The sequence below is a fragment of the Galleria mellonella genome, unplaced genomic scaffold (assembly GCF_026898425.1).
Source record: "Galleria mellonella isolate WM207_F2 unplaced genomic scaffold, CSIRO_AGI_GalMel_v1 utg300, whole genome shotgun sequence".
Lineage (NCBI taxonomy): Eukaryota > Metazoa > Arthropoda > Insecta > Lepidoptera > Pyralidae > Galleria > Galleria mellonella.
Window position 1 is genome coordinate 3,744,623 of NW_026442068.1, and position 251,850 is coordinate 3,996,472.

The 251,850-nt window shown below is 31.4% G+C and overlaps 13 protein-coding genes across 21 annotated transcripts; 2 read left to right on the plus strand and 11 right to left on the minus strand.

Moving 5' to 3' along the window:
* Positions 1-10,450: 10,450 nt before the first annotated feature.
* LOC116413697 (proton channel OtopLc) lies at positions 10,451-97,588 on the minus strand. Of its 3 annotated transcripts, none has more exons than XM_052895687.1 (10): positions 97,508-97,588; positions 94,912-95,256; positions 52,488-52,742; positions 51,270-51,428; positions 36,383-36,500; positions 35,756-35,864; positions 32,727-32,903; positions 17,740-17,900; positions 16,923-17,085; positions 10,451-15,441 (listed from the first exon to the last, which is right to left on the minus strand). In XM_052895687.1, exons 2-10 carry the CDS (start codon positions 95,133-95,135, stop codon positions 14,435-14,437), a joined length of 2,373 nt encoding a protein of 790 aa, XP_052751647.1. In that variant the 5' UTR covers positions 95,136-95,256; positions 97,508-97,588; the 3' UTR covers positions 10,451-14,434. The 3 variants fall into 3 exon arrangements, with proteins under 3 accessions (XP_052751647.1, XP_052751646.1, XP_052751648.1); XM_052895686.1 differs by having other exon boundaries at positions 97,504-97,587; XM_052895688.1 differs by lacking the exons at positions 94,912-95,256; positions 97,508-97,588 and adding an exon at positions 76,345-76,617 and having other exon boundaries at positions 10,452-15,441.
* LOC128200875 (uncharacterized) lies at positions 22,878-26,903 on the minus strand. Its single transcript, XM_052895689.1, has one exon. The coding sequence runs from the start codon at positions 26,749-26,751 to the stop codon at positions 24,922-24,924; it is 1,830 nt and encodes a 609-aa protein (XP_052751649.1). The 5' UTR covers positions 26,752-26,903; the 3' UTR covers positions 22,878-24,921.
* Positions 27,870-31,945, minus strand: LOC128200876 (ionotropic receptor 21a-like). The gene has a single exon (XM_052895690.1). It carries the CDS (start codon positions 31,312-31,314, stop codon positions 29,491-29,493), a length of 1,824 nt encoding a protein of 607 aa, XP_052751650.1. The 5' UTR covers positions 31,315-31,945; the 3' UTR covers positions 27,870-29,490.
* On the minus strand, positions 39,332-41,112 carry LOC128200877 (uncharacterized). The gene has a single exon (XM_052895691.1). The coding sequence runs from the start codon at positions 40,630-40,632 to the stop codon at positions 39,457-39,459; it is 1,176 nt and encodes a 391-aa protein (XP_052751651.1). The 5' UTR covers positions 40,633-41,112; the 3' UTR covers positions 39,332-39,456.
* A 221-nt stretch (positions 97,589-97,809) lies between the features above and the next one.
* LOC113523600 (vesicle-associated membrane protein 7) lies at positions 97,810-105,067 on the minus strand. The gene is made up of 4 exons (XM_026909596.3): positions 104,611-105,067; positions 104,300-104,528; positions 102,402-102,469; positions 97,810-101,831 (listed from the first exon to the last, which is right to left on the minus strand). The coding sequence occupies exons 1-4, from the start codon at positions 104,812-104,814 to the stop codon at positions 101,673-101,675; spliced, it is 660 nt and encodes a 219-aa protein (XP_026765397.1). The 5' UTR covers positions 104,815-105,067; the 3' UTR covers positions 97,810-101,672.
* A 3,461-nt stretch (positions 105,068-108,528) lies between these two features.
* On the minus strand, positions 108,529-110,954 carry LOC113523437 (pyridine nucleotide-disulfide oxidoreductase domain-containing protein 1). The gene has a single exon (XM_026909415.3). The coding sequence runs from the start codon at positions 110,867-110,869 to the stop codon at positions 109,451-109,453; it is 1,419 nt and encodes a 472-aa protein (XP_026765216.2). The 5' UTR covers positions 110,870-110,954; the 3' UTR covers positions 108,529-109,450.
* A 125-nt stretch (positions 110,955-111,079) lies between these two features.
* LOC113523489 (sorting nexin-25) lies at positions 111,080-132,373 on the plus strand. Its single transcript, XM_052895685.1, has 17 exons — positions 111,080-111,544; positions 112,200-112,507; positions 112,989-113,161; positions 113,412-113,598; positions 114,338-114,587; positions 115,054-115,263; positions 115,912-116,086; positions 116,887-117,047; positions 117,586-117,759; positions 118,590-118,727; positions 118,928-119,068; positions 120,326-120,456; positions 120,678-120,799; positions 121,474-121,624; positions 122,433-122,566; positions 123,227-123,375; positions 129,782-132,373. The coding sequence occupies exons 1-17, from the start codon at positions 111,314-111,316 to the stop codon at positions 129,836-129,838; spliced, it is 2,892 nt and encodes a 963-aa protein (XP_052751645.1). The 5' UTR covers positions 111,080-111,313; the 3' UTR covers positions 129,839-132,373.
* Positions 124,751-128,289, minus strand: LOC113523311 (vesicle-associated membrane protein 7-like). The gene is made up of 4 exons (XM_026909228.3): positions 127,888-128,289; positions 126,953-127,142; positions 126,458-126,519; positions 124,751-125,953 (listed from the first exon to the last, which is right to left on the minus strand). Exons 1-4 carry the CDS (start codon positions 128,089-128,091, stop codon positions 125,762-125,764), a joined length of 648 nt encoding a protein of 215 aa, XP_026765029.2. The 5' UTR covers positions 128,092-128,289; the 3' UTR covers positions 124,751-125,761.
* A 702-nt stretch (positions 132,374-133,075) lies between the features above and the next one.
* Positions 133,076-168,762, minus strand: LOC113509130 (low-density lipoprotein receptor-related protein 4). Of its 4 annotated transcripts, none has more exons than XM_052895610.1 (35): positions 168,524-168,762; positions 162,272-162,458; positions 161,231-161,416; positions 160,625-160,734; positions 159,389-159,593; positions 158,613-158,739; positions 153,160-153,266; positions 152,835-152,994; positions 152,484-152,634; positions 151,961-152,280; positions 151,655-151,841; positions 151,338-151,491; positions 150,839-151,048; positions 150,564-150,745; positions 150,314-150,477; positions 149,801-149,938; positions 149,610-149,715; positions 149,349-149,499; positions 148,751-148,912; positions 144,995-145,210; positions 144,507-144,696; positions 144,330-144,420; positions 143,880-144,042; positions 143,028-143,161; positions 142,859-142,946; positions 142,555-142,660; positions 141,915-142,218; positions 141,070-141,398; positions 140,321-140,444; positions 140,080-140,174; positions 139,372-139,615; positions 138,694-138,952; positions 138,383-138,577; positions 137,375-137,544; positions 133,076-136,772 (listed from the first exon to the last, which is right to left on the minus strand). In XM_052895610.1, the coding sequence occupies exons 2-35, from the start codon at positions 162,324-162,326 to the stop codon at positions 136,635-136,637; spliced, it is 5,721 nt and encodes a 1,906-aa protein (XP_052751570.1). In that variant the 5' UTR covers positions 162,327-162,458; positions 168,524-168,762; the 3' UTR covers positions 133,076-136,634. The 4 variants fall into 4 exon arrangements, with proteins under 4 accessions (XP_052751570.1, XP_052751568.1, XP_052751572.1 ...); XM_052895608.1 differs by having other exon boundaries at positions 168,520-168,762; XM_052895612.1 differs by lacking the exon at positions 168,524-168,762 and adding an exon at positions 167,909-167,927.
* A 2,003-nt stretch (positions 168,763-170,765) lies between these two features.
* Positions 170,766-183,601, minus strand: LOC113523488 (gamma-aminobutyric acid receptor subunit beta-like). 2 transcript variants are annotated; one of them, XM_031907565.2, is made up of 10 exons: positions 183,160-183,601; positions 180,554-180,654; positions 179,679-179,746; positions 176,618-176,763; positions 175,874-176,031; positions 174,935-175,050; positions 174,396-174,564; positions 173,419-173,670; positions 172,782-172,970; positions 170,766-171,745 (listed from the first exon to the last, which is right to left on the minus strand). In XM_031907565.2, exons 1-10 carry the CDS (start codon positions 183,246-183,248, stop codon positions 171,567-171,569), a joined length of 1,467 nt encoding a protein of 488 aa, XP_031763425.2. In that variant the 5' UTR covers positions 183,249-183,601; the 3' UTR covers positions 170,766-171,566. The 2 variants fall into 2 exon arrangements, with proteins under 2 accessions (XP_031763425.2, XP_052751652.1); XM_052895692.1 differs by lacking the exons at positions 180,554-180,654; positions 183,160-183,601 and adding an exon at positions 178,005-178,228 and having other exon boundaries at positions 179,679-179,700.
* Positions 183,602-190,732: 7,131 nt separating this feature from the next.
* LOC113509082 (gamma-aminobutyric acid receptor alpha-like) lies at positions 190,733-222,526 on the plus strand. 3 transcript variants are annotated; one of them, XM_052895574.1, is made up of 11 exons: positions 190,733-190,932; positions 212,839-213,200; positions 213,787-213,854; positions 214,106-214,326; positions 216,549-216,631; positions 216,763-216,897; positions 219,576-219,703; positions 219,988-220,173; positions 220,527-220,658; positions 220,956-221,151; positions 222,018-222,526. In XM_052895574.1, exons 1-11 carry the CDS (start codon positions 190,868-190,870, stop codon positions 222,179-222,181), a joined length of 1,740 nt encoding a protein of 579 aa, XP_052751534.1. In that variant the 5' UTR covers positions 190,733-190,867; the 3' UTR covers positions 222,182-222,526. The 3 variants fall into 3 exon arrangements, with proteins under 3 accessions (XP_052751534.1, XP_052751536.1, XP_052751535.1); XM_052895575.1 differs by lacking the exon at positions 190,733-190,932 and adding an exon at positions 197,621-197,793; XM_052895576.1 differs by lacking the exon at positions 212,839-213,200.
* Positions 222,527-222,942: 416 nt separating this feature from the next.
* On the minus strand, positions 222,943-239,926 carry LOC113509148 (adenylate cyclase type 9). The gene is made up of 8 exons (XM_026892454.3): positions 239,699-239,926; positions 238,498-238,849; positions 237,370-238,376; positions 237,040-237,294; positions 236,595-236,960; positions 231,805-232,187; positions 231,151-231,351; positions 222,943-228,963 (listed from the first exon to the last, which is right to left on the minus strand). Exons 2-8 carry the CDS (start codon positions 238,782-238,784, stop codon positions 227,143-227,145), a joined length of 4,320 nt encoding a protein of 1,439 aa, XP_026748255.2. The 5' UTR covers positions 238,785-238,849; positions 239,699-239,926; the 3' UTR covers positions 222,943-227,142.
* Positions 239,927-243,451: 3,525 nt separating this feature from the next.
* On the minus strand, positions 243,452-246,310 carry LOC113509100 (uncharacterized). The gene has a single exon (XM_026892382.3). It carries the CDS (start codon positions 246,163-246,165, stop codon positions 245,395-245,397), a length of 771 nt encoding a protein of 256 aa, XP_026748183.2. The 5' UTR covers positions 246,166-246,310; the 3' UTR covers positions 243,452-245,394.
* Between the last annotated feature and the right edge of the window lie 5,540 nt (positions 246,311-251,850).

Below are 251,850 nucleotides of genomic sequence, written 5' to 3' on the forward strand. Positions count from 1 at the left end.
TGTATCGTGCGTAGTGTTTTTTCATTCAATAACCGTTTATAGAGTGACTTGCATTAATATCTTGCTGTTTATTTGCGTCGATCATTTTAAGTATACTTATTTTTATTATCGCTTTTTCTAATAACAAAACAGCTGAAACATACAAAACAGAATAAGATTATATTTGTGTGTACTAAGATATATCGAGAAATATCGTTTATTCCATGGTTTTTCTTTTTTTTTATACAACTTAGATTGGCAAACAAGCTGACGGTCCACCTGATGGAAAGTGGTAACCGGCGCCTGTTTTTTTTTTTTTTTTTTTTTTTTTCTCTGGCAACGCTGCCGATAACAGTCTTTGTCAGTTGGCTCTTATTTATTTATTGTTTTTAATTTATTACTTGTGAAATAACGATACTAGTGTATATAATCAGTGAGTTTTGGTCATAAGTAACGTCGATTGTTGTTGGTGTGTAAATCTGTGATTTCTTTGTGACAAAAATCTACGTTACAAAATTTGTGGGACCGCCAACTGTCAAAGTATTGGTAATTTACAATAGAAGTCTTGGATTTCTATTGACTCCTTTAATAATTAAATACAGTTATTACACTTCACTATTACTATATCCATTTACAAATAAACAATAATATTAAAGTCAAATATTCGATAGTGAAGATCGGTTGTTGTTGTTGAGAGGAAAAAAAAAAAAACTACCCACTAACATAAAATATTATTGCAATAATTACAGCTCATAAAATTTATTTATTATCATATTGATAATATATTCCAAATAGCTGTACGAAACTAAACTTATATATTTTATTAAATAACAATACAATATTAGTAATCCATAGCCATTGCTAGATATCATATGACAAATTAAGACATATTTACTGTAGTGGTAATATATAAGATTAATTATTTTTTTTTGTAACAGTATTGGTATTTAAAGTTTTTACTAACAATATTTATTTATTTGTTTATTATTAAATTATTTATTGTATTATTTTATTGAAGGGAAATAGCGCACTTTCAACACTGTATTTCTTCTATTGAATAATATTCATTGTTGTCTTGTTTCGTAGATATTTAACATAATAATTAAAAATGATGTCCCGCAGAGCATGTGATCTTGATGCTAAGCTCAAGGTGACACTCTTAGAGTTAAAAAAATCCAATGAATTAAATAAGGCCTTATTACAGGAACGAGATGAAAGTGAGATTGAAATTAAGTTGATGTCTGATAAATATGTGGCTCTGAAGAATGACCTAGTGAAGATCAGTACAGACTTTGAAGTTCTACATATCGAAAAAGAAAAACTTCAAGAAATTGTAAATAAATATGATCTGTGCAGAGACACATATGAGTCAGCATTGCAGAAAATCACTCATCTAGAGCGGCACCTTGAGGAAGTTCAATCACAAAATAAATCTTTGTTGGATCACAGGCGGTTGAGTAGTTATAACGAGACCATGGATCTGTATACAGAAATGTTAAATACTACTAGTGATCAAACATCTGCTCTGCCCCTTGTGACCATAGATTTGACAAATACACCAAGCTCCTATAGTCCTAATAAAGTACCTATTAATAGTAGTAAGAAGTTAAAAAAATATGTAAAATTAAATAAATTTATTCGAAAATCAGAAAATTTAGTGAAAAGTCATAAAAAGTGTTTAAAATCAATTATTACTAGGAAGCAAAAAATTGACTTATCAATAGAATTAAATAATTGTAAAGAAAAAATATATAACAAAGATTTAGAAATAGATGAATTATCACAAAAAATTAAACTATTAGAGAACTCGTTGTCCAATTTATCTTTGAAATACGAATCAGCTAAGAATGAAATACATGAATATTCTGATCAGTTGGATAATTTAATAAAATTAGGTAACTACAACATGGAGCGGTTTGTTTCTCTTACGGATAGATGTCACTGTAATTCACCAGAGTCTGATAACTATATCCAACCGTCCCACCATAATCAGTTGAACATTGATATCTCATCCGTCACGGAACCAGACGTTTCATGTTTACCCACACGAAACAGTACAAAAGTAAATAAATGCAGCACTGTACATGAAACCATCAGGAGAACAATTGTTTATTCAGATGAATTTGGCAAGGATTTAGGTAGTTTATTATCGAACTGCCTCTCGCAACAAGTAATAAATAATTGTTTTCCGGGATCAGGTATATATAAGATTATAAAAAATATAGTAAATGAAAAATATGATATTCACACGACCCTAGTAATAGCGTTAGGGAATTGTTTGCATATGCGTAAATCTGATATAGTTAATTTAATAAAATCATTATATAATATAGTGGAGCTTGGTATAGGTAAAATATTATTATGCGCATTTCCCTACTCTCAATCCCTGACTAATGAACAGAATAAGTTCATTTATAGTATAAATAATTTAATTTATTCGATGACATATCATTGTAATGATATATTTTATTTTGAAAGTAACAAATTTGTTACAAATTATTATATGACGGGAGGTAATTTTTATCTTCCTAAAAAACAAAAAAAGACTATTGCTAGTTTACTAGCGTATAACATTTATGATCCCATTATAAGTAGTATAACGGGTTTAATTAATAATATTAGTAATTATACTAATAATGTGACATGTGTTAATTTAAACTAACATCTACGACATTGGTTAAGCCACAGGATATGGTCATTATTCATCAAAATATTCGTGGCTTCTCCAGCAAAGAATTAGAATTAAGTCTTTTCTTAGAATCTAACAATGTACGGGTGTTATGTCTGACAGAACATTGGCTTAAACAATATGAAATAATTTGTCCTTTTGAACATTATAATATAGCTAGTTTTTTTGCTAGGAACAATGCCATTCATGGCGGGTCAATTATTATTTTAAAAAATGATGTAGAATATAAAAACCGTCAAGACATTGTAAATATTTCTATTGAGCAAACAATTGAACTATCTTGCGTAGAATTAGTTACTTGTATAATAATTTGCGTTTATCGTCCGCCATCGGCTTGTTTTGATTCTTTTGAACTGGTTATGGAGGAAGCATTGAGACGAGTCGCACGGAGGAATAAAACATTATTTGTATGTGGCGATTTTAATGTTGATTTATTATCGGAATGCTCAATAAGCTTAAGATTGATTAACTTATTTAAATCATTTAATTTGCACAATCTTTTTTTAGAACCCACTAGGGTCGCAGGAAATTCTGCCACTTGTATAGATAATGTTTTTTGTAATTGTGAAGTAAAGGTGAAAATGAATTTCGACTGTCTTGGATCTGATCATTACGGACAAAAAGTTATAATTGAAACTAAGGGATCCAAAGGGACTCAAACAATTACATGCAGACAAATAACACAAAAGAATTTGGCACGTTTTAAAAATAAAATTGAACATAAAATATCTAGTGTCATAGTACCTCAATATGACCCGGACATTGTATGTGAACATATTTTTAATTTAATTGAACATGAAGCTAGCAGTGAATTTAAAACAAAAACATTTTCAACTAGTGTAAAATCAAAGTTTTGTGACTGGGCCACGTTTGGTATTTATAAGTCTAGGGCTAATCTTTACGAACTTTACGAAAAACGAAGCTATATATCCGATCCCTTATTTCATGAACATGTAAAATCTTATTCGAAAATATTTAAAAAGGTTTGTCATACAGCTAAGTCTCTCTATTTAGGTAAAATAATAACTAAATCTAAAGATAAAATAAAAGCCACTTGGAAAGTAATAAATAGCGAAACTGGAAAAGTTAATTTTCAAAATAGCAAAATAGCTTTAAATATTAATAACAAATTGGTAAATTCCGACACAGAGGTCGCGCATACATTCGAATCTTATTTTACTAATATTCCATTAATTACGACACAGGCTCTAAAATCTTCCCCGTCTGCTGCTGAAACTTTACTAACAGACAATGTTAGCAAGTCATCAGCTGTATTTAACTTTAGACATACATCATCAGTAGAAATAATGAAAATATTCAAACAACTTAATAATAAAAAAACAGAGGATCTATGGGGTATATCTGTTAAAATACTGGATAGTATATTGGAAATTATTGCGCCCTCTCTTGCTTTTATTTTCAATAAATGTATAGATGAAGGTAAATTTCCTAACATAATGAAAATTAGTAAAATCATACCGCTTTTTAAATCTGGAGATAGGAGTGACCCAATAAATTATAGACCTATATCCATACTCCCAGCACTCAGTAAAATTTTTGAAAAAATAATCCTTATGCAACTTGTCAGTTATTTCAATTTAAATAATTTAATCCACAATAGTCAATTCGGTTTTTCCAAAGGTCGTTCAACTACAGACGCAGGTGCAGAATTGCTTAGACACGTATTTGCTGCATGGGAAACTAAAATGGATGTGATAGGTGTTTTTTGTGACCTTTCTAAGGCTTTTGATTGCGTTGATCATAATACATTGCTAAAAAAACTTGCTTTTTATGGCGTCAAAGATAATGCTTTAAATTTAATAAAATCTTATCTATCTGATAGAATACAGAAAGTGAAGATTAGCAACGCTACGTCTGACGGGTCACTTGTGCAAATGGGTGTACCTCAAGGATCTATTCTCGGTCCATTTTTATTCCTAGTTTACATTAATGATCTCCCATATGTCATGCAGGATAAATGCGGCATAGTATTGTTTGCAGACGATACTTCATTGATTTTTAAAGTTAATAGAATGACTAATAATTATGACGATGTAAATAGTGCTTTGCGGCGTCTCCTGCACTGGTTTACAACTAACAATCTTATGTTAAACGCTAAAAAAACAAAATGTGTTAATTTCTCTCTATCTAAAAGTTTTAATACTAATTGCAATATTAAATTAAATAACGAATCTCTCGAATTTATAGAATCTACTGTCTTTCTAGGAATCACACTAGATAATAAAACACAATGGGGTGCACAAATTCAAAGCCTTGCAGCGAAACTAAGTTCAGCAGCTTTTGCCGTGCGTAAAGTTAGACAGTACACTGATACTGATACTGCTAGATTAGTCTATTTTAGTTATTTTCATAGTTTACTCTCTTATGGAATATTACTATGGGGAAAAGCGGCAGATATTAAGAATATATTCATATTACAAAAACGTGCCGTTCGAGCGATCTACTGTATGAAGAGTCGTGACTCATTAAGAGAGAAATTCAAAGAGGCAAATATTCTCACCGTTGCTTCTCAATTTATATATTCAAATATTCTATATGTTCATAAAAATCTTGACTTATTTCCAAAAAACAGCAATATTCATAATATTAATACTAGATTTAAAGACAAACTTGCTGTCCCCAAGTATCGTTTAGAAAAAGTTAATAGGTCTTTTATGGGAATAGGTATAAAAATTTACAATAAGATACCAAAGGATATGTTGGAATTACCCTTAAATAAATTCAAAACATCTGTTAAATCATATTTACTGAGCAAAGCCTATTACTCACTAAACGATTACTTGAATGACGAGTGTGCATGGCAATAGTTGTTCATGCACTGAATTTTCATTTAATGTTAGACATAGACACCTATATAAATATACATTGTAAATAAACTGGCTTTAAAAAAAAAGTAATTCAATTGAGTTTCTTGCCAGTTCTTCTCAATTGGATCTATATACCGAACTGGACGGTAGGGTAAATATAAAATTATAATATAAAAATTTGACGTTCATAAGCGGCTAAAATGTCCTACATGAATAAATGATTTTTGAATTTGAATTTGAATTTGCCTATAGACATGAGCAGTATGCTCATGTCTATAGGCGAGGGTTACCACTTTACATCAGGTGGGCCGTCAGCTTATTTGCTGAAGTTGTATAAAAAAAAGACAGACAAATGAACAGACAGACAAATATTCTAAAAATTATTGTTATGATTTCTATTGCTCTTATAGACACTCATCGTATTAATTTTTCTTAAATATTTCTCATCTAAAGTCTACGTCTACTTACAACTTTATCATATTAGTAAGATAATATGATGTGTTAATTCCATAAAATTTATTTTTACTATGTAAGTATAGACAGGACTTCAACCGTTTAGACTGTATACAGACAAATTTATAATTCATACACACTCGTATCAAACCAGATGTTCAAAATGTATTCTATCAAGCAGGTTCCCAGACACAAACACATGACTTTCTATTTATCTGAATAAAATAAAACATTTGTGTCTATTTAATCACAGCATCTTTTTATTACTTTTATTGATAATTATAAAAAATATATGCGCATAAATTTATACGAGTAAAAAATGTACGTAATATTTGACAAATACATGAGAGACTACTCTCGAGTGGTGATACCTTATACATGTTAACCAACATAGTAATTTTTTACCTAGATTTCTATAACAGTCTATAGTAACCCAGTAAACTTCAACACAGATAAAAAACCCTAATATCAACTTATGGACGAAAAAGTGATTGTTAGTAATGAGGTCTAATAGCCCCATTGCTAGCAATATACCCTCTCAGGTCGATCTCCACGCGGTTCCCCCTGAAAATCATTATGGTTAATTCTTGTCGAATTAATGTCATGTGTGTCAATTAACCTGCATTCTTTCTCACCTATCATTCTTCCACCAGTGCCTCGTCGGTATATACGGATAGCGCGGACGGGATCACCATTCCATTTTCACCCATTAAAAAAAATTAAATTATGTATGTTGCTACAATCTTCTGTAAATTAAAAACTCGCTTATCACATGTCTCTAGCATTTGAACGAAGAAATGTCGCAATGTCTTATTTTTCTGTTTAAATTCAAACATAATAGGTATTTATAATATCAATAGCTATACTCGTATACTATAATATGAGTAGGTATCGCCTACTAAAAAAATATCTAATGACATTGCTCGCATGTGGAATGGTATCAGTCTGATCAAACGTAGGCGGGCTTTCATAAGACCACCTACGCACTCTGCTCTTGCATTCATACCCTACTAATAGAATTTGTTATGATTGTAAAAGTTTCCAAAAATTAACAAACATCTCGATGTGACAAATTGTAGCAAGAAAATTTTCATCCTCCTGTATATAGCGGTATAGTGAAGAGTAACTTTCCATCTGAACGCCAAGTTCCTAGCGGGGTAGACAGAATCGAGTGCCAAAGATTTCTATCCTGGTATTATACATTTCTTACTTCATGCACTTTTAAAATTCATCTTATTCGTGCACACTGATTCTGGAGACTTTTATGTTCTCTCTCACTCGGTTTAGTGTATAACGTAGCAGGCCTATTGTTATTTATATACCGACACCATAGAATACCGACATAGGTATCACCAGAAATATTGGAAATATTCAGGACATACCTTTGTCTTATTCATGTTTCAACCGTAAAGCAGTTGTGTTTGCATGGCTGTGTTTCGGTTTGAAGGGTGGGATATGGCGTGAATTTACTGGGTACAGAGGAATAACACCTAAGTCCTCAGGAATGGCAACGTATGGGGGGTATCATGGACGAATCAGTATACTCTGTTATGCCCATGGTACTGCTCATGTCTATAGGCGATGGTTACAACTTTCCATCAGGTGGGTCGTCAGCTTGTTTGCCATTCTAAGTTGTATAAAAAAAAGACATGCTAAATACGTTAGACTACTGGTCGTTCCCTACACTATAATATCATTATGTTTTTAAGTTTCATCTGCCTACTCACGTGTAATAGAATATTGTTTTCAATATATTTTTCAATATATATAACCTCTGTTAAATCCTACTACCTCTCCCTTTACTACTATTTTCCTGTGTTCTCTCTTCATTTTCCTCCGTTATTCTCTCCTGTTGTAAGAGTACTATTAAATATGTGTATGTTTATATATGTACGTTTTTTATAAATGTATGTTTGTATACATTAGTATCTATATAATAGTGCGCCACCTACCCTTTGTCTTTTTCTCAATACCCTCAATACCCTAAAAGACTGTCTGGAAGAGATTGCTTAGTGATAAGGCCGCCTTTTGTATCGTATCTCATTATTATTTACTGTAATTGTTATTTTTTTTTACTGGGTGAAATTAAGCATAAAATAAATAAATCAATGAATATTTACAAAAAGAAATAATATAGAAATAAATCTTTAGACATCAATTTACTACACTAAATCAAAAACTGGAATTACAAAACAACCTGTTATCGAACACAAAAACACCTACACAGCGGACAATGAACTTGGCCGGCAAGTCTGCCGTTGCATCGGCTAGGTAGGTATCCACCTAGATCAATTTCGGGCAATGTAAATATACAAGATACTATTTTAAACGCTTTAAAAATAACCTCTGCAGTCACGAACACAGTGACATGCATACTGTAATCAAATCAAATAGATGTAAGTAAAGCTCATGAAAAGAAATTAGAGATTATATCATGTTTTAATCAATACATTCTAATGTAACTTTATATCATAGAATTGTTTGAAAAAAAAAAACGAAACAAACAGGGTGTCTACCATGAAATGAAATTCCGAAGATTTGGACTCAATTTCGTGTTTTCGATCATACCTAAATCGGCCCAGAAAATGGGAGTTCAATATTTCGTTCGTCATAAATCCTACCATAAAAGTCCAAAGGAATAATATTTCGATATTTTTAATGTTTTTAAATGGTAAGTATTATGTAATTTTAACATCAAATTTGTGTTTTGTTCAGCTATGAAATTTCGGAAAACATTTCATGGTAGGCCTTCAGATATTTTAATTTAAAAAATAAAACAACGACTGCTATTACTTCTGAACAGATTTTGATAAAATTTCAATGGGTCCAATCTGTAAGTATATCCTTTCAAATAAAAGAATTTTACAAATCAGTTTAAAACTAACGGAGTTATGAAGTAACACACAATTAAAAAACAAACGATCAAATTGAGAACCTTCTTCTTTTTAAAGTTAGTTGAAAATGTTATAAATAGCAAGTCTAAAGTAAGTCTATAACATTTCCTACTTAGGTAGTTTTGTTAATTGTTTAATTAAATGCAGGTAAGTTATAATACTTACTTAATTTTAGATAACTAAAGAGTAAAAAGCATTTAACTCTTTTCATATCACAATCATGATAACACAATATTAATGTCCACTGTTGGGCAAAAGTATAAATAAAATATTAGCCTTAGCTGCTGTTAGCTAATAATAGAATGCTCACTACAAGCCTAGTGGCTTGGGCATTTTGAATTTCTTCTATATAGTCCATTTCAATACTACTCAAAATATAAACAAACGAATATTTTATACAACCATAAGACAGTTTGAGAATGTCCAGTAGTAGTACAAAATAAAAATTTATAATAGATTAAATATTTCGATTTGTTACTAATTTAATTTACAAAATATTTCTATAGATGTAAATGTAGATAATTTCAACAAAAATTGCAATCTTTTGTTTAAGTTCCATTGAAATATGTATATTATTATATCTCTTAGAACAGCCTACGAATGAAAAAGATTTGTGTTATAATTAACTTCTTTTTTACTTCAATCAATCAATTTTTTACATTAGTTTATTTTCTTCTTATTTATTACCTATTTATGAGAGATGTAGTTACATTTATTATTTGATCTTTTAGATTCAATTTGTGGGTCTTTTAATATCTTATTGATGTTATAAATTGATTAACCCATTTTAGCACGAATCCAATTATAATTGAATCTAAGGTAAGTATGTTAATTCGCGAAGACAGACAAATTTTGTGTTTGTTCATTTCACGATAAATAGGTATAATTACGTTTTGTATAAATACGTTTAGGTAACCACGACTTAAGGTAAGTACTTAGTTTTTATAAAAGGACTTATTAGAGGTATTTTGTAGCCATTACCGCCGCATTTAGATATATACCAGTACTCGTAAGTATGTCATTCTTAATTTTTTATTCAAATCCAATTTAATGATTAATTTCATTGATTTGTTTTATTTATATACTATACATTTTAAATTGTATAACCTGATACTGCTTGGTAGTTTATATTCACGCAAATTAATTATTTATATAAATAAACTTTTTGAAAAAAGCAACAGCTGAATTTCTTGCCTGAAATTGGGTTCCGAATGAAAAATAACTATTCAAAAATGCTTAAATCTAAGTTTACTTGAATAAAAATATTTCTTTCTTCTTCAAAGTAAGTAACATATGTTCTGCTATTTGTAAACGTATAAATTTGTGCGGATGTATAGATGTTTGTTACTCTTTCTCACAAAACACTTAAATGGATTTGAATAAAATTTGATACACAGATAGTTTAGAATATAAAATACTTTATACAGACACGCAGGCTAAGCCACGGAATACAGCTAGCTCTTAATTAACACCACAAATAACCTAAATTATATGTATCAGCTAGTATACAAAGTCAAACCGATATGAATTCAAATTTACGCTCTCCAGTCTTGCTAGACAAAATAATAAACTACAGGTACAATTTAATTATATAATTCAATATAATTGAAAATGAAAAATTATTTGTTACGATTTCAAGAAAGTTTATTTGCTCGTTAACTTTAAACATCCAAGAAGACGATCTTAGAACTATCCACAGTCTCACCCTAAACAAATAAATAGTTCACAAATATATATAGTTTAAAAAACGTTACTCTAATATCACTATTATTTTACAAAACTAAACCTTATTCGAATATTAAATTGTTATAAAGTAATTATTTAACAAATATTTGGTATTATCGGGTGTACAATAAATAGTAATTATTGTGTAGGAAAAATGATTTTTTTTTTACTATTCTATGTCTTACAACACATTCAACACTAGAGAGGTCACTCTTTGACTTAGAGTTCCGTAGACAATTCGATAAACAATTAATTTTTCATAATATCTTCTTATATCTGATTATCTGGCTAAAAATAACCATATCGTTACATTTTTAGCTATTCTATATATCAAAATTATAACTTACTTCAAATCTTTTATTGAAAAAAGGATACATCAAGGTTACATTCATTGTTATCAAATATCATTTTTTACACTTTTAATAAACATAAGCTACGGAACTCTATCAATACATATCCGTTTTACCATTTATCATACATATTACCGTATTTTCACAAAAAGCGGAGTTTTCTTAGATCAATAATATTAAATCGTTAATGTTGAACAAATCTGTACATGTTAATAATAGAAAATATGTATGTGTGTTATTACATACATAGTATGTATTTTATCTGTAGGTAAAATTTTTTGGCGAAAAAATATTATTCATATATCAATACAATTGATACTCGTACAGGTCAATATGAAAGCTTTAACTTCCTTTCTGGTGATACTCAACGCACCTTATTAATGTGGGATAGTCAGAAATTGCCATTTTACAACCAGTGCTTTTTTAAGAAAAATATTCATTTTCACTCGTAAAATACCTCATAGCTTTAGCTTGTAGCTATGTATCACACTTATCTATAAAACACTATAAAACGCAGTGTATAAAGTGTTTCAATATCAAAAGTGTTATCCATCTTATTATGAATAGTAAATATTTCATAAGTTTGGAAATATATGTAGTTAGTTATAATTATGATTAACAATCCCATATTGAATCACAATGTGAAGTTATTTTATTATATGTAAAAGACACTAGGTACGAGTACATTATTATATTCTTTGAACATCTATGAGAAGCACGAATATAAAGGAACAGTCGAAATTAAATCAGCTATGTGTCTGTTGAATCCTAGTAATATTATAAATGTGAAAGCTTATATGTTTGGATGTTTGTTGCTCAATCCCGCTTTAACAAAGCAACAACTGTGGAATAATGGATTTGAAGAAAATTTTATATAAAGACGAATCACATACTGGATTAACATATTAAACAGTCATTATCATTATTTTGCGCGGGTTAGCCCGGTAAACTGAAACTGGTGGCATTAATTAAAATCTAATCTTAAAAGTTGGCAACACTTTTTACATGGGTAGATATATAGAATAAATATGGCGGACACATGAACAACAATTAATACAAAGTTAACATTATTTTAGAAAAACAGAATCAATACAATGCGATGATTCGCATGTCGATAATGATTTATATTCGCAGGTATTTTGTGGTATTTATAAATATATCGTTATTATAGTCCAGAGAACATCTTCCACATTCCACATATTGCAATAGTATGGTGAAACCGGTCCGGTCATAAAATGTAATAAAAGCTGTGGAAGAATACAATCGAGAACGCCCATTAAAGAGTGTAGATAGGCATTTCAAAACTGTTTTCCTTAAAGTATTCACAAATCAATAATATGAAGTCAGCACATACCAAAGTTTACATTACGTACGTTTCGTTACTTAAAATTAGCACAAAGTCACTTTGTCAAAGTTACATTGTGTATGTCAATATGAGTATTTAATATCAACTTATACTTCGATAGGTATAGTATAATAAAATGTATATTTAGTAATGGGATTTTATAACTTTAATAAAAATGTATAAAGGACTATCACTAATTATATATATAACTTTATTTAATGAATAATTTAAAGCATACAAAAACATTTCGTTTTCTGAAACCTGATCCAGAAACTGAGGTATAAATAAGCAAAATAGGAATAATTATAGCACAATTCTATATCATCTTTTAACTATATCTAGAACTATATACAGAACAATGTAAACTGATACATATGTAGGAATGCTATGAAACTGTATGTTAAACAACGAACTATTGGAAAATTAGAATTTATCATTTAATAATTTTGATAGTGTGGAAAAATTACATATAGCCGTATTCTAAAAGAATTTAATTTGAGCAATAGTAGTATAAAAAAAAACAGTATGAAACTTGTTATATAATTATAATTTTATTTAATATACCATATTATAAAATGAAAAATGGTATTGAATACAGATAGTTCATTCTATGTGAAAATTGAATAAAATAAAGGTAATTAAAAATCTTATATGACTGAAAATAACAAACATACTGGCCACTGAAACGTGGTGGTTTCCATTAGTGCTATAGGCAATAGGTACAGATAATACTGAGATACCCATAGTACTGTATCTCTTGTTTCTAAATACTAAATAATTTTCATTATTGAAAAGCCAGTACACAATTTTAGTTTCATAAAAAAATTTGCAGAATGAATATACATAAATTTACGTAATATTTACTAATTGAATACCACAAATCTAAATGTAGGTTACATCTCGCAGTAGTCGACTTTCAAAATACATGCAATCAATAAAAACTATGTACTGGACGAAATAGCTAAGTCTATCAATTGTTGTTTCAAAATATGTAGATTTTGGTGTTTCAATCAAATAACTACCATTTTATAAAAGAATATTCATATTAATAGAAATCTATTCCATAATAAGCTCCAAAAATCTACTCGTATAAAACTTTGGTGTTATTTTTGTCTAACTACTGGGTCCTCGGCAAGTATTACTACAGTTTAAAAATTTTATCCAAAATACTGTAACGCTACATTTTTATCGTAAAAATATTGCTACAAAATCTCTAAACTCTGTTCAGACTATGTTTCATTTCATAGTAAAATTATTTTAATATTTTATTGTAGCCACTTTATCAAAGCTTGATGCTCAAAAACTCTTCAAAAACATATTATTAGGTCGATTATTGTTCCCGTTGTAAATATTAAAATAATGGCGTTATATCAAAAGTAATATGAAAGGTGACTGTTTATTCAATGTGATACAATTACTGTAACATAAATGTGTAACCTAATGGAAGACATTTATTTTCAATACGAGTGCGTGAATGTTTGATGTGGATTAACATAAATTGGAATGTTTTTGCCGATTTTGCTTCTATATATCTATTCTTAACTAAGTGTACTTAAATAGAATGATAATATGAACACAATAACTTCATTTACATGTATATTAACAATAACACTACAATTTAAGAAAAGTAACATGTAAATATTAAGCGCTAAAATCAATAAAATCCAACCCGTTCAATGAAGAAATACTGTGGTTTAAATAGCATTATAACATAACAGTAGTTACCATTATGATTGTTAAAGCATTCAATAAAGCTACAAATAAATAACACATTAAAATATTTTAATACAATAACTTAACATTAAAGCAGTCGACTTCAAAACTAATACAGGGTCATAACTATGTGAATGCCGATTAAAGGAATATGTGTAACAACCTAAGATCTCGAGTATAATGATTATAATGTAGACAAACTAGTTATCGATTTTACTCGGTCTACGTACATTCCTTACCGGCAAACAACGTCTAAACCGCTAAAATCAAATTTGACAACACTGAATGAAAATCTTTATTTTAACTTATTCAGCGTTCTCAAATTTAATATTAATGTTGCCCCCTTATTTGAATCTATGGCACTAACACGTAACTACGCCACTGTTCTACATTTTTATTACAAATGTACCATAGTTCGTGTTTTGTCGCATTGCACTCTAGTACCTTCGCGCCCATCGCTACATGTAAGCAGGCTTCATCTTGTAGGCCCGTTTCCAAATCTCGCACAAACACACCGTCGAATGGAATCTGTAGAAAATTGCTAAAGGCATTGAAACATGAGTAATAATAGTCCATGCCCACAAACCATAGAAATGTAGCTGAACCGGGTGAGATTCTGCTCGTGATTTTTCTAGAGTATTGATAGCCCACATCGCTAGATTAGTAACTAAAAGGAACGTCACTATTTCTCTTCCGGGTTTCTTTCGCAATTGTTCAGGAGTTTTTGCTGATCTTCGACTTGCATCCAATATAAACATCGTCTGGCATGTTGTTTGTATCAAAGACGACAGTGCAGTAATCAGAATAAGAATCGTATTCTTCTCTATAGTAAAATGTCCTCCGATAATAGTAAATGTACCATAAATAAACATGCCAGTTTGAGCGCCCACTAAAAGTATGTTATCTAATTCAAGATTACGATTACCATCATATTTAAGATTTCGGACACAAACCATCCCCGCGAGACTAGCAAATGTCGTCATCGCATATAACCCCAACTCGCACAAATTTACTTCAACAACCGCCAATGTTGCATATTCTTTTTTAGATACTAGAACGAAGAATAATATTAGCGATATTATAGTAAGAACTAAGACTAGAATACCAAAAAATAAACCTTTATGCGCACGGGCACAGTCAACGCTATATAAATGTGGTGACTTTTTATACGCAAGTCCTTCCAATATTCTCGCTTTGGCTATAGCAGCGGCGACATCCTTAGATGGATATTTAGATATATTCTTCCACATAACATATAATATGGCTGCGCATATTAGAGAGTACTCGATTGTGCATGGGAAAAGGAATGGCGATGCATCCTGTACCAGCGACCCCATGATATTGGTTCGACGACATTCGAAGATATGATGCGGGCCCTTCAGCCCCCTCGGCACTCGTAAATGAGCCGCAGCTGGATGCGACGGTGGAACTTCCGTTGCTAAAGATGCGAAGGCCTTTTGAAAAGCTGAAACGACAACAAATGCTAGTTAAAGTACTGAAACATATTTTTACGTTTATACACAAAAATGTTTTATACGTTACATTTTTCAATAGACTACTGCTATTTCTAATATTGAAAATTTGGATCAAAATACCGGAAGCAATTTTCGAAGTTATGTCGATTGGAATGCACTTGACATAACTTTATGGAATCTCCAATGAAGCTATGACAAGGGTAGCTTTAATTTAAGGAACGTTAATGTACTGTCGACCGCCAAATTAATGAGTTTACAATTTCCTCCAATAATAGTAAATACAAAAACCATTGTCACAGTAAATATTATATAATTTTTCTCTTTTAATTTAAAAAATAATTGTCAAAACTAATTTAGAATTGCCGTAATTATATCCCGTGACAATAAACAAAAAAAAGGCGAATTGAGAAGAAGATTGTAAAGAGATTAAATTCATATTCCGACTTTGGAAAAAATGGAGAGAGCACGGTCAGCGTGAAAAGTTAATTAATATCAACAGATTCCAGAACCGGTTCAGCGATAACGGTTGCGTACATTAGTACCCACAAAAAAGCCTTTTAAGTAACTTTTAATGCGGACCGTACCTACCTATATACATACACTAAGTCTCAAATCTCAATACATGAAGAATTCCCGCCTTATACCTTTTTTAATATCAATACCATTAAACCAACAAATTGTACGAACTAGGAACTTAAATCTTGCTTTTAATGTGTACAAAAGAGGGAAAGACTCCTTAAAGGTATAAATATAAAATAGTCCGACAAAATGGGAACGACCCTCGAAGGGATAATATAATTATTCTTCCTCATACAAGTTCACAAAATGCACATATAAATCTGTTAAACAATATATCCATCTATTATAATACCGAAGTACCAACCCATTACTGTTACTTAGAGCCCCTGTTTTATTTGTATATATAATAAATATTTAATTCCGCTACATGTGCGTAGAATGAATAATGGTTAGAGATTGGTGACTAATAGGGAAGATCGTAGAATTTTTATTAATAATTGTATTGTTTTTATTATTTCAGCCATTAACTGGCCACTATTAATGCCCGAGCCTTAAGGTTTAATTAATAAGCTTTATCCATAAACGGAGTTTTACCAATAGTTGCCATACTTGGCAGGCGGGTTAGCAACCGTAGTTAGGCTTGTAGAGATGTTTTAAGAGTGATACTACTGCGCATACTTCGCCCTCTGACTTTTACAACATCAATGGGAAAAGAAGGTGTGGCCTATTCTATTATTAGTAGATTATTATTATTAATAATAATAGTAATCAATACTTAAATGTTGGTAGTTGCACGCATGCATGCATAATAATAATGGTAACGTAATTAAACAAAATAACTCTAATCAACTTACTAGTGATATGGATTTCCGCAAAATAATAATAAAATATATAGGTATAGACGACGCAATAATAACAATTTATAAATGTGTGCAATTAAGTTTTCGCTTACCTAGTCTATGCGATAAGCCAATAGTTTTATTCTCCGGATTGTAGAATGTAAGAATCTCGTGCTTGGTCTCCTGAACCAGTACGTTCAGCCATACGCTTAAGTTAGTGCCCACCATATGCATCAGACCAAATCGAGCCACGATTTTGTGTTTGTATACTTTCATCTGGAACAATATGCCAAAAACACCATTTTAGTATTCAAATAAAAAATTACAATTGTCTCGTCTAATCACAACGAATTTTTCAAAGGATACACTATAATTCGAAATATATGATAAAATTGATATATTACACTGAGAGAAGTAAAAGAAGTATCACTTTAATAAACTAAATTCACGTCAATAATATACAAATAGTCATTATGTGGGACCTGGTACTTATGTTGTACCTATTTCAGATACAAAACAGCAATGCATGTATGAAATATGTATATAAAAGTTCAACTGGAATCACTGATATCTAGTCTTCGGTAATACGGTGTCATATAGAAAAAAATCCGATTAATGTCACAGAACAGACTCGACGATGTTATTAACACTTCACGGACACAAAACTAGCCTTAATACTCGTATTTTTAATTACAATAATGACTTTTTTTCGGTAATAATGATGATGACAAAATAAAACATAATAGAAGCTTATATATACTAATAGTAAAATAAAATTATATACATTTATAAGGAAATAAAAAAATAAACAATCTACGGAAGCATTAACTCACTGGCACAAGGTTAGAAGATTATGGCTTAATAACGAATTCAAATAAGAAAAAGAATTAAAGAATAAAATACTTTGTTTTACTAAAAATTAGTACTAACCTCATTATTAAGAAAGATGAAATACATCTGTATAAAGATGAAGGCCATTCTGGTTGCGGGTGTTAATGCAAGCAGCACGTTATGGCAGTTGGTGTCCCGCTCCAGTTCCCAATATTGACCAAATTCCAAACCGGAGTATATCATGGATCCGATGCCGAAGGCTGCAAAAAAAATAACTGAATAATTATCTAAATTTATAATTACCAAGTAAATTCGTATAATTAAATTACGATAATTCAAACTTTTTTCAATTGCAGATAAATCTAATTAATTAATCTGACAGAGAACTTATTTTTTTTTTATATTTAATCAGCGACTATATTAACACGCTAAGAAAATATTGTACTAAAATGTGTTCTATTAGCTAGAAATGTATACTATTAGCCGTCTGCCCCTGCTTCTCACGCGTATACCTACTAATGAAAAAATTTCACCAAATCTTCCCAACACTTCATATAGAAAACTTTTAACCCAAATTTTTAACTTTTCCGTACATTTTTTAAAACATTTTTTTCAAACTTGTCCTGATAATTTACAAACACAACGGAAAAGATGTAACTAAATAGGTAAATAGCCATACTGGCGTGATCTACTTCATGATACAATTGTCCGACAATTATTTTTATTTATATTGATAGATTTTATTTGTATTGAACAAAAGTTAGCAATATTTTAAAATTACCTACAGTCATAGTCAGAAATTTAAAAAAATACCGAGTACAATATAAAATTTGCGACTTAAATCAGGCGTTAGAGGCTCGACATCTGCTACAAATTTAAACAAATAAGAAGAGAAGATATTTTAATTATCACAAAATTTGGAGAGCAATATAAAAATGTATACCCTATGAATTATAAAATTAGTGCAAAATCGGTAAAAATATAGCATAACATATACAAAAAAAACATTGTAAAATTGATAACTTCTGTATCTTTTATCGTAACCTGTACACCTAACATAGTGATCTAGAAATTTTTATCTTCTTTTAAAAATGCCTATTATCCTAGGCCTATCCTTGATACCAGACTGTCCATCTTTGCTAAATTTTACCTACATTGCTTTAATAAATATCAATGTGTGATAACGTCACAAACTATAATTACATACTACATATTATTATATACTAGCATTTATTACAATATCTCTTACATTTCTTTCATAAAGTTTTATCCTAATAATATTTACCTATTTTAGATACGCTAGCTACCTTACAGAGTATGCAAAGATATACTTATTTACACATTACAGAGTATCTCTATTGGGTTAATCTATTTCTTCCTCAATGTATGTTTTCTTTCACTTTCCCATTGTTAAGTATTAAGTATACTTAACCTATATCCGATATCTCATTATTTTTTATTTGACATCCATAATTTCAGACCAACGTACTTTTAAACTGTATTCCTAACACAATCTGTTTGCCATACCCTTCAGATTACTTAGAATACATATAAAGCGTATTCTAATTATATACGCAACTATCGCTTCAATAGCTTCAATATTTTTTTTTAATGGGTGAAGATGCAATGGTAACCCCGCCAGCGTATGTCGGTATACGCTGGCTGGGTACCAGTGAAGGATGACAGGTGAGGATGTAGGCAAGTCAGTTGGTCCATAGTAATTAACTAAACAAGAATTAGCCACTATGATTTTCGGAAAGAACCGCGTGGAGGTCAACCTGAAAGGGCTAGCAATGGGGCTGTTAAATCTCATTACTAACAATCCCTTTTCCCCCAACAGTTCGCACATATTAGGGAATAACATATGATTAAATAAATAAATTGGAAAGATAACTATGGATATTTATATCGATAGATAAAAATGTAAAGAATGCAAATTAATAATAAAAGGTTGACAAAAACAATAATGTTTTTCACCGTTACCATGACTTAACATCTGAGTATATAAATAGTAAAATGCTTCAATTTAGATTTAAATATTATATTAGGTAAATAAAACAAGTTATATATATCGTAGAATATTTATTTAACTCGATAAAGCTAAATGTAACGGATTCCATCATTTTTAATTTAGTTTTTTATATAACTTTTACTTCATATCAATATATGAACTCTACCAAACATTGATCTACATAAATCTATATCAATATTTAAATAAATACACTTTTTTATGCAACTTAGACTGGCAAACAATCTGACGGCCCACCAGATGGAAAGTAGTAACCGTCGCCTATAGACATAAGCAGTACCATGGACGTAACAGAGTATACTGTTTCGCCCATGATAGCCCCCATGTGTAGCCATTCCTAAGGACTCAGGTGTCATTTCTTTATACCCTGTAAATATACTGCCATGTCCCACCCTTCGGTAAAAACACGAATGGTACAGAGATGCCCAAACAAACTTTTGTAGAAAGGCTCCCTCTGGTTACACTTACTTAAAATGATGTCTTCAAAAGCAATAACTGAGTCCTTTACTAAAAAAACTAGTAGGACTACTAAACTAACTCTAAACATTTTCTAACTATAGAAAGATATACTAGAATAACTACCTAATTGTAAAGTTACATTTCACAACAATTGTGAAATTATATTCGAAAAGTGGTATTGTAGAAATAAGTGCATATCTCTGCAATAAAAACAATTGAAGCCAAAATTATGCCTACTATAATTATTAGATGAGGAATAAAAAAATCTTCAATTTTTAAACTTAAAAAAGTGCGTGCATTATTTTTTTGTTTTAAGAAAAATGACTTTACTGGCTCAAGTCCTAGTTCTCGAAAAGCCGCGATAAATAAACCATTTTCACTCATTCTCAAAACCTTGTAATTCATACTGTCAATACAAGGAAAACCTCTTGTAAAATATATAACGTGACTTGCGCGTTGAAAATTTCCATTTGATTCATAAATAAGATGACGGTATTTATCTTGTACGAAATACAGATACTTTAAGTAAAAAGAAATACTATATAAATTTGGCTTTTCTGCTAATGCCAACATACTGCTTTCTAATTCCATACACTCCGGTAATGGTTGATATTCATCATTAATAAGAGGTAATTCAATATAATTTAACAATCGCCTTGAGGAATTGGACACACAAGGTCTATACCCCAACTCCAACAGTTCTTCGGCGTTATTAATTCCAGGACGTACCCTTGGCTTTGTTGCTAAACTTATTAATGATGTTTGATAGAAGTTACTTATTAAAAATATAAATACAATCCATAACAGTAAATATCGTTTCTTTAAAATAAGTTTTTGAAAATACGGTGATATAATTCCAAACATTGAGCCCCAAATATACAAAACAATTTTTCCACGATAATTTTTTTCACCTCCCATTGATGAAGTTAACGCTAAAGACAAAAAAATAAATAACAATAAAGCAACTAGTAATGAAATGAATGTTTTTATGTCAAAGCTGTCATAAATTATCCGCCATCTACCAATATAGTCTCTCTGGGATGATACAAATTTTAAATAATTATCACTAGATCCAAAATATGTCCAAATAAAATCACATAGATACATTGAATTTGTGATCAAAAGATAACCGCCCATCACTACATCTGCTTCTTTGTTTTGTATTACTTCTAACAGTTCTGTTGCTGAGAAGTTAGGAAGTTGTACATATCCAAACCTATCAGGTAAAATATCATAGGTGTATGATATATGAAATTTTTCACTTTCTGCTAATAAATTCATAACACGCTGCTCGAAGCCAATAATCTTTCTTTTTTTTATCATACGAGGAATCATTGTAAATGGAGGATTGTGGTGAGTGAAAACGCGCAATGTACAGTTTCTCAAAGTTCTTGTACTGTCATCAGGAAATATATTAAAATCGCTCCTGAGTTCATTACAATAACAACATTTTGTTATATTTTCATGATTACGTCCGCAGTTGCCTTCTCCATAAGGGAAATACGTATAAATTAAATTTTTACTCTCGGACTGAGTAACGAGCAAAATATTCAGAATATGAAAATTAAGTAATAATTTAAAAATAGCTCTCAATTGTTCATTATCCTCTTGACACCTCAGTATTATTATGAACTTAGCTTTAGGGTTCCAACTCCATTCTAATTTTAGTGTATTTATTATAATTTCCAAATCATTAATACTGTTCCCAGAAATCAAATATGCTTCTATGTTGGAATAATGTATTTCATGCATTTCTGGATAACGAAAATTTATCTGAACATGACCAGAGTGATGAATATCAGGCAATAAATCCTCGGCATTACGTATAACAGTTAGTTTCATACCTTTTCTTAATTGAGTTACAATTATCTTTATTATGCATGTTTTTAACTCTTTATCTTCGTTATTTTCTTGAATGTGCTCTAACGAAACAGAATCTATAATTGTCAAATACATTGTAAAAAGTACCATAAAGCAGATCATTGTAGTGTATTGTATTAGTTTTCACATTTCCTTAATACTGAGGCAACTTAAGGTTTTTATATAGAACGTAATTATTAGTAAACAAATCGCTGAGTGGTAAATAACGTCAAATAAATCAAAATAATGGGAAATAGATTACCTCGTTAGTAGGTTTCACTTTATATAACCAATGTACTACGATTTAATATATTATTGCATTTTTAATGTATTAAGTAATCCACCATCTATTTATTATCCAACTAGACCTACAGTTTTTGTAGTTTTTAATAAATGTGCTTATTGCCACTCACATTCATTATGTACACTTCCAATTTTTAACAGAAAACTTCTAAAAGAAGGAAATTATGTATGATTTTTTTCTTGGCATAACATTAATACTCAATAAAACTGCTACAAAATTTTATTTAATTCTGAAATTTTCTACGATATTTATCATCGTACATTAGGGTGCGTTTGTTTGCAGTCACTTTTTGTAGAATAAAATATAATCGCTAATTCAAAGACAAATCTGGAGTGAATATTTTAATAGACTTGAAACTTGATGCATATTCTAAATGACGCTGCAACCATCTTTCGATTATTTTTATTCACTTACTCGCTTTTACCACATTTACTGAAGATAGTTTATGTCTATGGCAGAATTTTGCAAGATCAATTGCTTGTATGTTTACAACAATATCCTCTCAATCTTCAGTAAAAAGTTTTATATTTCACATAATTTCAACTCGTATTAAATAAAACAAACAGTACTATCATATAAGTTATATTTCATTAGCTAGATATAACTAATATCTAATTCATATACAAAGCCAGTTAATTATTAGATAATCACAAAATCTCTAAAACCTAAAACGAAGAAATAGATTTATTTTTATACAGAGATTCCTCGTGCAATCTAGTTGGAAATAAATTATTATTAATTCAAATTATCTTTGATCAAATAGACTAGTGCTTGTAAACACAAACACTTGTATTTTTTTTTAATCTACTGCAGGGTTCGGAAGGTTTTATCTGTTGAGAAGAGCCTACAAGAAACTCAACAGTTACTCTTTTAAATCTCTGTTAAAATTATAAGTTCATATACATATATTTATTTAAACGCATTATGTCTAAAATTACATGGTCATTAAAAAGTCCATACATTATCGACTAACAAATACAATGCACGCTTGTTATTCAAGTAATCGTTTAGAGTGTAATAAGCTTTAAATTTATAAAAAGATAGATCCAAAATAGCTTAGAAAAAGTTTCATACGGTCTACAATATAAAAGACCATAAGAAACTTTTTCTAAGCGATACTCCGGAACAGCAAGTTTATATTTGTATCTAGTGTTCAGAATATTGAGATCGCTGTTTTTAAGAAACAGATGAAGATTCCTGTGTATATACAAAATAATTGCGTATATGTATTATCAAGTTACGGTAAGAATATTTGCTTCTTTAAATTTTTCTCTTAGGGCTCCACGACTTTCTATACAATAAATTGCGCGAATTGCACGTTTTTGTAATACAAATATGCTTTGGCTGTCGGCTGCTTTACCTCATTATAATATTCTAGTAGACAGTATACTATGAAAGTCACTAAAACAAACTAATCTAGCAGTCTCAATATTATTATACTGTTTAACCCTGCAGTACAGCATATGCCGCAGAGCTTAATTTAGTTGCAAAGTTTTGAATGTGAGGATCCCATTGAATTTTATTATCAAGAGTATTTTCCGGAAGATAGCAAATCTATAAAATTAAGAAGTTAACTATTTAATTTTACAATAGAATTCAAACCGTAATTTTTAGAAATGTGTTTTAGTAACTCCACATCTGTATCCGTAGTTAATCACCTTGTAGAAAATCCAAATTGACTACTGATTCCAAACTGATTCAACATATATTTATCAAAATTTTTACTCAGTGCAGGAAAAATCAAAATAGGCCCATAATTTACTAGATCACATTAATTCCATCTTTAAAAAGCGGCATAATTTTACTAAATTTCATTACAATAGGAAACTTACCGTCATCTATGCACTTATTAAAAATAAAAGCAAAAGACGGTGCAATAGTTTCAATTATACTACCAAGTTTGCAATATTTTATCAATACTCCATAGATTAAAACAAACATAGCTAATGGCTTATTAACATTTTGTATTAGTAAAGTTTCAGCACTTAAAAAAAAAGAAAAAACCCATATTTCAGGAAAGTTACGATCTATGAGACGGATAGAAGTAAATGCAAAGGGCATCATGTCTGGTGTATCCTAGAATCACAATATAAAGAACTCTACGTTTCACATCAACAAAAAAGTCCGCGATGGTATATGTCTATCTCTTAAGAATAACCCACAATAACCATTTTTTATCCTTTACATTTTACGGGAAAAAATTTACGAAGTGATTTTAAGCAATACAGAATTAATTTTTATCCAATTAAGCACCTAAAATATATTGTCCATTTAATATAGATCAATATGGCCCTTTACAGCATGTAATTTAAATGGATATTTCCGAAAATATTACAGATTTAAAATGCAGGGACATAGCGGTGCGGCGGTACTAGCCCGGCCGGCGGCGCGCGCCTATATAATTGCGCGTCGAAGGCCACACTTCATCCTATAGCACTTTATCGTGTTTGTATTGTTTAATGACGAAAAAGCTGTAAACGTTGTTTATAAGGACATTCTGTAGTAGGTAGCTATATTTAATAACAGTATTGCACCCGTACAAAGCCGGGGCGGGTCGCTAGGTGAATGATAAATAAGCAATGAGTACCTAATAAATTCTATATTTTACTTTAATATACTTATTTAAAAATTATCTTGTGTAAGTAGTATTAATAAAATAAATACCGTTCTCTGCAATAAATATAATAAAAGCTAATGCTGTACCCACCGCAATAATAAGATGCGGAATCAAGAAATCTTCCATTTTTAAACTTGAAAAAGTACGTTCATTTTCTTTCTGTTTCAAGAAAAAAGACTTTACCGGCTCAAGACCTAACTCACGAAATGCTGCAACAAATAAACCATTTTCACTCATTCTCAAAACTTTATACTTCATATTGTCAATACGGGGAAAACCTCGGGGGAAAAATATAGCGTGAATCGCACGATGAAAATTTTCTTTCGATTCATAAATAAGATAGCGATATTTGTCTTTTACCAAATACATATACTTTAAATAAAGACTAATAGTGTAAAGTTTCGGCATTTTTGCTAGTGACATCAAACTACTCTCTAAATCCATACATTCCGGTAACGATTGAGATACATTATTTATAACTGGGATTTCAAATTCATGAAATAACCACCGTGAAGCATTAGACAAGCAAGGTCGATACCCTAATTTCACTAATACTTTGCTATCCTCAATTCCAGGGCGTACACTGGGCTTTGTTGCCAAACTTATTAATGAAATCGGATAGAAATTTGTCATTAAAAATACAAATCCAATCCATAATAATAAATATTGTTTCTTTTTAATAAGTTTTCTAAAGTATGGTGATATGTTTCCAAACATTGAACCGACAATATAAAAAATAACTTTACTATCATAATTTACTACCACCTCACCTTGTATTATTGAGGTTATAGCTAAAGATAAAAAAATAAATAAAAATAAAGCAACTAATAATAAAATCAAGATATTTTTGTCAAAGCAATCACAAATTATGCGCCATCTGCCCATATAATCTCTCTGTGAAGAAAAAAATTTGAAATAATTATCACTCGAACCAAAATATGTCGAAATAAAATCACACAAATACAATGGATTTCTCATTAGAAGGAAACCACCTATAACTACATCCGCTTCATTATTCTGTATTGACTCCAAAAGCTCTGTCGCTGAAAAGTTAGGAAGTTGTATGTATCCAAATCTATCAGGTAGAAGATCAAAGAAATATGATATATGAAATTTCTCACTCTCTGCTAACAAATCCATGACTCTTTGTTCATAACCAGTAACCATTCTTCTATTTATCGTATGTGGAATAATTGAGAATGGAGGATTGTGGTGAGTAAGAACGCGCAATGTACAATTTATTAAAGTCCTTGATCTTTCATCAGGAAATAGATTAAAACCGTTTCTGAATTCATTACATTCACAACATTTCGTTATATTTTCGTGACTACGTCCACAATTACCTTCTCCATAAGGAAAATATGTATAAACTAAATATTTACTTTCTATTCTAGTAACAACCAAAATATTCAATATGTGAGAAATTAGCATCATTTTAAAAACAACCCTCAATTGTGTAATGTCTACTTGACACTTTAATATTATTATGAACTTAGCTTTAGGGTTCCAACTCCATTCTAGCTTTAGTGTATTTATTGTATCATCCAAATCATCGACATCGTCAACTAAAATTAAATATGCTTCTATATAAGAATAATTTTCACCGTGTATTTTCGAATGGCGAAATTTTAACTGAACGTGATTAGAATTATGAATATCAGGTAATAAATCTTCAGCGTTACTTATCACAGTTAATTCACTGCCTTTTTTCAATTGCGTTACAATAATGTTAACTATACATGTTTTAAATTGTTTATCATCCGAATGTTCTTGAAAATACATTATTGAAGTAGAATGTATATTTATAGTGTGCACAACAAGAAGAATTATAATCCAAATCATAATAGTGCTTTCTATCAAATAGTCTTCAATGTTTTTTGGTTGCTAGATACTTGGGGTTTTTATATGGTACCTAATTATGTATTGGTAAATCAGTAGACATTGAGTAAATATTATAAAATAAATAAAAAAAATGATAAATGATATTATGATTACTTCAATAATTCATTAGCCGATAAAGAAATGGCTCTGTTAATATATTTTTCATGTACGAGTATTATATATATATATATATATATATATATATATATATATATTATACTCGTATATGAAAAATTATAGATTTTGTGATCTATCTAAGGTCTTCGATTATGCAGATCATAGTACATTGTTGAAAAAATTGGCTTTTTACTGTGTCAAAGACAATGCTTTAAACTTAATCACGTCTTGTTTATCAAACAGAATTCAAGTTAAAGTACATAAATAGCGTTACACCTAACAGGTCACTTGTGCGAATAGATGTACCTCAAGAATCTATTCTTGGGCCATCACTATGTTTGATTTATATAAATGATCTCACTTTTGCCATGCAGGATAGATATGGCATAGTATTGTTTGCAGATAATACTTTTTTTAATTTATATGGTTGATAGATTGACCAAGTATTATGACGATATAAATAATGCTTTACTGCAAATAAATAATAATCTAATGTTGAATGCAAAAAAAAAACTAAATGCCTAAAATTTTTTCTTTCTAAAAATCACGACACGATTCCTATTTTTCTGTATTGAATTGAATTAAATAATGAACTTCTTAATTTTATAGATTCTATTGTGTTCTTTGGCATCAGTCTTGATAATAAAACTCAATAGGGTCCTCACATTTAAAACCTTGCAACTAAATTAAGTTTTGCGACATATGCTGTACGCAGGGTTAAACAATATAACAATATTGGGACTGCCAGATTATTTAAATTACTTTCATAGTATACTGTCCTACGGAATATTACTATAGGGTAAAGCAGCCGACATCTAAAGCATATTTGTATTACAAAAACGTGCTGTTCGCGCAATTTATTCTATGGGAAGTCGTGAACCATTAAGAGAAAAATTTAAAGAAGCAAATATTGTCATCGTAACTTCACAGTACATATACGCAAACATTTTGTATATACGCAGGAATCTTCAACTGTTTCATAAAAACAGATTCTGAATAATCTTAATGCTAGATACAAATATAAACTTGCTGTTCCCAAGTATCGTTTAGAAAGTTAATAGGTCTTTTATAGGAATGGACATTCCATGTTATAATAAGATACCGAGGAATATTTTAGATCTACCTTTTAATAAATTTAAAACTGTTATTAATAAACACTTATTGAACAAAGTCTATTACACTCTAAATGATTACTTAACTGACAAGCGTACATGGTGTTAGTCGATCATGCACGGACTTTTTAATGACCATGTAATTTCAGACATATTACATTAAAAAAAAATACACATAATGTTAACAGAGATTTAAAAGAATATCTGTTAAGTTTCTTGCAGGCTTTTCTCAACAAATAACAATCTTCCAAACCCTGCAGTATATTAAAAAAAAAAACATGACGATTTAAAAGTGCTTATAAACAAGTCTATTTGAATAAAGAATTTAAATTTCGAGCTTTCATCCGAATAACATTATGTAAAATAAACTATTAACAATAAGAAGGCTGTTGCATTAAATAAATATATTATAATGTACTAAATATAGCGACACACCAATAATATTTAATATTTGTATTAAATACAAAATGTTTTATTATATTGAAAATTAAAAATATTAATTTCAGTTTTAGAAGATACACATTCATATAATCAAATATATTTATGTTAGGACACTAGATATTATAAATGCGACTATTTCTTTTAACATCCCTTATTAGTACTTGATAACTCCGAATCTATGAAATAGGATTAAATAAAAGAAATACATACAAGCTTGTTGCTTCATCATTATTTTTTTATTAAATATAATATATAATACATATTTTGATAACCGTGATATGAGTAGTACTGTGGATAAACTACCTAACCTTTAAATAAATTTTACCTTAATTACCTTACTAATTTAATATTTATATTAATTTTAACCCTGCACAATACAATCTATTTTGTATTTTATGAGGTTGTACATATAATATCAAAATTCTAATAAAATATATTTGGACGCTTAAATCCAGATTTTTTTAATAAATATTCATATTCATTGTTAACGTTTAATATAATTGAAGAACTTTACAATATCACTAACAATAATTATATAACAAAATATATAATCATTGCTTTATAATTATACATTATCTAGCTGATCTGGTAAACATCTAATACTGCCTCCTACCAGGTCCATTTTTTCTTATCGAGATAAAACTATTCTATCTAAACTATTCTATATATATCTTTTCTTGCTTTATTATTTTTTAATTATTCATTATATATATATTTTTTTTTATTTTATTTGTAAACCAAATTAACCTTTCGAGTACTTAAATAATAAAATTGTACAAAACCGGACCATAAAGGGCTATAAATATGTACTAATTTAATTAACCACTCATACGAAACAGTCGCAGATCTATTTCGTGTGCCTAGTATAGTAATCACGGATAAATAAATTGTGTGTAAAATTATTATTTTTATATTTATCTCTTAAGTTGTATAAAAAACAAACCTTTACAAAATTTCATTAAAATCGGTTAATTTGTTTCGGAGATTAACGTTAAAGAATATCGTGTCACATGACATAAAATTATCTAATTTATGAACTTAGACTTGTATTATGAATTAAATAAACGCATTTCTCAGCAATAAAAACAATAAAGGCCAAAACTGTACCAATCACAAGTATAAGATGTGGAATCCAGAAGTCTTCAATTTTTAGACTCGAAAATGATCGCGCATTTGCTCTCTGTTTCATAAAAAAGGACTTCACTGGCTCAAGACCTAAATCACGAAATGCTGCGACAAATAGACCACTTTCACTCATTCTCAAAACTTTATAATTCATACTATCAATACGTGGAAAACCCCGGACAAAAAATATAGCGTGACTTGCACGTTGAAAATTATAATTTGATTCATAAATAAGATAGCGATATTTGCCCTGAACCAAATACATATACTTAAAGTAATGACTAATTGTATATAAATTTGGTATTGTTGCTAATGCTACTAAACTGCTCTCTAATTCCATACACTCCGGTTTTGGTTGAAAAACATCATTTAAAATAGAAAGTTCGAAGTGACGAAATAGCCACCTTGAGGAATTAGGTAAACAAGGTTGATATCCTAACTTCAGCAGTTCGTCACCACTTTCAATTCCAGGGCGTACACTGGGCTTTGTGGCCAAGCTTATTAATGATGTTTGATAGAAGTTACTTATTAAAAATACAAACCCAACCCATAATAATAAATATCGTCTCTTTTGAATAAGGATTTTAAAATACGGCGATATAATTCCAAATATTGAGCCCCAAACGTATAAAATAACTTTTGCAACATAATTTATCTCACCTTCTAATGTAACTATGCCTAAGCACAACAAAATAAATATAAATAAAGTAACCAATATTAATACGAAGATATGTTTGTCAAAGCTGTCATAAATTATTCTCCATCTGCCAATATACTCTGGATGCGATGAAAAAACTTTGAGATAATTTTCGTTAGATCCAAAATATGTCCAAATATAATCACATAAATACATGGTATTTGTGATTAAAAGAAAGCCTCCCATAACTACGTCTGCTTCTTTGTTCTGGATTCCTTCTAAAAGATCTGTCGCTGAAAAGTTAGGAGGTTGTACATATCCAAATCTATCAGGTATAAGATCATATGTGTACGATATACGGAATTTCTCACTCTTTGCTAAAAAATCCAAAACTCGCTGCTCATAACCAATAACTATTCTCTTTTCCATCATACGTGGAATCATTGAAAATGGAGGATTATGATGAGTTAAAACGCGCAATGTACAGTTACTCAAAGTTCTTGTACTGTCGTCAGGAAATATATTAATATCACTCCTGAGTTCGTTGCAGTCACAACATTTTGTTATATTTTCGTGATTACGACCGCAATTACCTTCTCCATAAGGAAAGTATGTATAAATTAAATATCTTTTTTCAATTCTAGTAACGAGTAAAATATTCAATATGTGAGAAATAAGCAATAATTTAAAAATAGCCTTCAGTTGTTCAATATCTGTTAGACATCTTATTGTTATTATGAACTTAGCTTTAGGGTTCCAGCTCCACTCTAACTTAAGTGTGTTTATTGTAATATCTAAATCATCAACATCATCAGCTGAAATTAAATAAGCTTCTATGTAAGAATAGTTTTCACTATGTATTTCATAGTGACGAAAATTTAACAGAACATGAAAAGAATCGTGTATTTCAGACAATAAATCTTCGGCGTTACTTATTACAGTTAATTCGGTGCCTTTTCTTAGTTGCGTTATAATTATTTTAACCACACATGTTTTTAGTTCTGTAACATTAGCACTTTCTTGAAAATACATTATTGATGTAGAATGTACATTTGTCACGTACATTGCAAAAAAAATTACGATGCTGATCATAGTAACGTTTTCTATCAATAGTTTTTTTAGTTTTCTTGTCTATTACGTAGCGTAACGTAGGGTTTTTATATTGAACTGAAGTATTAGTAAATATGTCTCTAAGCAAATATTATCAAATAAATCATAATATGATAAATGGGAAATAGATTACCTCATTAAAGTATTCTACTTAATTGTACTGATTTAATATTCACATTATGTATTAGCTTAATTATCCACTTATTTGTTTCTCATATTTTTGCAATATTTGTGTATATAAAATAAAGTTACATACTCCTATAATCACTTGAAATTAGAGTAGATACTCCTAATGAAATAAAGAAAAATAAAATAAAAAATAAGACCAAATTGAGCCGCACTGGAGACCTTCTCTTAACAGACGATATAAAAAGTGGCCAATCTGAGAGCCTACACTGACTAAAAATGTAGTATTAAAACTTTAATTGCATTCTATGCAATTGGCCTAACTAGCAGTGGAATATCTATCTACCAAGTAGCCTACCGCAACCATTACTGCAAGAAAGAGAAAGAATACGTATATTAAATTTTTATTAACCTAAGCAACAAGTAAGCTGCGATGCGATGTAATTATAGATAAGGTATGTACAGAAAGTAATAGTTCAAATTAATGGCTTCAAAACTAGTATATATCAAAAATGACAAATTATGCTTAAACACACTTCACTACAGCAATTTTTAGGTGATAAATGCTAGTATAAGAACAATATTGACAAAAAGCCCATTATGTCGTATTAAATTATACTTTATATCTCATTAGTTGTTCTCTCATAGTAACAGAATTATCATCAATATTAAGGTTAAAGGTTAATGACTTTTCAGTATTTGGATGTCACCTACCACACAATGTACCTACCATAATTTGACCATACCATAGTTTTGTTTTTTTTTTAACCATGTACTAATATCTAATGTTATTTATGTGCTGTAAATGATACAAATATTATATATCTATCTACAAATTAGAAATAGTACCGATTAGAAGCTAACATTCATTTTTGTTTCCATATCTGGCAATAAGTGCAAATATTGGCTCTTACCAATGTAATTTTGTATATGACAACACAATAACAACACTCTGCCTTATAATCCGTTGTAACAATACACGCTTGGAATAAAGTCTTCACTCCACACCACGGTCTTTTTAATATTGCAATAGTAACCAACAACTACAGTCCACTTGTCAACCATACAAAGCGTACATTCTTATATCATATAAATTCTTTCATTCATTCATTAAAATATAGAATCGGAATCCGAACAGCTTACACAATATTTTCAACAATTCTAATTTTGATAAATCTTTACAGAGGTATTGAGGATACACAACTTTTATCAATGGAACTTAAAGTAACGAAGTCTAAGTTACGAGCATGTTGTAAATAGAAACTCACCGACTGCCCCCATCCTAAGGTAGAAGCTTCCATAATGATGCGTTCGAGTAGCTAACGCGAACCCAAGCGAGAGCCGCTTGGCTGCGAGCTGCGGTGGTACATGCGGCGTAGCCGTACTCCTTTCGGTACGGGACGAACACGAATCTGACTCCGAGGGTGATGAACTTGAATCTGTTTCTGTGTAAATATAATTAAAAGAAATTATAATATAAAATGTAAAATCTAAAATACCTAAAAATATCTATATATATGTAATAGGAATTTTGTGAATTTACTATGTTTGTCAATTCTTTCAAACATATGTTATTATGTTATATGTAACTTACAAGTGCAATACAGAATATATATATATATATATATATATATATATATATATATATATATATATATATATATATATATATATATATATATATATATATATATATATAATTGAAAATGAACCTAAGTTTTAAAAATAATATACTAATAACTAAAAATAGTATAAACATTCGATTTACTTTTACAATAAGTATGACTCCACTAAAAGCATGTATTTTGTTATTTATAAATTTAAATTTGATTTTTTTATAGCAAACACACTTTCACATAGAAAGAAATACTTTTAACTTATTTTAAAATACGCTTTCACATAGACACTGTAAACTAAAAGTGAAATATTAAAAAATAACTAACACTGAAATAAACAAACACGTATACATTAAATATGTATATATTTTCAATAATGTGTATATTTTCAAGATATACGATTTAAATCTTACATAAATAAAAAAATATCTCCTTGTTAAATAAGAAAAGCACCCCAATACAAAAGATCAGTACTAAAACAAGGGCGAAGAAAGTGTTATACGATAAAAACAAAAGAAAGTAGATATTCTGTTACATGTCAAAGCTTTGCTTTGTTTCCGACTGCTTAGTACAAATCGGATTTTATGTTTTTTGTTTGTGTAAACATAGCAATAAAATGTGAGAGAATACATTATTATGTGTTACTACAATAAAACGAACCTTACTAAATCTTAACTAATATAAATAGATAGGATATTGCGCTTAATTAAAAAAATTCTTTCATAAAAACTTATACTTAGAATGGAAGTAAATCGACAATAATCGTTTCGAATATAAAAAAAAAAAATCAAAATCAAACCAAAATTGACGAATAAATCACATAGTTTATATTTAAATTAAATAAAAAGTGCAGTTACACTGTATTCTGCTAACAGTGTACCTTATCCTCACGCCAATACGCTTGCGCGATAGGTAAAGAGAAACAAGTACCAAAGATATTTTAAGATATGCAGAAAATGAAAAAGGGCTTATATGTTATATATGTACATAGTTATTCTGTCACCACTGTGACAATAGGTTCTAACAAACGAGGTAGAAATTTATTTACTTAAGTTCAATTAATTAAAATTAATCAAAGGCTAACACAGATAGTAAGAATTCCACTTCTTACATTAACGTGGATTAATTGTATATTTAAATTAATTGTGTATTTAAATTTAATGATCAAGAGATGGCCAACAGCATCCCTGTCAAAGCATTACCAAAATCTAACTGCGATTGCCAATCCACCTGTTGAGCGTGGCAACTGGCAAAACTCCCCAATAAGAGGAGGCCTATATTCGATAATGAACAGTTAACGGCTCATATGATGAATTGTCTATTGATAACAGGATACACAAAAACTTCTTCCTTTTGGGTCCATTAACTTAGTTTCTTTCGAAGTCAAAATGTAGGAAACTTTAAAAGGATGCTATGAACAAATTGCTCGCGGCGTTGGAAATTTGTTTTTACGAAAGCTTTGCGACCCTTCTCCCCGCATAATGATGCAATTTATTACCAGCTTTTCCATAAAAGTTTATGAGGATGATATTTCAGTTTGACCGCCTTCTTCATAACCAATTAATGGATATTTAGAGTAACAGCATTATATAATTGTCTTATGCTATTTTCAGAAATAATATATCCTGTTTTGTAAAGGTAATGGTAAAACTTTAATTGAGCTATATAATTAACAAAAACTATATACAACACAAACTAAATGAGTAAATTAGGTAAAAGTTTAAGCTGTTACATGAGTAAACTCAACGCTACGAACTAATAGTTGTGAAAGTTAATAAGTTAATGAGGAAAGTTAATACCTGTTAAGCGTAACAACTACTGGCAAAATAGGGGGAGGCCTATGTTTAGCAGTGGACGATTAACTACTGATAAGATGATAATGGTTAAATAAGCGAAGGTATATTATAAATCTTGCTGTATTCTACGTCTCAGGACATGTGAGGATAAACATAGGATCAACATATCGTCATAGTCGTAGAATACTGACGGATCTTTATATGTAATCTTTGTCAGATTTTGACAGAATCCAGAAAATGAAAATTTTCATGTTAATCTATTGAGCCATAAGCGAGATTGAGTAACAAATATTTTAATATCTTTTTGTACATTGTTTTTTCATTTCAGTAATATATCTCTATATTGTGCCAATATATATATATATATATATATATATATATATATATATATATGTTTGTAATGAATAAATACAAAAACTACTTTGCCGATTTCAAAAATTCTTTCACCAAAAGAAAGCTACATTCACCCTGATTAAGATTATTAGATCCTTACTAAAACTTTAGTAATGTAAAATGTGTAAAAAATTATATAAAATATCTTTCTTCGTGTGTGCTGCGGAAACTATTACTGATAGAACAAAAGTATGTTCTACAATATTGAAGAAAATATCAATAACTACAAAAAACTTTGCGATACTCTATGTCCAACTATTATCGTTATGTCACAATAACCACTTTTTAAAATGTTGTAAAAATGTCCATCCGTGCGAAGCCGGGACGGGCTGCATGTAGATTATATATATAAAAGAATCAGCACTATTCAATGATGAGAACTCGAATGCTTTAAATGATTCAATCACAACGATATCGTGGCAATTTACGTTGCGAGAATTGAGCAAGCGATTGTGTGGCACTTATTTCTATTTATGACAGGTAGGTACTAACTGGCTACAACAGCAGTGTCGGGAGCGGACCGAGACCGGTCCCTCACCAGCGCCGCGTACATGTATAACAAAAACACCATGCTGCCGATGTACAGATAAAGGTAGAAACCCTGTGGAAATATAAATTATTATATATTTATTTATTCGTTGTCAGTCTTCAATTGGCGAGTTCATGACATTTTCTACCAACTAACTCTTAAGTACAATCAGAGAGCTGTTATATGCCCTTTCATTCTTTTATTTTACTTTTGACAGTTTTATTTCTTCATTTGTTGTATAGATTATATAATGGAGAATAATGAAATAAAATTAGCATGTTGAATGTTTATTTTCTTATGCATATTAAATAACAATGTGCTTTTTTTTATATTAAAAATTTATACCTACTTATTAAGTATTTTTATTATCAAAACTTTGACGCTCAAAAGAAATACAAGTTACAAACGTGTCTCCAAAAAATATTGAAACTATTTTTGAGATTTTTTTATGGTATGGTATGGTATAGCTATCCATACCATAAAATTTACAAACAAATATAGATACCGGTTATTTTTGATATACAAATTAATAGCTACTATTGGACATAATAAAAATAAAAGATAGAAAAAAATGCATTACTCGTAGGTACCTCATAAAACGAAGGTGGAATATAAGTTGATATGACTTCGGCCATAGGGAAAGCGACACCCATCACAACCAACAGTTTTCCATATAAAGCTGATAACGTAGTCGCCAATGCGTCGCCACTGCCAACAAAAAAAGAAACAATACATCATTCAAATGTAATTAGTAGCATTTTTGTAGGATTTACCAAACCGTATTTTCATAGTTTAAAAAGTCTAAATACCGTTCATCCAAAGAATGCGAGATAAGCTAGTTAACTATATATATTTAGATGTAGGTATACATATACAGTTATGTATCATGCCATTTTATATAAAATTATACTCGTATATACATGCAATAAATGGTACTGCATTGTTACGTTTGTGTTCTTCCGAATATTAACTACCAGGGAATATGCTAGTCCGCTTCAGTAGTCCGCTATAAACCTTCGCGCGGTGACGTAGCTAATATACAACACGTCACCACTCCTGTTCATCCTCAGCACGTCCCTTGAAATAACTACAGCACTATACATAATACACCAGTGTCAGAAAAAGAAAATTCTAAGTAAAAATCTATACCAAGGCGCTTGGCCAGGTATAAATTCTTACTAGTATTATAAATGTAAAATTGTGTTTGTTTGTTACCCTTTGGCACCTTAACGGCTCAATTAATCAGTATATAATTTAGTACACAGGTATTCTGTATCTGGGATAGAGGACATAGGAAAACTTTTATCACTGTTAGTGCACCTATCCTGTCCACACGTACATAGTTGCAGGTAAAAATGAATAGTTGAATATATCTTTGTCTTGTATAAAAAGACTCGTACCCAGCATTGGGATGCTGATAGATTTACGATAATAATACTAGCAAAAACTAAAGGGAATTGAATAAAATTTGATACTGATTTACTTTAAATGCTAGCTCACGCTAGCGAAATACAGTTTTTATTATTATATCAGCCTAACTGTTCACTGCTGAACATAAGCCTTCCCCTTGGTGGGTTTTGCCAGTAGTTGCTACGCTTGGCAGGCGGATTTGCAGCCGCAGTCAGGACTTTAAAGATGTTTTATAAAGGACGCTGCTGCTCATCCCTCGCCCTCTCTTAGTCGCCTCTTACGACACCCACGGGAAAGGAAGAGCCTATTCTATGCCAGGACCACACGGTATACAGTATACACGGTATACGAAATACAGTATATATCCCATATATTAATTTAAGACAATCTATTTATGTATTGAATTTCATTTAAATCCATTCATCCGTGTGTGTGCCGATTTAGTAACAAACATCCAAACATGACATTTATAATATTAGTAGGATTCTATAGAATAGAGACAATTCTGAAGGTCAAATTTAGGAAAATTAGGAACTAATTTAGAGAAGCATTTTATAATTCCTTAAATTTAAATACGCCTCTCAAAAAAAATACAATTTACCAATCAAGAACTAATATTATAATAATTTTTAATCAAATTAATTACTTATATTGGCCCTAATCATCATCATCATCTCAAGCCATTTTCTGACCACTTTTGAACAAAGACCTCCCCATAGACTGCAATAAGGAACAGTCCTGAGCCAAGTGCATGCACTGACTCCCTGCAATGCATTTGAGGTCGTGGCTCCTTCTAGAATGAACCCCCCCCCCCCCACATCTTACACTGCGTTTTCCTGCACGAAGTAGCCACTCAAGAACCTTTCTTCATTGGTCTCAATAATTTCTAATAAATTTTATGAACAGATTTCTAAAAATAGAATTAAAGGATAAATAGCTTCAGAATCAACTCATTATCATGAATTGAAACTATCATAGTTACATTTAATCTAAGCATTTAATTTGATAAATAAAACAAACAATGTACACGTCGTAATACATTTATTTTGTAACATTATTTCATCACTCGCAAACAAAACACAAAATTTCGATAATTGCATAGTGCTCGTGCAACCTAAATAAAATGGTTTTTTGTTCCTTCTACTTCATTTTTATAGAAGTTTTATCCAAATTGTACAGACTAATATTATTGTCTTATCTATACTCCATATAACAACAAAAAATAGTGAAGAAAAATAACTAATTACTGAAAATATTTCAGTATTTTATCATTGGATTTTTCAGTATCAAATTGTACATTGTGTTTATAAAAAATAATTACGCTCATGATTTGAATTACCATCACCTCTTTTTTAATTACATTCTCCTTACACAAATGTATGTCAATTTAAAGGGTAAAATATGTCAGTTAAATTACAGGATTTTAAGGCCTCCAACTTTAGTTCTCAGCAATGACAACGCATGTGAGTAGTGTGATAGACGTCATAAAGTACTTATTCTGACATCTCATATCTATAAATAATGCTTACTAATTTCTATTAGGTGGACCACCAATTTTAAGCTTAATTTTCATTCAAAATTGCATAAAAATACATCATGTACTTATTTATCATACTACATTCTACAATAATTGTAAAGCTATCTTGTATACTTACGTAATATTAGAAAATATGTGCAGTTCTCTGCAATAAACATAATAAAAGCTAATACTGTACCCACCACAATAATAAAATACGGAATTATAAAATCTTCAATTTTTAGACTTGAAAAGGTACGTTCATTTTCTTTCTGTTTTAAGAAAAAAGACTTTACCGGCTCAAGACCTAACTCACGAAAGGCTGCGACAAATAAACCATGTTCACTCATTCTCAAAACTTTATAATTCATATTGTCAATACGGGGAAACCCCTTGGCAAAAAATATGGCATGACTCACACGTTGAAAGTTTGTATTTGATTCATAAATAAGATGGCGATACTTACCTTGTACAAAATACATGTATTTTAAGTAAAAATTAATACTGTACAAATTAGGTAGCTTTACTAATGCTTTGAAACTATTCTCTAATTCCATACACTCAGGTTGTGGTTGAAATACATCATTTAAAATGGGTATATTAATATGACGAAACAACAACCTTGAAGAATTGGACATACAAGGACGGTATCCTAACTTTAACAATATGTCAGCACTTTCAATTCCAGGACGTACACTGGGTTTTGTTGCTAGACTAATTAATGATGTTTGATAGAAATTATTGATCAAAAATACAAACCCAATCCACAATAACAAATATCGTTTCATTTGAATAAATTTTTGAAAATATGGCGATATATTTCCAAACATTGAACCCCAAACATATAATACAACTTTCGCACCATAATTTAGCTCTTCTCCTATTAGTAAATAGTACAACTAGCAATGATATGAAGGTATCTTCATCAAAGCTGTCATAAATTATTCTCCATCTGCCAATATATTCTCGCTGTGATGAAAAACCTTTTAAATAATTATCACTAGATCCAAAATATGTCCAAATAAAATCACACAAATATATTCGATTTCTAATTAAGACAAAACCACCCATAACTACGTCAACTTCTTTACTCTGTATTGATTCTAAAAGTTGGGTTGCTGAAAAATTATTCGGGAGTACGTATCCAAATCTATCAAGTCTATGATCATAGGTATACGATATGCGGAACTTCTCGCTTTCTGCTAATAAATCCATAACTCGTTGCTCATAACCAATAACTGTTCTTTTTTCCGTCTCTGAAATTATTGCAAATGGAGGATCATGATGTGTAAGTACGCGCAATGTACAATTCTTCAATGTTCTTGAGGTATCGTCAGGAAAAATATTAAAATCACTTCTGAGTTCATTACACTCACAACATTTTGTAATATTTTCATAATTACGTCCACAATTGCCTTCTCCATAAGGAAAGTATGTATAAACAAAATATTTACTTTCAACTCTAGTAACAAGCAAAATATTTAATATGTTAGAAATTAGCAACAATTTAAAAACAGCTCTCAATTCTTCCATATCTGCTTGGCACCTCAATGTTATTATGAACTTAGCTTTAGGGTTCCAACTCCATTCCAGCTTTAGTGTATTTATTGTATAATCCAAATCATTAGCATCGTTAGCTGAGATTAAATATACTTCTATGTAAGAATAGTTTTTACCATGAATATCTGGACTACGAAAACTTAACTTTACATGAGTGGAATTATGGATATCAGATAACAAATCTTCAGCATTACTTATCACAGTTAATTCAGTGCCTTTTTTTAGTTGTGTTACAATTATTTTTACTATACATGTTTTCAATTCTTCGTAATCTGTTTCTCCTTGAAAGTACATTATTGATGTAGAATGTATTATTGTTACATTAATTGTAAAAAGTAATATAATAAAAATCATAGCTCTATTTTCATTCTAAACTTTCGTTACAGTTGTCGCTTACTACACAGATTTGGGTATTTATATGTTAAAGGTATAATTGTTAGTAAATATGACAACATGTAATGTCCCTAAATAAATACCATTAAAATATGACAAATGAAAATTTGATTACCTCATTTCAATATCTTGTATCAGTATTATGTGACTTTAATATCCTTCTATTTTACCTTCCGTGACTACCAAAGAGAGAAATGTTTTAAGTATATGAATGTTATTATGTATATTCGGATCCTCCACAACGTCTATTTAATAAATAAGGATATTTTGAGATTTTTATACAATACATGTACAAATGGCAAACGAACACGCAACATCGAGGGTATTGCAGGTGTGTCTAGTGTAAAAAAAAATGAGATCAACGAAAGACGGCGGTTAGCAAAACAAGTATGTAAGTATTATACGTCAAAATTTGCTCAAAATGAAACAAAATTTTTGTACTAAATTGTATCTTAGATGTGTCTGACCAAACTTTATTCTTATTAAGTATAATTTATTTCATTGTAAAATTATAAGATAATATAAACATAACAGATTTCGTAAAACCAAAAGATCGAAAAGAAATATAAGTACATAACAAATATAACTGGAGACACAACCTATTTGTTACTGAACGAATGGTCAGAGTAAGCCTCTGGGAAATATCGGGATGTTATCACACCATTTTGTAGTCTTGTATACGTGTAATATGTTGTATAAATTCTGTTAATGTGAAATAAGCTTTGTCAATCAGTTATATACTAATAGGAAAATAAAGAGACGTTTTTAATGGTCATTGTAATTAAATGGGAAAGTAAACCCTGTCAATTATAAAGATAATTGTGCAGAATTATTGACTTAATTACATAACGATGTATTGCAAACTTTTCCCCTTCGAAATCACTTTGTACATACAGTATATTAATTAAAGAAAATCTATTACTTAAAACTAGTGTTACTATTTATTAACAGACAGAGTCAGAATTTTTTTTTAAATAAAGTTTAAATGAAATACTGGAAATAAAAACAGGAAGCCGCTTTTTATCAGGTGGGTAGTCTGCTTGTTTGCCTCTCTCTTTATTCCTAATAATAAAAATAAATAAATTTTGGAATCTTCGATGACTCCGTAGTTCAAAAATAATAACAATTAATGACTAAAGAATCGATTAATATTTTGTAAAGTATAAAAATTAAGATTGTAATCCACAAAGAAAGTCGACTTCAATTATGACAATACTTGAAGTCGGTTTTCTCTGTGTCTCTCTCAGTTAAGATAAAAAATCCAAATCGGTTTACGACTGGCGGAGTTATAAGGTAACAAATAAATAAATATAAAAAACTACCGAATCGAGAAATTCCTTCTTTTTCAAAACGGTTGAAAAATATCTTTACAGTGACCCGTATTCCAATTTCAGACAGGCAAAACAATATTATAAAAATATTAATTGATATAAATACAATTATGTATAAGCTTGTCTAGTTCTTTTGTTTGAAAATTAAAAAAAAATATTACAATATTTATACACTGCTCTACCCGCTGGCATTGACGCTCCTTTCCACTTTGGGTTTGCTGGAAGAGAACTTTTTTTAAAATAAAGCCTTAAACTTTGTACATTTAATTACCTCTGTCATATTTTTATGTATAATTAGTATGTATAATAAAGTATTAGATAAATAAAATAAAAATAAATAAAATAAAAATATTTACTGTTAAATATTTATTATTTTGGGTATAAATTACCATTATATTAATATATCTTCTTTAGAAAATATACTTTAATAGAACAAATTTAATAGAACAAAGAAGAAATAAAAAACCACCGCTACTACAAATAACTTAAATTCTTATCACTGATAAGAATTAACAGCAAACTTCATTCATAAAAAAGGCGAACACAAATAAATCACAGAAGTTGCAGTGTTACAGGTTCTTCTGCCTGACAAAGCTCATTACTCAATAAAAATAACAACATTATGTTAGTAGGTATAGAATTCCTTAAAGCAATATTATGTTAAAACAGTAGATATATCTACATTTATTATATCTGTTGTTATTAGACGTTGATTAACTTGGCAAAACTGACAAAAGCACAACCTGAACCGTCATCGCTACGTAATTAAAATGTTATCCATCTTGTTTAAACTTCGCTTTGTTGCAAATTTTGTTGTAAAAGTAATTCATAAAAATTACTTATTCGCCTTATAAAAAAAGGCACAATAAATGTTAATGTACAACCTAAATAAATTTAATTCACTAAGAGAACATGTCATTTTATGTTTATTTGTGCATTACAAATTATAATAATAATATTTTCTATTAAAATTTTGTAAATATTTTATTTTGATATAACTGATTGCGACCATATTTAGATAAATTTTAACATAATAGGTAACAAAAAAATCCTAAGATGTAACTTGTACTAGTTGTCACCAAGGAGCGCCAATATTAACTGTAGGTATCTACTTACGTCAAATAAAATAACAATGAATAAAATAACCTTTTACCAATCAATAGGGGAGTATTCCTCCCAAATTCATGGGTGAATGCGCTTATTGTGTAACACAATGTCCATTATTGATACTGATCAATAAGTCATAGCATTCAACACGAGAAGCGAGAATCAAAGGCTTTTCCCTCTGCTAAGGTAAAAAGGAAGATTACAATCAATTGATCGATCAATCATGCCTAATTTTTGTGGTTCAGTAATAAACAGTGAAATCAAATAAAAACAATATGCTAACTTCTATAATACATGATGAACCTGTAGAACCTGTTCAATTTCATCATGTATATTTCTCCGCGTATCCATATGTTATAGGATATTTAATGTTTTTTGGAGATTAAGTACCATCTTTATAAACTTTACAAAGTATATATATGTATATGAAAGGATAACAGATCCCCAATAATAACCTCAAGATGTAACAGATTGAAATTTAGTGATTCAATCTCCAACTTATTTGCCTAAGATCTACAAATCATGTCAATAGATATATACCTATTTATATATAGGCATATTTGTATAAAACGAGATCTTTTCATTATTTTTAATTAAAAATTAACACCCGTTTACCGGTTAATATTCTGTGCAAATAAGTAATTTATAACTACCTCTACATACATACTTTCCATCAGGTGGGCCGTCAGCTTGTTTGCCATTCTAAATTGCACAAAAAAAAACATACCTACTAATATTGTTACATACGAGTACAGTTATAATAAACGTCTTTTTCTTTATGAAGTGTCATATAGGCAATCATCTATCCATTTGATGATATGAAAGTATTACACGTTGACCCGAGATAGTAACTGTACTACGCAATATAAACAAAATTAGGCCAGCATATTACTTATTTAACATTATTGTAACAAACATACCCACAATCATATGAACTATAATACTGGCAAACAACTCCGGCTAGACTGATCACTATTTTCGTGAGATAGAAGATCACAAATTTATTGAAAATAAATTAAATATATCCCATTTTATTCGTTGACAATGTAGCTTTCAATAAATTAATAAAATTAAAATCAGTAAAATATTTTTTGAATTTAACCATTACAAATAAAAAATATTTCCTTTTTGTAAAATTACTTTTGATTTAGACTAGTTGCACCCGTCTCGTGACTGGGATATATCGATTAACTAAAATAAAAAGTAACGTATGTCCTTATCTATGCAAAATACAGGTAGTAGCTATGTCAAACAAATTTTCACGTTACTGATTTAATCGTTCAAACGTTAAAAGCTAATAAACAAAAAATTAATTAATAAATTGTAAATAAACAAACATGCAAAAAATAAACTCATTTTCACATTTATGACACGAATTAGATATATCCATTGATACTCGCCAATAAACATCAAAAAACAATGTCAGGATTAGTCAGACTCAAATGTAATCTACTGATGACATGTCGCGGTAGTGAATATCGAAGCTTTACAAGGGTATGTACCAAAAAGTACTAAATATATAAGACTATTCTTGTGAGACCCTCGAAAACCAAGTGGGTTGGTTGGACGAATAAGACGCTCATAAGGCTAAAGGTGTCTTATTAACTGGTTCCTGTAAGCCCTCAGTGCTGCCTCTGGGGGAAGTTACCCTCGGCGCACGCACCGTTGCCATGACAACCTCGTGTTATTGGCTCCCCACAGCGATCGTAACGGTGCCTACTTACAGTTACACAGGAACTGGTTCCCGGCAACGATATGCCTCCATCCTGTTGTACGGCGACTTTAAATTATGACGTCACTGAATGAATGGAGATCCTTGAACTTTGAGGGGATACTGCCATTCTAGCAACGAAGAATTTACAGTTAGTTTATAAAGGAATGTTGCATATCCACGTGCGTATTAATTTATTCAAATTAGATGTTTCAATAGACTTATGTAAACAATAATTTTCATAAAATTGTCATGATTGAATTACCAGATTGTCAACAAATTTATTGTTATAGTTAATTTTAAACTTTTGCATTGCTTACACATATTTAACACGTCGGCAATAATAAAGCAGGTATGTAGGTATTATTTACCTGCAATAATTTTTCATCGCGCTAAAAGTCCCGATAGTGTATTTAATTTGCTGTTTACCATATAAATGCTATCATAGAAATATGGGTTGTTAGAGACACCTAGATTCTATTCTTATAGTATTACACATTTTTTTTTCGCTTGCTATTAGATACCTAGTATGTTTTTGCTATTGAAATTTATGATCATAACAATTATTAACTCAATCAATTAGAATTACCTCATAATAGAAAGATACACTTATGGTATCGCATTATCAAAATGTGTAGTTTGTTTTCGAGTTGTTTTTTCATTACACTAGTGTACGAGTATTATACTTTATTTCCGTAGCCTAATCTGTTACAATATTCTGTATTATCTTACAACATAGTAGATATCTATGAAAAAGAACGGTTTTTCCTCATAATATTGGCCAAAGTTTTTATATGTTAATTATTGAAGTGACGTATTTAAATACTAACATATCTGAATATGCCAACCCTGTACAAAATAAGCATTTTAGCTAACTTTTGCTCAGTATGAATAATGCAACACAATAAACCAGAATTGTACGCGTAATATGCGATCTCTTATGTTGATGTCTATGAGATCGAGGGCATATTTGTATACCGATACTTCAAGATTGCTTTAATAAACAAAGATTAACTTATTCAGCTAGCTTTTCTCTAACATAACATAGAACACTTTAACTTCTATTGCCATGTAAATTTCAAGTAATTTGTTTTTTCGTTGAAGTTTTTAATCGTTTTAAGCTATTTGAATAGCAACTCTATGAGTCAGTCAGGACAAATCTTTATATAAATCAATTGTCCCTATTAACAAACTCAGTTGTGCAATGTAATTAAATTGAAGATATGACACACAAAATATATAGATTCAACTACAAATTTTATCTAAAAAAAGCAATGATACTCGTAGATATAAAAATACAATCTATATTAAAGTGTGCAAGTAAAATGTCTACATTTTTTTTTAATTTCTTACTATATTATGATGATAATTATAATACGAATAAAGATTATTATTTTTGGCGACACACCTCTTTTTACTTAGAGCAGTAAGGGTTTGCCTCACTTTTTTAACACATATACATATAACACTAATAAAACTGGCAAATCTCGCATTATATTTATTTACTGCTGTCCTTCTCATTTACCAGCGCACAATTAATAATTAAATAAAATTAAAAAAAAAAATCGGTTTTAAAGTTTCAGCCAGTTTGTCATATTTATCACATAAAACTAAATATCAGATTAGATTTAATGAATAATTACAGTAACTATAATTGTGCTTCAACTAATTTTATAAATGAAGAGATACTAACCATTATAAATCTTATATATAAAATTCTCGTGTCACAGTGTTTGTTACCAAACTCCTTCGAAACGGCTTTACCGATTTTTATGAAATTTTGTATGCATATTGGGTAGGTCTGAGAATCGGCCAACATCTATTTTTCATACCCCTCAATGATAAGGGTGACCCTCCACAATTTTTTTTTTTATTTTTTTGACGTTTTTTTCATTTTTATTTTATTGAGATTTAGCATTGAAAAATACATACAAATTAAAATTTTCACGCTTTTACGATAAATTTTCATGTATAATTCTCAAAATAACATATATGGTAAAACAACGTTTGCCGAGTCAGCTAGTTTTATATATAATTGTAAATACGAGTATGTGTAAAGAATATACTGTTGAGGCTGTATCTACCACTTAAGAGTAAAAATGAAAAACTTTCGTACTTGTACGTACAATTAGATTTCTAATCAAACATTACAATAATTATGAATAACACATTAGGCCCAACCACATCCAAGGATAAGTTCTGTGATTTCAGCTAACTTGTTTGCTAAAAGTCAAAACAGGGACCATAATTATCAAACTTCACCACCCACGCCCTCTGATGGCTTGCGGTTGAAACTTAGGGGTAAGGCGTCTTAACATCCATTGTCTTTGAAAGCTGCACTGATTCACTGGGGAACTCCGCTCCAGAACGTCACAAGTTTAGTAACTTATGGTCCGTGTATTAAGTAAATATAATGCGACATTGTTGATGCATTTTGTGATTTAAATATTATAAACTGTAATACTTTTCTACGCGATAAAAAGCCTCTATTCGTGTGCACTTCGTTTGGGCATTTGCAATCAAATCATCTTTATTCAAACAAACTTATTTACGAGCACTTTTAAATCGTCATTATTTCTTTTAAATCTACTGCAGAGTTCGGAAAGTTAAAACATTGTATATAACGAAGGTTTTTATACTAAACTTATAAATAATTAAGAAAAATATTCGATGCTCGCGTGTTTTGATAGAAGCAACAGATTCGAATAAAAATATATAATCAATCATCGTTACAACTCGATACGGAAAAACGTAACGAAAATTCAAACATCTTTACAAATATTCACATTTATAATATTTCGTCTTATTTATTTATTCAACAACTTATCTCTAACGGTAACTCGTAGCTTAATAGCAAATATTATCTATTAATAAACCAATTACTAAAGTCCGATAAATTATTATTAACACATACCTAAAATAAATGTGAAAATTATACTTTAAACTTTATATTTTTAAAAAAATAAATTTCTTTAAGTACATACACCAACGCCACTGTAACATGAAATGAAACTAGACAATATTGATTCTCTGGCGACGGTGGTACTTGTACATTTCTAGTAACAATGAGTTATTGAGGGACAAATGCAATTATCGCAATAAAATCAAGTCCTCTTGGAAGGCTACATTTACAAATGGAGGGATCCTATTTTCTCATCTACTGATTTTATTTATGTCGACGCCGGTGTCGTCTCTGCTCAATTAGATATTATTTACTTTCCAATTATTTGTATTTTATGGAACTATTTGTGTTGTGACTTCTTAATGTAATTGTATCAATTTGTATATGTGATATTATTTAAAATACTTAATGTAAATATGGTGTATATATATAATGGTTTATATATAAAAATATCTTAGCAAATATTAGAAATGTGAAAGTTTGTATGTTTTGTTGTTTCTTATTAAATCACGCTTAAATAGGTGAACGAATTGGAATATTTTTTGTATATAGACCTCCCTCTTGGGGGGTTTTGCCAGTGGTTGTCACGCTCGACAGGCGAATTGGCAACCGCAATCAGGCTTTAGAGATGTTTTAAGAAGGGCACTGTTGCCTATCCCTCGCCCATTTATACTTACCTAAAATAAAGTATGACCCTAACATTAGATGAACATTTAAACACAAACTTCTTTTTTTTTTTACTTTTTAGGCTTAGATTATAATTTCCATGTAATATGTAAATGCAACATTTAGATCCTACTCAGCATACTTGTTTCCTACATAAACAATATATATGTTTATTTCGAAACACAGCACAATTATTATTTCAAAAAATAAGAATAAGCTTTTAAGAAATTGAGACTATGCATGAACATAGCAACAATTCTGGCTGACAATTAAACCTCTAACTAGGAAAGTGTTCTTCTAGGTGAACTATATGGATACTCTTATTAGTTACACAGCACTAAAAACTATTATATCGCTGTAGAAAACCTTTTATTTAGAGTGCACAGTTAGGTAGAGAAAATGTAATTTTCGGTACAGGCGCGCATTCTTAATCGTCATTTATTTGTTTATTATTTTATATTATTATTTTATTTTATGTTATTATAATATCTATGTCTGTTTAAAATCCAAGTGATATTTTTTATATATTACAAGCTGTTCCCCGCAACATTGCTTACGTGAATCAATACATAAAGTGTACCTACTAGATGTAAAGCTAGAATCTTTACAAACTTTCATAATATTACTGGGATAAATTTTCTGATATACCATTATCGTACTTTAACGTATTATTTCTTGTATCACTTTAAATATTTTTCGATATTTGCAATAAATATTTTTTTATTTAATCTCAACTTTAATACTAAACAAATTGTTTCAGAACAATTGACAATCATATAATACATTATTTAAAAGTCGGCATTACCATTAAGGATATTGACGAAATTAGAAAATGAATATATGCAATCATCTAAAATACTAAAACACTATAAAATATATGAATACTCATAGTATTATGACTATTTATAACTTAACAAAATATCAATATCAATACATATTACAAAATATCTATCAACGTTATAATCTACAGTTTTCAAATCCAATAAACTGGGTGCATAGGTTTCATGCAAATGGTTTTTTGTTCAAAGTGACGCGGGCTTAATTAACAACAATATACGCGTAATTTTTTTAAATGAAAGAATTCACATTTGGAATCGAATCTTTTTTTATCTCTTAGTAGGTAAAAAAATTCGTTTTGGCGCGTAAATATGTGGGTATAGATGACAAAAGATAAACTAAAAATCTGCATTCAGATAAGAACAAGGATTCGTCGTAGTGAGGACATATTTTTTTATACTAAAAAATTAACAAACAAGCATATGGCCAGTATTATTATAAAATATAATGGTAGCCTATAGACACCTGTATTGCTTATTTACTTATTACCAGCTTTCTAATAACTCGTTCAATTAAAATATAAATTGCTGAATATAAGAATAGATTGCTAGTAGTAATAATTCGTTGTCGTATACCAAAATATATTATTCGATATCCTATTTTACCGGAAATACCTTTTTTAATATACTCAAATGGATTATTTAAACTCTTTGAACATACATACACGTGATAGGGAAAGATTGCCACCTCGATGATCTCATTACCAGAATTTTCTCTGCACTTATCTTCCAAAGAGGGGAGACTGTAAAACACTCAGCTATGGGAGCTTTTACGTATTCTTGTAATTTATTACGCAGTCGTGCTCAGAGCGGTTACATTTTTCACTCAAGCAATTTTACCATCTAACCAATGATTGGCTCGAGTGTATTTTTTATTCGGGTTCCCATTTCATTTGCGATTTATAACTGCAGCCAACCATATGTAACTTTATATAGAATAAATATAGAATCTACACCAAATGGTCCTACTCTATTTTATAGATCAATAAACTGCACGGTATCTACTATTTAATATAATATCATTATAAGTATGTACATAGATACTTAATAAGTTTTTTTTTTGATGGGTGAAAATGGAATGCTAGCCCCGCCTGCGCTAACGGGATACGCTGGCGGAACACCAGTGAAGGGTGATCGATGAGAATGAAAACAGGCCAGTTAGCCCATCATGATGAATTCACCAGGAATTAACCATGATAGTTTCCAGGTGGAACCGCGAAGAGGTTGACCTGGTTGGGTATATTGCTAGCAATGGGATTCTTAGTCTCTATTACTGACAATCCCTTTCCCCCCACTTAATAAGTATTAGCTGAAATTGGATTTATGGACATACTTTTAGCGTAGTGTTTTGTGCCATTGAATATAAAAATTATATTTTTTAAAGGGTCATAAAGCAACAATAAATTATGATTTCTCATACTAACTTGACAGTTCACCAGAGGGAGACTTTGTACAAAAGTCGATTGCCACACGAATGGGACAGAGGTACCCAACTCTGTCCCATTCGTGTTTCAACCGTGAAGCAGTTGTGTTTGCATGGCTGTGTTTCGGTTTGAAGGGTGGGATATGGCGTGAAATTACTGTGTACAGAGGAATAACACCTGAGTCCTCAGGAATGGCAACGCATGGGGGTATCATGGGCTAAACAGTATACTCTGTTATGTCCATGGTACTGCTCATGTTTATAGGCGACGGTTACCACTTTCCATCAGGTAGACCGTCAGCATGCTTGCCATTTTAAGTTGTATAAAAAAAAATAAAAAATAAAAAAAAAATTGTCATGTCGTGTTAGTATGCGAGTCATTTTCTTTTGGCTATTTCTCGACTTTTAAAAAAAAATATAGTCACTGGTAGAATACTTTTGTTAAAAGTTACCAATGATTTTAATTTTATCCTGTATTGATATCATCAGTTACTTTAGCTTTTCTTTTAATATTATACTAAAAATACACAATAAAATAGAAATAGGTAAATAAAATAAATTATGTCATACAAACTTTTACAAGAAATAAAGCGATAGAAAAAAATATTGTAATGACACTTACGCGCTTATAACATGCATGGGCTGTATAGAAGCTGAGGGCCGGGACGCCCGCCGAGCTGGTGGTAGTGGTGCGTGAACAGTTCCTCCGCCTGCTGGACCATACAACACTGGCTGAAGGGAGAGAGAACCTCCCAAGGACAGTGATGGTGGACTCGATAACCTGTTGAGTAGAAAATGTAATTGTTTTACAGTTACCGTTAAAACTATAAATTTTATTATCGTCACCAAAAAGTTGTTATACCTACGTCAAAATACTTATTTCATTTATTAATAAAAAAAAAAGTTGTAATTTAACTGTCATTTATAAATCGAATTAGATTTTGTTTATTAAATAAAATGTATTTTCAGATTGGTTCCATAGAAATGTTATCGAAATCGGTTCAGTAGTTTACTTTTTAAATCAAAATATTTATCAAAATGTACAACTAAAGTCGATACTTTTTTTTTTAAACAAAATCTCAATCAATAAATAATGTTCACGCAAGTTAACTTGCAGGCACAGATAGTTTATTTTATATTTACTTAATTATAAAATGTTATTTTGCATGAAATAAAGGCAAGTATTCATGTTTCATAAATATGTATAAACACGTAACATAATAACATTGTCTATCAGATCTGAGAGCTTCAGTGCTCACGCATGATTTCAATTTATTCATATTACGCTCCTTGTAAAATAATGTCGTCCTTTAATTTTTTTATGTATACTTGTATGTTCTCATATATTATACTTTTCGTGAATACTTGTACACTCGTATTTGATGTTTACATTTTTTTTCATAGGTATTACAATAAAATTATAAAGAGACCGCAATTATGTATATTCAATATCTTCCACAGATTTACAAGATTACCAAATTTTTTTTACCTTTTATCAGATTTATCTTATGTGTATACGAGTATATATATATATATATATATATATATATATATATATACCTACTGCTATTACCAGCAACGCGCTCCGACTTCACATAGATCAGTTAGATATTTCGGAACATCCAAATATACTAATAATTTTATAAAAATACATAATAATAAATATGTATTGTAGTTGTCTATGGATAAAATTTGTACCCTCCTTAAGTAATATAGAATATAATTTTATTTTTTCGTAACGCAAATAATACCCATTTCGCTTGGTGTAAACGAAAGCATAAAAATTAAGTACTATAAAATATACAACTATACAGAAGTTTATTGTAAGTTAAATAATAACCTCAATGGAGACTCCATATGGACCCTGTGCGAAGAACAGGACGGCGCTGGTTGTTGGTGTGAAGGGTGGGCCGGCAGCGGTGGGGGACTACTGTGTCGGCTTAATGTCTCAGGAGACACTAGCGCAGCCCCGGCCGAAGCAGGACTAGGCAGTGGGGGGGCACTACCGCCAGATATTTCGGACTCCGCCCCGCCAAATGTCGCTCGAGAGACATGCGACCCACCAGACATGTTGTTCGGTGGAATAGAGTAACAACTGCAACAAAGAAATTTGCAATCAGCATGCATAAAGAACATTAATGGATAATTTAGGCAAAGTTCGACCAGAAGAAGACTGTAGAAAAATTGTCTATAGTCTATGAGCCCCTCTTTTCCACTCGTAACTCTGTATTATTTTACTAAGCAGATGTGGCCGTTTTGCTGTTTGAAAAGCGAATTATGGCAGTAAAATTTCACATTTTTTTTAAGATACAACATCGTGGTCGTCAAAGTCGGCACTTGTGGGATATTATGACTATCACAATGTATTTTAATGCGTTCATAGTGCTGTTCGTGTCTTTAAACGATGGTTAGCATTTTTATAAAAAAAAAAAAAAAAAAAAAAAAAACAATAAATAAAAAATATTTTCAGTGTATTATTTATTTAACTATTTGTTGAGAAATAATGTCTGTATATTTTTACATTATATTTCTTATTACACGTCGCTTCATTAAATGTTTTTAATCGTCAAACTTACGAATTAAATACTGAATCTCAACTCAAATACTAAGGGTTCATTTATTCAGCCTTCGCTATCAAGATAAAAGTTCTAGATTGGATTTATAACCCGGTACGAACAAAAAAGTAATCACCCAGTTACCTACACAATTACAACTGACGACAGACGGCCATTTTGTGTTAGCTTCGGTTTTTTTAATTAAATTTCCTCTTTATTAAATAGAAACTTCAATAGAAACCTATGTTATGTATTTAAATTATTGCGAAAATTATATATACCTACTATGGATAGGTAAGATAGATTAGCTCGGATATAAACATATGTAGATAGTACACAGTATCTAAATTATGTTATAATATCACCAAAGATTCTAAGAATATCACACATACAGTAATACAGCCTAAATATATATTTACGTTACGTTACGCTTACGTTTAACTAAGAACAAAATAATTATCACTTATTTATAAATAATAGGAACTTACAGAATACTAGCGATCCGGCCCGGCTTCGTATGGATAGATAAAATTTTTAAAAATAGTATATAGCCTATATTACGCAAACTATTTATACAATTAAATATTTCCTCTTTATAACTTTAAGTACAGAAAAATAACAAATACCTACTATAATTTACATAATCTAAAAACCCAACTGATATTTTCAATTTTGAAAAATGTATTTATGACACCTAAAAATTAAACGTATATCAAAATCACGCTTCGATGCGTTTCAACAAATTCTTCAATATGAATAAGGAAAACTCACCAAAAATTAATGGCCAGCTGTCTCTAAAATTTGAGAAGATATTTTACTGACTACAAGATTTGAATAATTTTACAAGGGTCCGTCGGAGGTTCGAGATTTCTTGCTTGAGTTATCATGCTTATTTATAGAGACATCTACTCTGAAAATACGTCAAAAATATTCTGATGGACTTATACTGTGAGCAAAAGATTTATTTATTTATTCAAACAATTATAGTATCATAAAAACTAAATCGAATTAATGTTTTAACACTTATATACATACATAGGTATAATACGTAGTATATATTCCTAATATAAAATTATTATTGTTATTAGTATGGCGATTTACTACCAACAATATGTACATATTATTTACAAAAATAAGTATATATTCGCCTGAATAATTGAAGGCGTAATGAATTAAACAATTGGATATAAAAGATGCGTTTTAAATAGCTCTATTAATGTCAGTCATATCAAGAACAAATTTATCAAGAGAAAACAATAATAATAAATACTTAAATATATAGTAGGTACAATATTGCACACAATACAATTACCGAAATGAAGTAAAAAACGCAATTTCCGTAATTGTCGAAAATTGTAGCCGTTTCATGTAACAATCAATTGATAATGAATGAACTAGGTAATTGCACTGATGTATTAATTTCTGCTACTTAACAAATACTGAAAATTTTAATATTTGGACTAAAAATAATGAAGTTTTCTAAATCGATTCAGCTCGATAACTTTTGTAAACATATATGAAATATAGTGCTATAACAGACTAAACTTTAAGTTCCTAGTGTAATCTTGGTTCGGAACACAAACAGTGCCTAAGGTCATGAACATTTACAAGTATTATATTATAGTATAATTGGTTTTCACCTTCTCAACTTATGTCGGCTTAAAAACATACCCCGTCCTGTAACCCACAGGAAAAAAGGTACGTATGCCCCAGTTTTATTTTTTTATGTCCGTCTTCTACCTCGCCTTCTCTTTAGAGTGTATACTGAATTTGTGAGTGATTGTGTGTTTGGTGTATGAATTGTGTTGTATGAATCTGGTGTGTTTGTTGAGTGTTGTGTGTTAGTTGCCTGTTGGATGGTTGGTGACCGGTGTGTGTCTTGAGTGTGATGATTTTGTGTGTTTTGTACAAATACGGTATCTCCCAATACTTTGCTGAGTATGCTTGATGTGTGAATGGCTGCTTGTTTTTGTAAGATTGTGATGTCAATTTTGGCATTTAGCTTATTTATGTAGTTTATAATATTTTTAGCTACTATTCCTGTTGCGCCTATTACTATCGGGATGATAATCGTTTGTGTGTTCCACAAACGACTGACTTCAGTTTTGAGAAGGTGGTATTTACTTAGCTTTTCAATTTCCTTAGCTCCTATATTGTAATCAGATGGTACAGTTATATCTATTAAGTATGTTTTATTATTATTTTTATCTATATATATTAAATCTGGTCTATTGTGTGTAACGGTGACATCAGTTTGAACGGGCATTTCCCACAGGATCTTAACAGATTCGTTTTCTTTAACATGGGGTTGGGTGAGAGTTTCTTTCCACCAGAGATCAGAGACCTGTATATTGTGTTTTTTTGCCAGACACCAGTAGATATACTGAACAAGGTTATTGTGTCTTTTGACATAATAGGTCCCCGCCAATTTCTCGCACCCCGATATGATGTGTTGTGTTGTTTCATCTTTATGAACACATAAGCGACACTTTCCGTCTACTGGTTGTTTTAGTATGTCACGTTGATGTTGTCGTGTCATTACGACTTGGTCTTGTATGGCAAATATTGACGACTCTATACTTGGGCATATTTGCTGTTTTTTAATCCAGTTAAATGAAAGTTCACCGTCTACGTTGGCCCTATCTAGTACGTCTTTAGGGAACTGACCATGTAGTTGTTTATGTCTCCATGTTTTATTATATTTTTTTACTATTGCTTCTTTTATCTCTTTATCAGTATGTGTGTTTCCTTGTAGTAAATGCAGTTCTAGTTCTATCTCTTGTGCTTCCTTTATTATTGAATACTTGTCCTTGCATATGTCGTGTTGAACTATTGTTTTGATTAAATAATCACTTTCTGTTTTTAGATACTGTTTATATTTGACTATTTGGGTTTTGTATACATATTCTACATTTAACATACCTCTACCCCCCTTTGTCACTGGTAAGTATAATCGTTCTGTTGCTGCTTTCTGTTGATGTGCTTTTTTTATAGCTAACAGTTTTCTTGTTTTAACATCTATTTTCTTTAAATCATTATTTTTGTAGTTTATTACACCAAATGAGTAGAGTAAAACCGGTAAAGCATGTGTATTTATTCCCTTAATTAGATTACGCGAGTTGAGACTTGTATTCAGTAGTTTTTTTATTCTTTTAAAATACTCTTTAGTTATTTGATCTCTAATTATACTATGTTCAATTTTTCCTGACTCATGCACTCCCAAATATTTGTACCTATCTCCTATGGCTAGGTGCTTAAACATTTCTCCGCTTAATAGTATATGACCTTCTCCCATAGCGTTGCTTCTATATCCTGAACTAATATGTATTACATTGCATTTATCTAAACCAAATCTCATTCCTATGTCACTTGTAAATATTTCTACGCTATCTAATAACACCTTTAAATTAGTCCTATTGTTTGCATAAACTTTAAGGTCATCCATATATATCAAATGATTGATCCAATAACTGTCTTTAAGTTTATATCCTTTAATTTTATATTTGTTTAGTACGAATGAGAGGGGATTTATTGCTAGACAAAACAGAAGTGGTGAGAGAGAGTCACCCTGAAATATTCCGCGTCTTACATAGATCGGTTCGGTTGTTATTGAGTTTTGGGAGCCACGAGCTGTCATGATCACTCTCCAAGAAGGCATAGTCAACTGAAGGAATCTTTTGATGATAGGCGGGCATTTATAAATATCTAGTACTTTGAGAAGCCATTCATGTGATACACTATCAAAGGCTTTTTGATAATCTATCCATGCCATGCTCAAGTTCTTTTGAGATTGGTGTGCATCCTCTAATATTGCTTTATTGACCATGAGGTGGTCTTTACAGCCCCTGGCATACCTGCGACACCCCCGTTGCTCTAACGCCATTATGTTATTCTCGTGACAGTGATCATATAGTATATTGGCTAATACGCTCGTTAGTAATTTGTACATTGTTGTTAAACATGCTATGGGCCTCCAATTTTTTGGATCATCAGTATGCTCATTTTTGGGTATTAATATAACTTGACCTGTAGTGAACCAATCCTCTAACGCTTCTGTACCAGCTATTATTTTAGTGAATAATGTGGCTAAATAACTATGCACACTGGTAAGGTGTTTTAAATAATAATTTTGAATTTTATCTATACCTGGCGATTTCCAGTTCAGTAGTTTATTTATGCTAAATTTTACTTGATGTTCAGTAATTTCACCTGTATCTCTTGCTTCTAGATTTTTTGATGACTCTTCTAATTCCTTTATCCATTTAGCCTGATTATTGTAGGTTATAGGATTTGACAATATGCACGACCAAAATTCTTCTACTCTTTCTTTGTTAGGTACATTGACTTCTTTAGTATTATTGCTTCCTAAACTTGTATATAATCTGTGTTCATGCTCTTTAAATAATTTATTCTGTTCTTTTCTAGTATTCATGTCTTCATATCTCTTTATTCTGCCTGCTAAAGCTTTAATTTTTTGTTTAATTGTTTCTATCATATTATTATGATCGTTTTTATTATATATGTTGTATTTCCTGTATAACATGTCTTTAATTTTTATCATCCTACGCGTATTAATTCCTTTTTCTATTTCTATTAACTGCCCTAGTTCTTTTCTGAGTCTATCGATTTTTATTTGTATCCTTTTTTTCCACGGTGGTTCCGATTTCTTTTTTATAGTAATTTTTGATGTATATGGATTCTGGTTATTATTAATTATTAATGTTTTTGCAGTTGCATAAATAATGTCGTTTATTTCTTTTAAAGAGTTATTAGTCACTAATAGACTTGGCAAGTATTTATTCAGTGTATGCAGGTTTCCTAGGAATCTCTTATTTATTTTAGCTTTAGGCAGTAGTAAGCGTTCTTCAATCGGAGTTTCTCGCGTTTCAGCCAGTATTTGAAGAAAATTTAAAATTAGTGGATCCTGATCTTCATTTATATTTACATTTTGCGTCAATTGATCTATTGCATTTGCTTGTTGTACTGTGAGTTCAGTGTGTTGCATGTTTTGTATATTTTGTAATATTGTGTTTTGTATATTTGTGGTGTTTGCTATTGAGACTGTTATCGCATGTTGTTGTATGTTAGATTCTATTGGTTTTATGAAATCAGATCCTTGTACTGCTTGTTGTTCTATTCGATTCAGTACTTCTTGTGATATTACATTTTGTTTTATAATTCTACGTGCTTGATTCGATAGGGTATTACCATTAAACTTGTGTATTTTTGGGTTATTAGGATTTCTTTCCGTAAAAAGTTCGTATAGTCTGCTTATGTAGCCTGGTCCTCCTGATCTTGCTTTAAAGAAACAAAACATTAGTTCTTCTAATTCTTCTGTTGACCACTTTCTTCTTCTGTCATCATTTACTATATTATTCGTGGTCATAACAGATGAGCCGACAGAGTTTGTAGCCATAGACACACTCTGCAAAACATCATCTGCCCCCTCTCCGCCCCGTTGGTCGGCTGTAATATCTTCGGTACCCCCGACTCTCGCCCGCCTGCTCAGCAGAGAGCCACTGACGGTTCGCATGCTGTCACGTCCAGCGTCAGCTCCAGACGTGCCCCGACGATCACCCTCGGGAAGCGGCCCTATACGTGAATCACTGAATTGTCTCTCCATATTGAAGGTATTGCTAGTGCTCTGTTAGCCATCACTGTTTTCGCTTACAGCTGTGATGTTCCACCCCTCACGTGGCCAAGATGTGTAGCCGGACGTAGAGTTAGACTTATGAGGGGCAATTATATTATATTATATTATATTATATTATATTATATTATATTATATTATATTATATTATATTATATTATATTATATTATATTATATTATATTATACATTATAGTTTTATATATACTTAATTTCAATCAAACCTAGATATTACATGAATAGAGTTTACTCAGACTTAGCTCCTAAATTGATGTATTACAATTAAAGGTACTACTAAATGACAAATTTTTATTAGATACTAGATTTAGTTTTAAAAAAAACATACTTGGAAAACAATATTTTTTGTTCTTTATATCTTATAAAGTGACCAAATTAATTTTGCTTAGTAATTTTCATTAAAAGCTGAATCCTGGTTTAAATCGATTTTTTACACGCATACCAAAAAAAGTAAGGGGAATGACCAAACTTTTCCAATAATACGACATTTAGGAAGCTTGGTATTTAATGAAAGTGACACCCAATTAAAAAGTCGTAGAACATTTCTGATTGGATTTAAGATGTATCCATTCACTGACTTTTCATTTATTAGCATCCGATTAAAAATGTTTCAAATCTTGATTAATGTTTCCATTAACCATAGCTATTAACCATAGTTAGTATTTTTCAGCCATAGTTTCTATGGTATATAGGTAGCCATTTGAAAATCGATTTGGACTTAATTTGCGTAAGATACTAGATTTTAATATATTGATAGATGATAATTTGGCTACCGAACCTAAAAAAGGTACCAAATATACAAATACGAGTAGGTGAATTTTTGTTGTCTTAAGTTAGATTCCCCAGGCGCTGACTTAGTGCAAAATAATTAAGAATCTTCAGATATTGAAGAACTTATATCAATCAATATATCCTTCATGTACTAAAAAAATGTTTCATTAGATTTCATTAAATAAAAGTAATGTTCCGTATTTTAAATTTTATTTATTTATTTAACACTTTATTGCACCAACATAACATGATTTGTTAAAACAATTTTCAATACGTATAGTGTAGTACAAAAGGCGGTCTTATTGCTAAGCAATCTCTTCCAGACAACCTTTGGGTAGAAAGAATTAAAGCATAAGTATGTAGGTGGCGCGTTAAAAAAGATAGATTTGTAAAAAATAATATCTATATATAATAATTTTAAATTGCAGCTTCATTGTCTTGCCTTTAGTTTTTGTTCCATTTATCCAACGTAAGAATTCTTGTTTAGAGTAGACTAATATATAACCTATTATAAATCTAAAGAAACGTTTGTTTGGTCGGAACTTGAGCAAATCGAATAGACTGGGACGGGCGCCATTTGCTATTTCCGCTTCGAATACAGCATTTCTATCTCCGGCCTCGCTCGTACCTCTAAATCGTTTAGCTGAGTTACATGCAACGTTTGTTTTAATCACCCCGCAATGCGAATGTTCTAACATAAATCTGTCATGGAATAAAATAGTCGTCTGGTTTTGGAAATGTTTAGAAACTTTAGTATTTAATTATTTATTTTTTTTTTATTATAATCATTTAATTCTTCAATTATATGTTATCAGAAAATTTATGCACAAAGAACTACCTAACACACGGAATAAATATTTTCCATAATCATACCTACTTTAGCGTTTGATGTGACAGCTGCCACGCTAAAGTGCCTTGCCTAAACAATTCCCACAAGCCTGCCAGATCTCCTCTCACTCATCCTTTGATTTAATGAAAATGGATTTATATTTATGGTTTCACTTTATATTTTCTATATATTATATATATCTTCTTATATATTATTTTTTATAACGAGTAATGACAAGGTAGGTACCTATGTCCACTTTAGATAGCAATATTCCAAGTGCTTTATAACATAAGTTATTTTTATAATATTTTTTATTACTTATTATCAATTTAACTCATTTCATATTTTTCATTGACAATTTACATGCAAACTTTCATCCCTATATTAAATAAAAAGATGAATTACCCTCTTCTAACGCTTACTTAAGTTACATAGGAAACTATTATGTCAATTTTCATCTACAGATTAGTCAAAATCAATTGGTACTTAACCTCTGTTCCATTCCTCTTTCGCATGAAGGGCATCGTGGGCGACACAGTATACTCTGTTATGTTCATTGTACTGTTCATGTCTATAACCGACGGTTACCACTTTCCATCAAGCAGACCATCAGCTTACGTGCCATTTTAAGTTGCATAAAGAGAAAATAAAAGTCAATTCTATAAAATTTAAAATTATAAGACTAATTTATCTGAAACAATATCTACACAACAAATACATAAATCGTAATGTTATCTGTACTAATTAATGTTAATTACATTAGGTATTTAATTATTTATATTAAGTCATTTAGATACATGTCATGCTATTTTATGGAAATATTCAAAACAAATTTACAAATTAGAATAATGTATGCGCGTACTGCTGAAAATCAAACTTGGTCCTAACTCGAGTCTTCGACAACTGAATTAACATGTAAAAGGGTGCAGATATTGAGCCGGGAATTGAATATTCATAAAATTATATCGATAATAATATTTGGTATAAATGGCAGAGGGTGAGCCCCGTCGATTTCATTACAAATGAGTACGGTCGATACTAAAGAGTTGGAGCTCATTTTCTGTTTTATTCTATTTAAATATGTAAAAATAACTTGTATACAACGAATTAGTAGTAGACTATAATAATAATAATTAATTTCATGAACGATGTGAACATATTATATATTTTATTTCCTTCAACCAAGACAGCAAAATTTGGCAAACAAAAAAAAAATATAAAATTTTCATGTGGCCAGTATTTAAAAATATTATCTATAAGCCGTTAAGCACATCATTCTACATTAAATACTATAAAATAATATTCCTAATATGAGTTTGAAACTACACTGCCATACATTCCCATTATTGTATCTCCACTATAGCCAAAATCTTAAAAAAAATCTACTTGTGATACTTACATAAATAAAAAACATCAATCAAAATTAGTATGCGAATAAAACTGGGCGAATCATGAAAATCAATACAGAATTAAGTAAAATATCATGTCATATAAGAAAATACAGTAATATTGAAACTTTTTTTTATTATTATTTATGTAGGTTTAAAAAGGTAATAATGTCATTTATAATTTAACAGAAATATACTTTACATTCATGTTTTTTTGTATCACATTCCATTAACCTTAATGGAAATGGGATACGAAAATACACCGGTATAACTTTTTTATTAAAGATAATAATCGCTAAATACCAAAACAATTCTAACTACGAATAGTAAATACTAATGTATACAATCTAAATGCAAGTTACAGGTAACAAAGGCAGAGGTAATTTTGTGAGGTAGAAGCACGCGAACATAAATTAACATGGTAGTCCTCATGACGCGAGGCCGTCGCTAATGTTTACTAACGTTCTGTCCTCATTCTGGTCCCTGTTTATAACACGTATAGGGTGTTCTACAAGACATAATGTGTAAGTATATACCTGTATCTTAGGTGTGTTGATCTGCTGTAAAATCTAAATCTTCTTTACTAAAGTATAATATTATTAATTTTTATCTGTGACTTCGTTCGCTTAATCGTAATTGACTAAACAGTAGCCTAAATTCTTCTCCATTACAAATACTATGGTTAAGCCACAAAGAGGTAACAAATAAATAATTAAGCTTATTTTCATATATATAATATTATGATAGTAAGATTAAATTGCTATGATTTAAAAGCTATTTCGTAATAATTTATAATTTGTATGTTTATTTTCTTCGAATACCTACACTTATTATGTACCTGAGTTAATTAGATTATATTTTAAAATTCCATATTAAACTAAGTGTGTAATAAAAAATATGTTATTTAACATACCATCAGAGTCTTCACTGTCCATTATTTTTTAAACACGAACCAATTTTGCTTATTTTTTAATCGGAAGGGTACTCTTTACAATCTATATACTTACTAATATTGTCCAACTGAAGTACTTTTTAAGTATGACCTAAACTAACAATTAATACATTTAAAACCATACTAGAAGCCAATAATGTATTTATAGATAATTTCAGTAATTTTAGTATCCCTATCTATTTTTCCAAATAATGCTGACAGCATTAAATTATACGCAAACCACAAACTACACTGAAAAGAATAAAACAAAATAAAATTCAACTTGTGTGAAATAGGAAAATATATCGAGACGATTTGCTAATAAAAATAAAAACCAGATGTCAAGAAACGGCGCAGTGTTTGCCTCTCTCCTAATGATATGGGTCTCGCCAACGTTTTCATGCTAATAGAGTATGTGCTGACTCATATTATCTGCAAACGTTTATACCAAGCATGTTAGTGAGGAAATTTCACATGCAAAATTCTCTTCCACAATTCTATATTCAAATATATACAATTTAAATAAGTTATGATTTTAAATATGGTCAAAAGGGCCTATAGACGCTTGGCTCGAATTAAATTACGTATAATTAATATTCTTATATGAAAAATTTTATATTTTTTGAAAACTGAGAAAATAATAATAATATATTCCACACAAAAACAAATATACAATATTTTATTTCATTTTGTTTAAAAGGTATACACAACAGGTTACTTTCAACAACATTATAAACATTTATATGTATAAAGATAATAGTATGAACTAGATTGAAACCCAGACTCGTGTACACACAGCATGATTAAGCAGTTGGCAAAAATATTAAATTATAAATTATATAAAGAAAGCACATGAATGTGGAAAATAACAATGAAGAACATGCAAATAATAAATATATATAAAAATATGGACATGTGGTGTGGACAAAGAGACTTGATGGCTGGTTGTAAAATGTTTTTGAAGGCATTCAGATGTGAGTTGAAGATATCAATTTGAGGACATTTAGCGGAAATTTCACAATACATTAGTGTTAAAAGTATGTAGTAGTTTTTTGACACGAAAGGAGATTTTTCTATCTGTAAGTAGATTTTGTAACATGACATCAAGATTAGTACCTACGGTTTCAAAGCGATATCATCATGACATCTGAAAAAAATATTATATGCTTAAATAGATAGCTACATCGTCTAACTATAATTCGAGTAATTTAGGAATACTATTCTGACCGTTTAATTCCTACTCAACGGACCAAAACCTATTCTCTTTATTCATTTTTTACGTTAGAAATGCTTAAAAAAAGTAAAAACAGAATATTTATCAACAATGAACGATACGTACAGTACTACGTTTGTGTTTTAAGCACTTCTAAAGTATCTATCAATAATTAAAGGTATCTGAAAATGTTTACTCTAAAAAGTTTTTAGGCTAACAAAGTCATCTATTATTCTAATCTTTGAGCGCCGGCGATGCAATGCAATATACGAGATGTGTACTACATAGTTGTCTGTATACACTTCTGTATTGAATCAGGTATATCTCGTTGTTTACAATGATCGAATCTGCTAGAATTTTGGACATGTAAAAGTGGACTTTATTCTAATAGCAATAATTCTTATTTTCCTGTTTCCGCAGCGTCTACGCTCACTGTAGTAATAGTACACTAAAGTTCACTTTCGTTGGCAAGCAGCCGGCCGCCGCCGCCCGCCCAGTGATCAATGGTCGTCTGTACCTACCAACTTTCACGCCAGATTATTTTCCTTCTTACTATCGTAGTAGATTACTAAGGTTGTTTCCATTTTATCACATAGTTGCTTATAAATGTACCTACAGGGTTAAATTGAAGTTGTTTACATCTTATATATGTATCTTATATATATAATATTTTTATTCAAGTGAACAGTTACATAAAGTACAATTTACAATTTATAAAGGTTTAGTATCCTTTCAAGGAAATATACTTCAAGTTAAACTGGGATTGATTCTGAAGCGAATTTCTCTAAATCTTCATATCAATCCTCAGTATAAAGATTTCGTTGTGATCTTTAATTGAAATTAGGTTTTTATTTTAGAGATGGGTTTGAAATGGGTTAGAAAAATAGCGCTCAAAAATTTACCTTACTGAATACGAGACGTAAAACAACAAATTATTTAGAGTCTCCTACACTAATTTGATAAGTAGATACTTAGTATTAATATTGACGACTTACACTTTTTTATTGTTTTAAGGCCAATTTGTTTAGAAAAGGTACACACCATTAGAGGAAATATTATTATTACAAATTCATTCAGTAAGTTGCACTCTGTTTTTTATTTATATTTATAAACTGCATAAATTTGTTATCTACTAACTTATTAACGTTATTCTTTTTATTATTTTACTTTTATACTACTTTAGTTTTATTTCTACTTTTTCTTCTCTTGCAATATTATATTGTGAATTATTCCCTTAGTTATCTCTACTTAGTCAACTAAACTACTAACTATTAAATATACTAAGCATGTAAAGAAAGCAAGAAAGAAATATTCTTATTCAAGTAAACTTAGATACATGTATACATTTTTTAATTGTATTTTTTTCCATTATCACCCATTCGGATTTCAGTCAAAAAGAAAAGGAACAATAAATCAAATAAAACATAAACACAAATATATCTTACAATAGTGACATTGATATTCTGTAATTTTCTTAGACAAATGACATATAATTAGGCAATTTGTTGTATTTTTATAACAGCATTTTTTTCATGATATAAAATATAAATTCTTCACTTGGACAATATCGTAAATATAGCAATTTAGAAAGACAGGTATATACGTATTTATATAATGATGTTAGCGTGTATCAAAACACGACAAACAGACGCTAACGAACGATGCCTGTATAGTGTCGTGTAGCAGGCGGCTGGATGTTTGTGTACTTTTGTAACAAAAAGCTACGAGATTTCTCTACCGCCGTGAGTAGGGTTATAAACTCTGAACTAAAATGAATAAATCCCTATTTTGTTAAGTTATTATATAAATCAGATATTAATGACAATAATCTTACTATATCTAATAATTATAATAACATAATACTATATCTAATAAACATAATAATCTTGCTATATTTTTATAATAAAACTGTAACTAAATGATGTCTGTACATGGAAGAAATTTAAGAAAAATTGAAGTATTTTAATAGAATAGAAGCCAAAACAATAATTTTTAAAAATATTACCTGTCGGTATCTATGTTTGTTTCGACATCACGCAAAAACTGCTACACCAAAATGGATGCAGTTTTCACTATAGAATTTCTGAAGATTTAGCTTATAATCAGATATATATTTTATCTTGATTCGCCATCTAGAAGTCGTCTATTTCATTGATTTTCATACTTCTAAATCCGAAGTAGCGAGTAAAAGTTAATAGAAAATAATATTATTTGTTTCTGATATCACATAATGTGAGTATATAACTTTTAACAAAAAGGGCTAAAAATTTTTCAAAACAAAATATTTTTTTAAAGTACCTAATCCAGTCTGACTCAATAAAAATACAAATACAATGTTATAATATTAATTAATAGGTACTAGCCAGTATGATAAAATATTTAAAATTTAAAAATGAAACAATGTTTATAGGTACTGGCTGTTATGATAAAATATTCAAAATTTTAAAATGGAACAATTTATTTAATTACAATGGTGATTGCTTTTCTGTGGAACAGTGCGCGAACTGCTGTAATTAGGTACATCAGCACCATCTGTAATATTAATTCCAAAGAGAGAGAATTAAAATGATTCCAATTAAAATTTAAGAGTACGGTAACAATATAGGCACAAAATAAATATGTATGATTTACTCTGCAACAATAATGTTCCAAATAATAAAAACGGCTATTACAACCGTGACATATTAAATATTTGACTAACAAGGCAGTAAATTCTATCGTTTTCGAAAATAATTATCGTAATCGGTTAAGAATTGACGAAAATATTCTTACTAATGAACTAAACCTTTTACTAATGAAATAATCAGGGACGGATTAAGATATTTTCTATGTAATACACAAAAACAGTTTCCAAATTTGATGTACTTTACCATCTAGGTAACCCTAGCTGTCATGCAATGAGCATATTTCGCACGCTTCAGTTTCAGCCACATTTGTAGTCTACAGCCTTCCCATATATATAAAAAATTCTGCACATCTTCAGTGTTACAAAATAGTAAATGAGAATTTATTTTAACGAGAGATATGCTCTTGAAAAAGGACTGTATATTTTTACGAAATAATAAGACGGTCGCTGCTAGTGGTAGAGAACAAATATAATAATGAATCATGACAATGTCAGATATCAAAAAACAAAATAAAAATATAAAATTTAAAAATATTCTCTAAAAAGGTGCGTTCTGCACATGCTCCCCTCTTAAACAGATGGGAACAACCCTTTTAACAGGTCTACGAATTACGCCTGCCTGGGTATCGATGTCTACGACCCGTGTCACGCCGTCCCTACCTGGGTACAAAGTCGTAACTAGGCCTTTAGGCCAAGTACCTCTTGGTAACGTTCCGTCCACGACTACGACGACGTCTCCAACTGAAATTCGTGGCACTTGTCCTACAAATCTTCGTGGTGATAGTGTGGGCAAATACTCTGTAATCCAACGCTTCCAAAAGTGGTCAGCCATTCGCAGTGCTCTTCTCCAACCAGATCTACTGCACATGTCACTGTCGGTTAAGCTGGCTGGAATAGGACGACCTGAGGAGTAGCCTAATATAAAATGAAATGGTGTCAGGGCTTCAGGATATTGTGGATCACATGTGACGTGCGTTAGGGGCCGTGAGTTTACCAATGCTTCTGCCTCGCAAAGTAGGGTGGTGAATACTTCATCGGTGGGCGATCTTGTATTGTTGCCTAAAGTTACTTTTAATGCTGTCTTTACAGACTTCACGAGCCTTTCCCATGATCCTCCCATGAAAGGAGCTGATGGAGGGATGAATTTCCATTTGATCATTTCACCCGCAGCAAAATCGGACATCGCTTCTGAATATAAGGCTCGAAGCTCTCTATTCGCGCCCACAAAACTGGTTCCATTATCAGAATGGATTTCTGAAGGTGTGCCACGGCGAGCTATAAATCGTCTTAAAGCCATTATTGCTGCATCTGATGAAAGCGAGTGGACGATCTCAAGATGGATTGCGCGAATGGTCAAGCACGTAAATAAGGCCACATAACGTTTCTCTCTCCTTCGACCAACTGCTACTGTTACAGGACCGAAATAATCTAGTCCCACAAACGAAAAAGGTCTACAATGGTGGGCAAGTCTGGCCTTTGGAAGGTTGCCCATAGGTGGTTGGAAAGTAGTAGATCTACGAACCTTACAAAATTGACAGTTGTATGCGACTGACCTCACGGTGCTCCTAAGGTTTATTATCCAATATATTTGCCGCAGTTCGTTCACGACCATTTCTGTGTTAGCATGAGCCGCCTTGCGATGGTAGTGTAATACAAGTAACCGAACAGCAGGATTCTTTCCATCGAGTAATATTGGATGCTTCATATCTTCTTGTATTCCAGAGACAGCTACAATGCGTGTTGATAGACGTAAAACGGAATTTTTATCAATAATAGCTGGCAGTTTCGATAACCTACTACGGTGTGACACGGGTAAACCGTTTTGAATACATTTGATCTCTTGTGAGAAAGAATCTAATTGACTTTTACGTAGCACATGGATTTCTGCCAAATATAAGTCTTCCGCGGTAAGTGTGCTACGTATTGTATTGTGTTGTCGATCAACGTTCGAGTTGGATGGCGGACGAAAAGAAAAAATGCGGCCTTCTACTTTATGAATGAGTTCTATATTCAGGCCTTTTTTTCTTAATGAAGTAAGACGTAACAATGATAGGTAACGATGAGCATATGCTGTGGCATGAATTAAACGATTCCACGAACTAAAACGTTGTGCGTCTGCTGAAATTGGCTTATTCGACTCAATTTCGTTAATGAGATGTATGTGAGTCTCGGGTGCATTAGTATGGATGGTTTGATTATGGGAAACAGTAGGTTCCTTAGGCCAATCAGAAGTTAGAAGAAATTCAGGTCCTTTTATCCAGCGTGAGTCTGAAGTTAAAGGGTCTCGGCTTAAACGTGTTGAATCATCGGCAACATTATAAGCGGTTGGAACCCAGTGCCACTCACTAACATCTGAAAGTTCTATTATCTCACCTACTCTATGAGCTACAAATGTCTTGTACGATCGTGCATCATTACGAAGCCAACCCAAAACGTTCATCGAATCGCACCAAAATGTGCGCTTAAGTGGTTTAAATTTGACTGCTTCTACGATGGTTGTAGCTAGACGTGCGGCTATTAATGCAGCTTGCAACTCTAATCTAGGAATACTAGATGGTTTTAAAGGCGCTACACGTGACTTGCTACAGATCAATGCAAGTTGTACGTCTCCATTAGGATAAACGAAGCGCCAATATGCCACCGCTGCGTAAGCCTGAGCGCTGGCATCGGCAAAGACGTGCAACTCTATTTGATTTGGTTTCAACCTATGAAAGTTATAACAGCGCGGTATTTTTATCTCGGCGGTAATAATTAAATCTTGAAACCATTCCTTCCAGGCTATGGCTTCAGAAGGAGGGAGCTCCGTGTCCCAATCCAAATTCATACGCCAAACGTTTTGAAATAAAATACGACCGCGAATAACAACTGGAGCGAGGATTCCTAATGGATCGAAGACTCGCATAATTAAAGACAATATAATACGTTTAGTAAGCGAACTAGGCAAAGTTTCTTGATTACTTTTAATAGAAGTGTTAAAGCCTATGAGGTCGCTAGATGGGTGCCAGTATAATCCTAGAGCGCGGATGCATGGTGTAGACGACGGAAAATTCGCTAAGTTTAGGTTAATATTAGATACCGATTCTGATAAAAGATGATTTGGCAATAGACGGAGCGCTTTAGGGTCATTAGATACCCATCCACGCATCTCTAAGCCTGCGCGCGCATGAATGTTGACAATATCTGCCGCCAACTGAGCTGCTTCATCGCTAGAATCTACTGAACCGATATAATCATCCATGTAAGTATCGTATATAATACCATGAACCGCGTCGGGATATTGATCTTTAAACTCTAGAGCATTTTTATTTTTCATATATATAGCTGTAAAGGGGCTAGAAACTGCTCCGAAGATCATTGACGACATTCTATAGGATTGTATAGGTTCAGTAGGGCTGTCGCGCCAAAGAAATTTTTGAGCATCTCTATCCTGTTCGATAATTTTGAACCTAGGGAACATTTCCTTAATGTCTGCAGTCATAGCTACTTTACCCTCTCTAAAACGAAGTAAAATGTCGATTAGAGATTGCAATAAATCTGGACCCGTAAGTAAAAGTGAATTTAAGCTAACACCTTTGATTTTTGCGGCAGCATCGTGTACTACTCGTAGTTTTGCCGGTTTATTGGGGTTTATTATGCCAAAATGAGGTAAAAACCAACATACAGAATTAGAAGAAGGTTCATTTTGACATTTCTCGGCATAATCTTTAGTAATGAGATCGTGAATATTTTGTTTATAACGCTCAGCATAAGTAGGATCACTGATCATTTTCTTTTCAAGACTTAAAAAACGCGATAAAGCAAGAGGATAGCTGTTAGGAATGACAGGATTACTAGATTTCCATAATAAACCGACTTCGAATCTACCGCACGGAAGACGATTGGCTGTACGTTCTAAAATTTCAATAGCGCGTTCATCATCTGCACTACGCGGTTCTTTCTTAGTAATTCCTATCGAATCCAACTTGTAATAATTTTTTATAAGATTTTCCAATAAATCTGTCTTGTTAAAATCTGTTTCATTACACTGAACATGATTCACTAAATCAACTGGACTAGTTTTACTACTACTAAAACCGAATAAAACCCAACCAAGAGCAGTGTTAATTGCAGCTGGTTGCGTTCTCGTGCCTTTCCGTATGGATTGCGGTATGGTAAGATGCCAGTTATCAATACCGATCACAATTTTTGGTTGTGCATTCTCATAACATAAATAGGAAGCCAAATCGGAAAGGTAAGAAAATTTACTAATATCTTGGGGACAGACAGACTGTTTAGCTAATTGTAAATCTTTTATAGAACGAGCCTGCTTGACTTGATACGTCTTATCAACATGACAACCTCTAATATTAAAATTTACATACTCTATTTCTGTATGTTTTGATAACCCGCCGACACATTTTAAAAGAGTTTTGACAGTAGGTCCTCGGGCTCCAATTTTTGCAGCGAGCTCCGAGTCTATAAAAGTAGCGGTTGACCCATCATCTAACAAAGCGTAAGTATTCACACTACCACGTGGGCCAGAGATTTCAACAGCTATAATTTTTAAGAAAGGTCGATAATATGGATGTTGAACATTACATAATGGAAGTGAGTTACTGGCATGAGCTATAAAATCAGTCGTTTGTTTGCATGATGATTCATCAGAATCTTCAAGTTCTCCAGATTGAGGAGTGGAAGATGATTCACCATGTTCAACCTCACTTTCAACCACATGAGCAATATGTAATAGTTTATGGTGTCTAGAATTGCATTTTTTATTGTTGCAGATTTCCTTAGAAATATTACAACTTTTATAATTATGCGAACCTTTTCTAAGACACTTATGACAAAGTTTTTTCTCATTAACAAATTTCCATCTGTCATCAACTGACAATGTCTTAAAATTATTACAATGAGATAAGCTATGATCGTCATTACAAAAATAGCATATCTTTTTATTGTGAGATGTTACACTAGATGATTGTTCATGTGTTTCAGATTGAAAAATGTATGGAACAATGGACGTGGATGGTTTGTTAATTGCAACCGAACGAATTTTATTGTTTCGATTATAATAAATAGGTTCATCGAGGAGACCAAACTTGAGCTGTAGATCCACCTCTTGAGTGAGGAAAGAGGCTAAGAGCTCGAGTTTAGTTACCTCTTGATGGAAATGAGATGCTGCATAGTCAGTCCAACGTGTCCGTAATAGAGGTGTGAGTTTACTAAGAATAGATTGAAAAAGTTCTGGCGATTCTAAATAACATCTTTGTTCTAAAAGTTTCATTACTTCTACTGAATTACGAACACGACAAGCGAACTTATGAAGGTCACTACAATCGATGTTGACCTTTGACAGGGAACGCATCATTGCAACTTCTTGTAAAACAATTAGTTCAGGCCTACCAAACCTTGTTGCTAATGCTTGTATTACCTGAGTAGGGTCTTGAGCGGAGACTAACAGCACTGCTACAGCATCATGTGCCTCTCCCCGCAGCGCCATATTGATACGTGTTAGGTTGTCCGAGTCAGAATATCTTGATTTCGTGTTGTCATATACACGTTTGAAGGTTAACCAATCTAAAGGCTTGCCATCAAAAAAAGGTAGACGACCATCTCCAAATTTTATGTTGTGTTGACTTTCATTTGAAAGTGATGTAATTGCTTCTGCTAACAAAGCTATATCACTTGGAGTTTTATTAATAGTGGAGGAAACCGGTTTGATTTTAGTCGCACTAGAACTAGCCCTCGCCGGGCTTGTGCAAACATCGAAATTATTAGCCACATTAGATTCTTTTAGGATAGGCCGAAGATATTGAGTATCTGTGGTAGTCACAGGGTTAAAGCTATTGTTCGATATTTGTAAATGTGCCGCTAATGCCGCAGAACAATTGCTATTAGTAGTAGGTTTACTACAGGAGGTATTAATTTTAATGTTCTGCGGTTGCTCATTTACTTCCACTGAGGGTATAGCCTCTAGACATGTGTCTAACCATTTTTGTACCTCTCTGTTAGAGATGTGACTTGAACGATTACTACGGGTACGTATACTACCTCTCTCCTCCAAGGCGGCGATACGTGCTTGTTTTTGTAGTTCTAAAGCGGCGCGCTCTTGTTCCAATACCATGCGCTCTTGTTCCAATACCATGCGCTCCTGCTCCCGAACCAAACGCTCGCGCTCTTTGGCACGCTCCAATGCAACGCGCTCCAGCATCGCAATTTTTTTAGCATAATCCGCTTCTATTTCTAAGGTACGACTCCTTACAGTAGTTGAAGACCCTGAAACGGAACTAGCGGCGCCGCTGGGAATTCCAACGGACTGAGCGACAGCAGTTGGTGTGGAGCTGCTAGGGCTTCCGTGTTGAACGGTAGAAAATTGGCCTTGCTCCATACTTGCTGCGTTCGCTTTTTTAACTGATCGCGTCTCTACCACCATGGTTTTATTATTAGCGAGAGGACCAATATTTTAACGAGAGATATGCTCTTGAAAAAGGACTGTATATTTTTACGAAATAATAAGACGGTCGCTGCTAGTGGTAGAGAACAAATATAATAATGAATCATGACAATGTCAGATATCAAAAAACAAAATAAAAATATAAAATTTAAAAATATTCTCTAAAAAGGTGCGTTCTGCACAATTTAAGAAAAGAAAAATTACCTAAATATTTCTAATGTATTCGTATAAATAGATCTATCAATAATTAAATGAGAAATTAAAAGGCAAAATAAAAATATAAATAAAAATCTTTGAAATCATCTCTTATAAATGACTTGATCGAAATTACATACAAAAAATGTTGTTTTTAAACGGCCATTAGTATTTTGATGGTAGATATCTATGTTATCTATAAACTAAAACATGTCTGTACATATGTTTTAGGTATGATTTATTGCCGTGTAGTCCCGGCAGAAAATGAGCTTCCCCTTCCTAATGGGGTCTTAATGATCTAGGGATAGGCAGCAGGGATGCTGCTGCCACATGTCTTAAAACATTATCAAAGCTTAACTGCGGTTGCCAATCCGCCTACCAAGCATAGCAACTAATGGCAAACTCCTGCTTTTAGGGGAGAACTATACTCAGCAATGGACAGTGGACGGCTGATGTGAATGAAATTATTTATTGACTTAACAATACAATTATAATTGGTGGTGTCATTACACTATCAATTATACCCATTGTTCAAGACGCTAAATCACTAGTGTTAGCATTATTAAGCAGAGGGTTGTGTTTCTTCCTTTCAGGGCGTCCAAATCCTTATCGATAATCCTCTTCAATATTACGAGTATAAATATGAAAGTGACTTTATATGTTTTCTTGTTTCCTTTGTTGTGTGTTTTGTTGTTTCGGCTTGAAGGGTAAGATATGGCAATTAAATGACATAATACAGAGGTATAACATCTTAATCATAACATATAGGTATAACCCATGAAGGGTATCATGGGCGACACAGTATATTCTGTTATATCCATTGTACTGTTCATATCTATGGGTGACGGTTACCGCTTCACATCATATGAGTAGACAGCTTGTTTGCTATTCAATGTTGCATAAAAACCTCTAATTTAAAAATAAAATCTAGTTACTTACAGACACATGATTTCGTGTTATAAAATCAAATAAGTACATTCAATGCAAAGCGACAACGAAATCGCTATTTTCATAATAGCAAAGTATACTTATTGCTTTAAAAAGTCGTGTTTTTATCACTTTATCACGTTGACTTGTTCACGAATTCATTCTATTATCTACTGACGCAGCGGAATATTAAGTATCAGAGAGTTGTCGTTCTTTTAAAATCAAAATATACTTGTGAAATTGTAATTCCTAAAACGATAACAATTGCTACTCGGCTTCTCATTAGACTTTTATTAGATACCAACAAAATGCATTTATATAACATGAATGCTTTTTAAAAAACAATGAACAATAGTAAATAACATCTTACATAACAATGTACGAGTACTAAGCAAGTTCCGCAGTTACTCGCGTTAAAGTGGGTAACTCTCTTTTTCAAACCAATAAATTTTCATAGATATCTATTTAAAAAAAATCAAACTTTCTCAAATTTACAAATTTAAAGAATGGAATAATTCAAGAACAAACTAATAAATTTAAGAAAGTACTACCTACCAATTAAATATATCTCTGTAATAATTGCATTTGTTCCCTCCAGTATATAGAAAAATTCTACCAACATTGTTCCTAGATGAAAAACTTTTCTTAATAATTGGATATTTGTTACTCTATCACACACAAATGGCAGAATAGATTTGAAAAAAATTAAGTACAAAAATGGGCCATATCCTAGACTATTACTCTAATTATGGGTACTTACCCCAATTCACGCGGGCAAAGATACAGGATACAGTTAATAGACATTAAGATGCCTATCAAGGTTGTACACCGACTGTGTGATTTCAATAAATGTGTCTATGACATAAAACTTCCGACACGCAATACAAGTATACACACTTGTTGCCTTCAACCCTATCACGAATGACCATTAGGCCATTAACGGTGATATGACAAGCTGTAATCACTCAAAAATGATGGATAGGAGCGAAATCATTCACGCTGCAGCCTACCCCTGTCCTACTCGTACTTCCTATTGTATTTTCCTTGAATGTAATAAACACTGGGTCGTTCTCAGCGTTGCCACATGCAATTTTTTATTTTCCCCCAAATTTGAATTAATTATCTTCAAATTAATATGATTTCTTCACTTTTAACCAGTCATAAACTTTTGTCTAATTAACTACGTTTGACTAAATAAACACTAGGTACATGGTAAATGGAAAAAACTCGTCTTACTACCTTAAATGGTACATTCTTAAGTTTCATATATGGTTTACATATAACAAACCTTTTAAAAAATGTATTCAAATACATCCACGCCTATTATTATTTTTCTTCAAGAATTTCTCCTTTACAAATTTTTACCTAAAATTGCGAAAAGAAAGCACCCAATATGGCAACGCTGTTCGTCCTAAATACCCGGGGTCGTCGACCGGTTACCGCACTCGAGTAGGCTTGTTGACAGGGGTGGCCAGCGATTAATTTTGAAATGTAGCGGAATGTGTATACGACACGCGAGGTGTCAAACAATGAGGTAAAACATTTTTTTCAACACCAACAACCGCGACATTGTAATTGCAGACGGGTTTGCGGAAAGATAACTCAGTGTTGAGGTTTAAATAGGGATAATAAAAAACCAATTAGTAGAGCTTACTTATAACAGTTAACTACTCTAAATTGATATATTTATTTATATTTAACTCTTGGAGAAACAAATTAAGCTATCTGCACTAAGCATTCAAAGGATATCAAAACCTAAAAAATTACCTAATCTCAAATTAAATTAAACAGCAGTACTTTAAACTCATCATTTCAATTATTTATAATGCAGTATTAAATTCTATTTTTAAAACGCGCTTTACAAACTTTTTAAAAGACTTCTAAAAAAGGAGAAGTTTTCACAACTTCCTTCTATGTTTTGTATTTAAAGATTAACAACAACATTAGTGAAGATCTTCGCCAACGCTACACCGATTTCAGTTATTCTTTGTGCAAACAGTATGATTTGCCTAAGAGTAATATACAATTATTGACATTTTGGTCACAAACAAGAAACTGTTTTAACGAAGCAAAATACTTAATAATATTATTTAAATCTATTCTTATTTAAATAATATTTAAAAATGTGGTATGAATAAGAAAAAGCATCATTGAAATACCTTTCCGTTGGGGCAACTACGTCATTTCCGTTCACCAAGGACTCAGTGATCTTCATATTTTCTATCACACTATTAAATTAACCACAAGGAATTTATAAGACTTAATGTTACCATTATTAATGATGAACAAAAACCTGTTGATATTTTGTATATAACATTATAATAGGTATACTACTAGAGTTGCGCAAAAAGCGCACGGAAGATCCTCGCAGGCGCAGTGTGAACTGAATTAACCAGTGCCCCACGTCCTGGGGTATTTTAACTGGACTAACTCAATGATGCCCGCTTGGATTGCTGCAATTTCATAGTGCTATTATTCCAGGCATGAGGGCGGGACAGGAGACTGGCTCTCGAGCGAAGTTGGTAATAGGCTATTGATACATCCATGTACTGATTTATATAGATACGTGGGTTTCTATTCATATTCCAATATACAATTTCAACGGTTATGATCTACAGTTCATTGAAAAATAAATTTATACACAAACAAACTTAAATGTAGATGTATAAATTTATATCATTTATTAAATTAATGTAGTAACGAACATTTGGTAGTTATTTAACAAAATATAAAGAAAGAAAAGGATTCCTTTTTTCTCAGTTAACGTTAACTCAGTTGTCTCGGGTCAAATGCGGATTACGTAACCCAACTGATATAGTGGGGACAAAAGGTATATTTTATCCAAAGTGATTGCTATCCAACCTTTTCTACCTGTGATCTATACCTAGTTGTTATACACAGATATATCTCATATTAGTCTGCATTATACAAACTATCCAACAAAGAAGAAATATGTCCAACGATAAATCGTTGATCATTGACTTAATGTGCTTCTCAAAACAATAGTTTTAATTACATTGTGCCAACAAACAAAATCAAGTTTAAAGGGATATTGGTGTTTTCTTAAAAAGATACAACCAATTACTACTCAGAATATGCCAGCAATTCTACAATAATATTTTTCTTAGTAATCTTGCTACTAGAATGCGATTCGTGTATTCTACTGAACTAAGTGTTATCTCACGGAAGCCCATGTCACTGATTAATTGAATAATTTTGTTTAATTCCGTTACCATTAATATGTGCGTGACTGCCAACACTCAAAGATTGACCACCACTTTTAGTAACGAAAGTTCTACAACCTTCCATATTAGCCATCAATCTCTGACTGGCAATTTCTTGATGCACCTTTTGAAACACATGTTTCACCTGTAAACAGTTAGCAGCTACACACATACTTATGGTGGCGGAATTAAACAAGTTAAACAAACATAAATCTGTTTAAATAATCATTAATGTAAGAATAATTAAGATAAAAAAATTAAGGACACTGAGTATCAAACACAATAGCTACTTAATATGTTTTTAAATCTTGTAAACAAAAACCCTTACGCTTGACAACCTATCCTTTTGTTATTGTATACTCTTAAAACTCTCGAGACTGAACCAGCACCGTCACTACTTTCAAGACTCAAGTTCGTATTTTTCGTATAACCTGAACGTAGATTATTCCATTCGCGTAAGCTATCAAATTTCCAATTAATATATTTTTAGAAAATATCATATTTATTTATTATGGAACACGCCCCATAAGAGCATGAATAATAATGACGAAATTATACATCTTTTTTTACTTTTTCAATAATTATTCAATTTATTATTCTTATTTTTGCCTTGAACCGTATTAAAAGCATATATAGATATGGGTATACAAAGGAAAAATGTGGGGCATTTAAACGTGATCGAAGGACAAAGGGGAAGGTGGAAGGGAAGTGTGGAGAGGATATTGCCGATCATTGTGTCGTAGATAGTGCGCAATTGTAAATGGTGGTGGTGGCCGTGAAGCAATAAAATCTATTTTATATTTATTAAATATTGTATAGCAGAGAAGCTTATAAAGTACCTGATCAACAAATTAGTCTTCAGATGAACCTAGTAAATAGGTAACTATTGTATATAGTAGCAACAGTTTGTAATTCATATAACTGGAGTACAAAATATAGTAAACAAAACCAACATACATATTTGTAATATTAGAAAGAAATTAAAAATTTTGGGATGTATAAAAGGTTATATAAATATATTGTAACATTCCTGGTCGTTACAATATATTCTGTGATATCGAGGATGCTGTGCAACATTTGCTAGTTCCTGTCAGGCGGGCTGTGTACTTGTTTTTTATTCAAAGTTGCGTAAAAAATATATAAGAACCCGAGTACGAGCTAATACTTCAGAAAGGATTTTTTTATTTACTTGGCTTTGAATTTAACCAATACATATATATACATATATTTTTTCCATAAGAAAACACAATGAAAATCCTATGTCTAACAAACTAATTTTACAGAAAAAATATGTTGGAGCAAACCACACAAACTATATCAATTAAATTTCTTAACAGTAACTTAACTATGATTGAATACATCCACTGTAAGGAATATATCTACAATATACCGTAATATCACATAAAAAACATTATAAATAAACTGAAAATTAATAAAAATATGTTTAAATTATTATTATTATTATATTATTAATATTACACGTAACTTTAAGTAGGTAAAAGGTAAGTACATATAATTATTGATCGCACTAAACCAAGACGTCGTGCAGTCTCCTAGCTAAAAAGAAGCCTTTTGATAAAATCAACAAATATAAATCGTGTATTATGTACCATATTGTAAATAAATAGAGATCATATTCGTATACAGCTCACTCGAACATATCTTACGAAACTCGCTATAAATCGTATCGTTTACTGAATGCTGGAATAAACGGATACGTCCGTCGGGATTATAAATGGCTATTTGCATAATATCCTTAACACCAAGTGTTTACTAAGCTTATCCTGTACCGAAATAGTACTTAGGTAAGTGCTATTTGGTGAATTATCGATAACCTTTGATAAGACGTGGATACAGTTGGGAAAGTTAACTATAAACTTTGAGTAGTTTGAATAGGTCGGAAGGTTTATATTGTAAATAAGTAATGTAAACATAATGCTTTCTCTAGATTAGATCGATTAGAGTGTGTAGTAGTTAATTAATTAATAATTTAACCCTTAGTCACTGAAATGAAGGAGTAACAAACAATACATAAAAACATAACAATAATAAAAGTACATAGTTTAAATGTATGTAGTTCTCATGAACTAGAATACGTACAGTATCTCAAACTCACGATTTTTGGTGCCGTTTTGATATTTTTTTTTTATTATCAAATGCTTAATAAAATTGTCGTGCAACCTTAAATACTAAGAGGTTATTAAATATACTATATCTATTCCCAAAATTCTTTTTAAAAAATTTAAATGTTACATCTATGCACATAATATCGTTGTATGTAGGGCTCACTCTTCGTCATAAAGCTGTTCGTCGTCACACGTCAAGTGGCTCAGGAAACTCTAGCGCCCTCTAACTTGTAACCCGTACAATAGCCGCTCCACAAACTCAAGTCTACGTCGAAAGACCTGCTTCTGCTATGCACTACACAGAGATCTAATTAGGTTTAAGTAGACCCTCAGCGTATCTTTGATAGTACAGTATAAGTAGCAGAGCCGGTTTCCCGCTCACCCTTTAGTCATAAATGTGTACCCACTTATAATAATAACACAGTTCTCTTTAAATTGAGAGTAAGGTGAATAAAATTATAATTTTGCAGCTGCATAAAATAAAATAAATCTACAGATAAAGCTCTTTCAATTACAAACTATTGAATTCAACAGCATATCATACCAAAAGTATAGAGGATATTTTCGTCCAATATTTTTAAATAGGTTTTAGTGTTATTTAAACGTTAATTGTGTGTTTTTCGGCACTAACCATCCCGATATATATAGAGAAATATATCTTGCTTTGTTCGTATTGTTTGGTTGCACAGTATATTGCTGCTTTAACAAATGGATCTTATTTTGAAAGACACAAAAATAGAAGTCCATAAATAGAGCAATAGCAACGATACGTCTTCTCACTCCATTACTGTTATCTCCCTTATATGTATCCCTATTCCCTATTTTCACACGTCACACGACACGCCAAGACGTCTCACGAACATCTGTAGCCAATTAATTAGAACCTAGAAGGGAAGCGATAAATAAAAGTGTCCGTTAAATTTCGACCAAAGTTTATCCAACTGCCGATAATTAAATCAAAAAGTTTGACGTATATGGACCCAGATTGATTGAGTTTACTAATCGATATAAATGAAAAATAAACAAATATAATTCCGACTATAATTTCTGTTTGGGTAATCAGAGGCATTTGTCGCTTGTTGTTGGTATTGTGAATACGTGGTATAATGTTTATTTGCAATCAACATTACTCTGGTCGAACTTGTAACCGTCTTTCAAATGGTGTTTTCTATCATCGACAAAAAAACTTTAAGCTTCCCATAAAGTATCTAGCTGTCAAGTTAGTATGACACTCACTCTTTTGTCGTTCTTTGGAAAAATATTTATTTTCCTTGTAGAACACACCCACACCAATAAGTCAAATACTTCAATTTCCGCTGTATATTTGTATAAGTAGGTACTAATTAAATTATTCATAGCCAGTACGTGAGAGTAACTTTAATTGTATAAAATCTATTTCTATTAATAAAAAGAACAATGATCAAAGACATCTATCTACATTCAAATTATATAAGAATTCAGTGACAAATGGTGCGAGACGTTCTTAAAAGATCGGTATTCGTATAATTAAATTCCCTCCTCGTTCTTCAGGTGGGCACCAATTTGAATAATTCGGACATTATCTTGGAGCTAAGAGGAGAGAGAAAAATTTTGAACTTTGTGAAGTATATTTATTCTTAAAAACTATGAAAAAGACATTTTAAAATTGCGTACCTACATGACTATCATTATTTAATTATTTACTGTAAATATATTCCTTAATCCCATTACGATAGGAAACAATAGGTACAAAATGCTAATTGCTAATTATTCTATTCAAATATTAATTATTCGCACAGATGTATATAATATAATTCATGAACGAAGTAGATGGAAAAAAGTAGTTTTTGTAGAAAAAAAATTCAAATAGTATCTTTGAAAAACAAATGTTTCCTATAATTTTGTTGGAAACCCCTACTCTCCACAAGCGAATTTTATTAGGATTTATGTAAATTGACTCTCTGAAAAAGATTTAGCTGTTCGAACGTAATACATAGATAGCTATCATCGAACAATTCCATTTCAATAAAAACTCGTTCTCTTTCAATTAAAATAAAACATAAGAAAGAGAGTTCTCTTGTTTGAATCAATTTAGAGATGATAGAAAATGTCTATACAAGGGAGATATTTTAACAAAATATATTATTATTATTATTAGGGAATATAAGAGCAATAATAGTCAAAATAATAATTTTAAAAATTTTGTTTGTTTTTCGATCATTTATAACAGCATCATAAAAATCCTACTGCATTGAATTGGATGTAGTTTTCATAATTGTTTTCATAAATGTGTAAGTTGAAATCTTGTGTATGTTTCATCTTGAAATGCCATCTAGAAGACACTAGAATAGACCATTATTTCATTAGTTTTCCTAAATCTGAATTCCACGCATACGAAGTAGCGAACAAATATCTTGTATAATATATAAGTAAAAAACTACGATATATATGTATCTTTATTTAGAAAATTATTCGAGAATAAAATCATGTACCTATCTATTATTATCTACTTATAACAATAATTTAAGTAAATATAGTAAATTAAAAAATAATAGACAGCACCACAAAATCACTTCAAAACCACATAGAACATTATTCACTAAAAGTATAATAGAGATGGCACCTATAATATATAATAAATTACCTAAATCTCCCACAGTCATAGGTTACATAAAAAATTACAAAACTAAACTATATGAATACTTAGTAAACAGAACATACTATTCAATTGACGATTTCCTTAAAGATAAATGCAATAAATGTCCTTAAGGAAACCTTAGAGGACTTATCTTGTTTTACCATCCATTGTTACCTATATATCACAAAATAAATAAATATAAATACGCTTGCCTGAACTTTTAAAATTATTACACCAATTTTTTTTATTAACATATATAGTTTTATTGATAACAGATAGTAAGTATAGGTACATTACATTCTATCGTAAGAACGATCTAAAATAAATCAAGCAAGTCAGACCGGTTATTCTTACATTCATACACATATAAATAATTAAGTTAATAATTAAATATCTGTATTAAATCAAACACGTACGAAAACGATTAGATGAACAATGAGCAAGTTTCCTCGTAATTTAGCACAGTTTCCTGCACGCTCTAGAGAATCGTTAGACAAACGCAGACGGTGCAAACTAAATCAATTTATCCACTCAGGTGGAAGGTTGAGATAAGATATTAAGACAATATTGACTCTTGGCTACTTACGAATGGGTCAACCCACACAAGCAAACTCCCCTGTATAGATAGTACCTATAAACGAAATAAAATTCTTTTCTCTATGTCTATGTCTACTAAACAGTTGACGGAAATATTGATAGACAGAATAAAGATCCCTAAAATTGCAAGCGATTTTACAATAAACGGACCAGAGAAGGACAGAAACATTAACTTAGTACCTATCTCAAAATATTGTCAATAATAAGAATCAAAAGTTATAATTTAAATTAAGACAATATTTTATCAAATTTATATACTGATGCAAGTAGCCAGTTAATTAGTAGGTGCCTAATATATACCACTATTTTAATTCTCTATAAAATAGATTACTATCTATGAAGTAGTTTACCACAACATACTAGTCCATAACTGTCCACTGCTGAACATAAATCCCTAACAAAACCCCCCTTATAGGGGAGTATAAGGGGGATTTTCTGCTTCGATCGATTCTGCTACGATTAGCAAGCAAATTGGCAATCGCAATTAGGCTTTCGTGATTTATAAATCAATCTCAAAAAATTTTATGTTCTTTATATTATTTTATTTTGAGCATATTATTTAGATATTACTCAAATGGTCTTAATGATTATTCATGCAACTAATTCTCATCGTAAACAGAGGGCCTACCATGAAATGTTTTCCGAAATTTTGGAACCAAACGAAACAGAAATTTTATGTTAAAATTACAAAATACATGCCGTTTGGAAATATTAAAAATGTTAAAATATTGTTCCTTTGGACGTTTATGATAGGATGTATGATGAGCGAAATGTTAAACTCCATTTATTGATCCGATTTTGGTATAAACAAAAACAAGACATTGAGTCCGAAATTTCGGAATTTCATTTCATGATAGACCCACTGGATTCACAATTTTGATCGTATTCCGCACTTATCTTTGTCTCTCACATCTAAAATGAAAAAAAATCCATCGATTTAAAAAAAACAAGGAATACGTGGTATTATTTAAAACACATATTTTTAATTTTCTGGAAAGTATTTTTTGTAAATACAGATATCTCTGTTTGTATATAGTTCCGGAGTAAAACACTGCGATCAAGTCGTAGGGCGACTAGCTAACTTTCCGGTACATAAAGTTGCATGAGGGTGTACATCGATCTGCGTCTTATACCTACAGAACAAAAGATGCAACTAAATTACGAGTATGTTCAAATTCTCAAGTAGTTGGATGACGAATAAAATTTGATTCTGCAATATGATTTACTTTATAACAAAGCAACTTTAAGATATGTTTTTTTTTTTGAGCCATAGCTTTTTATTTTAGTATAAAAATAGAGACGTATAAAATAATCAATTTCAATTTGATAAACTTAACCTTTCTGTAAATTAAGGGTTGTCTCTGCTAAACGGTCAAGTCAACGATTAAGAAACGGTCTCTTTTTATTTTTTTAAGAATGGAACCCTAATAACATTATTAAGGTTTATTAACTTTGCTCTCAGCTCTCAAGAACGAATAAGAAAAGCTAAGCTTTAAACAAAGGCGAGACATCTACAACGGCACAGCGTTGTTACGGAGGGTGTACTAACAAAACGTAGAACAAACGTAAACAAATACCAACATGCTGTTTACAGAAAACTTGAATATGTGCATTTGTTAAGATAATCTTGACAATATATTATATAGAATTCTTCATCATCATCTTAATATCAAGTGTCCACTGCTCTAATTGCCACACTTGGCAGGTAGATTGGCAACCACATTTAGGTTTAGATGTTTTAAGGGAGGGAGGGAATATTTGAAATCAAAAAACATATGGCAAATAATTAAACAAATGAACTCAGATTCACATTAGTTATATATTTAATTAATATTGGTAAAAACAGTTATTAAAATTACCTTTAATTAAACAATATATAAGTAAATAAGAAATAAACATGGATATGTAAATAAACATAGTATTAAAAGTACAATTGGGTATTCTTTTTCTCTGGTAGAAATTAAATTTAAAATATTATATTACAAAGATCGGAATTATTTCTTACTTCCTCCTAAATTTAAAACTTACAAAAACAATATTTTAATTTTTGTTATTACAAATTTATGATGAAGCCTCACTAGATTAGTTGTAGTTTAAAATGAAATGGTTTATACTATGTCATCCCCGGGACTGTGTCAAATTTGAAAATACTTCGGAATTTAAAGTACGAGTAACTTTTACTGAATCATTCCCTCATAAACAGTGACTTCCCCGCTTTTTATACAAATTCTTGTATTACAATGTTTGATTTATGATGCGTGATGCTCGTTGAGTAAAATATTAAGAAGGCGGGAACCCAAGAAAGGGGCGTAAATATTGGAATAAAAGTTACAGATTTGCTTTTTTTCCGTTCTGACACATTCAGAATTGGACATAATAAAGAAGCTACTTCAGATGAATTACAATTTACTAGTATTCATATCTAACATTTCGAGATTCTGCTTAACAACATTATTTATTAGCTGTGACACGCGGTGTTACCCTCCTAGCTATTACTATGAAAAAAAAAATTTTTATGGTGCATGTTGTTTATTTAAGATTGTGTTTCACAAAAAAACCATCTTCAGTTGTGGCATAAACAGTTATTTCTATTTTGCATTAATATAATTTACATATACCTAATTACTATATAGCTATTATCAACCAAAGTAAGTGTCTGATTAGATTAAAAAAGATTTTTCAGATGAAATAAATCTAAGTTCAATATTATAAAATTTATTCACGTATATGTGTGTGTGTGTGTGTGTGTGTGTGTGTGTGTGTGTGTGTGTGTGTGTGTGTGTGTGTGTGTGTGTGTGTGTGTGTGTGTGTGTGTGTGTGTGTGTGTGTGTGTATTATGATCTTCGTCATGCACATTTCTAAAATGATTTATTTCATTCTATTACTCCCACGTGTGCCCACTAAATGTTTTACTTTGTAAAGTTAGTTTTTAAAGCGACCACCGCCGTCGCTTGAATGATTTATGTCTCATATAACCTAAACATTATCATAAGCTTGCCGTCCTGCATCAGCTGCTACAGACGGCTGAATCCATTATTCTAGAGACATGTACATAATAACTGTTCATACTTCAACAAAACATAGACGAATTGATATTCACTAGTCTACTAAGATCACGATGTGGTCGCAACAGCTGCAAGTCTGCTTGGAACTTCATAAAGGCTCATTTTATGCTAATATCGTGGCGGCTACAACTATTAGAACAATTTGCCTTCTAAAGAGAATATGGAAATCAAGGAAACCTTTCAATGGAACTTTACACACCATTTGTAATGAAAGGGTACATTAACATGTAGTAATTCTACCTTCCCATATGTATAAGGATTTTTTGTCTGACTTTTTAAATAGGGGAATCAAGGTACCAATGATTAGTACACATACAGTGTATCAATCTTTTTCAACAGAAGAACAAATTCAATAATTTTACAAATACAAGCAAATTAACGGAATACTGTCGATACAAAAAAAAAAAAAACAAAAAGGAAAACTTATATCTGTGATACAAATTACAAAAAATAACAGTGAAAAATGACAAATAATAAATTGACCAAGGGTGTGTCAGTTGTTAGTATGTGAGAGGGTAGAAGGGCATGTGGGTACTTTAGAAGCGTAAGGGTGAATATATATGTATGTACTATTTCAACTTGTTTGTTCGTTTAACTTTAGTTCTCAAAGAACTAAATCGATACCTTAACTATAATAAATATTTATTTCATTACTTCCTTAAATTTCATAAACAGAATTTTTTATTTCATATACCTAATACAATATTTAAAAAATTACTATTTTTTATTTCTTTCTCATATTTTCTTATTTCATATGTTTCATTTAACCTATTATTTAAGATGGGTTTATGAAAGCTATGGTGTCTTTAAACGAAACTTTATTTTACTTTTAATTAACATTTTGCAATGCATTTAGATATTAATTATTGTTATATCAACAATCGTATCGACTCTTAAGACAAAACTACGAATAAGCTAATAACTATAATGACACTTGACAGATCTTTAATACTTGAATTTTACTGACAAATATCTTTTACTGTTACTCAAGAAAATATCGCTCTTAACATCGCATATTAAAAGTTTTAAGTAAAAGCAGTATAAACATGAGGGAACACTTCGTCAAAGTATTGTGTTAGAGCGCTATCTCAAACTTTTACTGTAAAAACTGTCATAAAATTATTTTTATGTCCTTACCCGATGATCTTACAGAAAGTGATTTTTATTATCAATTTTACTTCCGTAAAAAAGTATATAAATAATATAAAGTTGTTTTTACACTTAGTGGAAGATTAGACATGTGGATAAAATGACATCGATGCGTCATGTTTCCTGATTTTGTAAGTAGATACTTATCCAAGTAAACATAGTTATTTTCTTTTTATTTTATTTTATATAGTAGTTACTAGTTATGTTCGCGATTTACCATACCTAGTGAGATGAAAGTCTATTTTATATAACGAAGATGTATGTAAATTATCACGGTAATTGTTTGAACTATCAAAATACTAATAAGAGGTAAAAATAATAAGCAAGATACAGGCCAGAGTTATTCAAGAATTTGTGGGCATGTATTTTTTTGTAAATAAGTAATATTCTACAAATAACTTAATAACTTCCAAGATTGAATAATAAACCTGATATTGTTACACTTTTAACAAAACCAAACTGAAGTATTAGTAACTGAAATATAGTGTAAGTTTTATATTTCTGATAAAATATATTAAGTAACGGTAGATCTATAAAATAATCGTGAACAATGAATATAAAAATTCATTTTCAAAAAACGTTCTAAAAATAACAGGGTACTTGTAAAACTTATTATCAACGAAATTTATCTTCAAAACTCAATAAATCCCCCGAATAATTATTATAGTAAAACCACAATATCAACTATTACTACTACCAGACGTTCCAAGTGTCATTTTCAATTAAAACTTTGTGTCAAACGGCTAACAGTTATAGGTATTCTGTAATAGTTTATTGTCTCGTCCTTACATTGCCTTTGTAAATAAAACCACACGTAACAAGAGATATTGTTAAAAAATAGTGAAGGAAAACCTTTATGGTTTCGCAAACTGAGTGGCGAACCACTATAAAACACCTGATATTTCCTTCCCTTTGCCTTCCTTTCGCCTTTACTTTTTTTTACAGCGTACCACGTAAATAAGGAAAACGCTAACAAAGGAAATATATTGTACATAGTTGGAGCACTAGTGTAGATATAAGAAAGCACAAATTAGTAATTTGAACTATTGTGAAAAGCAATTAAATAAAAGTACACATAACTGTATTTCCAGACGAGTAGAAGATATTATATTGTAAACCAATTATCAAAGTCCTACTAAAGTATGTAATCGGCCTAAAAATCTCCTAGAAGGTGCATGCATTAAATAAACTAATACCAAAATAAAACTTCTCTCCTTTTTTTAAAATATGTTAAATAGAATAAAATCTACGAGTAGTCATAATATTATATATGTGTGTATGTATGTATATATTGCGATAGGGTCTGTGAAAACAAATAAATAATGTATATCGACAGAAAAACCTGGTTAAAAAAGGTTTAATAGCTTAGGTACTTGTAGAATACCTAAAGGTGCTTTAACAAAAAAAGGGAAAGATTATCCTTTATTCATTGACTATATGAAGGATCTGTTGGATTACATACCAGTATAAAGGCATAAAGAACACGTAACACGCATTGACCCTTCTCTATATTCAAATTAATTTATCTTTACAAACCTAGAGCTACATAAATAAAAGTGCTAATATATTTTCGTTTGTTTTATTGTTAAATTTAAAATTAATGTTTGTGCTTAATTAACACTTGATAGTGGTAAACTATTTAACGACCCACTACAACATATCGATCGTGTAATTGCTACTTTTAAAAATGAAATTTCAAGTTCCTTTTAATTAAGTGTTGCATTCGCTCGTCAAACATGCCAGCATACAGACGGTCTAATTTAGGGTGAGCACTCAGACTGGCGTGGCGTAAAATTCACATCTACTTCAAGCGTTTGCACATATTGCGTAGAAATATATTTTCACATAATTTTTAAATTCATTACACCATTAAAAAATATTTATGTTTTACAGTAAACACAATTTTATATTACAAAAAATCTTAGTATATATAATATAAAATAAAAAAAATTATTCTGCGCCATCTGCATCCCTTAACTCCCTACAACATGTACATAAGAGGTCGGAGTTCTATCTAGTAAGGATGGTCCTATACTGTTTGTCAATATAGGCTCGCTTCTTGAGTACCTTTCTTCCTCAAAGCTTGTTAGATGTTGGAGTTATTGTACCGACTAATGCCACTCTAAGTTTTTGATCCTTCGGATTATGTCGATCACTTTGGTTCTTGTACGGATATTTTCATTATGGATTTTATTACACAGCGAAACTCCTGACCTGCTTATTCGACTAGCAGTTCGTAATCGTATTACATCTTTGTGTTTTATCACTGGCAACAGGCGCTGGTTAAAGGCTTCAAATTGAAGCATTTTAAATGCGAAAATTTGATATAATAGACATTAATTTATACTGCTCTGTTTACAGTTATGTATATTTACACCAAAAAAAACTATGTAAATTAGTCAAATTAATTATCTTCTGATATCAAATAAAATGCCTAAATGAATACATTTAGAACACAAATTTTTAGACGTATTATTTAATAGAGAAAGAGATACATAGATAGATACTCTTTATTGTTTCCTTCAAAAGATTTCATTAGTAAACTTATAAATACAAACAATTAAAGAAAAGATTACGCTGAGAAAATAATAGGCGACCTTCTCGCTAAGAGTGGTCTGTTCCAGACAACCTTTTGATAAAGAAAAATCTTTAAAATACTTCATACATTAGATACTTAATATGGCAGGCCCGTAGTGGCCAATGTTCCAAAAAGGCCTCATCTTTTTTTAAACCGACTTCATCAGTTAACAACTTAAAACCTATTTTACGTCATATGTACTGTACATACTTGGTCTTATACCATAATTTACACAGACAAATTATTTGCAAACAGCAATTTATCATTGTTTCAAAGGATTCAGACAAATTCCTGTTTTCAATAACATTGTTCAGGCCAGCCTAATGATTTAAAGCCGAGAAACTATTAGTACATAAAGCTTCAAACGGACGCCCAGTTGACCACAAATAGTAACAAACTACGTCCGTAACTTAGTGGTAGGCCGAATATAAAATAGTTTCCGACAAGCGAAAGCTCGTTGCCGGCTCGTCTGTTATCCAAACAATGTTCGCGTCAAGTCAATGTCTGGCTTACCGCACTGTTTCGCCGGATTTACATTTAATTTTCCAATATTTTTTTTATTTGTACTGCTTTACCTTGGTATAAATAAATGAAGTTGGATATGAATTTTACTCTTTCCTGCTAATAGCTGTAGCTTTATCCCCGCACGTTACATCTATTTAGCTGGGCATTTTATTGTTAATATTTACATGTAAAAACTTTATTACAATTGGTTCTTTTTGTATTTTTTCTAGTAGTCGATAGGATTTGTATTTTACATCCTGGCTCAATATTAGGTATTGAGATAAACAGCCAAGTATTACTGATTACTTGATTATTATTTTAATTCCACTACAATTAGTATGCGTGAGACAACCAATATTTATTGCGAAGGATTGATCACAACTAGTAGAGGCCCGTGTACTTATCAGTACCATCGTGATTTTGGCACCAAACAATCAACACTAGGTTTCTGAGAGTTAAAAATAAATAATAAATTGAATGATTGAAAAGTGTTTATCTATCTGCCATAGCGTTATATCAATTACAAAGCTATTATTTTGAAATTTACACAAAGACACAAACTTTTAAAAAAATTAGTTTTTTTTTTTTGAAAGGATGATTTTAAATTGTTTTGAACAAAAGTTTATATAAGATATTATCTGAAAGAGATTCATTTACATAACAAAAATCAGTATTTTTGACGCATAGTTTTCAATTTATGATAGAAAATGTTACAAAATTTCAACCCCTTATTTCCAATGATTGTAAAGCTAAATAGTTACAGTTGATAAACGTTAAAAATACTTAAATACAAACTTTTTTTTCGGCTATACTTTTAAGGACAATTCTGGATTAAATGTAGGAAATCCTAATCTAATAATTTATAGCAAATTATACGTCATTAAATTCATTTTTGTATACAGAAAATATATCTCCTTAGGTACTACAATTAATTGAATCCATACACATCAAACAAAACAGTTCATATGAGTATAAGCAAAAGTTGAAATTAGATGGAGATGAACTCTACTATTTTTATCAGGAATCTCTTTTATATATATGTAAAACTTTAAATGGCAAACAAGCCGATATTTACCTCATGCACTGCCATCCCTGAGGAGTAACAAGATGTCATGCCTCAGTACCTAGTAATTTCATTGCCATGAAAGGTAAGAACCCTTGAAACCGAAACACCCCATGCGAACGAAACAGCTTAGCTACAGCAACACAAGTGAGATAGAAATACTCATGCTAACGACTTTGTACAACGTCTCCCTCTGGTAAAAGCTTACTAAGAACTTGCTTCTACAGGATATGTATTTTCCAAATTCGACGAAAATTTTGCTGTATCACACTCACTAAACAGTATTTTCCCTGCTTTGAATATAAAGCTCTCGGTGTTACGGTTTTGATTTATGGGGTGATACATTGCTCCAAGTATTGATCAATCAAATAAAAAATTGTATACGTAAAATGTTGTAATTCTGTTTTGCCAAAAGAAGCTTCGTGACTTTCGACACAAAGAAATTATCTATCTAAAAATCATTTAATGAACGGTCCAAATATGAATTTAAATTCAAAGTTTAAAATTTAATAAAAATAAAATAAACAAGCAAGCTCATGAGTATATTGTCTAATACGGTAGTCAGAGGCATTTTTCGATTGTGCCAAACTTTCGATATACCTATATTTCGCAGGACATATTAGAATCAAATATAAAACAGATGAGTTTACTGCGTATTTCCCTCTTTGAACAGATGGTCCAAAATTTACAGATCAAGACAAAATTTTAAATTTAATCAAATTAAATAAATATGTAATTATTTCTTATAATCCTTATAAAAAGATAAAATTTATTTGTATGGTAGCAAAAAGTGGCAATATTTTTATTTAGAATGGATCATATCTATTACTTATTTAAGTTTATTATTTTAAATATGGGCGGTTAAATAAATTTCTTTATCCTTTTATTTAAACGGTATTGAAACAATAGACTTGGAGTTTAAAAATACAAGTGTAATTTATAATCTAGGTATTTACTCAAAACCTTCCAAAAAAAATAACAACTGACAATATTGTGTAAGAATTACAGAAATGAATAAACAAATTTATTCCGTACAAAATAATATAAAACTCATTAAAAGATCGGTTGTAAATCTCCAGGAACTTGATGAGTTTGCGGAAATAAAATATTTACCTATTTAGATATTCGTAGAAGGAAGCAAACGAATAGGTACGCATATAGTCAGCTATAAATAACCAAATTATTTGAATTGAACCATAATGACGTTTATTTATTTATATCTAGTTATTTCTTGTGGCTTTACTCGCGAATCAGTACATAAAGTTACCTGGTTTAAGTCAACATATAAGCTACATATGTACATATAGCATTATATCTAATTATCATTCAAATACTACGTAAAGCTGTTTAATATCTTTACAAACTTTCATAATTATGACAGTAACTTATTCATAGATTTAAATTCTTATTATTATTATAATCATCATCATATCAGCCTTTAACTGTCCACTGCTGGAGATAAGCCTCCCCCTTGAGGGGTTTTGCCAGTAGTTGTCACGCTTGGCAGGCAGATTGACAACCGCAGTCAGGCTTTTAGAGATATTTTAAGAGGGACGCTGCTGCACATCCCTCGCCCTCCCTTAGTCGTTTCTTTAGACACCCACAAGAAAGGAAGGGGTAGCCTATTATATGCCGGGACTACACGGCCATATTATTATCATAACTATAATTATTATTTTGAGTAATGTTCTAAGAGTTCGAATAATCTTTTTTTTTTTAATTCGATATATCATGTAATTCGAAAGTCACTCATTTTAGATGACTATGAAATAACCTATGGTATTAAAACAGAATCAATCTAAAATTTATATATAAAAAGCACAGATTATACTCGTACCAATGATATTAGCTTGGATAATTGTTATTGTCTACTTTCTAGATTGTTTAACTTGCTTATCAAACTTCTAATTATATGTTCGTTTTATAAAAAAATATACCTGAAATTGATATTCAGAGTTTTTCTCTCTGAAAATGTTAATAAACTACAGTTAGTATAACTACTACTAAAAGCTTCAATTTATATTTAGATTAGTTAAAAAAATGATTCACGTCACATGGAGTTCTTTGAAAATGATGACTCTAACGCACAACAATGTCCGGTAAATCTTAAATTAAACTCGGCTACGTCCATTTATCTATCTATGTCGTCCTATACCTAATAATTTTTACTATGAGACTTAATATTAATATACTTTAACATATTTTTCATTCGAGTGCATTAATTAAACCCTGTCTATATTGAGTCGAACAATGCAGTATGTTCTTTTAGAACTTTTGTGTGTGCCTATTTGTGAGCTTCTAATAATGACAACTTAAACTAAATAAGACTGAAATGAATTGGTATTTTTTTTTTTATTATTTAATCGTCTGACTTTATTTGTAGGTAAATCAGAATTTGTAACAACTACCATATTTATTTTATTAATCATATTATTTTCAAAATATCTCGCTCGCAGTCAAACGCAAGACACCGAACGCCCTTCGAAGAACACTTCCGGATGAAGCCGAAACAGTTGTCGGAAACGACAAAAACAGAGCGATTAATTTCCCGTTTTATATGTATATGAATACCGTATAAACGTCGATTTTCGCATGTTTATCTTTTCTGTTCCGCATCGTGCAATACGGGGTATGTTAGCGGGTAACCGCACACGACGTTACCCGATCTCACTCTTAGGATGCCTGCGGAGAAAGCCCACTGGATCTGACATAGGTTCTATAACTGGTTTAACGTGTACGCTGACACACATTTTGTCCCTCGCTTTTGATCTTTTGTGCTCTATTGGTTGTGCGATTTTCTTCAAAGAACTTTATAAGATTGCTAGATACACATCAAGTTAGTATATAAGAATCTATACACATATTTTTTTTTATTTGTATTTATTTTATTTTGTATTCAAACTTTTAATGGACTTTTTAATGACTAAATAATCGATTACAATTAATCCCAACGAATTTCTCTTTTACTTACTATACATTCAATTGTAATAACAGTATTTTGACAATTCAGAGATGTAAGAATCACCATTAGCTAATGAATACTTCTTCTACTGATTATCTGGAGAAAACTCCAGACATTATATGGTGCAAGAAATTTGATGTGTATGTTAGATGTTTTCTCGTGTTTAGAAAAGACGTAAAGATGTCAATCGTCATCGCATAATCTATTTCATCGTCGTCAATTTTGTAACTATGAAATTATAATAATGATGCTTGATTTTAAAACAAGATTACTCTTGTTCTTGATTCTTTGTTGATGATTATTGCTGTTCTATTTCACAGTGCTCACTTTCAAAATGATTAATTATCTGAATGACACGAAAAATTTGACAAGTTTAAATAAAAAAGCATTTTCTCCAAAATGGCATCTTCTACTGTTCCTATTTCCTCCTATTCATCCTCAATTATAATACCTATTGTCAATATGATATTAAAATTAATAATGAAGGGATTTCATTCCAAACACTTTATTTTAAAAATAGCAATATGAATAAATAAATGAACTTTAACTATACCTATATAACTTTTTTAAAGCTTTCCCAATTAATCGGCCACTAGTCGGTGCATTTCTAGTACCAAGTCAAATAAATATGTTCGGCAAATTGTAGGCAAATCGTGTGTTAGACATGCATCATAGTTCAAATGCTAACACCATATTTTGACTCTAAAAGCATCTGAGATTGCCCCCAAATGGTACTACTCTATCTTGAAACGTCCCAGAGGTAATTAAGGCTTCATTTGGAATGCCACTAGTGTATTTCATTAATAATCTCTTGCTATAAATTAATAAAAAATCTACTTACCATGGTATCAACTCTTTGTTTTCTTCTAGACCAGAAGGAGTAGCCAAAGTGTCAGCATCGCCCTCCGTCCTGCCTCCCGGGTGTTCAGGAATCACTCGTTCGATTGTCGTCACCTCTTCGATATCAGAATCGATTCCTTGAGCGAAATCCATATAAAACGACTCCCGAGAATCGCTGGAACCGCGGCGCAACTTTAATGACAGATCTGGTGAGCTGTCATCCATTTTGCAAACACCAATTTAGCACTCAATACATAGTAAGCCTATACACGTCTCAAATCAGATTCATTTTCGCTAAGTCATTTTAAAAGTCCATGTAGCAATATAAAATTAACCCATCGTATAGCTAGAAACCAATACAAATATTAAATCATGAAAACACGAATTAGTAATTCATGGGCATCATCGTGTTCCTTTTTAATTTAAAGACTAGCATAGTGGTCCGTATAACTGAGGACAACGATTGTGCAAGATAAAATTCAAGCTCCAATAGAGAACTGATTAGGTGGCTCAAAGTGTTAGAATAAGTTCTTATCAAAAGAAAAATGCTTTTATTTTGATCAAAGAACGAGGCCAGCATCAAAAAACGTAGATTACTATCTATTTAGGGATGCTCTACAAGCCAAAACCCAACAAATACATATATAATACTATAGATATAAAATTGTACAGTCACATGCAAAGTTGCTTTTATTAAAAAAGAAAAAATATTAACATGTAGATATTTAGCCATTTACTAGATACTGTAGTTGTACTGGCTTTTTGATTAGTACCTACTGGTACTTTGTAACAGTAAATATCTATTTCAAAAATAAAAACTTAATTAGTGGATGTGACAAACTTAAAACATTGTTAACTTCGTCACATTTACTAATAGGGAGCATTTAAGATATGAACTATCAATAAAATTCCATATCGTTGATACCTACTTTTACGAATTAATTATAACTATTCTATATTATTCAGCTACGTATGTAACTAATAAATATATTTAATTAACTTGAAATGATGCGAAACGTAAACGGATGTGACATTGTAACAAAAACCACTACTCCCGAACAATACCAATTTATCTTGGCGCGTAACAAAAAACGCTTTGAAGTGAAAAAGAACAATGACCTGTGAACAGTTAATAGTAACCTTCCCTAAAATCGACACGGCTTGCTGCGACCGTTCGGCCGGGGCGTTAATAACTGGGAGCGCGCACCACGCACACGCTGACATTAGTAGGAGCCTCCACCTCTATATACAGTTAAATTCAATTATATATATACAGGAGGGAAGAGAATTGTTAGTAATAGATACTAGCTGCTTCATTGCTATCAATATAGGGTCAGATCGACCTCTACGTGGTCCCTCTGGAAACAATTGTGATTAATTCCTGATGAATATGAATGTTAACATTGTCACTGACAATAGATTAGATTGAAATTGATATTGAAATTAGAGTCAAGAGTAGACCAGCAGATCTAACTACATCCGCACCTATCATCAATGATATCCCGCTAGCATAAACTAATAGTGCAGACGGGGTTACCATATCATTTTCATCGAGTTAAATATTTCCTTACCTACCTACACAACTCAATAGTATATTTAGTATGTTATTGTGATTTTCTTAATTTCGCTTTTTTTATACTATTTCTATATCAGCCACGTTCACAGACTAAAAACTCTTTATTATGGCAAATAATTTAGACGTTTCCGTTTCATGTAGGTATTTTTTAATTATACGATTACATAAACATTCTTATTACTTATTATTGACAAATTTTGTATTTCTTGCCTCTACTATCTCCAACCACATTAGATACAATAATAAATCTATCACAGTGAATACGTGTATCATGTAAAAACTGACTTACGTAAGTTGGCAAGTAAATTTCTACATGATATTCAATTTATATATATATTCATTTTTATATATAAGGTTTAAGATCTTTTCAGTAGCACATCTAAATTAAGACTAACCACAAATAATGACACCTCACAGTACTATATACATCTACTGAATAATGTCTTAAGTCACCCGTTATGTTTAGTCCGACTTAAGGCGCCGAAATCCGGTACGAGACCCTTATAAGACCGTATTTGTCAACGCTGCGCCTTGTGAATACAAACCAAAAGAGAGTAAGACAGAGGATTAATAAGCTTTACACTTAAACTAACTCATAGTTTAAGTGTCAAAATCTGTTTCTTTGAGGCAAGATTATCCTTAATTATGTAAAAATTTACAATCTCTGTCCTATGGAAATAAGTGTATACTGACACTGATATACTAAAACCTAATAGAATGAATACATTCAGCATGTCGATACCAATTATAATTTACATTTAATAAACATAACATCCGAGACAGGCATACGTTTTACATAACATGACCAATAATGATAAAACTCTGCCGAATAACATTAATATTAATACCACATCCGTGAGCGATATTAATCGCCGCCAGTCCCTCGGGAACAACAATAATGCCCATGAACAAACATATTCATTCGCACACGGCTGACAATCGGGATATTCCTATGCTAGACACGCTTTGCACCGGGGAACGCGTATTGACATGGAATAATTCAACGAAATCACTCACACACTGGTATATTTGTAGTAGAGTAAGCACGTGCGTGGTACAGGAACACGACGGGCGACAGCGGCGCCCTCCCGCGGCGGAGGTTGGCGCGCGATTGCCGCGAGGTTCGGAACGCAGCGCGGCCACGCGGGAAGGGCGGGGGATGCACCCTCCGACGGCACGGGATCAATCTGACGGTCGCCGGGACCCGGTAGCAGAGGGCCACAATATTTGGGATACAATGCCATTGACATTAATGTCCGGAAACACAAAAAATTAACGATGTCACTTGTGTCTTAAGGTTATTGGAGAAATAAAACAGCAGTATTAGTAATAGTCTAAATATGCTTTATAACACACATTATATCATAAAATAAATCAGATTATACTTACTTACAATGTACAAATTTATATCACAATACTTTCTAGTCTTTATAATTAACGCAACCCATTCACTTCATGAAGTAATTGATATCAATTTAAATAATAAAAGTAATGAATTTTTCGTGTATTTTTAATGGGTGCATTGCATTACATAATCTTTGATAACATATAACGTATGTTTATGAAATAGCAATTGTCCATTACACTTTACCTCAGCACTGCCTGTATTAATTTTAAAGCGTTTTTATTAGTAGTTTATTATCATCCTACTGTCAATACTCTTTATAACACCAGTTAAATCATGTACAAAAACAAAACTTGTAAACTACGTCCTTTCAAATAAAATTAATTAATATTAGGAAAAAAAAGGATAGGTAAGTTTATTGTGACTTGGTTTAACTACTGTATCTCCAAATAACCTAGTCTACAATTGTATGCAGACTTTGTAATGTGTGGACGTAATAAAAAAATGTATGTATAACGCAGTCTAACAGATTCATTAGAAATCAAATTACTGTATTTCACAAAACATAAAAATTAGGATCACAGAATATAGCGCCATCTATATACTTTTAATTTCAAGCTTCATATTTGAGCTTCAACGAACAATACAAAATAGATGCTGACGGTTTTTATAATTATAGAATACTTTTATAATTTATCGTAACAAGTCACGGCACGAAATGAATGTATAAGAATTTCCATAAACATGACATAGTCACGGTAAATTAGACGTCTCCATACAACTGCAAACATTTTACTCCCTTACCATAACGATTTGCGCATTTAATCAAACAGCTTGACAATCAAAGGACGCCTTTAATCCTTCAAAACAACTAGCCGAAAATGTCAAAGAATGCAAAGTGGCTAATAAAAAAAACAATTACTCCATAGAGATTAGGTGATTATTGTTTTAGCCACCAAATAAATCGGACGTGCTTAACTAACACTGCAGCTTTGACTATTGGCCAAGTGATATGGTTGCTGTAATAATTATATAGAATTAGATTTATTTGACAGCACAAATAATACACCACATAAAACTTAAATCAACATTATTAATTTAAAAGATAATAAACTAATTACGTATTAAAAGTCGTCAAATTATTGATTGGTGGCTGTCAAAATAAATGTTGACATAATTTTCATTTTAATGGACAAGGAATTAACATGAAATAGCAGTTATTTATCATTATATATATATTTTTTTATACCAAATGAACATAAAATATAATTTATTTGAATTATCAACATTATTTAAAGCGTGCAATAACAATGCGTCTTCGTGATTTACTAAAATTAAAATAACTATACATTAAAATAGAAAACACAAATACTGTAAACAGGTATATTATTATTTTGTTTATTTTTTCTTTTGTTTATAAATAGGAAAAACTTATTAAAACTGTATCTATTGGGTCGCTAATAATAAAAATAGTATACATACAGATTCCTAAGTCTATTTTTCTTTAGTATTCATATATGTAATTTAATAAGTTGCAGATATGTCAATTGTTAAAACCTGAAATTTCACATGCTATGCAAAAATAACAAATATTAAGGGAACCCCCAACACCATCTCCATAATTATAATTTTTTTTAATTCAAAATCGAAGCCAGGGCTTCGATTTAAAACTCAAGAATAATAAATTTAAGAATCAATTGTTATACAACAACTAAAATCGTAGTCAGAGAGCTGATAGTGAACTCGACGAGGAATTTGACAAAAAATATACAAATATAATGAATATAATACTTAGTTGATTATATCAGTATAGATTTGGTTTTAATTTTTATATTAACAACAACTACGACTTCTGATTATTATTCGTATCTTCGTTTGTTCTTTGTTGTAATTTTGATACGTAGTTTGTATATCTATTGCTCTTATAAATATAATAATAATAAATCTTTTTTTTTATTATAAATGAATACAGGCCAGGTTTCCATGTTATCAACTTTCAGAAACGATACATGATCATTATAAGTGGCAAATAAATTGTATGGATGCTCATAAGAAAGATGAGACACCAGACTTTGCTGTTCCATTCTGGCTCGTTCTGTTTTTATCAAATACATTGTCAAAATTTCCTATCAGCTCTTGGATAATAATAATTTTACTATCTATATTTTATGGAATCATAGATTGTAATCGTTACACTTTACAAGAGTACAATCATAGTCGTCTTATAAAAGATGCAAAAACATGAACAGCCAAAACCATAGAATAACAAGCATAATTAGGTAACAAATTTAAAAAAAAAAGAATCTGACCACTATATTGTGAAAATTAATATAGGACAGACACGGAAGGAAATAATTAAAAAGAAATCTATTAAAAAACAATTATTTAAATCAATTCAAAACTGACATCCAATTTTTTTTTGCTTACATTAGTCATTATACTAGGATTATTGTATTTGATTCCGCCATTACATGCATACTTAACCAAACATTCTTGAAAAAATCTACCCTCATCAGTAGAATCCCAATGTGTTCGCTTAATACATACTCTGTAAATAGCTTTATAGCGACTAGTATTATTCAAGTAAGTATGTACACATTCCCTTTTACTATAAACAAGTCATCATCAGTCACATATTAAGTGGTCAGATCAATAAACAATACACTACTTTATTCATTAAAACTATAATAATCCATAAAGGTTTTAACTAAGGTTTTAATTTTAACTGTCAACGTGTTTCATTACTGGTCTTACATTATTTTAAAAAAAAATTAATAATGTAAAATGTATTATAATACGAAACTCATTTAAAAACCCTAAGATACTATTAAATTTAATGTTTTATTTAGTTTAGATAAACTACTCGTATGTACAAAAGACTAGCCACTATAAATGACTATTAACCTCAAATATTTGTAATGTAAATAAAGATATTGCCCCACAGAAAACACCTACTTTATTCGAGACTTAGTGATAAAATTAATATTGAATGGACACGAGTGACAGTATCGATTGAAAAAAGAAATATCAATATAAATTTAGAGTTTTCCAAAGATATCGCGTAACATACTCATATAAAATAAAAAACAAGAGAACCTCCTTCATTTTGAAGTAGCTTAAAAATTACATTCCTTAGGTAAACATATTTCCACACTGCAATGTTACATCTTAAAATATTTACAGAATACTTCTGAACATTTATGCACTTGGTAGAATACTCGCCCTAAGAGAACACGATGGGTTTAACTCAAAATGTTGGTTTCGATTTTTACTAATGATAGCAAGTCGTCATAACGAAATAAATATTTCGTAGTGATAACTCACTATCATCGAAATATTTATAGTCGAAAGTACTTGCATCAATAGAAGTTTGAAAAAACATCCAATAATAAGTATGGATTTATGCAATATAACAGCTACAATCAAATATATTATTGCTAACAATTATAATTGTATAGTCCTTGAAGGAGTTTCCTAGAGCGTACTACATTAAAATGCTTCAAATTTACGACTCATGCGAAATATATATTAGTAATGAAGTAATTATATTAATCCTATTAATATTTTGAATGTTTTAGTTTGCAAAGATGTTTGGATGTATTGATCAATCAATCATGTTTAAACAGCTGGATAGATTTTAAATGAAATTTATTACTTAGGTAAGTTATATCCTAACACTTCGGGTACTTTATATACTGATGCAAGCGGGCAATGCCGCGGTATAAGATAGTATTATATTTTGTAAGATTATTATTGAATTAAATAATATTGTAATATTATGCTTGCTATTCTACGATTTATAAAACAAGGTTACGATAATAATATGTAAGTACTAGCAATTTTAACCGACACAGGACTTCCACGCCAGGCCGCCACATGCCATTGCGCCAATTAAATAGACGGCGAGAGCTGCTACGACTGCTATAATCACGTACATTTTCACGTTTTTCCAAAATAGAGAGCGTTGGAGGGTTCTCGATGTGCATTGATAAGTAACAGACTGTAAGTAAAAAAAAATAAAACAATGTTATAATAAAATTTAAAAATCAATATCTAATCACAAATATCTTACAATTTGCAGTATTTATATATTTCCTTAATTTCTGCTCGAATAATTATATTCAAAAATTAAAAATTACTCACAGTAAACTCTAATAATATCTTTTTAAAAAGCCGATCGATATATCGATCGGTATTGTTGATGGTCGAAACCAATAACACTTGGTAAAATTTTGAATAAGTATAACTTTATGTTCGTTTAATATATTTAATGTATTCCACAATTTCATGTTTATATTATATAAGTACTTGACAGTTTCATTTTATTGCATTCTAAAAGTCATTCCCTTAAGACAAACCCCATAAAATATAGAAATAAAATACACTGTCCCACTCCAGAACCCTAAAAAGGACTCTCACGAAACCTACCCTATGTATATAGAACCTTTTTGAATGGCTACCTGCCACTAAAACCGAATCCTTAAAGGGCAGAGTCAATAGAAAACTGTTATGAAATCAATTCAACTAGTCTGCTTACAAATAAACCATTATTAAACCATTATTAACTTACATTAGTTGCCAAATTATCTGCTTTGTCTACCAGCAACTCCAGTTTTTCACCACGCATTGCCATACTCTCTACAAACAGAAAATCAAACAAAATCTTTAAGCATATGATATATGTATGTGTATAAGAACTTACTAATAACTGTGAGTACAGAATTATAAGTTTTCAATAGTAATAATAACTACATAATCAATCTACACTAATATTATAAAGAGGAAAGATTTGTATTTTTGTGTGTATGTATGTTTGTAATGAATAAACTCAAAAACTATTTTGCTGATTTTAAAAATTCTTTCATCATTAGAAAGCTACATTCACCCTGAGTAACATAGGCTATATTTATTGCTAGAAAAGATTAGGGATCCTTACTAAAACTTTAGTAATGTAACTCAAGGTGTAAAAAAATGCCTTAAAATATCTTTCATTGTGTGCGCTGAAGAAACTATTGATGATAGAACAAAACTATGTTCTACAATATTGAAGAAAATATCAATAACTACAAAAAACTTGTGATATTAAATCTCTAACTATTATCGTTGTCACAATAAACATTTTTTAAAATGGTGTAAAATTATCCACCCATTCAAAGCAGGGACAGGTCGATAGTGTTAAATATAGTTATATAACAACAATTTTAAATTTATGTAAGCTATAAATAGCTACATTTAAGATAAGGCAGCTTTACTATCAATTAAAATTTACTGTTATTTTTTTAGATAAAATTAATTATTAATAAATATTTATTGTTAATTTTTACCCACAACTTCAGCATAATAGCCAAGGTATGCCAATTGACTGGGATAAAAAGTAGCCTGTCCTTTTCAAATACTAAGTGTATATCAAATTTCAGGATCATAATTAAAATGTTAAGATACCAAGAGGTAACAAACAAACTCACTTATATTTGTAATATAATTATGGATTAATTTTTAGCTGCATCTTTGTCCACATAAAAAGAGATATTAATTGACTGGCAGAAAAAATGAAGTGTTTTTCTCTGTTCCAAATAGCTACTGTGTGTATATAAAATTTTATGGCAATTGGTTAAGCTATTAAGATGCCAAGAAATAACAAACAAACTCATTCATATTAACAATAGTAATATATATATATATATATATAATAAACATATTCTTCCTTCGTAAGTACAGTGACCATGTTATTTACCATTAATAAAAATAAAAACTATAGTGAATGTAATATGTATATAATGTCGAGCAATGACATATATGAAAGCATGCAACTTCAACAAAACAGGAAGATAAGGCAAAGATAAGCCAATGGTTGACACATAAATTAGTTATCAATACCAGATGTTTATTTATTAATTATTAATATTATGATAAATTCAGAAGTTATATAAAGCTATACAAGTTTTAATAAATAATACTAAATTAATATTATATATATATATATATATATATAAGACTACCAACCTACCTGCTAAATGTGGCAACCACTACAAAATCATTTCAGTTTTTAAACAATTCATCAATGGCCAGTTAATAACTAATACAGTATATATAAAAATAATAGCTCTTTTAAACATATTGTGTAAAAGTTACACTTAATAAGAACTTAAAAAAATGTTTTTGTTATGGAAGATGTTTGTTATATATTTGTAATAATCATATTTAAATGGCTGAATAGATTTAAAAAAAATTAGTACATAGAAAGATCATATTAAGGTATAATAACGCATTGGCTATGTTATATACTGATTTATGTGGGTAGAATCAAGGGAAACAGTAATACATAATGAAACCAAACTTGGTTAATAGTAAAAAATAATATCCAAAAAATATACCTATATATTATTTTACATGTTTACCCTGAGAAAAGCAACATTATAAGCTGAATAATTATATTTATTTAGAATATCTTTACAGTAATTTACTAACCAACATTTTTAACCATAATATCCTTCAACTCATCCAATTCTCCGTGCACTTTTGATATGGCATCTAAGTCCCTCGACTCAGTGTAATGTTTCATTTCAGTAGCTAGGACTCTGGCAAACTCTCCATTCATAGCATATGGAATTGCAGTCTGTGCAGTATCTCCAAAGGCTGCGATAAACCGCCGCTTAATCTCATTAAGGAAAAGGAATGCTCTAGACCGTTGAAATTTCTGCAAACATACAATAAAAATGAGAAGTCATTCTAAAAGCCAAAAATAATGAAACAGTTTTGTAGTCAATATAGGTACTCACATCATCCGTAATACAAAAATATACCAATTTATTTTCAGCGATGTAGTGAAATAGATAATTTCCATGGGAATAAGTCAATTTATCATCATGGGGTGCGATCTTCGATAATATTTGTTCGGTAACTACAGTAAAATTGCCTTCACATGTAGCATATTTAGCTAGAACAATAGTACCTCGCGCTACCACGCTAAATAATATAGGCATTTTGGTAAATGAAAATAAAAACAAAGGAGAGGAATTAAGTTAAAACAACACTGTCACAATAACAGTTTCGAATCACAATATTAATATGAATAATAGGAAATCACAATATGGTTAGAATACTGAACATGCAAATTTAATTTGTATTCTACTTGTACTAAATTATAAATCAGAAGTTTAATGAAAACGAAGCAGAATCGACAGTCACTATAAAATTACTGATAAAAACAAGGGTGGTCGTCTGAGGGGCGAAGGGGAGGTTGATCAGTGTCAGTCTGTCAGTCATTTGTATTTATTTAAAATATTGGTTTAGTTACTTGACCTTTAATTAGACAAGAATGTTGGTACCAAAGAAGAATTGAAGAATAATTTTATGAGTAAAATCAAAATCAGCAGCTTTATTGGCACGATAATTGTGCCTTGGGTAATATAATAATTTAATCGGGTATTACTAGAAAAATAACTAGCTATATAAATAGATGCTATTAAATATTATTATTTTGGTGAAATGAAATTTTTGGAATTTTTTTTTGAAGAAAAGTATAGTAGGTTTGGAAATATTTAGATAATTTTTGGACAGTTTTGGTACTTATAAATTGTGTAAATATTGAAACAGTAAAACTTGAATGTAGGTAGCAAATCAGAGAATAGAATAATAAAGAAGAGGGTAAAATAAGCTAAAATTAGAAATAAGAAGGAATAGATTTTATTGTTTCGTTATTCACTTTATGGCAAATGGCAAAATGTAATAAAAAATGGTAAAAAACTTTGTGATGATTTTCAAATTATATCAATTTGGAGAAAAATATTTGACATTGAGTTAAAAACCAAAATTCGTATCTGGTAACCCCGCGAGATTATTCAAAGATTTTGGAATAAACCTAAGCACAAGAATTACATAGAATGATAAAATAAAAACTGCAAATCATATGATTGCCTCCTTTCTTCTTTTTTTTTCGTACCGATATTGCTGTTGGCCGCAGATGGCCTTCACAGCTTCACCGAGCGCATATGCACCGGTGAGTGCAGAAGGCACTCCAAGCCCGCGAGAAGAGAGCCACGTTAGGCGTCAGCTCTTTCAGATGGACTGCGGTGTTTGCGCCCGAGGGTACCCTAGTGGCTCGAACCTCGACTCAGGCCACCGCACTTCGGCCCCCATCAGGAAAGATACATTATTTTTGCCAATTCATAGCAGACTAGTGTATGAAAACGTTATACAGCCCTATAACCCTACCAAATTCAGATACAACCTGCTTGCATACTTTCTACATAAACTGTGTCGAATATATAATCTAGTATCACTGGCGTGACATGACGCTGGCAGATATGGTCGTAAAAATAGCGACCGATTGCCATCAACGAAAAGAAGAAGAAGATCACTAGCGTGTTATGAATTGACAATTTTGTCACTCCTATATAATTCCGTGTTCTTAGGTTTCTTACCAAATTCAGATACAACCTGTTTGTATACTTTCTACACAAACTGTTGAATATACATATAATCTATTAATGTAAATGAACAAAAACACACACATTTTCTTTATTCTAAAGCTGAATGAATGAAACGTTGTACATAAAGATTTAAATCTGAAGAAGAAGTAATTAATCACATATTGGCGGTATTAATTTATTCAATGAAATCATTGCATTAAAATTGTATTTTGCAGAAAACTAGTCTAATGATATATAAACCCTATTATAATATCTTTTTACCAATGACTTAATCTTTTTTACTCCCAATTCTTGATTATGCCGATCTTGTTATCTGGATCTTACGGAAGACCAGCTTAACAAACTTCAACGTTTTCAAAATGTGTTTATCAGGTTTATTTTCGGTCTTAGAAAATATGATCACATTACCCAGTTGGCTTCCTATTCGTTTTCGCCGGAGTTCTCACATTCTTTCACTGCTCAACAACCTTCCTTTTTAACTCTTCTTCCCTTCGCTATCTGAAGGAGCAGTTTGATTTTCTACATTCCGTCAATTCTTTTAATCTAAAGTCTTTTGAGGGCTCCAGCTGAAGACTCCAGTACATATTTCTAGTTTTTATGACAAATCATTCACGGTGCAAGCTGTACGGCTATGAAATAGTTTACCAGTTTCTATACGAAATATAAAATGTCTCCAGTTTTAAAATAAAACATAAGGATGATTATTTGAGCAAGTTGTTACCTTCTTAATTTGTTTATTTGTCGGGTTAGCATACTCATTTCTTCAGATATCTAAAAATTTCATAACTTTGTGTTTTACATATAAATGTGAGCAGTATTTATATATTTTCACGTATTTGTGTAGATGTTTATATGCATGTATGTATTTATATATGTTTATAATTACTCCTTTCTATCCAAAGGTTGCCTGAAAGAGATCGCTTTTAGTGATAAAGTCGCCCATTGTTTTCTCATTGTGATTATTTCTTGTAATTGTTTATATCCAGTAAAAGTTTATTGTTGTAATCTTTTGGAGGAAACAATAATGAGTATCTATTACTACTACTTAATTTCAACATTTCTGAACACATAATAGCATTAAGAATATTATCTAAGTACACTATCCGTTTCAGTTACATTCGGTGTTTTCGAAATTAAAAATTATCAGAAGCTATTTAAAATCAACAATGCTTCAGAGAAGACTAAGTTAATTAGTTATAGTTGATTTGAACATGAAATTTTAAACTGGATACAAAAATGTTTATAGATTTCGCAAATGGAAAGGCAAGAGTTAAATTTTTGTAGATAAATATTTAGGTATATAGTTTTAAACATCAGTAAACAAAAATAATTAATGAAAGTAAATGTTTTATCTTTGTTATTTTTTTTTTCCACCATAATGAGAAAATATTAATTAATCATTCTCTTGACAAAACTCATAGTAAGTAGTCGTAGAGTGGCATAACTGGTATTGCACGCGAGTGACGAAACAACTAACGGCGGCCCTGTATTAACTGAATAAATAAATAAATAGTGATATGATAATTTATTAAATCACTATTTAGATTACTTCATCTGGCCATCACCTGCCCATTACTGAACATAGACCTCCTCCGTAGACTGCCCTAAAGAACGGTCCTGCGCCATCTGCATCCATTGACTCCCTGCAATACATTCGAGATTGTCACTCGATCTAGTAGGGGGTCGTTCTACACTACATCAGTTGTCAGTTCTTTAACAGTAAAATAAGTAGATATGACATAATACATTATTACCCAGTATTTCACTTACTCTTAGTAAATCACTACTTACAATACATATACTTAAAAAGGCTTTAAATTACTATAATACCTTAGTTTTCAGTAAAAGCAATGTATGAGTAGGTACCATGAGCGTCATAGTATATTTCGGGAGACATTTTTTAATCACACGCTAACATATATTCTTATTAGTTGTCTAAATAGTCATTTAAAAAAAAATATTAGTGTGATGCAACTATAGCCGATTTGAATTTTAAATAACTCTGGAATTCGATAAAAATTAAGACTAGTCAGTTATCCTCTTCTTGCCTCGTAAATATTGTATCCTCTATCCTTATCTAACATGAGCGGCAACATATACTGAAACATAGACTAGAGACATCCATTAGACTTTTATTAAGAGGGGTGAGCTCAGTTCATAAAAGGCGGCAGGGAATGTCCATACTGTACCTTAGTATTATTGTTTATTTTGTCATAATACATAAAACAGACACTTAGAAAAAAAGATATGCCAAACAACACTACATTGTCCTTCATTTTCTTAGTTTTATTTTCTATTTTTAACAACATACCACACTCACACTGCATTTAATAAAAATAATAATAAATCTATTATTTTTAGGTATATACCCATAGTTTACAGTTATTATTAATTTAAACAAATGATTATGTGACTTTAAGTATATTAATTATGCAATGCACAACAAAATATTGGTAATAAAAATCAGGTATAAAAGTACCTACTATTTACATGCAATTGTGTTGCCTTCATATATTTAAAATAAATTATTTATATTATAAAATATCAGTATTATACAATAATAATATTCAAACAGGATATATTGCATAATAGATAGCTCATTATAGGCCAGAAGCTAGACATAAATAGCATGGCTAAAGTCAGATATGTAAACAAACAAATAGTTGATTTTATCATAAGGCATTCTGCCAATGTCCAACAGTTGTACAAATAAAAAATGAATTAACTATTATACTTTATTAAAAATGGATTAATAATTAAATATTTCCAATTGTTACAAATTTCTGAAAGATTTTCAGAAAGTGTTATTGTGATAATTTTAACAAAAAAATACCCAATTTTCTATTCAACTGAAACCCCATTTTCTTTTAAACAGGCAAATTACCATTATTTACAATTGTGTAGCTTTTAGTTAATTAAGATGATTTAATCAGGTTTTTACAAATTTTAATATATGAACAATGATAATGTAATGACGAATAATTTAGAAGAAAAACAAAAATATATAATAGGTATATACATACATAATGGTGTCTGCCTAAAATGACATATCACAAATGTTCATTATGCAATAAAACAAAAATAATAGTAACAGGCACATAGGCTTTAACAACAATGATAAAATAATAAGAACCGTACATATATATCTTAGAGAACTAATAACAAATTCAAAATAAGTGTATTATACTTAATCAAAATAATCATCAATATCAATATCAGGATTTAATATGTCATCACCAAATGGTGACAAATCAATTTGATCAAGAATAAGGTTTTCACACATTTCTTCTAAATCAGTCTCACCAATTAGTATTGCACCTTGTAATCTACCATCCTGTAATACAAACTTTATATATTCAAGTTGAGGTGTAGTTCTTAAAAGAATTTCATATTTGTTCCCTAATCCTTGACCATTATATTTTCCTAACAAAACTACTCTATATCCAAAAAGAGTAGTACAATGTGTGAATAATTCAAAACAAAAATCTTGCAAAACTTCTTGATGTGTAATTCTAGCATGCATGGCTTTTGCAGCCATGCTAGCCATTTGTCGTGCCTGAGTCCACAATCTTAATTGAAACCAATGAGCAGCATGTTTCCAAGCTGCATGTGCCACATCCCCAGCAGCAAAAACATCTCTTATTGTTGTCTCTTGAAATTCATTTACAGAAAGACCTCCATCCAAATCTATCGCAGGTTTACTGTCCCAACTGTAATTAATTGCTGGAATGACTCCAGTTGCAGATATCACAAAATCACAATGGACTTTGCGTCCATTTGTAAGTTCCACTTCCAATGGATATTCTGCATCTATTTCTATTACAGATACCACTTCAACTTTGTATATAATTTCAAGTTCTTGTTCACCAGTCTCATTTCTTATATTTTCTAGTTTACGATACCAATCAGGCCCTAATGCCGCCGATTTTAAATCTTTATTTAAGGAAACTAAAGTATCTTCTTCTGTAAAAATATGTCTTTTTAATACAGTATTTGCAGGACTTGCTTTTGTAGATTTGTTTTTTATTGCATCTTGAAAAAACTCAGCAGCTCCAGGGTCTATAAATGTTGCTGATATATAATCATCTCTTATAACCCAAACTTTTTGTATTCCTCTTGTTGCATGCACAATTTCTGAGGCAATACCACCATTGCCAACTATGAGCATTCTGCGGCCCAATTTAAGTTTATTTTGAAATTCTTGTACAGACTCTGTGTCTCTAATACCAAGAATCCTTTTACATTTATTCGCGTTTGAAATAAGCTTTGGTATTCCGCCAGTACAAATGCATATGACATTATACTGAACTATTGTGCCCTGATCGGTAGTCACCAGTTTATTAACTGTATCAATGTGTTTTAGGGAATCATATATAATAGTAAGATTTGGGTGTATTCTCTGCAAAGAGGTTGCTTCAGTTTCATTGACATCAAATTTCACTATAGTTTTTCCAAAAAAACTTACGTTGCTTACATTTTTAACTAACGATGATGCTGTGATTAAAATCACACTTTCTTCAGGATGAAGTATAGCTAAGGTTTCAACACAAGTTACACCGGCAATGCCTCCACCTACCACCAGGTAAGTAGTTTTGAAATTCGACATAATATTTAAATAATAGTAATATTGAGACAAATTACAACATGTATTATTTATTTTCTTCTCTTGTTATGACAGTATGAACCATTTCACTAACTGACATATAATAAATTATCTATTGACGTTTGACGGCTGCTCTCAATTCCATTATCCTCCATAAAAAAAAAAAAAACTAATCTATGTTGACAATACTGTCAAATTGTCACTGTCATACTCCCTTATATTTGTTAGAGACGGTCAGACGGCTTAGTTCGTCTTGTTCTTGTCTACTTATTTGGATTTGATGTGATCAAAAATGTAAATAAAATAATTACACAAAGTGGTTAAAAACATCTAACTAGAGTTATCCATTGACTAAGAAATGTTTTACAGTATTAAATAACGAGTCGTAGTAAGACTATATGTATAATAGAAAATGATACCTAATTAAGATTAGTATTAATAAGAATCATGTTTTATTGGATTATAACAAGTGGAGTGGCATTATTGCTAGCTTTGTCATGGTATTTCCCTGTAATGTTTTCTCTTTTCTATTTAGGTTTGTTAACTATATTCTTAATTATGGGTATTTTTGTGTTAACGCTATGGGGTCATGTTTCTCTTTCTTCACCCCATCAAACCTCTTTGTTTTTACTGGACAGAGCAGAGAAAGAAGTCCAACAATTGGAAGAAATACTAAAGGTCTGTATTACTCTTAAAAATATATGATATTCTTTTGCTACAGGCTAAAACTAATTTTATTTATAAATTTTATTAGTTTACTACATGCCAATATTAATAACTTTCCATAATTTGCAAGTTTTTAATTCCACTTTAGATATTATATATATGAGTTTACTATTAGATTACATTGTTTAATGGATAAAAATGAGGACTTGACCATACCCATTCCTGCACTATTGGTTTATATTAGTGCTTGATACTAGTGAACCGTGATAAGTGAGAATGAAGTCCGTTAATTTGGTTAATCACAATAAACTCAACTAAATGTTAACTGTACTGGTACTTAGGATGATGGTATGTAGATTTACTTAAGAGGATATATCATTAGCAATGTGGCCAGTCATCCTTATTATTGACTCCCCCCAAACCCTCAAATATATTTAGTTAAATGCATAACTGGACTGGATCATATTGACTACAATGATTTAAAAGATATACTTCAGATCCAACTATTGTATCTTCATAATATGCTAAATCCAAAAATGAATAGTGAAATTTTTATTAAAGTATATGAATCAGGTATATTCACAACACTGAAGTGAAATTTATTTGTTATAATTATTTTGTATAGATAAAAATATATTTTTATTTTATTATCTCTTCTGCTCTTCAGGAAGACCAGACTAACTGGCCTCTCACATCTAAAAGAACACACCTACCAATAATATTTAGCCGCACTGTTGATAGTCAGTTGCAGCAACTAATTGACTATGTGCTAAGAGACTTTGTTACCTGTTGGTTAAAGGAGTTATCACATAAACCTGAGCCTGTAATAGATAAATTAAAAGAACATGTTTGGGGTGCCGTACAGAACCTTTATGAAAGGTTACTGAAAGTTGATGCAGAAAAACTGCTAGCTAGTGATATGGTTATTAGGGTCACTCAACATTTTGAACGTATACGAATTGCTAGGAGTTGTGGGTGAGTATTAAAATATTTTTATCTCATGTACAAAATAAGAAAAATTAAAGAACTGATATTGTTAACTGACATAAAAAATCGCTTTTACCTTAAATCATGTTTAAATTGCCTATAAATAAATATATATAATAATAAATATGTTCACAATTATAATCCCTAATAGAGTGGTCTAAGGTTCTTGTCTTTTAACTGTTTTTAATATATTCTGTTTCATTATATAATTATTCATTTATTTATCCTATTGATCACTATATTTATTGTTCCATGATTATCAAAATTTTAATAAGTAGTATATATATGTGGTCCCGGCGTAGAATAGGCCACCCCTTACTTTCCCGTGGGTGTCATAAGTGGTATCTAAGGGAAAGTGAGAGAGAGGCTTATATTCTACAATGGATGGTTAATGGGATGATGATGATATGTATATTTGTTTTGTTTAAATGTTATCTTAACAATAGTAATATTGAAATGATTTGTTTAGATTGGAGTTAAATCAACCTCCTGTGTTTGCTCTGGCACCATATTTGATGTCTCTTGAAACTGAACTGCACTACTTACGACAAATTAGTGAACTTATTGTAATGTTCTTGATGCCACGCTGTTACTCCCTATCACCCGCTTCATACCTAGTAACAGAGATATTGGCATGCAAAGGTAATGTGATTGTATATACTGAAAAAGAAATTGCTTTGCAAAGAATGTTACTCATATAGAGTTCATTTATTATTGTAGTAAAATATGGATAATAAATGTAAAAATCTTATTTTTATCAACCTTATTACACATAGTAAATGATAATTTATTTGTAATGAAATTTCAGATGAATTAATTTCAATAAAAATTGTTGAATTTCACATAATAATACTTCAACATCTAATTCATTATTTTATACATAATTTTGCAGTACTACGTCCAGTGATAGATCTCATAACAGAACCAGATTATATAAATCAGAAGATATTACAGTATTTGGAAGCTCAAAAAGAAGTAAATGCAATGCATGTCAGAACTCATGAGTATGCCAAGACATTTGAGGACTACATAAGGCTAATTAACAACTGCAATAATGTTGACACACTGAAACGGTTACGGTAAGTGAGCAAATGCATTTTGTTTCTGTTGAAATTCTGAGTGTTGCATACTTGACTGGGTTAGTGTTATTTTTTAACATGATATTCATTAATTATAAATATTAGTAAGAATTAGTCATACTGGTTAAAGACTTACAAGCAGAACACTTGTCGAAAATTGATAAATTTGACATACATACATGCATACATATCTGTCACGCCTGTCTCCCATTAGGGTAGGCAGAAACAATGGAACGCCAAATGCTTTGATTCAAAGAAACCTCTTTCGCTTCTTCCACATTCATCAATCTTTTCATACACGCTCGCCGGTTACGGGTACTTTTAATTTGACCCTTCTTCAGCACTTTGCCTATTTGATCAACATACGTCCGTCTAGGGCGGCACTACCGACATCTCCATTCATTCTTGCTCGATAAATCTCTTAAATTTGAGTTATTAAATATTAAATCATAATGTATTATTATATTTATATATAAATTTCAATAATGCCATTCACTTTGTTAATCTCTATATCAGTTATTTTTAAATAATTTTAACAAATCGAGCCCTATCTTGTAACTCTCATTAACAATAATATAATAAAATTGTATATACTCTGGCAACACACAAAAACTTCTGCACCAAATTGCAGGCAGTTTTCACAGCTGTGTCCCAATAACGAGCAAAAAGCTAGTTATTGATATCCCATGTGTATTAAAATCTTAATTTTAATATTCACTCCTTTTGTGTACAATTTCAGATATGACATTGTAACCCAGATAATGCAAGCCACTACCTTACAAAATGTAAAACGTGCAAAAGGCATTGATGTAGAGGCTATAGAGAAGACTAACACTCAGCATAATATTAGCAGACAACAGATAGCAGATGCTAAGAAGCTCAAGCGATATATAAATCAATTGACAATAGCTAAAGCCGAGTGTGAAGCAGCATTGAGGAAGGTTGGGTGGGATGGAGCCTTCCCCACTGTAGAGTCTGGCAACAACAAGGTATTATTAATAAATATAATTATCTATATATATATATGTGCGTTTAATATGAATAATTTTATTTTTAATTGTATACAAGGAAACAATTTAGAAATAAATCAATTTAATTTATTTTAATTTTTTTAATTGACACTTATGTTTTGCTGTGTGCAACAGGAAAACGTAACTTTATAAAATACAATATATTATACAATAAATAAAAATGAAATAAAAACAACACATTCGGTGATCAAGCTTCACTGTAACTCCAAGCTTGGTCAAGTACTGTTGTTTTTTTATACCAAATAAACAAATTACTCTTTTCTTGCTCCCACTCTATTACAGTAATAAATGTTTATTTTTTTTTATTTTCCTCCCTATTTCTCCATTCTACCAGCTGAAAATGTGTTTAAATATGTCTATTAGAGGATGAAGCGAACAAGGAAAAAATATGTATATCAGCTGATAATACAGTTGTTTGTTTCAGAATATACCATTACACAAAGTGATGGAAAGTGTGACAGGACGAAGGTATTTATCAATGTTCTTAGAGACAATGTGTTCTCAAGGACTAGTTGGTTTCTGGACGGCAGTGGAGGAATTGAGGCACAGTCCCAGAAGTAGTTGGCATCAACTCGGTGCTGAAATTTTTTATACTTACATTAGATCGCCCAGTGCTGAAATCAAGGTTGATAAGGTATGATACCTTATCAAGTTACAAATATTTCATATTGGGCCAGAGTAGGAAAAAAATTTTAAAGACCAAACGAAACTTTTTTAACCCTACAAAAAACCTTTTACGTCAACTTTTGTTTACGTAATAAAATATCAACATTTCAATCATTTTTTGTCTGCTACTGAACATAGGCGTCGCTCATAGACTATCTCACAATAGTTATTCACTTTCTACAAATTTGAGGTTCTGTTTATCTTCTTTTTAACTCTGTTTAATGGTGAATGTCCAATAATTCGTTACTTGTATTGTGTCACCACTTCAACACCTCTATTGCTTGCTTATGTCATATTAAAAATAAATTCTTAAATTTTTAAAATTTCACTATTTTTCACCAGAGGGAGACTTTGTATAAAATTTGTTTGCTTAGCAGTTGTTTGCATGGCTGTGTTTCAGTTTGAAGGGTGGGATATGGCAGTGAATTTACAGGGTACAGAGGAATAACATCTGAGTCCTCAGGAAAGGAAACGCAGGGAGGGTATCATGGGCGAAACAGTATACTCTGTTACGTCCATGGTACTACTCATGTCTATAGGCGACGGTTACCACTTTCGATCAAGTGGTCCGTCAGCTTGTTTGCCGGTCTAAGTTGTATAAAAAAAAATATTCCAGGATACTAGAAAAAGGATGGAAGCTTTTCTACTCGGCGATAAAGGGCCAGAAGTGTTTTATGAAGTACAAGACACAGTTGTAGATACTATTCAAGAAAAATATTACTCTTCCTTTCTTTTAAGTGACCAGTATACTGCATTGATGGCTGAACTCGCAACTGAAGAAGCTAACAAAGGTAAACATATTACACCAAATTTATATATATTCTGATATAGCTATAGAAATAGTCTTTCTATTATTACTATAGTTAGTATGCTTTTAAAATAATGTCTCGTCAGTGAATCTGGAGAATTTTCCCCGTAGGGAAACGGAAAACCTCAAAAAAATTTGAGTTTCACATTGGTGACTCCAAATTTTTTGTTGTTTAGAATTATTAATTCACATTTCTGTCCTAGATTATATTTTACTATGATTTACCCGCAACTTCGTTTTTGGAATTACAGTATGCTCACTGACAGCAATAAAAAGTAGTGTATATCCTTTTCTATTCCATAAACAAATTGTATGGATATGCCAAATTTCATATTGATTGGTTTATCCGGTGTTTTTTTTTTTAATGAACGACAATGGAATGGTAACCCCGCCTGCGGAAATGGTAATCCCTCCCTGGTTCACTCGTTAAGGCGCTAAGATGTAACAAAATCATTTTCACATTTGTAACATTAGTAAGAATAGCATGAGTAGGTTCTTAGTTCGATTTCCCCTGTATGTAGTTATCAACTACAAATAGCTCTTATTATATAAAAACAATACAACAATAAATTAAAGTTAATATAAAATTCCTTAAATACTAATACTAATTATAAGTAATTCCCCAACGCACCACACCGAGGCAGCGTACCCAAGATACTGGCAGCATTACCTCTTTGGATGCCAAACTTATCTTTTGGGCAAAGTAGCTACCAGCTCTTGGGTCACCAGTAACCTCGATGAGGCGCGCTGCGATCGTCGTTATCAACTATTACTTGGTTTTAGATTTGAATTGTGAAAGATCGCCTATAGAGGACCGTCAGCTGTCGAACGAGTCGGCGTCGTCAGCGGAGAGCGTGGGCGGCACGTTGCACCTCACGGAGCACTCCACCTACGCGAGGAGGAAGCTCGATCAGCTACAAGAGCGGCATAACAACAAAATTCAGGTATTGTATTGAGATAAAATATAAAGCTAGTATGAGTATTAGCTTTTGCCCGCTACTTTGTACTCGTGGTTTTGGAAGTAGGCACTTACATCTAGATGGTATATAGAAATAAAACGTATTTTAGATTTTAATTTAGACCTTCAGCAATGCAGTTGTGGAAACCGCATTCAATTTAATCAAGTAGTTTTTGCGTGATGCCGGAAAAACGAATATGCTAACTAAAAACTAATAACAAATATACAAACTGACAAATTTAAAAAAAAATTGTTTTGACTCTTATTGCTTTTATTAATACCCTTCATATTAATTATTCTTAGACACCTTCTAGTTCTAATTTAATATACTGGTATTAGTAAAATTTCCAATATAACAAGGTTATATTAACCTATTTCGAAAACTGACAAAGACCAGGAAGAAAAGAAAATTAAAACAAAAGTTATTTACATAGATGCCTTTGTGCTACTCACGTTTCATTCAGGCAGCTTTAATTATTAAGCAGACATTAATAATTATCATATCCACTCGTGGTTCTATGCAGGCATTAGCTGCGCTCCGAGCCTCACTAAAACCAGAATCACCAGCGCTGGCGATGTTGGCCAACGAGGTGGAGAAACTGGCTGGAGAGCAGATGAGGTTGGAAGCTCACCTCGCGCGGACCGACACGTGGGCGGAGCACTTGGGCCGCTGGAGGGCCACTGTTAATAGTGCTGAGGTAATTTGATTAATTTCATATTATTAAATTCTCAATATTGAATATCCTTTTACCAGAGGGAGACTTTGTACAAAAGTCGATTGCTTGGGTACCTCTGTCCCATTCGTGTTTCAACCGTGAAGCAGTTGTGTTTGCATGGCTGTGTTTCGGTTTGAAGGGTGGGGTATGGCGTGAATTTACTGGGTACAGAGGAATAACACCTGAGTCCTCAGGAATGGCATCGCATGGGGGGTATCATGGGCGAAACAGTATACTCTGTTATGTCCATGGTACTGCTCATGTCTATAGGCGACGGTTACCACTTTCCATCAGGTGGGCCGTCAGCTTGTTTGCCATTCTAAGTTGTATAAAAAAATCCTACATTTTTGTAGCTTTTACATAAAATAAGTTCATATGACATTCATGTAACTGTAATTCTAATGCAACCTACATTAATTCATTCCGAAACATTGTTGACGCTTACTATTATTAATAATAGATTGCCGCTAAAAATATTAAAATATAAAGAACTGGTCGCGATTCAACTGCTGTTTATTGAAATTAATAACAGTTGTTAACGGTGTTTACTACTACCGGAGGAGGAGGGATATCGCAGAGGGGTGAAGGGAGGGATAGCACATTTAAAGTAACGATTTTTAAGGTTGTTTTGAGTTAGAGAATGAAACAACTAAGCATCAACTTTTTTATTAGAATATATGCGTATGATAAAAACGGTAATATTATTACAATTTTAAATTGAAATTTAGGTTTTGTCTTGTACCCATACCTAATGCTCAATAAGTGTCATTTATCGATAGAAAGATATATAATTGAATAAATATTTTTAACAGGTCTTAGATGAATCCAAACCCCCACAATTCGTAATAGTCGTGCACATGGCTGAACAAGAGCCTACAAACGGCGAAGATAATAGGCCGGAACAAATATCAACAGGATGGGTGCTTTTAAGGACCCTTAACGAATTTCAGGTATGAAAAATTGTAATGTAAAATCGAGATAATTGATTTCGTTCTTTGCACTACTAAACCCGCAACAAGTAGGATTGTGTATTCCTATTACACGAGTTACAGTAGCATTTGATTTTTTTATAACTTTGCTAAATGAAGTTCTTGTATTACGATATATCAAAATGTCCGCTATGATTTTTTATAATTATTTTTTATTTCAGGAACTACATCGAAAACTTAGGCCCATGTGTTCGGAACTTAAAAACTTGGAGTTGCCGTCGAATTCATTTAAATTTTTATTTGGGAAGAATGATAGAAATTCATTAGAAAAGGCTAAGACACTAATTCAGAAGTATTTAGAAGTAAGTCACGTAAATTTTTCAAATATTTCTGTACCGTATAATCAACATTCATGATACCTTTTTTATAATTAAAAAAGTACTGTTCGTAATATATGCCTGTAGTAGATTTTAAGTCGAGCTAATACCTACTCCATTATAAAGTTAAAGTTTGAATATGGAAACGATGACCTGCTCGTATTTTTCCCCTCCATCACCGTGCGTTTCTGTAGACACTTTCTTCCACGCACAACTAAACTGTGGAACCTACTCCCAGCAGCAGTATTTCCGAACAGATACTACATTAAATCCCTTAATAAAAGAACATATTCCTTCCTAAAAATCCGGCAATACACCTACAAAACCCCTGATGTTGCGGATGTCTATGGGCGGCAGTAATTGCTTACTTACTTAGGTGAGCCGCGTGCTCGTTTTTATATAAAAAAAAAAAAAACTGCACTGGATTAGTTAATGAGTTACAAATTTGGTGTCGCATGAAAGATATTTCATAATTTCATTCCCTTCCTTGTTACTGTGTTAACATGCTACATTTTCATATAAAGGTAAAAAATAAACCGATTTTGTGTGTATACATCTACGTCGTTTTACTATTTAAAAAAAAAGTGATTCTACCTTGAGAGTACGATTATAATAAATAACCAATAAATGGATAAACTGAAAAGTAATCTTATTAGAGTGAGTTGACTTGCAAAGGGCCTACCATGAAATGAAATTCCGAAGTTTCGGACTCAATTTCGTATTTTTCTTCACACCTAAATGGGGCCAGTAAATGAAGCTTAACATTTTGTTCGTCATGAATCCTACCATAAAAGTCGCAAAGAATAATATTTTCATATTTTTTATGTTTTTAAACGGTAAAGTATTATGTAATTTTAACATTAAATTTGTGTTTCATTCGGCTCCGAATTTTCGGAAAACTTTTCATGGTAGGCCCTCAGATCTTTAAAATTGAGACGATTTCGATTTAACTTAATATTATATTAAAATACTGTAGACATATTTTTTTTATAATGAATGATAATGAAATGGTAACCCCACCTGCGCTATTGGTATACACTGTCGGGGCACCAGTGAGCGTTGATGGTTGAAGATGAAAGCAGGTCAGCCCATAATAACGAAAACAATAAATAATGATGGTTTCCAGGATGAACCGCGTGTGACCTGATAGAGTATATTGTGAGACCCCATTACTTACTATCCCCTTCCTCCTATGCACAATAGTGTTTTTCATTATAATAGTGCCGATTATATTATTTTCAGTTTGTTTTAGAGGACGATCGCTTAAATCAATGCGAAGCTTTATACACATTCCTAAATCCCAGCTCAGAATATTTAAAACAGGGTGATTTACCAAAGAAAAATAAGTTTTCCTTTTCTACGTTATTTAAGAGGTGAGTAAAGTCGGAGATGTTGTTGTAGTAAAATGAAAAGCTTTTATAATTAAAAATGTGATTAGAATATGAATGTCATACTCTAAAAATAATGGTATAACTGAAAAAAATTCAAAACGGACAGGGTTCTCGTCTCTACCCCATGCAGTGAGCTTGTAACATCAGGTGTGTCGATTACAATCAATCACGAAATTTTTAAATTATAGAAATTTTTTCCACAGTACAAGTAGTGAAGCAACAAATAGATCGTCACAAGAGAAAGAGTCATTCTCACACCTCTCCGCTGACGAGGACGAAATATCGTTGTACCTCGATGGCAATGGTGCTGATTCCACAAACAAAAGTATGTTTAAATATTTGCGTGGTATGGTTTAAGGTATAAGACTGGAAATTCACTCGGCTTTCATGCTTGAAACGAATGATTTGGTTTCTTTGTATTTAGATAATGAGAATACAGAAATGCTAATCGAATTATAACAACTCTTTATGGCGTCAATGTATTTAGAATTTAAATCTAATTTTGAACTTTCTTATAAAAAGGCATATCATGATAAAAATATTAGAGGATTTTCTTTTTTATTCATATAATATCATATCATAATAAACAATATTGATATGTCTCCTATTAAAAATTAATGAATAAATAGAATTAATAGCTGAAATAATATTAGTCTATGGTCATTGATTATGTATAATTGTTTTGTCTCATTTTTAAAAGACTAATTTCTATAAAAAAAAAGTACCAAGTTTATTATTGTTAACACTATGCTGACCGGGGACAAGTAGAATCGTCATTACACTAGCGTGTAGGTACGTCCTCCTACCATGACGGGCAACACTGTATGGAATACAAAGTTTTCATGACCATAAAATTACTTTTTTTTTATTTAGGTTTTTATAACAATATCAGTTTAATTCCAAAGATTTCAACCATGACGAAATTCCCGGTCAGCAGTGTTAATTATTTACTAAATACTCATGTGACAGGTATATAAAAGATTATCAATACCTACCTAGGTGTGGCGGTAATAGGTGAAGAGAGAGACAGCATAGCGGAACCGCTGTACGCGCTGCTCAGTGAAGTGTTTGACATGCGAGGTGTGTTCCGCTGGCTCCGAAAAACCTTGGTCACTTTTGTTCAGATCACGTATGGCCGAACTATTAATAGGTAAACCTACTCACTAGCGATATCACAGTTTTAGAATAATCTTTATAGATCTACAGATGTTTTCCCGAAGATATGTCATTTGACTGAAAGAAAGAGGAGACTTCACCAAAGGGAGACTTTGTACAAAAGTCGATTGCTTGAGTACCTCTGTCCTATTCGTGTTTCAACCGTGAAGCAGTTGTGTTTACATGCCTGTGTTTCGGTTTGAAGGGTGGGATATGGCGTGAATTTACTGGGTACAGAGGAATAACACCTGAGTCCTCAGGAATGGCAACGCATGGGGGTATCATGGGCGAAACAGTATACTCTGTTATGTCCATGGTACTGCTCATGTCTATAGCCGACGGTTACCACTTTCCATCAGGTGGGCCGTCAGCTTGTTTGCCATTCTAAGTAGTATAAAAAAAAAAGAAAGACACAGGCTACTTTTTATCCCAGTTAAATGATATATGTCGAGTTGTCCAGTAGATATAATAAGATATGTATATCTTTCCTAATGTCGTTTTCTATTATTTAATATTGTAAATAAATATATTTGTCTCTACTTATTTTAACTTATTTTTAAATGTCGAATGTCTTTAAAAAATATTTAATATATAAAATAAAAATAAAAATTAACGTTGCGGCGTCTGACCTCACACTGCACTCTGAATTAAACTTCTGAATGAAATTGGAACAATTGTTAGAAATGACAGACATTGTAAATTAGTTAAATTCCCGTTGTTCAATTAAATGTATATAAAATCTTTTATGAAATCAACATATATTTTAAAAACAATATGTCTATTTACTATTTTTTTTTCTTTAGGCAAATCAAGGAGACAATATCTTGGTTGTTCTCGGAACAAATGCTGCATTACTACATAAGTGTCGTGCTAAAGTCGTGGTGGCCCGGTGGGGTTCTTAGCGAGAATGTGTCTAATAGAAATTTCCAAGATAAAGGTAGGTCATATGTCGTAATATTGGCGTATCGCGGTTGTAACTATAGCGTGAAATTGATATCTTATATTAGAGTTTTAAAAGTTTACATAGGAATTGTTGGCTCACATTGTTTGTTAATGAATAGATCTTGTTATATAATGCTATGAAAATACATGTAATTAGTAATTCTATAAGTCTGAAATTAACATATTTATGTTATTGTTATGGGTAGCAGCGTCGCTCTTAAAACATCACTAAACCTTAACTCCCCCTTATGGGGGAAGCCTATATTCAGCACTGGACAGGTAACGGCTGATGTAAAGATGATATTTTATTCGAATTATATAATAATCGTAGTTGAAACTGTCCATTTATTCCATTTATGTAAAGATAGTTAAGTGTAGGATTATGTTACATTTAGTTTTCTTCTCTTTCACGCACAACATGCATTAGTATATAGAGAAAGTTGGTTCCTTCGCCTCCTGGCTCTTCTAGCTTGCTAATGATGTACGAATACATGAAATGAAAAACATTCATGAATGATTCAGTGTCCACGAGAATTTCATAATAACTTTGAAAGTTACTTTAAGCTTTACAGTCCCTACAGTTTATGTAGGTTATTTTATACGTTTTTTGAGGCGTAAGCGACATCTAGTGTAAATAAAAATGTTTGTCACTCAGAACATACGAGAACGCTAGCGCTGCAACAATTGAGTGAGAGCGTAGTGGAGGCGCTGTCATCGCTGGTCGGTGCACACACGGCTGCACGCGGTGCGCACAAACTGTTTCACACACTGCAGGATACAACGCACAACAAGCAGCTTTTCTATGTAAGTATCTGTCCCTCCAATACTGCTATTAATATACCACTGTCACTACCACAACTACCACTGTCACCACCACAACTACCACTGTCACTACCACAACTACCACTGTCACCACCACAACTACCACTGTCACCACCACAACTACCACTGTCACCACCACAACTACCACTGTCACCACCACAACTACCACTGTCACCACCACAACTACCACTGTTACTACCACAACTACCACTGTCACCACCACAACTACCACTGTCACCACCACAACTATCACTGTCACCACCACAACTACCACTGTCACCACCACAACTACCACTGTCACCACCACAACTACCACTGTCACCACCACAACTACCACTGTCACCACCACAACTACCACTGTCACTACCACAACTACCACTGTCACTACCACAACTACCAGTGTCACCACCACAACTACCACTGTCACCACCACAATACCACTGTCACCACCACAACTACCACTGTCACCACCACAACTACCACTGTCACTACCACTGTCACTACCACAACTACCACTACTGCTACCACCACTGCTACTTCTATTTTTTAATGGGTGATAATGGAACGTTACCTACCCGCGCTAACGGTATACACCGGCGGGGCACTAGTGAAGGATGATAGGTGAGGATGAAGCAGGTCAGTTGCCCATTGTGACGAATTCAACAAGAATTGTTCACGGTGGTTTTTAAGGGGAAACACGTGGTGGTCGACCTAATAGGGCATATTGCTAGCAATGGGGCTGTCAAACTTCATTGCTAACAATCCCTTTCCCCCCAAACCACTACTACTATTACTACTACGCACTTTTTAGGGAACATATATAATCTAAATCAGTGATTTCTAAAGTGAGTTCCACGGAACGTAACGGTTCCGTAAAAAAGTCACCAGGGTTTCCCGAGATTATTTATACAGTGAAACAATTTCATTCTTCAAATTATAAAGTGCTATACTTTTAAAACATTTGTTATAAAAGCTTTTGTTCTTATTTGAATTACAGTATTTTTGATTTGTAATTATTTAATATGGAGTCCCATAAAATAAAAGGTAATTGTTGGGCGTTCCGATATCTTAAAGGTTTTGGAGCCCCTGATCTAAATATACAAATGCACGTATTGCTTACAAATTAATATACATGTATTAATTAAAATGGCGGCCGTTTTCAATTATTTAAACAAAAAGTGTTCTTTTTATTTCTTTAATCTTACAATATATTTTCTCCTTTATACTTAGTAATAAATGTATATTATGGTAACCTTATTCACGTAGTGTGGATAAAAACATGAATTTTTAGCGAAATATTTTGTATAGAGACACTATATAATCTAAGCACTCACCATATTTATACTTACACATACAGATAGACAGTTATATCAATCGGTCGCACGGTCGGTGTTTCAACTTTACGTAATTAGATATTGTTCCTAATTGACTTATAGACTAGCTTTTGTATCCGCTTATTTGCTCTCGTGTAAAAAACAAAAGTTTTTGTCTATTAATTAATATTCCAATCATGTCATGCTTGGTAGGCGGGTTGGCAACGGCAGTTAGGCTTTGGTGTGTTTTAAGAGGCATGCTGCTGCCTTTCCCTCGGCAATTAAGGTCCTTTAGTCGCCTTTTATGACCCATATTAATTAATATATTATGCTATAAATAATCTATCAGTGTACCTTTCATTAAAATCCGTTCATAGCGTAAAGCGTGATTGAGTTAATCTACAATAATACGATACATGCCTCTGAATGTCTAATGAATTAAAAATGTATGAGTACCGCTAATGAAGATGTTTCCTTACAAATACAAATAGAAAACCACGTCTGTATATAGTCGCACACATTGAAATAAAAAGTTTATGGGGGGTGGTATGTTAACAAGGATAATCTATTGTATATATTCATACATCCAAATGTTTAAACATCCAAATAACTTTACACATTTATTAAGTTAGGGTAACAAATATCTTATGTTTTAATTTAGAAAGTTATTTATTTATATACCAATTGTCATTATTGTTTCAAGCGTGATTGAGTGAGTAATATTTAAATATTCAAAACAAACATTCTTATAAACTATCGCATTTGTATTTCATAGCTAATAATTTTAGTATGTAGAATAATATAAGTAGGCTTTTTTATAGTTAAGTGTTTTTCATTAAAAATGTGTTATTTTTACAAATGTTTTAATAGTTTTTATACATATGCCGCGTCTGCACACACATTTATTTTTATCGACCCAAAATCATTAACACTTCACCATACACTACAAAAATCGCGTACAATATTTATTTTATGGCGACTGGAGGACGTGGGAAGGTTGCCGACGTCATATACAGATTTTATTTTTGTATCCAATACATATAAGATTATATTAACTATGTTATGGAGCGGAAGAAAAAAAATAACAACCCGCCAATCAATATAGCAGACGATGTGGGACCGAATATATATATAGCTAAGCCTAAAATTAAAATAATTATCACAGCGACCGTTAGATACAATTTTGTGTTCGTATTCTTGACTAATAGCAATACCCGCTCCGGCGTTTTTCTCACGTATGATATAGTCTGAAATAAAAATAAAAAGTTAAATAAAAATACTGTACTATTGCTAAAAGTCCTATTGCTAGCGATATACCTAATAGGGTATATTTCAGATAGTTGCCAGAGGGATTACTAAGTAATCCCTCTGGAAATCGTAGTGGTGAATTTCAGGTGTCTAATCACAATCACGATGAGCTAACTAACCTGCCCTTTCATTCTCACATCATCCCTCATTGGTGGTCCGCCAGCGTATACCGTCAGTGCAGGCAGGGTTACCATAGTTTTATACGCGCGAATCAGTTAACAAACTTAGTTCTCAAGAATGGCAAAGCATATGTCTACTATGTCGCCACCTATTCTTAAATAAATAACAGCCCTGGATGTATCACTCAGCGCCACCTAGTCTTAAACTAAACAGAGCTCACGATTTAGATATCTAGTCGTATCTAATATATACATATTATAATATACAATAAACACCCAGAGCAAAATGAAATAGAAACGATATTGATAAAGGGCGTTACTTACACTATAGTATGGTAAATTGTCTATGTTATTTACAAACAATATCTTTTCGCCGAGGATAGTTTCTGTAAATAAAAAAATAAGACGGATTATGTAATTATCGTCAAGCTATAAAACGAATATTTGAGTGTCGGAAGTCTTAGTTAATAATTGCACTTCAATCTTGCACACCTTAAAACGTTTTGTTGCTCATAGTTTGTTCATAATTAAAAAAAATGTATAAATGAATACACTATTCTCAATTATAGAAATACTAGCTTTTCCCCACGACTTTGTCCACGTGACCGGGGATATGTTTACTGACCAAGATAAAATGTAGTCTTTAACTTTCATTATCCCATACGAGTATAATACGTGTATACTAAATTTTATATAGTAATTAATAGTTAAGGTGTTTTAAGGTAACCAAACAAACATCTACATTTATAATATTAACAAGGATTGTACTCATTTATTATAATTTAGTAATAAGAAATAAATTGTTTTTAGATTGCTTACCACTGCTGCCGACTCCAATACTGTTCAGTTCATCCAAATCTCCCTTTCTTATCGTTATAGTATTGTGATCTTCACTGAAGCGGTACATTTCCGCAGACAGCACGTTTGCAAATTCATCACTCTTTTTCGACGTTTGAAATTTTCTTTGTATTTCATTTAAAAATAAGAATGCCCTCGATCGCTGGCAGCTCTGTAAAAACGTTGTGTTAACAATGATAATAAAACATGGTCGATGATTTCATTCGAAAAAATGTTTTATTTTTCATTATATAAACTATTTAGATTTTATTTTCAAAACTTATGTTCATTTTTGATATTTTTCGATCTCTATATACATATAACGGGAAATTAAAAGTACGAGGCGAGACGCTGTGACGTAAATCGCCAAATGTCCCATGAAGAAGGCTTTCAATGAAGTCGAAACAATTGTCGCAAATGACAAAACACAGCGAGCTTGTTCATTTTCTCTTATATATGTATATAGATATCTGTTTAAATTTATTGATAAACATATATACCATGTTTTATTTTATATATGTGTAAATATCTGTCTGTATTTTATATCTGTGTGATAATTCCGTCGATTTATAAATTAGAATTATTTGTATTTTAATTTATATTTAAAGTAACTCTTTATGAACATGAAACATTGACTTAAAAAAACACGTTCGTTATCTACTAATTAATCATACTTATAAAATTATCATAATAGAAATGTATTAAAATTCCCTTGAAATTAAAAAAAATGATAATTTATAGAAATACACAATTATGTTATTTGTATGAAAGGTGAATTGAAAAGTAACAATATGCTCTTGTACAAAACATGACTTGAAAACTCTAGATTTATTATTCATATATGAGATAGTAATAAACTATTTTAATTTATCTTGAAAATTGTTTGTTGTTTATTTTAATTCTAAATATGTACTCACTTTGTCTGTAATACAAAAGTAGAAATATTTCTCTTGTACAATATAGTGAAGCAAGTAATGACCGTGAGAATATGTCATTTTGTCATTCCGACATGGAATTTTAGATATCACTTCCTCAACTATTTCCATAAAGTTCCCATCGCAAGAAGCAAATTTTGTTAATAATCTTTTATTACACGCCACCGCACTAAACAGAATAGGCATTTCAATAGACAGTTTCGAACTCGTTATCAAATTAACAGATTGATTTAAAAAAAATTGTCACTGTTTAAAGTCGCGCGCACAGACACCGAGGAAACAATTTCAATGTCCAATAGTTGTCTAAATATATACACTATCACTATTCTCTTTTTTTAAATATTAATTAATTATTCTATTTTTTTATATTTGCTAGTATCTCCAGTCTTTACCACCTCTGTATGAAATACAAAGAGCAGGTAATTAAGTTTTTAAATTTCTTTATAACAAAACACGCGAACTTGTACTGATATAAATCCCGGTAGTACGGCGCCGCCTACGCCTCTCTCATAGTTGTTGAGTATAAACAGCCACTATCATACAAATCGTGCGATCGCATTCTAAAATTATTACTTTGTCCGCTCGGTGCTAAAAACACACTTGTAAGACTCAAGCTGTCATTGGGATAGCCGATCAATTCGAAATGACACGACAAGTGTTCGCAAAATACAAAGATTTTTTGGTCCATCGAGCCAGACACTGGGTTTCTGAATACCAATATATCTGTTTGTTTCCGACATCACAATATTATCTTATATTGTCTTACGTCTTACATTTAAACAATCGATGACTAAAAATTCGAAAGATAAAGAAATAAAAAAGGAGACAATAAATATATACATAGTTCTAATAGTTGCCAGTACATCAGCAACAATTTGAGTGCTTTTGCTATTTTTGACTTAATTTCCTTTGTCTCCTGGATTGGAATGCGGGCGTCTATAATGATCTTCCATTCTAATCGGCTTTGTACTTCGCATTTCAGGTTACTTCACATCTGCTTAGTGTTCATATCTACCAAAATAAATATGTATTTATGTGTAATAGAAATTATTAATTACATTAATATTAATTAATCATCTTCTGTATTGAGGTTTACTACCTCATAGACAAGAGCCATACAAATAATAATTTATTTATGTACTAATAATGTTTAATTATTCATTATTGTTATCATAAATTTTGATATCTAAAAATACATACATTAGACTAAAAAGTTGAACCTCCCGATAACACAATTCGTTTGAATTTGAACCATCTTGTTCTGTGGTGTATCCGAAACGCACTCGAACGGAATTGCTGGAAATACAAGGTGGATACCTATCGAGAGATTTATGTTTTATTATAGATTATTCTTAAATTATCAAAACAAATTCTCTTAAATAAATATATCGCTGTTCTATTTTTATATTTATAGTCGTTTAAGACGTTCACTTTTATTGGTTATGGCATTTTTATTTTTTTTAATTTTTATAATTATCTTACTGAATAGATTTATAGAACAGTCTGTGTTGGACATTGAGGATCCATCAAATAGAAAATACTACTATATTATTATATATGATATTGTATATAGTGGCAACGCATGGGGGGTATCATGGGCGAAACAGTATACTCTGTTGTGTCCATGGTACTGCTCATGTCTATGGGCGGCAGTTATCACTTTCCATCAGCTGGACCGTCAGCTTGTTTGCCATTCTAAGTTGTATAAAAAAAAATATACGAACTAGTTTTTGTCCTTGACTTCGCGAGACCCGAATCTGTTGACCAGGATAAATTTGTATACCAGTTTTATAATTAATTTAAATTTGAATGTTTTATTAGAAGAAAACTATTTGGTCGTAAAGCAAGTATTTATCTTTTTATTATCTTTTTTCAGGAACTATTCGAAGTAGTCCTACTGGAAGTGTTTCCTGAACTAAAACGTTATCATTGAAATACTGTGTGTATAGGTAAGGAAGAGGCCCATGACAATAGATTAAAATAACAAATATTTATATACTGTCTTACAGGGATTTTATCTGACATTTCTCTTATAATACGAGTACTCTTCGAGAAACATTCCCTTTTGTATATATTTTTAATACCTGACTAATAATATTTTTTTAAATTGTCATTTAATTTTAATATAAATTAATAAATGTATGAATAAATATTTTCCAAATGCTTGCCATAGATCTCATTGTGTTCTATTACTAAAAATATGTTTTAATTTAATATGTCTATATTGCTATTAATTTCGTATTTAAGTTTTATTAGATGTTTGTGCCAAAGAAAGCGTTCCATACAGGATTATTGAGATGTATTTCAGTAAGAGTCAAATGTCTCATTAAAACCACTGAAACGTAATACTATTGCCCATATAATTATAATTATTTTATTTGCAGTGTTTAAATTGATTGTAATCTGTTTTCTATATTAGTAAATAAATAAATTTGTCTACTACAACTAAACATTAACGCCCTTATTCATAAAAAACAAATCTTCTACATATCCATTTTAACTATTAGGTACATTTTCTGTCAAATTCTCTTCTCAACACACCTGCAGTGCCTAATCTGGTGGTGTGGGTGTTCATGGGCGGCGGTTGTCACTTACCATCAGGTGAGCCGCATTTTCGTTTGCCCCGTGTTATAAAAAAAATTGAGTTTTAATTCAAAGGAAAAAATAGCTAATATAGATTTATATTTATTATTTTTTATTTAGTTTTTAGTTTTTATGAATAAGGGCGTAACAATATATCTAGATTTTTGGTCTAAAATAATGTCAATTAATGGCAAAATTTGAAACGGTTTACCTATTAGGTATTCTATAATAATCGTTACATTCTGAACTTAACGTTGCCCGATATGTGATCGGTGGAATAACAAGCCACGCGATGACTTTCATCCAGAAATGCTCCGTAAGAAATGTGAAAACAAATGAGATTAACACGCGACTTTTATTTTTAAATATCGCGTTTAAAATCCCTAGTGTGAACTGACAAGGTACCTGATATTTTTAATCTATAATTCATATGCAATTGTTGTGAAATTTTATTTTCATGATTATTATTTTTTGCGTAATTTGATATTTTTATATTTTATTTTATTGATTTAATTCTACTATGACATGTAACCTAGATATATTAAATAAGTCAATTCATTTCGGTTTGTAAATATCTTGTAATTTATTTCTTACTACAGTAAAAATATAAAAAATTGTATGTTGAAAGAGAGGTCTTTATTGAAATGAATAAAACCTGGAAAGTTTAAAAAAAAAAATTATATCTTTGTATACTTCAACTGAACTGACGTAATAAATTGGTATTTCCCTGGTACAAACTCTAAATTGATACAGAGAAATAGTGCCATGCGAACTCACAATTTTATATTGGTTTTTCTACAACTTTTCCCACGTGTTTGTATTTATTGCTGGTATAGCTTTGTAACTTGTTTTATTAAGCCTAAAATTGGAACCAATTAGCCCAAAATTGGCACCCATGTGTTCTCTAAAATTTGCTGGAGCTTTTAAACTATCTCTAGACCCAATAATGGTGCACGGGTGTTGCAATTTCGGAGACACAAAATTTAAAACGGTAGTTATTAGACAAGCAATGTATATTAGGTACATTGCATATGTGTTCATAATACTGTTCATGTCTATATGTGATTGTTACTACTTATTTTAATTCGGCTTTCAATTTTTGGCTTTCCCAGTGTAGCTATAAGAAATACAAGCCACATCAGAAACCTTTGTGAACATCGAAATATAAAAAGGTGCTCTAGAAATTTAACACTAGAGGGCATTCTACTTACGCGATTTCCAGTGTAATAACACTACTGATAGGTAATTTAAAAAAAATATTTTTAATAATATTTTACTTTGATTTAGTTATTTCTTTTTTTATTAAATAAATAATCGAAAATATTGTCTTCAATATTTGAAGAAATTTCTCTTCGTGTTACACTCAAATGTGCATGAAGAACATGTATACTTGATATTAATCGTGAATCAAACAAAAGCTTTATTCGACTTATAAAGTACCTATTTATGTGTACGTATATTACTTTTCTTTGTATCTCATTATTTAAATAACATAGTGTTAAGTGTTAACATGTATTGAAAATACTTGTTTATTTTATCTTATAAAATGCTTAACAGTGTCTATTTTTATTGATGGAAATTATTAACTTTTTTTTTTTCCCACCAAAGTTATTAATAGAATTAAGCACAAACAAGTAAACATTACTTGTATTCTATAATAAAATATTGTTTTTATTTTATACTCTTTTACTGAAACCGTATATTCATATAGGAGACTACATTGTAGGTACTAAATTGAATGTTGTTCTAAAAACGTTTTGTATCTGATGTCTTTGACTACGTACTAAGAGTTATATTTGTGGTTGTTGATGAAAATTAATTGACCTGCATGTAAAGGTAACTATCTGTATTGTATGTTGAACAAAATAAACTATTATGTATTTTACACAGTATTATAATTAATCAAAATTCCTTTAAATAAGTGTGTATGTTTAGACATAATTGTTTTAAGCGACATTGAAAGGCAAATAAACTGACGGCCCACCTGATGAACGGCACTGTATATGTCACAAAATACACTGTGATACAAAAGGTACCATTCATGTGTTGGCAAGCGGATTGACAACCGTAGATAGGCTTTGGTGATGTTGTAAGAAGGATGCTGCTGCCCATCTCTTGACCATGAAATGTCCTTAGTAGCCTCTTACGACATCCACGGGAAAGGAAGGAGTAGCCCATTCTGTGCCGAGACCACACGGCGTAGCTTTCTATAGGCAAAAGGAGTTTAAAATCGGCTAAGCAGTTTTTGAGTTTATTATAATCAAACTAGAACTATTGAGGACAGAAGGGGAAAAATGTTGGAACACTTGATACGACACGACGAACTTTTAAACATTATAATAGAAGGAAGGAGGGGAAGAGGGAGACCGAGACATAGTTACATCAGGCAGACCAAGGAAGGAGTTGGTGTTGTGTCGTATCAAGAGGTAAAGAGACTCGCTAAAAATCGTAGTGAAGGGCAAAAGCTCCACCGACAAGAGCGCAGCTCTTAAATAGGATAGATAGATAATCAAATATACAAAAAATCAAATCCTTCCCCTTTATAATATTAGTATAGGTAACTAACATTTCAGAAATGAAACAACAATTATTCGAATAATTTCTATTTTTAAATTCTCAGTACAATAATAAATCAGACAACAGTTTCAACACCTCGCTAAGGAGGCCCTCAAAGGTGTAAAAGCTGTTTAATTCGTTACCTAATTACTTCACTATACATAGTTTTATATCCAAAGTAATAAAAAATAATAATAAATAATTTGGCACATATCGCACAATACTTTGTATTTATTTTAGAATTTATTAATTAAAAAATTATAAATTAATAGTTGTAATATTTTAAGAATATAATGAATGAATACGCATTGTGCGTTGAGTATGTGCGTGCATCTTTGTGCATTTCGCAGATTAATTCGACTTCGTTACAACGGTTTGGACATCAACGAAATAAATATAGTATATATACTATATGTATATCTATAAACAAATAACCGTCATCGTTGATTACCCATTCTATATCTCACAAAGCATCTGGTATCACAGCACTCACATATTTTAACTGTCTCTTTCCTTATAAGCTATATAACAAAACGGATTTACATAAAATATATCCTTAGAACTAATATGAAACACTTCGCTATCTGTTGATCTTCCAAACCTCTTTAATTCGTATTATTCATGGGGTATATTAAGGTGGATTTAGACCAAGCAAGCGAAACCACTTTTTCCCCAACTCCAATTTTCGTTTAAACATGAGACAGCATAGTTTCTTTGCTCAATTGCTCAACTTTAACAACAATCTTGCAAACAATCATCTAAGTTGTTCTTTTAGTCTAAATCCGCCTTTAGACGAACCATTACGTAGTTAAACGAAAGAGGGTTGAAATATCTCTTCTTTTTTATTGAAATAGTCTCGATAGACATAAATGATGTATTAGTAACTTTAAATCGGGGGCGGATTTAGTGATTTTCTGTCCTCACAGTCATAATAACATAATATATATAATTTTTTACAAAATCAAATTGGACACGTATTAAATGCTATGAAAATGATATTGTTCAATTACTTGCTAAGTGTAAACTGGATTTGTGTAACTTTTCAAGAATATCATAAGGCTATCCACACATTTATACAGTTATTCTTTTAAAGAACATAAATATGGTGTGGACGTTTTACATTTACTTTGCTTTTACGAATGTTAAAAAGGAACTTTATTTACGATTTAGATATTTATTTTGTTTGCATGCTTAGGTTCTGTGCATTATTTAATAAAACGTCATCTAATCAATTATAAACTTGAGAACTAATAAAAATATATTTCGTCGTCGGAGTTGTCTCCCATCCTAACTCTACCTTAGATTAAAACACCCTGTGAAACATTATTTACGTCCTCTTGTTTCCAAGACGCAATTAATCCAGAAATGAACAAAAAATATGGTAACACTATACACTTGTACAAATAAAAGTACAAGTAGGTGTCCTCGTGTTTTTTCTTTGTACTCAGTTATGGTGTCGTAACATAGAGAACAGTTCCAAACTAACCATACAAGAGCGTAGCCAATGTTATATTCTAGATAAAGGCTAAAGAATTGCTCTGATATGAAAGGTGCATGCTTATGTGGCAACCCTAACAACGACATTGGTGGGCGCATTAGTTGAAATGAAATATTGTTTCGATTTAGGACACTGGTGCCTCTGTATAGCATACCGAGTATAATTAAACTATTATTTACAATGCAATATCATTATCGATTTGTCTGACAAAAAACGTCGTAATTAAAACTAACTATTTACATTGATATTTTATTGTCACCATATTTATCTTGGTGAATTAATTCTAAGAGTGAATTCTTTATTAAGGAAATCGGCAAAATAAATATAAAAAATCTACAAACACTGCCATCATATGCTATCTCAAATGTTTAGGAAACTGTAAATTTTGTGGTATTGTTTTTCATATTAAACATTTTCCACCCACCAGTCCGAGGAGGTCGGTAGATGTACGAGGAGATTTGTCCCACTGTCTATTCCTCATATACAATACATCCATGTGATCCCATACCTCTATACATCTATTATTATATAATCGTAATTGTAAGTTTATATATAAATATATAGTAGCAGTCCTCACTTATACCCCCTTGAGCCTAAGGGTATTGAAAGGGAGGAGGCTTGTATAAAAATAATAATAGTAATTAATTTCTTTCACTCCATTCCCATATAAAATATATTAAATCCACTCATTATGTATGTATACTTGATAATTTTATACTTCAGTTCTTTTACCCCGGTATCACGCAAAAATATTTTAATAGAGTAAATCCACATTCCGGTATCATAGCGTTCAAAACTCTAACTCCAACACAAATGACATCTGGTGGAATTCTGAATGTATTGGCGTGCTACCGTGGTAAATTTATTTAGAATTTATTCCTATGGTTTCATTTAATTTTATTGAAAATTTATGTCGAATATAGAGAGTAGGTATTCTTCTTTAAATAATGTAAGTAAACACGTCTATTTACATGGCAAATTGTCGCCTTCATTTTCTATTTATCTAATATCTGCCTATATCTATAAACTATAACATTAACCATATTTCATATGACTGTATTACATTTTCTAAATATGACAAAACACATACCCACATATCTGACGGCATTCAGTATCTTAGGAAGTTTATCAACTTATATTAGCTCAATATAAGCTAATTGCTAATCCATTCTACGTTTTGACATTTCAAATGAAACCATGTTTCAAATTAACATTGCACTTGGTATCAGTATATTATTAACTAACAACGTGATCTTAACGTAGGTACCTACAATATTATATCCTTTCAGATATTCTTCAAATCTGCAATTGACAATTATTAGAATAGATATATAAATCGGAATGAGCAAACTTATTCAACAATAGACTGATAGCAATCAATTAAACTTAATAGTGATAATGCTACCTATCAACTAAAGGTTAAAACCATCAGAATTGCAACGCATGGTTACAAAATATAAAATATAGGCCGACCGTATGCATATTATGTGCAACAAATCGTTCAGCATTTGACATGAAATTTCATTAAATATACACATGAACTTACTTATTTATGTAACAAACACATCAAGATTTTAACACGATGTAGAATCTATAACGTTCATTATTATTGTTGTCAGATATAGTAAGTACATATGGAACATACATATGTACTAATATTCACTATAGTTAGATATAGAGGGGCATCTAATTGAGTGCATTGTCTACCGTCCGCAGGAACGGAGGCTCACAGATACAAACGCAACTGACTACGTCCCAGTCGTAAACTGTACATTTTGTATTTCACACTTGGTTACTGTTCATTTTATTTGTACACTTCCGTCGCGCGTTCGTATTAAATGCAAATAAGGTGTGTAGCTTTCTTTATTGTATCAAATTGACTCTATTAAAGGGCGAGTCGAACTGAGATCGATATGCAAAAAAGCGTCACAATTGAATCCTCGAATCCGTAGCTGCCTCCGTTCTAATTCCATTAGTTGTAGACGCAACTATCCTACATTGATTATCATGTTATCATCGCTACTACTAGCTACTCGATTTTATCCGTAAGCTTTATCCGTATCATTTCGCTCATCTCGCTTTATTGGTGAATTCAAGCGAATGGGTGTAACGTGACCGGCTCGAAGTCGTCGTGCGTGGCGGGACGCGACGGTGGCTGCCGGTGCGGCGGCGGGGGCGGTGGAGGCAGTAAACTCGTCCCTTCCGGGATGTAAACGTTCGTCACGCGTTCCTAAATATTTTATATATTATTAATTTTACATGTCATTTATTCAATGAGAATAATATTAGGGGCCATCTATAAATTATGTTACAAACATCACATCCATGTGTGAAGCCTCTACTGTAGTGTGACGTTACAAATGTTGTAGTTTTCGAATTTACTACATTAAATTGGCGCTTCGGAAATCATTAGTACTTTGACCTCTGCTTCATCCTATTATATAAATGGCCTCTAATGGAAATAGGCATATTAAAATATGAAAATCTTTTCAAATATTTATAATGTATGTATGATCAAAATATGACGAGCTACCGCTTTATTTTCTTTGGACAAAATATTAACAGCACAACACATTAGAATATAATTTTCATATTTTAACAATATTTTTACTAATATTGATATATATTTTCTCATAGTAAACAAATTGTATCCTCCGGCTTTGCCAGTGGTCATATGGTGATATTGAATAGCTTATAATCTTCCTGAAGGAATGAACTATCAAATTTAAAGAAATAGACAATCTGATGGATAGTTCCAGAGATTAACACGTTAAAACAAATAAACTCTTTCACTTTATTATATTAGTGTAGTATAGGTATGAAAAAGCATACCTGATTTTTATCATATTTGAAAATGCCTTGGAAACGGTTGGGCCGACGTTCCAGGGCTTCGACTCCAGTGCCCGCCGTGCAACTGTAGTTAGGATTGTGGAAAGAAATGTGACCGCTCGATTCGCTGTAGTTCTCCTTCAAATCGCCTCCGCGTTCCCGGTTGATCCTCACTGAAAATTAAATCGAATTAATTATTAATTCTATAATTTTATAATAATACAACAGACATGACATTACAATCATGATAAACATATGTATTTATATGATATATCCTATCCTATATTCGTCTATTTTTTTATCATTACGATGCACCATCAATTATATTTTTTGTTAATGTCTACGGTTGGCTGGTAGACAACGCCATATGATGTTAAGTCCGCCTTTTACACTTTCTAAGTTCAATAAACAAATCTCTCTTTTCGTGTAAGAATTTCCTCTTGTCGGTGCAACTAATTCATGCATTTTCTTCCAGCCAACTCTATCCCAGATCATATCTTTGACCTTTCTATACGATATGACACCTAGTGTTTCCTAAATAAACAAATAAACGATCTAAAAGAAAAATTACAAGCCTCGAGCTAGGTATTCTTGTGATTCGAGATCTAGTTAGGTACTTCTAATTTATTTATCAGAATATAGTTTTGATTACAATTGGAAAAGAAAAAAACTTAATAAAAGAAAAAAAAAGATATTGTATTTTTATTGAAGAAAAACTGCATGTAAATAGGTGTATTTAGTTATTTATATATGTGTGAAAATGATAGAAGTATCATCATCATTTCAACCTTCAATTGTTCATTGCTAAACTTCGGATTCTCATAAATCACTATAAAATCCTAAACCACATAAATATATTCAATTCCTTTAGTATCCACCGTTTACATGTTGTTAGAGACCAGGAAAACCACTGTTTGATAAAATCCACTAACTCCTTCCAACATATTTAAGCTCATCACATAATCTAGAAAAATAATAATTTAGAAGTATGTTAAAACATAATTTACTTACCACAAACGAATGCTATCACGAGTATACCGATGATGAGAGTTATCATTATGCCCACCACAATTACGATCGCGCCGACGCTTGATTCTGGCACCGCTGTCGGTAATGGCACCAGCTTATCGCCAACTTCATTATCAGCGTAGTCATAATTGGATGGATACAGTGATGGCATCTTGGAGTCGACGCGAGTTTTTGGTACTGTTAACAAGCAGAACATTTGGTAAAAGTCTGTTCAGAGAAGTCTTGCCCCTCCTAATTAAATTATATTCAAAATCTAAATATGTACTGATTTAACTTAACTACAGCTAACTTACCTGTTGCACACGGTCTAGAGTCGGCTTCATCTGGACAAGCACAAATATAATCGTGTGCCCTAAACAGACAGAGATGAGAACAGCCTCCGTTCTCTTCTTTGCACGGATTCCACCCGTGTTGCTTCTCAGATGATACAGCTTTTATTTCCATCGGCATTTCTAGATCTGTTCTTATAGCAGTAATATTTTTTCCAGTTCTTTTGTCTGCTCTCATTATCGATTTCTTGTACCAGTCCGTCCAGTAAATATAATCGTTGAACTGAAAATATACCACTGTATTTAGTAGAATGAAAAATATGTACCTACACTACAAAACTTTATGCATATATCACAGTATAAAGAATTCTTTTCTACCAGTCGTTTGACGACAACAATAGCCACAGACTAAACAGACCAATTCATGAATCATATAATCGTTTGTGATGTTCTAAAGGCATTGTACCACTGGTCGTTTCTTACACAAAACAATATTACAAAAGCTTCTATAATAGTTTATAATCTCAACAAAACTTAAATTCACGGCCAAATTTTATGTATCATGTCCAATTTTCGACTAATACTCCAATAATTGCAAACCCGTAGATGACGTTGAACCTGTCATAACCTCCAGATTGAATTCAAACATACTTAACAAAATATGTATTAATGAATAATAAAAATAGTTATAAAATCACATACCTGTGTCATACCGAATGGATTTTTAGCTTCTGGCACCAACTGAACCCTATGATGTCCATTCAAGTCTGACGTATCAATTCTGTCTTTCAATGCATCTGTCCAGTATAATCTTCTCTCCCTATAATCGATGGTTATACCATTGGGGAATCCTAAATCTTGAGCCACAATTGTTTTTCTTTGACTTCCATCTAGATAAGACCTTTCTATGCAAGGGTTTTCACCCCAGTCGCTCCAATAAAGGTATCTGTAATAATTACTTTTCTTAGTACCTTATTGGCACTTTACTTATATCCAACGAAGTACTATTTGTATTACACAAATATTACATTGAATATAAATATACACATACATATTGCTAGGAATAGCGAACTAGCTGTAACCATCGTAACAAAATTTTATAGATATGGTTCTACAAAACGATAAATATTACTATACACTTATAGACTGTGCAGTTCATGGAAGCAAGCATTGTTATTTCTGATAACCAAATAAAGTAGAATGCTTCTAGTTCATGTCCTCTACATAATTAAAAACTGACTACTTGAATATGGTATCTTTCCGCTATCTATAAAATAGAATGAGACGCAGACATACTGTCTCGTTCTTTTTGAACGATGGGAAAATGGATCGTTACATCATTTACCACTTGTATAGAGGTGTGAGTGACAGAAAAGCACTATTATTAAAATGTTCAAAATAACTACTTACCCTTTAGCAGGAAATAGAGCAATAGCTCTAGGTTCAGTGAGATCACTAATTAAAGTCTTCCTTGATGAACCATCCAATCTTGCCACCTCGATTACCTGAAATTATTTGATGTTTTATAAACAAAGTACTATCAATTTAATTCTTTCTTAAAATTTATTTATTTAATTTAATTATTTCTTAATTTTTTATTGATCTTTAAAAAAGTGTGTTTGCATTTATGCAAAAGCTATATCTATCGTACTTTAAATTCGTTATCCGTCCAATAAATGTTATTGGCGATCCAGTCTATTCCAACACCGTTTGGATTGTCCAATCGGCCTTTTATTACAACTCTCGTTTCACTCATATTTAACATGTTGATTGACCTGAAAAAAAAAATTAAGTATAGTGCACTCCTAAACATAGGAATTTTGCCAGTAGTAGCCATAGTTGGCAGGCGGTTTGGCGACCACAGTTAGGCTTTGGCGATGTTTTTAAAGGGACGCTGCTGCCCATGTCTCGACCATTAAGTTCCCTTAATCGCTTCTTACGACACCCACGGAAAAGGAAAGGAAAAAAGTCTTCTTAATGATTGTTAATGTTATACTAATAAAAATGAACATTTTTCCCAAATGGATATAATATTAATAGAAAACGACAAATAATTTGAACTTAAAACAGTGCGTCCAACTAACAAGTTACACAGTATGAGCATCTCAAAATCGTTTATAGTTTTCCGACCTGTTTCTTTGGGAAAAATGTATTGCATTCTGGCATAAAATATATCCTATGTCCTTCCCCATCCCATATTTTTTATTTATACAACTTAGAACGGCAAATAATCCGACTTATCATATAGAAAGTGGTAACCGTCGCATATAGACATGGGCAATACCATGGACATAACATATAGGAAGTGTATAGCAGATTTCACAGTAATTGGTTAAGCCAATAAAGCACTAAGAGATAACAAATTTACACTTATAATATTAGTGAGAATTATGTAGATACCTTATAATATCACTGTTGACGTCAGTATAAAATAGCAATTTACGTTCCCAGTGGAAATCAACAGCAATAGAATTTAGTACATCTGTCAGAGGTAAAGTGACGTCCCACTGTTCCGGGGTGTCGAGCGATAATATTGCTACGCTCGTTCTTGTCGCAAACAAGAGGAAGCTATCGGGATGCTTTTTGCAGATCTTAGGATTTGGTTCCGTTTGGTTTTCAAACAGTATTCCTGTGGGACACGAACACGAGTAGCCGTGAGGCGATCTTAGGCAAAGGTGCGAACAGCCACCGTTGTTTGTACCGCAGGCGTTTTCTAATATTTTTTCTCCCTGAAAAAATTATAAGGTGTATTAGGTACATTTATTATCGTCTGATAGTTAGATATGGTTTATACACGGGTTTTAACGCAATCATCAAACCCTGAGTATTATGACACAATTTGTGTAATGTGAGAAAATGAGTGGGTAAAATTAACAATTTCTGCCTTGGAAGCAGCGACATGACAGCGCTACATCAGTCTACTCGTGACCACAGCCAGTGTATCTAGTCAAAACGTCGAAATAATTTAGTTAAATTATCATAGTTTACTTAAATGATCGCGTTAATTCCCGTTCCTTATAAACCATATAACCTCTATTCCTACAACCTATCTTGAAAGGAAAAAAATCTTAAAAGTTACGTGTATATGTGATTATCTAATATTATTATTTCTAATGTAATTAATTTCTAAATTTACGATAAATTCAATTACAAAATAAATTACTTAGTTTACAAAGTAAATGCAAAATCAAAATTGTAGGTACTTGTTTAATTTAACGTGCTGGACCCATAACTCATAGACTTACCTGAACAGCTCGAATATCCATAAGACCTTCCAATTTTTCTCTAATAACTAACGGATCTTTTCCATTAGTCTTATTAGCTCTGTGCAGTGCTTTTGTTTTCCAATCTGTCCAATAGATGTGTGGGCCCACGATCACAATGCCATACGGATACGAGACCTTGCTGAGTACCGTGCGACGGTCGTTGCCGTTGAAGTCAGAGCTTTCAATCGTTAAAATCTTCGCATCGTTCCAGTACAGCCGACCCTCTACATTATCGATAGCAAGACCGTTCGGCCATTTGATATTGTTATCCACAATAACACGCCTAGACGTAATAAAATTATAGAATTAGTTCAAGTATTTATTATACCAATTTTATAGTGGAAAAGTACAAGTGTTTTTTTATATCATTTATAACCTAAATTTTGTAATGTAAGTGATTAAAACAAATGGAAGTTACAAAAAAAATTTTTTTTAACTTTATTTTCTAGAGTAAAAAAGAAAGCTTTTATATAACCTATTAGTGACTAAAAACTGAAATAAATACGCCTACCTACTACCTACAAAAACAAAATATTACAACACTTTATGTATGTAAATATACTTAACATAAGTGTACATTACAATATCTTGTCTATCATATTTTTATATATTATTTTACCTATTATTGCCATCCATGTCTGCTCTTTCGATTTTAGCTGCATGCCCCCAATCAGACCAGAACATGTAGCCATGTTCATAATGTAACGCTATTGCTCGAGGAGAATCTATGAGAATAAAAAATAAATAATAATTAAAAAAATATAACACTTTTATAACAAATGCGAAAATAATAATTTTTGTCACTATCTGTTTGCAAGTAAGAATTTTGACTATATCTTTTTCGTAAATATTATAAGTAATTCATAGAATTTCACGAAAAATTAAAAAAGTAAAACATGAAAGGGTATATATTATATACATACCTAAACTAGTCCACACAAGAACTTTTCTATTACTTCCATCTAATTCAGCGACCTCAATACTGTTACGTCCACCGTCGGTCCAATATATCTGTAAATTGTAAAATGAATATAATGAAATTATGATTTTATGTCAATGTGTTGATTAATAGTGACGGAGAATGTACTATACCTTTCGACCGGATGAATCTATCACAATCCCGTCTGCAGTATTGAGCCCTTTACCAATTATTGTTTCTATATTCTCACCGGCTTTAGTTGAACGTTGAATTTTTCTTTCACCAGTATCCGTCCAGTATATGTGCCCTGAAAATAACAACACATGTATTATACCTATGTACATAGCTGTGTAGTACCTACTGTTAGTCTGCGACAGTTTTAATACCACTAGCCGTATGAGGGACTCCAAGTTCTCCAACTCAAGAATACCATCGCTGTTGCAGTGTATGAAGCCCAAACTTATGAAATGAACGTTTTAAATTACTTTTAGGTTATTTGGAAATGTCATTTGCGTCGTAGTTTAGTTAGCACTTTGTACTTTTACAGAGTACGAAAACATAACATTGCAGTTCTTAGGATTGGCAACCTATGAACTGCATGACAATATACCATATATTCAGTCGTAGTATATTTTGTGATATCCATGGTGTTGTTTATGTCTATAGATGAAGGTTACCATTTTCCATCAGGTTAGTCACCAGCTTCTCTGGCATTGTACATTGCATAAAAGAAATCATCCCATGAAGTACACGTATAACATAGTTGACTTGAATAACTTTTAACATATAATATATATAATAAGCACAACTCAATTAGTAGCTGCTTAGTCGCTAGCTATTAACTGCTACGTGCTTATATTGAATATAATATTAAGAAGCTATTCCATGAGCATAGTTCCAAGAGCATAGTTCCGAGAGTTCCATGAACATAAAACGTTTGAAACATTTTGTTATGTTCATGGAATGTATCATTAATTACGTTACCATATCACATAGTATTCAGGAAAATATTTTAAAAATCTCACCTGTTCTTTGATCAACATCAACACCAAGTGCATTTTTGAGCGGTGGTAACGGTAAAACAACATCAATAAGGTAAGGTACATCTAAAGACACGATGCGAATGTCTAGACGGTGAGCGAATATTAAGAAATTGGTAGGACCATTTGCGCATGTTTTGCCATCCTTCTGCAAAAATAAATACAGATAATATAAGTATATTTTTTTATGTTTATATAGATTCATTTTTTATTTATTGTATCTATTCTCTTAATTGTAATTTAACCAACGTTATCTTTAATTATGACAAGTTGTTTAATTATTATTGTTTTATTGTTTAACTTTTTCACTTAGTTACTAGTTAGTTACTATTTATATTTTATATTTTAAAACAAGAAAAAACGCGCATATAAACAAGTGTATTGAAGTTTGTACCGTCCTAATTTTATAATTTCATTGTTTAAGTTGGAACTTACATTGAGTTTTATTCCAATTGGACATGCGCAGCTACGACCCCCAGGTTTCAAGAGGCACAAATGCGAGCAGCCACCGTTATTCTTGCCGCATCTGTAAGTCAATTATTATTAGTCACTATCTTGACTTATAAATACTTTAAAGTAGCTTTATAATACTCATATAACTGTTCAACGTACTGATTGACACCACTTATTCGTTCTTTGTGAAATACTCTCACATCCATGAGGCCCGCTACTCCGGCACCTAATGTTCGTCTGTTATCGCCTGTATATTTATTGGCAGCTTGTATCGATTGTGTTTCCCAGTCAGTCCAAATAACTTCATCACCATACAAATCCAAACCGAAAGGATGAGGAAGATGTTGACCTAAAAGAAAATCCATAAAATGTTATTACATTGTAATTTGTGGGTTAAGCAATCGCCCACTTTTATAAAAGGCAGCGGACTTGGCTTTTTTTTTAAAGTTTATTTATTAGCGTTACCAATTGATCATAATCTGCCCATATAATGATATGTTGCCAAATTCTTACTTCGACATTTCGAGCAGTACCTATATAGGCATATTTTATTTATTTATTTATAAACATATAACAATATAATTTTACATTAACCATGTAATAGTTATCAAGACAATAATCAAACAACATTCTATACTATTACTTACCAATCAAAGTGGTGCGTCCGGTACCATTAAGGAAGGCGTATTCGATTGTACGGTTACCCCCATCTGTCCAGTAAATACGGTCGTTAGCGAGATCAAGTGCCAAACCGTTAGGCCAAGTCATGTTCCCAAAGATCAATCGTTTGCGATTACCACCGTCCATATCTGCCCGTTCAATACAAGGAACTGCTCCCCAATCAGACCAATACATGACACCACCTGAAAAATAATTATTTTGATTAACAACATATTAATACAAAATTTTAAATCTGAATGTCACCAAATTAAACTTAGTAACTATAATGGATATAAAAATAATATAATGGATATAAATATAATATATGATATAATGGAAATAAATGAATTTCCAAATAACTTCCCAATGATGGAAAATATTGTTAAGAAATTAAATTAACCCGAAAGAAAGCAGTGCAGTCAACCTCTCGGTAAATGCACCACAACGTCAATTATCAAGTTATCATTTATCAAATTTCTCTGGCCAGCCAAACTAGTATTACAGTCGTAAGCACATAAGCTGACGTGAATAATAATAATAATAATAAGAGCATATGAGGAGCATACTAGAGGAGGTGCTTCTAGAGATCCGAAGAACTCCCCTCGAAGAGAGACCGAAGCTTCCCCGGATATATCCAAATGTGGCGACGCGGGATGCCATTAAGGCCACAAATGGACTGCTGCCTCAGTACCTTGAGGGCAGCGGTGATCTGGGAGAGACGAGTTCAATCCTGTTTGGCGCTGCGTTGGCAGTATGCCGATATACCGGCGCAAAAATGCCCCGGGCTGGACGTAATATCCAAAAGGATAATATGAAACCAGCCTGGAAAAGAAGGATTGAACGACGGATCGCCCAGGCCAGAGTCCTCATTGGTAGACTGCTCTGCTTCAGGGAGGGCAACACACGCCCGAGAATTATGCGCTCCGTAAAAGAGGCCTTTGCTGGGACAGGTGTACGTCTGTTCCAGCCGGACTTCGGGCACAAACTTACGGAGCGCATAGATGAACTGAAGCAGAAGATCGCTGCATGGGGGAAGCGACTCCGACGGTACTCTGAGAGGGTTGAGAGGTATCAACAGAATCGCCTCTTTATGAGTGATCAACGGAAGTTTTATAGGAACTTGGAGCGCCCAAAACTACAGCCCACAGGACAAAGACCCGAAACAGCCAATTTCGTCGCCTTCTGGAGACAGCTGTGGTCTGAACCTGTGGAACATGAGGAGGGCGCATGGATGCACGATGTTGAGGAAGCATGTGCTCGAATAACGCCGATGAACGCCATTGCCATTACGGAGGAAGACGTGGTTGCCGCGATCCGTCGGGCTCCGAACTGGAAAAGTCCGGGGATCGACGGATTGCAGCACTACTGGTTAAAGGCGTTCTCGGCCAGCCATGCGACCTTAGCCGTGCAATTCCAGAGTGCCCTCGAAAACAGGACGCTCCCGAACTTCCTTACAACCGGGATCACTCATTTAGCTCCTAAGACGGACGATACCGCGGATCCATCTAAATATCGCCCCATCACTTGTCTTACGACAATATATAAGACGTTAACATCCGTTCTGAGCGCTAAGATCTCTCGTCATGTGTACGAGAATAAGATCCTATCTAGCGCTCAGAACGGATGCAGGGGCGGTAGCCGCGGATCGAAGGAGCTGCTCCTCATTGATGCTGTCGCTGGCCACGTGGTCAAGCGGAACCGTCGGAATTTCTCCGCCGCCTGGATAGATTATAAAAAGGCGTTCGATTCCGTGCCCCATTCATGGCTCCGGAGGATACTCGAGCTGTACAAGATCGACGGTACAGTTCGAGTGTTCTTGGAGGCATGCATGGGGCAGTGGACGACGATCCTGACTATCCAGGGCGAGCGATTGACGGATACCGCTGACCGGATAGAGATAAAGAGGGGAATATTCCAGGGCGATTGTTTGAGTCCACTTTGGTTTTGCCTGTCCCTGAATCCACTCAGTACTTTACTGGAGAATTCAGGGACTGGATTTCAGTATCGGAGAGGAGGTACACGAGTGTCTCACCTTCTGTACATGGATGACTTGAAACTGCTAGCTCCGAGCGTCGAACGCCTGACGGAGCTGCTAAATATCGTAAACGATTATAGCAGCTCTATTAGGATGGCGTTCGGAATAGACAAGTGCGCGGTCCTCCATGTGCAGAGGGGACGGGTCACTCAAACTGAAGGGATCGCCTCAGATCCCTCTAATATTAAACCCCTCTCCGAGGCTGAAACATACCGGTATCTGGGCATGTCACAAAACATCGGTGTGAAGGAGACGGATATGAAACAGTCAGTCCGCGAGGAATTTTTTGCGCGCCTTACAAGAGTACTGAAAAGTTCTTTGTCGGGCGCCAATAAAATCCGAGCTTATAACGGCTGGGTCATACCCGTACTCCTTTACACTTTTGGCGTACTCAGATGGTCTCAAACCGATCTCGAAGCCCTGGATCGGAAAGTCCGCACAACTATGACCCTCCATAGAATGCATCACCCGAAATCGTCAGTCATGAGGCTGTATATCCCGCGGAAGGCTGGTGGTCGAGGCTTGTTAAGTGTTAAGACCATGCACAACCGCGAGGTTGACAGCCTCAGGACATATTTTCTGGAGAAAATAGACGAGGGTTTGCATAGAGAGGTCATAGAATGTGACAAAGGATTCACCCCTCTTTCTCTGGCTAAAGAGGACTGGCGAAAACCCGAAGTTTTGGGTACCTCTCAGCGGGAGGCCGTATGGAAAGAGAAGGAGTTGCACGGAAGGTTCTTCAAAGCCCTTCACGGGCCGTACGTAAACACGAAGACCTCCGTGCACTGGCTACAGTTCGGTGATCTCTTCGGAGAGACCGAGGGTTTTGTCTGTGCAATACAGGATCAGGTGGTTAAGACAAACAATTACCGAAAGCACATTCTGAAGGATGGCACTGAGGACATCTGTCGGGCATGTCGCCATCCCGGAGAGTCACTCAGACATGTGCTTTCGGGTTGTTCAGCTCTTGCCAACACTGAGTACTTGCACAGGCACAACCAGGTAGCCAAAATACTCCATCAAGAGCTAGCTCTGAAGTACGGCCTCGCGAATGAGAGGTTGCCGTACTATAAGTACGAGCCCCAGCCGGTCCTCGAAAGCGACAGCGTAAGGCTCTACTGGGACCGATCCATCATCACGGACAGGACCGTTCTTGCGAACAAACCTGATATCGTGGTGATGGATCGGGCACTCTCGAGGGTGTTTTTGGTGGATGTCACCATACCGCATGACGAGAACCTCGTGAAAGCCGAAACCGAGAAGAAGAGAAAATATCTCGACCTGGCTCACGAGGTGACCAAAATGTGGGGGGTGACATCTACCGAAATCATTCCAATCGTTATGTCGGTGAACGGTCTTATCCCAACCAGTCTGGAACAACATCTCAGACGGCTGGGATTCCGAGGCGGCTCACTCCCGGGAAAGATGCAGAAAGCGGTGCTCTTAGATTCTGCCCGCATTGTACGCCGGTTTCTCTCCCTGGGGCCCTGAACCCCGGCCGACTGTGCTTCTGCCGGGGGTTAGTTGCCATCTCCTCTCCTTAAGAGGGGAGATGAGAATTTAAGTGAAATTTAAAAAATAATAATAATAAGATTACATAAGACTATGAAATAGAATGATCTCAAGCAAATCACACTACACTCTATTACTAGTTCATTATTAGTTATTACATCTATAAATGTATTAATCTACACCTTAGTAACTTTACCTTTAGGGTCAACCACAATATCCCGTGGTTTATCGATTTTGTCCCAAGCCAATAAGGTCCTCATGCTACCGTTTGCGTTTGCCACTTCTATTCTGTTCGTACCCGCATCAGTCCAATACAGTTTATTGGTAATCCAGTCATATGCTAAACCAGCTGGGGATACTTTAATGGAAAACATAATATTAGTTAATTTATTGATATTAGAAATATGTATTTTAAAATCTAAACGCCATTTAATGAAATAGGTGTATCCAACAATAGTACGTTTTCATAAAACAAACCAATTCTCACAAAAATTCTTAACTTAAAATCCGATTTATATATCTTTCCTGTTTTCCTTAATATTATTTATTTTAAACATGTGATAAAACAGACATTTATTGTGAAAATGGAGAAATTTAGATAAAATAGGACACCTTGAATGGATATGAGGAAATCAGTCTAATTTATCATAATCACACAAACCTTATACGTATGTTTAACTTGAGGAAAAAAAAAAAATAATTGACACGCAAAGGATCAAAAAATTGAAACGAATTCCGTTATATCTGCTTACTTTGTAAGAGAACTGATAAGGAGATATAAAATTTCAACTTACTTAGATTTGATCCTACAATAATTGTTTGATGAGAACCATTCAAGTAAGCACGATTGATGGTATCTTTTTCTACATCAGTCCAGTATATTGAATTTGTATTATGATCCCAATCCAAAGCTACAGCTGACTTTATATTTTCCACTGGTATCACCTGATCGGAATTCAATAATTTAACATACTAATTAGTACATTTATTCTTTTATTAAAAGATAAATATGTGTAAATTAAAAATTTTAGATGTAATTGTAAATGTCTGATTACCATGTCTAATGAATCTGTTGGCTTTTTAGGGTTCAACTGCTTCAATCTGATGTCCTTGCGGCGTGCGTATAATAATAATTTTTCCGGGGTTTCTTCACAAGTTTGACTGAAATAAATAATAACATTAAAAATAAATATTGAAAAATTACAACATTTAAAATCAATATTAAATAATAAATAATAGTAATCACCCGTCAGAAATAAGGTTGAACCCAACAGGGCATCGACAAGTTCGGCCATTACTGTTTGGAAGACATAAATGTGAGCAGCCTCCATTGTTTCCATTGCACCGATTCTTGTAAGTCTTCACCTGACGCAAGGGATGGTAACTGCAATAACAAAAAGAGTGTTTATTACCAAAACTAATCACAAGGATTTACAGTGACGTATTCTAATCCTATAATCACAAAATTATTTTAGTACAGTTGTACAGATAGTTATCTGTATAAGTTTTTGTTGCTATCCAATTTTAAGATTCAGGTCTATATTTAGGGAAAACGAAGCATGGGTTTCTGATTAGTACAAATAGTTTTTTAACTCATATTAATGATATACATTAGTTAGATATTTATGATTATAATCAATTAAATTCTACTCTTGTTTACAAGTGATTCAAATAAAAAAATAAATCATTTAATATAAAGAATGTCTTTCCTAGTATCTTACGTAATTATACTTATTTATACTGAAAATTTATAACTTACCTATGAATGTCCATTGGAACGTTTATTCCAGCATGAACGGTTTGTATACCCATTCCGGTCTTCTTATTAACAGTTGATATGCTTTTAGTGTGCCAGTCGGTCCAGTAAATTGCGTCCTCGAATAAAGTCATTGCAAATGGATGCGGTAATCCTTTATTGGTGATCTATAAAAAAATTATATTAAAAATAACATTGTATTTAAATAAACATTCAAAGTAAGTAGTAATAACTATTTTTAAATTAAATGTACCCGTTTTCGTTCCCTGCCATCAAATGTAGCTTTTTCTATTACATGGTGCTTAGCATCAGCCCAATATATTTTTGATTCCATATAATCAATAGTAAGACCATTGGGCCATACTATGTTATCATAGATGACAGTCTTCCGTCTACTACCATCCATATCTGCTCGCTCTATTTTTGGGTTCGGACCTGAAATGTCGGAGAAAATATTTAATATCAAAATGAATTAAACTGCACATTGAAAATATTTTATTATTATTATATATTTAATATAAAAATTACCCCAATCAGTCCAAAACACTAAAGCATCCCCGGGATGTACAGCAATAGCTCTAGGTTTATCAAGATCATTCGCAGCAATTACAGCCCGCTGAGAACCGTCAAGTGTTGCCACTTCTATTCTTCTGGTGCCTGAATCTGTCCAGAATAATAGATTGTGTATCCAATCAACGGCTAAACCACCTGGTGTCTCCAAACCCCATCTTATAACATCTGTAAGAAAAATTTATTTTTATCTACCAAATCTTTTACCGTCTAAATAGCTTATATATTTATGAATACAGATTTGCCCCCTTATTCATAAAACATCAAATCTCTTATAAACCTATTTTAGCTATTAAACCGTTTTATCTCTTTTACTCTGAATTCCCAATTTAAAAGAAAGTGATAAAATAATGTAACAATTAAAATAGATTTATAGAAGGATTTAGTTTTTTTTTTTTTATAAATGAGGGGGGTTAGGCTTTCACTTCAATTTTAGTGAGAACATTAAAATATTTACCTGACATGTTATTGTTATTCATTTGAGCAACACGTATTACTCTCAAATTATTTTCTGCCCAAAATACAAGCTTCTTTTCGTAATGGAAATCTAAAGCAACAGCGTTATGAAGTCCTTTCACCACCGACATATAATTATCTCCAGTTAACCAAACCTGAAAAAAATAATAAGCATTTCTGAATTTGAAATAGGTGCCTTTGCTATTACTTTGGTCTATGTGGTACGTAAATTTAGCTCCTTATTTCACATAATTATAAATTATGTGTGTTGAAATGTAATATATTACATGCATATTTATTAAAAATTATTTTGTTTACCTGTCGTATTCCGACGCGATTCGAAAAGAGTAATGTGGGAGATTCGCCAGTGGGTTTACATGATCTACCGTCTGGTCTCAATACATAACCAGTCATGCAGCCGCATCGAAAGCTTCCTACAGTATTCGAGCAAGTCTGAGAGCATACTGGGTCTTGTTCATACATACACTCGTCGATGTCACGGCAACTGTATATAAAATAATTAATTATATTTTAGTGAATTTCGTACAACTACATAAAAATGTTAATTTACAAAGAGAAATATTTAAAAACTAAAGCATATTCTGTACAATAAAAATAGCTAACCTGTATCCATCATCGGCTAACAGGAATCCCAAAGGACAATCACAAGCAGGTAAACCATCGTAGGTAGTGATACATATCAGCTCACATTTATCTTCGGAACCACAACTCCTTCTAACTGGACATTTCTCTTCATCATCGCCACGAGGACAATCGTTCATACCATCGCACACGTGTTTTCTATTCACACAATTTCTGAATGCATTACTGATAAGATTCTCTTGGGATTTGCACATGTACTGATCTTCTTCGCAAAAAACTTTACAATTCGTTTCATCCTCGCCATCCATACAATCACGAACTCCGTCACATATCCAAGTTTTCTGTTAGATATATTTGCATTAATTAATGTAACTTTGTCTATATTAAAGGTTTTCAAAATAATATGTATTGAAATTAAATACGTAACAGTAGGTGCTCCAGTATGTATTAATTATGTAAAATAACAACAAGGTAGCTTTATGTTAAATTTAAATTTTTTGTTTTATATTTCCCAAAAAATATTGTTGTTTATATATACACTTACCAAAATACATCGTCCTTCTGTACATTTGTACTCGTCTGAGGTGCAATTGCGCATTGCATGTGGTTCGCAGTTAAGCTCATCTCCTCCATTTGAACAGTCTCGTTCCGAATCACATCTCCATCGTTCCGGAATACATTTTCCATCGCTACACCTAGTAATTTTATTAATCATTTATTTAACACCTTTATTTCAGGAAATAACCTTAATAACAGATGTTTATGTATTTTAATCTTAGGGGCATTTTAAATCTAAAGTTGATTCTAATTAATGTAATATTTTTCATTATGGTTTGTATTCTACAAAGATGTGTTCTTAGGATATATTTACATTTTACTTGAAAAACGTCCTTACTTAAACTCGCCGGCATTACAGCTACCCGGCATCATGGGGCAGGTGTCTTCATCAGTCCAATCGCCGCAGTCGTTGTCTCCATCGCATTGGAACTCTTTCCGTATACATTTCTTATTATCACACTGGAATTCGTTCTCGCCGCAACGAAGCAAGTCGACAGCTTAAAGAACAATAAAGAAGGGATATATTAATTTTATTATCAGTACCTTTAAAGAAATATTTGACCCGTGATTTCGCGTACATGTTCACTATTTCTTTATTGCATATAATATCTTCACTAAAATATAAGAATACTATATTATAAAAGTTTGATCTATCAACTTACGACATTCAGCTTCATCGGAGTTGTCAGGACAGTCGGCTTCTTTGTCACAGCGCCAATGCAACGATATGCATTCACCAATCGCACACATGAATTGATTGTCGCGGCATCTAGTATAAAACAATGTTTTCAATATTAGAGACGTGATCTATATAGCAGAAATTTACCAAAATTTTTGACTCGTAGAGCATTTGCCATGTTTTTTCAATTTTGAGTACTCTATAGTACTTTTTTTCCTTTTAACCTCAATTTTTAGCCTGATATAGACCAACTTCTAATATTATTATAATCTTAATAGTAGGTTTATAATATTACATAGTAAATGCAGAAGTGAGTTTGTTTGTTACACTTTTAAACATAATGCTGCTGAATCGATTATGACGAATTTTGGTATGGAGATAGATGTGACCCTAGAATCGGTTATAAGCTATTTTTTCTTGTAAAAGACTTATAAGGTATGGGGTGAGGGAAGGATAACTTTTGTATGAAACTTTATATTGCATCGTCCGATTTACTTCAAACTTTACAGAATTGCAGAAACTGTTTATAATTTATGTTTAAAGTATACATATTTATTTTTTTCAAACTACCCCTTAAAGGGATGAAATGAGGGTAACAGTATGTAAAAATAAAATAGAATAATAATAATATAATAATAATATTATATGGAAAAATCGTACTCAAATTACGTGCATTCAACTAATTCAGCTCTGTCCTTTTTCCCCATTAATTGACAAAATTCACGTAACAAGTTTGCATTATACAGTGAAAACATATAAAATATCTTTTTTATTACTTTTTATATTTAGATTTACATAACAATTCGATAGTGCTGAATAACTATTACAATGCCGTATTGTTTTATTTTATCAACTAAGTTTTATTAAAACCCTTACAGCAGTCTAGGAGTGAGAGTGTAAATACGAATCAATAGATGACGCTTGTCGATATACGATATATAAATGTTTTTACTACTATTACTCATTTTATATTTTATTATTGACTGATTAATTTGTTACAATGTATCAATGTAATTAGTTCTATGTCAATAATATGGTAAGAACGTTTCGGTTTATGTTGTTTTTTATTTTCTTTGAGCGTTAGTCTTTTATTATTTTCAGATTCGTCGAAAGATTTACTCTGTATCAAATGTTTTTTATTTTGTACTTGATACAAATTTATTATCTATGTTTAGTTCTATGTTAATAATATTTGTAATACGTTATATATTATTTTCTTTTTTTTTGACCAATAGTTTATCTTTTAATGTTTTCAGGTTCTTTATCTTACATCTAATTCTACTTTTTTACTCTTATTTTACAGTGTCATATAATTTTTCATTATGTACGCGGTATAAATTGTTATCTGTAGTTAGTTTTATGTTAATAATATTATAATTGTATCACGTTTTATGTTATGTTTTTCTTTTTTTTTGTAACCATTTTATACATAAAACCATAATTATTTAACAACATCATTATTAACGTGAACGATGCCGTGGGTAAAAGCTAGTATTCTATATAATTTATTTTTATGTAAATGATCTCTGAGGATTGATATAAACGTAATGAAAAAGTAAAAACGTCGATGCGTATGGAATCTTCTTTCATTTCTTGCAAACTGTTCCCTATAGTTATTTATAAACCACACGATTTTGTACATAATCGCTAAAGGCTTTTAGTGGGCTCTACTAAATAGCACGTTAATTGGCAAGTTAGTTGAGTTTTGAAAGGTGATCGGCCCGACGAATCGGCTCTACCGATCGCGTGCCAAATCATGATTCATAAACAGTTATTGAACCTTTTCAATTTTCTATCATAAACTCTAGTAAATAAATAATAATAAATTTAATTTATGTGTTAAATTTATTTATTAATTCTTTACTACATTACTTAAAGAATCATCATCATCATATCAACCTTTAATTGTCCACTGCTGAACATAAGCCTCCCCCTTAGAGGGTTTTGCCAGTAGTTGTCATGCTTGATAGATGGATTGGCAATTACAGTTAGGCTTTAGAGATGTTTCAAGAGCCATTATCCCTCGCTCTCCACTCGACTTAGTCGACTCTTACAACACCTACGGGAATGGAAGAGGTGACCTAGTCTATGCCAGGACCACACGGCTTAAAGAATAATATAAAGAATAATTTATTTATTTTTATGTTCATCTTATTAGAACTAATTTAATTTTTTTTTCAGTAAATTTTGTCTGTCTCAGTGATGAGATGATGGTACTTAGCCGTCGGTATAAGATAAAATAGTAAGTTTGCAAAGACATATAATAGACTCGCGCCGAACAAATCTTTATTATTTAAACTGTATAAACAATGTATATTATTATGTGATATTTATTATGAACATTTCGTGATCCTTATATAATAAATAAAAAGAAATATTTTATAAAATAAAACGATCTTATCGCTAAAACAATCGCTTCCAGATATTGTCGAATAGCGGAGAAAAGAAAAGAACAGTAAAGAGTAGTTGATGCAACCAATGCAAATAAAAATAAATATAACTGATTGAACTTATATTTAACACTTAACCAGCAATATTTTTGATCTGAAGTTAGTTATTATACATAGTATTAATTAAAATAAAAAAAATTATCGCTTGAGGGATTTATACGCTGCATATTTATTTGTTAATTGATTTTCAAATATTTTTAAAAAAGAACCGGAATTTTAAGTAGCCTTTAAAATTATCTCCAAAATTTATTTCATTATTTATTAAAAACTATTTCAAGATAATTAGCCAAAATAGCTCAGATTAAAAAGGATTATCTTTGTGAATTTACAAATCGGTTGGTATTGGTTACAAAAATGTAATAGGCGGAGTTTATGATCCTATCATTTTAGCTAATAAATGGACATTCAATACTGAATTATCCAAGCGTTAAATTTAAACTTCAATCCCTTAATTATAATCTATAAATAGATATTTATTTACAGAATACATACAGCGATGGTTTGTATTTAATGTGTATAGTTAATTCCATGTGACCGTGGAATAGCAGTAGAGATAGCTATAAACACATTTTGCCAACGTTAATCACATCGATGATTTTGTTTTACAAGAAGCCCGCCCACGGAAGTTGGATATATCGGGCGTCTCCTTCATGGGACGCGGGCTGCGCGTAGGCGCGTTACCATGGATACCATCTCAGCCCGCCGCGCCGCCGCCGCGCCCTCCCCCATACTGCGCGCGGCCCACCTCGTATTGATCTACCGACCGTTACAAGCCACCCTGTATAACCCAGCCAGTGACAAAATTTTGACATGACAGACAGACAAACAAATCAACTTTTTAAATTAAGAACATTATAGAATATCATTAAAATTTGTATATTATTATGGTACCAATACGGAAGTAAACTCTATCGTGATGAAAAAAGAGTAATCAAAAGCGGTTCACAATTGGCGACGATATGAAGTAACAGTCGAATTGAAAATCTATTCCTTTAGTTTTTGTACCAAAACGGTACAACATGTAGGTCCGTCTCTTCGTCTGTCACAGCTCTGTATCTTAGCAACTACTAACGTTGTCTATTAAAAATTAGGAATAATTTTAGATATTGTTCACTGAACCTGTTCCAAATTAAAAAGTCTCTTTAGAAAAAAGATGATATCACAGTGACCAGATGATACCACAGCTTAACCTTGATTAATGTAAATATAGTAATAGGTTTAAATTTTAAAGAAAATTTACCAATATGGCCCAAGTGACTTGGATACTTTACTCTGACATGACAAATATGATAGGATAGAAGAACTCAAAATTAATGGACACTTCTATAATTTGCCGTAGTACGACACGACATGATATTGTACAGTTTTATCTTCACGATACAATAAAAGAGTAAAATGTAAAAAAATTTAAAATGTCATCATGTAATGCCACTTCTGTAATATTGTCGCAGAAAGAATAGTCAAAGAAAAGTCTCTATATAAATTCATACATTTTCCTTTACTACTATATTGTAACAATAAAATTGTACGATCTAATGCTCTATGAAAGTAAATCTTTCGAATAAATTTGTAACTAAATGATGTCTATGCATAGGAGATATTTAAGAAAAATCGATAAGTCGGGTCAGTAGAAGCGAAATCAATATTATTTAAAAAATTTGTCTATCTTTATATTTGTTTTGGCATAACACATTACCTACTTTACCAAATTTCATACAGATATCATGATAGTATTGCTAAAGGTCTCACATAAAGTTTGGTGTATGTTTTATGTCGATACACTATCTAGCAGTAGTTAACTACTTACCTATTTTACTTATATGAGCAAAATTTAATGATTACATAAAATAGTCAAATACTAACATCTGGTACTTATAATGTAAGCTTAATTTATTAATATAATTGTTAACGTATATTTCAAATGTATTTATAGTTTGTTATTTAAATGTTGTTATTAACGTTTAAGTATTAAGGTTTCAATCAACCACCTAACACGATCGCTTAATAAAATTGTATTTCTTACAACTCTATTACTAAAGCTATAAATGGTGTTATTACGTGGGTGGATATTACGTGCAAACCGTTCTACTATAAATCTGTCGATTGCGTCATGTGCAACAATATTATACGCCGAGATGATGTCTTTGGTACGAGTTTCATGACCTAAGTAGATAAGCGATATACATTGTGCATGAACTCACGCACTTATAAAAAGTACCTACCTAAGTACCTACCGGTAATATCTAAATATATTTTAAAAATGAACACGATAGTTATATATTCCTAGAATTCAATTCTTCCTGCCAATATCTGAAAGAGAGAATCCTTGCTACCATCTATGATCTAAGAAATATGTTAACGAAGCAAATTTGACATCTGAACATAAAATGTGTTAGAAAATATTGAATTAATCTTTAATTTTAATAAATCTTTCATATAGTAATTATAAATTAGCTTAGAATTCCTTAACAGAAACACACAGAAAATCTATTTATTTCATTAACTTCAGATATTTTGTCAGGAAGGTAAAAAAATACTGATATTATACAATTATTTTCATCTAGAAATTAAATAAGAATATAAGTTAATTAATACTTTTACAATTATAAGGTAGTTGAGTCAGTTTGTCTATTGATAACGCACTAAATGAAATTGTTAAATGGGTTTGTATTTTTACAATTGTAGGAAAATTACTTGGATATTAAAATAAACACCAAAAAGACCATTCCATTAATTTAAATATTGGCTAACGTCGAAACTTTCTATTTAAATTTTTAAAAACAACTCTTTGGTAACTGAGGAATTAATTGTATTTGACCCAGATATACAATTGATACTATCGACTATGACCCCAACTGCGATAAATTCCAATTTATCTTGATAAACATATGCTGATAGTAATAAAAAATTACGAACATTGACTATAATTATTGCTGAGTCCAAATTCAACAATCTGTTTAACAGTCTTAAATAAAGTTATACTTACTTGCCCCTGGTGCAGTTGGTTTCATCGGAATTGTCGCGGCAGTCGTTGTCGCCATCACACACCCAATCTTTGTGGATGCATAAACCGTTGGCGCATTGAAATTGTTCGGAGGTGCAGTTTGCTGCGCCTTTAACAAAAACACAAGTAAATATTTGTTTTTCTAAACCATAAATATTTACGAAAAATTTACAAAGTTGCTATACCTACTAATGGAAATAGCAAATAAACTAATAACTTATTTGATAGAGCGTCATTTGACAGTGGCATATCTGAGAGATAAGGTTCTCTTACATTAGAAATCGCAAAACTGCAAAATATGTGCATAGCTTTAAGAGAGTTAATAGTGTAAGCTGAAAACTAGCGTAAACATATTTCCATATCAGACATTAATTGTCCACTGCTGAACATAGTTCACTCTCTGTTGGAGGGGTTTTGTCAGTATTTGCCACACTTAACAAGCATGTTGGCAACCGCAGTTAGGCTTCAAAAATGTTTTAAGAGGGTTGCTGCTGTCCATCCTTCGTCCCATTAAGTTCATTTAGTCGTTTCAAACGACAACCACGGGAAAGAAAGAGGTAGCCTAATCTACGCCGGGGCCATACGACTATAGCATCACATCACATCACAGCTAACATTGAACTTAACGTAGCTTAACTTAGGTAATGACCTATCTACTGTGTCTTATATAGGTAAGACTATTTTAATTGTAAAGAAGGTACTAATGTAATCTTGCATATTCTGCAGCTGCTTTATAAAGCTGATATGTGCATACTTACCACAATGTGTTTCATCGGAGAAATCTCCACAGTCGTTGTCACCGTCGCATTTCCACTCGATAGCAATGCACACGTTGGTATTGTGGCATATCTCGCGATTTTCGTGCTCGTCACACGATCTCCCGCAACCTGCCTCGTCTTCGGCTTCCGCGCAGTCCGCCACACCATCACACCGTTTTTCCATTGGTATGCATGTACATGATACCTGAAGACAGTAAATAATTTAGTAATTAAAGTTCATAACATCCTTATCGAATTCAGTTGTCACAAGAAGGACGAAGTAGTAATTCCCATCTACAAACAAGCTGATATTCTACCACGTATTATATATAACTTAATGAGAATATAAACTAACTAATAATTAACCCAACTATATGAAACTGCTGATGTACAATAGTAGTATACATAAAAAACCATTTAGACAGTGTTTTTGTAATAATTTCAACAAATCTTGGTTCTTTTCGATGAGTTTCATTAAAAAAAAAACTACAAGTCTTGTAATAGTGAAAAGAACCTAGGTAAAACTACGACTTATCTAAAATGATGGATTACGATGTTATTTATATAAATATGGAGTACTTCGCCCTGACTGTCAAGAATTACATGCAAATAAAACCTATCCCAATATTTTTATGAAAAATTTCCTCATATAAGAAGTCGTATTAATGTTTGTTGAAATTGGATTGAACAAACAACTTTTCCGGTTTCAATAGGAAGAACAGTGCATCGAATCAAATTATCCAAACAATAGAGAATAAGTGTATACAATAGACTCCACATCTCATGTACATTCGATCTTTCCTCATCCATATATTACTTTTCCTAATACATAATGTTCTTTTGTTTTCTGATTACATTCATTCTGAGATTTATATATTCTTCCTTCCTTCAAGATTGCATGCGCTCCATTACTCGATATTAATATAGTATTCAAATGTACAGGAGACAATAGGGACAATTTTGTAAAACTATTTTTTAAAATTATCAGTAAAATTACAATTTTAATTTATTAGTTTAACAAAACTATTATAGTTTGGACCATCGACAATAAAATGTAAAGCAGTTCTGATACAATTCTAGTAAAAAAATAGAATATTAATTTCATTGCAATATAAAATTGAAATTTTTATTTTAGAACATTAATATATATTTTATGTATATAGATATGTATTGGTATACCTTTAAAAATGTTATTATGTAGCAAAAAATTTTATATACATTAAAGAGAAATATTACCTGACACGAGAAATGTTGTTTGAGGCATGGTAGATGACAACCACCATCGTCCTCGTTTTCGTCTGTATCCATTGCCACGACGTAAGATTCCTTATCGCCAGTGGAGCGATCTAAAGGAAGATGAGGTATTCTCTTAGTTGTACGCTTTACTACATGTAGATAAAATTTTAGTCATACTCGTGTTAACGAGGAAGTGAAAATAAAATGTGTCAACGATAATAGTAATTAATCTTAATAGGCATTGTCTTCGATTGAGAGAAAACTGAATTAGTATATAAATGCTTCTTTAATTGATTACTCGGAGAAAATTTTAAATAAACCTTTTAAAATGTCTTAAATGCCGAAACTGATTAGGTATTTATCATAACAATTATTCATTTATTTACTTATTTATTCAAACGATGTCATTAGAAGTTCTTGTCGTTTATTTTTTATAGAAGAATACAACAGTTTTTCTAACAGCGTTATGTATTATTTCTGTCTAAAAATATTTACATAAATTACAAAAAATTAAACAAAAGGCAAAATTTAGGTAGCCTTCTTAGCTATGTCTTCCAGCCAACCTTAGTATGGATATAGAAGCAATAAATATAAATCGGTACTTACGATTCCAAGGTTCCACGCGAGTGTAAGGACTGTGTGAATCTCTGCGTATCCCCTGTATCGGGACCGGCGCCATCGCTGGTGGTTGGTAAGGAGGCACGCGGCCGAAGGGCGAGCGCGGGTCTGGTGGTTCCACCGTCCCGTTTCCTGCCCGCGGCACCGCTAATGGCGGCGACTCGTCCGCATTCACTGCACATCATGTACTTGATTTACAGTTTACAGTTTCAATTTTACATAAATTTTTCATGTCTCATAACATGAAAGAGGTAGAGTGAAGTTTATGAAAAAAATATTGAATTTTAAAGGTTTTCAAAAGATCTTTTATAAAAGAAAAACCAATGGACTGGCTATACAAGAACTTGTATTTATTGTTTCTCTATATCTGTATCTATTATTCACTTTTATCATTGATATTTTCGAGAACTTGCATTTATGCAACTTAAAATAGCGAACAAACTAATGGCCCACTTGATAAAATATTGCAACCATCGTTTATTCTTACAGACATGAAGGATACTTCCATATAGTATAGTACTTAATGGTCCGTAAGTTTTTTTTTATACAACTTAGAATGGCAAACAAGCTGACGGCCCATCTGATGGAAAGTGGTAACCATCACCTATTGACATGAGCAGTACCATGAACATAACAGAGTATACTGTTTCCCCCATGATACCCCCCATGCGTTGCCATGAGCTGCTTGCGTTGCCTGAGGACTCAGATGTTATTCCTCTATACCCTGTAACTTCACGCCACATCCCACCCTTCAAACCGAAACACAGCAATGCAAACACAACCGCTTCACGGTAGAGACACGAATAGGACAGAAGTACCCAAGCAATCGACTTTTGTACAAAGTCTTTCTCTGGTTGTTACTTAAAAATAGAAATATAGTCATAGAAGTAAAGTTGGTTATTGGCAGAGACATACACAAAATTCATATTTTTTTTAAACAACCACAAATAATTTTTCTAGAACTAGATAGCCGACCTATTTGTTTTGATCAAATATTAATATAACTGATAAAAAAGTTTGAATACGTACCACATAGCCAGAGAAAAGTAACGGAGGTGATGTAGACAAGGATCGGTGCCGGCATGGTGATCAGTTCACCAGTATTGCGGAGGTGGTTCACATCACTTAGGTGACTTGCGAGGCGGGCGCGCGAACACTCCTCACCCACGACGGTCGCAGCATGGCTCGCCGGCGGTGTCTCACGGAATGCACGGTGCTGCACACAATTTGAAATCCGTAAGAATTATATATTAGAAAAAAAAAACAATATTTTGTTCCACAAACAAAAACTGTATTCAACGGAGACAATAATTATGGAATCAATACTAGAATAAACCCTTAAGGCTTGTCCAAAGTCTATGAACATTTTATCCCCGCATATAATTTCCCTTTGCATAGGTTGTAGCATGAATATTTAGAAGTTTTACTGTGACTAAAAAATTTACATCAAAGACTTTCTCTTCGGTTTGAAAAGCCGAGGTAGATGAATCAAACCTAATTGAAATTATCTCCACTAAAATATATACCTTATCTAAGAAGATATTATTATCATTATTAATTATAAAATAATCATTAAAATCAACACAAAATTAGTGCAGATGCAAAGAAATCCCTTAAAATGCTATGAATACCATTTAGTGGATACATAATTATAAAAATCGTGTTCATTGTAATTTCAGGGCGTTGGTCATAGTAATTTTTGAACGAAGTGATACTTAATAATTCCATTATGCATTATTCCGTATTATTAGGTTTATATATTTACATTTCTAAAAAACTTTTTACTGACAATAAATATTTTCATTTAGATTATATAAAAAAATCTGGTTTAATTTCACTAGAGGTTTAAAAAATGTAAAATTATTAATTGTTCTTTATTTGATTTAGTTTTATGTGTTAACTATTTATAAAAACTCTCGTATGTTATTATATTTGGACTTTCCTTTAAGATAGTTTTAAATGTGTTAATGACTTAATGTAATATTAGTCGCGAGTCAATTTCCTCGAACGACATCTATATAATCGATACTTGCGCACCTACTTTTTCTGTTATTTTCTCAAGTTATTTACAAAAAAAAATCTGCTAATATTATACATGTAAAGTTTGTTTAAAAAAAATAATTATTATTACACAATTAGCCTAGACAAATTGTATAAAAATCCATAGAGTTAATATAATACTACTGAGACTATTCTACTCGAAACCACTGCACTGAACAGGCCCGAGTTACTTTGAACAAAAAAGGTTTGTTGGAAATCTATACAACTAGTTATTTATATTTAAAAATTTTATATTACAAAGTAAAGTATTTTTTTTATACAGCCTTTCAATATCAAAATTTTTCGAAAGACATTATTATATTCATTTACTTTATTACGTTGATACTTTTAAATGATAGCATAAAATCATTTTCCTATTTCGTGAATATAAAGGTAGTGCCTACTTTTAGATATCGACATTGTTACTTTGTATTATTGATCAATTAATTGTAGCGCCAATAAGCAATTTCAATTAATTCAAAAAGGTTTAATTCCAAATTCGAATGTTATTAAAAAAAATAGATCGCATGTTTTATTTTGTTTGCATAAAAAGAGAACGCCATAAAAATGCTATGAGTATATGCAATTTGAAATAGCAATATAATTACGTTATTGAACAAACCTTAACAAACGAACGAATATATAAATGATATGAGCAATAAAGCTACTCTACTAACTTAGTATATAAACTATATTTTTACCGAAAAGTTATAGGTACCTTACATAAAATACTCGATCAATTTTACTTGTGGAATATTAATAATTTCTTATATATAATTTCATTTGGAACAGGTAACAACAAGAATAAATAAGAATATTTCGATATTTTTTAAATAATAAATTGAAAAATTTCACTATTTTTTCAATGTCAAATGTAAAATACAAATCAATTTTAATAAAATTTCACTGGAACACTGTAGTACTAGCCAAACAAATAAACGTTTTAAAATTGCAATTAAAGAAATTAGTTTGCCCGCCAAAATAAAGTCAAAATAAGACAAAATAATATGTCTAATCTTCCTCACACTTCGTATTTTCCTTATATCTCATTCTAACTATAACTGTCGTTGATACCATATTTATTGAGATCACAGGTATTTTCCTTAATCTATGACTGTACATAAACAATTTTAACCTCATGATAATGAGGTCATCTGGATACACTATCTATCATTCTGTTATAAACGTTCTTATGAGATTTTATATATTTGTACTAACAACAAAATGTTTATCATTGTGAATTGTATTGGTACCAAAAATTTTGTAGGCACCTAACTGTATTGACAATTTATTCAGTTTAACAAATGGCTAAATAAATTACTGCTTGTTTAAGATAACTATTTATATTATTATGTTTTTACCTAATGATTATCTGGTAAAGAATGCTACATGGCGTTACTCTCGATACCTACACATAGATTTATTGTGTAGTTTATTTAAACTATAATCCAAGAAGAGAATGTTTGGGTTCACAATAATGTGCAGTATACTTCATACGTTCTCATACGAGTACAGTAAAAGAAGTAAAAAATCATTATTTTTAGATATAATAGAACCGGTTAAATGAGAGATGAACTCACACGCCAAGGATTCCGTACATAAAATAATCTATAAATAGATTTTAATTCTTTATATATATCGGATAAAATATGATATGATAATAAAATGCAATAGACACATAATAATTATTGAAATGTTTATTTTGGGCCACAAATACGATTGAAAAATGAACCACATAAATGTATATGTACGTGAAATTTTTGGATAATTTTTCAAAAACTATTCTAGTTATCTACTTTCCTAGTTATCTATTTATTATATATATGTCGGGGGTGGGAGGGTGAATAATGATTTATATGTTTGTTTATAAACTATATATTTATTATTACCAATTTTTCCCTTCACAAGCTTTGTGGGTAGGATGGAGGCGTAGAGAATAGTATATTTTTTTACATTTTCTAATCATAACGCGATAATTAGTGCTATAAAAATAAAAAAAATATTTTGTTAACAAAATGTGCAAATTAAGCGCTTTCAAATGTTGCTATACTTGGATAAGTAGTTCCGTTTTCCATTTTTAAGTATAACTTTTGAGCCCCTCAGCAAACAAAATAAAATAAATTCAATTATCAATTTATAATATGGGCCAACAATACCTAAAACTATTTCAAATTTCAACTCGATTTCATTGATACTCGCTGAGACATAGCACTGTGCAAAACGGACAGTTGGACGGATGAGCAAAATCTCACCATAAGGATTCTTTTGTACTTTTCTTGTACAGAACCCTAAAAATAATAATGCCACTATAGAACCTGCCCTTCCCTGTACAGATGACGCCGTGTCGTATTTGTTATAGAGGTAAGTGCGTTACAATAGCCCCCCAGTAACGTACTATAGTGTGCCAGGTGAGGCAGATTTTATACAATATACAAATAACTCACTTTATATTTAGACTTCCTTTACCATTAAAATAAAACCCGATTTAGAAATAAATTTGTGATTTAACGTTATTGAAATAACTCTGTGGCTACATGTGGATCTGTTCCTTTCGGAGGTATCTTATATTATATTGTATTATTAGTTTAGCTATTTTTCTAAATCTGCCTGAAAACATTTCAATTAACTTATTATATTGTATGTTATCATACTCTATTAAAAATAAAAGTCCATAACAGGTACTAGGTTGACACCGCCCCACAAAGTTATATCTACCGACTTACAACTTTCCTCTTGTTTATTCGTATAAATTAACTCTTGTTTTATTTAGTTATTTCACGTATCACCGGCACAATTAAATGTCTATAAAAATATAAGGTAATAAACAATTTACGATTCCAAATTAGTGACGAGCTTTTTAGCAGCCATGTTGTGAGGATATCGGGGCGCATGCGCGTTCGGTAGCCATCCCGTAGGCTACTTGTTGATCTCATTTTCATTCACCACGCAGAGAACGGCGCATTCTACGCAGTTAGGTCAGCTAAGACCTTGCATGTAAATCAGAGACAGTCTAAATGCTGATGGATATATAAACTTATTATACCGTTTTAAATACAAACTTAACTCGGAAATCGAGCGTTTACACATAAGGCAAATTGCTTTGTCACGTAAAGATTCATACATATGTTATTAAAAATATTTGTTTAAAAATAGATTAGGTAATGATATAAGAGATCATGAGATTCAATTAATGATCGTAACTATATTAATATTCTAAATATGTAATTAAACGTAATAAAGGTAGATGTTAACATTCTTGATTCAACATGTGAATCCAGACTGCGGATTTTGTCACTTACTATTACAAAATCATAATTATACTTAAGTTTTAAAAATATATGTTAATTATAATTGAAATAAATTTATTTGCTAGAAATATTATTTTAATGTAATATCTGTCGGTTTAACTTACGTGTAATTACATTGTGTAATCAAGAAAACTCGACTAGTTTCGGAACCAATTCGGGGCCCTTAGTAATGAGCGGCTGTGACGCGAATGGGACCCTGACTAGTTATTATAGCTTTAAAATATAATGAGTGCTTATAAATCTTTTAACAATAGAGATATTATTGATAGTATGTTACATTTTTGTAGTAATGAAGATAATTATGTTCTGCCCCATTTAATAGCATGCTATCATCCAACAAACATCGTTTTAAACTGACAGTTAAAAATATAACATTACATATGTATAAAGTTTATATGGTAGCGGCAGCGATATATTGACGGTGCTACTTAGCTATAAACGTTCGACGCTTGAATTTTTCTATTATTTTTCTTTAGTTATAAAAATAAATAATAGAAAAATTCAAGCGTGCTAGATAATTACATTAATGGTTATAGACAATTGTTGTTTTAGGTATTATTAACTATACTTATTATCTATTTATGTAATAGTTTAGTTAGTTATATATTAAAGTTTAAATTTAGTAATATATTAAAATGTAATTTTAGTTTCAAATAATACGATGTATAGCCGTAAGTTTCGATGTTCGTTCAACCGATTGTTTCTCCATCCTGAACACTATGGGTATATAAGATAAAGTATATGCCGATTATTATTACTTGAGACATTAAGGAGCTAAAAGGTTGTGTTTATAAAATGAGAAAACTCATTTCACATTTATAATATTAGGAAGTACATTTACTTATATTTGTAAATACTAATTTATTTTTATAAATTACTAGCTTTTACCTGCGACTTTGTCTGCGTGCCTGAGATATTTTTGATCGCATAAAAAGTAACGACTGACCGAGATAAAAGAAGTCTATTTCCCTTCTCCATCCCATATAGTACGTATATGCCAAATTTCAAAGTAATTCATTCAAGAGCTATGAGATAACAAACAAACAGACTCCCTTTCATATTTATAATATTAGTAAGGATTTGCATGAATACTTAGTAATTTGATATTTATTATCTACTCAAATACGAATACTAGATACGAAAATTAAAAGACATACGATCATTCTCAGGTATTTTAACATGTAAGAGGAATTTATAATAATAATATAAACACTTCCCCCATGGGTGTGCCAAATAAATAATTATGTTAGCGAAATGTATCTAGTGAATGTCATATTTTGTAAAATCATATGTTTACATAATATAAATAGATACTTACCTAGTATAAACATGTTAAAGTTCTTAGTAGGTATCGACGATAGACAATTATCTACAAATATCTGTCGGAATTATGTATATGATATATATATTTGTAGTATCTACTTTAAAAATCAAGTATCAGAGAGATATTTTATGGTATAAAAAACATTTAAACCATAGAAGTTTTGGATACAACTGCATTCGAATATTAAATAAATAACAGGGAAATATTTTTGAAAATTATAACAAAATTTTGCGAATACGTATGAAAATTGAGCGATCAATACGGGGGGTGAACTGCGCGGAGGCTTGCGCCCACGCCCGCCCCCGCGCACCTATTCCTTACCCCCTCGCGCCCTCTTGGAACCCGAAACTCGGCACCTCCTGCCGCCCACGGGCCTGACCATGAAATTCAATTTTACGACGTCAAATGCCATTTTTACCCCAAATACTATGTTTAGCATCTTCTTATGGCAAAATTGCGGAAGCAGATTGACATCCATGTAAAAGGTATCAGTACCATAATCACATAATTTCTCGCTTTAAATTAAGAAAGATTTCACGAAAGAATGGAAATGTTATATTCTGATACATATATATTCAGAAATACACATTATGTTTGGTACCTACCTACCTCAATCCAATAGATGTGACAGTATCTTTGCTAGATTATGGTTCACAAATCACCAAAACATTAGCGTCTTTACTTGGTTTTTCCGAAAGCACGTCACTTTATGACACTGAATGTTCCCGAATGTTACTTCACTTGTTCTTTTTAGGTGGCCTGCTTGGTAAGATATTTTGCTTTATGGTAAGCTACTGGCGCATCTGATGTGTCCTGTTCGCGAGACTAATGGATACTAGGTGAGCTGGAACCTCGGCCGCCCCTCCGCGCACACCCCCCTTGCGCCCCCGCGCAGTCTGCGCCTCGTCGATGAATGGAGCCCACCGCCCCTGCTGCCTTGCTCCTGTATATAAATCCGTTTCAACACTCTTCATCATTTGTTTTGTATCGACTACTGTGAATAACGCCCGATGAAAATAGATGAAGTGCTTATAAATATAGGTGAATTGACCTGATATTTTGATCTCTTCGACATTTTTTATCTATAATCCAACTATAAGGCTACATAATCACCCAACAGAACCTCTCAGGGAAGAAATTAAAATTAATATATCATTTTCTTGTGTTAATAAATGACGAAAGGCCTTTGCTTTGAAAAAAATAAATTTATGGAAGTTCTTAGCTGAGTCGTATAATATTTTAATTATAATATATGGTCAAATTTGGACCAAATACCTAGCAACTAATCTACCACCTTCATAGCCTTTATATATGCTCCAAATACTCAATAACGCCGCCTGTTGCATAACATCTAAAATTAGAATGATAATATACTTACACTATATATACTCGTCTATCACTTACAATAATAACTATGTACAACAAGCATATTGAAGTTGTATAAAGCAGAACTAAGTTTTTCCAACTGATCCTTGCAGTTTTCCGATTTATCATTAGGTGGCGGTACGACTTCAAACTTGTGCTACTAAAATGTATTCGACGTATCTACGTCAAGTACATTTTAGTAGCACATCATCTTAGTAGTTATAGGTGTCTACCTAGTCGTAGCTTTTTTGTGCAATCTCCCACTGTGAATTTTCCAATTTTTCTTTCTAGTGATTATGAGAAAGGATAGATGGCACTTCGAATTTAATATTAAGATTTACTATTTTGTAATTTAAGTAATTCTCTACATTAATTCTTGTTATTTATAATACTGGTAGTATCTAATAAGTGACAAATATTTTTTTTTATATTTTCAAGATAAGCACTCTAGAGATGTCTAGTTTCTTCCAATCTAACATACCTACTTATCCACATTTTTTTCTGCGTTAAAACGTCTGTTTTAAATTGGAAACGTGATACTGATATATGTTTTTGAAAACGAGTAAATTATCTTGCAAATTTCATTCTAACTGATTAATTACTGATGTGTATCCCCGATATATATTTCTGGTTCACTAATATATCTATTATTGAACCAGAAATATATATGTAATTAACTTTTGACTCGACTTCGCTGTTATGGACTAAAATGCAAAATCCTTATATACAATACTAATACTTATTTGATATCTATTTCATACAAAAAAATACAATGAGGATTTTGTATCATATACATATCTACATACTTTTAATCTTCTAATAGATTTTTATTTCTATGTTAGCCAATAAATTGGGTTATTAAAATTTAGTTTGCGATATGATATTCTTACAGGGAAATGCATATAATATACTAGCATTGCGCATAAATTACTTGTACCGCAAGAAAATTCCCACGGAAAAGTAGACTATAACACGACAACTAAATCGAATATTACATGCGAGTGAAGCCGCGGGCAAAAGCTAGCACTTCTATATAATCAAATGTTTCCATTATATGATGGTCGAATTTGTACTTATTTAAAAATCAAAATAGTAGTAATGATATTTATAATATATAATAACCAATGGGAGACTTTGTACAAAAGTCGATTGCTTAGGTACCTCTGTCCCATTCGTGTTTCAACCATGAAGCAGTTATGTTTGCATGGCTGTGTTTCAGTTTGAAGGGTGGGATATGACGCGAATTTACTAGGTACAGAGGAATAACACCTGAGTCCTCAGGAATGGCAACGCATGGGGGGTATCATGAGCGAAACAGTATACTCTGTTATGTCCATTGTATTGCTCATGTCTATAGGCGATGGTTACCACTTTGCATCAGGTGGGCCGTCAGCCTGTTTTCCATTCTAAGTTGTATAAAAAAAAATTATTAAAGAATTGAAACACTTTTCTACATAATAAACTTTATTTATACAATGTTCCTTCATGTTATGCTATTGGCTTGCAATCATTTTTCTAATATCAATTTACTACTACTGCATCTTCATTTGAGACGTTCATTCTATTACATATTTATTATGTACAACGAATATGAACATCTAATTTACACATATAATAAATAAGAATAACCTAGGAAGATTTGTCGAATTACAAGTTTTGATAATGGGGCTTTTACTTTCAATTATTACTTAAATTTACTGCACCGCAGACAAATAGTTTAGTTCTATATATTATCGCTAGTAGTAAATTTTTAGTTATAAATTCATTGATCGAAATTGAAATTGTTAACTACTTAATTATATTTCACTGACTTAATTAAGATATTAAAAGCATTCATCCTTTCATATTTCCCTTGTTCCATACAATATGGCAGCTTTAATAATATTGTAAACATTCGATATGCTCTATTGTCTACTTACATTTAAGTCTAAATACTAAACATATTGTGACAAAAACGTTGGTTCGTATATTGTTTTGGCACACCATATTCAATCACACGTTATTCGATTCGGTACTCATATTTAAATATACAAAAATATTCGTAGGCATAGCTCGACTCACAGGAGGTGTTCATTTATCCGATGAACACTTTAAGGAAATAAATATTCATCACTAATCACTCTTATTTGTGAATTTATAAATAATTTCATTAGAATCGTAAAATTCTTATTGCTTTTACCGACAAAGTTTTTGCTCCGCCATAACTCCGAAAGTATCATCTGATCGATTCAGTTTAAGCAAATATTTTTTTATAACCTGCCCTCGTCACATGATTCACAAAAGAATTTCAATCGAATATATAAAATACCCAATACACTGCATTAAAAACGAGAAAACAAACAGGGAACACGACACGGGAATAGGTGTCAATTACATTCACATCTCTTATTTTGGGCATCGATGCTTTGATCACTGTAGCACCTCGACGAAGAGCGTGTATCATCTTAGGTTTACTTGTAGAACCATCTGAAAAAAATGCATATATGAATACATATTATTACAAATTAGTTGACTCTTGGTCTAAAATATAACTAAAAATTATATAAGTTGTAATTATATAAGTTTGTAAGGCAAGCAAACTCTAAAGGATTTATAATTATTGAGCCATAACTACATCACTACATATTATAAAAAAAAGTCCTCCGCCGCGTCTGTCTTATTGTCTGTTCGCAATAAACTCAAAAACTGCTACACCGATTTTCATGCTGTTTTCATCAATGGATATTGTTCTCGGGAAAGGTTTTACTATATAAGTTGTTATTTTTTTGTATACATTGGCTAAAATATAACGATATTTGTTGGATGTGTCGGAAAAAAACAAGCCGTCTGGTTTGAACAACTTTCAACGAAAACGCTGACTAAACTCTTTGAGATATAACAAAATAATGTATGGTGAAATTGTGTATCTTATATAGATCTACAAAAAAATCTGCGATGGCATTCGATTTGATGGTGAGGGGTGTCCGAAAGTTTAGGTGTATCAATTAATTATCAATTGTGTGTATCAATGTAAATTAATATTATGTATAACGAGGAAAGATGATTGATTAAATACGATTTAACTCAAAAACTTCTCGACCACTTTTTTCGAAAGCTACATCTTCTTGGAGTAACATAGACTATTTTATATTTTCTATAAAGTACTCATGCGAAGCCGGAGCGAGTTGCTAATCAAATATAAAATGAAAGTTCTTTTTACATAGTGAAAGATTAGGTATTTTTTATTCCTAAGTAAATTATAAGTAATTTCGAATATTTTTCTTTTCCCTGATTTATTCATTAAACTCTTTCAATAATTAAAAAGAAGTGAAGACTTTCTATGGAAATTGGATAGTTTTCAACTTGGAAAATGCAAATTTAGTATTTAAAAATTAAGTTCGATAAGTACAAAATCTTGGTAAAAATATACTTGATAAAGATTTGTGTTTCAGCGACCCGTTTTGCCTTTGGATTCGAGTTTATTTTGTGAGCATTATTAAAAAAATAGGTTCTATATATTAACTTCTTGAATTTCTAGAATGAGGTCGTGTCCTATATCGCAGATGTGTGTGCTCCCGCTGCAGCCTCAAAGAGGGCGGTGCTCCAGCAGAGGTTGGTAGTGGTTTCGACCGTAGGCCTAGCAAGGGCGACACTCTGCCAGCACTGCTTGTGCATTCACGAAGTGCTATGATTTCTTCCGGAGATCGGGAACCTGCAACAAAGGTACGTGATAGATTTTAGTTCTATTTCTTCTTTTATTTTTTTCCTTATTCAAGTTCGTTCTTATTGTTGTTCAGCGCACGATATCTTTTTTATCAAGATTCTAGCTAGATGAAAGGAAGTTACAACTTGAATTAGATTTTTTTTTTTTAATATTTTATGTATATTAAAAATATTAAACCTCTATAAAATTATTAGATTTTTTATCGCCTTCTTTCTGCTTATAAATATTAAATCATCGAAGAAGTTTGTACGTTTGTTAAACATCATCGTCATTTTTCTGTCCTTATCCCAATTCTTTGGGTTCACATATTACTATTAAATATAATGTTATTAAGTTCCACACTAACATAACAACCATATTTATAAATTTATTAATCAGTATATTTTTTGTGAATTAAAAGATAGAGATATCTAAATACAATAAATTAATGTATTACCTGTAGATAATTTTAAATCTTTCTCCACGCTGGCACTGGTGGACATCTGATCACGATTTTTTAACTTGGCTCTTTTCCTCGCCCTCGCACCCCAGTATGTGTAATTCACGGCCGCATACTCGAGCAATGCCGCAAACACGAACACAAAACACATAACTAGGTAAATGTCGATAGCCTTCACATATGAAATGCGAGGCAAACTGCTCCTCACTCCAGTACTGATCGTGGTCATCGTCAGAACCGTTGTTATACCTGAAGTTTTGTTGTTGTTTTTGATATCTGTTAACTTCATTTATGATAAAAATATATAGAATATATATAATACACAGTATATACAGATATTAGTTTTATTTAGAGTCATTACTCAATGTGATGTGATATATGTGTGTCCATAGAGTGACAATATGACTATTGTTACTCTATGGATAATCTATGGTTCATCCATCCAACTATATTAGAACATAATTGTCTCATCATATCATCGTATCAGTCCTTAACTGTCCACATAAGCCTCCCCCTATGGGGGTTTTGCCAAAAGTTGCTACACTTGGCAGGCATATTGGCAACCGCAATTAGGTTTTGGAAATGTTTTAAGAGGGGCGCTACTGCCCATCCCTTGCCCTCCCTTAATGTACACCCACGGAAAAGGAAGAAGTGGCTTATTCTATGTTGGGACCACACGGATAAGGGATTGTTACTAATGGGGTCTAACTGATCCATTGCTAGCAATACATCCTATCAGGTCGACCTCCACGCGGTTCCCCCTGAAAACCATCATGGTTAATTCTAGTGAAATTCATCACGATGGGCTAACTGACCTGCTTTCATCATCATCTGTCATCCCTCACTGGTGTCCCGCCAGCATAAACCAATAGCGCGAGCGGGGTTACTATTCCATTATCACCCATTAAAAAAAATATTCAATTGTGTCTTCCAATTCTTATTTTATTTACAAAAATTTAAAATTATATTCTTACCTAAAGCAACCCTAGCAGATGTGGCTTCGTGATTAATCCAAAAAGACACCCACGATAGCATCACGATTAATATACTCGGCAAGTACGTTTGGAACACGAAGTAGCCAATATTTCTACGTAGCTTAAAACTGAGCGATAACCGTTGATATATTCCCGTCGCCAACTTCTCCTGGAACGTTCAAAACTTAATTCAAATAATAATCCTAAAATAACTAATAGTTGGTTACTAAAATATATGTAACTAGGCACAAATCTCCAAATACCATAGTGACTACCTTCTTTTGATTCTAATTCTAACAATAAACTTAATACAGGAAACTTATTTTTTGTTGTTTTTAACATATTTCTTTATTCTATTTTACTGATTGAACACTCCCTTAAATAATATTATTTCTTCAATAAAATATTTTGAAGTTTCATTAATGTCTCAATTATTGTTATTATGCCGTTTCTACTAAGTTATATTGAGCTCTTTTACTTTATGTGTAAAGTTGTATATAGGTAAATTAAACATAAAAAAGTATATATATAATATTTACCTTTCTATCATTAGTTTCGTGACCTAATATAGTAAACTGTGGCAGTTCAGCATCTTCAACTCCTCGCACCGGCGTTTCCTTCCAGTACATCACCACGTCCGACACAGTATAACCATCTGTATATGAAGAGCATAGTTAGCATGCTGATACCACACCCAGTGGTCAAAGGACGATCCACAATTTTATCACATACCATTCTTCACAAGTATTCAGATTACAATCTAAATATACTGGCAATTTACTTTTTTCTTATTTAAATTCTACTCCGAATCAAAAAGTATCTGCATATATTCAAGCAAAGGACATAAAATATACTCGAAATAATAATTTCTTTATTATGTAGATAGGTATGTATCGTCGCAGAGACCACAGTATAAAATTAATTTATATAAATCGTTTAATTGATTTTTTTTTTATTTTAAAATTATTAAGTAGATATAAGCTGAGTTATGAATTACTCGTACTTGTAGGTATACTATCCATAAATCTAAATGTTTGAACTGAAGCTCGTATGAATATTGTTATATATAAGCGGACAAAGGCGGGAATTCTTTTGAGCGCAATACCTACTCTCCGCAGAAATTATATCAAGCAAATTAATGCCAGAAAGCTTTTAACGTAAAATTCGATTTAGTGACAATGCGCCAACAATTGAATATCATGTATAAAATATACGAAGGAAATAGTTTTAGAAGTAATTAACTTAAAATAAAAATAAATAGTTATAAAATCATTAGATTCTCGAAAGCGCCAATTTATAAATAAAATTACGTTGTTTTACATCGTTCTCCGATATAACCTTAAAAAATGTGTACGAGATATAAAATAAGTCTATGTTGCAAAGCAAGTGAGGAAGGGACTACAAAGATCAGACGGATTCGTTTGCAAATCAACTGTGGAAGCTCGGCCTGATGATCTATACAAGTGTATGAGTCACACAGCTCTCAATCTCGACGGTGCAGTTCTGGCTGTCGAGTGGGTAGTAGTGTAAGTCCATCATGCATGCCAGGGTAGCGGTAAACCGCATCCCGTAGGTGATACTGCCGTCCCCGCCGAGCCTCACCAGCTTGTTGCGCTCAGTCACGTCATGCAGGAAGCTAAAGAAGAAAACCGAAAGATTGTCCATGAAATTATTTAAATGTTACATAGCTATACAATATCTATACAATACAATGTTATATTTGTACTTGTATATAAGAATAGAAACTGATCGATTGATTTATAAACACACAGTTGAAAATACTTGTAACAGTATCGTTTTTTATGCCACGAAAGCACATTACTAAGAAAAAATATTTAGAAATAGCCATTAAAATAAATTCTAATACATTTTAGTTTTATCACAAAGTAAAAAACAATTAAAACATCAATATAGATATTATGGAGCTATTTCGCCGCAACTTCGTACAAGTAGATTTTAGAAGTAAGAAAACTAATGAAGTATACTCCTTCTGAATTACATATACTAATTTTTAAGTTAGACCTTCAGAAATACAACCGTAAAAGTTACATTTAATTTGGTGCAGAAATTTTTGCTTATGCCAGAACAATAATTATTGTTTTGGCTTTAACTGCTCTTATTAAGATCCTTTATATAAATTTTTCTCAAATATTTCTCATCTACAGACATGTTTTAGTTACAATTTTTAACCGACTTCATATTATATTACTAAGATTACTAACCTATTTTTATCATTAGCAAAAAATGTGTCTGGAACCCAAATCTTGTCGGCGAAGTCTCCTGATAGGGTCAAAACCTCGTCTGCGAGACCGAAAGCTAATCTTTCGTCTTTCCAATACTGATTTAAATAAAGTGTGATCGTGTAATCCTGCAATAGAGAAGACATTTAAAACCTCGTATATTAAATATCTTTTTTATGTAGCTTTATTTTATTAATTTAGCGATTAGTTATTACTAATCGCTAAATAGAAATTTTTTTCACATTAACTAGAGGAAAACGTGTTATCCCCATGGTAAAGTATGTATGTATGTAGAGTCAAATATTTTTATTATTATTATTTAGTTAGTATGCATGATCATTGTTATTTATTTTATTAAAAAACCAAAAAAAAATCTTGCGAATATAAAGAGATTAGTTAGTACAGTTTAAAAAAAATTAAAGTAATAAATACAACGATAAATATAAATTGTATAAAAATACAAATAATTGAAGAATGAGTTAAAAAAATTCCTGTGGTGTAACATCAATCATATGTTGGATAGAAAAAAAAAACTAATAGAATCATAAACATTCAATATAAAAGTAACTCTAATATCTGTGATATTTCACTGTGTGACAAATTTGTGGGATATCATGAATATTCCTTCTAAATAACGTAGTCTCTACTCAGTACTCATATCATAAGATCTTGTAACTTTTTTGGATAAAGATTAACAAGATTTTAGAAGATTTGGTGATAAAATTATTATTATTATTTAGAAGTTGATAACTTATTACGTTCTAACAAAAACAAAACATAAATAAAGTTAGGTGACGTGAGTTACTTTTACTATTATATTGATATCATTTTATATTATGGCGAATAAATCTGTCATCATTATCTTCGGCGACACTTAGAAAACTCGATAACCTGAGCTTAAATGAGGTTGTTAGTAACAACTCCAATGTTAGCTTATATTACTAACCTCCATACACTTTATCAAGTCGACCTACGATCCTCTTTAGAAACTTTGATGATTAATTCTCAGTAAATTCATCACAATGGGTTAACTGACCTATCATCCCTTGCTGATGTCCCACTAAGGTATATCGATAACGTAGGCGGAGTTTATCATTTCATTATCATTCGTAAAAAAGTTAACTAGTTACAAATAAGACATACACTATAATATATAGGTTAATCAGGCCATTGTATATCGTTCCATTGAACATATAAGCGTAAATCTTCCAGATCGCTGCCGTTGAACGCGTCAACATTTAGGTAGTGTTTCATTTCAGTCATATAAAATATGGGTTTGACCCTACTGGTACATATAGCCTAGACTGGTAAATAGGTATAGTATATAATGTATTTAGTAGGAATATAAACTACATGAGTGGGCGGTGACCTCTAGGAAGCCGCGAGTGGCGTGGCCGTAGAATTTAAAGGCAAGCATCGATTGGCGGAGTCAGCACACCGCCCCTCAACCACCGGCGACTCTCGATGTATGTCAAGTGACGGCCTTGCTCTCTTTTTGATGCTATTAAAAGCTTAATGAATTACGATGGACAATCTGCTCGACAACAGACTCCTTCGTGACCCAAAAACATCCTCAGCGGATCTCAAGATGTACTGGCGACAATTAAGGAAACAGAATAATAGTTATTAAGGTTAAAAAAAAGTAATTCCAACATTGTTAGGTTCAAAATATTTAAAGATGTCAGCACTTCTTCATAGCCCATTGTTTAAAAGATCTAGTAGACAAAGCATGATTATTCATTATTTTAGAATTATATACAATGTTTCCGACGTTTACGTATTGTTATATTTTTTACTTGATAGAGTTGTATTACTTCCCCAGGATGACATTTCCATGGTCTTACCTATCCAATCGTAAAATAGCATATATAGGTACATTACTGTACTTCGATATGTGACTGTACATCTGTTACGTCCTGTGGTGACTTATTTTATACAAATTGGAGTAGCAAACTAATTGATAGTCCATCTGATAGAATTTAATAACCATCGTCTACAGACATAAATGACGTTACGTCATGCAGTAATTATCTATACTATATCCCTTTCAGACCCAAGATTTTTTTCTTTCAGATTAAATATATTTTCGTGTTTAGGAGCCAAGCCATCTTGCCGGCACGCACGAGACTTCTGCACCACCTAACCGCTAAAATGATTTCTTATTGGCTGGTTTAGAATCTCACTATCATGTTATTTCAGCTTCGTGCGTAAAAATGAATTGCGCGCGGTTTTAGAATTTTATAAATTTACAACTCACGCCGAAAGGGATATACAAACCAAAACATACATATGCAAGTTCAACCTGCTTGAAGGCAAAATCCTGAGTATGCATGCAACTTAACTTTTGCATAAAATGTTTCTCTGTTTGGGCCTTCATGTTGGTTATAAATATAGACAGCGATTTTTACTTTTCATTAAGTGAACCGATATCTATTGTTTATATTTTAAAAAGGTATAAAAATATAAGAATGCTGACAAAAGGTTTCGCAAAACAAATACATACTACTTGAACGTTTGAAAAATAATTATTGTAAATAAATAAACGAAACAGTGACTTTCTTAGTTGTAACTGTGTTGTTCAGCCACCCTTGGCTCATCGGAAATTAAGTTGACAAACCTAATTATTTCCAAGGTAAATAATTTAAGATTTTGTCCGCAAGAAAATAAGATAAAAATGGGAAAATAAACATAAAGAATTTTTAAATATTGTGCTATATAATAGCTGTAAATATAGCTCCCTGTCGAAATTTTTTCAAAAGGTTACAGCATGAAGTACTTCAAAAAAAAGAATAAAAAAGTTTCTACGCATCGGCAACGCGCACGTACGATCCCTAGTATTGCACGCGTTCATAGGCTACGGTAACCGCTTATCATCAGGTGGGTCGTATGCTTGTTTGCCACCTCAGTGATATAAAAATAAATCTATACGCAAAAAATTCAGATGAATTTAGAACCTTTTTTAAGAAATCATTAATAAATTATAGGTAGGTATAAAAACAGTATGTATAGTAACAGTAACTACTTATAGTTGTAAATAACTTACCATGTTAACTTCAGATATCGCGTCAAAACTAGCAATCGTCAAATCCATCCCCACAAACAAAGGATCGCCTGAAAAGCAATAATATTTTATGCAACCAAGCAGCCATATGTCGACGTTATTATGCCAAGTACAAACCGCTGACAAATCACCGCGTTTACCTACTAAATTCAATACAATATTGAATCTTTATGGTTCATGGCTTGCAATAACTTGTAGGAACATACATCTTACTCGAGGAATGATATTTCTGAGATTACCTACGTTTATTTGTCGAGTGAATATTGCAATATTTTCATATTGCACTCTCAACTACCAACTCGAAATTACGGTAGTTCGTTACGTTAGGTCTATGTATACACACAAATATCAGATTACGCAAACATTAATCATGATATGCATGTTATATGTAAGGAATTTATATAGTTATATATAATAGTTTAAACAACTCTTAGTTACACATAGTACAATATTGTATAGGAATTTATTTATTGATACAAAACTACGTTATTATGCAAAGTTTTACCCAAATGTTACCTATTTTGCTATGAGGTAATGTCAATATTCTAATACTCTTAACTTTTATAAATTATAATATAATTATAAAATAATATGTCTAACTATTAAAAAGAAATATATATATATATATATATATATATATATATATATATATATATATATATATATATATATATAGTTCTTTTCCATAATTAGACAAAAACATTTTAAAGCTACTTTTAATAGCTAAAACCATGTTTTTTCTTGAGGACGTAGAATCAACAGTACGTATATTAATACAAAACTTAGATACTGTTTCTAATGGGTAAGACTTAAATTAAATTATAAAGTACTTATTATTATAGTCTGCCGTTGCTTACCACCGAAGTTGGGTCTCAGTCGGATGTCGTACCCGTCTAGTATCCGTGTCACGGTGTGAGTCACGTTTTCAAGACGGTCTGCCGCCGACACACGCTCGATTCTGTCATTATAACATTTTTTACACTATAATTATATTTGTCGTATTAAAATGATATTTTTATGACGCTTAGAATATCAATACCAAACAAATAGACGACCATCCTGACGAAAAGTGATATCCGTCACCTATAGATATGACATCACAAAGTACACTGTGGCGCCCGTGGTTCCTCCCATGCATATAATTCCTGAGGACTATGGTATTGTGCTTGCGTATCATGTAACTTCACTACCATACCCTTTAAACCGAAACATTGCCAATCACAGCTACTTATCAGCAGAAACACAAGTGGGGTTTTTGTCCCAAAATACTTTTGTACAAAGTCTCCCTCTGATGAACTAGGGACATTTTGGTATACCTACCTAGAGTAAGTATGAAATTACGAAATATATTGATAATTCAAATCTTTTACGTCTTCTTGCTGAAAAAATGTGATAACTTAACAAAATATTCGCTATTAGTTTTTACCCGCAACTTCGCTCACGCGACTGGACATGTCGCTTACCGGGACACTTACTTATAAAAAGTAGTCTATATTCTTTTCCATCTCATATAATACGTGTATATCAAATTTCATAATGGTTGGTGAAGCCGTTAAGGCGCTATAAGGCAAGAAACAAACAAATTCACTTTCACAATTATAATATTATTTTATATACATATATTATTAATACATACATATATGTTTAATACAACTTCTACAGTCACAGTATAATCTGTTACGTCTAATTCTATGTAGGTGGTTGTAATCCATAAGAAGGTATCAACGGCGATTACGTACTTGATACATTTCAACAGTTCGTAAGCTTATTTGCCTTTCCTGGTAGTAACTTGTAAAGTTCTGCTTATTCTGTTTAACTAATTGTCTTGTGATTTGATGCACACTATCAATTCTAGCTATATAAATAAATTTAATATGATATTCATTATAATAATCCATCTCAATCTTAACAAAATTAGTGTAAGTCCAACACGAAAGTTAAACCTACCAACTGTAAAAAATTATCAAAATTTGTTCAAAATTGATAAATATGTCGTGTAAAATACAAAAAAAATGGTAAATATCCATGTAACGAGATTATCGATTACATACGCGATTATTTATATTTTTATTTTATTTTCCTGCCTTATTTTTTTTTTATCTGCTATTCTAATTTAATAAAAAATAAATCATTAATAAATAACTGTCGCCCGCAACTCTACACATGTCCTTTCTTAATGTATGCTTATGTTGTAAAATAAATCTATGCTCTAAATATGTATGAAAATTAATAAGAATATATTTTCTGTTTTCGTAGTTACGTTTACGCGTTACTTTTTTAAATTTTATTCTTCTTTAATTAAATGTGCTGTGATAAAATAAATTATTCATATGGATATTTTACTCCTCATTATCAAAATAATAAAAATACCATCGATTTATTATAAAAACTAAAAGAAAAAAAAAGCATTAAAAACGTCAAAAATCGAAGAAATATTAAATGTATTCATCTATTCAATTTTTATTGATCACATTACAAATAATATTTGGTAAAAAAGGTGGAGTTAATCATCGTTTTCATCATATTAACCGTCTACTGTCCACTGCTGATCATTAATGAATGCACTCTAAAATTGATAAGTGTACAGATAAATTAAATTTATTGTTAAATAAACATTTTTTAAGATTAAATACCATGAATAAATACCATCATACTTTTTATGGAATATAACGATACAACGACAACAATTCTTTTTCACCTATAAAAAATTATAAAATAAATTTTTTTTTTCTTATTGGCAGGCAGATAAATTTAATAATTATAATTGAATGCTTTTCAAATATCTTTATGGAATCCCGTAGCTACAGTCAGTGTCAGTCGACAAATTCAATTCGCACAGAAATGAAAAGCGGCAACAATCAAAGCGGGAATATTTGCGGCGGTTCCTGGTGGCGGTGCACCGAGCCGCGCCGCCTACTTACTTGCCGACGGCCGACGGTATGTCTTTGCGGATGCCGCAAATATTTGCTAGTTAAAAATGTTACCCCACATTATTATCGTCTTTATGAAATTTTATTCGTGATGTAACATATCATTAGTTTACTGTTAAACAACAATCGCACAATACGTAAATTTCTTTTTAAAGTTCCTTATCAGTAGATATTTTCTGGATAAGCGAGGTCCATTTTAAATTTTATTATCACTTACCGTCACATGAAGTAGGATCGAGCACAAACTTATCTTGAAATAAATAAAAACCTATATGACTATATAAAAAAATTATAAATATAAATAAAAAAAAATGTTAATATAAATATTAACAATTAACACGTATTCGTATAATTTTTTTAGCATTTTAGATTTATAATATTTACTTAATAGGTACTTAATGACTTTCTTAAAAAGTTGTTTTAATAGAGATATATACATATATAATATTCTACAAAGTCTGAACAATATATTTACTTATCTCTATATTTTACAGTAAAGTTTCAGTAACGTATATTATTAAAAAGTTACTCACTGTGCTCGCACGATGTTTATCACTAATGGCAGCATAAGCAGCGCGTGCAGGCGACGGTGGCGCGCGCTGGGCGTGCGACGCGCGCTCATCGCGCGGGACGCGGCACGCGCATCGCGCTCTCACCGCAACCTGTCCACGTGCCTCGCCGTCCGCATCCCACTCACTGACCACATCATATATCTTGCAAAGTTTATTGGAACTTTTATCGCATTTCAAGTGGGAGGTGTGTAAGTGACGTAGCCGGTTATCGCGATCGCGATCTCTTATGTTGTCTGCTGGAGTGTGGCATGAGCGGCTGCAGCGACAGCGGCACACGGAGTGTCGCCGCGCGTGCGCTACGCGCCACGTCTTGCACGCTCTTGCAAAGCGCCCACTGTGAGGGAACGACTTTACTCTCGACTTTCAATCTGCGAAACTCTCGTAGCTCGAACCGCCTAGCTTAGGACGAAATGACCAGAAACCTATTTCTATAAGAATGTAACAATTTAAAACCTATCCTACTACCAATATTTAATTTTTGAAAACAAATATGTATTCTATGAAACACATTTTATACTTAGGTAAGTAATTATTTTTACGATTATTTGAATATCATAATTAATTAAATTGCCTATGTTGCCTCCAAACATAATGTTTACATAGTATGTTCACAATATATTTAGATGACAATTGTTCCTCTTGTAAATTGTCAACTATTGAATTACAATGATAGAAATTTAGTACTTATATAATACTAAATTTATGATCTGGTCAGATCATAAAAGTATAATACTAAATACTAAAATTCTGATATGAAGCAATCAAATATTTCATACTCTTTTAACTTCATTTTAAAATTTATAATCTAATTCGTTAAGTATTTTTAAATGTATCTGGAATACTATACATGATGAAAATAACAAAAATGTATGAGCACCGATATAACTACTACATGGAAATCTTTCTAGAACTTGCAATGGCACATTAAACGAGGATGGTGTGTTCAGGCAGGATGTGCCGCCGTGTCGTCAGTGAGAGGAGGCGTTAGGCTGCAGTCGACTGGTGCGGAAGTTATTTGCCGGCACGACCGCGCGCGCGTCCGCCTAGAGATTAGAACTAGCTGTGACGCTCGAAACGCATTCCATGATAAACATTGCATCGCCTACCTGCAGTCATCCCATGTGTATACCGACGGTTAACCACTAATACCTCCTAACATGTATAAAATATCTGTAGATTTTTTCTAACCCATCTTCTTTTTTGTGTAATACATATAAATATTTTTACACCAATATATATAGCTTTCATTGTATTTGGAATAAATTTTGAATTAAGATTTTTTGTGCTGTAAACTTTTATCTATGTTAGTTAGGTTGTAATGTTTTATTTCTAGTTTTCCTTCTCTTGCATTGATGTATTGTACTTTGTTCCTTTACTCACTTCACTTGATACGATATCCTGGGTATGAAAGAGTTGTAAAATATTGCACACTTATTGCGTACCCATATAGAAAAATAAAACATATGACTAAAACTAAGAGTCACTGAAGCACATAACAATTATTCACAGCATAAAGAGAAACCATTCGTGTATTTTTTATATTTCACCGGATATGATCGCTTTTCCAATCCGTTTCCAGATCAGTAGGTAGGTAAGAAAATGCATGCATATTGACAATAAACACATTCCAAAGGTTTCGAACTTACGACTAGTCTACGAGTATTCAGTTTCTGTCGTAGTTTTTAAAAAAGGGAACACTTGCTTGCTTTAAAATTTACAGTTCAATTATAATAAGTTTGGAATGTTTAAAGAATACTTTTGATGATAGGTTTTTTCGTTTAGTTAAACCAAAAGAAAATTGCAAAAAATAAAGACCCATCTAATGAAAAGTGGTAATCGTTAACCATAAACATGAACACTACGGAACATAACAATATCGTGCCGACCGACCATCACCATCGTGCGCTAATAGTCTACGCCTTTTTGAAAATGATTGTTATATGTATTAAATTTGTGTGTAGAGATACTGTAAATATATTTTCACTATGTAGCGTTTAGATATTGTTAATAGTTTTCTTGCATGTAATACAATCACAAGTTGATTTAAAACAAGTAAATAATAATTATTAAAATCGTTGATTTTTTTTATTTTATATAGAGGATCATCGTTTAATTATATTAGTATAAAAATACAAACTTTTTAATGCATTTAATAGCACTTATAGTAAAACTAAATCATAATACTTGTACATTAATATAATCTAAGATCTATGAAACCGTGTGACCTGTAAATAACCAAGAGGTTATAGCTCTTAGTCTCTTAGTGATTGCTTATACCGCACAGTGCTATTAATGGTAAGTGCTAGACTCTAAGAACTATCTATGGCTAGACTTTACTCGATGATAGCAATAGTACCACGAACATCTTTTTGACAATTAAAATGAGTGCTAGTTTCAAATTTGTGGAAGTCGGTTTTTAGAAATTGTGTTCTCATTCTTCTGAGTATTATGATTCATTATTAATCACTTAGTTGCTTCGTTTCACTCAGCAGCGCCCGTGTAAACTTTATTAAAGTTCTTTCGAAAAATACCTTTTAAATGAAAATTATCAAGTTGCTCTTCCTCGCTTGATTCTTGTTAAATTTCCTGGTGAATGATTAAATCGGAAAGTGGAATAAGAAAAAAAATTCTAATAGCAAGTAAGACAGACACCTGGAAACATTTTCTTCCTAGTTATTATATATACTTATGAATATATGAATTACCTAATGTTACAATTTAAAAAGTGGCCATATGGCCAATTATTACTTTTTCTAATAGGGATGAAAAACGGAAAAAATGTATCCACTTAATCTCAAAATTTGTACCTCATTCCTGGATTGAAAATAACGTCCGTTCATACTATAAAAATAAAATTAAGTATGTGTTAAATTGGAATATAAGGAGACCTATGCTACAATCAGATACAGTATCTTTCATTCATTTTCAGTAGGCTATCAGAACGCTAAAAACCTAGGTAACTTAAAGGGATTGAAAAATCTTCGCTATATAGGCACGAGGGCGGTTTGTTGAGCCGCGAGATTGGGGTAGGTAATGATGCCAATTTGAAAGAGACGTGCCACACTACCACACCCGTACCGCCGGCTTTCAGTCACATGTTAAATAAAAAAACAATTGAATTATTCAATGTTATTGTACATTCACGGGTATTTCCTACTATCCTGCATTATATTATAAAAGTGAATATTAGTAAAGATGTTTATGTTTATTATGACCACTGCCCAGGTGGTCTACCATGAAACGAAAATCCGAATTTTCGGGCTCAATTTCGTGTTTTTGTTCATACCAAAATCGACCCAGTAAATGAAGCTTAACATTTCGTTCATCATAAATCCTATCCTAATAGTCCAGATAAATGTTATTTTAACATTTTTAATAATTTTAAACGGCATGTGTTATGTAATTTTAACATCAAATTTCTGTTTCGTTCGTGCCCGAAATTTCGGAAAATATTTCATGGTAGGCCCTCAGATTAATTTATAGGATACTTTTTAAACTACGGACTAGTTAGTAATATCTTAAATATTAAACTTTACAACTGTATTTGGATGTTTGCTTTTTAATTACGCTTATACAGCTAACCGTATTGCTGAAACACGATTTCATTTATTTACAATGACGCAAAGTATTCATTTTAATTTCTTGATCATTTTTCTTTTCGTTATTATATTTTATGTCAACTTCAAATACTTCAAGTACAATTCTACTTCTTTGGACTGTAGGATTAATTTAAAAACTTTCTATAGCTAATAACATCTACATATAGCTAAATGTCTCTATAAAGTTTCATCAAAGTCAGTGTAAAGGTTTTTCGGTATATGCGGTCAAAGGAACAAAGAGAAAAGTTGTTTTCCGTTCTCTCCGTATCATTCATTACACATCGGATGCTGTAGTTTATTCCGATAGAATTTAATGAAAGGTAACCAAGTTTTGTTGTAATTATTACAGAAACACATAATTTCTTTCTTTCAAACACACTAAATGAAATTTGTAACAAATCAATCAATTAATTGATTTATTTTTTGTAAAACTTTTGGTCAACAACAGACTTATGACCGGGTCAATTATTCTTTTATTTATATTTATATTACGTTATTTTGGAACAATTCATTGGATAATTTATTGTATAGTCTACTATATAAAAAATATCAAATGAATTGTTGTTATTTGTTTAATATTAAATATAAATATATATTTTTAAGAATATTTAAAAAATATGCTTGTAATATCGGTAGATTATACAAGCATATTTCTTAAATATTTATAAATAAATGGTAAGAAATTTTTGCTTTTTCTAATTATGTTATCACCAATTGTGTGTTAATCAATCTGTCTGGTCAATAGTACACCTTCTTTATAACAGGTTTCATAAAACTGATGTACTTCGAGATTTCGTAGTAAAGGCATAGGCTGTGAGAATAGTCTGGCAGTCCCTGGACGAACATTACAGTTGGAAATGTAGAGGATTCTATTTCATACTAACACATATCTATCATGGTAAGACCATTCATAAGTTCACTCTTATGAAAGATTAACATTGTTTTATCAATAAATTATTAAAACAAAATAAATATGATAATTAAATAGAAATTATGAAAAATGGCCATGTGGTTCCGGCATAGTATAGGCCACCCCTACCCTTGCCATTTTAGGTCGACCTCCATGTTATTCCCCTGGAAACATCGTGGTTAATTCTTGTTGAATTCGTCACTATGAGTCCTCATCTATCATCACTTACAATTATTCTGCCAGCGATACCGATAGGGTAGGCAGTATTACCATTCCATTTTCATCCATAAAAAAAATACAAGCCGCGCGCTACGCAACAGCGGAGATAGGTGTAGTCTCGTAACAATAGCTACGAAATAGCTTAGAACGGCTTAGACCCGTAGCCGTTGCTACGCACACTCACGAAATAATGAATTCAGCCTAATTTTCAATCTCTGTTATAATTTTATGCTAAATTTATAAACAAGTATGCATAAATAATTAAATGTATGACATGCAAAGAGGCTTCGAACATAGAAAGTTTGTCTTAAATAAAACTTTTAAGACTATATAATATCGCATGTAGTGCTTGTTATTTATATATAAATATTACAGAAAAATTATTTAAAATGGCATCCCATCATGTATAAATGTACATGATGAGATCACTGCTACCTAATTAGCTTTAATAGATTTATCACGCACGAATTGCTTACGAGTATACAAATTCATAAAATATATAACATTCTTAAAATGATTTAGTAAATAGATATCATAGTTACAAAAACCGCCACTCAAATAGTCCTAGGATAAATAACGGGCGATAATACCGTCATTTAGACGGTCCTCATGTGTCGGGTACTGGAGATTTATAAAATGTTTCATTGTCAGTATTAACAGGGACTTTTATCATATTGTTTTTAATTATAACAATGGTCTCTTGTTCGCGTGGATTAGGATAAAAGTACCATTTACGAAAATACGGTCTATTTGTGTACCGAATTTCATTTAATTTAAAGCCTTTAGAGTGTGATTGAGTAACAAACATCGAAATGTCTTCACAAATCTTCTCATTTATAATATTCGTAGAATGGTCTGCATTCAAATTTCAAGTTAACCGCAGTGTTTATTTACAAACATTTGTCTTTGTTTCACTCTAGACTTAGTTACTTAAGTTAAAGAAAATGGAGAAATAAATATATTATAACAAGATTTCGAAGTTATGAAGTTTTAGGAAAGGAGAAAATGAAAATTTCCATTTCAATTAATCTTATAAAAGTGAGATTTGATTTAAAGGCGCATTTTATAAATTACGCTGGCTGTTTCCAAAATTTTTTATTTTTCCTCATCTTGATCTCATCATACATTTTTTCGAAGTAAGAAATACACACTAGCAATTTACAACAGTCTCATTCGTTTTCGTTAACTCGTGTTTCATTTGGGAATTTATTGGAAATTTTAAAATATTAGTTCAAATGCATACCTAATACAGTTATATGTTTTAAAATACTAAATAAATAAATTATTGAAAATTATTTCTTAATGTCAACGTCTTAAGAGGAATCTACTTTTTTAATAAAATTAATACGAGTATATGATTCAGCTGACAGGACGTCCTTTTAATATTCTAACGTAAACCATTTCTAAATTAATTGGACCGTGACATTATTTAAATGGCACTTCTATGTTGGAAAATTATATAAATAGGTTCAGTTTAAAGGGATTTGCTTAATAGAATGGCATCAGTTAGAGGATCGAGCGATTCCATTTCATTATAGAGTGGCAGAGAGCGGCACACTGCGTCGTCTACCAGCGCACCTGCAAACCAATCATCCGCGGCCTTAGGGATCATCATGCCATTTGCTTCCTATTGTTACACCGTAGCGTTTTGCATTTCAACTATAAATACTCTAATAGCTTTACCCACACAGATTAAGATAAAAATATGGTGTAATCTATGTAGGAAATTTTCTATGAATCTACTTAGTCGTCCAAGCGTAATTTAATATTAAACAACTTTTACCTTTACGATTGGATACATATCTATAAAATAAAATATCTATTACCTTTAAGTTACACATATACCTATATATAAGAGAATGTTGATTAAATATTTTAAATCTCTCAATAAGTAAATTTGTAATGTATTATTTTCATCGACTTCCTTTGTTTAAATTGTGAACATTTCATAAGTCCTACATATAATATAAGTGAATCTAAAGATCATATTATACATATATGATATACAGAATAACTGGTAATTCGACCAGAGTTCAATTAAGAGGCTATGTAGGAATAGTTAAAGATAGTTTCACTTTCCGAATATAAGCCGTTTGTGAGATCTATGAAATAATAAGTTTATATATTATTGTATCATGTATATAAAACTTTAAAAGTAAGGACAAAAAACAAATAAGACATATTTTTTTATTTATTTAAACACGGCACATGTAAGCATGAGAAGTTAAACTTGGGATAAATACCTATACCAGGCCTGATGACCTGGTGGCCAATGTATTGTAGTATTCCTCCTTTTAATAATCATAAATCGCAAGATCTACACCTTAAAATAAGTAATGAGATGTTAAGCTTAAGGTTATTTACAATTGAATTTTGAATTAAAAAACAAAAAGGTCACTTTTTTTTATTAATTTAAATCAATCGTAGTTTTAGTATAGCTTTTCACTTTTCCAAATCGCTGTGAATGTGGTGAATTCTTTTTTCCTTGTTTATTTATATAAAATAATCTATGGTCATTTAAAGTTTATAGTCACATTGGTTTATGATCATGAAATGGTTGTTATGAAAGTATTCGTTAGTTCTTTATTTGTTAATAAACTATTTTATTTAACTTTCAATGGAGTCAAAGCATATTAAAATATGAATTACATAAGTGGCAACAAGTAGGGTTTGTACAAATATTTCGGACGTATATCGAATTGAAAGTTCATTTTTGTGGCGAGATTCGAAGGTTCGCTTTCCAATAGGCAACACGCCTGCGCGTGGCTCGACTGTGAGAAAATCAAGTCAGATGGCGAGTCCTACAAAACGTTGAACATCTTTGCCGCACGCCGACTGCGGCGCCACAGACGCGCAACACAAACTAGCCGCGATAACAACACGCAACAACACTTTCAAAGTACACAAGCGCCCTTAAAGTAAAACAAAGTAAGCCTGAGCTATGCGCAAGATATTCTTAATGCGTACCACGATGTTGACTGCAAGTTTAATAACAATCCTTCTCGGGTGAGTACACAGAGTTCCATTTTTATTTAAAGTACTTATTTACCTATTTTATTTATAAAAGAATTTGCATAAGATAAAATGATTAAGAAGTAAACACCAGACTTGTACAAACATGACTTAATTATGATACAATTGAAATATTACCAAAGTCACATTAACTTGTTCAAACTCTAGAACACTGATCGTAATCGAAGAATGGAAACGATTTAGCATTTTTAATTTAAATTGTCCTTGTAAGAGGAGGACCTTCGTCAAGTGCCGCCGCTTTCTTTGTATTGTACCGAACACGAATGTCGAGCGTAACACGTAATTGTTTTTTTTCCTAGCGTCAAGACATTTTACAATAATGTAAAACATTATGTAAAAATGTTCATTTTGTTCAACAAACAGCGATTTCATTCGTGATAATACAAACCTATAAACGACTAGAAGATTCGTAGTCGCATTAGTTTTTAATTAACTTACCATAAAAAAGTCAAACTTGCAATAACCAGGTGCTTGCTGCAGTAGTTTTTGCGTGATGTCGAAAGAAACATACAGACAAACAAAATTCCTAAAAAATATTATTTTAGCATCTATTGGTTTTATTAAGACCACCATATTATTATTATTTTTTAACTCTTCTATATACAGATATCAAGTAAAATTGGACACTTGGCAAGAAATTTTTTAATCACTTAACAATAATTGAACCGTATTGATTTTTATTATTTTATAATAAGATTTTCATATTTTAATAATATGTCTATATTACAACAGTTTAAGGACTTTGGAAATTTACATACTTAATAAACATTGCTACACTAATTAAATATTATTAAATTTATTTTTATTTAATAAATACTGTTTAGATAAGCGATGTTTGAAATTATTTTTGTAGTACGAGTAAAAGCGTAAAAATTTATAAATAGAAAGAGGATTAGTAAATTTTGCTTTACAACAACCAGTTATTGCTTTATAACGAAATACGGCGGTTTCAATCATCATAAATGTATAAAGGGAGCAACACGAGAGTATAATGATTACAAAATGATTTATGAAAATCAATGTAGAAATAGCGATATAATCAACAAAAGAATCAAACGAAATAAGAAGAAAAAATTAATGGAACGCTAAGTCACATTACTCACTTCATCTCATATTTACTGCTAGCTGTATCCTGTGACTTCAGCCGCATGAATCAACATATAAAGTATCCCATTATAAGTATATTCTAAATAAATTATATCCTAGTAAGACTTAGTATTACAATATACTTACAAACATTTATAAAATAAACATACATAATCAAACAATTAATTATAAATTAAACCTATAATGTTTTAATAAAAAAATAAATGTAATTAATAATTAGTCAAAATAATATTTATGATCCGTACCCTTATATGTTAAGATATTACCTATATGCATGCAAAATTTCATTTAAATCCAATTAGTAGTTTATTGCATGAAGGATTAACAAAGGCGAAACATTTTGAAAATATACATAAATATAAGTATTTATGTATATTTTCAAAATCTTTTGCGTTTATAATAATAGTAGGATAGTACGAAGACTTATTATTACTGAACACTACTAAATTGCCCACAGAATTTATAAACTATACACTTTATCAATCAAATATCAATTTCATTATGTCGGATAATTTATAACTGAATATTTTGAAAGGTCCATTGTTTGCCAACAATATAGTTCAGTAAACAATGTTATTTACAAACAAAACTTTCTACATTTATTTCATTGTCAACTTATATTTATTTCCCATTTAATTAATTGACTCATATATTTAATAAAAAAAAAATTATAACATAATATATGTTAAATATAAACAGATAAATAAAAATAGATACTACCGATTGTATAAGGAATTTTTTTATACAACTTAGAATGGCAAACAAGCTGACGGCCCACCTGATGGAAAGTGGTAACCGTTGCCTATAGATATGAGCAGTACCATGAACATAACAGAATATACTGTTTCGCCCATGATATCCCCTCCCCCATGTGTTAGCATTCCTGAGGACTCAGATGTTATTCCTCTGCACCCTGTAAATTCACGTCATGCCCTTCAAACCGAAACACAGCCATGCAAACACAACAGCTTTACGGTTGAAACACGAATGGGACAGAAGTAGCCAAGCAAACAACTTCTGTACAAAGTCTCCCTCGGGTATCATCACAATCGGTCCAGAATTGACATAAAAACACGCGAATTCCAAATGTCTTGCTTTTTTAGCGACAATTTCTTTCTGTAAATGATAGATAGATTTATATCCCTGTTAGTCCCATATTAATTTTAACTATAAGTAACGGTTAGGTAAAAAAATATTAAGTAAATACATAAGATGTTAATAATATTTTAACTGAAACAATGCTGATGACCAGACAGCCTAAGCTACAAGACGATAGTACCAGAATTAAATGAACGTAGCCTTATACTGCCTAAAACTTACGTAATTTAACAGTCGGGTTTTTTGTATCCTCACAACGCGGCCACTTGTCTAAATGAAAAAGGCCTACATTTAGAGATACATACAGCCATAGATACAGACAGCAGACATATCTATCCCTTTTGGGAATAATCATTCAATTATAATTCGCTTCATTAATTACTATAAATACTTACATAGAGTTACAATTAATATTTAAATTTTAACATAAAATTATATGAAAGTGTATTGCGATTTTTAATTCCATTCACATATTATAATAATGTATATATTATGTACTAACATAACTATTTCTGCACATCCTAAAGGTTGACTTATAAAGAATGCTTATAACATAAAGTACGTCCATTGTATGCACATTTTATTGATCAATAAAGTTAAAATAAATTAAGACACATTATTTACTTTTATTTCTTATAAATCATTATCATAAATACTCTATATTATTTCTTCTCTATTAAAACTTTACCAAAACTCTATAATACGAGTATATATAATTATCCACATATGCCTAATGGTAACTGTATAAAAATATATTTTAAAAAGAATTAATTAATAGCTGGATGATTATTTACTGACTATTACAGGAAATAAAAGATATTTGTAATCTTGATAGCTTGTTTAATGCGTGTTCTCTCGACAAAAATTAAAGCAGAAATGAATGACCGCCATTCCATTCGTTCTTGTTCTCACTAAAAAAATATAATTATGAAAAAAATTAAACCGGTACATGGTCGAATCAATTGCTATAATTAGAATAAATTCATAATTAAAACAATTGACATTTTAATAACTAAAAGGCATTTACGTGACAATATATTATTAATATTGTAAACTGTTAACTGTCCATTGCTGGACATGAGCCTTCACCATAAGCGGCGTTTTGCCAGTAGTTTCCACGCTTGGCAGGCGGGTTGGCAACTGCAGTTAGGCTCTTAGAGATGTTATAAGAGGGACGCTGCTGCCCATCCCTCGCCCTCCCTTAGTCGCCTCTTACAACATACATGGGAAAGGAAGAGGTGGCCCATTCTATGTCGGGGCACACACAGCAATTAATGACAGGATTATTAACTATAGTCTAACATAATGTGAAATATCTTTATTTATATGATTAATAAAGATAGAACAATAATAAGCAGAAAAAAGAGGGATGCTATTATAAGTTTGGAACATTTGTCTATGGATTTGTATATCTGTTTGTGGCATCAAAATCCGAGTTCTTTTGTCTGTGCTTTACCAGGAAAGCCTTTGTCGACCTGAGCGCTTTAAAATCTTATATTATATTATTGTCTATTTTCGCTTTTCTTAATCTCTTTACTATAACTTATGTTACAATTTAACCTATTTCAATGCGGATTTTAACCCACTATACAAAAAGAGGGATAAGTTTTCAAGTCTTTGCCTGTTTATGAATTGTTTTAACGTTCCCAAACAGAGGGGCCGATACCAATGAAATTTGAAGGGATGTCGACAAATCAAGATAGTATGATGATGATAATATTTTAATGGGTAGTAAGTGATTTTATATGTTTAATTTATTACTATCCAATATCTGTTACAAATTTTCCACATTTGCTGCATAAGTATTTACCGAAATGAATAGTAGCGTCACTCAAAATATCTAACTAAACACACATTATTTACTATAAATTTATATTTGCGGCGAGACGAGTAGAGATATTTCGAAACATACCTGAAATAAGTGTTAGACTGATACAAAGGACGCGAAACTATCTCTAAAGTTATTCACAATCCTCCCCTCCCCTAATTCTGTACTTTACTAAAGGCTAAGTTAACGAAAACGGCAGGTAAACTTTTAATGACTTCTTTGAAAATCATTAAGTAATAAGATAAACAATGTTGCTTATCGTAGGATATAGTTGTAAGTTATGCAGAGTACCGTATTACATTATGTATATACAGTATTTGCATTTATTTTTAATAAATATTTTTTAATAAATATAACATTTACTGTTACTGTAACATATTACAGTATAATCTAAATGATAGTGAAACCCATATCAATATCTGTTATGAATAAAGTAAGAAGACAAATAGAAGCGAATAGCGTTTATTTACTTATTTTCTACTATTTCAAAATAAAACTGCATACAAAATGATACCTTGGATATTATACTGTATGTGCTTTTGCCTTCAAAAAAATAAAATCGTTGCCTTACCTTCCCAAATTACCAATCCGTACCACAAATACTTCACGTTCCAATCTCATAATCCTTGAAGTCCACTCCAGTTATTTCCTTTTATCCCTTAACTTAGAATTTCAACCATTCCTTGGGAAGGCCCGACTCTGACTTTTCGATAAAACAATGCAATTTCATTTAATTTCATGAGAAGATTTAAATTAGTTATAGTACCCACTTAATTAAAATAAATAAATTGTAACGAAATAGCAAAAACGGTATGAAATTTGATTAAATTTTTTTTATAGGTACAATACCAAAAAAAAATTATAGGTTATTTTATGTGGTTATGGTTTGAACTTCGTACTAATGACCGAGTCGATCAAGATAAAAAGTAACCAATAATCCTTCTATATGCAATAAAAATGTTTGTTTGGGAAATTTTATACTATTGTAATTGTTTGAAACAATCTTACTTCACTATTATATTAGGCGATTAGTAAACAAGTAAAGATAATATTATTACATCATTAACTTGGTTATAATAAAATTGCAGTAATAATTATTTTAATAATTAGTACATACATCGTATCCTGGATTTTGTTAAATACACTGGTATTTTGTTACTAATAATCGTATCAATCGTTCTAATTAAGAACTCTATTCGTAATCACAGTTTATGAACAGAGTTCTTACAGATTTATGTTGTAACTAGATGTTTGTGATTACAAACAGCTAATTACAACATAGATATTTTGACAACTAAAACCGTTAAATTCCAAATCTAAATCGTCAAAGACAATACCTGTAACGTTCGTGAACTAAAACTGTCAAGTTCAAATACTGCTCCAATTTTCATACAATACCTAAATTGTAAGATATCTGGAAACATCATTATCAAATAAACTAATTATCGCTCGAAAAAGGGCAGTGAATTTATCGTCTATGTATAACCGAATACAATTTCTTTTATATTCCTGTCAAAACCATGCAGGTAGGTGCATTAACCGTGTGGTTAAAAATATATCCTATGTTATATAACCCATATTTTAGTTACCAAATAACAAAGTATATGAAAGAGTATCTCAAATCCCGCAACTGAGAACTAACTATGACCGTTTGAAAAAATAAAAACGGAACTTGTTCGTGTATAAACCATAGACGTTGTATGACATACTCAATCTTTATAATTTAAGGTATAAACAATGCTTTTAAAGTTTGATTGTGTACAAAATTAATCTCTTTATGCCATAGTCGTAGCATTGTTTTTCTTTTTTATGTTGGATGATAATGGAATGGAAACCCTGTCTGCGCTATCGGTATACACTAGCGGGGCACCAGTGAGAGATGATTGGTGAGGATGAAAAAGCAGGTCAGTTAGCCCATCGTGACGAATTCAACGATAAATTAGTCACGATGGTTTCCAGGGGAAGCCGCGTGGAGGTCGACCTGATAAGGTATATTGATAGCGATGAGGACTGAGTTAGTCCTATTACTATCAATCTCTCCCCGATCGTAGCACTGTCAGGTAATATAATTATAACAAAAACGTATTATAACGAAATCATTTGTATAGCACCTAATGGCAGCCATGGATTACGCCCAATGAAGTATTCGGGATATGCAAACGTTAGCTATCTAATTGTCAATAATTTGATATACTATACTTATACACATAATACAAGAACACACATAGCTACGGCTAGAATTTCGGCGAGACGTGAGCCCACGTCATTTCCATAAGATCTTTTAATAATTTGAAATATTTCACACGACCCCATTCATGCGTCAGTCAATACAATCCCGTTGGGTCGACATATTGTTGGAAATAAATATGGTTTTGAAGGATATGAAATGATATAAAAAAAATCACATTTTCAACATAAATCAGTATTTACGTATTTGTATACAAAATACCCCAAAAGTGTCATGTACGTGTGTCAAATGAAAGTTCATTATAAAATAAAATAAAAATGTGAGAAAGAGTCGAATATACTCGTACATATAATTCAATATAATTCAACATATAATACATATAATTCAACACCACTGATAACTGGTTGAAATATCTTGGTTTTATCATTTTAATACATGGTTCTTTATTTCAAACATGTGTTTTAAGTGCCGGCTTACGATTATATCATCTGATTTATTAAAATTGAAATTGTTTTATCCCAAATATCATAGTTATACACGTATATACCAATTATCTGAAACCCAGTGATAACATTCGTGAAACTAAACAGCCTCCCCCAAGAAATATTATCAGGTATGAAAATAATTCTAGAATCTCTTACGACAAAACGATGACATTAAAATATTATTTTATTTATTTATATGCTATTCTACATTCACTTTTAATATATATATCAGATAATATATATTATATAGATTATAACAAAAATGTACACAGGTGGATTTATACACTTAAAGGGATATATTTCAGTCAACCTTAAGAACCCTAAAGGAGAAGATATCTAGAGTTTGTTTATAAAGCATAACATATATGGTGCAAAAATAATATGACAAATAATAAATCATATTATTAGTATCTATAGAATTAATAACAGAATGATGATAAATAAAATTATTAGGTAATATATATAATACCAATATATTATAATTTATTAATAAAATTATTAATTTTAATTTTGTTATTCATTTTGGGAAAGGTAGTTTAGTATCGCTTTTATGATATCATTTAAAATCAAGAAGTTAGAGGAAAATAATGAATTATAACAATGACATTGGGTTTGGGCTTGGTTCATTCTTTATCTACAACTAAGCCAGTGCCACAAACGAGAATATTGTTAAATCATTACTTCTATCATTATTATTATCTCCCGAATTTCTTATTTAATACAGAAGTATTTGGCATTTTACAGATTTCATTGTTTCACTTCTACTGTTTTGTATTTACGTTCTCGAATTCAATTGTTACTGTTTATTCTGCAAGTCTGCAACGTCCAAAATCAGCACTATTCGTATTTTACATCCAATTAACTTATCTATGTTAATAATTGAATTGTGTTAATTTCATTACTTAAATATTTTCTTTACAAAACTTACAAACTTAATGAATAACTACAATTTTCTGCAAAATGAAACAGTTTTTCAGTATATGAGAAACTATATAAAGCATTTAAAAGACATTAGTTTGCTTTGAGATATATAAAGGAATACTTTGAATTTGTTTATTATTTATAGATATTCAGTACACCAATGACTCATATTTCATACTTACTAGAACAAAGATATACATATCCCAGCCTAACTACAACTGATAAAGTGAAACAAATCTAAACAATTTTTTCCGCTCTGCGATGAAACGAAAAAAATAATACAAATATTTAAAATTAAAAATAAAGTTTATAGACACTAAACAGTTTACACGTAAGTATACGAGTGACGTTATGAACCTTTATATACAAAGGACTTAATAAAATAAAAGATCCGAGTCACGCCTAATTACATTTCTGACAAATGAGTATGGATCCTTAGAGAGTTTTAACAAATAAAACACGTCCCTTTGTTGTATGCGGAGTTTCTGATCATAGGATTAAACAGGAATGTAATTTAAAATTTGAAGGATCCGACCAAAGCTAATATACTTAATTTCGTGAGGTTACAAAACAAAACATTTATTTGTTTGTTACTTCTTGGTGTCCAATCGTGATGGAATTCGGCAGATACTTAATGTGATTGTTGGCACAAAAAAGAACTGATTATTATTTTTTCAACACATCTGCTATTTTTCTGTCTAAATATTTACAGTAAAATATATCCTGTCCCAATTTTAGGTTTTTCATCATGCAATGCAATAAAAGACCAAAAAACTGTTTTAAATCACGAACCTAAATCTAAAATTTCACATATTTAATTTTAAACTGATAAAATTTCATACAAAAAATACAAACCCGCTTTACTTCCTTAGTGCAAAATTTTCAAAATGCCTTTCTTATTCACTTACGCTATATAAATAATCTATCTGCAAAATTTCAATCTTCTAGATTCAGCAGTTTCAGGCATGCGTTGATCAGTCAGTATTTTAATGATATAAGTTAAATAACTACATACTGCAGATATTTATTTTCTCATTTGTTATATATATCTTGACGCCAAGTTCTTTATGGAACTAGTAGAGAAAACCGATTTACAGACCTTGTGTTTCATGGGTTTCATAATTTGATTCATGCATATAAACACCTAATACAAGTAGACAATACGGAATACAGATCTATACTACCTAAAATGTTTGAATTGGAAGGATAATGAATTGTTAAAAATTGGGATTAGTAGCCCCATTGTTAGCAATACACCCTGTTAGGTCGACCTCCTCACGGTTTCCCCTGAAAACTATCGTGTTCTATTCAAAGTGAATCCATCACGATAAGCTAACTAACCTGCCTTTCCATTGCCACCTATCATCCCTTACTGGTGCCCCGCTAGCGTATACCGTTAGCGCAGGCAGGATTACCATTCCATTATCATCCATTTAAAAAAAATGTTTGAATTTTTTTATTTTTGAAAAGTACATAGACTATAACTACTACTTATGTTCGTTAATTTTCAACTAAATTAAGGTTGACTGATAGAGAATTCCTAAAGCGTTAAATCCGCTTGGTGTACCACATTTAATTGGTTAATAAAGTTTCAAAAGATAATTGCGAGATACAGTTACAATAAATCAATAGGTAGTAAATATGAGAATCTTGTTAACAAAGGTTCAGCGTTACCTAATATTTACTAAACAAGCTTGTTTCGTACCGGAGAAATCAAGCTTAGATCCGGCGCCAAAAAACTTGCTTATCTCATCCATCGCTCATTGTCCTATCCGACACCGGCCTTCCTGCCTCCTACAGCTACAACACGTGATAGATCGGAAAATAACATTATCGATACCACCTAAAATATCCTGAAACATAAATTATAGCTTTACCTATCGAAATAGGAATCACTATTCGCTTACGTCATAAGATTAAGTACCTACTACTCAGATAGTCGCATCGCTTGAAAATATTCATAACTTTCTTCTAGGTAAACATCGTCCAGGAGATTATATTATTCTTAACCCATTTAAAAAAAGGAATTTCTCAAATTGACTTCATCTTTACTTTATGTTTTTTTTTTTTTATTATTATTATTGCCATTTTCATACCAAATACGTTAATTTTTGTTTTCAATCGACAGGGTTTACTTCCGTTATTGATCACATGCTAACTATGTCTGTTTTTTGTTATATGTACAGGCAAAATATTAATATATCGTAAACTCACCTACAAGCTACAAATACACAGTAACAATTGAAACTATAGGTATAGCTAATTATTAAATTTGACCGTAATGTTTACCACAGTTTACCACCTTTAGTAATAGGTAAATTTTAGTTGCAGCTTTCTTTAATTTAATAAAATTTCATTAATTTTCAAGTAAGAGCAAAGCGAATCATTTTATTTTTTATTAATCTAGTATTTTTAAATTAATAAAAAAATTAGATATATATTTTTAATATCTTTTTAAATAGGTAAATAAAATTCAATCAAAAAGCGGTAGTTTGTTATATTGCATACGAATTCAATAAAGTGCCCGCTACTGGTAGGAATACTACCTACATCTTCTCTCGCGTGAGGGGGCGTTAACAGAAAATATCGCATCCTCTACGTGCTTATCGCACCCAACGAAGTCTATAGAATAGACCTTTCAAGAGCTTCGGCCCTATACATTTTAAGAGTATTGAAATTTACGAGTGTCCTTTGAGTGTTTACCCAACATTGACATGACGAGCTTCTGACAAATTTCGTTGAAAGATACATCACATAAAACAGACGTGCTTCGCTTTGCTTGAATACATTTTGAAGTGGTAATAAATGTTTGCGACAGCGCTAAGCAATTTTTTATTACCAATAACTTCGAACATCGAAGCTCATCATTACAAAATACGAGTAGTGTTGCATAAATTACAATCTAGCTCAAACTTATTAAAAACCTAGTACTATTAGATAGATATATAATTTATTTGCATTACTTACAGCACACAAACAACAACAGACATAAATACAACATGCACAGTGAAAAAGGATAAAAGAATACATATACAAAAAAAAACAAAATGCATGAAAGAAGAAATAGTTTTCCCCTTCATGCGTGTGCCACTGTAACACAAAATGGTCACAAGTCAGCTTTGCCTTCAAAAGAGCAAAACACTGAAATTCTGTTGTGGACAAAAGCCAGACGCGAAATTTCTTAGAAATATAAAAAAAAATTAATACATTATGAGTTCATTACATTCACTTTTATTTAATAAAACAACGATTATTTAATGAAACTTTTATTTAATGAAACACTTGATAATTAAAACCTGTTAAAATCCGTACTTTAGGATCTTGATGATGATGATTCCAGATTCATATTTATGTAGAGAATTAAAGGTTATTCCACAAAAAATAATAATTTAAATGTGTTCAATGACATAACCGTCTCATCATTACATGAAGCGTTGTGTGCAAGGGCAAGTCGCAAACTTGACGGGCTGCCAACTATCGACCAAGATGATTCCTCAATGTCAACGATCACTCCTACGATTCATTATCACTTAACATTAACGTTTCAGTTATAAATAATAAGAGTGTAGACTCTTTTACTAGAATTATTTTTATTTGTATCTGCATGCTTTATTACTTTATAATTTGAACTATTCATGATTTTCAACGAAATTTCCAGTATTGAAATGATTGATTCCATTTGAATCTTGACTATATTCAAGTTGCAGTTTTCTATTAAGCAACTTCTTTAAGCTCGAGCTTCCTAATTTTGGTTATACGTAGCCATAGAATGTACATAGTAAAGTACCAGATGGAGACTTTGTACGAAAAAGTCGTTGCTTGGCTACCTCTGTCTCATTCGTGTTTCTACCGTAAAGTAGTTTTTTGCAGGGATATGTTTCGGTTGGAAGGGTGGGATATGGCGTGAATTTATAGGGTACAGAGGAATAACACTTTAGTCCTCAGGAATGGTAACGCATGGGGGGTATCATGGGCGAAACAGTATAGTCTCTGTTATGTCCATGGTACTGCTCATGTCTATAGGCGATGGTTACCACTTTCCATCAGGTGGACCGTCAGCTTGTTTGCCATTCTGTTGCATTTTTTTTTTAATCCAGAAACTTTTTCTAACAGATCAGCCTGGTACATAGTAAAAGAATCGAATTTTCGTTAAAACATACAAATTTATTAGTACCTACTTAGTACTATCAAATAAAAGCTATTATATTTATTAATATTATAATATAACATTTATATTGTAAATTATAATAAACTCAATATCACTTTTGATATTTTTGGTAAATAATCATAGCCTATAATTTTGATCCTTAAGTAAACGTCTATATAATTTCCAAAAATACTGAATTCAATAGATACTCTTTCTTACAAAATACAAAGTACAAAATACAAAGTATAGACCGAACACAAATTTTTAAATTTCTAGTATAATAATTGGCAAGCTTCCATACATACTTTCAACCCCATTTTCACCATCCTTTTCTTATTTTTAGTCTTCTCCTCATCTTCTAAGTATTACATGTATTCTTGTAATATATGGGTCGAGTTGGGTAGGTAATAAATTAATAAAAAATATACAATTACAGAAATATATTCTTCATTTATAACATCATTTTTAACAAGGCACTACAAAAATTTATAGTGCAAATAAATATTAAAGTAATCATTCAAGTAGACGTTTGTATCATAACAGTTTGGACACTTGACAGCGGGCGACTTGCAAATTGTCTCGCGATGACCGATGGCATCGTGTTTTTCCATGCCATATAAAATAAAACTGAGTTCCTCATCAATCTTATTTAGAAGTTAAACTATCGGTGGAGTTGTAGATATGCAATAATTTTCAAAATTTCAATTTTAAAAATTATATAATATACTATTAAAATTTTAGGTATTCTTGATCTCTATCTTAAAAATCTCGGTGACAAAGATACCCATCATGGATTTATGGCAATAGTTAATTATAGTTAACAATAAGATATTAAATAAGTATATATAGAAATTATCTCAAAGAAGCAACCTTGCTTCCATATGTAGGAGCATATAATAAATACATTTCAGCATATCAATTTACTAATTATGAAACTATATTAGTAAATACCTGCCTGAGTAGATAAAACTAAAACTGATGTGAAATTAGCTTATTATGATTTTTATTATCACACTACGAATATAAGTAGAGATTTCTTGAGTAAAAATACCTGTTACCATTCCTTCTACTAAATCTATTTTATTTCTTATAAATACCTGTACTGTAAATTAGATTATTTCTGTATATATACATTAATATAAACTAAATTTCAACTTATTTTAACTTTTTCGAGCATAATAAAGTTTGTTCTTCTCTAAATAAATAAAGTTTGTAATATTCTTTTTACTTAAGCCTGAAATATAGCTAATTTATTTCTGTACGGCAGCTACACATCTGTGCGTTGCGTTTTATAGCTGAAACCTTGGCCAAGATACTCCTTTCCCACAGGAATTTACCCTTTTCTTCACTAAAAACAAATACCTTTGTCCACTGGTGTGCCTGGCCCTACCATCCCAATGTCATTGCATAATATTCTAATAATGATTAGGGTTAGCTTGAAGGATAATGTATTCCGCCTATAAAAATATAAATTATAGGAAAAAATATATTGTAAATAATTAACAAATGAGTTTTTATCCGAAACTTTAGTACCCAAGGAATTTATTTAATTATAAATACAATGTACTTAAATGGAGATACGTATGATTTTCAGATGAATATGTATACGGACAAACGTAGTGATTACTTGCTCAATGATATGAACTTTTTAATCAGTATTTACCTATAGGCTTTATAGACGAGAACTATCTGAAAAAACCTGTTTGCTTTGAACCTACCAACCACTGAATAATGAATAACTCATTGTCCAAATATAATATTACGAGTATAAATATGAATAATACTATTAGTTTATAAATATGAATTATAATATAAAACAAATAAAAATTGCAATATAATAGACGCTTTAAAAAAGTATATTTTTTTGTAATTATAGTTATCCAAAAGATGAAGTAATGGAATATGGTAACAAAATAATCATATAATGTTTTTACCAACTCCAAATTTCCTGATCAATTTAAGACATTGTAACGTAAAATATGTTTTAAAGAATGAATTTATATTAAAAGACAGAATATCGACGACAATAAAAATTTGCCTACTCATTTTGAATCAAAATGTTACATCCAGAGCAATATAAATTATACAACATTCGAAGATTTCCATGTCCGCTGTAGATTTCTACCTCTCTATCTGCAGTAATACGCTAATAGTTCTTGGATATGTCTTTGGAAAAATCTTCTGTGACGAGTTATGCTTACACTTTACTGGAGATATTTTGATATTATTGGGACATTTAATAGCAATGTTATCTGACGCTTGTACGATTATTGAAGATATATTGCATACAAAACATTCCAGTCGCGGCTTTAACATAAACTGCTGCTTTGTTGTAGCAAACATTCTTTCTATTATTGGAGAATATTAAGAGTTACAGTCAGCAATCGATAATAATGAAACTTGATGAAGAAAATAGGGAATTGTTATTCAAATGTTTGATCCACTTTATAATGGCTATGGGATATATACTTGAACAAATCGAAAATATGGAATCACCCATACCAAGTGCTACAGTATTGATAGGTCACCTTTGTATACTCCTAGATCTTCGCACTCTATATCGAAGCAAACCAAGTATTCAAGTTATAAATATATTTTTTTAATCAGTAACATTGTAGTATTTTATATGATCTCATAACATCATTGGAATATGATGTCCCGCCTATATATGTTATGGGTCGTTAATGGGATGACTTCAGATTTCAAATTTAATAGGCAATATAATCTAATCATATTACAAAAAACTGGAACCCCATTTTTTATGAACGATTTAAATAAATCCTCTGAAGTTATTTATTTATAAAAACTGGTTACTTTTATTTCTAAATTAACAACATACCTAGCCATCGTTAAATTACTACTAATAGTATAAAGTTACAACTTACATTGCTTTACCGCTAAAATATTTTATAAACATCCGCCCCAGATTCGCACTTTCTTTTTAAAGAAAATATAGCTAGCCATATTACTCGCTGATAATGTAGCTTTCCATGCGTGAAAAAAATTTTAAAATCAATTAAGTATTTTCTAAATTTATTCATACCAAACAAAAAATAAGTCTTTCCTCTTTTTAAAATTAGTTTAGATAAACTAAAATTTTTTTGTAAATTTTTAAGACTCTTAGAAATATTTCTATTTCTCCAATCCAGTAAATTTAAAATTAAAAAAAAATTATTATCATAAGCTAAAAATAGGGCAAAAATCACTGTACCTCAAGTTACTTAAATTATAAAATAATAAATAAACCCTTGCAACGGATAATTAATGAAGAAGGGTTTAGTTATAAGAAAATTTTAATTGGCTACGTGATAATGTTAGCACAAGCAAATTGAAACTGGCCTTATTATGCTACTCAAACTCTTATTGTTTGCCACTCAAATTAAAAATAAATAGATGCCTGATAAAAAAAATATATCTAAAAATACCTAATAGGTATAGCATTTTCATAATATTAATCTACATATTAGAAATATATGTATTTATGTAGTTAGTGTATATATACACTAATTAGTAGTAGGCTTTTTCAGTGAATATGTTATGGGCCCCTAACAACTGTACTTCATATTTAATCATCATTTCTATATCTTGCTATTTTAATATCTCATCAAATCAAAATATTTTTCTCAACCATAGAAAAAGGTTATCGGAGAACTTTGCAATATCAGAAGTGCGATCGAAACCTGAGTTGACAATTTGGCACATTTTATAACGAGAAGAGAGTGCTCGAAGAGAGAGCCCTCGGCACCTCCAATGAGGCCGCACAATCACTTTTCTCGTCGACAAAAACCAAAAATAAATTATTGGAGGTCACTTTATAAGACAGCTTCTTTATAATTATTATATCCTAGTATTTTTTTACATTGTCATTCTGAGTAAATTCTAATAGTTTCTTTTGTTAATTACGAAACGTGCTGAATAGTAAATAAACTAAAATCATTAAAATTATTGCTTCTGTTGAAACTTTTTTTTATACCGCAAAAGTGGCAAACAAGCATACAGCCCGTCTGATGTTAGGTAAATGGTCACTGTATCCTATGGCGGCCTATAAAAATAGGAAAATCACTTGCGCGTTGCTGACCCTGAAGAAACTTAAATACATCCTTTTTAAAGAATCCCATACTTAGTCTCTAGAAACACCTCAGCAAGGAGCTCATTCCACAGCATCATCATAAGCATTCGCAAGAGAAAACAGCTCTGAAACCACACCGTATGCGACCATTTTTAGCATATCTACTTAGATATTTTTCTTTATACAATCCTAATGTTTCCTAGAGTAGTGATGTATATTATTATAGTTTTATTATTAGCCTAGATATAAATATATGACTAGCAAAAACTAAAAACAGAAAACGTTATCGTGCCTCTGCATATTTAGTGAGATCTTATAATAAATTTTACAACTGTGTAAAAAATGTTGTCCACATATGAAAAACAACAACATCGATTAAACTTTAAAAGGAGTTGGTTTGAAAACAAAATTCTTTTTGCCATTTATAAGGTTTACTACCTTATCAATGGCAAAAAGAATTTTGTTTGTTATGCAATTTTAAAATCCCAATAAGTCTATCGACGACACTTCTGTAAACATGAATGTACAAACTTACAAGTTATATCTATAGAATTCCCGTGCTAGTACTATAGTAAATTATAAAAACGTCTATTAGGTATGCTTTAATGGACAGTTAACATGTAAATGGATTTTAGTACAAACAGCGACAAAAATGACGGAACGATAAGCTCCCTAGAGTTCTTGAAATAGCGCCGTGCAAGTTTACCTTTTTTGTGCCCAGAAGAGGATTGATTTTGTTGACAAATTCCAACCATTCATATTCTTACCAATGTCACCCTTTCCTCATAAACCAATTCGTACGCCCAAATAACTAATCGCCTATTGTTGTTGAAAATAAGCCTTTTTTTTTCATAATATTTTGAATGATTATTATTTTTTATTTTACTTTCAGTATATATATATATATATATATATATATATATATATATATATATATTCTTCATTAAAATAAATATTAACAAAAACGTTATAAAAGGCATATTAATATAATAATACACATATAATACAGATTATAATATCTTATACCTATGTTACATAAAATCAAACATCAATAAGATTGGAACAAGCTCAAGAAGTAATTAAAGAAAGGCTTTTATCACATTTCCGTCATTAGCAAAGGAATGGGTTCGTAAATACTAATATCGCAAGCCGATATTGTAACGTACAATAAATCACAATTAAGCTGCTAGTCATCCCCCTAGCAACGTTACAAGTGTAGGAAAAATAATACGCATCTAATATTAGGGGTTAGTCAAGTAGGCCTGCAATCTCCTCTATAGTAGATTTTAACTGAGTACATATTTTCTAAACTATAAAAAAAATCTTTTAATTAATTGTAAAAATTTAGAACATATATTTAAAGTTATCATATAAAATGAATTTTGTGATTGAAGTCGATTTTGTTGAATAAAATTATAGGATATGTGATAATGAAAATACTTATCTAATATTTTAATAACAATATATATTTACCAATTAGGTTATTATTAATTTATTAGGCTGCATCTATTTGATATTTTGACTAGAATTACACCTATATAATTATGACAATCTTTTAATATTGTAATTCATATTAGGTATTAATTAATCATGTAGTTATTCATATTATTAATTATTTTACAAACTTTTAGTAAAAACCATTTTCAATTACTTAATTGAAACAACAAATAACTTCTATACATTAATGATTGTAAGTATACTTTTCACTAAGTACTTATACTTACATCCTTCTGAACATTTGAACAACTGGAAATACAGCTAATTAATTAAATGTGTTACAACTAAAGATACAAAGTAATTTATTAATCTACTCGTAATGTAAAGTAAAAAAAAAAAGTTTCTAAGTAACTACATAATAGAACAAAACTTCGGCTTCTGTATGTAACGGTGAGCTAATGCGAGTTGTTCTCGTATTTCTTTGTTTGGGGCTTCAAGTGTGTAGTGTAGGGCGAGGGCCATCAATGTCGCACTATCTTGCAGTTTCACACTGACCATGACTCGGCACTGGTTTGTAATACATTGCTATTAGTGTATAGAACTCTTAGGACGTATCTGCACTTTATATAATGCGATATTTTACTTTTATATATTGTGTGTTACTTTTGCCCGGTTTTTTCCGCCTTACATATTTTTTTACAATTTAGGTAAACATTTTTATACATGTTGGAATAACAAACTAATATTTATAATCACTTTTCCTAACTTTCTAACTGTCGCACGGTTACCACTTCAAAACTTAAGAGCACCACGGATATCATGCAGTATAATGCCTACATAGGATCCAGTGCGTTGCCATTTTAAGGACTAAAGTACCCATTTATTATGTCTCCATACACAATAATTCCCCTGCCACATCTTACATGTATAGGTCTCGACCATCTGTAGTGGCCACACTCAATACTTTACACGTAATTGTGTAAAACAGTAACATACAATAACATATTAATATGTAACTAAAAAATTCTACTGATTAAATATAGATATATGTTTTAAACATTAATTTGCAAAATAATGGAATTCGACACCTATTTTTTGCGACTTTTCTCATCAATCAAATCCTGGTGTAGATAAGGTTCATCTTTCATTTCTCAATATGCTTATTACGCTGTGAAATATCTGAGTGTATTATACCTAACTCTCAGTCATATAAATCGCAAGCTATTTTGTTCGACTGTTAAACAAAGTAGGGTAATGTTTTTGGGTATATGTAAGTACGTTAGGATAGCGCAACGTACAGCTTAAATGGCTTCAAAGATTTTAATAAATGGCCTGTCGTTAGATTCGTCTTACTCGGGGTTCTGTGAGCCACATACGTAGCGACTGTACCTACCATATTAAATATAACTAACATAAACTATCGAAATCTTGAAATATTATCTAATTTTATAGACATTTTAAAAACTTTACATTCTTCTTTCGTGGACATTTTTTGTTAATAAATATTTACTATTAAATATTTTAATAAATTACCTACTTTATAAAAAATAATTTAAAATTGTATTGAGTCTTTCTTCAATTTTATAATTATACTCAAAGGGATCAATTACAATAGACAAATTGTATAAAATAAATGTAAAATAAGTTTTCACCGAAAGTGACAACTATAATCGCAATCGACACTTCATAATCAGGTTTATAAATGACGATCTAGATTTGACTTGACATCAGATGGATATTGGATGGTAGCAATCAAATCTCCTTCGTGTAGAGAAGGCTCAATCATCGCAGATCAAATTGAAATTAATGGTACGTACGTATATTGAAAGGCGAGTAATGTATAGTGAGCGACAGTCGACACAATAATTGGAGATAACATCTGATCAACTAGCAATCAAGCTCTAACCTTACATGTTCTTATGACCCTATACATATGAAGTTGCTCAATGGTTTATAAGAAATGAGAATTAACGCGATAATTTAAGTAAACTATGATAATTTACCTGAATTATCTGAGGTACTGGCCGTGGTCACAACTAGACTGCTGTAGCTCTGTCATATCTCCGCTATCAAGGCAGAAGTTTTTTCTTCTACCCACTCATTGTCACACATCACACAAAATGTGTCACTATACTGAAGGTTTCTGAGCACTGTGTCTATATTCGATGCATCTACCGACTACACACTACAGTGAGGTAATGTTGTTTGTATTAGTAGGTTCCAGTTAGACAGGTTTTCAGATGTAGATTCACTGCATGCACCGCGAAAGTATAAAAGTTAATAAAATTACTCATTATTTTTCAGATTAACTCTTTCAACGGTTTATAAAGTACACACTTGTCAATTATTAAGAGCAAATAGTCGTTAATTAGGTATATACCAAAAGAAGACTTTGTCCAAAAGTTATTTGTATTAATACTCCTGTTCCATTCGTGTTTCTGTATTAAATATAGCTGTCTACATCATAGCTGTATTTCAGTTTATTGGATAGGAAGTAATAAAGGGCATGTCCATGATGATAATGTGTTTGGGTGATGGTTACTTTTTTCCATAAAATAAATCATCTGCTTGTTTGCCTTTTCAGGTTGCATTCAAAACTATAATTTATCCTGGTCACGCAGACAAACTCGTGAACATTACTAATATTTATATACATGTATTAGGTACTTCTCTTAAATGGTTGAATGAATTTTAAAAGTATTTGGTACACACATCATATTGCAAATTTTATGATATTTTTTACTCTTGTTGATACGTATTCTACTTTCTAAGTAATTTCCCAAAATCGTATTTCTCGTATAATACACATATGGTTTAACTTGACATCAAGTGTAAACTGCCGAAAACTCAAAGTTAAACGGTATAGGAAATGAGGCACCTTCCTCACCAGTGGGCATGACGGCTTTTGATTATATTGGATTAGTAGGGAACGTGCGCTGAACTCATTCGGTATACCATCCACAAACGGGGGAAATTAAATCAATTACAGCCACATTGAGAGACATTAATCAAAATATTAAGTTGTAACGATTCAAATATGTCTGTCGTCCGTATATAAGTGGTGAGGTCTCGTTATGAATAAAAAATGGTTTGGACCCTTTTCAATATAAACTAGGCACAAAAAATTGTATGGCCTCGTGCCAAGATCTGTAAATGATACATTTCACAACAAATCCGCAATTTCGAATCGAAGACTGACTTGTAACGACTTACTTAATATTCAAGCAATTAAAACAACAACTTATCTAAGGATCCGTGAGCTTCGTTTCATAAGTACAATACAATTATTTATAAATTGGATTACAAACGAAATGTTTATGTAATAAGATACCTATAAAAGAATTGTAAATATAGTCTATTCGCGAAACAGAACTTTTAACTTTTAAACTTAGTCAAAAAAAATACAAATTTGATATGAATTCTGTGAATACATTACTTTATTTAATGCAAAAAATGCTACTTTTTCTTTATATAACAAAAAATATTTAGTGCCTATACGTCATTTACTAGTCATTATATTTAATTTTTGATGACGAATTGTAGTGCATCAATCTAACAATTTAATCTGAATAAAAACAATAAACTAAGGGCTCCCTTATAAATATAAATTGAAAATACCAATTTGAATAAGGAATAAATTATTCTTATATATCTACTCCTGTCAGTCCCTATTTTCGCTGGATAATTTATTTGTCTATAGTTATTCTTACAATGTAAATATTACCTCAAACATTACCTATTTTAGACAATATTGGATTAAATAATATTGTTGTAACTGAAATATTATGTGGGTGAAAAATGGCTAACTAGTAAAGCAAACTTTATGCAAATAAACCTCGACATTACAAGTATAAAGTACTTTCAAATTCTTTTTCAATAAGTTAAAATAAAATTTGCAATTTTTAATAACTCGTTTCATTATTTTGTAGTGATACAGTTAGACGAGTAACGAGAGAGTGTAAGAGACGAGTAGAGTTACCAGTTTAGGTAATTACTGGGCACTACTGTATTACAATAAAAGTTCCTTATTCACGTTTTCTTTATTTGCGTTTTCACTATTCGCGAATTAAAAAATTGCGACCTAATCCCTATATTCGCAGCTAAAGATTTCCTTAATTGCGGATTTAATCGGTACATATTATTAAAAAGAATTAGGCATCCTTTGTAAACGCGTCGGTAAATAGACTAATAAAAAAGTAATACAGACTATAAGGTCTTGTAGTAAGACCATAAGGCGTAATTGTAATAATACAACTACGCCTAAAATATGTTGTCAAATGCTATTACCGCTGTATAAATGGTTCGGCTTTCTATATTCATGGTTTCTGTATTCGCAGCATATTTACAGAACGTATACTCTATACTCCACAAATAAAAAACTGTTACTGTACTTATTTCGGCTGAATGCAAACTTTGTAGTAAAATGGAAAAGTATATTTTCCTAAAAATTACAGATTGTAATTGTAATATGTAGTTTATTCATGTAATTGCTAATTTTGATTTAATTTATATTATCAGATAAACTGCTGCTGGTTTGTTCTCATACTATAGTATGAGAACAAACCAGTCTCTCTCTCTCTTATTATATTTTGTTTGCAGAATTTTAGAAGCTGAAGCAAAAGGTGCAATATACTTGACGACTAAAAATGGGACGATTCCAATAATACTGACATCACTGAACACACGTAGTGACAGTACACCTCAACACACGCCAAGGATTTTATCCGCGGCCACTAAAAATCTCTCTCAGAATGTCGGGGACGAGCACGATTATTGGGACGAGTCCGACGAAATGCTGCTGTCCAATTACGCGAACTCGTCATATGAGAATCATGATACGGCTATCTGGAAGAGAAATAATAAGAGAAGCATAAACGACGTTGTCTCGAAAAATATCACATTGGTACTTGAGAATCTTTTGAAGAATTATGAAAATTCTCAGCTGCCTACACATGGAAAAGGTGATCTAATCTATCACTGATAATAAAAGTTATTTTATAACTTCACTACTAACTAATAATAATAACAATAACTAACTTATGTATCTAATTATTTAAATATATTATATTGTTATGCAGTATATTAAAAAAACAAAATAGCCTTATAGTAAAGTTAAAAAATCTGGAGACACATCACTCTAGTCTTTAACATATGAGGATTTTTTTATGCGTGAAAATGGCATGGTTACTTCGCCTGCGCTATCGGTATACACTAGCGGGGTACCAGTGAGCGGTGCTAGGTGAGGATGAAAAGGCAGGTCAGTTAGCCCATTGTGACAAATTCAATGATAAATTGGTCACGGTAGTTTCCAGAGGGAACCGCGTAGAGGTCGACCTGATAGTGTATATTGATAGCAATGGGGACTAAACTCCCCATTACTAACAATTCCTTCCCCCGAACACATGAGGATTACTATGGGCATGATTGCATATTTTGCGATATCCGCCATCTTTATTTCTATAGATAATAGTTGTCACTTTCTTTCATATAAGATAATTAGACTATTTTCATTCTTAGCTATATAAAATTGTTATTTACTTGTTTCAGGATACCCAACTGTTGTACAAACAAACATACTCATAAGAAGTATGGGACCAGTATCTGAATTAGATATGGTGAGTTATGTTATCCGACCGAAACCAAAATACAAAAAACATATGAGGCAATATAAGTAACTTATAGCAAAAAAAATACTATTATATTATTTGACTTTAAATATATTTTAGTATTTATATCAGTTTGAAATGATAGGTAGATAGAATATTTATCACAATATAACTAAGAATATATCATATCATTCAGTTCAATCACAATTTCCCTACATAATAATAATATGGATTCATATCTAGGTACCTTCTATTTTCAGGATTATTCAATGGACTGCTACTTCAGACAGTACTGGCGTGATACACGCTTGTCCTTTCTCGGTCCCATACGCTCCTTATCCCTCTCGATTAAAATGCTTGAAAGAATATGGCGTCCCGATACTTATTTCTACAATGGCAAACATTCTTACGTCCATACTATCACAGTTCCCAACAAGCTGTTACGGATCAGTCAACACGGAGATATTTTGTACTCAATGAGGTGGGTCTTGTTTTGTGGTTCGTACTTATACTATAATTAATCTATGATTTTATATTTAATCATAACATTCTGAATAAAAAAAAATGTCTTTAGAGGCTGAGCATTGGCTCCTATTCTATACAATTATAAATATGAGTATATATTTTCTAGAATACTGTATATGTAAAATCTAATCTAGGTTCTTGAGAAGTGGTGTCTGTGAGACATAAAGGTCTATCTACCTTCAATTATATATTATTATATTTATAATATTAATATTGCCTATTAACCGATACATACAGATAGAGTGTTCATTAATCGAACGGTTCCTTGTGTTTCCTTATGTTTAACATTCTTAATGTAAAAAATAAGAAAAAAGTACAGAAATGCTCTACATGTAACAAAATGACAGATGCGTTCCTTTCTCCTAATATGATGTTTTGGAAAGAGAAAACTAATTTGAGAAACCAATAAATCCAATGAAAGTAATACAAAAAGAGGTTCATTAAATTTTATGCTCGATGAACAAACACAGCTCTGGGTCCGACATAGCTTCTAACATAGCGTCCACCATTTTTAATTGGCAGAGTGAAAAATACTCGAGCTCCGATTACCCGACGAGTTATTCATGGGACGTAAATTACTATGGATATTCTTAATTTAAGAGCTGACGTACTTGTACCATGAAAAATTATTCGAATTGATCACGATTACAAATTGCTTTATTGTGAAAATATTTTTAAAATAAATATCGTTTAAATGAATTTCGTGATACTGTACAATAAATATGACAGGATTTATGATTACATTTCGAGTGATATCATGTTAAGTTCTGAATATAGGTAGTAGGTACAGTTTGTAGGTATTTTTAGTAAAAACCATAATAAAAATATTCCAAATTTCATAGTCATCTCAAACAGGTAAACCGACATTAATTTAGATATATAGGTACATAATTTAGAGAGGTACGATGTTCTCTATCTTAGATTATATAGATAGAATGTTTATGTATAAATCCTTCGAAAAAGCGGGTAAATTTTTCATACAATTTTGCGTGATAAATAGTGATTCCTTTATAACTTCTATATTTATTTTGTTGATATAATATATTTTGCATAATTTATTTATTTAAATAATTTTTTACATTCATTTTTAATATCAAGTTATAACAAAAACTACGAGGCCAACTGAAAATGACATGTGCAATTCTATGTAGCAATAAATAAAAGATAGTCTCAATGCCCAATCAGTTGTTAATCGGTTTAGTCGATAGTCGCAGATCGAACGCCTCGATGCGAAATTCAGTAAACAGAATTTCAAATGGTATGCCTCTTAGTTAATCCGCTCTATTGTCACAATGAAGGCTGAATATGTAGATTCTGTATCCTAAAGTGTTGGATAACTTTATGTGGAAAATATTTAATGCTATTTATCTATGTTTTAACTACCTAACAACCACTCCCCGCATAGGTATACCTTTTACATAAGAAATCCGGTCATGTGAGAGTTGAATTTACACGCCGAGAATTCCATATATATATATATATATATATATATATATATATATATATATATATATATATATATATATATATATATATATATATATATATATATATATGATATAAAATTACCTTTATTGCAACACTGATGTGAAATAAATATCTATTAGTAAATATTATTAATATAACAATTCTTAGTGTCTTATTTTGGATCATAGTTGTAATTAAAAACTCATCTTTATATTTTCTATAATATTTATTAACCGTAATTATGACAGATTTTTTGCTTCTTAAACTTAGATTTTTTTTCAACCATAACTAAAAAACTAAGCAGCATAAAAATAAAATTAAATCGCTGAAAATGGCGTAATCTACTATCACCTAATAGTCATAAGGACTTTGTTACTTATATATCTCAGATGGTCTAAATAAATAGTTTAATATTATGTTAGGAATGTTTTTTTACATATTTTGTAAATATTATTAACATCTAGTTTAATTTTTAATTAACGACTCCATACCATTTCATACCATATCAGTCGTCAATTATCCACTGTTGGACATATAGGTCTCTCCTCATTAGGGGTCTCTTCCCTTGTATTGCAATAAATACATACTTTTTTAATTTTAACTCTAGAAGGATTCAAGTAGCACTGTGAATGTGAATTTTAGCTTTTTATATCTATTTCAATAAATTTATGAATACATATTAATGCGAATAATACTCGTATTTCTTTACAGATTGACAATCAAAGCTAAATGTCCTATGGAGCTTAGAAATTTTCCAATGGATCGTCAGTCATGCCCTCTTATTCTTGGTAGCTGTAAGTTAAACTGTAGACTACATTATACAGTTAACTCACTTCTTTTGTGATTCAAATTAGTTAGCTATTACTACAAATATTATTATTAATACGAGTATTATAATAATATTTACGTACATGTAAATCAACAGATGCATACTCCAACCAACAGCTGGTGTACCAGTGGCAAAATTCCGAAAGTGTCAACTTTGTGCCTGGTATGACTCTATCCCAGTTCGACCTCATCAGCTTTCCTTACCGTAACTTCACTTTTACAAGAAGAGAAGGTAAGAAAACTTAAAATATTGCATAATAGATGTTACCATATACTTAATACCTTTATAAATCTTGGTAACTATAATGTGACATTGGTGACATTGGTCATTCATACTGTAATAAATCCTTATATAGGATCTTGATACCTTTCATACTTTCAAACAGAAACAAACAAACACAAACAAACTTTAAAGAGGAGGAAATTTTCAAGCCAACTGTATTTTCTTATGAGTATGTTTCTCAATATTTTCGTCAAATTTAAACTGATTTTGAAGTATTGGGTTTTATAATTTTTAATTAGATCAAGCGGACTCAAAAAATTTTCCAAATCCAATCTCTATATATTTTTTTTTACTTAAAATGTATCTATGTTCAACTTGAAGTATATTTTTTCATCTAAAGAGTTATTAGATACTCTTGTGTTGGTTTTATACAAATTTAGTTAAGCTTTAATTTTTCTTCTTTGCATTTTTTTTTTGTTTTTACTAAAATACTAAAGTTAAAACCTATCACTCGATCAATAAGTTACTTATAAAGTATTAACAATTAAGACAAAAAATTCATTAAAATTAAAGTCACTATTTGTTTGCGAAGCTAAATCTAAATAAATACTTATTTTAAAAAACTTTCGTGTTTATGATACTTATATAATAAACTATTTTTTTTTATAAGTAGATACATATAACAATTTGCAATACTGACAATTTGGTCATAATCCTCCAATACCTATGTAGTTGTACATGTACCTATATAATTAAGAAGTTGTATTCATTAGGAAGGGAGACTGTTTGACACAAACAAAAATAACCTCGGTTATTACTCGGCCTATACAAACAGAAACATATTTTCTCTCACACAATTTCCTATGATTTGTTATATTCTCAAAGTGCTATTTATTCTACTGACGTATTAATTGTGTGGCAGATGTTTAGAAATAACGGACAATTTGTATATTATAATCGCTTAAACGTTTAACCCCAATGATATACTCGAAGTTTGATGCCGTGTTGAGTACTTTAGAACAAAAGTGACCGAAGTAATAATGACAGTACCACTATTCTGATGTTGGAGCTGATATTAATATTTTAACATTTAAACTCGCCGTCATCGTCATATTAAAGCGGTCGTATATCAATAGATATTTCGTCATAGTCGTAGAATACTGACGGATCTTTATATGTAATAATTGTCAGATCCGTCAGTATTCTACGACTATGACGATTTTAGATAGACATTTAGCTTGTAAGTCTCAACTTATTTGTGACTTATTTAAATTCCTGTATAACATCATCACTACATAATATAAAACAAAGTCGCTTCCCGTCTGTCTGTCCCTATGTATGCTTAGATCTTTAAAACTACGCAACAGATTTTGATGCGGTTTTTTTAGTAGATTGAGAGATTCAAGAGGAAGGTTTATATGTATAATACAGGCATAATATAGTAGAGAAACACTGATAATTTCAAAGGTTTCTAATGTAATGTGTAATCCGGACGGGTCGCTAGTTTGATTATAGATGATATGGACCTAAGTACTTGTCTGGAGCCCCTGAACACTTATAAATACCTTACAGATATATTAAGGCTGTCTATATTTGTAATAATCTGTTATCTTACTAAATTGAGTAGGTATCTGTAATAACAAATAATCTTTTTGATATTTGAAGTTGAGTTGGGACATTTCCTAGATGTAGCTTTGGATAGTCGATAAGTTTCCATTTAAATTGCCGAATGCTGAATGCTGTAATAAACTATTTACTATTTCATTATTAGAGAAAACTTGAAAAATTTGTTGACGCTATCAATATTGAAGGCAACGAGCGAAAAAGCCCTCGAGTCGATCTCGCACCGCCTCTCATAACAGCTTTCATCTCGACTAATCACGACCCTGCAGTGCCGACTTTATCCGCTTACCGCTTAATATAATTTTGTACACATGGATTCCGACGTGGAAAACATACTCTAAATGTTATTATATTTGTTGCCACATACTAGCATAATAAATAGGCACCATATCTGTTACACGTGAATACCCACATTGACTACTTATAGAGTATACCTACTATTAGATATTCTGTGACATGTGACATCGACAAAACGAGGTAGAGCAATCAAATATTTTTTTGTATTTAATCTTTTAATACAAACTGGATTTTCTTAAATATTTTATCTCCTGTCAAATGTACAATTGAATAATTATTAACTGTATTACACAATCCAACTACGAGTACATTAATTATTATGGAGTAAGCAAAACAACTAAAAATTCATTTGATCACTAGGTATTCACATATACATAACGTCACTTCACTTACTGTGTTTATCTCAAATTGCCCTCCAAAGTAGACCTCAAGTGCTTTCCTGCAAAAATGTGATTTGCTTTTTTCGTGTCAAAAGCGAATATAAAATAATGTCGAGCAAACGCCACCGCTCTACGATGGCGATGACACGAATCGGCTTTTACGCCTCGAGGCATCTACATTTACTGAAATGTCTAGAGGTGTGACGTAACGGTCATTGATTATATCAAGTACCTACTATAATTTCTCTTACCCTATAACATTAATAAAAAGTAGTATAAAAGAACAAGATAAGGTCAAGCATCGAATGTCAAAGTGATATGCATATATTCGTTTCTATTCTCAAGTTCAGTGTAAGCAGTAATAAAATATTTGATACCGCTATACAGGAGACTTCTCAGTTCTTCAAGTGTCGTTCAATCTTCAACGGCATACGGGCTATTTTCTCATTCAAGTGTACGTGCCATGCATTCTTATCGTCGTTCTCTCATGGGTGTCTTTCTGGATACATCGTGAGGTAAATACGGAAAAATATTTATTATGTTTTTATGACATTAAATGATGACATTGGCGACAATTCTGAGGTGCCATTCCCTAATCTCTAAAATTACAATTTCAATTTGATAGTTTAGCAAAACTATTATGATATGGCCCACCAAGAATTTAAGTTTAAGCATTTCTAATGCAATCCTCCTCAGAACAATCAATTCATTGTAATAACTTTTTTTTTTATTTTAAAGATAGAGAATAGTATTCCAAAATCAAATTCATTGTCACATGTTACTCTTATTATCGTTTTAGGCTACCTCGGACCGCGTGGGATTAGGAATTACAACAGTTTTAACATTATCAACAATTAGTTTAGATTCTAGAACCGATCTCCCTAAAGTGCGCTACGCCACCGCTCTAGATTGGTTCCTTCTGATGAGTTTCTTCTATTGTATCGCCACATTACTAGAATTTGCTGGTGTTCATTACTTTACAAAGGTAAATAACACTTATTGTTTCTAGAAATGCTTAAGAATCTACCATAACATTTTCATTTATATCATATTGTATATTTCTATATGTATTCTTTCACTTCTTTTTTAAGTATGTACCAATATCTGATGTTATTTGTGTGCTGTAAGTGATGCAAATAAATTATATATCGATCTATCGTAATATAAATACGGGCATTTTCTAATAAGAGAAGACTTTTAGCCAGTAGACCAGAATAAATAGTTTTTTATTTATTGCTAACATGTTCAATGAAACGAATTAAAGTTTATCTTCTCCGCTTTACTTTACGTATTGAATGTTTACTAACTACGTAATAGTGATTTTATACTTTACATCAGGTCGGTTCAGGTGAAATCGTAATAGACGATTCTGAATGGGAGGAACTTATCGAAGAAGTCGGCGGCGATGCATTCGCAGCGAGACAGCTGGCTGTTCGCAGGCGTAGCTCCGCCCGCTCCACTACCAACTACGTTAGTACCAGTATTTTTTATGGGTGATAAATGAATTGATAATATGCTTGCCGCCTGCACTATGAGTATATACTAGATTGGCACCAGTAAAGGACGATAGGAAAGATGAAAGCTAATCAGTTAGTCCATCGTGACGCATTCATTATAAATTCACCATGATGGTTTTTAAGAGAATCCGCTTTGCTAGCAAAAGCGTCATTAGTTCCCGTTCATAGATACATACTAACCTATATTAGAAATACAGCTCTGCACTTTACCAGATAAAACATGTCTACTTTATAACCGCGTCTTCCTCAGAGTTTCACATTCCCAGCGGCCAGTAACAATTGTTCAGGCGAGAACGCCAGCCAAGACACACCGGAACAACCCTGCGCCGTGCGACTCACCGTGGAACGGACCACGCAGACCGAGACCCGGGTGCCACGGTGGAGACAATTGCTCTACTGTTTAGCTGGCGACGACCGATACAGACGACAGAGGCAAGTCGAAGCTGGTGAGTTGCACCAAAAATATTAGATACTGACATTATGCAAATTCATTTTATATATAAAAAGTACTGATTTAAATAAGTCCAAAAATTCTTAATAGGCAGTTTAAAAAATCAAGTACCTTTTTCCCTAATATTACTATAATTATTTAATATAATAATAATATTCTAATTATATTATTTAATATATAGGATAAAGGTATCTTTAGTATACTATCGTATAACTAAATACGAGTATAGGTAATTCAACTATATTTAAATACCTATTTTCATTAATTTCTTTACAATTTTTAAAATGTAATTAAGACTTATGACACTTTTAAGAATAACCCCTTGTATAAACATTGTAAGCTATTTTCATTTCAACTAGCTGTCAGTGAATTAGCATTTTGTTTAGTGCACTCTTCCGTTCTTCTCGCTAAGATAAATAGCATTCTTAGCAATGTCACTTTGTTTCGGTTGTTTCCATTTCTGTTTAGGATACATTTATTGTTCTAATGTAGTCGTATCGTCACTTGCGAATTAATACCAACTATCAAGGCATCGTTCCCTTAAAATGGTTTTTATATGTGTATTATGCTAATATTTTTAATTCTGTAGCTATTTTTAAACGACTTCAAACAGAAAATTTTCATTTGTATTTTTTTTTTATATTTTTATACAACATAGAATGGGTAAACAAACAAACGGCCCACCAGAGGGAATATGATAACTGTATGTTACACGATATCTTTCTATCTTTCGTTTCAAAAATGGAATATAGATTCTGTCAGCTCTTCATATACTCTTTATCAATACTGCTAAGATTTCCAAACTACTAGTAAATGAACTGATTCATTGTTGGCCTTCGTCAATATATGGATTTTTTTCAGGGAATCGTGGTCACATCAACAGCGTATCCCACATCGATAGAGCTGCCCGCGTCATGTTCCCAGCTTCGTTTGCGCTCCTCAACCTTTTCTACTGGATGGTGTATGCTTTCTCCAACGATGACTTCGCTTGGAGCGACAACCCTATAAACACACTCTCTCATTGAAAGCAATAAGTTCTTCCGACAAATTATTAATAGATACGAATTATGAAATAATTACGTACTTTAATAATTCGAGACATACTTATTTCATTATCATCATCATTATCATGATGAAATAATTAAATACATTTCGAAAAACATTTACAAATACGTAATATAGGTATAATGTAGAATGTAGATATTGTGCATTGTTATCAATTTTCATCATACTTACATATATTAGTACCGATGCGGTTCAGATTGTAGGTAGTTAAAGTATTGTTCTGTGGTTACAATTAAATATAATGCTCAACAGTTTCATAGTAATTTTGTTATATTTATTAGTACAAAATAAACAGTTAATTTTTCCCTACATTTTTTTTTTATCTTTCTTAAGAATATATTAGACAGCCTGGACCACCAGACGCACGTTAGATATTTAATTGTAAATATAAACAAGCTGTTGGCGTCATCTAATGGAAAATGATAATAGTTTATACGTTGCAAATTGACCATCCATCAATGAGTTTGAAAATAAAGATGAGTAGAATAAATTGTCTTTGCATTTTATAATTTCACGAAAAGTTGCAGAAAAACGGTAGGTTTTTTTTTATACAACTGAGAATGGCAAACAAGCTGACGGCCCACCTGATGGAAAGTGGTAACCGTCGTCTATAGACATGAGCATTATCATGGACATAACAGATTATACTGTTTCGCCCATGATATCCCTCATGCGTTGCCATTTCTGAGGACTCACTAAATAAAATAAATAAAAGTCGCAATCAGGTAAGTTGTTTTTTATTTTCACAGTTGAAGTTGTCAAGAACTAAAGCGGGGAACATTCATTTGAGCGAGTAATATTCAATTACCAGTATAAATAGTAGGTATGTTGGTACACAAAACATCAAATAGACAAGATGGCAGCCTTGGTTAACATTTTTAGCAATAATCACATAGGTCCCAAAGCACATGATTACACGACATACGAATTACATACTTCCACAAATCTGGCTTTTTCATAATAATTACAACATTCATATTTACTACACGTATATATTAATATAAGTAATGGATTATTATTACACAATCATGATCCTAAAAAATTCTTATAGGTACTACAGCATAAGCAAATGTATCACGTCACTGTCAGTTTCTATAGTAATTAAAACTGACTTCCCGTGTTTCTGTATGTGATAATGCATTATTTAATCGGATATATAAAATAGTTTTCAAAAGAAAAAATACGATTGTATGTTACGTAAAAAATTGCATTTTATGTCATTTTTATAAGGACCGTCGTCCTTAGCTCTTGCGGACAGGATAAGAAAGAAAAAGCACTAAACACAGAATGAAACAACAAGACTATTATTCCATCTTAACACAATTTATATTGATAAGTGTCAGCAAGCAGTCGCAAAATCCTCACATACTTATTACAAAAACTTTCACATGTGCTTTGGCTCCTTACTTATGGATAGGTAGATACTTTAAACATTGATAAATGGCTTCACAGGGTCGATTTGTACCAAATTCTAATATACATTGGGACAGGGTTAAAATACAACTGTTGTATAGTTGACGACAACGTTTATGTCAAATAAAAAAAATAGTGATACAAGACATCAAGGCAATATTATTTACATATTTTTGAAATGATCCACCGAGGCAATAGATGTGGTTCATTAAGCAATATAAAGGATAAATAAGCAAAATAAAAGGGTATATATACGAATACCTATGCAAATTTAATATCACTTTCCTATTTTTTGCTTCGTTGCATTTCATAATTTTCGTGTAACAAAACAAGCAGAAATATATACGTAAATTTAAATAAGTAGTACCTACTGTATAATTAGTTCACAGGATTGATGCAATTCCTAGAATATGACGGCGGTCGAAATGTAAAACTTAAGATATCACGTGAATGTTTTCATTGACGATTTCTTACTGGATGGCACCACTACAATCAATGGGGATGTATAGAAATGTTATATTTTACTAGTTCTTTTTAGTAAACAATCTTGTCAATACTTGGCATCTTTAAGGCAAATAAAATAAAGAAGATGCTAGGACAAAAAGATTTTTATATACAAATATAAAAAATAAATTACCAATTTCATGATATACATGTCAAGATTATTTACCAAATAAGATCACTAATAAAAAACAAAGTTTACTTAGTATAAAGTATTCCAATACTAATAATTAGGGATCAGTAGTACTCGCTAACAAAACTACAAATTTTTGTCTCAAGCCAAAAAGCGTTTTGACATATAAACTGGAAAATTGACATGATTGTAGTGCAATAAATAACAAGACATCCTAATATGTCTTTATTTGTAACGAACACACTTTGCTATATTTTTAAATTATACTCAAAACGTTACAAATTTTACTTTCCATCTCTGAAATTTAAATACAAAATCTTAAATCATTCCAAGTTGATTTACTTTTATATATATTTTTTACACTTTACGAAAAAACTATTTATTTATTAAAAGTATCTCACTGGATCACAAGAAAAATTGGAAATACCTACGTTTTCTCTTAATCTCCTTATTTTTTATCCCTTAATTTGCATATCTACAATAATTCGTATTACAGTTTGTTACCCGTGACACTACGATACAGAACACTTAGTTTTCGAATACGCCTCATACTCGATTTTTATAACTTTTTACAATACCAATTCATATATAAAGATACATTTATGACATCCACATAAAAGCTGAAATGACAAACAATGATGTTTCCTATATTCAATAATAAAAAACAACATAAAATGGCCTAATTATATAGACATTCAATTTTTCAAAAATATTTCATGTCTTCAGTCGATATTGACTGAAGAAAATTATTAGGGATATTTTTTTACATTAACCATGTAAATATAAAGTTCGTATATTATCACAAATATATATATACATACAAGGTATAGCTGAAATGGTATAAAATCCGAAATTCAATGACAGTAGTCATTCAGGAAACTATACAAATTATTTTATGGGATATTTTGAAATTATTATTTAACTAACTATTGTACTATTCATACAAAATCGACAACGTAATTATACAATTTATACACCAATAAAACTGCAAGTTGTATTAACATAAATATATTACGTATGAAGGTTAATTAATGGTCGATTGAATATTGATAATTCACTTGCAAAAATAAAATTAATATGTACTAATTTAACATAACGTCCTTACGTGAGTACAACTTACAAAAATAAAGAGGGCCTAAGTAACAAGGATTAACCCTTCATCTATCAGATAATATGTTTAGTTTCACAAAAACTGTCGCTGAATTTCGATTTATTTCGATAATAATACTCTTTTCCACTCCACCGTGTACATTATGAATCTATTTGACAAGAGATAAATTTCAGAGAGCTAATGTTATGCTTATACAGTCATGTTCCTGTTTTGGTCCAACAGTCTGTAAAATACTAATTTATTACATTTTTCTTCATTTAAAAATTGCATCTCTTAAATTCTTCATCTAAAAGTAGAATATACATTTTTTTGAAGGCATAATGTTTAAATACAAATGGAATGTATAGTATAAGGCTTTCATCATAAGTTTGAAGATCACCACTAAATATAAGTCAATATCTTCTGGGAAAATTTAAATTCACATAATAATTTAGAATATTCAGTTTGGACATAGAATAGTTAGTAAAAAGACTAAACTAATTAGTCTAAATGCACAACATACATCAATTGTTAGCTGCTACAACAAATAATAAAAAACAATTACAGGAAATAACATAAACTATCTATTAATAGTCACGTGGATTTTAATAATTGTAATGGTCTTAGTGCTGAGCATTAATTGTTATTTATTTTGTCAACTATTATATATCGAATAGAGATTGTATAGCAAATTAGTATAAATAACAAGGAATGCTCAGAACTCTGTACCAAGACCCTATATCAATATCGTGAGTCATTTTCTAAATATATTATTATTAATATATTATTATGATACAATTCAAATATGAGAACTATTAAATATTGTCAATGTAGATAATCAAGATTATGATACCCATATAAATAAACACCTACATTTCTCTTGAGGAGTTTGTGCATTAAAATCTAGACGAAATCGAAGTTTTATTTATCCCCCGAACATTATAAATATATATTATTAGAAAACACCAAAGGCCTAGTATATTTAAAATATATAATATTATACACTACACACTTCTAATATGAACAATTGCAATTCAATTTTACACAAAGTTTGAGGGCCTTATTTATCAAATATACAAATATAACACAATGCATGTGTCATATAAATATTAAGACCGCTTTACTTACTACATACTATTAGTACCATTTAGTTCGTTTAACATAATAATGGTATTCTAAATACAATCAAATATAAAATAATATTTATTATCGCCCGTTTGTTGGGTGTTTTCTAGATTTTTTATTTACAATACATAAATTTTGTCTATTAGAATAAAATATTCGAAACGAACAATATAAAATGGGGACAATCCAATTTGCGCACAAATGTATATATATATACCTTCCTCTAAAGTACTAAAAATAGCACTTTGATATCCCAGTGTTTATGGATTAAATGGTCTATACATAAAAGCTATGTAAATTTTCTAATCCACTTTCACACTACAAAAAGGACCACCCCACGGAACATTTCTTTCGGGACTAGAATTCTGGTCACAGATTTTTCATTCATTACCACAATAGGCAAGTATTTTAGCACATTATAAATAATTATACAATAAATACAATTATATTTTATAAAATAATCACACACATACTGCTTATGCAGAAACTTAAACTAAGTAATAAATTACTGAACTCGAGAGTATTTCTGTAGCTTGCACGGTTTTATATTAATCACTGCACACAATAAATAAAGAATTTTTAATATTTTAACATTATCAATATATAAAATATATTAATTAAATCACAGATTCTACGTTCGACGTTATTTTAAAATTTATCTACGTGTCCTTTTTGCCTACTACGAGATATACATTCATGTTATCTTTACCTTTCACATAGACACTACCACGAGGCTCAAATTCGTACATATTAGACAGAACTGGTATACAAGAGGCTCCAACCTGAATGCGTTTGACTACGCCAGTGGAATCCATTCTGGAAGCAATGTTGACAGCATCACCCCAGATATCATAATATAACTTAGTAGTTCCTATCACTCCCGCAGTTACATCGCCAAAATTATACCCGATTCTTAATATAAAATCGAATTCAAGAAGATCCTGATTAAAATTGTCTACCACTTTTTGCATTTCTAAAGCGAAATCCATCAACTGATATAAATGATCATGAGTGTCGCGGGAAGCACGTCTCAGGTCAGGGTTGAGTCCACTGGCGGCCATGAAAGTGCTACCTATAGTTTTAATTTTCTCCACATGTTGAAACTCGGGCCTCTCTAGTAACTCATCAAAATCAGCTATCAACTCGTTCAATACTCTCAAGTACTCCTTCCCTTTCAAATAAGACTCATCGTACATTTCGTTAAAATTAACTATACTGGCAAAGATGATCCCCACGTCTTTGTGATTCTCCGAATACTTGGCCGTATTTTTCAGCTGATCTGCCACATGACGTGGAATAATATTATGTAGCAGCCAGTCGGCCTGATTTCTCATATTCTGAACCCTCTGCTTATCCCGATTCGCAACAACATTGCTATAAAAGCTCAACCGATAGCTTATCTCGAACTCTCTGTTCAAAAACCACACTAACATTAATAACAATGCGACGTCTATGTACAACTCTTTCAAATGCAGCATGTGATGCACTGCGTCTTCTGTTCGTGTGCTATTCACATTCTCTAATAAATAATTCACATTTGTCATATTATCTAGAAAATCTGTAAAATTGTGAGCAAATAATGGTGGATTTACAATATTACGATCTACAATTTGAGTATTCGCTTCGTGGCAACCGAGCAAGGCGAGGAAAAGGAACAGAGCAGCATATAAGGTCACCAGCGTATTTTTAACGAGCCAACACATCTGAGTAAAATTAACAAAATGAACGATGCTAATGCATAAAAGGTAGATGTAAAACGATTGTTCGCCTTTCAAAATCACGACTGTGGAATTTAAGCAAGAGAAATTTATGAGAACGGCTAGAATAGGCAAACTTATAAGCAAACTGCCACACAAATGCCACGGACACCAGTTAGAGCATTTTCTAAATATTTTAACGGAACGCTTCATAGCATTTGTCACTTCGTGGGGATCTGTCTTAGTTTTCCATTTCAGATAATGTCTATAAACACACAGTGACATGGCTAAAACTTCGATAAGAAAAAAGAAGGCAAAGGATATAATGGAATGCCTCCACTCTTTGTACAATATAAATACAGATGTTGTCACAGCTAAAAAAATAATGGCAGACACTAAAATGTCTAAGGCGGTGTTGAATCTTGAGGTGGTTAGAGTCGGCGGAAAGTCTTCACAGTCGTCGCTTCTGTGTGCTTTGTCTCTATAATGTTTCTCCATATCGTTCGCTTTAAAGAACAAAGTAAATCTATTTAACGGGGGTTGTACAAAGTAATTAACTCCTGACCTCGCATTATCTTGTACACAGCGGATCAATTGCAAATCAGATTGTTTGCGCAGTTTCTGTAGTGATTGCACTTGTTGCTCGTTGAGCGGCGGCGGCAAGCGGCATCTCGATGAAAGCTCGTTGAGTGAGGACTGGCTGGAGGTATAGTAGCCGGACACTCTATGCTGCATCATATCAGCTTGGGAAGTAGCGATTGCTGCGTGGTTCAGTGCAAAGATCTGAAATTTAAAACATATTTCACTATCAAGAAAGTACCATCAGTTTATTTAATAAATCAATCACAAGTTATTTCCAATTTCAAGCATTTCATTTCGAATAATACTTATAAAACTTTCATAGACACACTTTTAAACAAAGTAAAAATTATTTAAGGAGTAAGCAAACCCATATTAATTACAGTCTTTGTGTTTGCCGTTTAAACCCGTTTTAACTTTTTAATACACTATTTTATTTGTGAGACTAGACGAAATTAGAAATTTGTATTTAATTAAAAACGATAAATTTACAATATATTACAATGGCATTGTTTTTACTTACAATTTGAATGCACCTAGTAATTTAATTCATCACTATGAAGGTGAAACACTATAAGGCGATTTGTTAATAAATTATTTAGCTCACTCGACGTTTTGAGAGGGTTGCACTAGACGTGGTCACGAGCACACTGAAATAACCTAGTAAACAATCTAATGCAACCTAGTCGATAAGTTCATTTGTTCTTAAGTCGTAAGTCTATTGGTTATTACATTTAAACTTGGATATACAAAAATGGATACAAGGCTTAGTAACATTAAAAAGTGGATAATATTATAAAACATTATGCACATTTAATAATTACTAATATGCCACAAATAATATTAACACAAAGACTGATATTTGGTACAAAAAATAAATTGCTACTCACTTCATTAAAATAATTAACAAAGTAATATCAATTATTAGGCCCAATCGTTTATAAATTTAGGATTTTTATGATTGATATGTAACCAAAACTGTTATTCAATTATGTAAAATAGTAATTGCTACTATTAACGGTTTTTTGGTACTTTAGTAAAATTATAGTATTCGTATTTGCAATAGTACCTACAGAATCTACACTAAACCAATTAATATATACACATATATATTGTAACTGCAACGTGTGTGTTTTTTCACTACCATATTTTATTTTTTATTTATAGCAAGGCAACAGATTACAAATTAATACATTAATAAAATAAATATTATATAAAACAGCATTAAATTTGCACTCCAATAACTGCGAATATACTACTTTTTCCAATTAAATATTAAAGCACTTAACAATTTCTTTTTTTTTTTCAGTAAAATTCACTATTGTTAATATTTGTTAAGATTTTTTTTCTAATAATTATTGATATATCTAGTAAGTAGTATCTTCAGCCATTAAATGTGTATATTTTGATGTTTATAGTGTCTACTATTGTAGGTACAGCAAATTTTTTTTTGTAAATTGATGCATAGAGAATCAAGTTCAGAAATCTATAGCTATAGTATTTATAAAAGCAAACAATTTTCTTAAAGAAACTTGTTAAAAGGATAGAGTTGTTTAGTTATCATGAATACTAAAAATGGCTTTTTATACTTTTTCCGTTACTTATGTACAATTTATGTACATTTTAGTGTTTATTATTTATTATTAGTCATAAAAAAATATAGTCACTTATCTACTGTCTGACCTGCATAAACTAGTATTATCGGGTATACTAGCCTACCTACACAATTTTGATAAACAAAAGTCGTTATATTTATAAGTTTACTCGCGGTAGTTGGCCGGCATACCTTATTATTTTTCATTTATTATACTAACAAGAATACAAACAAGTTAACGAAAAGCACCAATCGTCCCCTACAGACATTTTTCGAGCAACTAGTTTAATATAGCAAAACATAAAAGGGCATTATCCTAAAAGAGATCGTTAGGGGAAACAAATTTACAAAACGATATTATTTTAGATAATAAAATTGCAGCTTCTATGACTATATTACAATGTCAACATTTTTTATCTAAGGAATAGAACACACTTCTTTCCGTTCATCACAAATCGCCCTTTTTATTCCCCTACGCTTGTGCTTCATCAAAATAATTTCTCAAAAGTTTGATGGGGAAGGGACGTTGTTTTTTTGTACCCAATACATAATATACATAAAATGGGTATCGGATCCGGAGCCAGATGCTAAGGAATCAAAAATTATTATTTTATTTTAAACACAATACAATTACAGTTCACAGAGAAATCAAAGGAAAGCATAACAGATAAGAGTTACCATAAGGAACATCCATAATACTATTCATATCTATATAGGCGACGATTACCATTTATCATTACTGTTAGCTGAACTAACAGTTTATCTTGTGATTGAATATTATAAAACAAATATCTTACCTGTTGCTGTATACTGGACCGTCGACTAGTACTTCTGATGCCCGAATCCTTCCTGCTATTCACAGAAGGACAGAGACTGACGGCGTCATCTTGCGGGCGGGGCTGCGGGACCGGCAGCGGCAGGTTCAAGCGACGATCTTTGGGCCGAACTACTTCACCTTGTGCCGTGATTGTGGAGCTTCGAGCGCGACATACGGGAACCTGGCAATCAAATAAGATTGAACTCACATAAACCTTTTTAAACAGCAGATATTTGACTATTTACTCATTCAAGATATTGTTTTACCTTAAATGTATTTATTTTTATAAATTAAATGCAAAATAGAGTTATCAAATATAAACAAAAAATGAGATGAATGGTTACTAAAATCCCAATGAATATCATATAGTCCTATTATTATTATAGATGTATAAGTCTATAAAGATTATAGGAGTTTATCGCTTAAATAACGATATTTATAAACGGTTACCAATATTTAAAAAGATCAGATAACAAATTCACGCAATCAAAAACTTAAGGTAATTTGCACACTATATCACATTTACTATTAACACAAAGGTATTCACTGGCATACTAATAAAATAAAAGGCTGATATATTAATAAAATAAATATATTAATTGTATGTAACTATCTACACGTGATTAATGTTTACCTCTATATTATTAGACCTTCCATATTGAGATCTGTAACTGCTACTTCTAGCAAAAGGAGACATATTGCTTCTCGATTGACTCAAATACGATCGTATATCAATAATTTCCTTTTCAAAGGAAGCCGTGTCATGACTTTGTTGTATATTCAGCTTACTGCCGCTCTGTACAGGTCTGCCACACTTATTGTCTTGAGATTCTATCACAATGGGCACTTGATGATAACCATTATTTGACTGCAAACCAACGCCTTCTGATTCCAGCATATGTAATGCTTTCTCATTCAATTCCTTCTTTATCTCGTGCAAAGGTGTATCTGAATGTTTTCTCAGGAACCTAGGCACTTTCCAATTTTTTAACTTATTCGTGTATTTGCCGTAACTCCCTGAGAAATATCCAAATTACAACTAAACATACATGATCAATAATCATAAAAATAAATTGTGTTACGCTGTAAGTACCACAAGTACCTAATAACATGGACGTTTAAGATAAGAATAAAACTTAAAAAAAAAAACATAGAATACGAGGTCTGTCCGGAAAGTTCGTATAAAAGTGTTCTGGAATGCGAGAAAGAGGAGTGGGGAGGCCAGGTAAGCGCAGGACCCCTTCCTTATGTCCCTAACAATGCTTCAGTTCTGGTCTGACCGCCGTGCAGTGCGAACTGGCTTGTCACGCCATCTGTGAAGTTACCTCTTAACGAAACCCCGTCGGCATGGAGCCCGCTTCCGTTGAAGAGCAGCGCGTCGTAATCAAGTTTCTCTCGAAACTCGGCAAGAATGGCCGTGAAATTTTTGCCGATCTCAGAACAGTTTATGGGGATGATGCTGTGAAGGAACCAACCGTCCACAAGTGGCTAAAAAGATTCAGAGAGGGCCGAGATGTTGATTGTTTTTTTCGATGTTCGGGGGATTGTCCATCAAGAATTCGTCCCTCCAGGCCAGACAGTTGATGGAAAATTCTACGTCGATGTGCTCAGACGCCTCAAAGCTCGTGTGGCACGAGTTCGTCCAGAATTGGCGCGAGAGGGGCGTTGGATTCTTCACCACGACAATGCCCCTGCCCACACCTCTCTTGTTGTCCGTGAGTTTTTGAGTAAAAATTCCATTACGGTGACCGAACACCCCCCCTATTCGCCGGATTTGGCCCCGTGTGACTTCTTCTTGTTCCCAAAAACCAAATTGGTACTTCGGGGGCGGCATTTGGGGGACATAAATGAGATAAAAAAAGCTACGACGGGGCAGCTGAGAAACCTACAACCAGAGGACTTTCAAGGAGCCTTCTCACAGTGGAAACGGCGTTGGCACAAGTGCATTATGTCACAGGGGGAGTACTTTGAAGGGGATAAAATTGATTTACCTGAATAATTGTAAAATAAAATTTTTAAAAAACTTTTATACGTACTTTCCGGACAAACCTCGTATACTATAATACAGTTTGATTTTTATTTGAAATAAGATACAAATTAAACAAGTCACAAAACTGACTTTAAATACATTACGCTCTACAAAACTAAAAAGATGGCATACATTTTATTCGAACAAGTAATCATTTAACACATGGATGTTGTTTGATCTATCGATTATATATACCTATAAGTGATAATTTCAATATTATAGTTATAACAAGTATTTAAACGTTTATTACAAATGACGCAGCGGTGTTATCGTGGCGAATTTATTGGTATACGTTTCCAATTACTACTTCAATTTATTGTGTGAGGAGAAGAAAGGATTTTATTGTTCGAAAACAAAACTAAGTATCTAATTAAGTATAGTAAATAATGAAATTATTCTTATGTAAAAATACAAGTAGAAGGAAAAGGCAAAAAAAACTAGGTTAAATACATTTAAAACTGAGCTTTATCATTTGTATTTCATTTACAAGTACATCAAATAATTAAAGATTTATTAAAATTTTGTTTTCTACATAATAAAATAAATACCATCCGTCCGTATTCAAACCAATTTTATTATGACTTAAAAATTAAAATACTAAACCGATTTTGATGAAATTTCTATAGGACCAATTTGATAGCATATCCTTTCAGATAAAAGATTAATGTTCAAAATTTGTTCATAAATGATAGTTATGAGGTAAAACTAATAAACAGTACCGAATTTAGAACATCCCCTTTTTTGAAGTCGGTTAAAACCAATTAAAATTTTACACTATTTTATACCTGTTTAATATTCAATTAGATGATACGATATATATTTTAGTTTGTAAGGCTTTAGCTGGTATTGTTAATCGAAAACGTAAACCACGCTTTTAGTGAAAACGGTAATCCCTATTGTATTTTCCGAGATTAGAATATACAGAAAACAGACACGAAATACGGCCGAGAGTTTACCCTTAATATGTATTTATATCCTACCATATATGTATAATCAAATCATCAAAGGTCGAGCTATTATTGTAATTCGGCATTAGCGACGCATTCGTACTTTGACCCTAGTTCTAAATTATAACGCGCATAACATTATTATTATATTATATTCGATTTTATTATCATTTCTCTAATCAACTTCAGATGAAAAGCATTGACAAAAATAAACTTAAACATGTCAAAACATAAACACTTATTTGATTGAATCAGGGCACAAAAATTATCTGTTTGCTAGAACAACAGACATTCTTTACACTCTATACAATCTCAAGTCTCGAGGTAAACCAGAGGTCTTCGTGTATAACAAAGCTGGCCTAGAAACTCTTGACACTAGAGGACGCCACTCTCATTCATGTAATAGCAGTAGTACTTTATATACTATGTACCTTTCTTTGAAGGGTAGAATAAAAAGTTTTCAGGCATAATAGATATAATATTTATTTAAATAGATTTATTTGTTTACAAGCTCTTTTCTATCGTTATTTTTTTTTTAATAATTTTATCGGCTCGAGTTCGAATGTTGTTATCTACAATGAAGAATTCGCAAGAAACCTAAATTTGTTTGGTATATCTACTACCCCGACTTATAAAGGTCAAAGATCTTGAGTCGAATCTAGCCGACAACAAAAGCATTGTGTGTCAATTTAAATTTTCGTATAACTCTCTGGTGATTGATAACAATGACAAAATATCAAATAAATCCGAGTGACAGCGGTAGGATTGTCCCCTACCACGTTCGATTTTAATATACTCGCCAAATTGTGGGTGTGTCAAGTTCATTCATCACAACGGCAACGGTAGATAAATGCGTCTAGCTTCCCCCTTAGGGATTATAGTTTTATGCAATTTTTGTTTTATTTAATACAATAAGTTCGGTATAATAACTATAATCAATATTATATATAGTATTTATTAGTGTATAAGTATTTAAATTAAAATTTAACATGGCCAGACCAGTCTCAGGTTGGAATATTTAAACAGCTAAGAGGCAACAATATAGCCGAATTTGTCGTTTATCGTTAAGAAAATCAATAAAATATGGGGAATATTCCTTCCCTCCACAATTAGATCAAAACTGTCAAAGCATGTTGGTTAAAGCGACGTGCCGATAATTATTCCTAAGGAAACAATATACTAAAATAAAATTTGTTTCAACATTTTATTTTGAAGAGATTTTTTCAGTATTTCTGTGTATTTTTAAATTTATCATAAAATTGTTATAAAGAGTCTTTTATAAAATTATTATAACAAAAAAATATTATGTAATGATTAATTATTTGAATGTAATATACGTACCTACATAGGTAGTATTTCTTTTATTAAAAATAATTAAAAGAAATGTGTTATTTGTATTTAGCTATATTTATAAAACACAATGTATAGATCGTGTTTTAAAACATAATTTAACCGTAAAAAAAATTTACTTGTATATATTAAAATCGACTTCAAAAAAGTATAATTTATTTCGTTATTGCACATTACAGTATTAACTATAAACAAAGTTAAAGATAATTGTCTATCCCGAGTCATACTGTATTGCAATTAGTTATATCAGATTCATTTTTAAATTAGCCGGACAACACCGAAATTAATAATAATAATAATAACTAAAACGTGTACTAAACATTTTATAATTTTTAAAAGTTGTGGTGGGGAATTAACCAAAATAACTCTATTCAAATAACCAACAAAATCTATTCTATACAGGAAAAAATTGCGCATCTTTACAAGTGATAACATTATTCTGTTGTGAATTGAAGATGTTCATAATAATAGTACATAAAGGCAGAAATACGGGAAATATTTCATGTTATTAGTAAATCACGTTTTTACTGCTTTATTACTTATATGTAATACATGATATTAATAATTAATTTATCCAAATTAGTCAATCACGTGATTTAAAGTGTAAATTTTTCGATCATATCATTTTGTTTAATTTACATATAACATTTCTGTTTATGATCGTTTCAATTAATGGCACCGTGATGTGACGGGAGCATCACCTTTAGTGGCGAGGAGTCATATTATATCTTATCTACGACTTCTGCCTTCTACCACTGATAACTAAGAGTTTTCCACAGTTCAATACATAATCAGCGTGGTCAAGTAAACAAACGAAACAGATATAGACTGTACATCGATCGACGCGCCAATCCTCGAACGTGTGCACAACATTAATTTTATGACCTCGTCCCCGGTTAATCTTGCTCACACTACAGTTCCTTGTTCTCACAAAATCTTTCTAAATTATATTATATAAAAACACAAATTATCAAATATTATCACAAATATATATACTTAATTAATTAAAAATATTTATCTAATAACGAACAAAAATAAACAAATATATATTATCCTGTGTTATTATTAGTAAAAGATGTGACAACAAAAAACACTTACCGACAGACGTTGGACTTTTAGAAGAACCATCGTTTCTATCAATAAATCTCTTTTCCCGTTTCTCTTCCAACTCTGCCTCTGAATCCAATATGCTTGGCAGCGAACTAGCTTTAGCACGAAAGTTGAATGGATTTGGTGATAAAAAATTACTGGAATCTCCCGTCCGAGGGCTGCCTTTCGTATCACTCAAATGTAGTTCTCTTGAAGCTAGAGGAACAGGAGAATTATTGAAGGATAGGACTGACTGCGGGGAAGCTGCAGGAGATATAATGAGGCGTAAGTTAACGGGATTGGAAGGTGTGAGGGAGTGATCATTGTTGTATGGAGAATACAGTTGCCGGCCTTCTATGAAGTATGTTTTATGACCTAAACATAATTTTAGACATTACACATACATTCAAATTTTGAACGGATATAAAAAAGTATATATATAAATATAACCTACCAAATACTTCTTCACCTTCTTCTAAAACATAAGAACCTCCAAGGAATTTGCTAGTTTCCTCTGATATATGAACACGTCCCGGTCTTCCAGTGGATTCCATTTTATTGGCAAAAGTTACATCATTACTCCATACGTCAAATTTAAATCTCCGGGTACCCACTATACCACACAAAACTGTGCCAGTATGGACACCCACTCTCATATTAATTCCTTCACCTCGCTCCCTATCAAATTCTTGTATAGCCTCTATCATCCCTAAAATTTTAATATTAATAATAAAAATCTGAATAAACTCTAGTTACAGTTAACTATTTAAATTTTTTGACTTACCTAATCCCATTTCAACACAGCAAGTAGCATGATCTGGTCTAGGTTCTGGGCAACCTGATACACAGTAATAACAATCACCTAAAGTTGATATCTTTTCACATCCATGCTTCTGACAGAGTTCATCAAATTTTTCAAATAGATCATTTAGAATGTTCACTAATTCTTCAGCACCTTTATTGCTGGACATCTTTGTGAAACCAACAATGTCCGCAAATAAAATACTGACATTGTCCATTGAACTCATGTTAAAAGGTCTAAATAAAGATTTAATATCTGATGCTCCTGGATTTGAATTTCTAGGATTTAGTGGATCATTATTCTTTAAGTTTGTATCGGATTCCAGTACTTGCTCTTCCATCAACCAACTGGCAAGTTTGGGTGGCATTACTGAATGTATCATTTTCTCTTTCAATTGTTTCTCCATTTCTAACTGCCTCCTCACTAATAAACTCTGTCCTACTTTCATAAATGTACCACGCATTCTCACAAATGTCATAAGATAAATATGGACACCAATTATGTGCACACACAGTTGAAGTAATATTCTGACAAACATTCCAGGACTTTGCCATTGCTGTTCAGTCAAATGCAGGAATATGTTTAGAACTTCAAATACTATAGAATACAAAAGACCAATGATAACACAAACATACAATGGCAATGGTGTCAGTGTATATATAATCAGAAGAATTTCAATACACATAGTGAAATGTCCCGACTGGCTAATATCAGCAGCCTGAGTGGAATCTACTTGGAGCTGTGTGGTCAGAGTCACTAATGAGAGGCTAAGTGTACACAGAGCAAGTGCCATGACCAAGGACAGTTTGAAAGTATACACCCTATAAATATTTGTAAAAGTAACAAATAACATGACAGATGTTATCAAAAGGACCCCAGCAAACATTGAACATAAAAATGGCCATTTGACTGTCACGCCATTTAAGCCAAGGCCCACAAAGTAGACAAACCATGATATAGAAAATATCAAAATGTATAAAAGTGCAAATCTGAAAAGGAGAAAATAAAAACATCAAGTATGCTCATAAAACATTCTTAAATTTAATATATAACAATCACATCAAGTCATGCAGGATTGAATATTTATTATACATAGTTATTATAACTTACCTGAATCTTAACCTTATTTGCCTAAAGGAACTACTTCGATATTGACCTTCAAGTATTTCTGAATCAAATCTGGGGTTCCACCATGTTCCTGGTGCTGCCCTCTCAAAGGCAATAGGTATAGCAAGCCCACAACAATTTGTGGTGGAATTGTTATGTGCCAAATATGCTTGCACATGTGGTGCCAAGCGAATTTGAATATCATCACCTTCTGAACAGTCCACATCATGTCTGCCATCAAATTGTTGTGACCCATCACTACAGCTTACACATCCACTTGGTGCACTCATTGTTTACAAAATATGTTAGATTCCATTTTAATAATATGATATCATCATTATTGTTTGTTTCTAACCTGTATAATATACAAATAATAATATTTATATTTTTATAAAATCTTTAGTAAGGGACAAAATAAAATGTATTAATACATAAACAGGATTCACTAGATCATTCTTATACTATTCCTTAATGATGAACCACTAAGATTAAGTTAGATTTAACATAAACAATAATTATCACCCCACCCAAAACAGTCTAAAACCACCTACAGCTATCAATACCTTGGAATCATTGTAACTATATTAATGGGTAATTTTCTTAATCTACACAATCCAAAGCCTGTGTTCTAAATAAAAAAGATAAGTAGTTATCATCATTTATTTTTTACAAAAACTTTAATTTAATATATATACCATAGGAAAGGAAAAAATACAGTAAAAAGTACTTAATGCTAATTAAAATAAATGGGTTTAGGCAGTTATAAGAATCTATAAAATTATAAAATATAACATAAATTGTACTATGAGAACTGAAAAAAATTAACAAAATATTAAATAATGAATACAATATTTAAATAATCAATATAAATTAATGGATTTTAATAACATTTAATGTAAGATTTCGTTATTTAATTCATCAGAGAATTCAACACTCAAATTATTCAAATTATATCTAAATTGGTGTTGTTACCAAAGCATTTAATTCGTGTAAATTATAACTCGAATAAAAAACTTCTTATAATACAAGAAAGGGATATTTTGCCAACTTTAAAATAAATTTAATCCACCATACCCAAGGTTTATTTACTTTACCACAAATTATTAAATCATAATGTTGTTATCAAAATATTTAATTCATGCAAACTATAAATTGAGTATACAACAATTTATAATATTTTACAGGAAAGGGAGATTTTGCCTACCTTATAATAAAATCAATCCACTATCCCAAGGATAACTTCACCACAAATTATTAAATCATATTTTGTCATTTATGTAATGAACTTTGTAATACCGTCGACCCTCTGTTTATGTGTAGAGATATTTGTTCTTGCATTTCTTAAATACGATAAAAGTCTACTTCAGAAATGAATGATAAAAAATTCACAGACAAAACCAAACAAAATTGTCAAACAAAAATACCTACTACACCACAGATCAATTAAAGAGTAGGTAAGTAATAAACTGCACTGTCAGTGTCAGCTCTGCGTCAGCTGTTCGTCAAGAATTAATGGTACATCACAGATTAAAGATAGTAGATACCTGCGAGAGAATATAAAAAAATATTAATAGAAATAGATATAGAATATAACAATATTTTCGAAATTAATTAATGCAAAAAATGAAAGTGAATCCGAAAATGACTGGAAATAGAGACACATGGAAGAGAAAACCATTTGCATCAACCCCAAATAAATATTTAAGTAGGTACTTAACTTTGAACTTACCTAGATCAGTGAAATAATTAGGTACTCATTTTTTAAACGCATTTAAAAAATTTATGCATCGTGCTGTTCTTTGACAATTAACAATCGTTTGCTAGTATAGGGAATGCTGATTCCCTATAAGAGAAAATAGTTACAACAGTTCAAAAATTGTGTTCGAACATCACTTTCGGCATAGATATTTAAACATTTTACTGATGTTATTACATACACATATCACAGCATTTCAGCCATTATCCGTCCACTGCTGGACATAGGCCTCCCCCATAGACTATCATAAGGAACGATCCTGAGCCACCCGCATCCATTGACTTCCTGCAATGCATTTGAGGATAGGGTGGAAAGGGATTGTTAGTAATGCAGACTATCAATTCCATTGCTAGCAATATACCCTATCAGGTCGACCTCCCTGTGGTTCCTCCTGGAGACTATCGTGCTGAATTCCAGGTGTATTCATTACAATGAGCTAACTGACCTGTTTTTTCATCTTCACCTATCATCCTTCACTCGTGTCCCGCCAAAGTATACCGTTAGCGCAGGCGGGGTTACCATTCCATTATCATCCATTAAAAAAAATGCATTTGATGCCATTACTCCATCTAGTGCAAGGTCGTCCTACACTGCGTTTATCTGTACGAGGTCGCCACTTAAGATTCTTTCTTTCCCATCGGTTGTCGGTTCTTCGAGTTATGCGACCAGCTCATTGCCACTTCAACTTGCTTATCCTTCGGGTTATGTCTGTTACTTTGATTCTTTGTTTAGAATTCTATCACGCAAAATGACTCCGAGCATAGCTCTTTCCATAGCCCGCTTAGTAATTTGAAGCTTTTGCATACGAGCAATTGTGTATGATCATGTTTCGGTTCCATAAGTAATCACTGGTATCTCGCTCTGGTTACAGACCTTCATCTTCAAACTATGAGGTATTTTGGATTAAAAGATGTGGCGTAGTTTTTCGAACACTGCCCAGTCGAGTTGGATTCATCCGTTGATCTCTCGGTCGAAGTTAGACTTACCTATTCGGACAACTTATCCTAGGTATAAATATTCGTCGACAACTTTGAGCGTAGTGTTAGAAATCCTAACCAGTATAGGTGTGACATAGACATTAGACATGATTTTAGTCTTGTCCATTTTCATCCTAAGACCTACCTATTGAGATTCTCAATTTGAGAAGCATCACAAGCATTGAGCATAGTATTCAAATCCTCCAGGGATTCCGCCATGATTATTGTATATCTCAGTGTATCTCAAAATTTCAGATGCAGCAGAAATTATATCACCGGTGTCGGTCCTCAACTTTGTGAATTGGCTACGCCCAATAGCCGAATCTCTGGCGAACACTTTGGAACTTTGTTTCCGCTCTATTGCCTGTTCAATATATACATACATACTATACATTGAACTGGCATATGTCACGCCTTAAACATTTGGAGATTTGCCTATTAAACTGCTTATATTCCGACGTAAATGTTAAAGACTGGGACCATAATTCACGTCATTTCTAGTTCTAGAGTGCGATCAGAGAGTTTTTGGGTTTTTTTTTTTGAGCGTTGGGGCTTGCAAAATTTAAATCCTACTGTTTGGACTACCAAATCAAATACTATTAAATGAGCGGTTATTAATATTTCGGGCTAAGAGCATCCTTTTTATGCACATAAATAGACAGAATGATGATGATAAAAAAGGGGTGTTACAAGTTTGACGTGTCTGTGTGTATCTCTGTGGCATTGTAGCTCCTAAATAATTTGATCGATTAATAATGTGGTTTCTTTTTTGTTTGAAAGCTAACGTGATCGAATTGGTTCTTAATTACAATTTATAAAGATCTGTTCAGGTGTTTCGGGGGTTACTTAAAATAAAATTATATCACCGATGTCGGTCTTCAACTTTGTCAGTTGGTTTCACCCAATAGCCAAATCTCTGGCGAACATTGAAGCATTGATTCCGCTTTATTGCCTGTTCAATGCATACAGTATTAAACTGGCATATGTCCGTTTATTAAGCTGCCTATGTTCTGACGTAGATGTTAAAGCCTAGGATCATAATTCACGCCATTTCCTTTAAGATCTAGAGTGCGATCGGAGAGATTTTCGGTTCTTTTTAAGTGTTGGCGCTTGCAAAATTTAGCTCCTACTACTTGTACAATTTTCACCAGCTTATTGTTAATATCGTCCGCTGTTTCACAGTTCATCAGGCGCTGATTTGACAATTCAAGTTGAAAACTCTTGGGGTTTTTCATAAGAGCATACAAAGGTCGAAACGTAGACTTCATAAGACGAAACCTCTCCAGCTAAACACTTATGTTTAATGTGCTTCTTACCATTCGGTGATCACTTCCGGTTTTCAACCTCTTGATCACCGAGACATCATTGAACAAGTAGCGAATGAAATGCTCACTCTTTTTTTATTTACTTGTTACCTATTCTGAAAAATCTTACTAATGTAAGGAAAATAAATCTAGTGGAATTCGTCACAATGGGTTAACTGACCTGCTTTCATCGTCATAGCTTTCATCTATCATTCCTCACTGTGATCCCGATAGCGCAGGCGGGATAACCATTCCATTATCACCCATTAAAAAAAATGCAAGAAATAGTTTATATCTTTTTATATTTATTTATAATATAAACATAAAAATTTATAATTCAGTAATACTATTAGTTAACATTGTATTGACTAATCGCGAAGCGTAACTTGATCGATTATTAATATGACTATTTTTGACCTAAGAGTATTAATTTTTAAATTTTATCAATAACTAAATGTTTAGAAATAATATAATAAAGAATTTGATAAATTTTATTTAAACAGTCTGCCGGAATTAATGCTTGTTGTAAAATATAATATGAATTAAGTTCTTAAGAAGTGCAGGTCAAGTAGTCTTCGTTTTTTTTATGGATGATAATGGAACGGTAACCCCGTTACGCTATCGGTATATGATAGCGGGGCATCAGTGATAAATGATAGATAAGAATGAAAGCACCTCAGTTAGCCCTTCATGATGAACTCTACAAGACTTAACTGTGATGGTTTCCAGGCGGAAACGCGACGGTCGACTTAGCAATATACCTGCTAACGCATTAACAATCCCTTACTCAAATCAACAAATTGGTTCAGTACTTTAGCTTGTAGATAAAAATAACTGGTTTCGCCATAATTGAAGTCTTTTTTGTGGAACACAATCTTAAATTATTTATATATATTTATTTACCAAAAATTAAACTATAATTTTAATAATTAAAGTAGTTTATTAATAACACCATAAACGATTTAAAAAATATATTTGTAGGTAGAACCTCTACATTATTGACTATATTAGCACTAAATACTAATTCCCTTATTCATAAAAAAATGAAATCCCTCATAAACCTATTTTAGCTATTGAACTGTTTTGTCTCTTTCTTTTTTACTAAATTAAAATTTAGAAAGAAACTGACAAAACATTGTAATAATTAAAATAAGTTTGTAGGTTTTAGTTTTTATGAATAAGGAGGTAAGTAGGTTATGTCTCTACCTACATATATTTAACAATTGTAGCATAGATATTGCTATTACACAAATATGAAACCATATGTTTATTAAGGTATCCACTTGTCTGACACAATAATTGATTAAGACTCACTTGCGTGATGATAGAAATTAACTTACCAATTTAAAATAAAACAGACTATTAAGTGCACCCCCAATAACTTCTTTTGGATTGTCTCTTGTAAAAGATAACCTTTTTCTTCATCAGAAGGGGTACTGTTCGATATCTTGCTCAGGAGCACCAGATACAATTAGATTGGCACGGACAATAGTTTAATCTTATTATATTCACTTAAACCAATTAAAAAAATATAAATTGAAACATATGCTTTAAAGACTTCAGAGTGTTCTCAATGTCACAGAACACAGTTTACATAAATCTTGAAGGTCGATTTAGGTATAATAAGTACATAGGCGAGACATCCACTGGGCTGTGTTTGAGATATTGTATATTTATACAGTACCTCACTTCTCTGGGAGTTAAAATAGCCACTTTAGATAAACCATAACATATATATTCAAAATAGTTTATCAACTTGATAAGAACGGGCTTTTATCCATGGATCTTTAATACACAGACATATAACAAATATATTTAAGTAATAAGAAACATTACAGCATCCAACAGGATGCTATATTAAGAACTTAAAATTGTATTTTAAAACCAATTTTGCAACACAAATACAATAAATCAGTACAAAAACCACCCAAGCAAACTTTAATCAAGCACATAACACACTTGTGGATTATTGCAAATGTTTAAAAGTTTTAGTTAATATACTAAAACACAGTACAGTACACAAAGATAAAATCAACTTGTTACCTATGTAATTCCTATTTTACTATTGTTATTGTCTGGAAAAAAAAAATATTTATGTTAAATTTATTATATACAAAAAATCTTATTAATTTAAATATAACTAGTTATTTTTACATTAATCCAATCTATCAGTTGTATTTAATATTCCAATTGCCTTCTTAAAGAATGCAGTTGGAAAATCAATAAAACAATTGATCTTTTATTTAATGAATATAAAATTTGATGCAGAGAGCTTTGTCTCATATCTTTAAACTATTCAAAATAGTATGACCTTATTTATACTATTAGAAATAATGTAAGTGTTATAAACATATTTTTGGTAACTAAACACTTATATATAAAATCATAACAATGATATAATATCAGAATAAATCCTGTTAATATCACAATAATTTTTAATATCTAAAGGAAGACAATATACAAATTTTAATATGAAGTATTGTAAATTTTATCAAAATATTATTACAAAACATTTTTAGTGATTTTTCTACAAGGCACACAATAAGCACCAATAGACACAGATTTTGCTATCTCACATTCACTATGTCACATTGTCATTTTTATAAAATTACTCTTCTTCAAAGGACAAAGTTTCATTTATATTTATTTATTGTCAACTGTTCTAAAAACACTATCAAGACTTAACGTAATGAAATAATGTGAAAATTTAAAGTTAACTAAAAGATCTAAAGTTTAATAACTATATGGATTTCAGATAATATCTACTTAATCCTTTATACCTTGATCAATTTCAATAGTTTCATTAACAACAACTAGTAACAACTGTTCTGCAAATTACTAATAACATCTTTATGAAATATATTTAATCATTATACATGCCATCAAGCAAAAAGTCCATTCTTTTATAATGTCTGTTTTTCCAAGCTTCATGACCACGTCGCAATGCCATATAGCCAAGTACTACAAATAATGGCACTGTTAATACAGTTATAACAATAGGCATTATCAAATCAGGGCGGCTAGCATTCATGGACTGAAATTTCTTATTGATATTTGGATTGGGTATTTGATCAATGATTACAGATTCTGAAGAAGATTTGATTGATACTGATTCACTATTAGTATGCTGTTCTATTTCTTCAAGAGCTTCATAAGATAGGACGGTAGGTTTCAATGGTATTGTAGAAACATTTTGTATAACTGGAACATTATTTAGTTTTTCTGTTGCTTCATGATCTTTCTTCATATTACCCTTTGAAGAAGCAGAAACTGTTATGTTGAATTTATTTTGTACAACATCTTTTAGTTCTTCTGTTGAATTGAAAGAAAGAATATCTTTATCTTCTAAAGGTGGATATTCAACTCCTTTACGGGCTACAACAGGGCGTTCTTTGTTTTTACCTAGTTCTTTATCTACACTAATAAGATTAGTATGATTTTCTTTGAACTGTGTTAAAGTTGACGGAATGGGTGAAATTGGGCCACCTTCGCTGACTATTTTAGGACTATTTGAATCATCTTGATCTGATTGTTTTGCAGATGGTACATTTTTACTGGTATCATATTGAGTAGAATTCTTCCCATAAACTAAATTACTAAATAATAATATAAAAAACAAATAACTCAGTAACATTTTCTTAATAACTCACTACAAGTTAAAGCAAAAAAATTATAAAATGTACAATAAAAAATATTAAACAAAATAAAAATAAAAGTTAGTTCCACAGATTAAACACTATATTCCTTCAAATTAATCCACCCACTTCATTGCATGCATGACAGCTTGACATTTTTTCTTTTTTAATAAATGACTCGTTAAAAAAATTAAAAAACGGCAAAGAAACTAAACAAGGGATCAATCATGAAATGAAATACCGAATTTTTGCACTCAATTTCATATATTCTTTTATAACGAAATCGATCCAGTAAATAGAGCTTAACAATTCGTTCGTTTTAAATCTATCATAAAAATCCAATTCAGCGATATTTTTACATTTTTAATATTTTTAAACGGTATGTATTACGTAATGTTAATATGAAATTTGTGTCTCGTTCGGCCCCGTAATTTCAGAAAACATTTCATCATGACCTCTCTGATCTTCAGACAAAGAACGCTTAAAATTATAGTTCACGAATAGCTTAAATCTAACTTTTGGTAGGTATCTATCTATGTAATTTATCTATACATATACGTTTTTTTGACGTTGATTAAAGATTAAATTATTGACTAGTCTATCTAATCTGTAATCAGTATGCCCTGTGGCAAATTGGTGCCGTTTTGGCACATTCATGTCGTTTTGGCAGATTTCGCTCCGTAAGAACAAGGAATTACATAGAAGGAATGATAAAATAAAAACTGTAAATCATATGGTTGCCTCCTTTCTTCTTATGCAAATATAATTAGTAAAAATAGAACGAGACATACACCATCAATTACTATTTTTTTTCAATTCTAACAGGTTAGTGTATAAAAAATGTACATATAAAATTTTTGTTCATTTACATTACTAGATTATATATTCGACACAGTTTATATAGAAAGTATACAAGCAGGTTGTATCTGAATTTGGTAGGGTTATACATTACGGCCGTATAATATTTTTACTAGAATATATTAATAAGAATATTAATATGATTAGAATATACAAAAATAAGGAATAGATTCCTAAACCAACATGTTTCAGCTATAATTACCACAATAGAGGGATAAAGGAACACGGACACTGTATCTCCTTTAAACCAACTAAAAACATGATCAAAAAAATATCTTCAAAATGTATGTACTTGAAAAATGAAGACGAAAATTTGGAGGCAAATATTGATGCGTGAAGTAAAAATTTTTGTTGATTAAAGAAATTAAATTGAATTCATTGTATATTTTTTCAACATTTCCTTGTAGGCATATTTTGATATTTTGACGACAAGTGTAGCAGATTTTGACACATTTTTTTTTGCCCAGTCTGTGGCAAGTTCGCTATTAATGATATAGTCACACTGTTTATGATTGACATTCTGGGGGGAAGTTGAACTGAGCGGGCGATTTAAATTTTCTCATTTTTTATTTTCAATTTTATTTTTAAATATTTTGTATATTTGTATATTAAGTACTTTTGTAGACAGTTTGTAATATATAGCAAAGAAAATGAGTGTAAGTAGCGACGGGGGAGACCCCGTCGACATTGGAAGGAAAAGAAAAGGTCAGGCAAAGAAACGTAAATTAGCATTTAATGATTCAGGACTTTCTGATAATTATAAAATGTACACCAAACCAAATTACAAGAGACAGTTCCCAGAAAATCACAGTGTTGATTGTGTAGTATATGTAGAATCAACGGAAGACGAAAAATTAGGGAATAAAAATCCTATGACTTTGACTAAACTATTCACAGAAAATGTAAAGGGTATCGTAGGAGTTCATCGAGTGAACGCCTATAAAATTGGCATCACGTTCAGGAAACCGGCACCAGCAAATAATTTTCTTAAAATGGACCATTTTTTGAATAAAAATAAATTTCGAGCTTTTGTACCCGCATATTTATCAGAAAAAACCGGCGTTATTCGATATGTACCGACAGATATGTCCAATGAAGATATATATAAAAATATTAGCTGTGACGCAGAAGTAATTTCTATTAAACGTTTTATGAGAAAAGTAGATGGGATCCTTACACCTTTAGGTACAGTTGCTGTCACATTTGCAGCAACAACATTGCCACAGTATGTCTACATTCAGTTGTTCAGATATCCTGTGCATACTTACATTCCACCATTAGTTCAATGTTTCAAATGTCTAAAATTTAACCATTCAGCCAAAGTTTGCCGAGCCGTACAGATGTGCTCATCGTGTGCTGGTCAGCACTCGTATAAAGAATGTGATGTTGACACGATAATGTGTATTAATTGTGGTGGCAATCATCTAGCTATTTCTAGGAATTGTCCCATTAAAAGGAAGAAAATGGAAGAGAAGAGGAACAAGTATCTCAATCTTAGTTATGCCACTGTTGTGAGTATACCTTCAAATGTTTCAGAGTCAAAAAATTTTCCAAATCTGGAAAAATCCAGTAATGTATATAGCTCTCAGTTAAATTCAAATGTAAATAAATCCGAATTAAATAAAGATGAAATTGTAAATAATGATATTATAATTAATGCTCTCGTTAAATCTCTTGTTGCTCTTGGGAACAACAATGAGAAAATGTCAATAACTCATAAGAAAATTAAAGAAATATTATTGTCTAATTTAACTTAGTTTTATGGATACATATATAAACATAGCACAATTTAACATACAAAGCTTACAGAGTAAAAAAGTTCTGTTACAAAAATATCTTACTGAACAAAATATTGATATATGCTTACTTAATGAGACATGGTTTAAAAGTAATAGTAAAATTCCTAGGTTTGCATCATATAATTTTATTTTCAAAAATTCTACAAATCCACACAACGGAATTGGTATATTAATTAAGAAAAATTTTAAATATAATATTATTAATACTACTTTCTTTGAAGCTGTTCAAAATTTATGCATCTCAATAGAAACATCTATCGGTAAATTACATATTCTGTGTGTATATTGTCCCCCTAGTGGAAAGTTTCACACCAATAAAATTAAAAAAGTACTTCTGGATACTCCTAAACCATGTCTCATTATGGGTGATTTCAACGCACATCATATTTTGTTTGGTTGTAACACAAACAATAGTAGAGGTAATATTATGTTCAGTCTTATAGATGAATTCAATTTATATGTGTTGAATGATGGTAGTCCGACTACTATTCCAGTCTCAAACAGGCAAGCATCAGCAATAGATTTAGCTTTAGTTAGTCCTTCAATGTCTCCTCTTTGTGAGTGGAAAGTCCATGATGACACGATGGGCAGTTATCATTATCCGACTCAGGTACGTGTAAATGTGAAGCCATCAATATATGAAGTTAGACCTGTGGAAGACAAATATTTATATAATAAAGCAGATTGGTCTAAGTATTACAGTTTATCTGAAATTAGTTTTTCTCACTTAGACATTTATAACAGTACTGAACCTTTACAGTTATATAATGATTTTGTATATATTTTATATAATATAAGAGATAAGACAGTTCCTAAACAAAAGTTAAAACAATCTTTCCAATTTTTGAGAAAACCAGCTCCTTGGTGGAATGACATTTGTGATGATGCTGTTCAAAAGTCTAAAGAAGCCCTGAGACAGTACAGAAATTCTCCATCAATTTCTAATTTCATAAATTACAAAAAAGTTGATGCTAAAAAGAAAAGAATTCTAAGGGAACAACGCACAGAGTCATGGCATCAGTTGTGCACCAGTTTCAATAGAACAACACCTATTTCTAGAATATGGAGTTACATCAAAAGGTTTAAAAGATTAGATAATACTTCAAATAGAAACCCAAATGATGAATGGATACCAGAGTTTTTAGACTCATTGGCAGCATCATCACATTTACAAAATGATATAACAGATATTTTGAATCTGTCTGAAGAAAATGCTAGTAACTCATTTATTAATAAACCCTTTACATTACATGAGTTCCACATTTCACTAAAAAGTCGGAAAGATACAGCTCCAGGGTTGGATGGTATAACATATTTTTTAATTAAACAATTACATCCTAATGCAAAGAAAATATTATTAGATATATATAATAAACTTTGGGAATATTCAATTATACCAGAATCTTGGAAAACCCAGTGTGTTATCCCTATTCTAAAACCCAATAAACCTGTAAATTGTGCATCATCATATAGACCTATCTCCTTATCTTCATGTTTAGGTAAACTCTTTGAAAACATGTTAAAATTTCGTTTGGACTACTATGCTGAATCACAAGATAAGTTGCCAAATATACAGTTTGGATTCAGAAAGGGCAGAAGTTGTTCTGAAAGCTTTGTATCATTAATATCTGTGTTAAAAAAAGCAAAATTAAGTCACTCTAATGTAGTATGTGTATTCTTAGATGTTAAAGGTGCTTTTGACAATGTGAATATAGAATGTTTAATTCATGTGTTGCATAACTTGGGTTTGCCAAGTAAAACATTAAAGTGGCTTTTTAGTTTTTTAAATAATAGAACTGTTTTTGTTAAATATAATAACATTTTACATGGAGCAAAAAATGTTAACAAAGGGACTATGCAAGGGGCCACATTGTCTCCTTTATTGTATAGTTTGTACACATCGGAGATCCTCAACTATGTGGATAATTCAAAAGTTAATATTCTTCAGTTTGCTGATGACCTGCTTTTATATAGTGAAGATCAAAATTTAAATATGGCCATTAACAACATTAATTCTGCATTATTTCAGCTTCATAATTACTATAGCAATTTTTTAAAATTAGAAATCAGTTCAGAGAAAAGCTCAGTTTTGGTATTTAGTAGAGAGAGAGATCCATCTGTATTATCCAGAGTGAAAGTTTTATATAACAATAAAGTAATCCCAATTGTTAATCATCATAAATTTTTAGGTGTAATATTAGATGACAAATTAAAATTTGATAAACACATTAACTATATCTCCCAAAATGCAATGAAAAGTGTAAATGTTTTGAGATGTCTGGCTGGAACTTTTTGGGGTTCTGACCCTAAAACTCTAAATTTGCTATATAAAAGTATTGTTAGGAGTCATTTTGATTATAGTAGTTTGGCTTATATGAATGCTAGCACCACATTGTTGAGGAGACTCGATGTGATACAGAATATGAGTTTAAGAATAATTTGTGGAGCCATGCGCTCCACTCCTATTAATTCTATGGAGATTGAAAATTGCATACCTCCATTATCCCTCCGACGTTTACATTTGGCTCAACGTTTCTGTTTGAAGGAATTGTCTTTCAATAAAAATATGGTCCTTAATAATATTATATATCCAGTAGAATTTTCTTCTGTTGTATCCTCCAATATCTCAGCTTCCAGCATTGTTTCTAACCCCTTGCCTGAAATTCCAATCATAATGTTAAATGTTAAAAATACAGCAAATCATATTTATGTAAATGCTAAATGGCCAATGTACAAATGTCCTTACAATTCATTGCTTAACTATCTAGATATTAAATGTTATATAGACTTAGTACATAACAAATTTGATTTTCTTGAATTTTTGAATAAGAAATCACATTTCTATGTAATCTATACTGATGGTTCTAAAAGTGCAAACAGTGTTAGGGCAGCATATTATGATCCACAAAAGAAACTCACAAAATGTATTAAATTAGATAAAAATTGTAGTATCTTTACAGCTGAAAGTTATGCTATTCTAAGTGCTTTAATATTTGTAAATAACTTTGTAAATAATGTAAATATATT

What these genes read in the sequence shown, in the direction of transcription:
- LOC113509082 (XM_052895574.1), top strand. Translation starts at nt 190,868, where the DNA reads ATGCGCAAGATATTCTTAATGCGTACCACGATGTTGACTGCAAGTTTA. An exon ending in TTAATAACAATCCTTCTCGG is followed by an intron (nt 190,933 to 212,838) that starts GTGAGTACACAG and finishes TTTTGTTTGCAG; the next exon opens with AATTTTAGAAGCTGAAGCAA. An exon ending in GATATTTTGTACTCAATGAG is followed by an intron (nt 214,327 to 216,548) that starts GTGGGTCTTGTT and finishes ATTTCTTTACAG; the next exon opens with ATTGACAATCAAAGCTAAAT.
- LOC128200877 (XM_052895691.1), bottom strand. Translation starts at nt 40,632, where the DNA reads ATGATTTTTATTATATTACTTTTTACAATTAATGTAACAATAATACAT.
- LOC113509100 (XM_026892382.3), bottom strand. Translation starts at nt 246,165, where the DNA reads ATGTTACTGAGTTATTTGTTTTTTATATTATTATTTAGTAATTTAGTT.
- LOC113523600 (XM_026909596.3), bottom strand. Translation starts at nt 104,814, where the DNA reads ATGCCTATATTATTTAGCGTGGTAGCGCGAGGTACTATTGTTCTAGCT. An exon ending in ATTTTTGTATTACGGATGAT is followed by an intron (nt 104,529 to 104,610) that starts GTGAGTACCTAT and finishes GTATGTTTGCAG; the next exon opens with AAATTTCAACGGTCTAGAGC. An exon ending in TATTATGGTTAAAAATGTTG is followed by an intron (nt 102,470 to 104,299) that starts GTTAGTAAATTA and finishes TTCTGTTTGTAG; the next exon opens with AGAGTATGGCAATGCGTGGT.
- LOC113509148 (XM_026892454.3), bottom strand. Translation starts at nt 238,784, where the DNA reads ATGAGTGCACCAAGTGGATGTGTAAGCTGTAGTGATGGGTCACAACAA. An exon ending in CAAATAAGGTTAAGATTCAG is followed by an intron (nt 238,377 to 238,497) that starts GTAAGTTATAAT and finishes TCTCCTTTTCAG; the next exon opens with ATTTGCACTTTTATACATTT. An exon ending in AGAAGGTGAAGAAGTATTTG is followed by an intron (nt 236,961 to 237,039) that starts GTAGGTTATATT and finishes AATTATGTTTAG; the next exon opens with GTCATAAAACATACTTCATA.
- LOC113523437 (XM_026909415.3), bottom strand. Translation starts at nt 110,869, where the DNA reads ATGTCGAATTTCAAAACTACTTACCTGGTGGTAGGTGGAGGCATTGCC.
- LOC113523489 (XM_052895685.1), top strand. Translation starts at nt 111,314, where the DNA reads ATGTTTTATTGGATTATAACAAGTGGAGTGGCATTATTGCTAGCTTTG. An exon ending in CCACTGTTAATAGTGCTGAG is followed by an intron (nt 117,760 to 118,589) that starts GTAATTTGATTA and finishes TATTTTTAACAG; the next exon opens with GTCTTAGATGAATCCAAACC. An exon ending in TAGAAATTTCCAAGATAAAG is followed by an intron (nt 122,567 to 123,226) that starts GTAGGTCATATG and finishes TTTGTCACTCAG; the next exon opens with AACATACGAGAACGCTAGCG.
- LOC113523311 (XM_026909228.3), bottom strand. Translation starts at nt 128,091, where the DNA reads ATGCCTATTCTGTTTAGTGCGGTGGCGTGTAATAAAAGATTATTAACA. An exon ending in TATTGGAGTCGGCAGCAGTG is followed by an intron (nt 126,520 to 126,952) that starts GTAAGCAATCTA and finishes TTTTATTTACAG; the next exon opens with AAACTATCCTCGGCGAAAAG. An exon ending in ACAATTTACCATACTATAGT is followed by an intron (nt 125,954 to 126,457) that starts GTAAGTAACGCC and finishes TTTTTATTTCAG; the next exon opens with ACTATATCATACGTGAGAAA.
- LOC128200876 (XM_052895690.1), bottom strand. Translation starts at nt 31,314, where the DNA reads ATGATCAGCATCGTAATTTTTTTTGCAATGTACGTGACAAATGTACAT.
- LOC116413697 (XM_052895687.1), bottom strand. Translation starts at nt 95,135, where the DNA reads ATGGATGACAGCTCACCAGATCTGTCATTAAAGTTGCGCCGCGGTTCC. An exon ending in CCCATGCATGTTATAAGCGC is followed by an intron (nt 36,501 to 51,269) that starts GTAAGTGTCATT and finishes TTTTGTTGGCAG; the next exon opens with TGGCGACGCATTGGCGACTA. An exon ending in TTCCACCTTCGTTTTATGAG is followed by an intron (nt 35,865 to 36,382) that starts GTACCTACGAGT and finishes ATATTTCCACAG; the next exon opens with GGTTTCTACCTTTATCTGTA.
- LOC113509130 (XM_052895610.1), bottom strand. Translation starts at nt 162,326, where the DNA reads ATGCCGGCACCGATCCTTGTCTACATCACCTCCGTTACTTTTCTCTGG. An exon ending in AACAACATTTCTCGTGTCAG is followed by an intron (nt 159,594 to 160,624) that starts GTAATATTTCTC and finishes TACTGTCTTCAG; the next exon opens with GTATCATGTACATGCATACC. An exon ending in CAATTGGAATAAAACTCAAT is followed by an intron (nt 144,043 to 144,329) that starts GTAAGTTCCAAC and finishes TTATTTTTGCAG; the next exon opens with AAGGATGGCAAAACATGCGC.
- LOC113523488 (XM_031907565.2), bottom strand. Translation starts at nt 183,248, where the DNA reads ATGAGCGCGCGTCGCACGCCCAGCGCGCGCCACCGTCGCCTGCACGCG. An exon ending in TTTGCTAATGATAAAAATAG is followed by an intron (nt 176,032 to 176,617) that starts GTTAGTAATCTT and finishes TTTCTTCTTTAG; the next exon opens with CTTCCTGCATGACGTGACTG. An exon ending in AGATTTAAAATTATCTACAG is followed by an intron (nt 172,971 to 173,418) that starts GTAATACATTAA and finishes CCTTTGTTGCAG; the next exon opens with GTTCCCGATCTCCGGAAGAA.
- LOC128200875 (XM_052895689.1), bottom strand. Translation starts at nt 26,751, where the DNA reads ATGATTTGGATTATAATTCTTCTTGTTGTGCACACTATAAATATACAT.